A 288358-nucleotide genomic window follows, 5' to 3' on the forward strand; every position below is an offset into this window, starting at 1 on the left:
TATATATATATATATATATATATATATATATATATATATATATATATGTGTGTGTGTGTATATATGTATATATGTGTGTGTGTGTGTGTGTGTGTGTGTGTGTGTGTGTGTGTGTGTGTGTGTGTGTAGGCGACCATCTGCCTATATATATAGGAGGTTTCTTCCTGTTAAAAGGGAGTTTTTCCTTCCCACTGTCGCCAAAGTGCTTGCTCATAGGGAGTCATATGATTGTTGGGTTTTTTTCTGGATGTATTATTGTAGGGTCTACCTTACCTTGAGGCAACTGCTGTTGTGATTTGGCACTGCATAAATAAAATTGATGTGAAAATAAATGAATATAAAAAATAATAAATATATAAATGAGCCACATTTATACAACTCCAAGTAGATGAGAGAACAACTTCTATAATGTTAAAATTTGACTTAAATGAAGATTATGACATTTAAACTCACTGAAAAAGGGTTTTATTTTTTGAGGAGGAATGTCAGAATTAGGCTCCACTTGACATTGCATTGACTTTAGTTTCCCACACACGACGGGTGCTTTGAACATTTTAGGCTCGGGACCCGAGAGATGCAGTCTGTCACCCTGGGACCCCGACTAATTAAAAAGTAGTGCTCTTGACATGTAGTGATGCTGGAACAGTAGAGCCTGCTAGCTATTTCAGGTCCTGAATCCTGACCTAGTGTTTTAAAATTAAAGAAAGAAAATTCAGGGTGCATACAAATCTATTGGCCTAATTGCAGTTGACATGGATACCGGGGCCGTGATAGTGTGCATGTCTGTAATATGTGTACACAAGCACTCTGCGGTAACACAAACCCACAGCTGCTTTCTGAGGAGCATTGTCATCTTCAGTATTCACATATTGATCTTATTTTCCGTAATATGTGGTTATGAAAATCAAATGCAACCTATGTCATGGAAAAATAGCGTAATGTTGGCTGATGCTGTGTGTGTGTGTGCTGTTATTGTTTGTTGTAACTGTGGTAGGTGGATGATAATCAGCGACTTTACCAGCAAGCTGCACAGACATATTTTGTTAAAGACTTTTACCCGTAAAAAAACACAAAAGATGAGAATCTGAGATTCTTTGTTTTTGCCGACTTTGTGCTTTTGGAAACGACTCTGCAGCTGTCACTGTTTTTAATTAAATAAGCGTAAGTTTTGAAAAGTGACAGTACATTTGTTTTTTTCCGTGGCATTGAGTCTGTACAGATAATGGACAACAGGACAGCTCCCAAAATAACTGTCACTGTTGCACCGATCACTGTATAAATGCTTCATGTCATACCACATAAACCTCTAACCCAAATTCCCAAAAAGCTGTGACGCTCTGTAAAGTAGAAATAAAAACAGAATCTCAGAAATCCATATTTTATTCAAAGTGTAACACAGAAAACATATTTCTATGTTTCTGGAGAATCTGGGTAACAACTTATTATAATGACACACCATTAAGCACTATTCATTGGTAAGTGCTTAATTCACCATTTATAAAGCATGTAGTTTCTAAATACAGTTTATTATTGATAACCTGATGTATAACATGTTCATTATATAATTTATCATGTCTAACAATCATCAACCTGTTAGTAGTTGTTATATTTTGTGTAACCTTATCTATTTATGCCTTATAAAGCATTTATAAATGAAAATGAAAGTAGATGAATGGTAAATGGCCTGTATTTGTATAGCGCTTTACTAGTCCCTAAGGACCCCAAAGTGCTTCACACAACCAGTCATCCACCCATTCACACACACATTCACACACAGGTGATGGCAAGCTACATTGTAGCCACAGCCACCCTTGGGCGCACTGACAGAGGCGATAAGATAGACTTGTTTGAGTCTAAGATAGCTTAGACTCAAACAAGTCTAAGCTATCTTCAAAAGTGAAAAATGACACAGACGAAGCACAAAGAGATACACAACATACAAATATTTATTGGCAGATGCAAACATAATGCACCTGAGGTTTGCAGAATATTGAAATGTTGGGTAGGACCAGAGCCTGAGTTTGTAAGAGGGGTTTAAGAGAGAAAGACACACTGAGCAATACTACCACAGGGTAGTTTAAATTCTTCATTTAAAATAAAATAAGAATAAGGTGTTCACAAAATAATAGTGACTATTTCACAGAACGGTAACCATCATAATTAGAGTGCTCCTCATCTTAAACTGATAATCCAGGAACATGTCTCTGGGATTTCCTGAGGCTCAAATTTCCTCTTGTTTGTAGCCTGTTAGCTAGCTTTAGTCAGATAAGTCAGCGTAAAGTCCGGTTCACTCCGAAGTAGTCAGGGTGTCTGGTCCTGTGCTTTAACACAGGTAAACTCAGCTGAAATGAAAGAAGTTGTGGATCATCTCCTCCTCTGGTACACTGAAAGCTCTGAGCAGCTCCTCGGGGTAAAGAGGTGATCTGGTTAAGAGGTGGTTCTCCCTCGTCAAAGAGAAGGCCGAATCAATCGGCTTTTGCCATGTCAAAATCCCCAGCCTGCAAAACAGAGATGTTACTGCATCAAGTTAATAAATCCCAATATTTAACAGTCATGGTGAACATAAGATCAGAACTGCTACGACACTATTTCAGCTTTTTCTACATTTGTCAGCTTTACTACAATATGCAATTATTTCCTGCATATAAAGGTTATTTAAAAGTAAAAGTGTAAGAGGATAAGCAGTACTATATGTAAGAATATTAATCTGTTTCTGCCTGTATTAGCAGCAGGTCCACGTTCTGTAAACCTACTATACAACTAGCTGTATTTTGTTTAACGTGGAGGACTCAAATGCAACACACGCAGGGTGATTCTTCAACAAAAGCCAAGCCTTTTCTGTGGCTGATGAAAAGTCCTAAGTAAAATACAGAATTCCAGCAAAACCAGAACAGAAGAATGTGAGGCGCAAATCCATTCCGAAGACTTCAGACGGTTGCTTTTGCGCTCTTGTTGTTTTGAAACAAGTGAACTGGTTAAACCTCCTTTCTGAAACAGAGAACGACCAAAAATTCACAAAACGTAACTGTTTCATTCAATACGATACAAAATGTGGGACTGAGCACCTAAACTCATCATGGTACAGAAGTGACGTTAAAGGATCATTGTCCCATAGACTTCACTCCCTGGTGTTAATTGAAAAGTAATTGCCAGTTTAAATGATTGTCACACTGGCTTTACTTTTTGGGGCCAAGAATTTTTATCCTTCTTTTATGCTGTCTATGATGTGGTCCAAAGTGGGGTGCTTTGAAAGAAGGCAACTACTTTTAACCAAAATCTTTTTCTAAACCTACCTGATTGATTTTAACAACCCCTCTGAGTTCCAAACGGTGGATTTTAACAGTGGAAAATGTTAATTTGGGGCACAAATCAGTACAAATTGGACCCATGAGAATAAAAGCTGTTCTGGCACATGAAAATAAAGGTGGGAAACTCATGTGCTAGAAGACCAAAAAACTGGGGAAGCTGAGTGCAGTAACACTAGTCAATAGATGGTGAGACTGTGGTAATTTTAGGGGAGTTTAGATAAACATTTTGCTATAATGTGGTAAAAAGTAAGCCTTCAAATGTATCCCTGAAGCATACTTAAGCAGAATGAAATAAAGAACTGGGCCTCCTGTAAGTGCCCTGTGTTTTTAATTTAGTTTTGAGGAGAAAGTATTTGCCCATAAAGATCTAATGAATCCAAGAGATGGAAATCATGTTAAAGCAAATTTACTAACCAATAATTTTAAAACACGGTACATAAATGTAAGAACAGGTTTACAAGCCTCACTAGGAGCTTGATACCAAACCCTGGAAAAGACTTACTTAAAATGACTGCCAATATTATTAAAGTTAATAATTACAACTGTGCTTTCAGAGGGACTGCCACCAAAAAGTCTATTGTCAAAGTCTGAAATGATTTTGATGGCTAATACTGCAATCTACAACTAAAAGAATGCTTCTGAAAAGGTTGTAAGACAGTGAATTTAAAAAAGAAAAAAATAAATTGTAAAATTAACATGTGACTCAAACTGGCAGAGTACAGCAGGAAGAATACATACTTTATAAACCGAATAAATGGGCACATCTGTTCAAATCCTGGTGTTTGTGCACCTTAAGGGCCACTCAGGTTAGTAGCGTACGCACAAAATTAAAACTTCACTGCATTTGTGTCGTATGTGATTTACATTTTAGTCAGTAAATGTCACAATCAGCTGATCAGCTGTAAAATATTGTTAAGCAATAGCTAGCTATCAGCAAAACTATATAACATTATTAAAAATATTAGCCTAGCTTTAGCGTTTAGCAATTCAATTAGCATTACGTCCCATTACTGATCTTCTACACAAATGATTGTTTGTTTGATTGCTTTTTATTCTTGCGTTTTTGTTACTGGTTGTTTATTTTTGCATGTATTTATTTTTATACCTTTCCTTTTGTTAATTGTTGATAACTCTGAACAATTTCTCTAGTTGGTAAAGCAAATTTTTAAGAAATCTTCTGTCATGAACGGGCTGCGTTCAGGCAGGAATTGGACTCAAATGCAAACTCACTAAAGCAAAATGTGAACTCAAAATACAGTTTTGTTGCTGGGAACACAGGGAGCAATACAAAACTAAACTGGGAAAATCTACGAATATGAACTCCTGGGGAAACACAGGGAGAGACACGCAGCCATGAGGGAGGACACAACAGAGAACTGAGGGAGACGCTGACCTAAATTCACAGAGGAATAACAAGGAAGTGAGAACACACTAGGAACACAGCTGACACTAATAACCATAACGTGACAGGGGAGACTGGACTGAACAGAATGAACACGAAAACGTGGGACCTTCACAATAAAACAGGAAACATGATGTGGGAGTGGAGGAGAGGCAGACGAGGGAGCGAGGGAACACGCTGGGGAAACATGGAAAAAATAGAAAAAAACATGAAGGGAACCACGGCACAAGAACTCACACCACAATATAAACACAGACACATAGAGAGACACAGAGGGCAGAGACACAAGGGCGAATCCAATAAACTAAACTGAACAACCTAGGAACCGCAGAATAAATAATGAACTAACAAAATACAAAAACACAAGAAAACTAAGAACGCTGGGTAAAAATGACCAGGACCATGACATCTTCTTCTGTTTTTTCATATATACACTTAATGGCCACTTCATTAGACACACCTAGTCTATTGCTTGTTAATGCAAATATCTAGTGAGCCAATCACATGGCAGCAACTCAGTCTGCAGAAGTTCAAAATGAGCATCAAAATGCAAAGAAAGGTGATTTAAGTGACTTGGTAAAAAGTCCCATGGTTGCTGATGGCACGCAGGTCTAAGTAATTCAATACCTGCACAGTCATTTTTAGGGCTTACTTAAAATGGGATGGCCAGACTGCTTCAGGCTGAATAGGAAAGCAACAGTAACTGAAATGACTGCTTGTTACAACCAACATATGCAGAAGAGCATATCTAGAAGTGCAACACATAAAACCTTGAAGCAGATGTGCTCCATACAGCAGACCACACCTGGCACCACTCCTGTCAGTCAAGAACAGGAAACTGAAGCTACAGTTTTCACAGGTTCACCGATACAGGACTTCTTGGTCTGATGAGTCTCGATTTCTGCTGCAACATTCAGATAGCAGAGTCAGAATTTATTGTAAACAAAATGAAAGAAAAATCTTCTGGTGTAAGGGTGTGGGAAATATTTTCTTGGTACATTTTGGCATCATTGAAACCCCACAGCTTACCCGAATATTGTTGTTGACCTGGCGACAGTGTACACATCTTCTGATTGTTGCTTCAGCATGATAAGGTACCAACAAAGTTCAAATAATCTCAAACTGGTTTCTTCAATATGACAGTGAGCACTGATTTGTACTCAAATGGCCTCCAGAGTCACATGATCTGAATCCAATATAGCACTTTTGAGATTTGGTAGAATGGGAGATTCATATCATGGATGTATAGCTGACAAATCTGCAGCAGCTGTGTGATGCTGTCATGTCAGTGTGGTCCAAAATAACTGAGAAATTCTTCCAACTTGTTGTTGAATCTGTGCCACATAGAATTTTAGCAGCTCTGAAGGCAAAAGTGAGTCGAATGCAGTATTAGCAAGATGTAATATAGTGGCTAGTGAATGTATATAATGTGCGTAGTTGAGGTTTTGTGGTACCTTCGCTGTACTTAAATGTTATATAATATAGTATGAGATACTTGGAGTCAACTACATTTCCAAATGTAATCTACCTTTTTATCCACCTGCTTGCATTTGACAGCGATAACATTTCCTTTTTCAGCTTTTTATTCTGCTATTGCTGCTCTTACTTAAGCAAAATAAGCACTTAAATTATCAATAACTTAATAAAGCTTCACATAAGCAGTCCAAGGATAGGTTTAATATTGCTCTTATGCTTGACTTCTACATCACCTGTCTCTCTCTCCTGGAAATGTTTAATTAATTCACAGTTTAATTCATCGCACCGAAACTCCAGTGCAGAAAAAACAAGACAAATAGGACGTCTGAGTTATCCCCTTACAAAAAAACACTTTTTATGTCTCAGGTATGTAGATACGATATAAAGCACTGTGCAAATGTTATGGATCTTATAAGGATGCCATGTATGATTGATCATTCTACAGACAGAAGAAAACAATAAAACGCACAAGCTGTATTCGAATTCTTTACATTTAAAAGCGTTCCCCACCCAGCCAGCAGGCAGGTTCTTTCAAATGCTTGAGGAACTTTGCACAATTGTGTGAATTTAAGCTGTCTCAAGTGCTTCTGTCACTTTTGTAATCCCACACTGATTCCATCTCGGTCTGTGGGGGCCATACCATCTGGTGTAGGACGCCTTGTTGTTTTTGTAGCTGAAGATAAATCTTAATTGACTCTGGCTGTATGTTTGAGGTCATTGGCTCAAGAGTTGGGAGTTCGCCTTGTAATCGGAAGGTTGCCGGTTCGAGCCCCGGCTTGGACAGTCTCGGTCGTTGTGTCCTTGGGCAAGACACCTCACCCGTTGCCTACTGGTGGTGGTCAGAGGGCCCGGTGGCGCCAGTGTCCGGCAGCCTCGCCTCTGTCAGTGCGCCCCAGGGTGGCTGTGGCTACAATGTAGCTTGCCATCACCAGTGTGTGAATGTGTGCGTGAATGGGTGGATGACTGGATATGTAAAGCGCTTTGGGGTCCTTAGGGACTAGTAAAGCGCTATATAAATACAGGCCATTTACCATTGTTGTGTGCTACGGACTGCATTTGAGCCCGATCAGATGCCGCTACGATGGTGTTGCTTGATGGGCAAAAGTTTCAACATCATTTGTAATAGTTTAAAAAAAGGAATACATTTTGTAATTTGATGTAATCAAAATTGTGTTAGCCTGATGATTCCTAATAGCTACCTCTTAAAAACTAAAAACCCCATCCAAAAAGTGCAGCCGGCAGATTAAATAAAAAAACTACAACTACCATTTGACCTAGATCTGCTTCCTAAATAAACAACGTGTGCATCTCATCGGCCAGGAAATTGCATTAGTGCACATTAAAGCGACCGTGGAGGGGGGTCACAAGCTGTTTCCTCGGGAGACGCTACCTGCCTGTATTATGTGCAGGAGAGTGAGAGAGGGGAGGAAGGAAAAAAAAAACCTGGGATGCTGCTGTTGCATTTGAATGTGTGCCAGAGAGATCCCTCCTCTGTGTCCTTCACTGCCTCATTTCACTTTGTGCAAAACAGCATCACACCCTCTATTCCTCTGCCCCTTTCTCTCTCCCCGCTGTCTGAGTGACACCTGATATAGCTAGGATGAGCACTGTGCATGTTTTTGTGTGTGTTTGTGTGAGTGTGTACTGCCGGTTGTAGGTCTGCATGTTTCATAAAAGTCAAATTGTCCCATTTGTTCATCCGAATGACCTTAATTTCAGCATGCCTCCTGGCTCTGCGTCTGTGTGTATTGACCAGACATTTTAGATTCGGAGCCAAGATGAGTTACAGCAGTGGAGATGATGCACTGTCACTGCAGAGGTGCAGAGTTAAAAGCTACACATACTGAATGAAAAGGAGACCTTTTCTTTCACTGGGAAATGAAGACAGATTCGCTTGTGAGCACCTCAAATGACTTCGAAAAAGACTGTAAGAGAGGGGCAAAAATAAATAAATAATCCTGCTTGATAACAGCTGAGGAGGACAGTGATTTAGAGACAGTAGATGGGAGTAGACTGCATATTGATCAAACACCCTCTTCCCCTTTAAATATAGATTTTAGAGAAAATGTGAAGGAAAGTAATTTACTTGCCAGCTATTTCCTATGGATCACTGTGTGCAAATCAATCACTTGTGGAGAGATATTATCACTTAGAGTTAAAGAGTTTCTCACTTTGAAGTAAAACGCCAGATGTCAGTAACTTTGAAAGCAGTTAATGGTGATGGCAAGAATTCGGTATTACCTCTTCTTTGGACGTTAGCTGTTGGCTAATCCCAAACTGTTTTAACAATGTTGAGGTCTGGGCTGTGGGGAGGCCAATCCATGACCGATAGTGTTCAATTTATGCTTTTGTATCCATGAATGCTTTTACTGCATTGACCGTGGGTTTGGGATCATTGTCATATTGACAAATGAAACCGTTAGCAGAGGGTTTAGAACTTGGATCAAAGTCTGATGGTACATTTCAGATTTCATAATTACATCAATTTTGACAAGATCCCCAGCACCACTACCTGACATCCAGCTCTAAAACCATCACAGAGCCTTCATTGTGTTTTACAGTAATCACTCACTAATGATTCAAATCAAAAGTTTCCCATCTGGATTCACCACTCCATCAGACCTGTTGCCACTGATTTTCAGACCAGGGCTTGTGTGGAGATACTTTAGTGTTTTCTCTCTGTTTCCTTTCCTTAAGAAAGACTTCTTGACTGCCACCTTTTTAACTGACATCATCTCTGAGGAGGCTTCAGTGATCAGCTAAAAATGCAGGATCTACCAGTGTACCACTGTGTCAGATCTCTGAATAAAATAAAATAAAATAAAATAAAATAAAATAAAATAAAATAAAATAAAATAAAATAAAAGGAACTGCTATAGGTAGTTTTCAGGCCTGCCATTAATTGACACTGCACACCGTGCTTGGATATGTTTTCAGCTAAAACCTCTTTAAGAATCACCTTGTTGCTGCCTAAATGCTATTTTATGCCTTTATAACCACATTAGCGTTGGAATTTTACAAGTATTAGATAAAAGAAATGGGAAAAAATATATGCTTTGTCACAGTTAGTAAAAAAGTGCCTAAAGATAAAATGTAAAATTGGTTCTTTGCTGAGTTCTCTGTTCTGTGTAGACACAACACTGGTTCATCCCATTAGTTAGGAGCCTTTTTATGATTTTAATGATTCATATGTCAGTGTTAAGTAGCTTCTGAAAATCGTAAGGAACAAGGACTGGACTGGAAATGAGTAAAAAAGCAGCCAGTGTCCAAGGAAAACCATCCAGAGAACTATTGATCAAGCGCACTTTATTCAGGCTCTAAACTCTCTTCTAAACCCAGTTATTGCAGTCACATGTCAGCCATTGTTGTTGTTGATGTTTGGTTATCTTTTCATATACAGAGAAGGTTTCAGTCGGCAGCACTTTGTCAGATATTTTTTTAACAGTTTTATTTTTCTTCCTATGAATGAAGAAGCTACTTTTTTTAGGGATATGAAAATAACTTAGACACAGCTCAAAAAACTATTCATCTCTCTGAGCTCATATAGCCAAATGTGCATTGATGGATGAGTGATCTATTAATTCTTAAGGATAATATTCATAATTTAAAATAGCTGAGATGTGTTTTGTGTGTGTGTGTGTGTGCGCGCGCGCGCGTGTATGTGATTGCATTACATAACTTTCTTCCATACAGTAATGCTGTATCACTGTGACAGAACTGGCAGGTGAAGGAAGGTTCAATCCCCACGATCTCCTCTCCGAGGCGCAGTAATCTAGCGTTTGTCAGAGTAGGAAGTGCAGTTTGCGGTAACAGTGAATTGAAAGTACGCCATAAATATGGCGCCAAAAGAGTTTTCAAGCTGATGATAAGAGCTGATTTTTCTCTCATTCTGTGTTGTCTTTTTTATTTTTTTCTTTCCCGGGGGGTGGGAGGGAGAGGGCTAGCAAGAGAAGACCCGCCTGTGCATTTGTGCAGAGCGGTGTGCACGTACACAGCACCGGGCAGAGGAGTGGAAGCGAGGCAAGGCACCGGAGCAAGTGAAGAAGACGAGGAGGAGAGAGCGCTGTGTTTTATTTTTGAAGGAAGGGGACGTTGCGAAACTGGCTTGCAATATTTACTGACTCATCGCTTGGAAATAAAGCAGACCCTTTTTTCTTTTTCTTTATTTCGTTTTCTTTTTAAATCCTCGCTTCTCCTCCTGCTCCTCCTCCCGTGCGGCTGGCACCGGAGAGGAAAACAGTCGGATTTTGACACCACGTTTGGGGTTGCTTTTTGCAAAATGCGACACGCTTTCCTGTGAGCGCTATGTTGTGCGCACCTCGCAGCCCGTTACGCCGTGAACGGTAGCAGGACCGGCCGCTGCACCCGCTCCGTTTGTTATTGACTTGTGGAGGCTGTATCTCATCCTGGCTGCCACTTTTTTTGGCTGGGGGGGGATTTTTATTTCGGATTTGGACTCGGTCGTAGGTCTTTGCAGAGCTGACGCGCTGTCAACACACCGAGAGGTGAGGTGAGGTGAGGGGAGGGGAAGGGACAGTCCTGTCACCTAGCGTGGACCAGGAGCCAGCTTTTTTAGCTGCACTGCTAACAGCCTGCCAGGGCACCGAGTGGGCACGCTGAATTAGTCCTAAACCGCCTCCGCTGTTGAACTACATGTGCCTGGCTCCCAATGATCTCCTAATCTCTGGGAATCGCCCGCCGTCCAGGACTGAGGACGTCTCTGTACCCGAAGCAGACAGCGATCAAGGTAAAATAAGAAATAACGCTGATTTAGTAAAAAAATAAATAAATAAAAGTAGAAGAAAATAAACATCCGAAGTCCACTTTGCTGCTGCTGCTAGTGCTATATCAGAGCTAGGCTAGCAGCTGTGTACGGACTTTCTCGCAGCGGACTTGTGAGTTACAGTCGCGGCTGTGGCGCTCCGCCAGTGAGCGGGGCAAACGGGTCCAGGAGAGGTGGCGATGTTGTGGGTGAAGCGTGGGGATATGCGCTTTACGTGTTGCAGTGAAGAAAAGACAAACAGCGCCTTTGAAAGCAGAGCCGGTGCACTCACTGCAGGGACATGAAATTAACCGGGGAAACTCGGGCCATGTTGTTGTGCTTGAAAAATGTGACGTGAACGAGCCAGCTCCCCCCGTGGGAATCAAAAGAGTGCGAGCTGGTTAGTTGGAGCGTATCCAAGAGTGTGGTTATTGTTGTTATTATGCATTTATATTTTTTCGGGGCGTAATTGTTCGCGGCAGTGGGGTGAGTCGTGTGGGATATTTTAAATATAAACAATGAAAAAAAGAAAACTTGCGGGGGTGTTGAGGGTCGCACACATGGAGAGGCGCATGAGGTGAAGTTGTGAAGAGAGGAGGAGGGATGGGGTGGGGTTGGGGTGTTGGTGGCACCAAACAATTTGCAGGCCCTGGGGATTTGCAGGTTTCTTCACTGCTCGGTAAATGGAGGGAGGGGGGTTCGGGCAAAAGGGACCAGCGGAAGCTGTACTGCTTTTAGGAAGGCTGGGCACGCAAGCATACACACATCAAGGAATTAGAGCAACTTCTCTCTGCCCCCTTCACCCCATCCCCCTTCCTCCTGCTTCGTGCTGTGCTGATCTAGCTGGCGTCAGAAAAGGGGGGGCTGTTGTTTACCTCTAAGTCAGAGCTCTCTCTGAGTGTGGCAGATGCATTCATACCTGGAGGGGGGGGAAACAACAACACCACCAGGACATGACACGTGGATGCAGATGGTGATGCTGCAAGTCAGATGTCTGCAGGATTAATGTGTTATAACTGGGGCATTTGCCTCCTGTGTGATTTTTTTTTTTTTTGTGGCCACCTACTCTTCAACATTTGCCTGGAGCACCTCCAAAGAACACAAGTATATCTGCCTATTAGTGCTAATTATTAATGGATGGAGCAATTTATCAATTTTTTTTTTTTAGTTCAGAAAGGCTGAAGTGGCTCTAGCGTTGAATCAATTGAATTGTCTGGAGATTTGTTAGATGTTCCCAGTAGTGACAGCCTTCCCTCCCACCTACCCTTCCTCACACACGCATACACATGTGCATCATTATCATCATCATCACGATCGCCACTTGCAAGCAAGACCTGTGCACATATGCCAACAACTCCACGTGCTTCATGCCTACTCTGATCCTCAAGTATGGATGCAGGTAGCGATTACACAGATGCGCACAAATACATACCTTCACCTCAGATTGTCTTCCTCACACAAACACAAACACAGACACACAACCGTCCTCCTCCCGCTGGGTATGAAACCGGAGATGAGTCACGGTGTGTGGGGGTATAACAGCTCTCTCTCTATCCCTCTAGCCCCTTCTTAATTTTTTTTTCATATCTTTTTCTGATGCAGTGCTATCTTGTTCTCACTCATGCTCATTTCTCTCCCGCTCCCCACCTTCCCTCCCTCGGGTCTCTCTTCGCTCGCCTAGAGACAGTGGTTGTTTACAAAATCAGCGAATGGGGATGAGTGCTGTTGTTATTTTGCTTCCACATTTTTGATGACAGCCCTCCAGCCAGTCGTCTGTATTTCAGTTGCTTCTTCATCTTCCATTGCTCCATCTCATTCAACTCTCCCTCTCTTTCTGTACTCCATCCACTCTTTTGTGCTTTTCTCCACCAACTTCTCCATCATCCATCCATCGATCCATCCATCGTACCGCCACTCCCTTCACACCATGTCATTTGCAGACCTTTTAAGCCTCACATGTGCCCGTACTCACACGTGTGTCTAGGCGTGGGTGTAGTGTTGCGTGTGTGTCTGTGAGTATTAGTGTCTGCTGCGTTAAGCGCTCAGCTCTGATTGGCTGGAAAAGGGGGTAAGGTCCCCCACGTGGTGTGTTGTATCGCATTAGCTGGCTACGTAGGTGATGATGAGGAGGAGGAGGAGAGATGCTGTTCATGAATGGACGGCTGACGTCACTTAAACCGTACCCTCAATCCGTCACACACACACACAAATGGATGTTTTTACGCACATCGCTGATGAAGGCTGCGAAAGCGTGTATAGTTTTTGTTGTTGTTGTTGTTGTTGTTTTGTTTTTTAAGAGTTAGATTTGGAGATTTGTCGTATAGGAAGGATGGGAACCAGCTGAGCGTGTGTGTGTGTATGGCCGCCTTCAGGCGTGTTGGCTAGCTGTCATGTTCATAGCTCTCTGCTCTGATCTGCTTAGTAACCAACTAACTAACCCAGCAGCATGTGGGCTACTAGCTGAGGAGGATTTGTGTATCTGTGTCACAATACTGTAACTGTTCAGCTGAAATTTCTTGTAGTTTGAGACGATTAAACATTCTTAATTTTTTTCATTATTATTGTTACTTTGTGTTTCCTACATGCTTTTTCACAGCACTATTTATATATTTGCCCCCTTCCTGATTTCTTCGTTTTTGCATACTTGTCACATTCAAACGTTTATCATTAGACAAAGATCAGAGTAAATGCAAAATGCAGTTTTTCAATGGTGATTTAATTTATTAAGGGATAAAAAAGATCATTCAAAACCTACCCTGTGTAAAAATTGCCCCCTAAACCTAATAACTGGTTGTGCCACCGCCACCCTTGGCAGCATAAATTGCAATCATGCGTTTGAGATACTCACCAATGATAGTCTTTTACATCACTGCGGAGGAATTTTGGCACACTCTTCTTTCCAGATTTATTCGAGGCTATTTCGGCATGAACAGCCTGTCTAGGGTCGTGCCGAAGCATCTCAATTAGATTTAAGTCCGGACTTTGACTGGGCCACTCCAAAACATTCATTTTGTTTCTTTTGTTTTTTGAGATATTCAGAGGTGAACTTGCTGGTGTGATCATCAGTTACAGCAAAGTGTCCAGGTCCTGAAACAGCAAAGCAGCCCCACATCATCTCACTACCGCCACCATGTTTGACTGTTGATATGACCTGACCTTAACTGAGGCAAATAAGACCAGCAGTCCTTTAGATGTTGTTTGGGTTCTTTTATGACAACCTGGATGAGTCGTTGATGAGCTCATTTGGTAGGTGGACCATTACTGGGAAGGTAATACCACTGTTGACTGTCGCTGTGGTTTATTGAAGTAATAAAGTCTTAGAAATGCTCAACAGGTCTGGCACTAAGACTGGCAGCTGCTTGTAAAGTTGAACTCAGCTTTCCAAAAAAATATGGTTAATCAGTTTTTTTCATGATTTAATATGAGGAGTGGCATAATTAATTTTGGATAACTCAGGTTTGGATAACTCTTAATAAATGAAATCAGCATTTAAAAGCTGTATTTTGTATTTAACTGGAATATTAAAATGTGTCTGATGATGACAAATTTAAGACAAATATGCTAAAAAAATCAGGAAAGTAGAAAATACTTTTAACAACAAAAACTTTAATGTTTTATTCAGAATAAATTCATATGTGGAGTTGCCATTAGTTCACTTACAGTTTAGCTTAGTTCAGATTGTGTTAATTAGTTTGTCCTGCACAGATTTTTGTCGTGTCTTAGAGGTTTTGCAGCACGAAACAAACCATGTGTTGGCTTAAATGCTGCAGGCATGTTTTTATGCATTACCCTGATGTGTTCTGTCAGTGTTTGCTCGAAGCAGATGACCCCGCTGTGGCCTAGAACCTCATTAGCGGCTTCTTGTGCGTGTGCATGCGTGCACATGCTAACCTGCTGTTCTGTGAGCAGGAGATGACGTCAGACTTCAAGGGGAGAGGGGGTGTTTTCATTTTTATATATTTTTTTCTCGTGTCACTGTGAGTCAGCCTTGTTATTAAGGGATAATTGGAAAGTCTGCACACCTGCACAGAACACTGGCGAGGAGGAAAATGTGGAACATATTTCAAGAGAAGACTTTTGCAGGAGTAATTGGAATGTGCTTCCTAACTGTTTGGTCTGCAAAACCTGTCCCTTGTTGACTGAATGAGAGCAGTGGATGCTGCGGTGCACCAGATGTTTTTTCAGAAAAATTAATGATGCTTTTTTTTTTGTTTTGTTTTTTGTTTTGTTACATTTTACAGGAAAGCCTTTTTGAACAAAAACTGTGTCGGGAAAAAAAACTTGTTATTATAATTTTTTCATATCAGTGTAATGACTATTTCTGTCAAACTTAAATGTAGAGCATTATAAAATTATATTTTAAATAAAAAAAACTTAGGTATATATAGAACCTGCTATTGTTTTTTGTTTTTTGTTTTTTTTTTTTACCCTGGATGTCCTTTCCGATGCAGCTCCAAAAGGATTTGTGACAGACTGAACGTGGGGTCTTTGCTTGTTTGGAAATTTTGTGTGAAACCACAGATGTAGGTCTGACCGGTCGAAAGCTTCAAGTCTTACGGGAGAACACAAACAAAATGGAAAAATAAATTATTTGATTAGTTTAAAATAAGCAAAGTGGGTAAATTCAAGAAAAATTCACATGTAAACAAAGGAGAAAATAAGCAAAAATGAGCTATTCATTCAGCTCTGGTCCTCTTATGGCAGGACTGTCTCAACGAAGTGGGCAGTCAGGATTATATATGGACTAGATGTGTGACCGGATCACAGATCTGATGTTGGAGTGTCGCTCGCACTCCTGACATACTTGTATACTGTGTACAGCTGCAGTGGCTGCTGGATGCATTAGTCTAACCTGTTATGGCTCTAACTCTATACCCATCACATCAATGGTTCAGCACTGTGCTGCTCTCGTTGTCATTGGCCTTTCGTGTTGTCTGTCAAAACATGGTTTGAATGACTTCTGTCGACTTTATATTGGCCGTCTCATGTTGTAATTGAGTAAAGCTAGTTCACTATTAGAGCAGGGCGATATGACCAAAAATATTTATCACGATATAGATTTGAAAATTTGCGATAACGATATAACTGACGATATAATTGACACTAGACAAAATACTTTACAACTCCACAACTTTATTAGTGAAAAAAACCCCATCAATGTATTTTCACTTAAACAAGCAGCTGTTTTTTACATTAAAGTTGTATAAAAACGTAACAGTGCAAATGCAAATTCCTTGCTGACAGTTTAACCAAAAGGCATTTCCAGTGGAAACTGGCCGACATATCCTCAGCATAACCATGTTTAATATCCACAAAACTTAAAAAGAGGTTATACACACACAATACGGTAATATTATGTTGAAGCGCAGTACGTATCACTCCGCGAGGCGCCTGCCTACGATAGCCGTAATGCTCCGACAATCCATCAAGCGCTGCGGGTTCGTAGCTTAGCAAAGTCGTACTAAAACATTTGACAGATTTTCGAGCGCCGTGTACGACATAAAATCGTTTCGAGGTCAGTAAACACAACCAGAATTCATACATAAAGCACACGGGATTATAATCTGTCGACTTTCAGAAAAATCAAAGGATTGATTTTAAGTGTGCCGTATTTTCCAAAAAACACGGTAATAACGACGGCCCGCTAGCATGCTCTACCAAAAATAGTGCTTTGTTGTGTGTCTGACGGACGAAAGCCAAACCAGTTCCACACCACTGAAGTTGGAGCATTTTTACAAACCTAGTTCATCCGTTTCATTCAACGATCCGCTTTCGCCCTTGTCATTCTGCGTCGCCGCCATGTGCGTATGTAAACAAAGGCACTGCGCATGCGCGTTTTACCCATATTCTATCGTGATATTTCATTTTCTTGTCGTTGCCCAACATTATACCGGTATTACCGTGAACGGTATGATATGGCCCAGCCCTATTCACTAGAATTATTTTTATAGTGGTATTGCACAGGAATTAGCACATATTGCTTTATCCTTTTTTTCTGATACTGTAAACCAGCCCAAAGTTTCAAATAATGAGGGATTATGCTTGTGTTGCCCACAGAACTGCTGCAGTAGCAAAGCAGGGCATGCACGCTTGTGTATGCACACGAAAGAAAGCTCACCCACCCTTTATTAACTGAAGTAATATGTAATCCCATATATGCTTTTTCAGAATAAATAGCAGAGAACAAAAAGAATCTGTTGCAATAAGTTCCTCATCCTACAGACAGACTTCAGTGCTATCGTCTTGGACTGCAGCTGGTGGAGGTAGTCCTTGTTCTACTCTGTAGCCTCAGAGGACTACAGAGTAGCAGCACTAGCTGTCAGCCTGCTGCAGGCTCTGGTTAGGGTGACCCTCCTGCTCACAGTGGATCTCCAGAGGAGTATATCATGACCAGCTGTGGTCCAAGAAGGTAGAATTAGAGTTTGTCTGAGGGGCCACTGCTGTATGCAGCGACTGAACTGTCAAAATAAGAGCAAGGGTATTTGGCAAAACCTATTCGAGTGGCCCTGAATTTACACAGGCAGCAGATATCCGTAAGATATCTTCAGGCACAAAACTTTGACTATGAGAAGCCTCATCTATTTAATGTTCAGACTTTTTGTTTAGATGGGGCAGCCAATTAGCTTAAAGGGAGGGTTACATGCTGCACCAAGGCCTAATTTAATGAGGATTATTTTGATCTGTAAATTATGCAAACTAACTCGAGGCAAGTGAAAATGGGGATAATAGGACCCTTTTAACTACATCAGCCGTACTAAGAGATGCATATTATATGTACATGTGTTTAAGTAATATAGTATATCTGTGAAAATCTGTGAAATATTTAAGTTAGTTTTAAGCACACAAGATGTAGGGTCATTTCTGAAAATAGAGGTGAAGCCCACAGTTGTAGAGTCTCAGGTGACTCGTGCACAAAGTTAAAAAGCAGAAACATTTAAAATGTGTTATTATGCTCAGACACATTTTCCCCTTTCTTCCTGGTTTGCTGGGTTATTCTCTTCTCTCTCTCTACCTCCTACTCTTATTTCCAGGGGAAGAAAATAAAAATAAAAGTCTAGTTGTAAGCACATTGATGGACAGGCTGACAGATGCCGCCTGAGCTCCTGATGGGAAGAGTTTCAGGAGTAGGTATGTGTATGTTTTTGTGCTGAGCGAGGGGAGTAAACAACAGATAGAAACAGTATGTCCGGCCTTCCTTTGCTGTAGGAACGCACGGTGATTCGAGAGGAAAATAAGCCTTTACTGCGCTTATTTGTATTTAATGTACATGTGTCGAGATGCTACATGTGTGTTTTGAACTGCCAGAAATTAGGATAAACTTAAAAGAGAGGCAGAACAAAGGCGATGAGTTGTTGAGGAGGTAGTCGAAGACAGCGACAGAGGGAGGTGAAAGGTAGTAATAGAAGATGAAAGACAAGATGTAGGGTAAAGGATGGGAGGTGCAGGTAGTCGGGGTTACTAGAGGGTGAAGGGCAGAGTGCTCATCCTCAATCTCTGTCCTTGTCGTCCTTCCTTCCAAAGGCTAATGAACTCCCGATGGCAGTGGAGACGGGAGCTCTGGATCAGCCTTCCATCTCTCTGTGTTTCTCCCTCCCTCCCACCTTCCCTCCTCCCACCTGTCGTCCCCTTTTGCTCTTTCTCCTCCCGGGTTTTTGGCAGAGCCCGAGGCTCCCTGGCTCCGATTCACCTTCTTTATTGTTTGTCAGCAGATTTTAGGAGATGGAGCGGGAGGCTTAGTTAGAAAATGATTTGGACCTCAGCCTTGTTCCCGCTTTTTTTTTTTTTTTTTTTTTTTTTTAATTCCCTTTCATTCTCTCTCCTATCTTTCTGTTTTTCGCTCACTCATCCCTGCTCCCATAATGCAGCGGCAGCAGCAGGAGCAGTGGCAGCATCAATAAATATTGTGTTAATGTTCTGGTGGCTGGAGCCAGCAAGGTGCTAAAGGAAATCTATTTGATTTCTGTGGCTCTTTTGTTTGGCCTCTCAGGTTTGTGTGCATATATGTGCGTGCACATTTGGTGTAGCAGCATTAAGTGTGTGTAAAGGTTTTTGTCTTTTGCTCCATTTATTCCCTCTTCATAACGCAAGCGCACTTCCTCTCTTCTGCTGCCGTCCTCAGAGTTTCCTTATTTTCTTCCCGAGTTTAACACTGTTTTACTGAGACGGAGTCCCTTAAGGATTTAACTGCTTCTTTATAGCTAGCATGAGCATTGTACTTAGAAACAGACACTGTCGAGGGAAGCTGCTTGAGGTATTGATATGCATAAAGTAAACTAGTTTGTATGTGCGTAATGCTACAAGGTATATGTGAGATCAAAGGGTTCAGGTATGGTCTATCTGTCAGGCAGCTATTTTTAGACTGAGCTATTGTGTAAGGTATTCCTAGAAAGCATTTTATAACCCTACCTACTTTGTCTACACTGCAATGCTGGGCAATTATTGAATTACGTGGGTGTGATTGTCTGATTTTGATTCTGATATGTTCATTTGTACAAGCCCATTTTGCTATTTTTGGTTGTAATCCTAAGGATGTAAACAAAGCAGTTTGTAACTCATTTACACATCTCCCTCCATGAGCCCTGTCCCATCTGGGAATGCCTGTACTTCCACATATGTGTCTTATAAATGCTTCTACGGCCGAATTTGATCGCACAGTCTTTCCTCGAGCTTGTCCATTTTGAAAATAGCTGTGATGGCAATGGCAAATGCACAAGGTTATCAATAATGAGAGTTGTACAAGCTGCCAAAAGAGCAGCAAAGCACAGCTTGCGTGGATGTGATGTCATTTTTGGGAGAGATTGCTTTCCCTTTGGTGTGTTTTAAGTGATGTGTATTTTTATATTTGATTAGGCAAGCACTGCTCTTCTTGGTTACCCTGCTTTCCCCGATGTAGTGCCACTGCACCCACCACAGTTTTCTTGTCATGAAGGTCAGCGGTCCCCAACCCCCAGGCCACGGCCCGGTACTGGTCCGTCAGTTGTTTGGTATCGGGCCACAAGAGTTGAAATTTATGGTTTTCAGGGTTTTTATCAATAACTCGGTTTCACTGGGTCTTTTCCCGTGTTGTAGTTTCGTATCTTATTTTGAAAGAAACATTTAAGCGTTACCATAGAGACCAGAGAGCATTAAGGAGCAGAGAGGAGGATGTTAATTTTAATGTTACTGGCTCATTTCAGGAGGACGCTGCTAATAAAGTTACACAATTACACAGTGAATTCGCGTTTTTTTTATTATATTTACAAACTACCGCAGCTTTTGTCTTGGTCGTATCGTTTATTTAGTTGTATTTATCTGCGTCAGCTTATATTGTCTGACATCTATTCAGCGTGCAATAGACATCAATTGTCAAAAGCTGATATATTGATCAAGTCGCCTGAGTCTATAAAATACTGAAGCTGCTTTTCTTATGGTTGCCAAAGTACATTCAACCAGTGGATTGGTACGTGTCAGTGGAGGAAAAAGGGAAAGGAAAAAATCCTAATAACAAAAAATAAAGTTACTAATAAAGCACCTAAATCGTAATCGTGAAATGGAAACAATATTCCTTTAGAAGCCTTTACAAACTGTCGTTTCTAGCATCGTTAACGTTCTTCATTTAAACCATGCTACTGCTGGCAGGGGGTCTTTGTCTTTTGCTTCTCTCTTATGTTACGCTTCACTTAGGGAAGCTTTGCTCCCCTGAGAGCAATACCAGAAAACTAATTCACTTTACGGAGACAACAGTCTTCTGTATTTGACATGAGTAGCAAGTTTCCTTCCATTCGGCGGATCCCCACGGAGCGTTCAGCGGGAGGGGGGGACCACAGGGGAGAGGGCTGATGGGAATGGTGATGGTGATATCAGCATCAGAGAGTGACTCATGACTGCTCTTAAGTGGCTCTGAGCCTAACAGTCAGTTAGATGTGAAGGGGTGGAGGTGTGTATTACCGAGTGAGGTCGTGAGCGCATGGAGTTTCCGGCTGAGATGTTGAGTACTGCTGTGTGCTGCGGTTTGTTTTCTTTTTCACTTCAGGTTTATTGGTGGTTTCTACCTTTGTGATGGAGCTCTCACTGTATCAGTGGGTTGCACTATACAGCAGCCTGTGTTTAAAAAATGTATTGAATAGCTGATCCACAACTTATTCCTTTTTTTGTTGAAATGCTGAAGGCTAGTTTCTTAGATATCCTAAACCCAGAATATACGTCTATCTCCAAGAGCTGAAAGTTAGCAGCACCATTTTAGCAGAGTTAAACCATAATATTGAAGCAGCTTTTAGATGTTGCCTTCACATGACCTTCTCACCACCATAAAACCCTGGAAAGGGTACAGACTGCACAAACACAAGGAGTCCAACTCAACTCCTAGAGCAGCAGTCCCCAACCTTTTTTGCGCCACGGACCGGTTTATGCCCGACAATATTTTCACGGACCGGCCTTTAAGGTGTCGCGGATAAATACAACAAAATAAAACTAGTACCGGTACCGAAAAAAAGGAAATTTATTCATAACACACGTGAAAAGACCCAGGAAAACCGAGTAAACGATAAAAACAATAACAAAATAACGCTGAAAACCGATAAAAACCCTGAAAACCATACATTTCACACCTGAGCCTCAACTCTCACGGCCCGGTACCAAACGACTCACGGACCGGTACCGGTCCGAGGCCCGGGGGTTGGGGACCGCTGTCCTAGAGGATGGAGGAGGAAATTCTAGTTCCCTGTCACTGTCTATGCAGGATGCTTTTGGTCACATTATTGAGTTTGAGCCACCAAAGAAAGTGAAGCACGAGCCTGTGCACAGTCTGCGCGGACAGCTGTATTGATTACAGCAGAAGTTGTACGTATCTGTTCCTTCTGACGTGTGAGGATGGACAAATGAAAAACTTGCTTTAAATACCTCATGTGTTGCCATGATGGTCTGCAGCCATGATAGCAGCTATTTGAGGCTTTGCTTACACATACACGCACAAGGCAGTACTTTAAGTTTAATGCTTGCCATTTGTAATATCCCAAAGTACTGGATGTTTTGAACTGACAGTGATACTAGTTAAAAAGTTAGTGCGTAAATGGCCTGTATTTGTATAGCGCTTTACTTAGTCCCTATGGCGCTTAGTCCCCTTAGTCCCCAAAGCGCTTTACACTACATTCAGTCATCCACCCATTCACACACGCATTCACACACTGGTGATGGCAACCTACATTGTAGCCACAGCTGCCCTGGGGCGCACTGACAGAGGCGAGGCTGCCGGACACTGGCGCCACCGGGCCCTCTGACCACCACCAGTAGGCAATAGGTGAGGTGTCTTGCCCAAGGACACAACGACCGAGACTGTCGGAGCCGGGGCTCGAACCGGCAACCTTCCAATTACAAGACGAACTGCCAACTCTTGAGCCACGATCACCCTAGACAAAGGGCTTGCATGAAGATTTGTTGAAATATTACTGAGATACACTCAATTGGCAAATTTCTAATTAGCCAATCACATGCTAGCAACAAAAATGACTTAAGCGATGGCATGGTTGTTGGTGCCAGAATTTGCTGGTCTTGGCATTTCAGAAACCGCTCATCTACTGTTACTTTCCCCATAACCGTCCCTAGGGTTTCCAGAGAATGGTCTGAAAAATAGAAAAAGTCCAGTGAGTCGCACCTCTCTGGGCGATGTTGATGCCAGAAGTCAGAGGGGAATAGCTAGATTGTTTGAAGGTGATAAGAAGGCAACGGTAACTCAGTAACTGCTCGTTACAACCAAGGCACACAGAAGAGATCGAACTTTGAAGCAGATGTGCCACAGCAGCAGGAGACCACACCAGGTGCCACTCCTGTAAGCTCAAAAGAGGAAAAGGAGGCTATAATTTACATTGGCTTACCAAAAGTAGACAAGAGAAGTCTGGAAAAAGGTTGCCTGGTCTGATGAGTGTTAATTTCTGCTGCAGCATTCAGATAGTAGGGCTAGAATTTAGTGTAACCACAGTGTAACCATGTTTTGATGGCTGCTTCCAGCTGGATACACACCATGTCACAAAGCTTAAATCATCTCAAACTTGAAAAGGACAAAGAGTTCACTGTACTCATACGGCCCCCACAGTCATGAGCTCTCAATCCAGTGGAGCACTTTTAGGATGTGGAGGAACAGGAACTTTTCATCATGGACCAGAATTTCTGAGGAATGTTTCCAGCACCTTGTTGAATCGGTGCCACGCAGAATAAACTACTACCAAAAACCGTAGGCGCACCATCCTTCCAGAATCATGAGTGCCTACACAAAATTTCGTGGCAGCTTTTCTCAGGACCAAAATTGAAATGTTCCCTCTGAATGTTTACTTGATAAATTAAATTTTTGATCAATCATCAATCATTTGCGACAAATTTACCGTATGCGCCAGAACAAAATCGCTGCATTACACATCCTTGATAGTCTAAACTAGAATAGCTTCCAGTTATATTTTTTCACACAGTGATGCCATCGAGTCCCCATGTTTGCCAAGATTATTAACATCTTAATGCCAGATAAATCACAGATGGGAGTGACACGTCCAAATAAACGAACTACACACAAAACTTGTTCTAACCCGTCGCACTTCATCTAAACAGAACACCAAAAAAAACTTCTTCCTCTTGAAGTGTCAGTGTTGAAAGCTGGATCGCAGCCTAATACACTTAGCACGAGAAACGCGCGTGTGTTTCGCTACCTTTCATGTTGCGATGTGTGAGTTAGTCGCCGCCTCCTTTCTTGCACACCTGTTAGCATGAACCTGATGAAGATGTTTGATGTGTGTGTGTGTGTTTTCTCTTCTCCCCCTTTTTTTTCATCGAGCACATACGTCTCTGTGTGCATGCACATACGTTTGATGTTGAGGTAAATACTTGATACCCAACATCACACACAAGTAGACACCCACTCTGACATTTCGATTCTTTCAGCTCATTCACAACAGTTGCCCTATTTCTCCATCTCTGTCTCTCTCCCTGGTCTCCCCGCCTCACTTTATGAATCTTTGTGATTCCTTTCTTTGGTGCTCTTTCTCTCTGTACCTGTCAAACTCTCTTTTTCCTACCTTGTCTCCAGTGACTGTCCAAAAATAGCTGTGTGTGTGTGTGTGGGTGTGTGTGTGTGTGTGTGTGTGTGTGTGTGTGTGTGTGTGTGTGTGGGTGGATGAGAGACGGGTTGGGGAGAGTGAAAATAGACTTGGATGTGTGCGAGCGTAAGCGTCGCAGTCTTCCCTGCGTGCCCTCTAGCAGTTGTTGTCTTGCTTGTGCACGCAGCATTAGGTCTGCACAGGAACACACACTTCATTAATTGATTCCTGTCCATCGCATCTCATTTTTTCACCCCCCCCACACACACACACACCGCCATGAAGGAAAGGAAAGAGTCAGTATTGATGAGGTGATCAGTAAACTGGGTTTGAACAGAGGATTGAAAGTGAGAAAGCGTCAGGCAAAGAGTGAGCGAGAGGTGGAATTTACCAAAAATATAAATAAAATTCAAGGACTTGAGGATACAGAGAGCAGCAGCGAAGGAGATTGGATACTGTGATGGAAAGAAATGATAAGGTTAGAGGTGGAAAAGTGAGTGATGGAAAGGAAGCGAGTAAAAGAAAAAAGAAGGAAGAGAAGAAAGTCGTAAGTGGGCGGGGGGGCGCAGCTCGGCGTCCTCCAGGTTTGGATGTTGCCAAAGGCTTTTAAGATTTTTTATTTTTATTTTTTTAGGCTCTTTGTTCCCCGGGCAGGCAGGTCTTTACTCTGTTCAATCAAGCTACACACAACATTAGGATCATAGCGAAAGAGACACACAAATAAACACACACATTAAATGCACAAATACACAAATCTTCTCCCGCACGCACACGGAGCACTGCCTCAGAGAGATGGCTTGTTATGAAGCAATTTATATGCAAGGATTCTTTATCAAACCGACTGACCTCTGGCAAGTCGAGGAGTGCTGAGCACTGGCCAACTGTTTGTGTTTGTGTGTCTGTGTGTTCGTGTGCGCTGAATGACAGGAAGCTTTACTTCCCGGGTTTTGTTGTTGTTGGTGCTTGCGTCATTTCGGCGCGTGTACGTGCGTGCAGCTGCAGAGCACCTTTGCTCATTTGCACTGTTTAACTATTCATTTTTATATGCTTGTTTCTCTTTATGAATAATAAACCAGCATGTATCCCAGCCTCTCTTAGGTCGTGCATACGTGCCCAGATGTTCCAGCAGTCACTTAATGTGTTTTTATTGTTGATGGATCTGTTTTCTTCTGACAGCCAGACTGCATGCTCATCTCAAGAGAGGGCTGCACGTGTGCGTGTGTGTGTGTGTGTGTGCGCTCACTGGGCTTCTACAGCTACAGTCTCTTAATAATAGATCGCCATCATGGTAACCGTTGTTGTGCTGACCTTAAGTGCTGCACAGTGCTAAAACAGGCACCGGCCACCGACTAGTGTTTTCCTGCTGAAGTAAGTGCACCGTCATCCACAGTCTGTCTCTCTCTGACTGGGGACAGACAGACAGCCAAGCAGAGGAGCGACATACTTGCAGACAGTTAAACAGATGGCAGGCAAATGGGTAGATGGGCAGAGAAGCAAAGAGTCAAGCAGTCAGACAGACAGAAAGACAGATGGCAAGCTTATAGGCAGACAGACAGGATGACAAATGGGATGCAGCCAATCATAGATCTGGAAGCTGGGGGACGGAGAAGAAAGACTCTTTTTTTTTTTTTTAAGTCAGACTAGGCCAAATAAAAACTCGAAATAATCTTTTACGATGCAAATGTGCGTTGAGCTGCACACGATCACACGTGGGTTAACTAGCCGTGATTAATCTCAGACCCTCAATCAATCGCTCAGTTGAGAGGAAGTGAAATGCTGTGGACTTAGAGTATTGATAAGGTATTTAAAGCAAAGCGAGCACATTTTTTATTTCAACGCTCCTTAATGTATTTTCTGCTTTTCCCTGGTTTATTTCCTTGTTTTTAGAATTGTATTTTTTTAGTTTTAGTTTTATAGATGAAAGAATTCATTCAGTTATCAGAAAGAAATCACCCGTCAGCTGCTCTACAGGAAAAATCTTTGTTGTTATAGCATCCCTTGTTATTTTAAATGATGTGAAAGTTTTAGTCTTGCTTTTGTTTAGAGGAAACTTACTTCCAAAGGAAGTGACAAAACTGACGGAAAATTTGAAGCGTGGAAAGGTGGCACAGTCCCACTCACGGTGTGATTGACAGATCGGATTTGACTATCTGAGTGCAATACCTTTACACATTTACTCTTGCCCGAGGTGGGCCGTATGCTGCTGTCAAGATGTTCTAAAGCAAACAGTGCTTTTTTTTATGACACCTTATTTCCCGTTTTCAGCTGTAGTAGCATCTGCTCACTTAATAACGGTGCTGATGAAGTTTTACTGGCTGCAGCGACACACAGTGATCCCTATAAAATGATCACAAGAGTGGACTGTGAAACTCTGCAGGATGCCATGCATGCTGTCAGTATTAGCTTTACTTTTGGGAACTTCTTTAAGTGTTAACATGGTTTTAGAATTAAGGTACTAAATAAAACTTGCAGCTTTGGGGCTTTGAATTTTCTCCTAAACGTTCTTAGGGATAAAGAGTTTAAAGCCTGTCCTAGCATACACAGAATTAGGTCTGATTACTTTTAAATGTATCCTATTACTTTAGGATTTTATTCATGTGACTTTATGAGGTCTGCTGTGCTATTACTGGGTTCAACCCTCTTTTTTCTTGAGAACTGTGTTAATTGTTTGTGACTGGAAACATTTCTCAGAGATTTTGGTCCATATTAATATGACAGTAAACTTTTTTCATGCTTCTTCTATTGCCCAATTTTGGTGATCGTCTGAAAACTACAGCCTCAATTTCCTGTTCTTATCTGACACCAGTCCCATCTGGTGAGGTCTTCTGCTGCGTTCAGAGATGGTCTTCTGCATAACTTGGTTGTAACGAACAGTTATTTGAATTACTGTTGCCTGTATCAGCTCAAAGCAGTCTCGCCGCGCTCTTTCCGTGAGTTATGGTCAGAGGGCCTGGTGGCGCCAGTGTCCGGCAGCCTCGCCTCTGCCAGTGCGCCCCAGGGTGGCTGTGGCTACAATGTAGCTCGCCATCACCAGTGTGTGAATGTGTGTGGATGGGTGGATGACTGGATGTGTAAAGCGCTTTGGGGTCCTTAGGGACTAGTAAAGCGCTGTACAAATACAGACCATTTATCAGCTTTGGAGATCATAAGAGTTTCATGACTTCAAAAATCGGTGTTTCTTATAGTATTATTTGGAATGACGACTGTATTCACTGCCCAAACGTTGTAGCATATGTTTTAGGAAGGCATCAGACCTCCTTGCCTTAACGGGTTACCAATTTACATCATATATTTATCTGTGCCTTATTTTGTCTGGTGACTAAACCCTGGTCTTTTAATTCAAGAAATTTTAATTTGGTGTGTGAAAATTCCCAAGCTTTGTTTACTTTAGTTTTGCCATTTTAGATTCTCAGCGGCTTCTTGTGAGAAACGTCACAAACAAATTTAAACAAGTGAAGCGAACTCCCAAAAACACCTAAGGGACATTCGCTTTTTATGACTAACTGTGGTAATTTCACCAAGGAGTACTTTCTCCTTCATTTTGATGTGAGCTGACAGGCTGCACCTCCTTTGCTTGCTGCTTTCACAGTGCAGTTAGATTGGTGAGTGCATGCACTGGAGCATTTTTAATAAATGTGATTTAATTGTACAGACTCGATGGTACACCTTTCAAAGTGAATAAAGTTTCTGAAATCTTGCTTCTAACATGCACGAATGTGAATTCATCCTTCGTCTTTGAGGAGCATGCGTACTTGGTGTCTGTGCTGTAGCTCACTCTACTCTATATGAACTGCTAAAACCAGCTGAGTCATGAATTTCTTTCCCACCTGCTGTTCGCTGCCCGCGTACGGCCTTTTTCTCAAGCCTTATATGTTGCACATTTCAGAGGACAGTCCCCTTTAAACATTCAGTCAGACACAGTGCTCTCAGCAGTGTCATAGTCAGCCAATTAATTAGCTCCCCAGGCAACTTGGCTTTTCCCAGCATGCATTAGTCAACATTCTCACTGTAAATGGTTTGGGCTGACAGAAAAACCATGAACAGAAAATGTGGCTTATACCAGCTAATACCTAAGGTGTCTTTCTAAGCCCGGTAAAACTCACCGACACGTGCGCGTGCACACATACGCGCAACATACGTGTGTGTGCGTATACATATTTGTATCCAGAGCATTACGCAGCAAAGCTCCACCTAGTTTTAATCTCAGCAGAAGTGTAATCAGCCAGAGTAACTGGGGAAAAAATAAGTCACACCAGTGGATTCTGCTAGAGTAATATGGACTAGATTGCACATGACAGCTAATCTGAATTAATCTGAGCTGAAGGAGACCGGACTGGTTTTTGAAGGCAGACTTTAAAGGCTGATAGTAACATCTTAACGTTAAGCAAAGGGATGATTACCACTGGATCAATCACACCATTCCTGCATATTAATTGGGACACGCGGTTTGATGTGGAAAAATTTTGGATGTTTTTTGTAGTTTTCCTGCGTATGGAACAATCAAGATGCAATTAAGGTGCAGACGCTCAGCCTTAATTCATTGAAGCTAAGTTAATTAACCACTGAGGAATAACATCCATTTTTATACACACTACCCTATTTTCAGGGGCTTAAATATAATTGGAAAAATTAAACTGATTATTTTTAACACTTTGTTAAGACTGCCTGATGTCTGGAAACCACAGACATCACAATTTGTAATGCATTGCTAGGCCTTTATTGTAGCTGTCTTCATTTGTAGTTTGCTTTTCTGCCTTCAGTTTTGTTCTCTGGTTGTAAAATACATAGTTAATAAGGTTGAGATCATGTGATCAGCTCAGCCACTGAAGAAGATTCTGCTTCCTTACCTTTAAAAACTTCTGGGTTTACATTAACAGTATGTTTTGGGTAATTTTCCATCACTACTGTCACATGCCTGAAAGAATAGCTCTATATACCGCAGAGAGCTTCTGTCTGCTTCTGCTTTCTGTCACGCCATCAATAATTATAGTAACCCAATGTGACTGGAAGCCACACATCCATGCATCCCCGTGACACCGGTATGTTTTGCAGGTACTGCGTTATGCATAGGCTTGTAGCCCATTCCAAGTTCCCACCATTCGGGTACAGGTTGATCTTAGTTTCTTCTGTCCACTCTGGTGATCATCAGTATGAGCCTTGTGTGCCTTATGATGGGCTTGGAGAATAATATACCTCCTTCCTGGAGCAAAACTGCTCATTTACGTCTGTAGTCCCGGGCAGATCACATAAAAATGTAAATCATTGAAAGGATCCTGCGCTCATCTACCTTTGTGGGAGTCTGTGGACATCTATGGTTGGTCATGATGTCGAGCTCAGCGGCCACTGATTTGGTCATTCCTAATAATCCTGCATTTTGTCTGAGTTATTATTATTATTGTTGTTGTTAATTAAGTTAATTATTTGCCTGTTTCACATGCATTTGGTCCTCCTGTGACTGGATGTTGTGGTTCCCAGAAACAGCTTCCAATAGCAAATACCACATTTGGAATTAACTCCAGACTTTTAACAAGCTTTATTTATGGGAAAAAATGAAGAAAAAAAAATCACATCTGGCTCATGAAACAGGGAATTGTCCAATTTCATTCAAGCCTTAAGTCCTCACTGTGTAATACAATAATTTTGGGCAACCCTTTGAATTACAGCCGAGAGTCTGCACCTCAGTTGCGCTCTGATTGTTTCCTCTGATATCTGTTGTGGTGTAAAGAGGCAAAATGGTGAAAATTAGAGAAAAAGAGAAACCATAACTCTTTTGGCTCTTTTTTTGTTACATACTTGGGCCACAGGGCAGCGGATAGCATGTCAACACCTACAGTGTGTATGAGTGAGTATTTGAATGTGGTCTCCGTCTCTTTGCCTGTACGCTTGGTTTTTTTTTTGGTTACTGAATTTAACTAATTCTGAATTAGATGAAATGGAGACCAGGTTGTGATGCATTTTTTTTAAATGAACCAGATCAATAGGAAATGTGGTTTTGTTTAATGTACTTTAAAGTTCTTTTATGGTTTAAGTGTTTGTTCATACTTCTAATTTGTTGTCATTACACTCAGATTTCTGTTGTGCGAGGCTAACAGACTGCTGTTTGCCTCTGCAGCTCCTCTGTCTTCCTCTGAATTTTTTTTTAATAGTCTCCCGGTCGGTTTAACCTCCGAGCTCTGTGAACTCTCTGCTGTATTGATCTGGAATTCCCGATACCTCAGTCCTTCTCTCTGCTCTTTCCTAAACTTAATTCCTTCCTTTTCTTTAGACCTGTTTAGCCACACCAAATCACATCAGTTCGTGACATAGTTAAATATTTCATTCTGTTTGATGGTCTTCTCCTCTTTGTACAACAGGGTTTCATTGATTCTGACAGCTGGCTGCCTCCAGCTATTGTCCTGCTTCAACTCTGACGGAGTGCAGAGCTATTATAGTACGGGAACATAATGCAACACAAACCAACAGCATTGTGATGGAGTGAAACACATGAATGCAACAATGTGCTCTGATAGAGCACTATTTAAGTCATCTATAATTTTTGGGCTACAGAGTAATAGAAAGTACTTCCCAGTATTTTTCCCAGTGCTTCAGATTGTTTGGATTTTGGATTTTTGACTGTTGCTTTTTAATAAAGAATCTTAAATCCAAACATATCATAAAAGACTGTCTCACATTTATTTCTTAAAAATATAATATGTTTTTTAACAGATATGGAAAGTTGTTGGGTAATTGACTACTTGGCTCTATATTATCATGTATTACATTATATCTAAAATGATGCATTGATGCAGTATAATTCGGTACAATACATCCAAATGTGCTGCAGCTGTCGACTGATACGCATAGCACTGCATCATAAAACATGGGGCTGTTTGATGCACTCAAATAAAACAGTCTCATAGGACTGATAATAAATGACATCAGGCAACAAAGTCCTGTAATCTGCTTTTTGAAGGTTCCTGCAACATAATGCCTCGGCCTTTGCCGTTGTAAATATGATATGAGGATGTTTCTCTTTGCTGGGATTTCCCTCAGTGGCTGGCAGCCAAATATCACACTGTTCACTTAAAGCCAGCTGGCTTCGTTTTACGTTTCTTTTTAATTCCAATAGTTTTAATTAACAAGTTGATATTCACGTATGTTTTACGGCTACAGTAAGATGGCTCGATATTATGGCAGTTAGTTTGATCAGATTAGACATCATTACCTACGAAATAATCTAAAAATAATCTGCTCGCAACTTAATGTTCATCCTGCTCCTTATCTGGGATCACCCTCTAGAGGAAGCCCATTTCAGTAGCTTGTATCTGTGATCTTATTCTGTCACGAGTCACAGATCCCGACCATAGGTGAGGGAGGGATTGTGAATCGAGTGGCAAGTCAATAGCTTTGCTTTCACACTTGGCTCTCTCTTCACCAAAGTAGATTTGTATGTCATCCCCATCCCTGCCAATGCTGTGCCAATCTGCAGGCCACTCTCCTGCTCCTCTGCTCTCTTATTCCTGAACCTAACCCTGAGATAATGTTCTCCAATTGGGGCAGCAGCTCATCCAGGAGTGGGCAATCCAACCTTTTCCAGCTGGGAACCATAATCTCAGACTTGGAGGCGCTAATTCTCAATCCTGCTTGGCTGTAGATCGTCCCAGTGTGATCAGGAGGTCAGTGTCTGATGAAACCAAAAGAACCACATCATCTGCAAAAAACAGAGGGTTGGTCTTGAAATTCCAGGTGGAGTCCTTCCACTGGGAACAGGCCCGACTGATATCAGATGTTTTACACTGATATATTGGCAAATAGCTAATGTTGAGCTCTACTTTCAGTGTGTTTGTACAGGGTCCTCATGTGTCAGGCAAAATAGATACAGATGAATACATTACGTTTATGTACGGTGAAAAAAATACATCTTAATTCGGAGAAAAGACTTGTGAGTATAAAAGTTTCAACCATTAGTTATAGGTGACCATGATGCGTAAGCATTAAATGTAGGATGCTTGTTTTTTCTGCTCCTAGAAATGTGAAAGTCACAGTGTCCTTTACAATCAAGTACTTCATTCAGAGGAGCTCACCAAAAAATAATATAAAAGATTTCATAAACTGCTTTCGTGGTTAGCTGCCGTTTTAGTCAGCACTATGGGTAAGCAGCAAAAGGAAAGTCAAAAGTCAAATTAAAAATAGATTCAATTATATAAAAAAGTGATTTAAACCATTCTGGCTCCAGAGATAAAAGCATGCCGTACCATCTGTTGTAGCCTTTTGGCAAGAAGGCAGACCATCACATACTCCCTCTTGTTTCTCTCCTTTTGTCTCTTTCTTTTTGGTTTTCGATTCAGGACGTAACCCAGTGCAGACCTGGTGTTTGCTTCGCTGCACTGATAGATATAAAGTTGTACATTTGCGAGTCGTTTCCCTCTCCTTTTCTCCCTCACCCACCCCGTCTCTCTGTAGAACACAAAATATCTCAATCTGCAGGCTAAGCTGGTATTCACCGAACTGATTGAAGACACGGTTGTGCATACTGCATGAGAGGAAGGAGGACGGAGAGACATACAGTAGAAAATAGGAAGTAAGGTCGGGCGACTGAGTGAAAGGAAAGGAAGGGTATCAGGTGCAGATATAGAAAAAGTGAGCCAGAGCTGGAGAGAAAAATTGAGAAAATGAACTTAGTGGCTGTTCTTGGCAGTTGTTGAGCCGTTGGTCTGCTTTCTGCCTTAGGTGATTCTGCTCCCCCCAAAAAAACAGGAGGGGAGGGGGATTTTTAAGGCGATACAGTGACATTTCCAATTACTGTCAAGTCTTTCACTTAAACGGGCCAGCAATTCCCCCTTTACGCATGCATTGAGAAATGCTGGGTTACCACAGGACAGGAGGTTAAAGAGACTGTCCGCTAAGCTTACAATCACAGCTTCAGCCCTCATGATAGCTTTATGTCTGGTTAACTAAAGATACCAGCAGCATCTTAAATAACAGGTGAGATTTTAATGGGCAAAATAGAACAATTAATCCTTTATTTTTTGTATTTTGAAAATGGTTGGTAGGTTAAATAACTTGAGCGGCCAAAATTTGCCAGATTGGCTGACAACGCTTTGTCGTTCTGGTCAGTTCAGTGAAAAAAATTGAAAAAGAAAGGGAAATGGTGCAGCCTTAAGAGGAAAACTCTTTATAATTCAGTCCAAAACATATGAGCGCCTGGCTACTGCTTAAATGTACTGCTTGCCTACCAGTTGCAGGACTAAAAAAACACCACAATTGGAACCAAAAGTGGGCTGTGATTAAGTAAAATGAACCCAGCTCTCCAACTGCTACTCTAACATTATACAGAGAATCGCTTTGGACTGTCTTCACACAACGGGGAATAAGTTTCGGGATTTTGTACTTCACTAAGTAACAGCTTGTTAGCATTAACAGCAAACCAAATGAAATCCAAGTGTCAGAAGCTAGCTCACAGTGCCAGGGTGCAAACATTCCCTTCCTCTGTAAAGACAAGAGTCTGGTTGAATGGCTCTGTAATCAACCATCTGTTAAATGCAAAACCTCCTGTGCAATAATTGTCGCATTATTTACGCCTATGCTGTTTTGCAACCAGCAGCCGCTACCTCGAGGCCTTGGTCAACACAAAAGACAAGCTGAAAGAGTCGCTTTAGGTAATAGTTTTTTTCCCTACATCTTTATTTATTTTAAAACTAAACAAGCCGTTGACCTTTGCCATTCAAAATTTTAAAGTAAACTATATTAACGACTCTACAGCGTTCCGACTGTGTTGCATGCAGGTTTTTTTTCCTGGAAATATCTTTTTAACCTGTTATAGAAATATTAGAAGGTTTGCCATGACAAGATTTTGAGTTGTGACGGTACCAAAAGCACACTTTCTATGCATTACATCAAACACGGGTCGCGACTGTGAGCCAGGATAAGCAATCCCAGAATCCCTAATTTTAATATTTCCGGCTTTCTCTACAACCCCAATTCCAAAAAAAGGATACCGGTTAAATATGAATAAAAACAGAATGCAGTTATTTGCAAATCTCATAAACCCTTATTTTATTTACAGCGGAACAGAAGAAAAATGGCATGGCAACACATCTGAAAAAAGTTGGGACAAAGCCATGTTTACCACTGTGTAACATCGCCTGTTCTTTTAACAACAGCCTGTAGATGTGTGGGAGCTGAGGAGAGCAGCTGCTGGACTTTAGAGAGGAATGTCGTCCCATTCTAGTCTGATAGAGGATTCTAGCTGCTCAACAGTCCTCTGTCTTCTTTGTCTTTTTTTCTTTTCGTATTATGATGTGTCAAATATTTTCAATTGGTGAGTCCAAGTCCAGCATTTGGACTCTTCTGCTGTGAAGCCATGCTGTTCTAATAGATGTGTCATGCGGTGTGGTAGGACTCAGGCGCAGAGCAGAGTTCAGGGGAAAACAACGTTTATTTACACAGTCACCAGGTGCAGATATATACAGTGAGGGGAGCGGGGGTCCTGGGTCCGAAAGGGAAGTCCGGGATAGGAGTCACATACATGCTAGCTCTTCTTCTTTACAACGGTTCAAACAACAGGTTGGTCATGGGTCTGGGGAAACTGTGCACAGGAGAAAAGAGGGTTACACAGAGATCACAGCAGGTCCACAACGCTTAAGGATACCAGGCTAAGGTTTACTGACGTGTCCAGCACAATCATCCAGCGGTGAGGCTGTCTGCGTCCCGGCCTCAAGAGTCCAACCCATAATTAGAGCCTGACGAGATGCAGGTGTGTGTGCCAAAGGCGGGAGCTTTCAGTGAGCTCCGCCCTGGCGGGGAGGAGAGAGGAGAATGTACACAAAACACATGTGGCCTTGTGGAGCCGGCCGGGCAGACACGGGGACCATGACAAGATGAAGGATGCTGTTGATCGTATTGCTGAAATATGCAAAAAAGACATTATGGGAGCATATGTTGCTCTAACACCTGTATATATGTTGTAATTTTGATGGTGCATTTCCAAATGTGCCAGTTCAGTAGGCACTGTTGCACACCGATACCATCAGAGGTTAAAGTTTTTGAGCTGAGTGCTAACAAAAGCCTGATAGTCCCGCTCCTCTTTAGCTGGGAAGATGCTGCGTCTGTGTTTTACAGAAAGAACTTCACTGTTCGTCTTCTTTAAACAACATTTTTCCACTTTTCCACAGTCCATTTTAAATGAGCCCGAGAGAAGACGGCGGTGTTTCCAGACCGTGTTCACATGTTGGCTCTTCTTTGCATGATAGCGAAGTGAACTGTTTTTAGTGATTTCTGGCAGTTTTTCTGAGCTCATGTTGTGATTTCCACGACAGAATCACGTCTGTTTTTGATGCAGTGCCACCCGAGGACACAGACATTATTATTATCAGCCTTTTCTCCATATTTCCTGAATCTGTGCACGGCAGATGATGAGATATTCAAAGTCAGTTCTACTTCAGGGAACATTATTCGGAAATTGTTCCAGAACTGCAGGTTTTTTCTTTCTTTCTTTTTTTTTCAGAGTGAGGGACTGCTGCTCATCTTTACTTCAGAGAAGCTCTCCCTCTCTAAGATGCTCTTTTTATACCCAATCATGCTGTAAATTAATCCAGTTAGTTTCTTTTCAGTGCACTGGTAGAGCTGTAGTATGAGATGTCCTTGTAGACATTTTAAAATGCCAGGACATTTTGCATACCTTGATTGATGCTCTTTAAACTCTCGTGGGATCCAGTGAATAATCCTTTTGTGTCTCTCGACTTTTTTTTTTTTTTGTGATCGAGCACCTGCAAAAGGTTTCCTGACGTACGCTCTGCACCTTCTTCTTGGTGTGTTTTCATTCAGTTTGGGTTTACCACCTCGTTCTTGTCATCACCAGCTCCTGCTGTTGATCTTTGGTCAGGCTGTTGAGCGACATCACTGTGTGTGTTATTAGGCAGCTGGAAAAGGAGATGCTAATGCGCACACGCTGTGGTTTGCTCAACTCGCACAGAAAAATAAATAAATCGAATAAAAACCAGCGTTTTACAAGAGAGACACCTGGTTGTTTTTAGTGCTCAGTAAATTGACCGGCCGGCTCAAACCGCAAACCAGGTCGTCTGAAGCTCAAGCTCTGAATCTTTGTGCTTATTCGAGCCCGTGCCTCAAAATGTCTCTGTTGCAGTTGCTTTAAAACACTCCCAAAATGACTCATTTAGCAGGTTGGTGTAAAACATAGACCCTCAAACTTATTTTATGTCTTATTTTCTCAGCGTTGACATTTTCCTTTAAGCGGTCAGGAGAGAAATGACTGAGCTGCACATGGAAAGAAAGAAAAAAACCAAAACGCATTGGTAGCCCGAGCGTGGTTTAAGTGGGTCGTCTGCGAGTTTATTAGGCGAGGGGAAACCCTGAGATGGATCCAAGCGTGCAGACTCGAAGTCAGACAGTCGTAGCCGGAGGAAGTCGGTGATGTACTTAACAACTCCCCTCAAAGGCAGGAAGACGAGGTAAAGCTAGACAGATGGGAAGAGGTGGAAAGACGGCGAGAGAGAGAAAGGCAACAGAGGTTGAGGAAGTCAATAATGTACTTAACCTTACTCCACAGACTCCGTGTCCCTGTTATTGTAAGGCAAGTAAAGACGGGAAGGGGGGAGGAAGAGGGGAAGAGTGAAATGGCAGGACTCTGGAGTGGAAATGGTCACAGGCAGCAAAGAAGCGCGGCGTTTTTTAGTTTTTTTTGTTTTCGTCAGCATAAATGTCAGAGTACTTAAGTGTGTGCAGGACAGGCGGGGAGGCCAGGCTACAGGAAGAGCCCCATTTAAGAGGGAATAGCCCAGTTTTACTGGCACATAAATCTCTCCTCCCCACTCTGAAGGTTGTAAGACAGCTCCTCTTTTAGGCTTCCTCCTTCAGTTTGGAAATACGCTAAAACCCCTTTTTTCTGGACTTTATCTTTTCCTTTTTCTTTAGCTCAGTCTCTGTCTCCTTCAGACTCTCTTGACCTATACCCTCTTTTTTCCCCTTTGACCCTCAAGCTAACAGCAGGCAATAGATTAACAACATTTTATTGGGCTGTTTGTCCCCACCCCCTTTTTCTCTTCACTATTCTTTCTATTCGATTCTAGCCAGAGATGGATTTTAAATTAAACTCAGTTTGTGAAAGTAAGCTTTATTTTTAGTCTCTCATTATAGTATACCATCGTTAACATTTATGTGTCTGACTTTGCATTTATTTGTGTGCTGATCTGACAGCATTTTGACTTTCATGCCTGTGGGTTCCTTCTGATCTTTGCCCACATTTTACAATTAAGAAATGCTCAAATTCAGGGTGGCAAAAGATGCCGAAGCTTAAGTGATTTTTGACACGACACAGACTGTCAATCTCTTTGCTTGAGTGAAGAATGCAATTTCCTCTAGAGCGTTCACAAATATTATAAACACACAGTTTATTTCATTACGAAAAGAGGGTCTCCAGATATTTTTAAATGGAGTGTTTATTGAACCTTTTGACTAAAATAAAAAAAAGTAATTTGTTGAATATGTTATTTTTTAATTTGTTTTCAATCTTTTTTTTGCATAAAATGTGCCATTTATTTAGCTCCTTTTACATCTCATGGTGTAGAAGTCGCAAAACCTCATGTATCAAATATACATTTGGCTTCAAAGGGATACGTTTATTTACAAAGTTGCTTAACGGCTTTTGGGGAAACTTTTGTTGGCTAATCAAAACCAATTTTTGGCTAAATATTTGAAATCGACAAAAAAGTTATTTAACAGTATTTTGAATTTGAATTGAAATAAATATTTCAATATTACAGCAAGGCAGATGCTTGCTGTAATATACATAAGAAGCTAAATTACATAATTGGAAGGCTACTGTGGATATGGGTACCCGGTGGCTTTTAAATTTGCACTGCATGTATCTGTTCTAATTAAAAAATAAAACCAGCTTGAAATGGTTACATCTGAAATTAACGGTTGTTAGATAATAAAGTTGAGTATCTCCCTGATACACTCAATCAGGGGTGCTCAATACGTCGATCGCGATCGACCAGTCGATCGCAAAGGTAGTATTGGTAGATCGCATGGCATTAAAAAAATAGATGCCAGCCTATCATCCATCCCGTCACTTGATTGATACAGGGAAGCCAGTCAGATGACAGCAGATTTTTTCTGACGCTTAGGTCGCTGCGCATGCGCAAACAGCGGCGCGAAGTGTAGTAAAACTGACAAGCTAGTCAGCGAGTTAACTCCAATTTTTAGCTCTCGGTTTTTTCTCTTAAACCTGGCCGTCAGCAGCTACTGTCCGGACTATGCATCCCTGGCTGATTCAATTCAGTGCAAGTCATCAGAGTAAACTCAGGTAATGACAAAAAATTTACATAGTTAATTGTGTTGTGAAATATTGGATATTGCGGTTATGCATGTATATACATTGTAGATATAAAGAATCCTCAATATATTTATAAATAAGTATATGTTTTGGATTTTTGTAGTGGGTAGATCATTTTGACTTGGTCATTTTATAAGTAGCTCACATGCGGAAAAAGTGTGAGCACCCCTGCACTAAATGCATCTGCTGTGTTATGTACAGTAAGCTGATCTCTTGGCAGGGGCCCATTCATGTTGAGCGATATCCTTTATGACTCAAGTGTTTTGCAGTCTTTTTGCGGAGGAGGCAAACTTTCTGTATTCTTGGTTCTCATAAGATGAAGGAGTCCTTTGGAGTTTTCTCGCTTATATCGAGTGTTTGCAGTCTTTTACGTCATATAAGCACATCGAAGGCGTTTCCGATCTTCAAAAAACAACACAAAGCGGAGAATTTCTATAGAAATATGCTTTTACTTCCAGTCTGTTTACGTTACCTTGCTCCCTTTAGTTTCTGTTTGTTGGTCTTTTAGACCTAAAGACCACCGCATGATTTTTTTGTTAACCTCCCGCCGCTACTTGTTGAGCGGTAGTGAAGCTGTGAAAATTAGAAACACTTTCATTGTACAAGTTGTTCCTTAGTATTGCAAACATGTTTCGAAAGCTTTACTTTGAAGGCAGATGTTTCTGTTGCACTTTTCACATTTTGATTACTGTTGATGACTGTTTGCAGGCAAATCACTGCCTCATATACAAACATCTGCAAAGCAGTAGCGAGGAGGTTTTGGTAGAGCACCGTATACCTCTTTGTCAACTCTTCTTCTTTTTCCTTCAACTTCATCTTCATCTTCTTCTGATTCCCCCCTGGCATCCTCTTCTGTCTCAACCACCCTCTGCACATCCTTCTTCACTATATCCGTGAACCTCTGCTGTGAACTTCCTTTTTTCCTCCCGCCTGACAACTCAAAATTTAATATCCTTTGTTGAATATATCCACTACACCTCCTCTGTGCACATCCAAGCCATCTCAGCCTTGCCTCACCAGCGTTGTCTCCAAATGGTTCAACCTGAGCTATCCCTCTCACGTACTCTGATGCTCATCCTGGTCTTTTAAACTCGTAAGCATTTTGTAGACCTTCCCTTTAACTCTTGCTGTCAAACATCCCCCCCTCCACTACACTCGTGTCCACCCTCACCAACCTGCCTGCGCTCTCTTCTTTACCTCTCTTGTTGCTTTGGATGGTTGACCCCAGGTAATCTTCATCATTACACCTCCCTCTATTTCGCACACATGTATTCTGTCTTGTTTCTACTGACTTTCACTCCTTTTTTTCTCCAGAGCGTGCCTCCACCTCTCTACATTCTCTTTTACCTGCTTCCTGCTCTCCCTGCAGGCCTTTCATTGTAACCCCACAATCAGTCTGTGAAGGTTCTCAGTCATCCAGGTCATCGTAGTCAAAGGAGCTTGGAAAGAAAAGCGTCTGGACTTCTTTAAGTTGCTTGAAGACGTTTCACCTCTCATCCGAGAAGCTTCTTCAGTTCTAAGGTCAAATGGTGGAGAGTCCCAGATATAAACCTAGTGGGAGTATCCCCCCACAGAGGGACAAAAGGACCCCCTGATGATCCTCTAATCGCCTGAGCCAAGGTGTGAAACTGGGCGTGGGTCCCAATCAGCCAGAGTTTCGGGTGTGTTCATTGTGAAACCTGGCCCCACCTTATCATGCGACTCTCCACCATTTGACCTTAGAACTGAAGAAGCTTTTCGGATGAGAGGTGAAACGTCTTCAAGCAACTTAAAGAAGTCCAGACGCTTTTCTTTCCAAGCTCCTTTAACCCCACAATCAGTAAAACTGAAAATGTGCAGGAATCGCCACTGAGTTGCTTTGCTCTTGTGCGCCTTTGCGTCTCTTAGTACAGAAGGCTCCCAGTGGATTTGAAGGAAATTGAAAAATGTTGCAGGACAAAGCGAAAGGTGGTCAAAAATCTCATAATCTTCTATGCCTTTACAGCTTGCTTCCCCACTTCTTTAAAAAAACATCACTGAGTGAAAGCAGGTTTTAATCCCATCACTAAAACACTGCTGTGACTTTGCAGTAGAACAAATTCCTTCTGGATCAAACTGAATAGCGGCCCAAAGCTCAATTTTAGTTTTCAGTGCTTATCTTAGAATTAGAAAGATAAGGTGACAAATGAACATAATGCTGTTATTAGAAAGAGATGTCCAGATGATAGAGGTTGCTTTTTAGTGCGCTTTATCACAAAGAAACACAGCTGCTTAGAGCTTTAGAAAGCGTCCTAGATTTTATCTGGATGAGAGAAGCCTGTGTTTTTTTTTTTTTTTTTTGCTCTCACTTGATTTGGTTTCACTCCATTATAATGAAGAAAGGAGTACCTTCAGTATTGAAACAGATGCATAAGAAAGGGTCTTGTGCCAAAGCTGGCAGTGAATACAAGGCTAATAAAAGGATGGATTCATTGTCGACTAGTACAAGGATTCCCTCTGTATGTGTGGTGGTGGTGGTTGTGGGGTGGTGGGAGGAAAAATGGAACAACTGTATCCCAGGGAGTCCAAAGTGCTAATGTGTAACGGTGATCAAGTCAGTTTATTCTGGCAGGCTGCCTGCTGGAGGCTCTGACAGATTGGTGCCATCAGCACATTATTTCATTAACACTTGTGTTTTCATGGTGAACATCTTCTCACTCGTCATTTTTCTCTCTCTCTCTTGCCCCCCTCCCTCCCTCCCTCCCTGCCCGCCTGCCTGCCTGCCTGCCTGCCACCCCCCTAACAGATGGAGAGCGAAAAGAAGAGGAGAAAATACTCCACGAGCAGCAACGACTCTGACACCACTGACAGTAAGTTGGGATTCAGGGAAAGGGTATCTGTGTGTGTGTGTGTGTGTGTGTGTGTGTGTGTGTGTGTGTGTGTGTGTGTGTGTGTGTGTGTGTGTGTGTGTGTGTGTGTGTGTGTGTGTGTGTGTGTGTGTGACGATGGAATCCTGAAAGTGTGAGAAAAGCGAGTTCCTCTGCTGCTTTTATACGGTGAGCTGCCTGGTCTTCGTCAATTCCCAATTCTCGTATTCACTCTCCATATAGACTTTCCTCCTGTCTCATGGTTGTCCTCCCTCTGCTCATTAAGACTTGCCATTTTAAAACCGAGCTACACTGGAAACATGAGCGCGATTTAACCAGTTAGCATAACAGAAATCACCGGTGGGAATAAGAACTTAAGGTTTGAAGAATAAAGTCTTTATTTTTAGAATAAGTGCGAATTTGTCGGAAAATGTCGTTCTTTGAGAGAGATGTTGCTACGAAAACAGATTGTGGTGCATCATTACTGGACGAGCAGATTGCAAAATTTGAGGCATTTTGAAACGGAGCCTGCAAATACAGGTGGTTTACTTGGGCAATACCACAAGGAAAGCCATCTTTTTCAGTTTATGCAACACAAAACAGCCATCTGTGTAGTAAGTACGACTTGGGGGTCTCGGAGGCTCGTCTTGTCCCTTTTAACAGAAAAACCTTCTTGTAGGTGTTTTGTATAATTGCATGTTGATCCAGTGGTTATCACCATTCCCTCACACTGGTTTAAATCCTTCAGTCGGCTAGGACCCCTCTGCGTGGGGCATGTTGTCCGTGTGCTTGCGTGGATTCTCTCTGGGTATTCTCCCAAAGTCCAAAGCCTTGTGTTTTAGCTTAACTGGAGATTGCTTTGACCGTATGACTTGTTATCTGTCTCTCTGGCTGGGCCATAAAGGGGCACTGGATTACCCCTCCAGGGTGTATCTGACCTTTCGCCTCATGACAGCTAGGATAGTCTCCAGCCCCCACGACCTTGAATCGGATAAGAAGTTAGGAAGATAGATGGATGTCCCCCTGCGTGTGACATTTTAACCATTCTTCCCATGCAAAGTTCCATTATTTGCAAAACCTTGAGGGTTTTCTTGCACGTATCATCAGTTTCAGGTCCACCCACAACATTTCAGTGGAGCTAAGATCTTGTGTCTTTTCCAATTTCTCTAACTGGTACAAAGGTCTGTGTATTTAAGTCTTGTAATACTTTGTTAAAGTAAAGAGAAGATGTGCAGATCCAGATAAACCCTGATCTCTCCGGGGAAATCAAGTTGATGCTGTTTATTACGATACGAATTATTAAAAACAAAGTTGGAAGTTGCGTTTGAGTGCAGTTGAACTTGATGAACTATGTCAGTAAACACACCACAAACTGCAACCACGCTCTTTTTTTTTTCTTTTCAGAAGCTGCATTATCGCGTCAATTCTCACGCCTTCGCCAACCTCTGCTGAGGTTGGCATCTCTTTATCACCACCGAAAAAGTAGATTCAGCTCACAATGTTTTGGCGTGCATCAGGTTTGGTTCTTTATTAATATCTGGACTTAGATATCTCAGACAAAGCCGTCTTTTGCTTGCAGGGCATGTCTGGATGTCAGTTCTGGATGTGTTTGAGCTCCCCACTTTACTAAATAAGGTGCTTAATACACGCAGACTCAAAGTCAATAAAGCGGACATGTCACATTTGCATTTTGCAGTTATGTCTGGCCTTGTGTGCTTTACATTTAATGTTGAGCACATAGTTAATTAGCTGAGTGACAAATTGATATTATAGGGTGGGATGCATGGTTTGACGGAGTGGCAGATATGTTTTCCTCCCAGAGTTAATGACACAAACTCAAACAACTTCTAAGACGAGCAGACAGGCAATCCTCTAAGACGAGAGGATAGGAACATCTGGCCAGACTACCGCATGTCTGACACTGGCAGCTTCTGTAGAGAAATGAATCTTTTAACAGTCTTCGAATGAAATACGTTGTTATACAAGCACAAATGGCCACAACAGCTGATGACTGTCTTTAAAATACGAGGGTTTATTCACTGAAGACAGCCAGCGATTTCAATTTCATTTTAAATGTCATTCTTCTCGGCTTTTGTCAGTTCAGTGTGACTAATTCTTGGCATTTTCGCGGCACGCATTTTTGCAGTAAGCAAATATATTTGTTTGGCTATTCCCTTGGCAATATTAGAGAACAGATCAAAATTAGACACATCAGAAAGCGAGCTGTACAATTAAAAAAAACACAACAGAACCTGGCATTTGTTTTGGTGTCGCTAAACCCGGCTGCGCTAATGAGGTTTTCAGATATTATTTTAATGCTTGTCTAAATGAGTATAAATAAAAGAGTTATCCTTTCACAGCGTGGTGCCTTGAAAACTATAATGATAAAAGTATTCTCACCCATCTTGTGGTACATTTGTGTGTACGCCAGAGCAAAATATTTTCATTTGTGACAATCTTTTTCTGGAATTAAATCCAGTTTGGTATTTCAGCTTAATATAAATGGAACTGTAGTGATAGAAGAGATTAGATAAAGAGAAGCACTGACATTACTCTAGAAGCTTAAGCAGGGATCTGATCAGGAAGAATTGTCAGTACTTTTAATACCTTCTCATTGAGCTCCAGTGTGCTGAGAAATCTTGGACTGTGGAATTCATGCAAATGTTCTTTCACACATACCGCCAATTTAAATACTGCCGCTGACCAAACATTGCAGTGGAACTCCTCGATGACAGGGGCCTTCGCCACAGCAAGACAGCGGGCGTCAGGAATGTCTTGAGGAACACAACAAAGAGCCTGGTTGCAGCCTTTAAATTCCAAATTCTGAACATCTGCCAGATGCACCGGAACAGGCCCGATCCCTGGATGCCCCACCCACAACCCACAGGACCCAAAGAAACTGCTGCCAACTTCACAGCGGTAGACGCCACAGGACACCCAAGATGTGTTATGCCCATGCATCGAGGCGTCCAGGATGTTTTGGCAGCACGAGGCGTAGCCGTACACAATATTAGACAGGTAGTATAGTCGTGGCTGATCAGTGGGGATCTGCAGCCGGATTAAATCTGGGAAATGTAGTCATTCAAACTGTTTACACTACAGGCTAAAATGACCTCTGAAGGGCTTAACTGTTGTGTGGTCACAGCCCCGCGTGTATAATGCATTTTACAACAGGTTTAACAGGCTGTTTTGCAGACGTGACCGAGCCACCCCGCGTTGGAGGCCATGCACTTTGCTTTATAATCAGCCTTTAGCTGTTAGCTTCCCCTGCTCACTGCAGTGTGGGCTCCAGCTGCATCTGCTCACTGGAGGTTATCAGGTTTCTAATTGAAGGATGCCCATGATAATTTTGGCTGCTGTGCATCCAGCGTGGCTTTTAATTAACACGCGGCCACGATGGTAACTTCCAACTGCGCCGCGGCCTGTTTTGGTTATCTGGCCACAGTGATTGAGCTCTGCAGCTGCACTATGTTGGGCACGTGTAGATGTAACCTGCCTGGACACACACATTCTTGAGGAGTGCAGATTCATGAGTAAATGTAAAAAATCCTTAACAGATTAGTGTGCAGTCTGTTTTTATACCCTCGACGCTTACACGCATGGAACACAGTACTAAACAGAGAATGGTGGACAAGAAAATCAGCGGTGTCTGAGTGAGGTGTCATTCATCATCGGACTTCTGGAAGCTGTTTGGCTTTTTTGATGCTTGCGGTGGAGGCTGCTGCTGTGTAGGTGTCAAACGATGTTGCGACTGAGATGTATGATTAAAAAACTAATAACAGATTCTTGGCCGTTCTAGGATCTAACTGCCCAGTTTAACTTTGAAGAATGAAGGCTGGTTCTGTCTGACACAGATACTGTATATACATACAGCACCACACACTGTGTCCTATATCAGCCTGTAAGGTAAGCACACTGTGAATCTACGCCAGCGGTCCCCAACCCCTGCCGTTTGGTACCGGGCCGTGAGAGTTGAGGCTCGGGTGTAAAATTTATGGTTTTCAGGGTTTTTATTGTAATTTTTTAAATTGTTTTTATTGTTAACTCAGTTTCCCCAGGTATTTTCCCTTGTGTTATGAATAAATCTCCTCTTTTTTTGGTATCGGTACTGGTGTTATTTTGTTGTATTTATCCGCAACACCTTAAAGGCCAGTCCGTGGAAATATTGTCGGACATAAACCGGTCCGTGGTGCAAAAAAGGTTGGGGACTGCTGGCCTACACCTTAGAAAAGAAACAGAAGGATTCATATTTGAAGGTGCAGTCAAGAAGTTCTGGCAGTCACTCTAGCTCGTTTGTCCAGCAAGCACCCAAATACCTTATTGCTGAAATCCAAAGGGCCCGACTGTCCCTTTACTACCTACCCTGGTCTTTCCCCCTCTTTCTTGTCTATTCCTTAAGCAAAACAAATAAAGCCGGAAAGGCCAAAAATAAAGACGTTCTGGGACTGCGTTATGTCTAAATCAAGTTTGTATGAGCTGATTTTGAATATTGTGTTGACATTCCCTTGAAGCGCTCTGTATCTTGCATCTCTGGACCACTTTCAGTGCAACTTCTGTTTGCACTTTTTCCTCTGAGATGCCCTCACTCCAACCGGTCACGGCCGATGCCCCTCCCTGCCTGAGGTTGGTTCTGCTGAAGGTTTCTTCCTGTTAAAAAAGGGTTTTTTCCTTCCCACTGTCGCCAAAGTGCTTGTTTGGGGGAGGTCATATAATTATTGGGGTTTTCTCTGTTTTCTTTGTATTATTGTAGTGTGTCAATCTGTAAGTAGAGCGGACCGTTAAAGAGGAAAAGATCACACACAAATATGTCTGTGTGTGTGCTGTAATGACTGACAATGTAGGCAAACTGTGTATGGTGAAAAAATGTAGGAACATTGATGTGTTAGTGGCTTCCAATACAGTATGTCTTTTTGTGTGTGTGTGTGTGTGTGTGTGTGTGTGTGTGTGTGTGTGTGTGTGTGTGTGTAGTGTTGGTGATTTTTGAAGAGAGGCTCTCAGCGCAGTTTGCTCCTCAGACGTCATGAGCAACATTAGCGGGGTGGCAGCACTGCTGTTGTGGAAAGGGAAATATGTTGAGTGGGAGGCAGCGCACGCATGCACACTCGCATAAAGTCACGGTCGCAGATGTTAAATCGCAGAATGTTGTGTCGATTTTATGTTTTATCCATTATGCGTGTGATATAATTTAATTGCAGATTCGATCCAATTTTTAGTGAGTTTCTTATGGTCACACGAGAAAAGTGTCGCAGGAGGATTTGGGGTTTATTTATTTTAAATTTAGGAAACAGCATAAGGGGCATCTTTTCCTCAATCGGTTTGGCCTCCATTCACAAACATGTACAGGCACACTTGGAAAGAGGTGTGCGCACACACACACAGCTGTTGATTGAAGCGGTGGGTGGGATATTGGCTCCGGTGTCTGGTTAATTGCAATTAGGTTGTGTATTAATAAGGTTGTAAAGGACCACAGTGGACTAACCACTTAACAAGATGCTATTTATGCGGCCATTACTTATTAAAGCTTTTAATAGATCATCATCAGTCTGCTTCAATTAAAGGTCTGACTCATAGTGGTAGTGCTGCCACGGGCGTTCAAAGTCACAAAGAAGGTTTTTGTTTGGCTGCTTTCTTTAAATGCTTCTCTGCTGCGTTTGAATCACCTCCACTGGTGTGAATTACAAAAGTATTGAACCCCATCGCATGCTCATTTTAAGAACCTTTGATGAGCAGCTTCTTGCTCTCTAATAAGTAACCGATTCCCCGCCGGTTGGTGCTGGCTAACAGTGTTTAAAGAAACAACAAAAAAGTATTATCGTTTTATTGTAAACCCTCTCTGCAAAACAAATTTCTCCATAAAATTTCTTTGGCATGAATTTCAGCACACGCTGTGCGCTCGAAGTCCAATCTACAGCCAGAGACCTGTTCCTCATTTTCCCCACTTTAAATCAACATTCACACTCATTAAACATTCTTGACAAATCAAACGCAGATTAAGTTGGCTTTGTGTTCTGATCCAGATGAATGAAGACTTGAAACACTCCCTTCTTTCCAGCTGTGAGTCAGAAAAGGAAGGTCAGAAAAGGCTAATTTGTCTGCCAGAAAAAAAAAAAATTGATGTTTTCTCCTCTGGTCCTCAGCAGAAAACTTCACTGAGTAGCGAAAAAGATGTTTGCAGCTCTTCGGTAGGTTGTCTCCTTTGTGGCATCCAGGAGGGCAGATTTCAAAGATACATTTACGAATGTCATTCTCTCTGTTTTGAATAGATTAACACTTGTTAGAATGTTTTTATTGCAATAAATGCAATTAATTGCAAACAACTTTCTGTGCAGTCCTTTCAAGACATCTTTTGAATCCTTAATTGAAATCTACTGGTGAATTCTGCTACAGCAAGAATGGTTGTAGGAGTTTAAAAGGTTTTTAAAAAGTTAAAACCTTATTTGGGTGCAAAGATAAATGAAGAAAATCAGAGAGAGAGCAAAAGAGAGGAGGAAAGATGGAGGAACGTTAATAAATGGGCAAGTGCAGTAAAGAAGAAGTGAGTGCACCTATGAAGAGGACAAAGAGTGGATAGACGGTCCTAGTGACGTAACTGATGACATACATGGAGGTCTAGGTGAGAGGTTGGTGCTAGTACCGATTGTAAAGGACAAGAGTGATGTGCAGAGCTGTGACTGCAGTGGGATAAAGCTGATGAATCATAGCATGAAGATATGGGAAAGAGCTGTTGAAGGTAGGTTAAGGAGAGAGGTGATCAGTGAACAGTATGACTTCGTGCTGAGAAAGAGAATTACAGATATGATGTTTGGTCAAAGAATGTTGATTGAGAAGATCAGAAGGAGCTGCACTGTTTTTGTGGATCTAGAAAAGGCATATGATGGAGTGCCAAGAGATACTGTGGTACTGCATGAGGAAGTCAGGAGTAGCAGAGAAGTATGTGAGGGTGGTCCAGGACATGTATGAGGACAGTGAGACAGTGTGCTGTTGGAATGATTAGGTGGGTATGGGATTACATCAGGGATTGGATCTGAGCACTCTGTTGTTTCTAGTGGTGATGGACGGGTTAACACATCTCCATGGACTGTGATGTTTGCACATGACATTGTGATCTGTAGTGAGAGTAGAGAGCAGAATACACGTGTGAAAAAGAGGTAGACAGGTGTGTCAGTGAAGAAGGAGTAGATGCAGTGGATGAGGGTTGAGCTGGGGTAAACCATCCAAAGCAATGGACAGTGCACGAGAAAGATGAAGAAGAGAGTACAGGCAGCAGTGAGTTGGTGGATGTGAGAGTCAGGAGGGATTTGTGACAGAAGGAGGAAGAAGAGCAAGAGTGAAAGGGAGGGTTTACAAGATGGTAGTGAGACCTGCTATGATGTGTGGTTCAGAGACGGTGACACAAAAAGACAGGCGGTGGAGCCGAAGACCGTTAAAGTGAGCCGTCGAAAGAAGAAGACAGTGATTTTAGAGAAAGATTAGATAAGATTCAGTATTGATACATTTTGCACTAAAGGATAAAGAAACTTGATGAAATATCAAATGATGCAGTGGCTCGAAATATCACTGTGCTACACCTGTTGTATCCTGTTCGATGGTGACGATTATGGTTTTATCATATTCATGGAGGAAGTACTTCTGTTGATTGACAATAACATTGAGAAGGTGTGATTGGGGCTTTCGAAGAAAACGTCTTTCTGTGCATCACACATTACAACAACCTGGGAATTATGATGGGTTGTGAGCTGGATGAGCTCACGCTCTCGTTTTGATGACATTTCACTGCTGATTATATAGATGCAAGTGGAAACTAAAGTCTGTTTAGATAATGCTTCAAGATAAACGCCCAAAAAGGTGCCCAAATGTGTTTCAAGAGTGTTTGCCAAGTGTGCTATTTTTTCATTCCTTTGAAAGGGACTTAAACTCCTCCATTATAACCAGTTCTGGTAATTTCAGGTTCTAAAATAGTATGGCAACTTTGTTTTTTGTTTGTTTTTTTCCCAAATTAACTTCGTTCGGCTCTGGAGTAGAGCACATGGTGAGATAAGGTGTTAAACTGAGAGCAGAGGAGAAGAGCAAAACTAGAAACTCTAAAAAGAATTCACATACTTACACTGACTGTGGTATCATTGCTGTCTTTGTTATTCCTGCAGGTCAAGTGACGTCGTGGTCCAGGTCATCCAAGAATACGGGCACCAGCAGCACATGGGTCCGCCACCAGCACAAGAAACCATCAGAGGTAAGTTAGTTTGGCAGCTGGGTTTAGTGACTCAGACCCATAGAGTACACCAGCATGTGTTTAATGAAACCCAGTCTCTGTTTGACCGTGACAAGCTCACAATTGTGCTCCACTTCAATGAAAGAAATTTGTTTTTGGTTTGCAAAATTGGCAGAAATGGTCACATTCAAACATTTTTGGTCAGCTTGTCCATGTTTTTGAACAGTAGAATGATATTCAAATACCCAGTCACATCCTTTGTTTGCTTGGTTGCATGTAATGTGGGCATTGTTGCTACCGTCTCATGTTTCAGAGCTAGTTGCCACTGCAGATCTGTAAGAGACCACAGAGTATTTGATAAAAACATATGTCAAAACATGCTTATTCCACTGTCCAAGCGTACACAATCAGTGGAAATCAAATAAATTCACACAAAAGGCATTTGAGAGTCAGTGAATCAGTGAAACGGTCGCTTCTGTCCAATGTAAATACAGCCATCTCCGTCACCGCAGCAAAATCAACCAGGCGCACTGATGGCATAAATTGGTTGGCTAAAATACCAGGTTGTAACATCCATATGGTCATGATGAATGAGCCACGGGCTCTCAAATGACCACCCTGAGCAAGAAACTGGCATAATCCAGTTGGAAAATGGTGCACTCTACCAGTTGTGGCAATGTGTTGCCTGCCACAATCACACATTGCTCCCACTCTCAGTGAAGTGGGCTCTGATCTGTTTAAGGAGAACTCGTCTCTTGCTTTTTGAAGAGTTTCACTTCAAAAATAAATCTGCCATTTGGAAGAAATTGCATTTACTCTTAAAAAATTAGCAGGGGGGGAATTTTTAAATAACGCAGAGGAGGTAACTGCCTCTGACGGCAGATCTGGGCTTCTAAGGATGTTCAATGACAAAGTTCTTTAACAAAATGAATTCATATACTTTAAGTTAATTTGCTCCCACCTTATCTGTATCTCTGCATCGTGGCTCAAAAGAAATGTCAAAAACTAGCAAAAGTGAAGAAGCTCAAATATTCTGTTTTTCAGTGACTTTTAAAAGAAGAATGAATAAAGCAAAATGGCATGCATGCCCCGAACCACCCTGAAGTACGAGTCATCAGCAGAGCATCTGTCAGGCCTGTGCATTTGATGCTTCCTCCCCCCAGCTCCATCCAGTTAACCACAGGCTGTTGGAAGGTCCTGTCAGCAATCAGTCTCTCAGTAATTACTACTTTAGCTCTCTGCTCTGACCCGGGCCTCAGCTGAAGAGCCAGGGGCCATGTTCCCTTTCATAATGCTGCCTCCTCGCTCCGGGGCACGCTGCTCTTTCATAAAGGATGGTGTTTTGAAGTAATGTTTCTGCTTTTTCCGAAGCAGTGAGTGACAAGAAAGGTTGAACAAACAAAAAAAAAGCAGGTGGCAGCTGACAAAGGTTCAGTGCAAAGTTTTCAAAAAGAGTTGTGAGTGCATTTGAACTGGTGTCAAGACAGCTTAACTCATTTAATGTAAAAAATCTGGTGCTTTTTGCTCTCTTGGTGCTGATAGAAATATCACGGCTGTTTTTCCACTTTAGTTTGTTTGGGTCTTTGAGCCTTTCTGTTTCCACTTTGGCGTAGTGTCCATCGCATTGACAAGGTAATGTTACAATTTTGTGATATCATTTCGCAAACATGCGAAAGGAAGGGATTTGTGGGATTGGTTACTTACTGTAACCCTAGGTTCTATGATTACAGGTGCAAAAGCTGGTTGCTAGATCTCTGTTTGTTTTACTTAAACGGTGAATCTTTACATTATTTGTAACGTTTTGAGTTTACCTGTTAATATTGCAAACATTCAAAGTGATGTTGCTTTGCTAACTGACAATGTCCACCTACTGCAACCATCAGAAGGCTAGGTTCTTTAAGCTTTTGATTGTTAACCCTCTAGAAATATCCATAATTGAGTTTAGTGTAGATAAGTAGAGACCATTTAAATCAGCCATGCGATTTAAACAGTGAAGAAAATGGATGGATGGTTTCAATCAGGAATTGTATAATTCAACAACATTATTGCTGGTATAAAAGTGCTCACTTGTAAATCACTTATAACTCACTTATATCTGTTACAGTCATTTTTTTAAATTCTCTTCCGGAAAGGCTGGAGGACAACTTCAGATTCGTTATTTCACGTTTAAATCAAGAGGTTGATTATCAGTGTCTGACCTACTTTTTCAACTTTAGAGGACTTTGTTTGTATCTGATTGTTTTCTGACAGCCAATCCAAAAATCAGGATCTCTTTGCACGGTAATTTACCAGGTGTAAAAGTTGGATTTAATTCTCAAAGTCTCTTTAATTTTTGACCTAGTTTTTTTTATTATAAGCAATTACCCTGCAAAATCAAGGGAAGACTGTTCTTCTGAAATTGCTCAGTGTCATCTTCAGAATTCATACAAAGCTAATGAGGAGGCAGTGGGTTGCAATGAAAAATGGCATTGATGAATACGGAAAACCCACACATGACTCAAAAAACTCCTTGATTACATGTGTAGTTATTCCTTCTAGCCTGTTAATTGGGCTCATGACTAAATGTTTCAAAGGGAAGTCATCCTTTGACAGCATTTTGAGGAGCTAACAAAGACACTGTCCTTAAGCCAGAATACAGGACTAACCCATCTTTGAGTACTAACTGGTTGCCTGTCAGCACTTCAACCAGAGGTGGCTGCAACTGCTGTCAGAGTGTGAATCGTCCTGAGGCGATAGCAACACCTTGCTGTGTGTTTTATAGTTCAAACGTCACATGCCTAAGAAAAAAGGCCTTCCTCCCTTGCTGATAATGCTAACATTAGTTCCTTGTTTTTACTTGATAGGCAGTTAACTACTCTCCAGGGTCAGGAGTGAGGTTTCCTTTGCTTGCCAAGTGTGGTGAGCACCAGCCTGGACACAAACCGAAAACAGACGCTCTGCAAAGCTGTAGACTCAGCAGCTTTTAAATGACAGTTTGTAGTTTCCTTCTGGATTGTTGTTACGAGTGAGCATGACTATTTCACTTTTTTCACCTAGCTAATGACAAAGGATGAAAGGAAGTATGTAAGTGGTAGATAAATGTGGCTAATATAGACGAGCGAAACAACAAATGTCACATTTCCATGTGGTTTTTGTTCTCGAAATGGTTCACTGGGTGAAATAGACTTCTAGGCTATGATGCTTAAGTGTGCTCTATCAAAGATTTCTTCTAGTTTTTAACCTCCCTCCCCTTCATCCTTCCATGAAAAGCCTGGTTCTGTCAACTACTGTACATGGCGTGTTTTGTAGTTAGTCCAGTGGTTGGAACTACATGCTTTTTTTAAAAACATGTCAACAAAAACATTATTTTTAGGTAGTGAAGAATCCTCACGATTTGCATCCCCACTGGTGAGAAAATTGAACAGTAGCTCCAAATGTGGGTTTCTGGGTTTAAAAGTTTATGGGTTGATGCATACTCTTGGTCGGAGGGAGGTGTGGCAAATGTTAAACACTATGGACTTTGTAATGACAACGTAGTGCTTTTCTAAAAATGAGCCATCTTTATTTGCGCCTTTGCGAGTCGTACTCCAGCTTTGCCTTTTCTTAGAAGTGGTTTAGATGTTTTTTTCTCGGCGGAAGGAGGACACAGTCAAATGCTTCCTTTTTTTCCCTATAGTTTTTTTTTTTATCTTGTTTTAGATGAGGGTGGAGATGGAGAATTTCAATGGTTGCTAGATGCATAAACATAGAAAACATGAGATTGGCATTGTTGGGAATAGTTCAAGGCTGCAGGTGTGAAGAGATGAAAACTGTCTGCTACTGCTTACATGCAGCTTACACAGAAAAAGAAGCTTAGTTTACAAAAATCTTTTTTGAGGGAAAAATCAATCCATTCGTCATGGTCTCTATTGGGAGATGCGAGCAGACACAGCAAGGGTTTATGTTTATGATGTCTGTTGGTGTTTTTTCCTTTATGCATAGTGTATGCATAGGGAGAGCAAAGCTGCAGAATATTAAATATGCATAGTTAACATTAGAGAATAAAATGAATAGCAACTGGTCTCTGTGACCTTGATATTTTGATAACTTACTCTGTGAGTTGCACACAATTTAACGAGGATGATCTGTTATTGAGCAGATTGCTGCCTTTGAAATGAGGACTTTTGTACCGCATTTAATTAGGCATGTAAAATTCATCAAAAGTATATTTAATGCTGTAATACAAAAAAATAAAGCTATTTGGGACAGGAGTGACCCAGATGGTATTTTAGGGTTTAACAAATCTCAACAAACAAAATGAGGTTTATATTGTATAAACAGAACAGAAATAAGCTGTATACAGTCTGCAGCTGGGCATTTAGCAAAAGCTGTGACCTGCAATCAGTGATGCAGTTAATCAGCTATTTATAACTGGGAAGGGGAACAGTTAAATATTGTGTACCCACCAAAGGCATGAAGTTAAAAGCGATTAATTTAAAAAAAATTTTAATGCTATATCATGTGGGTAGTCTTGATTAAAACAAATAGAATACCTACACTCAGTCAAAGTACTGTAATCTGCTTATTAATCCAGATTAATGCATCTTAAGCCGTCATCATCATCAAAACAATATGGCAATATATAATATGTAGTCGCAAATTATGATTGCTTTATTTTCTGGGCCTACCAAAGCGGGATGGCATGATCGGAAGCACTAGTTTCACACCTTTCAACTTGTCACAGTATTTTCAATAACAAATATCCAGCAGCCCCGTGGAGGCGAGAAGGGTAAGATAAATGTTACCTGAGTAGGCTTTACAGGCAATTTACAGCAAGAAGGCTTTGAACTAGAAATGATAATATCAGCCACTTCTGGTGCAACATGGGAGGAAGGAAGTGGTATCAGCGGGGGGATTGCCGAAAAAGATGATGAGCAGGTGTGCACTTTCGATAGCATTGTTGTTTAACTGTGTGTGTGTGTGTGTGTGTGTGTGTGTGTGTGTGTGTGTGTGTGTGTGTGTGTGTGGAGACAGAAGTCAGCTGTAGATGCTGTATATGGATTTTACATCAGCAGGGGTGGTATACAATATATCAGCACTTGTTCAGTGAAAGTAAACCAAAGTAAAATGAGATTAATATAGATTGTTTTATTGTTTAAGGTGTTTGATATGTAATACTTCCAAGATTTTAATTAATACTGCCTCGATTTTCCTTTTAGTGAGCATGATTTAATGTTAGTAACCTAAAGACAGCTTTATAGGATGAGAAGTTTATTTTGCTTATATGTAATTTATTCATTTTTTGAAATCATATATTGAGTGATGATATGATTACAAAGCAAAAATGAGTGGGTTTTGCAGTGGAAAGTGTTTGGGGTTTGACTAACATGTCTATTCATGTTAGTCATAGACTGTGTGTATGAAACATAGACATAACCACTTTGATATTACCCATTAGTCTGTGAAGCCATTTTTTATAGTCTCAAGTTAGCATTTTGACCACAGTCATGTTGCTGTGAGGTCTACATGTGTCTGTATTTGGAGGAGAATGTGGAGTGCTAAGTTATCGGCTAATGCTAATGCTAGCATGTTAGCAAGCTTTATCTATACGTTAGACACAGGCACATGCTAATTAGTGCTAAGTAATAGATAAATGGATAAGAGTTTTATTTACAAAAATGTAAGGGAAATTAGGACAGTTAACTGCACAGAAAACTTGTAGTATTAATTAGATAATTGCATTTCTACCACAAATACACTTGACATGGCAGCGATTGGAATTAGCGCAGACAGTGAATGGCTAATGGTGCTTTGACCAATACGCACCTTTAATTGTAAGCCTTAACAAAACAAAAATGCAAACATAGGTAAGTTGTTATCTATAAAAGGTAACAAAAAGGTAAAAAAAAATAAAGCATTGTCCGTACAGTTAATATGAAGTGGAAATTTGGTAGCAGCGAATTGTATGGGATTCTACAGATAGATGAGCGTTTTCATTGTCACCATCTTGCGCTTTTGAAAAATGAGAGATGTGATGAAATGTGAAACTGCACACACACTAGCTAAAATGTGTAATATTCCCTATAGACAATAGGTGGCCTCAGTTTTTGGTATTTTTGCATGAGCTTTAATTTTTTAGTCTGCTTGGTTTCTTAAATTTTTAATATCTGATTTCCCCCCCCTTTTCTAGTGAAAAACTTAAAAACTTAAAGTTTACCTTTGTCAGTTTGATGTAGTCCTTTTAATGTCTTCAAAGTGTTTTGACGTTATAGTTTTTGGCTCTTTGTTATTTATAGTTATCACGGCTACAGGTGTCTTTCTCATCTATAGCATTGATAAGAAAGTAGGAGCTGTTTCCGGTGTCCTTTTAATTTGCAGTAAAATAACAGAGAGATACTCCTTACTTACTAAATCCACATCCAAGCCCTGTCTGAGTAGAACAGCTGGGTCCACCTTTTCCAATATTTAGGTCATGCTCGTTGGCTTTAGCATTAACATTAGGAGTACCACAGCTACCTGTTCTGTCCGCTGAAGAACTTCAGATGCTGGATTTAATAATCTTCATACTGTTATCTGTTTGAGAGCAGAAGCTGTAATGCTTGATGAAATTAATACAATAAGATTTTTTACAGTGAACTGTAGATCCATTTTTCCCGAGGTGGAGGTATATGATCATCTGCCCATTTATAAGTAAGACTGTGCAAAAACTCATTTTTAAACAGAGGAGGAATCTGTTTTGTTTACATTACATTTACATTTTTTTTTTAAAATTGTGAAATAAGCTATTTGTTCCATCCTTTAATCTAATGCACTATGTTATAGTGTGCTTTTCACACATATCAAGCCTTATACTTTAATACTTGTTAAAGTCATGTTCCAGTAGAAGAGAATAAAAGGGAAATTGAAATCTGTCCTCGGGGTATTGACAGACTGTGTGAACCAAAGCATTTTTAACAGCTTGTGTGTCAAGATTAGGGTTATTGTTCCAAGGCAGATGTTATAGATGGATCCCTGTCAAGAGTCGTGATTGTGATATATTGTTATTTAGATCAGCCTTACTGCTGGCTCAGATGCTCTGCAATCTTGTATATGTGAACAATAAGGCAAGTAAACAATCACAGGTAACGATACAAACTAACTAATGTGTACTGTATGTATACATGTTAGTGTATTTTTACGTGTGTGTGTCCTCTAAGCTAACAGCTGCTGAAGCTCATTAGGGTCTGGTGGAAACAGCTGTGAAACTCCATGGCAACCAGATGCAAACAGCTCGAAGTTGATGTTACAGTTTGTCTCTTTCTCTCTCACACACACACACACACACACACACACACACACACACACACACACACACACACACACACACACACACACACGTGCCAAGCCTAGTGAATGGATGAGCAGGCTGGATGGATGGCGGAGAGTTTTGCATGTCGACACATACCAGCCGGGAGATGAGTGCAAATAAACGAATGCGGACACGCTCACACATTCACACGCCGCGAGCCAACATAGCGCCGAACCATCGTATTAAACTGTCAGCATTGCTCCCCCCTCGCTCACCTGCCAGGTGTTGAAAAGTTAAATAGAAACACATTGTTTGCACTTATTGGTAAGAGAAAAGAAAACGTGTCCGATTAGCAACAGGACTAGTTCTCCAGGGTTCTTGTAGGACATTTGAAGCTCTTCTTTGGATGTTGGCTGCCTTCTGTTCTGCTCTCAAGATGATCCCACATTGCTCTGGAGTGTGGGGAGAAGCCCATAGTGTTCCACTGTGTGTTTTTCTATCTAGTTATGTTTTTACTGCATTGGCAATATGTTTGGTATCATTGTCATGGTGAAAATTGAAGCTGTTTCTAATTTAAGTTAATCGCTCCATCAGACCTGTTACCACTGTTGTTAAGGCAGGTTCTTGTATAATTCAGCATACTTCCGCCTTTTCTCCCTGTTTCCTAATAGCCACCCTCCCACTGAGACCATTTCTTCAGTGAACATCAACTGAAGGACCAGATTTTTTCCCCCCCCATTTCTTAATCAGGTACACGGTCCAGACTGAAAATGACTGAAATGCACCTTGAAAGACCTTCAGCAAGCCTGCAAACATTTTTACTCAAGATCACTTTAAAAACAAAAAAATACCAAAAAGTCAGGCCCATCAGAAGGAAAACATAAAGAAATGAGGGGTGGCTCGGTAGTTTTGCACAGTACAGTGCTCAGTTCAAAATGTTGTCCTGAGGTGTAGACAGTACTAGGTGTAGCCTGCGCCGACCTCAGTGAGGGCTGAAAAACTGTTATTTTGGACGTTGCTTTTGTAGATATTTTCACTTGTTGTGCTTCCATCTCAGAGCTCTAAAGTTTGTTGTTGACACATAAACTTAGCAGCGTTGGCCAGAGAACTTCTTTGGGGAAATATAAACAATAATCAGCGGGTGTGTATTTTGTCTGGTGCGGAAAGTTAATATTTGTGCACTCATGTGCATTTGTTTTATTTCTAGTTAGCCATCAGCAGTCGGTGTGTGTCTGCGCTTGCCTTTCATGGCCCATATTTGTACTTTCGGTCATGTCTGATGGTTTCATGGCAGAACATCAAAGGGCTGGACACTAACTGCACCTGATGGGGTGGAAAAGTCTACAGAGAGAGAGAGGGAGAGAGATGAGTTTGGAAAGAAAGTACTGAATGGGAGGCATAAATTTATGTAGAGCTTTCCTGGTCTAGTCTGAGCACTCAAACCGCATTAAGCATTTACACATTTGCACACTTGCACACTTGCACACCCAGTTGTGGCTTAGGACCTGCTTTACCTCCCAAGTCACAGCTGTCCGCTTCTTCTTTCAGATTCCTTCTGATAACTGATGGTTTTATTGTCAGTTGCTAAACGTCAGGTTTTGCTTCCAGTCGCTCAGAAACAGTGAAAATGCCTTCCTGGAAAGCTCGCGCTGCGCTGACATTCAACAGTGAAACCGAGAAAATTAAAACTTGACAAACTCAGCAGGCGGTCCATCCACAACACACCATCCGTCTCTCACTTTTCTCAACTAGCAGAAAATCTCTCATTAAATGCAAAATGATCATGCTCATTTTCTGCCTCCTATGCATTGTGTGAACCAGAAGCAGATAAAGCAGACTGAAGGACAAAATGGTATGAAAGTTGAAAATAAGGAGATTCCTGCATCTCGTTGAACGCCTCATATCGACGACACAAGGCAAACGTGTCTGTCAGCGGATCTCTCCTGCTTTAAAAATAGATCTAGCATCAGAGTGGGCGTTAATATGAAGCCACTTGAGAAGTTGATGTACTGTTCTAGGACCCTGCGGGCCCACTCTCGTCGCATTTACTTTGGCCGGCACACAACACCAGATGGGTGGACTTTAATGCATCAGATGTTAAAAGGAGAACTCAAAGCCAATGGCAGAGACTGAGACAGGAGAGGCGTGAAAATGAAGCTTACCAAGCGAGTGCTGAAATAAGAAAGGCTTACAGTGAGCACAAAAAGGTGATCCAAACCAGCAAACAGAACCAAGGGGGCAAGAAGGGGTGTCAAAAAAGATGGCTTGGATTGGTTAACAGGACAGGCAGAGATGGGACCGGGATGGCAAGAGTTCAGTGACAAGCTGGCATCGGTGACTGTGTGAGTTGGGACCAGACTCAGTGGGAAAGTTTTAGCGGATCTGGTGGATAATGGCAGGTCTTCAAAGTTGTAGTGTAGGGGAAGCGAGGAGCGGCGCTGAGGGAGCTGATGTAGCCGCCATGACAGAGGGAAATCGTTCTTTGGGTCAAATACCACCCCTGATGTGCTATTTTAAAAAATGGGGGAAAAAAGCTTGACTTTTTATGTCTTTTTAAAAAATATTTGTTTTAGAAAGCTGCATTTAAGGTAAATCTCCTGGAGCTCTTGGCGAGCAGACACAGATTGGCTTTCATTTGATCCACTGTGTTGTTCCCTGTTAGTAAATTTTGCTTCTAAAAAGCACAACAACCGACTCAAGTTGCAGTCGATGCAGACATGCAAAGCAGCATTAATCATGCAGTTGTTTGGTTGTTTCAGCCACACATCTCCTCCAAAACTAGGTCACATCTCTCTCCCCAGCCTTTGCTTGCCATTTCACCAGATCGCCTGCCGTAGCTGCCGTACCAAGAATGATGTTTTACATTGGACTCTGCAGGGGTAATTGGCTTATCGCTTCTGCCTCTTAAGTCGCCTTCACTCTTTCTTGTCAGTGACCCAGTTTTTTAAAAAACTTTATTTATTGGAGGAAGTGTTTCGATGCCTGTTCGCCCTCTTTCTTTTGCTCTCTCTAAAAAATCTTGCTTCATATTCATGACTGTACACATGTTCACACCTGGGAGCTGCAGAGTACAAGCACAGCCTCCACTGATCTGATCCACTGGAGTGGGTTTGGGGGCTGCATGCCTTGGTTTAGTCAGTTATTGTGCGGAAATCTCTGTTTTTAAACAGGAAGTTAGTTTTTTGGATTTTTTTAAAATTATAACTTAAAAAAACTTAGCAGATATTACATTTATTATAACAATTCTGCTCTAATTTGTTCACTTATTTTTTTCTGTCATATTTAGGCATCCAAGCTGCCCCAATACAATTCACAGTGCTGTCCAAAAATGTTGAGCCACCATTAGGGGCTCAGAGATTTTGACTATACCGCTCTACCGCGATAGCGCATGTTGATGATGTCATCAAGCTGCGCCTGTTTTGATCAAAAGCATCGCAGCGGCTACAACCATTATCATCTGCAAATTATGCCGACAGTCATAGCAAAGAGATGAAGCACTTTTGAAATATGGGGAAATCCAAAAACTGCGCTTCCTCCACTTCCGTAACATTGATTCATTAATGTTGAATTCTCTCGCAGCTGTTCTATTCCCATGTTGTTGCAGTATATTAATAACTAACCTCGTATTGTGGATGAATAATCTTAGTTGTTCTCCTGACTGAAGTTTGGCCTGTGTATAGCATCCAGCTATGCGATTGCATTTGTCCCTGACCACCAGAATCCCTCACGTTAACTTTTATCGAGTGGAAAAAAAGTTGGCATTCATCCTCCAGCTTCACTGTGCTAATGTTATGCTAACATAGCTGTGTCGCTAGCAATCACGTAGCACAACATTATACACCAGGTAGTCCAACTTCAGTAACCCTGCAAACGTCACTGCTGTTTAGTTTTCTGTCTTCATTTATGTTGGAAGTGGTAGCAGAGCTGTACGTTTTAATTAGTTTCAAAAATCTCTCAGTCAGAACATGGTATGTCATGTTTAGGTGGAAACTAGCGAGCTAACTTCCTGTTAACTTCTAACTCTGGATGTTAAACTTAACTGTTACACCTGGTAAAGCAGCAACGCTGATGATTTTATTAAAGATGAAAGAATTTAGACCGTTTTTAACTCTCAGTGTTCGTTTGACTTTGGGATCTGAAGCGGACGGAGTTTTGGACCCAGATTACTCCGCGAAGCTCCTCACTACAGCAGCCGTAATGCTCTGACAATCCATCAAGCAGTGCGGCTTACCAAAGTTGTACTAAAACACTTTTTAACAGATTTCTGCACGTCAAAATTGGTTCGAGGTCATTAAGCACAACCAGAATTCATACATAAGGCACACTCTTGATTTTTGAGAAAATTAAAGGATTTTAAGTGTGCTTTATAGTGTGGAAAATACATTATACAGAAGAAAAGAATATATCGCGATATATATCGTTACCGCACGTGCTTCAAATTATACCACGATGTGGATTTTATCGCCCAGCCCTAGCCACCATTAATTTCTTTAAATCTTGCTCCCAAGAAGCCAAACTAGTCTTTTAAAATGGTCTTGAGCAATAGTTTTCCAGACTTTCTGAAGGACTGCTTTTTCACTTATTTTCAGTCCCGACCTCATATCTGACCATTTTCAAAGAAGTCTTTTTATCTTAAGTCACTTAATTCCAATCTTTTACTAATTCAAGCACAAAGAATACTTCAAGGAAAACCAGTGCTGTGTCTATACATAGTAGACAACTTGGCAAGAACCAAAAAACAGTTTCAAATTGTATCTTTATGCGCTTTATGCTAGCAGTCTGTCACAAAAACAGAACATTTGTGTCCATTTCTTTATTTGAATGTGTGAAAATTGCTAAAGGGAAGACAGTTTGACAAGGATAAAATGATACTTTTGTACCAACAGTTAGTTGGCAGTTAGTTGCAACAGGACTAATTTTTTGTTTAAATTGTTGTCATTATTTATTGAGGTGTGAGTGTCTACAGCCATCTGTAAAACATGGTGCAGGCTCTGTCATGTGGCTGCACTTCAGTCAGCAGTGTTGGAGGTCGCGATAGAAAAACACACAATGGAACACCGTCAGTCGTGGACTGGCCTCCCCAGAGCCCGGACCTCAGCGTTGAAGCAGTTTGGGAGAGAACAGAACAAAAAGCAGCCAGCCAGCGTCCAACGAAGAGCTTTGAATGTCCTTTAAGAAGCCTGGACAGCTATTCGTGTCTAAGTCAGTGGTCCCCAACCTTTTTTGCGCCACGGACCGGTTTATGTCCAACAATATTTTCACGGACCGGCCTTTAAGGTGTCGCGGATAAATACAACAAAATAAACCAGTAACAGTACCAAAAATAGAAGATTTATTCATAACACACAGGAGAAGACCCAGGGATACTGAGATAACGATACAAACAATAAAAAAATAACAATAAAAACCCTGAAAACCATAAATTTCACATCAGGCCTCAACTCTCACGACCCAGTACCAAACGACTTACATGGCCCGGGGGTTGGGGACCACTGGTCTAAGACATACCAGGTCTAATCACTGCTGACATTCAGGCTTGTTAGAATTGTAAAAACATTTTGTACCTTATTTACTGTATTTCCATGTATGTTTTTGTGTATTTCAATAATATAAAGAATAAGAGGTGGCTCAAGACTTTTCCACAACACTGAAAGGCTGTTTAGTAGCTCCTTTGAAGCACTTTAGAGGTTAAATGCCTTGCCCAAGGACATTTGGGGAGAAGAGCTTATCGCTGATAAGACTCTCATTCAAGCAGTTCCTGGCTCCAAATCCAACTTACTTAACCTCTACCACACTGCCTCCTCATCCCTGAATATCAATATTAGAATTTAAATTTGTGGACAAGCTACACATATGTTAATTATTTTGTGATGATTCTTCTATCTCTGACTCGTTTCTTTGAATACGTGATTGTGGACATGAATGGAGGGCAGAATTTTAGCTCGCTTGAGGCCAAAAATCACATCTGTTCACACGGAGGAGCACAGTAAGTCAGTCAAAGCCTTATTGAAGCGGGAACAAAGCTTAATTGCATGACCTTTGAGTGAAGCCTTGGCAATCAGCCTGCCCTTGGCGTGGAGGGGAGCGCCGTCGCTCCACGCATCATTCAGGCCAGGGGCTTGTGATGAGGAGCTGGCGCTCAGAGAAATCTCAAAAGGACTTGTTCACTGTCTTGTCTCACGCTAATGAGGGGCATAAATTGTAGACTGAGTGTCTTTTCAGAGTTCAGCACTACGGAGCTAGGCTAATAGCTACGGATGTGACATTTCAGATCTAAGAAGGGAGAGGGGACTATAGAAAGAGCAGGAGGAAATCCTTTTCACATTCCTATCATGTCCTTTATGTGTCTTTTGAAAAGTGTCAAGCCGGTAAAGGCTGTTGATGCGAGTGATTTATGTTAGTGAGAAATGTTTCTGCATAATAGCGGCGACTCCCTTCCCTGTTGCTTTTTACGCCTTTTTCCTCCTTGCCATCCATCCTGAGTTGAAGCAGTGTGTAGCGAGCGCACTGAAAGGTTTCTTCAGGCCTGTGCTCTCTGTGCCCTGCATGGTGCCTGCTCTGCAGCGCTCACACAAAGAACAAGCTGCCATCCGAACCGTGTCTGATGCCATATACTGAGAAGAAGTGAAAAAAATATGTTTTGAACGGCACCTCAGGACTCAGTAGTAAAAAATCACAGGTGGGATATCAAAGAGTTTGTGTGTATGTATGTATATATATATATATATATATATATATATATATATATATATATATATATATATATATATATATATATATATATATATATATATTAGGGGTGCAACGATACACAAAATTCACGGTTCGGTTCGGTTCGATTTTGGTGTCACGGTTCGATATTTTTTCGATACAAAAAAAATGTTCATGCCTTTTTAATTTGTCATTTATTAAAATTATAAATATATATTTTAACTCAAAAGTACAGTTTTTAAATTTAACCCTAACCCTTGTGCGCGTTTTTTATTTTGACAGCGAATGCGCACCTGCGGACCACTTATGTGCAGCCCTGGTTATTTAGCTCGTCATATTGCAGCCACAGAAATTCTTTTGTCCATGAAACCATAAAGCTGCACTTTCTTTTTGCCTTATAGTCTGATTTGTCATAACTTCTCCGTTTTGTGGTAAGCTTTTCTTTGGCTGTCACTTCTTCACCCTGACCTGTCTTATTTGGCTCAGCAGAACTGAAATATATATCTGTCTGTGAAGGTTCTCAGTCATCCAGGTCATCGTAGTCAAATATAAATCCTGCTGCTTTTACACACGCACTCACATAAGCTCAGCGATTCTCTGCGCGATCAACCTCTCACATGTTTAAGCTGCGGGAGATTTCACTTGTCATGTTTGCATAGTAAGCTAACGATTAATAAGACGATGTCAGAGGAATTGGTGCACAAATTATCATCACTCACAGATCAGTGCTGTCGCTCTCTATACACAGTTCACGCGATTGCAAAGTGAAAGCAAAAAAACAAGCGCAAATTCAAACGCGATTTCAATATGTCACATATTGACAGTGGCTCACCGATGCCAATGACATAATAACCCAGCTACATTTCTGAAAGAATGCAAAAGCATTGACATATATTTTTCCTTCCTACAATAGCCCGACGGGCAGGGCAGAGATAGATTTTGGTACCCCGACTGAAAAAAATCGCTAGCCCCGGGACGTCGGGCTAGCGATATTGCGAGCCCTGTATCTGATTGAGGAATCACTCATCTTTGGAAAAGAGAGTTTATTACAGAGAAATGTCTCTTTCCAAAATAAAAGCTATACTATCCGCTTCTTCTGGGCTATATTCTCAGCAGCATATTAAACAGCTGTCTAAATGACTCGGCTAAAGTTAGTAGCATGTTTGCTTGTTTTTTTTCTGCTTCCACTTGTCTTTGCACTAGGATGATGTCGGCGTAAATGTGCAGTCATATTCGTTGTGTTCCCACTAGTGCTTTCAGGTTAATCTCGTTGAAATGACCTTAACGCCACAACACGGCAAATCTCCGTTAACGAGCTACCGCCGATCGCCCCGTGCATGGGGCTAGACGGCCAACACGTTAACGAGCTAACTGCGCTAACACACTAGCTCCCACCCATGTAATTGAGCATTGCGTGGCACATCCAACATACTGTTTTACTTTAGTCCATGACTCGCTTACCTTCAGGGTCATACGTCACATGAAAACCAAAATAATTCCAACGCCAGATCTGAATGAGAGTGGGGGAGGTCCATGTTGTAAGGAGACCTTAACTTCTGTCTCGCTAGCTTGCCCTGCGCTCTTCCTTCTGACGATGCTGTCTGTTTGAGCGCTCAGTGAAACTGCGTTCGGACTACTCCGCCTAGGCTGCACTGTCGACCCTAGGCAGAGTAGTCGAACGCAGATTCACTGAGCGCTCAACACAGACAGCATCGTCAGAAGGAAAGTTGATCAAATAAATTACAAATTTTGTATTGTTCGATACATATGCGTACCGAACCGAAAGCACTGTATCGAACGGTTCAATATCGATACGAATATCGTTGCACCCCTAATATATATATATATATATATATATATAGACCCAACTGACCGAGTGCTCAGTGAATACCTCAGGCAGCAGAAACCCAAGAAAGAGGAGGGAGACGAGGAACCATCATGGAAGGACAGGCCCCTGCACGGTATGTACCACCGGCAGATAGAGGAGGTGGCTGATATCCAGAAATCCTACCAGTGGCTGGACAAAGCTGGACTGAAAGACAGCACAGAGGCACTAATCATGGCAGCACAAGAACAAGCCGAGTATAACCTGGAAGTCCCGAGGTCAAAATGGGAGATGCCCCCAAGGGTGGTGGAGAATGACCGAGCTAAGATCCTGTGGGACTTCCAGATACAGACGGACAAAATGGTGGTGGCTAACCAACTGGACATAGTGGTGGTAGACAAACAGAAGAAGACGGCCGTAGTGATCGATGTAGCGGTTCCGAATGACAGCAATATCAGGAAGAAGGAACACGAGAAGCTGGAGAAATACCAAGGGCTCAGAGAAGAGCTCGAGAGGATGTGGAGGGTGAAGGTAACGGTGGTCCCCGTGGTAATCGGAGCACTAGGTGCGGTGACTCCCAAGCTAGGCGAGTGGCTCCAGCAGATCCCAGGAACAACATCGGAGATCTCTGTCCAGAAGAGCGCAGTCCTGGGAACAGCTAAGATACTGCGCAGGACCCTCAAGCTCCCAGGCCTCTGGTAGAGGACCCGAGCTTGAAGGATAAACCGCCCGCAGGGGCGTGCTGGGTGTTTTTTATATATATATATGTATATATATATATATCCATTTGTGACTTGAAAAGGTGCTGTAGATATATTTTTCATGTAGCCTCTGCATACTCTTTATTTTTGACGTAACACTTCTTGTTTTATATTCTGATCACTTAAGCAACGTGATGCACACAATAACATTATAAACTTGTAGAGATTAAACATTCACCTGCTGCCTGAAATACTAACTGTACTGAAAAATGTTTAGATTAATCAATAATAGATATTATGAGCAGCAAATATAGATGCTTAAAAGTCTAAAGTAGTCTTCTAATCCAGCCATGATGATACTTCTGTGTAGTTTATTGGCTGATTTGGGATTGTTTTTCACTCCATATCGCCTGCTTGATAGCCTGTCTCACTACTTAATCTCTTTAATTGTTGATTTGTTTTTCCTCCAACCTTTTTGTCCACTGTTAGTTTGCTTCTTGTTGCACGTGGAAAACCAGAAAACCTAAAATTGAAAAATCGAAGATGCAAAGTGAAAGCCTATTTGAAGAGGAACATCAGGAAAAGATGCACTTTGGTTCTTTTCTTTTGTTTGTCCCCTGGTTCTTTCACTTTTATTCTCTGGCTGTCCTGTAGAGGTGTCAGGTGTAGAGGTGTAATGTAGCACAACGTGGATGTGAAAGCAGAGTTAGGTTCACATCAAGTGTAGTAACAAAATACCAGTCAATACCTGCAAATCTGTGGTTTCTGCAGCCCTTTGAATATGCTCCATATTAACATAAGACAAAGAGCAAAGAAATGTGTTTGGTCAGTTGTTTCTTTGTTGCAACAATCCTTCTTGCCAATAAATCTTACACTGTTGGAAAGCATGTTTACTTCCCGTTAAATAGTGCCACATTTGTAAGGAAAAGGCATTTGTGGGTTGAGTAGCAGAGATGAGTTGGGTTGCATCCATGAAAAACTTGCTAAATCATCTCTGACATCCCCCATTTGGTGCTTTATTGTTTGTTTTGTAGCCTGTTGGTTGGTCTTCGTGCTCACTGTCCCTTGTATGTGTTTGCTTTAAGGCAAGCTTTTGTTCTTTTTTGTGTTATTTTTCATGTTTCACATGCACCCTAATAATATTTGGTGGATGGTAAAAATCTTACCTCCTCCCAAATCCCCTAATACTTCGAAAATATTCAAAAGTAGAATGGGAGGCAGAGTCTTCAGCTTTCAGGCCCCTCTTCTCTGGAACCAGCTTCCAGTTTGAATCCGGGAGAGTATCTCTACTTTTAAGACTACGCTTCAAACTTTCCTTTTTGATAAAGCATATAATTAAGGTTGGATCAGGTGAACCCTCCCTTAGAAACGCTGCAATAGGTCAAGGGCTCTGGGGGATTCCCATGATGCATTGAGTCCTTCTTCACTCACTATGTGTTTATACAGCTCTCTTCATTTAATTATTAGTTCTTATTATCTCTGGCTGTCTTCCACAGCGTATCTTTGTCCTGTTTCCCTCCCCACATCCCAACCAGTCGTGGCAGACGGCTGCCGCTCCCTGAGCCTGTTTCTGCTGGAGGTTTCTTCCTGGTGAAAGGAAGTTTTTCCTTCTCACCGTCGCCAAAGTGACTGCTCATATGTGGTCATATGATTTTTGGGGGTTTTCTCTGTTTTCTTTGTATTATTATTATAGGGTCTTTACCTTATAATATAAAAACACAGTATGGCAACTGTTGTTGTGATTTGGCACTGCATAAATAAACTTGAATATCTCTGATTTCTGGAATTTCACTGGTTGGCTGATGACATTAGTATCTGAATCTAAGCATCTTAACTTCTCATAGTAGGGAAACTACACGTGTGTTTAATTATAACTCTGTTCCACTAGGAGAAGTCCTGTTTTCTGCGCTCTGGTTTACTGTCATGGATTACTGGGAGTCTTAATGGAACACAGTTGTAAATTATTGCCACCTGTTCTCTCCCTGCTGTTGAAGTTCAAATTTATTCCATCCATCCATTTCTTCAGCTTCTTATCCAACAACTACCCGACAACCCCAGAATTGGGGTACATGTACTTCACAGTGATGTGCGGTATTCTTTGGCAAGAGTTTGAGCCTTCTTTCAGTGCACGGGATACAGATTCTGCAACAAGGTGATCTCTTATAAACGGCCTGGCTTTTCCCTGGGGTCTTCTCCTGGTTTGACATGCAAGTTATCAAGTAAATATCTTCAGAGGTGGGACCAAGTCATTGTTTTGCAAGTCTCAAGTAAGTCTCAAGTCTTTATCCTCAAGTCTCAAGTCAAGTCTCAAGTAATGTCAGGCAAGTCAGAGTCGAGTCTCAAGTCACTGGTGTAAAAGTCCGAGTCAAGTCACAAGTCTGAAACTTTGAATTTCAAGTCCTTTCGAGTCTTTAAAAAAAAAGAAAAAAAAGAAAAAATAATGTTGCAGTTATACTAAATGTAAATATTAGACCATGTAATTTTAAAATCTGTGTTTTTCTCAACACATGACAAAATAGTGAACTTAGAAAATATACACAAATTGTGAAATTGCACCTCTTTAAAATGCAGCTCAATTAAACTTAGCTCCAAGAATAATTTTCACCGACAGTTCTGAGATAAGCTGCATGTTATTCTTGGATGCGCTTGTAGGACCAGTTTTAAAATCGCATGACAAAAATATCATACACATTAAAAAAAAACTGTATCACCAACGTAGCCTGGACAACATTTGCTAGTTAGATGAAGTCAGCTATCTCATCTTAGCATATTTATATGCATATTTATAATCATACGGTTCTTGGAGTGAGTGCACACACTCATGAAGTTTAGTAACTTCAGGTCACTGCAACAAGCCCAGGTACAGTTTACCGACGGATGGGTACAGGACCTTGAAATGCACCGTGTAGAACGAAAGACCATCGTACGTATCATAAGTTTACCAGTCTCACAAATTGTCGTCATAAATACAGATTCGTTAACAGTTTATTAATAGGACCTTTGAGCTCAACGGTAATTAATTAGTAGTGGAAATAATTTCTGGTAGCATCACAGAAATGTAGCAGTGACAATAATACTGTATGCTGTAATCGTACTGGGCAATTAGTGATACAAAACAACTGTTTTATCCTGTGAATAAAAGTATATGTTTTTGTCAATGTACCATAATAACAGAAGCGAAACGCAATATTGTGTCAGGACAATTCACTATTTATGCACAATAAATAAAGGAGCATAGCGCGACAATTTCTGTTCAGCGCCAGACTTGCTTGTAACCTATATCACTAATTATGTCATGAAAATGACGTATTAACTACTAAAAAACACTGACCTTCGTGTAAATGCTTGGAGCAGACTAACCTGTGAGCTGTAGTGTTCTGGGACGTTATATTTGGTCTTTGAATGGCTGCAATCCAGGCCATCCGTCGCGTCTTTGTTACTTCGGAAACATGGCTCGAACAATTTCTCTTCAACGACTAATCCGATAACAACCGATCTCTTTACCCGTCGGCTTCCCGTGGCTGTCATGCGTCATTGCAGTTAATAATACAACAGCTTCTTGACATTTTTGTGTTTCTTTTTATCGCTGTATAACTGATTTTAATTGAAAGCCTGCGTGCGCTAGTACCACTTGCCACGAGTTCCCAGAATCCTTTGCGGTTCTACCCGTGAATGACGTCACATTTTCAATCTCTATATAATATGCATGTTAAATTTTATATTTGGGGTAAAATATCAAGTCTTTTCAAGTAAACCGGTTCAAGTCCAATTCAAGTCCCAAGTCATTGGTGTAAAAGTCCAAGTCAAGTCACAAGTCTTAGAACATTTTTTCAAGTCAAGTCTAAAGTCATAAAATTAATGACTCGAGTCTGACTCGAGTCCAAGTCATGTGACTCGAGTCCACACCTCTGAATATCTCTGTGTCTTTGTTACAAGTACTAGTACTGGTTCTGTTATGGGGCCTCTACTTGGTTTAACGTGCCTCATTCAGGAGGCATCTATAACCCATCTGCAACCCAACTCCAACCCACTCGTCTTCTTTTGGTTTGGACGAGCAGCAGCTCTACTTTGAGCTGCTTCCAAATAACTGAGCTCCAGTGGAGCCCAGACACTCCACTTCCTGTCGCTCGTGGCCACAGGTGAGGGCAAGGACATAGATTGGCCAGAAAATCGACCACTTTGCCTGTGGGATTAGTGCTCTCTTTACCACTGCAGACCAGTACATCGTTCCTCATCATTGCAGACCCCCAATGTGTGCTTCTCCACTTGAGGATGCAATTCATCCCCAACACAGAGCAGGAAATACAAACTTTTCTAGCTGAGAACTGACTGAGAGCCCAGAGTTGGAGGTGTTAAATGTCATCCCTGCCACTTCACACTCTAGCCGCCCCATTGCAAGCTGGAGGTCACATCGTCTTAAAGATATAGGCTCTAATTTGCTGAATTCAATACACATTGCTGGCACTGAGATGCAGTCCTATCTTGATGCATCCTAGAGACTGTGTTTGAGTGTGTGGATCAGCCTGAAATCACTGAGTCACTCCACTAATGCACTGATCTCTTTCTCTGTCACACACACACACACACATACGCACACATGCACACGCTCTCTCCTCTCCTTCGTTCTGCTACTCTCTCATCAACCCCTTTCTCTCCTTCTCTGTCGTTTTCTCACTCTTAATCACCCACTCAGCACACACACGCATGCACACACTTCTTGAGTCCTGTGGACCTTCCAGGCAGCCAATCATTAGAGCCCTCGCTGTGATGTGGCTGCTAAAATTATCCTTCTCTCTCTGTTAGTCGACATCTGCTGTGACGCACTGTGGAGAACCAGGTAGCCATGATGCCCAGAGGAGAAAAACAACTTTTTTTCCCTTTTCTTTATTTGAAAAGAAACTCTTATTTTATTCTCTTGTCTTCAGTTCTATGTAGATGTGCACCTTCTCACTCCAGAGAGTGACATGGCACAAATTTGAGCTGTACGGTCTGATAAAGTCAAGACTTTCACGGTTATCATTTTTTTAGTGTTGCACTTTAAAGATGGTCTTTGCACACTCGTGTTACAACCAGCCGCACATAGAGACCATCATGGCGGAGGACGGAGAGCAAGTTGTTTTGGTGAAAACGATCTTATAGTTGCCTGACTGCCTTAATATTTTATATTTAAATGAGGTGTTATTGGTCTTCTAATAACAGGTTTTGATTCCAGGAGTTCAAATAACCTCAAAAATGAAACAGTATTGCTTCTTTACTAAACCAAAAAACCCCCAAACTCCTTTTCAGAGTTTCTCGTGTGCAAATTTGCAAATTCTTTCTTCTAAATTTCCCACTGTTTTCACATAAAGCTCAAATCTTTCTTAGATTTGCCACCTTTTTTCATACATTTGCATTTTTTCTCATATCTGTTCAGTTTTTTTCTTATAAATTTATGACTTCAAAGTTTTGCAGATTTTTGTCTCCTAATTTTGAAAGTTTTTCACATAAATCAATTTTCCCCCAATAAATTTGCATTTTTCTTCTCAATTTGCCATTTTTCCTCATAAATTTATTAATTTAATCCAAAAAGTTGCATTTTTTGTACTTCTCTCCACTCTCATCCCCCTATTATCATCAGTATTATTATATTTTTCTTTTATTAAGTCATAATTTAGTGATTTATTATTTAATTCAGTGGCTTTATCACACAGTCACACATTTGATTGACTTGTTCTCAAGGAGAAAAGATAAGAATGGATGAGTGCAAACTTGGTGAGTGCTTTAAGTCTCTTGGCTTCAACAGCGAGCGTACTTCAACAACACGTGGCCAAGGTTTACTCTTGACCCAGCAATGCTCTTTTTAAAATTCTAGATTCAGTTTGGAATCACTTTGGAGACATTAAATGATATTGTTGCTGTTGTTGTAGCAGCTGCTTCAGAGAGTCTAATCAGGTATCGATAAAAACACCAGTTTCTTCCTGTTAAAAGGGCGTTTTTCCTTCCCAGTGTCACCAAGAGCTTCCTCAAAGCAGTTGATTGCTGGGATTGTTTCTGTATTACATTTACCTTACAATCTAGATCACTTTAATCTTCACTGTCTTTGTAACAAGCGCATACTCGCACAGGGAAAGAGTGATCCATCGCCTCCTCTGTACTCTGTGCTGTTATCATCAGGCAGATAGGTTCACCAATGAAAATCCAATCATTTTAGGAACTTTTTTGTACCTATTTCAGCCAGAATTTTTAAACTGTGGCCTAAAATGAGCAGAGCTAGCAGGTGCTGTGCTGCACAATCGCAGACTGGCTCATCTATTAAGACAAAAACATACTTTGTTGTTAATGCCTGCTTGCATTGTGTTTTTATTGAAGGGTCTAGCATTGGAGAATTCTCACTTTGGTGTGTGCGTCATCCAAAGCGTCATCTGAGCCTGTGATAATACACAAATACTTAGTTTAAATGCCCTTTCTTAGAATAAACAGTCTCATCCGTATTCACAGGCTTATCACTATTAGATAAATCCATCTGTATTTTCACTGTAAGAAGGCCATGCCAGACTTGAGCAGTCTAATAATAACATGAGGGATGAAGGGCATACCATCCTCTTTCTCTATCTGTCAGTGCTCTCATCCCTTTCAAAGTCACACATGAACAAGGATGATTGTTTTTCAAGATAACCAGCGAGTCAAATGATGCTGTGTTATGTCAGCTGGCCTTTAAAAGCACTTAAAGCACTTTGTCGCTGTGCTTCAAGGAAACTGGCTCCGGAGCAACATAATAACGAGGTGTACTGTGTGTGTGTGTGTGTGTGTGTGTGTGTGTGTGTGTGTGTCACTGCAGTGCCTAAATGCATTTTTCTCTGACCCATATGCTCGCCTGTGTTTGCGCCTGGGTTTCCTCATCTGCGAGGGGGTGTGTTCAGCTATGTTCGGCTGCTGCGAATTGGTGTGTGTTGGTCCTTTATTTACAGGAGTTTTGGTGTTAACCAGAAAATTTTTTGTGTGTATCCCTATCTGCCTCTCCGAGCGCACGTTTCCTGGAGTGAAATGTCCGCTTTCAACGGCCACACTATGTGGTTTCTGTTCTGTTGCGCTCAGAAGGAAGCAGGCAGCGTTAATCTATCACTTCTCCGCAGATGGTCAGAGATTTAAGCCCGGCCGCGAAATGAGACTGACAGGTAGACTTACGACACATAGACGAGCTGAATCAGAGCTGCCTTAAGCTCATAGTTGACACTGTTCCTGAAAAACACATTTCTTTTTAAAAAATTAGTATTATCCCCAGTTTCATTATCAAATAATCTGGTTAACGATTTCTCTCAATCTTTCTCAACTCAAGAAAATAGCCAAACACTGGAAAAAAGAAGTTGTAAATTCTCATCGAAGCGTAAAGTAAGGTTTGGATTACTTTCTTTTTTAGCTTAAAACCTGACTTAATCATTTGATTATTGATTCGGTAGTTGTTACCGCTCGAGGTAGTGGTGGCTCACATAAGTTTGGTTCTATTCGCAGCAGCTGAAGCAACAAGTGTAGTAGCAGCGCTCACGGTGATCGTCATATTTTGGACTGGAGAGTAGAATTAGACGCATCAACCGTAATAGTCTTGGCTAAAGTGGAACGAGGTAATGGTGATAATAGCTGTAAACGCAGCATCATAGTGTTAGCAGCAGCTGTCATAAACCTTTTCTGTTCTGAACATGAGTATAATACACTATTACAGCTTCAGGTGACTAAAGTGGCACGGTCACTTGTATGTTAAAACATGCCCGTGACAGTGATTGAGAAAGGCACATTTTTTTTCTGTACTGCACAAAGCTTGTTGTAATTGTTGTAGTAACAGGCAGTGGCAGCTTTGCCTTGTGAAGGATAGTCCGACTTTAGGACATTTAGCTCTTTCCAAACTTATTACTAAAAGCACGATCTCGCTCTTTGGGTGCTGCAGAGAGAGAGCAAGACCTCTCTTATGATTCACGACAAGCAAAAGTGCTTTATAGGCTAATAATGTTAGAAAAGGTGAGCTACCAATGTTGCTGTTTACATGTCACTGTTGCTAAGGGTGCTTCGTAAACAGTCGCTTCACAAAAGCCTGTAAAATAATGTATGCATAATGTGACGCGATGCAAATGAAAAATGTTAAATGTCAGTATGGTTTAGTCTCTATTAATATAGCAGTCACAGTGTTGGTAGCGGTGTGGCTCGATAAGCAGGAATTCTTTAATAGGGAAAAAATTCTGAGGCTGTCAGACTTTTTACCGTCGTGTACACACACACACACACACACACACACACACACACACACACACACACACACACACACACACTTCACATCCCCTGGTAATGTCATCAGTTCAGACCTAGATTGGACTTAATGAGACCCCTGCATGCTAACAGCCCATAACTCATCACAGCACACTGACCTACTGACTGATTGGACAGAGGAATGTGTGTGAGTGTGTGTGTGTGTGTGTGTTACTACTCACCTCACAGTAATGCTGAACTTGAGGTTTTGTGGAGCCTTAACCGAGCAGCTGAATCTAATCAGTTTTATGGAGAGACCATCGATCATGCCGCACTGTCTGATTAGATTGTGATGCAAACTTAACCGATAATAGAAGAGTTTAAATCAACAGTTTTGCTTTAAATTATCGTTATTGTGCAAACAGTATTAGCGCAATGCAATGGCTTTTATTGTTTTAAATTTAAAAGTTTAAATGTTCTGCCTTTTAACATGTGCAGAATATGGGAGTAAATGAAGGCTGATCGTGTAAACAAAAAGAAAGAGGCTTTAAAAACAGACAGTGGTGCAAAGGGGTAACTGTGGAAACCTTGCAGAAGAGAAATCTTGTTATTCAAGATGGAGACAGCGTGTGTTGTAACAGATTGGTGGTATTACCTTCAACCAGTCACGGCACATGGCTGCTCCTCCCTGAGCCTGGTTCTGTTGGAGGTTTCTTCCTGTTAAAAGAGCGTTTTTCCTTCCCACTGTCACCAAGTGCATCCTGAAAGCTGTTTGTTTCTGTATTACCTTTACCTTACAATATAAAACCCCTCGATGCAACTTGTCATTGTCGTGATAGCACTAAATAAATTCAATTCAATTGAAAAAATTCAATTGCTGAAACAATTTTTCGCAACGTTTTCTTCTTTTTTGCTTGACGTCTGTTTGCTGAAGCCAAAAATGTTCAAATAACGGATACGGCATTTCTATTTGGCACAAGCTGCTCAACTTACGAAGTTTGAGTTTTCCTCCGTGACGTTGCCATGTTGCAGATTCACAAGTCTACACACATTTTGTGTGTTTTCAAAGACACAGTTCATACCAGGGGAGTATTACTGGAACATTAAAACAAAACAAAAAAAAGGAGATAAATGACATGGGCAATTAGAGGTTTTGAATGTCAGTTTTGTTTTTGATTAACTGCCCAGTCCTAATGTGATTACACTTAAGTCTGGCAACAAAAAGGAATCAAATAAAATGTAAAGGTAGGAGTATCCTACAATACTCTGAACACACTTCTAAACTCCTTCCCTGATGTCTTCTTCAATCATTATGTTTCACTGTAGCCATTACTATTTGGTATTTTGGCAGACTTTGCCGAACTCCGGTGTGGTCTTTGCAACATGACCGCCTTTTACATTTGGGGAAAATCTAGAGAAAATGACACTACAGACAGAAATAATATAACCGGATGGTTTAAATGAATGACATAACTTTTCAGATGCACTGCAGCTGTACAAAAATGAGTGTTGCGTATAGAAAAGTGTAAAAAGGCTGAATTAAGCTCATACTTTGTTGCAGCAGAAACATCGAGGAAAATGTCAACAAATTTGATGAGCAACTGACTGAAATGACCACTAACAGCGGGATTACTATGAAGACGTATATTAATTACCTTCTAAAGGGGATTTTCTTCCTATTGGAAATCTACTTTAGCATTCCTCCTTTTGTAGAAGTTGGGCTTGCACTCAGTATTTTCATTTGCGAATTGTGATTTATCAAATTTGGAAAGCTGAGTGGAAATGGCAAAATTCAATCACATGCTCTCCTCAGAACAAAGTTGTTATGGTTGATGGATGTGGAAAATCTCTCCAGCAATAAATAAATCATGTGATAAATGGAAAAAGAAATGCACTTTTTGAGTAATTACTGACAGAGTTTCCATTGCTGCTTCAGGCTCATTGCACAACAGGCTCTCTCTTCCAAAAGCAGCCAGAGATTTGACATTGGTACTGTCACTCCTGTACATAACTCTTCATTAGTTGCTCAGTTACAATGCAGCCAAATGGATTTCTTTGTTTTGGTCTTTGCATGAAATACAGCTGGCACTAACTGACTCTGTAAAGGATAAACTAGTTACTCAAATCTAATCAGTGCTCGAAGGTCTCTGTTTTTCCATTTTTCTGCTGGATTTGTTTTGTTGCTCTGTGAAAGCTAAAGGGAGGAGAACACCCCCCCACCCCCCCACCCCCAACTCATATGTTATATTTTGTGTAAAAAAAAAAAAAAAAAAAATGGCAGACAGTTTGGAAGCAGGGACTGCTTTCCTGCCCCTCTACCTGCTTGACTTTTACAGCCCGTCTCCTGGGACCTCTCATCTTCTTATCGCTCTCCTCTTCCATCTATCTGACTGTCATCCGTCACTGAGTACGGGCGACTCCCAACTGTCTGTCAGAGAAAGCGTAAAAAGATGAAGAGGGTGGGCAGTGGAATAGAGGAAGAGCAGGATGGTGTTGAGCTGGAGAGGCAGAGAGAGAGAGAGAGACGCGAGGTAGAACATAAAACTGCGGGAGCTTGTAATAGTGTTTCCTAGACATTAATTAGCCGAAGTCATTCCTGTACAAACACACAGTAATAAAACTGATCCCCTCCTCTCCTCTTTTCCCCTCCTGTCTCCTCTCCTTACCTCTGGCTTCTTCTCTTTTCATCCCTAACTTTCCCCTCTTTTCTTGGTTATCCTCTCTTCCCTTTGTATCTCAGTCCTTTTATTTGGCTCTCTATTATTTCCCCCTTTTTTTTCCCAACCATGCATTTTTATTACCCCCCCAACCCCCCGCTCTTTTTTCATCTATTTGTCATCCTCTTTCTTTTCCACTACCATGTTTTTCGGCTGATGAGGAGCATGAAAACAGAGCAAAAGAAATGATGGAAGAAGTAAAAAGAGAAAGATTAAGGAGGAGTGGATTGCCCTTAGTCTCTGTCTTTCCTCCTCTGGTATTGCTGAAGGGGAAGACAAGATTCATGATGGCCTTGACTCACTGTCAACACACACTTACCCACACACACAGACGAACACACAGTTACAGTACAGGTTGAACTTGCACGCACACACGCGCACAGGCGCAAACATCCTTGCTCCATTGCATTATTTATTTGTGCTGGCTGGCAGACGGCAGAAGCAGCCAAGCAGTAGAAGCAAGGATGCCGCTTTTTACATATGGCCTTTTAATATACTGCACTTTCTCTCTCTCTCTCTCTCTCACACACACACACACACACACACACACACACACACACACACACACACACACACACACACACACACACACACACAGACCTCATCCCCGTCCGGCCTTGTCTTTCGTCTCTCTTTCCACTGACTGAAATTAATTTCACTTCCTTTTCTCTGTTTCTCTCCCTCTCACTGCTTGGCCCTGTCCTCTCTTCACATAACATAATTTTTGCTCTTCCTCTTCTCCCTCTGTCCTCTTCCTACACGCTGTCCTCTATTACTGATATATGTCACAAAATGTTGTGGAGAAAGTCAGGATTTGGTGATGCTAAACCCTAATAGCGTGATCCCTGACAAACTCCAGAAATTGCTAGCTTGTGAGTGAAAATACCTCGACGACTATGGATGTGTGTGCATTGAAATGAAAATAAACAAATTTGCGCTCTCCTAGGGATGAATTTGAGTAATCTTGCATTTTCCATCATTAAGTGAAAACTGAAATTCATAATAACTCTGGAAATTGACCGAATTGCTGAAGAACTAATGGGAATCCAGTCACCCTTAGCTGCACTTCATTTAGTGAACTGTAGTTACTGCTACTTAACAAATGTTAGCACTCTGAGATGAAAACCTAAGGTGGTAAACATGTCACAGTGATCACTCACTTAGCTCCAAGCACTACCGTGCCTGAGTACAGCCTCAAAGTAGATCTGTAGTCTTCTTATTTACTTATCCTTTGATCGGATTTTGATAAGATGACTCCTGATTAAATTGGGAGACTCTGGCGGGTTTAGATTGTTTTATTGTTTTTTTCAGGGATTTTGATGTGTTGCACCTCAGAGATAGTAAAGAGAGGCTTCCCCACACAGTTATACTGCCAGTCCAGGGACAGAGTGAGCTACTTTAAGGTTACAGTTTTTATTGCTGTTCACTGAAACTGAGCCTTGATAATAATGCTGCACACTGAACAGCTGGCAAAAGTGTTTTTAATATCAGTGTACGGGTTATGACTGGCTGTTAATACAGCCATGCCTCATACAGGCAGCACCGGCATTAATGTAGGTGTTAAAAAAGCTTGTGTGTCTGTGCACACTGGTGGATGTGTGTCGTCAGATTATGTGTCTCTTTGTTCCGTCCCACATGTGCTGGGCCAGAGAGGAAGAGGATGCCTGGGGAGTTTTGACTTTGTCTTGTGATGCTTAAGCTAATTGAATGTATGAAAGTATGATCATAGGGAATAATGGTGGTAGGTTAATAAGGAAGATCATTAGTTGGCATGCAAGCTGTCTTTTCTGTGTACAGGATAACTAGAATCAAACCATTACAGTGATCACGTTTGAATGGATGAACAGAAATGAAATGTTCATCTACCTGTCGCACCAGATGGTGACCACTCCACAAAGAGTCCCTTTGACTGTTTGAGTCATCTGAAATCCTGGATGGCAAAAAAAAAAGTGCTTTCACTGAATGACCCTTTCAAGCTCTACAAACATTCTCACCGAGGCATCGATATTGGTCTTTTATCCAGCCGCGTCCAATTTACTGTTAAAAATCTTGGTGTTTTTTATGGGTAGCTCCTTGACTTTTAACAATCAAACCAGGAATGTTGTGACGGTCAGCTTTTATCAGCGGAGAATCATCACTAAGTCAAAGCCAGTGATGTAGAAACAGTTATCGACGACTTGGCACCTCTTGGCTTGACTGCTGCAGCTCCCTGTGTGTAGGATTGACAGTTTCCACCTTGATTGGAGATGGTTCAAACTGCAGCTGCTCAACGCTTAACCGGTGCAAAGAAAAGAGAGCACATCACTCCTGTTTTCACACAGCTGCACTGGCTACCAGTGAAGTTTAGAATAGACTTTAAAGTTGTATTTTTTTTTTTTTATAGAGTCCTCCATGGATTATCTCCACAGTGCATTGCAGATCTTAAACTCAGTATTTTGCCTCCAGGTCAATGAGTCCATCATCCCAACAACTTCTCTCAGTGCCCTCCTCTCGCCCAGGCAGCTGGGCCTTTGCTGTTATTGGCCCCAGGCTCTGGAAAACTTTTCCTTCCGACAAAAGAACCTGCTCAACAATTGAGAATTTTAAATAAACTCTAAAGAGCTACCAGTTTTTGCTTTTTTTATTTTCTTTCAACATCTGTTGTTTCAAAATGCGCTATATAAAAAAAAACAACATTTTATATTAAGTGTCCATATTGTTAACCATGTGCTATGGGAAGCTATGCTGTGCCTCGGTGGTTTGTTACCAGACTTTTTGGATGTTGCTAGAGGAGGTTATTGTAGATCAGATCCAAGCTAAAAAAGCCTTGAAGTCCAGTTTAGCTGTCCCTTTTCAGGTCCAGGTCCAAAGAAGAGTGGCTTCTATTGTTATCTTTGTCAGCAGAGTCAGCACTTTGCGCTGCCGTTGTTGCTTTTGTAAAGTAAACTGCTGGTCAGTAGTGGTTATGGCAAACCGGCAATCTTCTGCAGGCTCTTGCATGGCTGCAGTTGGAAGGTTGCTGAGCGTGGCCGCTTGCAGAGCACGCAGAGGAGATCATGGGCAGGTGAAGTCATAGTGGGCCTCACTGTCCTCAAAACAGAGCAGTGGATGAGCAGAAGTGGGCACCCTTGGTTTTGTTAGACTGGCATTTAGAGGATGGTCAACATTGGATAGCCACATTGCAGATGCAGGAGGTGACTGCTACGTCTTAAAGTAAAAATTCCATTCACATTGTACAAGCGAATGAATTCATCTGCGGGCTTTCTCGTGGTCCACTGGGAGACTTAAACTCCATCTCCATCCGTCGCTTTCTTGCTCATTTTTATCTCCACCCAGTTTTGCTTCTGTTATCTCTCTTTTAACTCCATTTTTCGTCTTACAAGTCTGTTTTTCTTCATCGTGTCTCTTAGGTCAAAATAGAGAAGATAAAAACACACATTGGGGATGGAGAGATGGAGAGGAAGGAGGGATGGAGGGAGGGGAGGGAGATGGGGAGGTTAATAGAGAGACAGATGGAGAAGAGGGGCTAATATAGCAGGGATAAGGAGGCTTAGAAAGTAATGATAAAATGCAGAGTGAAGTCATACGGTTGATTTGGCACCACTGCGAGGGAGTGTTGCTTGTTTTTTGTTTTTTTTTATGTGTGTGTGTGGCTTTGTGTGTTTATGCCTGTGTGTTCTTGACTGATGTCCTTGACTATATGACTGATAATATCGCTGCTTCAGGTCCCTGGTAAAGCAGACGGAGAATTTATGTGTGTGCGTTCGCATTATGTGCAAGAACGATCGTGTCTGCTTGAATGCATCCACTCCCTCGTGTCCTCAAATGCCGCATCACACTCAGGCACACCTAGTTTGTTTTTGTAAAATCCTCCCAAGAATTGTACTTTTAATGATTTCATATTGGTTAATATCAATAATTTACCACCACTTGAGTTTATCAGTGTTCCACTTGCTTCTTCCTCCTTACCTTTTACTTCTTCTTTCATCTGTCCGTGTGTTTCAAAATGTTTTATTCCCCTTGCTTGCAACCATTCCTTACATCTCAGTCTGTCCCATTCAAGATGTGAGAAAGAGGCTGAATGAAAAGATGAGAGAAACCAGGAGACGCTTAAAATACACGAAACCCGCTGAGTGAGAGATGCTAGGATGCACGGTTGTAGTGAAATGACACGTCCCTTCCCTCTCTGTGTCATCTGAAGTAACATCAGTTGATGGTGTCACATATGGTTCACCTTCAAGTTTGTATTTGCACTAAAACGTAATGCACTGCAATCATTTTTAATTGCAGAGGGAAGAAACACCGACTGTGTGGTGCGCTGCTGGAATACTGGAGCAGCAAATCCCGTCCCTGTCATCCAGTAAAACTTTAAAAGGACTCCAGAGTCTATGACCGAGTACCCAAGAGAGCCAAAGACATTAAGTGCAACAAAATCTGGGATTTATACTTTACTAGACAAATGCATCTCAGTGCCGTTGCACATCTGTTCTCAGTGTTGTGTTGCCTGATCAAATGTTACACCAGTGTTTAGTGTCAGGCAGCCGTCAGCAAAAGAAATTCAAAAGATGCATAATTTTGAGGCCGCAAGAGATTTATGGTAAATCTGAGCTGGGAAGTCAAACACAAGCCTGACATTTTGTTGTTGTAAGTAACGGCTTTATCATGAGCAGTCTGAGCCTACAGGCTGTGAGGATCATTGAGGATCACTTAGGCCCTGAGACGGGGCTTGACTGACTGGAGGCTACTGAAGGAAAATGCATTGCATAACATGGCATCAGTCATCGTGAAAACGGTCTGCCTTTGGAACCGCACCAGGCTTCCATGTTTTTGGGGTTTTTTTGTGTCACAGGTTATCTCTGGCCACGAGCATTGTTTTCCTGTGCATTAGTTGCAGTTTTGGAGTTACATGCTGGCTTTCTGTTTAAGTAAGACCCAAGAGCTGTTGAATATATTATGGGTAGTTTAAAAATATTGTGTTGTTATTGTGGGGTTTTCTGTGGGCCTAATGGTTGCACATGCTGTGACCAAACTGGTCTACAGTTTCATTCCCAGCTGGGGCTTTTGCTCTGTGTTCTAACCTTTTTTCTACCCTGACTTTGTCTCTCTCAACACTGTGCTAAAAATGATATATTCAAGAATTGTGCAAGAGAGTCAATAGTAAGTGTTAAATACGGTCTACTTTGAGGTGCTGTATAATATTTAGATTTGTAAACTCATATCAATATAAAGATTTATAAGATTTGTTTTTGCTGAAAGACACAGGCAGAAATTAGAAGATTGAAGAAAATAACAAAGCAGGGCGAGACTGTGTTAAAATCACAAACCATGCATAATATGGGTCACTGGTTCAGAAAGATATCTGACTCTGGATGCTTCCCAGTTTTTCTTATTGATGTTCTGTTGTGTACATGTAAACATGTGCCATTTTGCAGTAACTCACAATATTAAAGAATGATTCTGGATCCAAAAATCCCTTTTCAATTGGGCCAAGTCCCACCTTGGTAAAACCTAGCCAATCACACGACCTTCTTGCATTTTTTTTCTCTTCTTCTGTAAAGGTATTTCGTACTGACTTCATCACTGCCATGAAGCTGCCGGACTCAGCCCAGCTCGGCCCAGACGACTTCTACGTGCTTTCAGACCCTTGGAGACAAGAGTGGGAGAAGGGAGTGCAGGTCCCAGCCAACCTAGAGGCCATACCGGAGCCTGTGGTCAGGTAGGAAATACACAGAGAACACACCGATAAACACCCAAACCCATGCAGTAGTTTGGTATTTAGTACCAAAGGTATTTTTTCTTTTGTTCTCCATTTCATTAAAGCCTGAAAGGCAGATTTAATCTGCATTGCTCTTGTAAGCACTAACAGCTGCCAATGGGGACATGAAGTTGCTGCCTTTAAAGAGATCTTGGAAAAGTTTTGCATTTGAACTTTTGTTTGGCATGACTAATTGTTTTTCTTTTTTCTTTTTGGAATATTGTTAGATTGTAGATTTTGTTGCAAAGTTCATACAACTGTGAAAATTAAATTTGCTAAGGTAATTTTGATAAGCTCTTGTAAATGTGGCTAAACGAGCAGACGAGATGCCTGAAGTTCCAAAGAGCTTTTGCTGGAATGATTAAAAATAACAAACAAAGGGCAATTTTTTTATTTTTTTTTGGGGGGGGGGGGCAATTAAAGTGTAATAACAGGTGTGGGAAGCCTTTACATAATTACATTTCCTGCAATTACACTAATTAGCAATACATTTGAAATGGAAAATATGCACACTCACTCCTGCACACGGAAATCTACAAAGGTATAAAGTGAGACGCTTTAGCTTTCTGTGCTTCAGTTCATTCATCCGTAAAAACACACACACACACACACACACACACACACACACACACACACACACACACACACACACACACACACACACACACACACACACACACACACACAACATCAAGCTGGTAGGCAGATGTGTACAGGCATGCACTTTGACCCACTTACATTCACTCCCATACTGTAAATTAGTCGCCTTTTTCTCTTTCTCCCTCTGTGTGTCTCTCTTATGGCGGTAGTCTCTCCAACTCTCTAGTACTACTGCAGCTGCTTCACGTGCCCGTGTGGTTTGTTTGGTGTTCTAGGAACTAATAAAAATGCTCAGACTGCCTGGTAATGCCTGTTGCACAGACATGCCATACTGTGAGGCCACACACGCACTGGCAAGCACACACAAGTGTTCAGTCTTTTTGAGAGACGGAGAAATAAACGAGTTATCGAGTCATGACTTATCCTCTTCAAACCTTCTGCATCCATGAATGCTTCCCCCCCAATTTACATGGCTCAAGAACCCCAGTCACAGAAAATTATTAAACAAAAATATAGAGGCAGTGGGGTTTTTTTTGTTTTTGTTTTTTTACAGGAACATGGAGTAGGTGAAGAGGTGACACACATGTTGGTTAGAGGAAAGCAAAAAATTCCTACCATGGTAGATGTTTCTCATCTTTTTTTGTTTTTTTCCACTCTTGACTCAAGTTAAAAATATTTGTCCACTATTTAAAGCTGTTGGAGGCATTTTGTTTGTTCTAAATTGTTTTTAATTATTCAAGGGCTAAACTGGAAGAAAAATCACCATCTTGCCCCAAGTTTATCAGCGAGAGGTCCTAGGTCTGAATCACGGACAAGCCCCCAATTAATGAAATGGAATATCTATGGGGGACTAATGCAGTACATGAAAAACTCCTGTCTACTTTAAATCCCAAGTAGCCACAAGAAAAACTTGAGTAAATCAACAGGTGTTGTATTTATTAAGTAATAGTTTCAGAGGAATGGTTTAGGTTGAGCCTTTTGGAGACCAAAGATAGAGAGGCAAGGCTGAGATAATTTAGACATAGTGAAAATATTGGCCAAAGGATGTTGAAAATGGAGCTGCTAAGCAGAACGAAAAGAGGAGGATGTCAGAGAAGATTCATGAATGAATGTAGTGAAGAGGGACATGCCGAGGGTTGGTGTGACAGAACAGGATGCTGGGATGGGGTGAGATGGAAGCGTATGATCTGCTATTACGACCCATAAAGGGACCAGCCAAAAGACGAAGACATAGTAGTTTCACAAATTCAGGAGTACAAATCAATGTCAGAATGAGCCAAGGCCAAAATAACAAACAAGGAAAAACTGTCTACACTCCAAACTGAGATAACTTACTCATAAGAAACAAACCAGAAAGCAACAGCAGTGGCTCACTACCTATCATAAACAAGAGAAAACTATTCAAAAACGTGGCAGCTCAGCCTTATCCACTCCTTTAAATGCAAATCTTAAAATAGAAGTTGGAAATAGACCCAAGTGTTTCTGGGGGGAAGTTGGAAAAGTGAATAATCCTCTACCCAGATGCCATCTTGGCTCCTTATGTGTATGATAATCATGTTGGTGCCAGTCGCCTTTGAGCTGTACATGGGCCATACCATATCGAGGTACCTACACATTCAAATTAGCTTATTCTTTTTCACACTATTGAGATGTTCTCCCATGTACTTTAAATGGATTACTTGTAAGTCTATGAAGGTGCATCAGCATGTTAGAGGACTTATTTGCACACTAATCATTATGTTATGAGTAAATTGATTTATTTTAAATTAAATAACCTCAATAATTACTTGCTGTACCGATTGTTTAGCTATTTGAGGCAATAACCTTTTTCCCTAGCTGTTTAAGGACTAGACTGGAAAGAAATCACTGCGATGCTCGAAGTTCAGAAGTGGCTGCAGGTCAGGAGGCAGCAGGGATGTTCACAAGGCTGGGGGTTGATTACAAGCTCAGTCTCTTACCTGTATCACAGTGTTGTTTGGCAACACTCTGAACACCCATTATATTATTTTGCACATTCATGGTCGCCATGAATAGAATTGAAGTAATTATTTTTCATTAACCATTCAGCCACTCCCTTATAAATAAAACAGAAATTTTTAGGATCATGACAGCAGAAAAGGGAGTTGGAATGGTCTAATGCCATGTCTAATAGCGATATCTCTCAGTACGCAGTTTTGATAACAAACAGTTTGTCTTTCAGTTTTACTTTCTTTTCAATTTGAAATCAGACAAAAGAATGAATGAGTCTGACTGCAGGCAGAAGACAAATGTTATAAATAATAGAACAGGAAACGGGAAAAAATCTGGTCATCTATGAGGTTTGACAGGATTGCTGTGCCACCCTTACTGTTTGCATTGCTTACCAGGTTAATATCATTTGTGACATATACACACACGCTCATGCTTATAAGCAATATGGCGCTAACAGATTGAACAGGGCCTGGAGGCAGAGAGATAGATGAGCATATTGGGAGAGAAAGAGAAACGCATAAAAGAGATAGTTGAGGATAGATGGATGCATGCGGGCATATCTATTATCTTGTATGTGATAGGACGAAGAAGGGATTTACTGTGACGCTGAAATGGAGTGATGATGGATGAATGGTGGGATAGTGTTAAAGAAGAGTAAGTGTGAGTGAGCTGATGGTCTCTGTCAGAGCCCCCGACGTTCATCCTTTTTTTTCCCCTCTCGTGTGTCACTTTGACGCCCCTCGTTTTTTCCTCTTCCTCTTTCCTATCCTTTCCTCTCCACACTTCGTTCTGCGATATGCTTGGTCTGAAACTGATCCCTGTGATTTCCTAGGTTTTACCCATATACGAGCCCCTGCGGTCAGGCAGAATCGGTGGTAGGAGAGCTTATTTTCACAGAGTAAGTGATGATGATGCTGAGACATTTTTTAGGTAAAAGGTCACAAGTAAATGCAATTACCAGACTGTAAGGATACCTCTTTAAGCTCTCAGTTTATGCAGCTTATCAACATAAATCACTGCTATTAGAACATTTTTAGTTAGAAATGACTTGTAAGATTGTGGGAAAATAGTTGTTTTTTTTTGTCTGCTATTTGCTTTAGTGCTTTTATGGGCAGCTGTTGCTTTGTTCGTTGTCGCTTGAAAGGTCACCAGTAAACAATGAGCTTCTTCTGTCTTTTAAATTCATTACAAACAAGTTAATAGCAGAGGTTGTCGCCCACGTAGAACAAGACATATGGCCAATAAGGCTGTTATGGCTTGTCAGCTGAAGAAAGATTAAACATAAATTCCATAGTAGGTTTTTTTTTTCATTCTCATTTGATAAATTTGATAACAAGTATACATTGTATAGCACACAAATATTTTTAAGGAACTCATTCATCAAAAAAAGTACTTACAGCAATAACTACTGCAGGGTTACCATTAAAAATTAAGAGTGATGCTTGGGTGTTTCTATGTCAAATTGTAAACAACACAAATTCAGTTAGAGGAGCACTCTTAAGTCTGTGTTGTTAAATATAAACAGCAGCCTTTTAGTTTAGCTTAGCAGATCACTAGCACTTGGAAGGAAAACTGGCTAACAGATAGTAGGAAGATATTCCTATAAGCACCAGTGTTTAAGAAAAATTAGAATTTCACCGTATGAGCAGATATAGCCCACAGACAACTATTTCCCAGAGGGCTGGGATATAAGCAGACCTTATAAATATAACCTGTAAAGTTCTGAAGGGAAAACAACCCTAAAAGGGATTTTTAAGGCTGACATGGAAATTAAAAATCAGATACAGATTTGGATACTGCTCCCGCACTAAAACGCAGTTCACCTTTTGTGGCCTCGCTGTTTCACTGATTTTTTTGGTGCAATTTTGCATGATTTTTTTTTTCCACAGCTCGTTGTTTTCTGCATCCTGATTGGCTGTAGACCATTGTCAATCCATCTCGTGCCGTGTCTCCAGTACAGTACAGAATGCGTTTAGCTTGCAAAATTTATACAAATCTTCGATCGCTAGCAGTGTGACTCTAAAGTGCCGTACTGTATGTTTGTACGTTTTCTCCCCAACAAACACAACAATACCGTAAATTCCGTATTGTTTTTTTAAATGCTTTTAAAATCCTAAAATCCTACCCTTGTATACTTTTAAAATTTGAAATAACCTGGTGCCCAGTTACTTAACAGACCTTCTCGACGTGTATTGCCCCAAGACAGCGCTCAGATCCTCTAATCAACTGCTCTTAGTGCAACAAAGGCAAATCAAGTTGGCTACTTCGCAGATTTCACCTATCACGGGTTATTTTTAGAACGTAACTACCGCGATAAACGAGGGACCACTGTATATTGGTCGATCTTTTCGTCACTTTCAGACAAATAAACAGATTTCACTAACATTTGCTATTTGTAAGCATTAATGAGCCCTTACAAAAAATAAAGTCTGTGGCTTAAAAAAATTCTTTGTTATTGTCAGAAATCTTAGATTGCTCATTTATGGTTTGCCCAACTCTGCTCAAATTAACTATGCAGCAACAACACTCATAACGTGGTTAAAAGGCATTTCTCTTATGTCTTCATTCTTACATTTTTATTGATTTGTTATTATAAATGCAGACACAAGTATATCGGTAGATATTTATATTCATATATAAGATGAGTGAATAATATTTTTAGTCAAAGGATCTTGCAAAGAAAAGCGTCTGGACTTCTTTAAGTTGCTTGAAGACGTTTCACCTCTCATCCGAGAAGCTTCTTTAGTTCTAAGGTCAAATGGTGGAGAGTCCCAGATATAAACCTAGTGGGAGTGACCCCCCACAGAGGGACAAAAGGACCCCCTGATGATCCTCTAATCGCCTGAGCCAAGGTGGGAAACTGGGTGTGGGACCCAATCAGCCAGAGTTTCGGGTGTGTTCATTGTGAAACCTGGCCCCACCTTATCATGCGAATTCCTGAGGTCAGATGGCCCAGGATGTGAGTGGGCGTTAAGGCGTCTGGGAAGGGATCTCAAAACTGGATTATAGATGGCAGAGAGTTGGTGTCGTAAAGGGCCATCTGACCTCAGGAATTTGCATGATAAGGTGGGGCCAGGTTTCACAATGAACACACCCGAAACTCTGGCTGATTGGGACCCACACCCAGTTTCCCACCTTGGCTCAGGCGATTAGAGGATCATCAAGGGGTCCTTTTGTCCCTCTGTGGGGGGTCACTCCCACTAGGTTTATATCTGGGACTCTCCACCATTTGACCTTAGAACTGAAGAAGCTTCTCGGATGAGAGGTGAAACGTCTTCAAGCAACTTAAAGAAGTCCAGACGCTTTTCTTTGCAAGCTCCTTTGACTACGATGACCTGGATGACTGAGAACCTTCACAGACAATAATATTTTTAGTTTGTAACTTTTGGTTGTGTTTAGTTATATGTAGCCCTATATGTAGGAGTGGGTGTGTTGTGTATTTGTGTTGCATTTTAAAGTGTGACTCTATAAGTGGCCACCAGAGGAAATGCATTTTTCAGCCTCAGGTGTGAGCTGCAGGTATGTGATGACACTATTAATAAATTACCCCAAATATCTTTTTAAATTAAGTATTTTATGTTGGTGCATATCAACATATATACTAACTAAACCAATATATTGAATTGGTAAATGTTTTATCTGGTGACTTCTTTATTCTCATTTTCTCATGTTAAAGTGGTTTGGTTAACTCCATAATCAGAATAAATCAGAGGTAGAAATTACCTTGTTTCTTGCTTTTCCTTGCATCTCGACATCCCTCCCTCCCACAGCCTTCCAACCTTCCTCTCTACCTTTCGACCTAGTCGAGCCGAAGGCGCAGACACATTTTTCTTTTTTCTGTTTTTTATGAATAATGACATCATCTCCAAAAATTGTTGGAGAGGAAAAGAGCTGCAGGCCCCGTCTGGCTTTGACAACACTCCTCTTCTACATTTCCCTCTCTCCTTGGACCATATTTGGCTGCTGTGGCATGATTTTCAGTAAAACAGCTGTGGCATTTGGTGAAGAGGTCATTATGGTTTGATGCTCTTTTTCTGCACCTATCTTTACCAAAACACAGCAGGAAGGAAAATAGATAGCAATTCTCAAGCCCTCCTTGCTTCTCTGTGTCTGTCCTTCACCGCTGCCTTCTTCTATCTCTTCTTTTTTTCTCCTCATTTTTCTCTTTTCGCCGTCTCGTCTCCTTTCTGTTCATTTTTATTTTATTTTATCACACACTCCCCCTCCCTTTCTCTTCTCTCCCTCTTTCCTCTCTCCTTCTCCATGGTTTTGTCGGGACTGAGTGGAAGTAATTAGCCGTTGCGTAATACTGGCTATGTGCAGATAGTGAACCAAGCTTTGCCAATGTCTGGACAGTCTTGGGTCCCCAGTGGCAATGCTAAACCAGAGAGGGAAATAATTACACATGCACATGAGAAGATCTTTTCCTTTTCACAAAATTTAAGAATTGGGATAGTGGTTATGTTATTTATTACTTCATTTTTCCCCCTTGGACCGGTGGCCAGGGTGGTGAATGTGAACCCGTTGTTTGCGGTTTGGCGAAACATGTTGGCTTTTGGTGCGCCGTGTAAAGCTGCGGTCACTGAGAGCATCGCATGGAGAGAATCCTTACCAGAGTGCTGCAAGACTACAGCAAAGATTGATTATGCAGATTTGTGTGGGGTTTTTTTTTAAGTTGCTTTTGTTGGAGGGAATCGCTCCTCACTTGGCACATCGACGTGCTACAGATTTAATTTATTGACGCGATTGCTTAACTTCAAGAGTCCATGGAAGTCCTGAGATAAATGTGTAGCTTTAACTGTCAAAACATAATGAGATACATCATGTGGAGTGCATTAGTGGAATATCAGTAGGTCAGGTTTCGGGCAGCTTTGATCATATGCAAAACTTGGCTCTAATATGTAAAACCTGCAACAAGCTTGCAGCCTTATTCAAAGGGGATGGAGGGTTTGAACCCAGAAAGGCTGTAAAAGCTGTTGTCAGATAAAGCAGGAAGGCAGTGGTGAGAATAGATACCAACGATATCTGTGAAATTCCTGCTCAGACAGACAAGCTTGTTTTTTTTAATTGGCTTAAAGTTTCCTCATTCAGAGCAATCCTGAAATATTTTCCACAGAATGAAAAAACCTTCAAAACTACTCACCTGTTGATGCTTTACATTCCAGAGATTCTTGAAGATGCTACCTGCATCTGAAGATCTGCTTATTTTTTTTGTGCTGCAACCATTCTTGCATAGAAAACATAGTAAGGCTGTGTTACACAACAGAAAAACAGCTGCAGACTGAAACCGAGTCCACTTAGACTATTAGCCTGCGTGTGTTATGACAGTCTGACAGCTGCCAAACACCCAACGCATTATTACTTTACATAGATGTCAGTTCGTTAGTGCAGCAGAGGAAACATTTGGTAATTTGTTCCAGAGTATTTTTGTACTCTCTGGATGGCCAAGCACTATGGACTTGGCAGGTTGGGACTGGATAAAAGTATAATTGCCGTGGACCTCCACCAGTACCACTGATTGAGTTGGAATGGGACATTAGAGAGGGGAAGCTCATATGTCAAGCTTTGCATTCAGGTATGGGTAGGGAAGGAAATGCCAACTAACATCATTTGAATAGATGCAATCAAATGGAACATCATGCAGCATAAACATGGGTTGTTACTGATTAAAACAGGCTGTTTCTGTTTCTACATAAAGAAAAAAGTCAGTCTGTTTGACTCACGCAAACACACCCTTCCAGCGGGCAAGTCAGACAGTGGGTCAGGAGGCTAATCGGCTACTAATAACTCAGTGACTGTCTCACACACACACACACACACACACACACTCACACACAGATAATGGATTGAAGGCAGCCTGAGGGCAGTGAGATGGATGGAGAGATGGTGAGAAGGACAAATTGCAGGATGGTGGAGATGGAGGACAGTCTAAATGTCATGTATCTCAAAGCTTCAGCTATATTTAAAGCATAAAAAGTATACGTTGACATTTGCAGATATTGCTGATTTTCTTACTCCACCAACGCTCTTGTCATACAAGGAGTTGATAAAGGTTAATAAATTTGGCTTTTTAAATAACATTTCTTTTGTTTCCACTTTTCATTTAAAACATAGGACCCAGCAAGTCTCTTAAGTTAGTATAAGAGATTGCAGATTCATCGGCTACCCGACCTGACCACCTTTTTTGAAGATTCTGCTTCTTCTTTGGAGACATTTTCCAGTTCGGTATCCTTTCCCGTCTTGGAATAAATGTGACATTTGTTGTTCCTCTTCTGTGTAACTAATGAAGAGACATTGCCAGTGAAAGGTCGGAACAGAAGCACTCATTCAAGAACATTAATAACAGGCGTAAAAAAAAAAACTATGGAGGAATGGAGAAAAGCGGTGGGTAGATGGCTGTGAAGTCCCTTGTGGTTTTAAACTGCCAGGCCCAGCTGCAGCTCACTATGAAAAGGTTCACATTCCTGAGTGTTGATTGTATGTGCACACGTTTCATCCAAGTATGTGTTTGTATGTGTAACAGGTGTTCACAATAACATCTGGAGCCTTGGCTCTCTGAAAAGGCTCTTTATCAGATGATAAGATGAGTAAGAGCAGCATCACCAGCACCGTCATTCACTGGGTCATCGGGTGCATGTGAAACTAATATGTTCCACACACAGCGCTGATGTTTGTTAGTAGTCTGTTGTACTCTGATACTCTCGATGCCTCTTTAACTTGGTTAGATGGATGAATGCACATCTAATGGGCTGATGTATATGTACGTGTAACATGGTGCTTGTCGTTCTGGGAAAAGCTGCCTACATAAATGACCTTCAGAATTAATATGTGACAGAACAGGTGGATAATCGAGGCACTTTACACTGTATAAATGTGTAATTTGTAATTTACTGCCTACTATGTCTTCATGCAGTGTCATTAAGATTAAAAACACTTAGCTAAAAACATTTGCAGTCTGCCCCTTCAAGACAGTTAGGAGAAATTATACATTTTACTCAACAATACTTGAATACATTTCCTTCCTGGTGTGTGTTTCTAGTGCTGTTCATTGTGCATGCATCTGTCCGTTTGGCAGCCGAGACGAAAGAGTAACAGGTTGGACCAACTTGTGATGTGTAGTACACAATATCATCAAAACGTGGAGATCCTTTCAAACAAGCCATACTTGTTCAGTCTTTTTCTAATTGTGCTGTCCTGAACTTGAACATTTAACCTGCTCTTTGAGGCGTGTAGAGTCTGAGATGTAGTTCTTGGGTTTTATGTAGATTCTCGGACGGTCCAACCTTGGCGTAAATTTGCTGAGACATCCACTCCTGCACATCTGAATGCTCCAAACTGCCAAATCTTCTGCTTTAATTCCTATGGAAGCAGTGAGGATGTACTTAGTGTTTAGCTGTATATGACAGACATATGTAATTCCACAAAGAATATAAAGTTGTGCTATATATCAAAGAGGAAAAATCTGTAAATATGGGGATATTTTATATGTGACTTTCTAAGTACAAACTAGATCATTTCCTGATGTAAATGGCATGCAGGAATGAAGAGATAAACATCCAGTGACTTCGATGGATCACTTATTGACCCATTGATGGACTGTTAGGGTTATACCAAAAACCACAGTATCTCATCACTACATTGCTATGAGGGGTTAAGTAGCATATCTCTCGACCGCAGGCTGATCTGGTTGCTTTTGGCTCGGTGAGTGAGCGAATATGAGAACTGTATTTCTTTAAGTATAGGCTGAGGAGCCAAACAGGGCCATTGCTGTCTGTATCTGGTAGGTCCTCATGACAAAGCTAATAGCATGTTACAGTGAGAAATAGCTTTTGATGTCTTTCCTCGGGAAGGGGTTTAATAAACTTCCCACTGAGGCTGGAGGGGAACCATAATGGCAAATAAAGAAACATAATAATACATGCTCATTTCTGAATGAGTTCACCGAGTCACTGGGTACATCTTTTACCACAATGGAGACTATTCTCAATAAACCATGCCTGGTTGTTTGAGTCATTGGCTGCCTGAGTGATTGGCCAGGTTGCTGGCTGACAGGTTTATTGACTGACTGATTGGCTGGTAGATTTCACTCTGCTTGCCACTTGCCTGATTGGTGTCTCCCTGGCTTTTTTGGTTGAAAAAAAAAATGGAAGTATGATCACCGTGTTGTTTTTTGCAAAAAACCCCAACACTGCCTACTCACTACTTGACTGGGTCAGTGGTGCTGTTGCTCACCACATTTCAGGCTCTTTTCCTGAATGGCTGACCAGCCCCGTGACTGCTTGCCTGGGTGGTTTGTTTGTCAGATGCCTGGGAGAACAGCCACTTCCTTGACTGATTGAATGGACGAGTAAAGGGTCAATGAGTGGTTGCATGAAAATAAGAACAAAACCCTCTGCTCTCGCATTACCACAGCGTGCGGCTGGGTCTCTGGGTGCTTTATTAATCACATATAAGACAAGCAGCCTTGTTTGCTCACTGATTGCGGTGACTGAAATCTGGCAGTCTGGATGAATTTTCTTTTTGTACTTCTGGCCAGTATACAAGCAAGCAGCACAATGGCGGTCTGAGTGTCCCATCTTTGACCACTAATTTTAGTACTGTATTGACTGACTGGCTGGCCGACCTCTGTGGAATGACAGAGCTGAAAAGCGGACTAAATGACTGGTTGCCTGAACGGCTGGCAGGCTGACTCTCACACTGACTGATCATCGGCCAGAGCTGAGTTAGCGGGTGAGTCACTCTCCAGTTAAACCCATTCACCTCAAGCGGCTTGTGGGCAAAAACTGGCTTAAGTCTGGGGACTGAAAATTTAAACATTTCACTTCTAAACAACAGGTTTAACTTGCTAAGGTGTGTGCATGTGTGTGTGTGTTTTGGAATTGGTAAAGCAGATTGCCAAACTCTAAATATGCTGGCAGATGCCTCTACATTTCCTACCCAGAGATTCAGTTGGCAGTTTTTGATTTATTTAACCTTTTTTTTAAACCAGGCTACTGTTATTAAGTGCCATTGACAAAAAACTAATTTGAAGGCTCGACTGAAAAACGCAATGACTAGCCGGATAAAGTGTGAAGTAGAATCAGTCTGAGTTGATAAATGAATGCAGCTTTTCTTAAATTACAACGGGGTAAAAGCATTTCTGTGTGTGTGTGTGTGTGTGTGTGTTTGCTCTTGTGTGTATGAAAGCAATTTCCCTGTTCACAACACAGCATGTGTGGCATGTGTGGCTGGTGGTGTTTACTCCAGGTTACCCTTAGGCTGAGTGTGGGTAGATTTTGTGTGTAGATTTTTGTGTGTGCATCATTGTTGTTCCCCACATGGGTGTCATGTGAGTAAACCCAAGAGCCATGAGTGGGAGTCTGGACTGTGTGTGTTTAGGCGCCCGCATTTGTGGATGCACAGGATGTGTGTGTGTGTTTGTGTGTGTGTGTGTATCTGTTTGTGATACATCTGAGCTGTCCCTTGGGTAATTTTTTCAGTAAACACTGCTACATCTTGCATCCCTTGCTGTGCTACACCAAGTGTCTCTTACACACACACACACACACACACACACACACACACACACACACACACACACACACAGATGCAGACACACATGCAAAAGGCGCTACTGCATGTATTTCCTAAGTTACTTATTATTAAATAATAACTTTTTATAAGGAGCTCTGCTAGTGTTTTATCTACCAAGTACTTTCTGGCAAATGAATAAAGGAGCAGTATATTCACATTCAGCTGGCTTTTTAGTGAGGCTCTTATCCTGTGGTCGTTTGAACAGCTCAGTGTAGTGGACTGTGAGCCATTTACCTTTAGTGTGACGAGGATTCATCTCCACTTGCTGAAGTTAGGCTATACGGCCGTGGGATTAGACTGCATGGAGAGGCAATAAACTATTGGCGATTGAGACATCCGATGGGGCTAGCCGGTTAGCAGCTGAACTTTCAAAATAAAAGTGAGGGGGCTGTCGACTGGCGAATCAATCCCGGATGATGTTGGCAGCTAAAAAATAGTTTTTCTGAATATACTTTTGCACCTGTAAATATAGCCTTTTAAGTCTATATGCTGGAAACACCTTTCTTTCTTTGAAGGAAGGACTTCAACTCTGTTGAGATCCAGCAGTTCTTCTCTGCTATGGAAGATCAAAGCCCTTTGCCTTCTGCACTGTGGGTTCAACAACATCTGGACCACGCTGTCTTCCTTTTACCAATCTACCATCTGCCAGCTTCACTTGACTGTGTGTGTGTGTTGTGTCTGTATGTTTCTCTATATTAAAAAAAAAGATGGAAAGAGAGCGAGACACATGAGACGATAGATGGATAATTAAGCTTGCCTTCCATCTTTCTTTTACTGATCCATTATGTGTGTGTGTGTGTGTGTGTGTGCGTGTGTGTGTGTGTGTGTGTGCGTGTGTGTGTGTGTGTGTGTGTGTGCACGCTCACTTTGACTAATACTGTCACAGTAAATGTCCTTTCCTTTCTATTTGTGCGCAGTCTTCCTTTCCTCTCAGGCTGTTGCTCAAACATGTTTCAGATCAGTTTTGCAAATGCAGGTTTATTGTATTTCTTTTGTCTCTCTCTTTAACTCCTCTCTTTCTGTTTGTGTCACCCGCCAGTATCCTCAGCCTGTTGTCAAGGTGAAGCCATTGACTTTAATGGTCACATTAGGGAACCCGGTCCACCCACTCTGGCCACTAAAACCTAACCGCCTCCAGGAGAGTAAACATTGTTTACTGCTTTTTTTTCTCCCAGTGGAGTCCTCAAGCCCAAGCCTCAAATAAAATAATATCCATTGATTTGGATGGATGCCTGGACGGACGGATAAAAGAAAGGGAAGATAAACCAAATGGAGAGCAATAGATGTAGACATTTTCATCCTCTGTTTTGAGCAGTAGCACAAAATTATTTCCAATAATATGACTTCATGTTTTTATCTGAAAAACAAAGACTCTGGGTGAGTGAGGAAAGTCGATCAGCACGGCATAAAAGCAGCTTTGGAGGCGTTTATCTCGTAAAATGGTGCTCGCATGCTTTTGCGGTGTTTTCTTGTGGCAGCATTACTTAATGAACAGCCGGTCTTTTGGTATCGCACGAGTCACTGAGGGAGGATCACTGACTCCAGTAACAGAATGTCATACAGTTGTGCTTCTTCATAAAACCACTCCATGCATCTGCATGCAGGTTTTATTGTATAATAGACCATTATATCCTCTTACAAGTCACAAACATCAACCTATTCATTGTTTAGTAGATCTCCTCCCATGGGCTAAGTCCTACCTCTTCAATGGTTTTACCTGGTGGAGCGACGGTGATGAAACACAGACTTTTCTGGAAAGCTCAGAGAATTCAGAGCACCCCTTGCATGCATAGGTAATACTTTAGAGTTTAGAGTTTTTGATTTCCTTTTGTCAAACTTGAGTGCAAATGTTTGTAGCTGCCCTGAAGCATAAAAAAACCCTATGACACATTACACCAGTAATGAACTGACTGCCTTTCCTCCCCTTTTGCCTCATTTATCAGCACGCATTGTAGAGGATGACCTTCTCAATAGCCTCTCACTGGGTATTTTCTCCTGCACCAAGGGTAAGCCACAAAAAAGAGCTGAAGTAAAAGGGAGTGAGCATTGGTGAGGGTTGTCTGCCAAATAGAAGAATGGGGACAAAAGAAAGGCAAAATGAAGGGACAGAGGCAGGGATTCAGGGTGGAGCGAATCATCCAGAGAATGAGGGATAGAGAAACTGTGGGGAGGAAGGATGTTGATGGTGGAGGAACTGAGGGAATAAGTAAACAAACAGGTAGATGAGGCGGTTGAGTGGAGCGGTACAACAACTAGATCTGCTGGGAATGACAAAAAGCAGGAAAGAGAGAGATGGACACACAGCAGAGCTTTGCTTATGCTTTAGCAAATAACAGCAAAACCCTCGTCCTTCTCCTCTCTCCTTTCCCTTGTGTTGCCTGTTCGCCTGTTTCTCTGTATGTGGGTTTAATCGAAGCTTTGTGGCATGTGGGAATGTATCTCAGAGGAGCAGACTTGACGCTTTATGCCCTGCTAATGCAAAGAAGAAATTGAAACAAAGCTCATAAGAAAGGCAGCAGACACAGATAGTTTTTAAGGCTTCCTAGTAATCTGAGAAGGGAGTTAGTTGAAAATTCCTAATTTTCTGTACAATGAGGTAGTGACACCTCATCCCTGTTGCTGTTTTATTAGGTTTGCTTAGACTGATCAATACTAAAATTGGAAAATACTAAAACGTGATAACAACACTTTCCTAGACTCAACGCATTGACTATAAGTATGGACGTAGTGAAGGTGGTTTGTAAAGCCTTGATTTTATGATTTTAGCTGTTTTTGTCTTCGTGATCTATTGTCAGATATTTGTTGTAACGTATTCCAGAAAGCAGAAACACCACCAGCATAGTCTACAGCTCCAGCATAGTGATCCTCAACAGACATTTGTGAGTCAAAGCAGGCTTGCCTTTAATAATGCCTAACTTACTACCTTAAAGCAGTTGAAATAGATCTGTTATTCAAAAACAGTGACCCCAGGACAGTTTTTCATGAAGGGTCAATTTATCCTAAGGTCTGGATGTGTGATGGCCATGCAATCACAATGTCCCAGAGATTTGTCACTGACCACATGGTCCCTAGTAACTCAGAAAAAATGTGACTGGTTGGTGAGCAACCTCATTACAATTCCTTTGGTTGGTCTGTAAACACAGGGGAGCAGTAGTGAAACTGTGAAAAATGCACAACCCAGAAACTTAAAGTTCTTTTGAAACATGTTGATTACAGACTTTTACTTTGAAGGCGAACGCTCTCTGGTTCTGGTTTGTGTCACACTTTTTCAAGTTTTCCTACTGCTCGGCTAGTAATTGGGGAGTATTTGCTAACAAAATTGACATCTTAAGCTAAAATTCATGTAGCCAGTCTGTGGGCTATTCCCACGGACTGTTTGCCGGCTGCAGAAAAGAGAATTATAACATACAAAGAGTTGAAGTGAAACTGTGTTAAAACAATGAAAAAAATGTCCACTGCAGTCATCACTACCTGTACTTTTCCCAATGCTCCACTGTCGCTTCTGTCTTTGTTGTGGTTCAGTTGACGACCAATTGGTATTTAATGACAGACACCGTCATCCACTTGCAGCATCATGCGGTTGGGATTTTGAAGAACTGCACGGGTGCAAGTTTGCAGTGGATCATTGCAGTGGATTACATCGCCTGTATGGAGAGCTTGCAGCTCTCAGAGTGCAGGCTTACTTATAGTGTTTACTTATGCAAAGAGACAGAATCGTGGGATCATTAATTACACATTACAGGCGACCACGGCAAACTGCTCGCAACCAAATGATTCACGAGGGCTGCCAGCAACCTCCAGAAACCACTCGCTACACATTTCCCCCCCCAGTGGTTGTATCATGGCCAATATGACGGACAACTCTCGAGGAGAACAAAGATCTATAAAAACTGAAAGTGTTATATGCACATGGAAACATGTTTATTTTTGCTGTGACATAGGATTGTAACTAAATGCGAAACTGTCACAATTCGATGAAGGATTTGGCTGCACCTGTGGCTTGTTTTTACTGTTTTTGTTTTTTCCAAGAAGAAGATGGTGTTTGTTTTTGTGTGACTCTGCTGTGCATGTTTTTAGTAGGCACTGTTGTCTGAGGGGCTGGTGCTGGTGGTGGAGGCTGTTTTTGAAGTGTTGGTGGGCTTACTGGAAGTGTGTCAGACAGGGGAAGAATGCAGGAAGAGGGTGGGAGTCTGCGTGCACGTGTGTGAGATGCATGGAGACGGCGCTAAGTGTAGGCTCGCACCGTTAAAGTGAAGTATGTGTATTTGGACATGTCTAAATGTGTGCATGTGTGGATGCATCCTCAAGGCTGCATTGCTTTGACCTATTATTCCACCCCCTTGTCTCAATTTCAAAGCCCACAGGGGTTCCCCGCAGTGTCTCTGGTAATAAAGCTGGGCTAAATTTATGTGTTTGATGCCTAGACACTGTGTGTTCAGTGTATAAAAATGAACACAACTATAAATTTTTGCACCCCCTGAGCAAATAGAAAAACAAATGCCATAAAGTGTGTCTTAGGTTTCCATTTTTTAATGGACATAAAAAAACAAACAAACAAAAAACAGTTAAATTAAGAATCATATTTACCGTCCCTTCAGAGTAAATTAGTTTCCCAAGCACAGGAAGAAAAGTAAGCCATACAATAACAAACACACCACAAAAACTGATATCATCCTTGGTATGTAAACATCCTGGGCCTCCCTTGGGCCTGTTTAAATAGAGAATAAAGGAATAAATATTGAGTGACGTGTTAATATTCATACTTTTAAAAGCTAGTGTGCTACAGCGTTCTGTCGAAGCCCCTGGTGGTTCAGATTCATCGAGATTGCGACATCAGAGGACGAGAATCACAACAGTTACGGCATGAAAAGAATCAAAGCTTCTGCGGATTATTAGCAGATTGTTCCGCATCTTTCCTCAGTGTGGTCAGGTTGACATGTTTTTTCCCTTGGGTGATCTGACTTTTTCTCAGAATCCAAGCCAATTACTGGACTGTTCTGCAGAGCAATTCATAATAACAAATTCCTTTCCCATAAGCTGTTGCATACTCTCTACAAACCCTCACTGAATTGAAGTTACCTACCAAATGCTTGGTAGGTAACTGGAAAAACCTTTTTTCTCCTGTAAAATAAGCCAATGACTACAGTGTTTCTGGCTGGTAGTTCTTCATAGGATGCCAGTTACTGACTTCAAGCTAGTTACGTCGGACTCTATCAAGGTTGTTATCTTGTGAATTTTACAAGGACCCAAATACAGGTGTTCAATTGTTTGTGTTCACATGCACACAGTGAACACAAACAATTGCAACCCACCAGATTTTAATCATTAATCAGTTGTTTGTTAATGCAGTGTGAAAGGCCCATATATAGGAAATGTGATATAGGAGCATTTCCAGTCTAGGATTTAAAGCTAGGTTTTTGAGAAGGACCTAGTTTGAGTTGAAATGGACTATTTTACATCAAACCCATGTCAGCTTGATTACATCAAAATGCTTCTTGTAAGCACCCATCCTCACAGCTGCTAGATGCTGCTTTAATACAATACTCGAAATTGTAATAACACCTTGCACAAATTACTTTTGACTTCTGGGAAAGAAATCTGATCTAAATTTATTCAAATAACTGAAAAAGTCTGAGACATGGCCACTGGGTGAGGCTCATACTTAATAACATTATTATACCGTCATTCAATATTTCAGAATGATATACTGGATCTGCACTGGTTCATATCTTAATAATTTCATGGCATCAGATTATCCTAATAGTGCACTTACAGGCTTGTGGTTTGCAGAGTTTCTGAAAAGTAGAAAAGGCAATAGAGCCTTCATTTGTCAGGCTCTGTGTCTACCATGAAGACCAAGCTTCAAACTTTGCATTTTGATAAAAGCTTATAGTTTTGGTGGAATCACATGATCCCGAACCACCCATTAGTCTCTTCCTGTCACTAGGGAGTTCTTCCTTCCCACTATTGCCAAGCGCTTCCTCAGGATGGTCGAATTGTTGGGGTTTTCTCTCTCATAGTGTAGTGTTTTTTTTAATTCACAGTGTAATAAAGGCAGCCGTACATCTTGGCAGACACCCTGTTTGCTTATGGTAGAGCAATTTCTCAAAATAATTATGCCAATAAATTACGGATGTTAAAATTGCTACATTTAGTGCTTAGACCCTACCAGATTGCAAGGAAGTGCTGCATTTGCTTGAGAAATGTTGATTTAGCAAAAGGAAGAAAAGAAATGGAGGGGGAAAAAACCCCTGCGTTGGCAAAAACACAAATTGCCGGCAGTGTTGCTGGAGGCTCTGCAGTGAAGCAGCTCTCAGTGGCGGGTTGCTGAAGGAGCAGAGGCAGAAAGCTGGCCTATTAACTTTTGTCTCAGAGTGACACAGAAGAGCACACATGGAGAGAGGTGGGATTAAGTGCTCTCACTTTCAGTCTGTTTTAATCATCCCTCCCTCCTTCTCTTTTCATTTCACACTCTCTCCGTGTTTCTTTCAACGTTCCTGCTCCTCGACCCATCTGCTTTCGCCAGCTCTTTGGGTTTTATCTCTCCTAGGGTTATTGGCTAAGTGGCGACGCTGGTTCAAGTTGGGTTCAGTGAGCTCAAGTCAGCTTGTGAGAGTGACTTTAGCAGTGACCTTGTCACCGTCACGCTGTGACAATGTTTGCGCCCCGCTGTTTTGAAGCGCTACGGCCGCGTCTTGAGCCAGACCTATCTGTATCCAATGTGCTTGATGCTGCCAAGTGTGTCACTCGGGCCACTGAAGTTTCAGCAGTGTCTGTCACCAGTTGTCTGCCTGACTTCAATGATTTTGTGTTTGCTGTTTAGCTTTGCTGCCTACTGTCTTTTGCCCTCTTTCTCTGTCACGATGGCTTTTTTTTTTCCCCAGACAGTATTCCCATGCTTTGTTTCGCAAACAAAAGCACAAACACTGCTTTGTTTGTCAGGAGAGGGTAAGACGGACCAAGAGAGATTTCTCCTCAGCCAAACACACATGATATTTGAACTAGCCAAAAGTATCTGGACACACGGGCTCTGCACACATGCAATAATTGGACATTTCATTCCAAAAATCACAGGAATTAGCGTGCTGCTGTAACAGCCTTCGCACTCCTGGGAAAGCTTTCCTCGTGGTTTTGGAAACTGGCTGGAGAGATTTGCTTCCATTCAGCCACAAGAACATTAATGAGGTTGCCCACTGATGTTGGGCGATAAGTGGCTGGCTCACAGTCAGCCCTTCGATTCATCCCACAAGTTTTCTGTGAGATTGAGGTCAGGGCTCTGTGCAGGCCAGACCATACTGCGTGAACCATTTTCTTTGTGGACCTTGCTTTGTCCGTGGGGGCATTGTCCTGCTGAAACAGGAACAGGACATTCCCTAAAATGTGGCCACAAAGTTGGAAGCACGCTATTGTCTAAAATGTCATCGTGCGGCACACAGCAAAGACACAGACCAAAAGCACACAATTGCGTATGAACATCTGTGTCCATATACATACAAGCTGCACGAGTTTCTTTGGGAAATGTGCATGTTCACATTCTTTAACTCACTTTGCACCGAAGTGAGTGTTTGTAAGCTGTGTTTGGATCGTTGTGCACAGTGACCACTTCTGTCTGTGCTAGGTTTTTCATTTGCTGAATAGTAATGTGCGTGTTAGAATTTCAGAGCTCATGACTCTTTCACCCTGATGCTTGTTAAGAGTGATGACAACGAACTGATTCTGGACAGTTTATCGGAGCTAATTGGTTGTATACTCCTTCCCAGAAACGCTCCTCCTTGCTATCTCTCTCACTCACACTCGCACACGCGGACACACTTTCGCTTCATGCTTGACAACATGACAGCAAAACCACATTTCTCTCTCCCTCCCTCAGCCACCAACTGGTTTGTGTTAATATTCATGACCTGTATATGTTTCACAGAACTGAAAACACTTGACTGTCTGCTCCCATCATTTTCTCTTGCTGTGTGTTTGCTTGTGTGTGTGTGGTGTTTAAAGTGCCAAGGGAAGGACGGTTCTTCATTTTGTATTTATAGTCCCCCCCCCACATCTCTCACACACACACACACACACACACACACACACACACACACACACACACACACACACACACACACACACACACACACACTTTTCCTTATCTGCTTGTCTGTATTCAGGGCAGCACACTGGGCTTTGATAGGGAGAAGGAGTGAGTTAGGACAGTCTTCTGGCGCTTCTTCTGAAATAGAAGATAGCGCTATTATAAATCAGAGATTAAATTCGATTAGATTTGATTAGATTAAATCATCCCTGTGGGGAAATCAGGTCATCGCTTGCGCAGATAGCAGCCTGCAGCAGAAATAAAAACAACCACAGAAAAACATGCAAATGAAACGAGTGAAAAATGGAAAATTGTAGCCATAAGATGACCCACAGCCAGCGTTTCCTACACTTAAACTGAACCCTGGCCCAGCCTCCCAAGTATATTAATGGCTACTGAAGTATTTTACTGTCTTCTAAAAATCTGCTTGACATTGCAGTCCGTGATTAATTAACTAGTTGACAGTGTTTCCACACCCTTCCCCTCTTATATTGTTCGAAGACACTAATCGCCAGTGTTGCATGCTTTCTGAAGAAAAAAATACACAGAAGATATTTTCAGACATTTTGGAAAAATTCTTGTTGTATTTTGTTTTCTTGAAACTTTTAAATCCATTTTCCCTCCACCACTCAAAATTTAAAATCATTTTCTCAATTTTATGTTGTTTTCTCAGAAGTTTCAGTTACTGCGTTGTAAAGTTTAAGACACCTAGCCCAAAACCGTGACTTATGGATGGCAAAAAATGTTTACCGTTAACCATCTCCCAAGTAAAGTTAGTCTGTGATTGGTTCTAGTGACTGGGCATCATGTGTGGTGTACTGTCGTGTGTGTAATGTCAAGGTTTTACTCTTCGGCTCACCTGTGCTCATAGTAAGTGGTGAGAATGCACTCTCTACTAACCACTCTATGGCTGTTTTTATTTCTGCTGCAGGCTGCTCTCTGCACAAGCAATGAGCCGATTTCCACACAGGGATGACTTTTTGGAAAACAACCCAACAACTTTTAAATAAATGTGAAATCTCAGCACTGTTTTCTTTAACCTGTTATGGTGATTCAGTCAGATGACACTGTGGTTTTAAAACTAAGATTTTACCTTTGCAGAGAAGAATACCTGAAATATTCTAATGACTGAAGTAGCTGACTATCACTACTACAGCTATAAATGAGAGTCACTGAATTTCATTACAAGACTGGGTTCTGATGGTTCAACATTAGAGTCAAAGTTCTTAAAGAGCTGTGATGTCTTACTTTTTTCCTGTTGGTCAGCTCTTTTTTTTTTTCTTAAGGTTTTTGCTTTTATTTGCTGGTCACATTAGAAGGCCAATAACATGAGGAGAGAGCACAGCATTACACTTGGAACATTGTGGCCAAATGGCATGCATCTTAACTACTAAGCCACCAGGATGCTTCAGGCTTCTCATTTTAGCCAGTACTGACAGTCACTGTTGCCAGGAGTGATAAAAATTGCCCCCAGCAGATTGTATCAGACGTAGCCGACTAATGTTAGTGCCTCAAGTAATTTGATGGCCAAAAATCTTTTTGAGGGGTGTTGTTTGGTTAATGTGCTTGCAGATACCCAGACACTGGCTTGTGTAAGTACCTCTTTCATATACTGCACTGATGAGTTGACAGTGTTAGGCTACGTTCACACTGCAGGTCTTAATGCTCAATTCCGATTTTTTGATCAAATCCAATTTTTTTGTCTGCTTGTTCACACTACAAATAAAATGCGACAGCGAACGCGCTCTAGTGTGAACGCTCAAAGCGGCCCGCATGCGCAAAAGAAGACGTCACACACAACGCGCTCTGTTTAGACCAAGAGCAAACAATATTGTTTGACTGATGGCCGCTAATATAAAGACTTCGGACTTTACGTTTCCCAATTTTTGCTTTAAGTTATTTTGTTATTTACATAATAATGTAGATAACCTAATAATTATCTTTATTGCTGTTTTAGTGGAGCGGTGCTTCAAAGGATAGTTGCAGATTTTTGTCAGAATCTGCAGATTATGCAGTACAAATAAAATGGTCACGTTTCTCCAACGTTGTCTTTCCAACAGTTTCCCTGACATCTACACTGGATGGCCAGGAAGCGTTCGCGATGTCTTCTCGGGCGCTTCTCCGGAGCTGATAATTGGCGTCTGTCTTGTGTCAGTGACGTAAAAGACGGATTTAATGCGACGTGACCGTTCAAACTGCAGTCGCTTTCTAAAACATCGGATATGTATCGGATTCAGTACCACATACGAAAGTGACCCAGATCGGGTTTGAAAATATCGGATTTGTGCCGTTCACACTGTCATACCATGATCGGATATGGGTCGCATTGTCACGGTCCGGGTCAGCGGCCGTGTGAAGAGTGGAAGGAGGACTCAAACGCAGCACTATTTCAGACGTGAAGGGTGATTTATTGACAATACCAAACATAAAGTGGAGATGGCAAAACTGAACTAAGGACGAACTAAACTGGGAGAAACTACACAAAGGAGTGGCAAACCTGAACATGAAGGGAGAACAGCAGGGAGAGCACGCAGAGGATTTCACAGGGTATGAACACAGACGACGCGACGAGGAGCAGAGGAAAACACACACTATAAGTACACAGAGAGACACTGGGAAATCACACACAGGTGGGAGACACAGCTGGACCTGGTTAACCTGACGAGACAGGGGAACACTGACACCAGGGACCAATAGAGGGAGCACAAGCTCAGAACCCAGTACCTAAAATCCCAAAACACAAACCATCCCAAAACAGCCCATGAATAATAAAGAGAATAATAACAATAAAGAACACTGAGTCATGGTCGCAGGACCATGACACGCATAGGGTCAAGAAAATCGGATTTGATGCGCTTTCGCCTGCAGTGTGAACGTAGCCTTAGTAATAGTGTAGGTTGTGTAGGAATCACACTTTCAGCGATTGCATGTAAAGACCTGAGAGATATATGTGGCTGTGGTTTCAGTGGAAGAATGGCTCTGAAGAAGCCAGATTTGGTCACAAGAGAAGTCCAAAAGTGAGTGTTTAAACCTAAAACACGGTGGAGGCTCTGTCTTTGTTTGGGGCTGCATTTCAGACAGTGGATGTTAGGATTCTTGTCAAAATTGAAGGAATCGTGAACTCAGGACAGTACCATCAGATTTTGATCCACCATTGAATGCTATCTGGAAATTATCTGATTGGCAATGGCTTCATCTTTCAGCGTGACAATGATCCCTAATCTCACTGCCAGTGCAATAAAATCATACCTGGACAGAACACACAGAAGACGCTGGAACAGCATCAGTCATGGGTCGGCCTGCCCATCTTGTTGTCTCGCCTGTTGTCGGTTGAATGTCTTTTGCTAGTACATCTCTACTAGCCTCTGCCTGTGTGGACACCATTTAAGATGGACCAGGTCTCTACTGAATCCCTTTCAGTATCTGTGTACAGTTCTCCCTTAATGTCACACAAAAGAACGTGAAACCACCAAGTTAGTTTTTGACAAAGCAGATGTACGGGGAGCTACAATACTGTAATAAAACCTCAAAAATCAAGTTCCAGAAGTGGAAAAATGAGGGAATGAAGAAATATTCACCTAGTCGTAATAAAGACCTAATCTGTACTTAATCATTTCTGGTTATTCATCTAACAATATTCTGTTTACAAGTCTTATTTTAATCTCCGAGGCTTTTACTTTCAGTATTTGCATATGCTGAAAGACGAACAAAGGTGAATTCAATTTGTGGAACTGATGATGGATTCAAATTAGATAAAATGCTATTTAACCCCGGCCATATTACTGAGAAGGTCGCAGGTGTGAAAGTGTAACTGATGGGCTGTGAGGCAAAGAGGTGATGAAAACACAGCTTCACCCACGCGTGTGTGTGTGTGTGTGTGTGTGTGTGTGTGTGTGTGTGTGTGTGTGTGTACTGAAACCTCATATAGAAATGTAATCCTTTCCATCAAGTCAGTGTAGAAAGGGCTTAGTGCATGTATATATATACACGCACGCACACACCACTGTATAAACACCATAACACACTGCATTTGTTCCTGGAGAAAGGTGAGTCATCCTCATCCCGCAGCCGATGAAAAGCAATTTACACACACACACACACACACACACACACACACACACACACACACACACACACAAAGCATGTCCAGTAAGTTTAATGACATCATCCAAAGCAGGATAGCAGGTGAGGGCTGAGATTACCACCTTCCCTCATTTTTCTGTCCCTTTATTGTCTTCCTTTTGCTCTTTCCTCCTCCACCTGATCTTACTTCTTTTTCTTCCTTTTTTTTTTTCTCTCTGGCTCAGTAGCCCTCTATCTTTTTTTCTCTTACTCTCTGGTCTCTTATCTTGTAAAGGAGCTTTTTTAAAACCACTCCCACACACCTACTCTGATCTGTCTTACAGAAGCATACCAGCAAACACATGTATGCACATACACCCACGGACACATACTGTTTGCAAATTGCATCATGCATGTAATGAGGGCCGAGCCCTCAAACACAACTGGGCATTCGCAGACACGCACATACTGGTGCACACATATGGAACGCCAGGACTGCCATAATGAATTAATTAAATACACCATTAAATAATTAATTAAATGTGTCAATAATTAATTAAAATTGGAATTAATTAATTAAATAAATAGTTATGACACATGTAATTAATTAATTATTGACACATTTAATTAATTATTTATGTATTTCACATTTTAATTAATTATTGACACATTTAATTAATTAATTATTGACACATTTAATTAATTATTTATGTATTTCACATTTTAATTAATTATTGACACATTTAATTAATTAATTATTGACACATTTAATTAATTATTTATGTATTTCACATTTTAATTAATTATTGACACATTTAATTAATTATTGACACATTTAATTAATTATTTAATGATATATTTATTTATTTCATTTTGGCAGTCCTGGCGCCTGGCTCTCGTCATGAAATAATTTTATCTGTCAGCCTCACCCATCAAACTCAGGGGGCGGGGTTAACGCTGCCCATGCAGCTTCTCTAACATTTGATTGGTTGCCGTGCAAAGTAAGTCAAAACAGGTCGATCCTAGATAATCGATTGCTTGTGTAGACTTGGGGCAGCCAGTTATCCCAGAATGCAGATCAAATCACAGGCAGCAATGGTGGTGGTGTAGTTTTAAAATACCCCGTTTTTCTGTCACCAGCTACACTTTTAACAGTGTTTTAGCCGCGAATGTCGCGCCGTATGTCTGGTCAGGTTGTCAACATAGAACATGCTTGCAAAAGTGCTCAGATGTTTTCAGAGATTTCACTAGCTCTGCTAACAGTTAGCATGCAGAGCGCACCGAGGGGGTACATTAACCGGTTTGTTTACATATTCCACTCTCCGTGTTCCACATGTTGCATTCGCAGATTCTCATTTTCACCGAACGATCGTCTCTTTCCGCCTGGTCTTGTGTCTCTGTGCTTCTGTAACATAAAGAACGAGCTGACATTTTTCTCACGAAACCAGCGATCAGCTCAACAGACCCTCAGTTTACCTGCATGCATCCTCCTCCTCATCTGTCAGCTGTTTAACACCTGCTGCTAATTCAAGAAACACGCCTAGTTACCTGGTGATAGTCACAGTTTAACTGCACAAGATAAGTAAATATAGTATTTTCCCCGAGCGCAGAGCTGCTGGAGCTTGTTTCCTTACAGAGCACTTTATAGGCGAGCCAGCTTTATCAGCGGCTGATGTCCAATCACCAGCACACAGCTTTCAAACCTCAGCTGAGTTTTAGCTCTCAGTGGTTAAACGCTGGACTTCATTCACTCAGGTTCTGTCTGTCGGGTCACGTTTACTTCGCTGTTTTATTTACAACTGAGCAAATCGGTTTGGCTGAGGTTAAAGTTACGTTTCATAACTGCATAGTTTCACAGACGTTTAATGGTTCACTGGCACATGTGTTAGACTGAACTATCATCTAAATATCATCTGTTTTTTAATAGTTATTCAACTGTATTCTAAGCACCAGCTGTCTGTTAGAATGTGATTTTTTTTCTCTCTGTTGGCAGAGGTATAAAAATGCGCAGGAAAATCTGACGTGCATGGCAAACTTCACCGACGATATTTAGGGAGGAATAAACACACATCAAACATAAATGAACCATTTGCCTGTCTCCATAATTGAGAGCATTTTCTCTTCTTATGTCAACACTCTCTCTCTCTCTCTCTCTCTCTCTTTTTTTTTTTTTTTTTTTTTTGCTTGTTAGTTATAATTCAGAATTGGCGACTGAAACACGTAGGACACATAAGAACATCAGGAAATAAAACACCGATAAATATAACCTCAGTAAAAGAAGTCAGCGGGGGTTACTACAGCTGTGTACCGGGGCCTGCGCTTTGTCGGTGGGATTGCTTGCGAGGCGAGCGGGTCTATCCCACGCTTTGCCGTGAGACTGGGACGACATCTCCGAAATCATCGAAACACTTTTGCAAAGAGGCTGTATCTTGACAAACCGACCAGACACATGAAGATTAAACCACTACATTCTCGGCTAAAAAAATATTAAAACGGTATTTGGTAACACACAAACAGGGTTTTTCAAAGCTCAGTTCTGTTAGCTTCCACATGCCGGTTGTTGTGTGCTAGAAACAATGGCCACCAGGCCAAAGCAATGGTTTTGACTCGATCAGCGTTAACCCCGCCCCCTGAGTTTGATGGGTGAGGCTGACAGATAAAATTATTTCATGATGAGAGCCAGGCGCCAAGACTGCCAAAATGAAATAAATAAATATATCATTAAATAATTAATTAAATGTGTCAATAATTAATTAATTAAATGTGTCAATAATTAATTAAAACGTGAAATACATAAATAATTAATTAAATGTGTCAATAATTAATTAATTACATATATCATAACTATTTATTTAATTAATTAATTCCAATTTTAATTAATTATTGCCACATTTAATTAATTATTTAATGGTGTATTTAATTAATTCATTATGGCAGTCCTGGCGTTCCATACACACAGTGACCCACACCGCAGCTGCAACTTGCACAAGCGCTCACACCATCTCATATTCATAAATGCTGAGATAACAAACACACACAGTGAAGAGCAGAGGCTATGCAGTGCTATCGGACTGAAAACCTGTCAAGATGTTTTTCCACAAGACTCTTTATTTGTTCCACCATCTATTTTTCTGCAGTGCTTTATTGGATCTGAATGAGGAGGCACACTTTTAAAACTCCAGGCTGTAGTGTCGAGTGAACCAAAGGGCACACTAAAGCTGTCAAAATGTTTGAAAATGATCTTGGGACTTAAACGCTGCCTCAGATAGCACATGGCAGTCAAACGTGGGTTTTTTTGTTTGTTTTTAATGTGGTGTCCTGCTAGAAATATGAGCTGATATAAAACAGACATAGTTTCAGTTGTGGGGAATGATGGCAGACTCTATCAAGCTATATTTCAGTCTTCAACGCAAAACATTTCAGTAGGTTTGAGAGGTGGAGTGGTGTCACCCCTCATTGTGAGCAGAACAGGCAGATTTATGTCTTCTTAAACAACCCATAATATTTTGTCACATTAACACAAAACATGGCAAATTTAAGATGTTACTTACACACACAAACCTGTTGTGCAAAAATTTGGAATGATGTGTAAAAATGTTGAAAAGGCAAAAAACCTGACGTTCCCCTAGGCTGACTCCAATCTCAATAGAGTCCCTTATTAAAATGCCTTTCTTTATAGCATTAGAAAATACTTTTATAGCCTTGTACAAAACACCATTGCTTCTATTAGTAGTTTCCCTGCTCATAGAAATTTTGATTGGGTAAATGTTTTATTTTAAATTTCTGTTATACTTCTTTGAAGTCTTAGACAAATCCGTTGCTTTGGGCGCAGCTGGTAGATTGTAACGTTGATTCACGTGGCTACAAAAAAACACAGATACACAGAATTCTGCAGAAACTTGCGCTCACTGTCTCAGTGGACTTGCAGACACAGATAGTATAAGCCTAGCCTAACCCAGAAAATTCTCAGCAGTTTTTAAAATTAAACTAAATATCTAACTAAATTTGCATACAGGAGTTCTAATTTGTGTTATTTTTGCTGTATCTGGCATTTTCGTGCAATTGATTTAAAAAAAATGTGTAATTTATTCAGGTTTTTCAGGGGAAAAACATTCCAGTGATGATGTAGACGTCTCAAGAAACCTATAAAAACCCAGGTTTGAAATGTGATACACTTTACATTACTGGGCTAATTTGCTAGTCGTTAAAACAAGCCCCGGCTAGTTTCGCACATCCTTAGCACTAATTAGCTTACACATAGCTTTATAACCAGTTCGTTTCAATACAAGTTTAATATGAATAAATACATTACTGTAAATATGTAACTGTACATACTGAAATGACGTCATTTCAAACTGAATTTCTTTTGTTACTGCTCCCCACCTGCAGTACCTTTCTATTCCACTAGGGGGCCCGACTCGCACTCTGGGAATCACTGGTCTACGATATTACTGGCGCCCTCACAGACATGTGACTTATCCATTTCATGAGCACTAACCCTATCGTACCCCCATACTACATGAATGCCTTGAATCAGACTTTCACACTATGATGCTACATCCTGGTCCAGTTCATTTCTCCATCGATCCTTTTTCGCTTGTCCAAAGGCAGGGTCATGGTTTGGCTGGAGATATCCCGAGCTGTCACAGAGCGAGAGGCAGGGTACACCCTGGACAGGTAGCCGTCTGTCACACGGCTAACACAGAGAGACACATTCACTCCAGTTCATTCCTGTGGTTAAGAAATACAGATTTACTCTTTCATTCATGTCCAATTACCATAAAACAACTCACATCGGCATCAGTGAAAAGGTACTAAAGTGGCTTGTTGGTTGCTGTGGAGTCTTCCCAAGGTTGTGTTCAAATTGGCACTGAATTAAATAAACAACACTGCCTTCAGTCACATCAGTAGGATGCAACTGAAAGTGTGCTTGCTTAAAAAAATATAAAAAAACAGACCAAAAAAAGGTAGACTGTCTAGCAATAGTCAACACGTTTTCCAGATTGGGGGGTATCATTTACTATTTATAATAATGTTACTAAAAATGAATAATAAATTCTTAATTGTGCAGCGTTTTCGACTCAAAAAGCCTTTGACATGACAGAATCATATGCAGATCAGTGTTTATTTTTTATGCAGCTCCATATTTTTTTTTTGCCTGTTTGCAAAGTAAGTCCAGCCAACACTCTGCAGTTGCACAGATAAAACTCACTATTGTAGCAATATTAGCCTGAACAATAATATTTTTAGATTATAATTTCAAATGAGCCCATGTGTGTGTGTGTGTGTGTGTGTGTGTGTGTGTGTGTGTGTGTGTGTGCGTGTGTGTGTGTGTGTGTGTGTGTGTGTTCAGCCGAGAGATGAATGAGGGAGGAGTTAATGTTGACAGAGCTGCACAATGAAGGCGTTTCCCACCAGTGTGGCTGTCCCATTCATTGTGTCAGTGTGTATGAATGTGTGTATACAGACTCTTGCTAGCAGTTTGTGTTTACTTGCGTCTGTATTTTCTCTCTGTCTGTCTGTTTCGGTGCATGGTTGTCTGTGTTTGTTTTTCAGCCTTTTTATCTGTTTTTCCTCAATGTGTGTGTGTATTTTTTTTCTGGTTGTGTGTGCGCTTTAACCAGCTACTCCCCCCACTTTCCCAGCATGGACTCACACACACACACATGCACGCACACACACGTGCGCGGTGCCTCTCTTGTGAACTGGCCGAGCGTTGTGTAATCATTTATATAAAGATGTATTAGTGTTTCCTCTTAAAAGGAACATAGGGAACATTGTGGCTCAGCTGGGTGACACTCCTCCCCTGCTTTGAGGATGAACTGTGGAAAACTTGTCAACATCAAAGTTGTTAACATCATTCTTCACAAAACAAAGATCAGAGCTTGTTTTTGTAAGGCGTGGGGGCATGTAAAGTGAGAAATAATTTGTACGTAATGGTGAAGTAATGTTTTACTGATTTTTCCTGAAAGTGATTGCTACCCTCTTAAAGGGGCAGTACACCAATTGCATTGTCATACCTTCCATACAAAGTGAGTTTGTGGAGTTTTTTTGTTTTGCTGCTTTCTATGAGAGTTTAACTAGAAATCGCACCATAGAAAGTGATGATCTGCAAACACAGGTCGTTTTATTAGCCACACCGTGCTCGCATTGACTTCAGAACTACCTTAATTCCTGTTTCTAGCTTACGGAATTGGGCCCTTGTGATATCGTCTGCTTCTTCAAGATATACAGATGTGCTCCTTGGTGCATACCTTGGTTGTAATAAGGGCTTAATACTCAAGTTACTATTGGCTTCGTATCAGCTTGAAGCATCTTCTCTAAACCTTAGTTATGGTTGTGCTAACAAATCCTGCAAGTAGGGCATGCATGACTCACTAAAATCACTGCTGCCATGTATTTGGTTGATTAGATATTTGCATTAACAAGAGGTTGAACAGGTACACCTAAAAACAAAAGTTACCAGCAGCTGTCATTCTCTTTCAAAGCTATTCATTTGGCCGACAGTTGTAGCAGCGTTCAAGCAAAGACTTCCGGCTGATGTAAATAATGTAGGTTTCAAATACCCGGGTCTGCAGATGTCTGCAAACATATTGTGCTTTGGTTCGAAACTCCTAACAGATGCTTATTCTGCTTTTTTTTTTGTCCTCGTCTCTGGGTTTAATAGAATTCAAACTCATTCATCGAGAAACTGTAAGAGTAATTATCAGATTGCATGATCTAATGGTCAGCACCGGCCTTCACTTTGGCTGGAAAATAATAAACAACATTATCTGCAGGCTGTCAGCTGTAGTTATTTAAATTGTGCGTACAGCTTGACAGGTGAAATTAAGCTGTGTGATATGGTCAGCGCAAGCTTTTCACGTGCTTTCGTGTATCCTGCCAAACATGGTTTGTTAGTGGAAGAAATTCCAGCGTGCACTAACGATCAAAAGTGGACTGGTAAACTTTTAATAAAATCAGAATTTTTTTCTGTGTTACCTCCAATCAGAATTTGATATTTTAAGCGTCAGACTCACTTTTAGTGCGCATATGATAGCTGCATTTGTGTTATTTCCTTAATGAATTATTGAGAGCCAATCAAATCTCTGGCATTTCGGTAGTAATGGGAGACTGTGTGCTATAATTACCTGGCGGAGTTTAGGCTAAACCTCATTTTCTTTTATTTTGCCCCACACAGAAGTTTGTGACGGCTGATTGTCTTTTGCTTTGGATGTTATCCTTGTTTATTTAATAGCATCTAATCCCACATGATATTTTGAGCCCCCAGGTAGAAAAAAAGTGCCACAAAACATGAGAAACATCCTCAGCGTCTCCTATCTGCTCTCACTCGCGCTTTCTTTCCCACTTTTTTTCAGTGTCTCGCCCCTCTAACTGTCTCTCTCTCTCTTTCTCGTCTGTGCCTCTCGACTAACTGGGTGGAAAATATGAATGAAAACATTCCCCCGCCTTGTTTGCCCAGACCCTGCTCCGGGCGCAAATACACAACCCATCCCTCTCTCTCTTTGCGTTTTTCTTTCTCATATCCCCCTCGCTGCATACATTTCTTTTCTTCTTGTTATTGTACGCTTTGTCTCTTTTGTTAAACATTATTTGCACATATCTGAGGACCGGGGCAGAAAGAAAAAATTTTGATGTTTCTTTTTTTTATATTACTGTTTATGTTGGATCTGTGGGAGTTTGGAGAGGGGAGAGGGAAGGCAAACAGGATGGCATACTGAGAGTGGTGTGTCTGTGTGTGTGTGTTTGCGCTTGTGTGTATTTATTAGTGTGTGGTTAGTGTGTGATTTTTGTATGTACTCTGAGGAAGTTTTGACTGTGTGCATGTGCTTTTGAGTCTATGTTTATGTACTCTGCATTATCTGTGTGTAAGTTATGCATTGTTTGTTTGTGTGTGTGTGTATGTGTGTGTTTCCGTGCAGACGCCTGCAGTGCTTTAGAGAAACACTGTTAAGAAGTCTGAGTAATATCCATGACAACGGGCAGACCGCACTGGCATCTGAACCACTGAACAAAGTGGCAGCTCACTATAAATGCACTCTGACATTGGTTTCCTGTGTACACAGTGCCTGAAATTCAATCCCCTTGTTCTCATGGGTTAAGGGATAAACCAAAAGGGCAAAATTATGCACTCATATTCTTGCATTGTAAATCCTTTTTAAAAAAAATAGTTTTTCAAGAATATCTAAAAACTGAGCCCATAGTATAAATTACAGTTTACCTCTTTACTCTTAAAACCACTGATATTTGCTATTTTTAGGATTTTGCATTTGTTTTGAAGTACATTACTTTGAGTGGAGCTTCTTGCAGCAAATAGTTTAGATTTCCCTCGAGAGTTTCTAGCAGTCATAGACTGTATATAAAGATGGGATACAGCTTGTCTTCTTTGTAATGGCCAGCAGGGCGAATGGAAGGAAGTCTGTGAGGAATTCACTCCGTTCTCACTCGATTTATTACGCCGGTAAACATTTTTCTTAGGGTTTTATCATCTTAATTGCTTTTTTTAAAGTCAGGTTTAACACAATATCATAGTACTTTGTTACTGACAAATTTGACCTGAGTTTCAGGCCTAGCGATTGCTTAGCAACCATCTAGCAACCACTGGTCGCAAAAAGTGTGTGGCAGCTGAGGTTACTGGATACTGTTGTGAAATCGGCCTAGACATTGGTCAGTGCTCTAGGGAAAAGTGTGTACAGTGCTCCCTCGCTATATTGCGGTTCACCTTTCGCGGCCTCACTTATTCGCAGATTTTTTGGGGGGTGCAATTTTGCATACTCTTTTTTTTTTTTTTTTTTTTTTTTTTTTAACAGCACATTGTGTTCTGCATCCTGAACACAATGTGCTGATTGACAATGGCTGTAGACCAGTGTTGGTCAAGTTACTTGAAAAAAGTAATCAGTAACTAATTACTGATTACTTCCCCAAAAGAGTAATCCCGTTACTTTACTGATTACTTATTTTCAAAAGTAATTAATTACTTAGTTACTTAGTTACTTTTAAAAACACGATTTACAACCTGAATAGGTAATAAAGCAATAGCTCTGTCAACCCAATTCTACTTTTTCTGCATAATCCATCATACAAAATGTAATCAAATGGAAAAGTCTCTTTTTTTAAAACTTGTTTTATCCATTTTAATCTTTTAACTTTATGCATAAAGCAAAAATTAAATTATATGCAACATTCTCTGACTTGAAGAAATTAGTTTAACATTTAAACCTATTTTCTGCACATTCCAGTACATAAAATAAAATATTTTTTGTGTTTACACTCAGTCTTTCAAATAGATGCAAGTAAAACACAGCAGAAAGTAAATAAAATCAAAGACTAGCGGTCCTGTTGCTCTATTTTCACCTGTAAAGCAGGAGTGAGGCAGGCGGAGGTGTGCTCTGGTGCAGGTGTGGCACAGCGGTCAGTGGAAGAATCTGCGAGTTTCTCTGTGAATTTCCCATTACGTCGTTGCGCACTTGGAAGTTTAGGGGTTTTTTCGGAGTAAAAAGAAGTTTTCTTCCCACGCACAACGGACGCTAATGTTTTTGTCACTTTTTATGGAATCAAACTCAAAGTAAGGTCAGTACTTCCACACTTTAAACGCTGCACGCTCATACTCTCTCCTGCACTGATATATGATCCATTGTTGATCTGCAGACAGCTGTTGTCACGAACGTCGCACTCGCTTACGTCACTGTCATGAGACATTCTTGCAAACAAATCACGGTTTTAGTAACGCAGTAATGCAGCGTTCCTACGGGAAAGTAACGGTAATCTAATTACCGTTTTTGCAATAGTAATCCCTTACTTTACTCGTTACTTGAAAAAAGTAATCCGATTACAGTAACGCGTTACTGCCCATCTCTGCTGTAGACCATTGTCAATCAATCTCGTGCCGTGTCTCCTGTGTGGTGCAGAATGCGGTCAGCTTGTCGAATTTACATAAATCTTCGATCGCTAGCAGTGTGAGTCTAAAGTGCTGTACGGCATGTTTGTAAGTTTTCTCCCCAACAAACACAACAATGTCGATGAAACGACGTCACCTGCGGTGGCTTTGGTTTCATTCTGTAATACTGCACTTATTTTTCTTCAAGGTTTGAACTTTGAGTGTTTAAACAAGAGAGAAAAGTGTGAAAATGTTTATGCCTGTCTGAGAAAAGTGTCTGAAGTATGTAGTGAGGGGTTTTACAGCCTTAAAACATCTATAAAAATTGTAAAAAAATTAAAAAAAAAATCAAGTTGGCTACTTCGCAGATTTCACTTATCCTGTATTCCACGAGTGGTTTCTAGAGGTTTCTGCCAGTCACCAGCATAAAATTGGTCATAAACAGGTGGCTGCAATAAAAAACTTCTTTGCTTTGATTGCTAGCAGGTTGCCTCTCCTATAATTTGCATGGCAGTGCATTTTAGAATGTGTTGGCAACTTTTATGCCGAAGGCAAATGTTCTCTGTTTCCGGTTTGTAATTCAGTTTGTAATGAAGTTTTACTAGAGCTCTGAGAGTAAAATGAGTTATCGCAGACAAGTAGGTGTTTGTCATTGTCGTGCAAACTGTGGTCGTCTGCAGCAATCAGTCGACTTAGCAACCAGAGCAATCATGATGACTGACCCATTCCACCCAGCGTCAGCCAGCAACATCTAGCAATCGCTTGCAACCAGTTGGGGTAATGCACATTTTTGTCTGTTTTCCATTCTCTTCTTGGTTTTTAGAATTTTCCATTAAGTGTTAGTACCTGGGACCAGGTACTTTTTTAATAGCTACTCGACCGGGGTTGTAAGTGAGCTAAGTCGAGCCGAAAATGTGACGGCACCTCGCTATAACGACCCTATAAGCCCTAGTGTTTGTAGGCTTCTAATTGGCCAACGCTTCTAAATGGTTAGAGTTAACAAGCTCCTGTTGCTTTGTCATCCTCTTGGCAGCACTTAATTTTTTTGGGCATTTTCACGTCAATCGAGATGGAGGTATACATTTTAAAAAACCCCACCTGTGTGGATGTACTCTCAATGATGATCATGGTTGCTGTTCACAACTTAATCAGTTAGATCTTCTTATGTCTTTCCTTTAGCTTATCCAGAGTTCTTTATATTGAATAGTATAAAGATAACTTATGGCTTCCTACCTAGAAAACATTTTATTGGCTTATTTCTGTATGATCCAAACATTAACTCTTCCTCGCATTGATTCTAGGAATCTCTTTTTTATACTGTCTTATATGTAATTTTTTGCAGCCCTAACAGATAAACTTTGCATTAAAAGCAGGTATAATGTTTTGGTTGTGACAAACAGATATATTACACCATGTAGGAGGTGGAGAGCGAGTAGCTATGACATAAAGAGAGAGAGAGGGGTGAAAAGAGACTATAATGAAGCCACATTTTGCATTCATGAGCTCCTACTTAAAATGGTAATTTTCAGTCTCCTCATTTTTAAAAATGTTCTCTCCATCTTTGGTGCTCAGCGCTCATTATGGTGGCATTTCTACACTGCACCTCTCAAAGATCAGCTGTCAGTCACGCAGTGTGGGCAGCTCTGTAACATCATCTTCTTGGTGTTTCTATTGAAAAAAGTTGGAATAGTTCTTCATACTGTTTTTCCTCTCTTTTAATCCCTCAAGTAAACTTTTTTTTGGGGGGAAGAAAAGTTGGTTTCAGTACATTTATGTATTTTGGCTATTAATATTTATGGCCTATTCTGTCTTCTCCTGCGATTCGCTGCTACTTGATTTTTATATACCACAGGGGTGATTAATGTTTCATTTAATGGGGTCATCTGATGTGATTTGATAACAGTTTTATGAAGCATCTGCGTTTAAAAGAGGAAAGGCGTTTGAAGCCTATGCAAGAGCACTGAGACAATCAGGCTCTTAAAATAAGGGTATTTTTTAAAAGAGTGAAGATCGCGTTACATGATTTGTGCTTGTGTTTTAATGAGTGTGTGTATGTGTATGCGGTACACTAGCTGATTGCTATGAAACCCTCACAGGAGTGAGTCATCTCTTAAAGGTCAATGTGCAAATGATGTTTGTGTATTTGAGGCGATGATTGATTTCATTGACATGAATATGACATGAAGGTGACTCACTGCTCCCAAGGATCACAGTTTCTGTGTATATACATATATATTTGTGTGTGTGTGTGTGTGTGTGTGTGTGTGTGTGTGTGTGTGTGTGTGTGTGTGTGTGTGTGTGGGAGATGAGGTTACATTATTTATTTCACATAAATATAACAAAGATGGGATCACTCTGTGTGTTTTTCTGTTTAATATGACTCACTTTCCCAAAACAACACTGTCAGAAATCAGGAAGGTGTGTGTGCTTATATCACTGATTTATTTATTGGTATTTATTTAAGGTAGACCTTACAGTAACGCATACAGAGAGAAATCCAACAATCAAATTACCCCCCCTGAGCAAACACTGGCGACAGTGGGAAAGAAAAACTCCCCTTTAACAGGAAGAAACCTCAGTTTAAACAACAATCCCATATTGAGTAACTGACACCAGGGCTGTTCGATGTAACGATATATATCGGATGACGATATGAAAACGTCTATCGTTTCATTTTACGCTATGGTTTGTTTCATGGTGTTGCAAAATAAACTGTTTACGGCAATATTTTTTCATCGTTTTGTTGGCCACTGTAGAATTTCTTAAAGTTATCTCTTTCTCTTATATTTAATATAACCGCACTACACAAGCGACTGTCGCATGGCTCCGCCGTCCGCTTGTTTATTTTCCATATAAACCTTTCACAATAAAGCTGAAGACCCTGTTGAGATTTTTCAAAATAAACCGAATCATGTGAAATGGTATGCAAAGTGTTTACGTACGAGAAGCTAAAAAGAGCCGTCAGGTGCTACAAAATAAACCTCACAACTCAACACTCGACTCTAGGTACACACTTCACGCTAGTCGAGTCGCCAGAGATTCACAGAATTTACAGAAAATGTAACATTTTTGTGATATATATCGTTGTCGTTGTCTTATATCGGGGACAAGAGATTTTGGTCATATCGCAGAGCCCTAACTGACACAATAAACTCAGCAGGACAGTCTTTAGAAAGGTCAGACCATCGATCATTTTAACATAGACTTCTGTAGAACATAAAGGCTTTTTACAACCACGGGTAATGACCCCTGGTGGTCATTAAAAGCAGTGCAGGTTTACCTTGACTTGACTTTTCAGACCTGTAAGTTGCGTCTTTCTTTTATACTGTGTACAGTCTGATGCCTGATTGTTATTGTTGTGTTCTTTGTCTGCTGTTGTTTAATGGTCGCTTGCAAATAGTTTGCATGATGCCACCTTCCTTAAATATTTTTATGCAACTATTTGAGTTGCATAAAAATATTTGCTTATATATATTTTTTAAAATATCTTCATGACTATTAAAATAATCAAACCTAATTACCGTCCTTAGTAGTATTCACATTAGTATTTTGGCTTACTCACTGCTTCGAAGTCGCTGTTCCGACTACATAAGGTTGCTTTTTTCAGATAAAGGAAGTTATCAAACATTGCGCACATATTGGCCAATTTAGCATCTAAAACGCTTTAAAACGACAACTGCTCGGTGTGACACTGTTTGTGTATTAACGGACTGCATGACACTTATTTCTGCTGCCCCCGAGTGGTCAGAAAGTCGATTATTGCAGACGCTACCACAGATATAAATATTGCAACAGCGCTGTTGAAAACTTTGCAAAGATGCACAGGCATTTTTGTCGCTGAGTTAACCCTTTCTTGCACGCACACACACGCATCCTCCAGCACCACATGATGGGGTTTGCCCCTGGATCCTTGAGTCGGTAACCCTGTGGAAGTTGGATGCTGACCTGATTGTCCTGCTCCAGTTTGCATGCAGATATGAGACTGTGTTTTAGAGTTGGGGATTTGTAGGGGTTGGCCAAGGACAAGGGGGTGTTGGCACAACACACCATCTCTCTCTGTTTCTCTTCCACTCTGTCTCTCTCTCCCTCTCTCTCTCTCTCTCTCTCACAGCCACACAGAGTCTGGTGTGAAAATAAGGGAAGAAAGAGAGGGATTACAGGGAAGAAAAGGGAATAGCCAGTTTTCTCAGCCGTACTGTGACAGTGAGGTATTTCAAGAATGAGAGATTATTTCAAACGCACACAGACCCAGTGTGTACACACTGGGAAGTGATTGTTTGCATCTGACAAGAATGCTATGTCTGGATAAGTGGTTTAATCTTGTATTCAGACCCTTATCAAGTTTTTGTACATATACAGAATGGCTGCAGGTGTTTGGGGATTTTTATTTTTTGTTCCCAAACTTTAAAACGTCGTCGTCTGTGATGCGATACTGTATCTATGTAACCGGTGTGATTCTGCGTTGTGTCTGATAAAAAAGGTAAAAGAAAGAAAGACCTCCAAGTAAATAATTTGCCCACTCCAGCTCCTCTCCCACAGGGGAATTGTACAAAAAGGGGAGAGGCAAAAGGGGTACACTGTATTTATAGTATTGCACCAAAGAAGAAGAAAAGAATGAGGAGGGGCTCTAACTGATAATGAACACAACTACAGGCTTGGAGGTCCTAAAAGTCAGGTATAAAAGGAGAAGTTTGGGGGTTTAGAACACATTTTGTGTAATTATAACAATGTTATTTATGACTCTGTTACATTTATACTGTCTGGATATTCTCTGCTGTGATATACTTTCATGTAACATGCTAACATTCATGTAACACATTCAAACTAGAACTTTAAGTCTTGACTTTAAGTGAACTGAACTCAGTCGATTCCTTCTCATTTTCCTTTGCTTTGACCTGTATTTTATTACTGCCTCTTTTTCCAGCTATAGTGAACATTTCTCCCCTTTTTTCTTGCCACTCCTGATTAGCACCATTATGCTTTTACCCTGCCCTGATCACTTTCTTGAGTATTGATTAATATAATATTGTCACTCTCTTTTCTTTTCATGCCCCCCACTCTCAAAGTTGATTAATGAATTGTTCCGACAATAACAGAGTGTGGCTTTCGTTTCTAAAACTCTCAGTCTAGAAGGTCTCACTCGGTTGCTAAGGTTTGATGAATGGATTTGAAACTTATTGGTTTATCTGTAAACATCTTTTTTTTTTAAAGATGCATTGTTATTGTATAGGGTGTTATGTTTTTTTTTTTTTTTAAAACACACACAGTCTTTTCCTATATAAGCAAGTATTTTGAGTGCCTAAACCTAACCAGCAAGTTTAAAGCAAAAGTGAAAAAGCAGTGAAACCAGTTCAAAATACACAGCTCCCAAACCAGTGCCTCCTAAATAAAGATGTCTCTTCAACATCAGTGTTTGACTCCATGGGATGAAAATAGTAAAACATGTCTAGTTAATAACAATCAGCCTGTTGAATGTCCATTTTCTCTCACACCTTCCATTTCGTGACTGTTTGCCTCCATCATTTCACTCTCTGCAAATTACCTGGCCCTCAAACGATCCCACGAAGTTCCAATAAGTTCCTGCAAAGCCAGCATAGGCTTTGATTTATCGACTTGCTGACACATCACAGATTAGGACCCATTTCATTTTGCCATCAGTGTAGTTAATTGTTTTTCTGCAGTATGATTTAGTGCCAGAGCTCATTTTCCTTGAAGCTCAGTAAGCATAAATAGTGTCAAATAGCGTTGAATTCCTTCTCGTCGCAAAAAATGCACCCATGAGGGCTGGAATTTTAATTATGGCTCTCATTTTTAAGCAGGGTGTCTTGTTTTGAAGAGGTGAAGGTTTTGGTCACTCCTGCCAGCAGAAGTGACAGGTGTCGCTGGCAAATTTAATCATCTGGAGCTAATTAGCAGAATTTTCTTTTCAGAGTTTGCTAAAATACATGAATTTCTCTCTGACAGGTAGTGTGGTGTAAAACTAAAGTGGCAGATGGAGAACGTTAAGGTGAAGCTTAGTTAAATCTTATTATATAACAGCAGACTTTCTTTCTTTCTTTCTTTCTTTCAGCTCATTTTTAGCATACGGATCCATGCCCTCCCCCCTTCCCTTTTCCCCTGTTTAGTCTTCTATGTTTCCATCCTCATTTAGAATGGCTTCCTGCTCTTCCTGAGTGATCTATCAGGAGTTGAGGTCTGTTTAAACTAGACATGTCCTGTGTGGGGCAGAGAGTCAGACAGAGAATTAAGCCCAGCCACTGTCACTTTACTCACACTGGAAATATTTTCTGTAAACACCATCCACTTCATCCCTCCTTGAGAAGAGATTATTATTGGCATTTCGTGTAAAGGAGGAAAGTGAGATTTACACAGCGGTGAGAAACATGGGAGTTGGGAGATAGAAGAAGGCTCGGCTGACTTTTTACAACCCAGTGTATCAGTGAAACTGTACAGCTCTTTCTGCACCTGTTGCATGACAGTTTCACTCGCTTACTGATTAGGAACACCTTTCTTTACAGGTAAGCTTTTAATATAAAATACTGGCTTTGGTACAAGAGGATTCCCCTAAGCTTCCTGCTATTTCTATGTGTATGATAAAGATCAAAAGGCCACCAGGAAGACGCATTATTCTCCCTTTAGACACAATTCAAGTGACCTGCCAAACATTTAGCATGAGAAAGTGAAATGAGATCTAGCATAGACATAACATGATTTTTTCCAGTAAGGCTGCCAAAATCTTGGTATATTTCACTGAGGCAAAAGCGTAAGAATCGTTCGCATCAGTAATTTGACCCAGTTCACTTTTTCTTTTCACTTTTGCACAACCAATCATGTAAAACTCCCGTCCTCGCTGTCCAAGCTCGCATAACATCCTATTCAGCGGTGTTACGCCGCAAAATATACTTTTACAGTTCCCACTCCTCGGGTCCCCAGAGGCACATCCCGTGTAGCAGAGGAACGGCAGTCCCGCTCAGGGGCTTCAAGCTGAAGAGAGGGATTTAAGGGGAGGTGGAGGGTGTTTGATTTGCATTGTTTTAGGATTCAGAGCCCCCAACGCGTGGAGTTCCTTCTGAATATTTCATTGCACACACGATTAAGATCAAAGCCAAGTCATGTGTTGTGTTGTTATGACTCCGAGGAGGAAAGGTTTAAATTCTCTCCCTCCGTTGCTTTTCTCAGTAGAGCTTCTCAAACGCAAACAGAAGTGTTTCCAAAGAAAACAGAAGAAAAAGGGTTAAGAAATTAAAACAACTGCATCTTATAGAATAAAGATTTTATTGGCTTTGGCTTAAAATGTATTTACTGATTGTCTTCTTTTATCTTTCTAAAATTTTCCTAATAGTTCTCAGGTCAGATGTGTATGCTTCTTTAATTCCTTCTAATGGGGAAGAAAATAAATATGTAAAGTACTTTGTCATGATCTCAATATTGTCACAAAAATATACATCCAAAGAAAAACAGCGTCAAAAGTGTAAAATAGACTCTCTGATCACTTTAGATGCACCTGCAGCTGATTTTAAGCACAAATATTAAATCATTCAGTCACACGACAGCAACTCAATGCATTCAGGCATGTAGACGTGGGCAAGGTGACCTGCTGAAGTTCGATCCGAACATAAGAATAAGGAAGAAGGGCGATTTAACTGACTTGCATGGTGTTTGGTGCCAAATTGTCTGGTTTCAGTATTTCAGAAATTGCTGATCTACTGGGATTCTCCCACACAACCATCTCTTGGGTTTACAGAGAATGGTCATTAAAAGAGAAAATGTCAAGTGAGCAGCGGTTTTCTCTGTGAAAATGTCCTGTTAAGGGCAGAGGTGATAGGACAGCAACAGTAACTCAAATAACCACTCACTACAATGACGGTATGAAGGAGAGCATCTCTGCTGTATAAAGAACAGCACAATGAACCTTGAAGGAGATAGACTATAGCAGCAGGAGACCACACAGTAAACTCAGGCTCCAATTCACCCAGGGCTCACCAAAATCTGAACAGTAGAAAAAGCATGGCTCCATCCTGCCTTTTATCAGTGGTTGAGGACACAACAGCCTGGTATTGAGCATCCCGTTATGATCAGTGTACTATGGCTGATTTCAACAGGATATGTCGCAAAGCTCAGGTAGTCTCAAGCATTCTGGTTTCTTGAACCATGACATTGACTTCGCTGTAGTCAAATGATCTGCACAGTCATCAGATCCCAATACAGTTGAGTACCTTTGGAGGACGATCTGATATCCTCGTGTTGGTGTTGTTCCCACATCATCATAATAAATGTTGTTCCAGGTTCAACATTGCAAGTGACCAATCACATTGTTGTGACGTCCCCCTTTTGTGCCTTTGAAAATACCGCCTTAAAAAAATCTACTTCACTTGCGAGAAGAGAAACCGCTTCTGTCCGCCGATCCAGGAACTTGAAGTCTTTGAATTTCAGGATACTTTTCTTTAATAAACGGTAAGCATTATACATATTGTCCTTACAGAGGCGGTTTCTCTTCTCGCAAGTGAAGTAGATTTTTTGAAGGCGTTTGTTTTTTTCGAGGTCGCGGATGACATCAGGAGAAGGTGATTGGTCACTTGCAATGTTGAACCTGGAACAACATTATTTATGATGACGAGGGAACAACACCAACACGAGGAAATCAGATCATCCACCTTTGAATGTGGTGGAATGGGAGATTCACCTCATGGACGCGCAGCTCAAAAATCTGCAGAGACTGTGATGCTGTCATGTCAACACGGACCAAAATCTCCAAAGCCTTGTTGAATCTATGCTGTTAAGGCAAACGGGGATGGTGGGTGTATTTTAGTGCAGAAATCAACCTGAATAGCGACACACTTTTTACACATGAGAAATGCTCGCCTCACTTCATGTTAACAAAGCTATAAAAAGGTAGTACCGTTGTTGAAATTTGATGAGCCAGCCTTTGTGACTTTGAAATAAATCTACGTTGTGTAACTGAGTGAGTGTGCATGAATGATGTCCATGTGATTGTAGGATACACGATACTTATCAAAGGAGGAACACATTTACTCCTGATAAGCATCACGTGGTATGACTGGATGTTATTGTGAGGTAATCTTTTCCCTTCGTGTTGTTTCTTTCCATCTCATTTAACTTACATCTAAGCCAGAGTATATCGCTAAGAGAGTAAAATGAATTGGGAAATGGTTCCTAACTACTTTACAAGATGAATCAGTATGTCTCTTGTATGTTTGTTCTAGCTCTTTCTGGACTGATTAATGCGAAAAACTCAATCTATTTTCACAGATTGATGTTGGTACCGGCCGGGCGATTGACATCTAACTTTTCAGCTATTTTACGGATATAACTGGTGTGAAAATTTTGAATTTTCATCTCTGTTTTTGTTCTTTTATCATTTTCATGTTTCACTAGAAGCCAAACAAACACCATTCCAGTCATAAAACAAAATGTAATAAAGTCCATATTAAAATAAACAACATGAAGAGTATCATAAAATCCAATAGCACTGGGCTGATAACATCCCAGCATATTACACCGCTGATGGGTTATTACATTATGGACTGGGTATTCAGTTTTTGCTGGATTATACTGAAAAATTTTTCTTAGTACTGTTCATCCTATTAACCAGAATCACCTGTGCTATCTGCAGAGAAATACTTCCCATCAAAGGAAGGATTTTCTCCTGCTTAAAATAAAAATACCCATGTGCTATATGTAGGAATCATTTTAAAGGATTTATGTTTTCAGTAAGATCCAGTGGGATACGGGGAGGAGTAAGGAGTAGTGAACTAACACAATTTTGGTTCTGGGCCTTTTCTTACAGCATTTGCTGTTAAAGCCAAGTGTCTATAGAATGACACCAGCCTTATCCTTTAATAATGAAACAACACCAGCCTCCATTGTAATAAGACACTTGTTGCTTTTAAAGTTACATAACGGAAACAGCCAGCCCAGAGTCCCCATTATGGAACCTATTCTCCCTCTGTGTGTGTTTGTGCATCTCTTTTCTCCCCTTTGCCACTTAACTGGCCAGGCCTGTTTGGCCAGTGTCAGATATCAGCCTGAAAGCAGGCCAAAACAGGGTCTGATTTCCTGCTGTTTTGTCTTCGTATATAAATATATTCGAATTCAGCTTTGCTTTCTACCTGATACTTGGATGATGGAGGAAGATCAGTGAACCACAGCTGCAAGAATGTTACTGACTTTCAGTGGAAAGTATATAACTCCTTTCCACTGAATGTAATTCCATTACTTTTTTCAAGTAACGAGTAAAGCAAGGGGATTAATTAGATTACCGTCACTTTCCACTAAGCATGCAGCGGTACTGCGTTACTAAACCGTGATTTTGTTTGTGAGAGTGTCTCATGACAATGACGACAATGACGTACGAGCGTGTGGCGTCCGTGTAGATCAACAATGGATAATATGGAGTGTGGGACAGCGTGCAACCATGTAGCGTTTAAAGCTTGTAATTACTGACATCACTTTGAGTTTGATTCTGTAAAAAGTGACAAAACCATTAGTGTCTGCTGTTCACTCTGCGTGGGAAGCAACACGCATAAAGTTAAAAGATTAAAACTAATAAAACAAGTTTCAAAATGAGACTTTTTTATTTGATTTAATTTTATATGATGGATTATGCAGAAAAAGTAGAACTGGTCTGAAAAGATAATAAATAAAGTAAAGAATGACTTTTTTAATAAAGTCAAATTCCAAATAACGATGGATCTCGTTCTGCTGTTCTGATCTAAACATGCCAAACAGAAATTAAAGACAACATGTTAACCAGCAGCTGTTTCAATGCTGCTTCTCTGTACTGCTAAAATTCTGGTTTTGAAATACTAATAATAATAATCAGAGTACACACAAGTAGGGATGGGTATCGTTTAGGTTTTATCTGATACCGGTGCCAAATCGGTACTTTTGAAACGGTGCCGGTGCTTAAACGGTGCTCGAACCGGTACTCAAAGAATGGAGAACACAAACTTTGTCCAAAAACCTCTCATGTTCAGCTGGTTTTTTTTGTAAAAAGATAACAATGTTAGCCTTTTCTGCAGCTATGGGGCATATATGGTATCACTCTTGGCTGGAAGCAGTGCTTAAACAATGGAAAAAACACAAACTTTGTCCAAAAACCTCTCATGTTTAACTGTTTCCCACTTTTTCTTTGGTCATTTTAGCCTTTTTGGCCAGGGTGAAGGGAGTATCTGCCATCAAACAAGAAGACAGCCGCATGTAGCTATGATGATGTTTGCTAGTTCACCTTACATGCATTAATGTAATAACGTGGTTAGCCTACTCAATGTAAATTACACACGAACAACATGAAGCTACTCACGCAGAGAAGAACGGCTGCTGCTGCATCATCATCCTCATCATTTCTGCTACACTGGCAGGGCTAGGGGCCAGGACTCTATTCTTCGGGTTTTTGGGGGATGTTGCTCCGGGTCCGATAACTGGCAACCCACCCGACGTGCACGGTGTGAGGTCTCGCAGCAAGCTATCAAATACGGCGCATTTCTCGGCTTTTAAAAAAACCGCTATGCGTCGCCAGCTGTTTAATCGGATTCTTGGTGTTACCTCCTTTGACAGTATCACAGTATCAGCTTAAAGCACTTGTTGCAGGCTGCTGAGTTTGCATATTTTGCTGTGAAGTACAGCCAGACTTTTGACCGCTTCGCCTTGGACATTTTTAATCTGTAGCTCTGCTCTAACTGAACGTACGTACCTGGCCCCGCCTACTATCCTCGGAAACGTAAAATGATTGGCTAGAAGTGTATCACAGCTCAGGAAAAAAAAGCACCGAAATAAAGCACCGAAATGTGCGCTGCTTTTCGGTCTGGTTACTACCGTTTATGTCAGAACCGGTGCCATCATGGCACCGGACACCGGTACCCATCCCTACACACAAGTTAACAATGACTGTGCTGTGTTCTGGGCTACTTTGACTTGGATGACTCAAAAACAGATTAGACCTGTGTTACAAGAAAGTTGGGGTAAATGTTGTGTAGACAGTATATATTGAGACTAGGGAAAACAAAATTATTGCAGTCTTGTTGCTTTTGAAATAGTTGCCTTGAAGATGGGGACCAGGACAGCGCTCCCCATCCTGCAGTCAGTTGGAGTCTTCTAAGGAGCTTTGGTGATAAAAGATGATCAAGACTGTGATAAAACGGCAATAAGACAGTGATAACTCAGATTAAGTGTCAGAAATTGCTAATCTGTTACTTTCTACATACACAGCTATAGAAATGTAACAGAAACGCACATAAACTGCTTATGTTCAGAGTCAGAACATCACAGTTTTGAACACTAATCCAGAAATTCCTCCACAAATAGTGACATAGTTGCTGCAGGATGCCGACTTAACTGGAAAATGACATAGTTGCTCAGCAACCTTGCTTCTGTATAATAATACAACCAGAAAGCAACCAGTTGAGTCGAGCCTTTTATTGCAGAAAGCTCATTGGATGAGATGACTGTATACACCAGATTAAAAACTTATTCTGGTCTGTTCATAACATTTATCTTAAAAGCTTTTTTGCTTTTACATCGTCGGTTTGTGTTATTTTCACGTTTAACTGAGCTGGCAACTCCCGTGAAACGTGATTCTGGTGAAGACAGCGGATTTAAATTGTGGCAGCTGTTTTGTGATCACGACGGCACCAGTGGTGGCGGTGATAATGAGGAGGATAATGATGATGACGAAGATGAGGAAGATGATCTCAGCGCTGTTTGATGTGACAGTAGTAATGGAGGAGGCTGGTAATAAGTAAGCGGTGCGATAATGAGCCGTTGAAGGCCGGGAGCAACACCGAGAGCTAAAGGTTGTTTGTTGTTTGTTGCTGTGATCGTGACGCACTTCACCTTTTCACGCAAAGGTCTCGACTTCAGTGGCAAGCGAGTGAATAAAAGGGTGTGTATTTGTTACTATGCTAAACACAGAGATGTTTTGGAGAAATCGTGGTGTGCGTGTGTGTGATCTACTGTAAATGCTGTCTTGTTTTTTTTCGCCTATTATTCGGGTGTGGTCACTGCCTTCGTGATGGCGGGTATGCGATTTATTTTGTGTCTTTTCACGTGTTTGTTAGTTCTTGCAGCGTCCCAATGCTTTATGTGGGCCTGCGTGTGTTTATTAGTCTTTATTGGTTCCCAGTGGGTTGAGCAGAGTTCCTGACCCCATTTCCTGCTGTTGTTGACAGACAGACATTTGGTCCCCAGGCTCCAGAGACTAGACAGTGCCTGGAGGAGCGTTGTGTCACTGCTGGCCACAACTGCTTGATTTGTCATTGGGTCTTTTGGGTCTTTGTTTTTTTTTAATCCGTCATACTGTGATTCAGTACTTGTGGACAATGAGGTCAGGACCTGTCTGTAAGGACTTCCTCGTAATTCATGTTGGTATAATGAGCCACTTTCCTCACAGAGCACATGGAGTTTTAAAAAAAATTCACAGAATTTCACAAGGACTTCAAAGTCACCGAATACAGTGTAACACTAAAAGAGAGTAGAGGATAGCGCATGGATAACAAACCAAACTTGAATTTTGGCAGTTATCCGATTCTGTGTGACAACCAGTGACATCGACACAACATGTGACATTTGCTTCAGAGGATATTCTTGGATACTAGAGTTATTGTTGCTTCCAGGCCGCACAAATAAAACTCTCTGCATGCATCTTCGTTTTGGTTGCAGGTCGCTGCCGGAGTCGACAGGTGGTCTGTCCAACAACGGGCAGGAGAGGGAAGGTGATACTCGGCCTCCTCCCACCCAGCTCTACAGCTGCTATGACCTGGATGACCTGGATGTTGCCTGGCTACAGATAGTCAACCAAGAGTTCAGACAGATGGGTAAGCACTGCATTATTGATAATAATAGCCTGAAAACACTGAGGAAAATCTCACTTAACCTGTGTAAATGTAGGGCCGTTCCACTCCGCTTGCGTAGCGTCAGAAGACTTTCCAAAGGCTGTAAACACGGTTGTAAAGGATGAAGCGCTGGAAATGATGTGTTTTGACTTGTTTTTCGTCTGAGTGTTGACCTCTATGAAGTGACTCACCCCGATGTGTCATAAATGATGTGTTTTCACTTCATGGGAGTTGTTAGCTGGGTAGTGTGTGAATTTCATTCCCCCTGTAGGGCTGAAGCTAAATATCAGAGATTCTGCCCAGGGTTTTATAAGCTTGACAGGAAAGCATGGGAGCGACTCTTTAGTTTGTTTTAAAGAGATAATAATATCAACAAAAAATAAACAAAAATCAACAAAAATAATTAAGTAATAATACTTAATTATTTTTGTTGATTTATTACTACATTCAGTTCATTTGGAAAGCTCTCCTGAGGAATGAGACTGGCAGCTGGTGTTTTTAAGTAAAGAATTAATCAGCTAAAGAGGTGCCTTAGCATTTTCTTTTCATTTCACAGGTAGGTCTGTGTTTTTTCTTTTCCATTACCACCCATTTATAGTCTCAGAACCTTTATCTTATAGGTTCCAGCAAACACCAGCCTTTCCTTTCATTTCTTTTTTAAATTGAAAAATCACTCTATTAAAAAAAAATACAGAAAAAGCCTTAAAATGAGGTTTTCTGAAACTTGCAGATGCTGTGAATATGTTGTAGTGTTGCTGTGTGGCCTCTTTTCTTTCTTTTTTCTCCATTCTCATTATTCCTTCCCTTTCGCTTCCTTTTTTCCTGACACTCTCCTCTCTGCTTTTCTACATCCCCCATTTTGCCATGGTGACAACTGCTGACCCCGAGCATCTCTCTCATCTCCGCCACTTTACTCAATATCTGATTGGCTCTTTTCAGATAAAGCATAGTAATTGTGTCTATAAATCCCCGCTGGGGTTTCAGGCTTTATTTCTGCTGCACATTCACTTTAAATCAAACTCGGACGTGCATGCGCATACACACGCGTACTGGCAGAAGCTTCTCATAACCTTCAACGCTAAACAAAACAAACAGACGGCTGATTGGTTCTGCTGGGTGAGGCTGCCGAATCATGATGGGATTATTCAGCGTTTTCTGTCTCAGTGCTGCACATCCTATTTAGATTTATCTGTGTATTTTTGTTTGTGTTCACAATATAAGATAACTCTTTATTGTCATTGCACAGTCATACATAGTACAGTAGTACAATGAAATTGGAAAAACTGTCCTACGTCGGCACTACATATAACACAACACGACACGATATGACACATCACAACGCAACAAACAACACAACACAGTATATTAACTTAGTATAAAAAAGAAGAATAAGTGTATGTGTATTGCACACTGTTATTATTGCACATTAATTATTATTGCACCTTGTTATAAATATAAATATTATTGTTATCGTTTTAAACATTGTTACCTCCCCCTAAAAAGTCCAGGGAGGTATCCAGTCAGGTCAGCTATTTACATTGATCAGGGCTATTGCCCTGTTGTAAAAGCTGTCCTTGAGTCTATTTGTTCGGGACCTCAGCAGCCTGAACCTCCTGCCAGACGGCAGCAGCTTAAACACCCGGTGTCCTGGGTGTGTGCAGTCCCGTAGGATGCTGCGTGCCCTCTTGAGACAGCGAGTGCTGTACAGGTCCTTCAGGGAGGGAAGAGGATGTCCAATGATTTTTTGGGCCGTGTTGATGACCCTCTGGAGTGCCTTTCTGTGTGCTGTGGTGCAGCTGGAGAACCACACACCGATGCAATATGTCAGCACACTTTCAATGGAGCAGCGGTAGAAGACGGTCAGCAGCTCCTTCTTCAGGTCCATTTTTCTGAGGATTCTCAGAAAGTGGAGACGCTGTTGGGCCTTCTTTAAGACCGCAATATGCTCTTGGAGACCAAATGTTGATCCTGGACATGCTGCAATCGCTGATTATTTCAGGACTTTTGTTCGATGGTGTTGCATTATTCAGCTTTAGGGTTGTCAAAATTGGCAAAAAGTCTCAAATATACATTTAAAGACCTGGACGGGTACGGCCAATTCAGACACCGCACACTGTTACTGAATTATTCAAGGCCCAAATTGAACTCCTGCAGGCTCAGGTTGCACAATGTACCACTGCATAACTTCCCACTAAGCACACAAACTACTAAAAACTACTAAAGAAGAGTAACAAAGCAAAGAAACTTGGTAAATGTTAAGCCCTAACACTGTTTGCTTTCAGCTGGTAGCTGATTCTACAATATTAGCTTCTCTTCTTTGGCTCCATGTTAAATCAAGAATTGAATATAAAATCCTTCCCTCTACATACAAAGACTTGTATAATCAGACTCCGTCACATGGTACCTCTTGGTACCAGATTATACCAGTAGAGCACTTTCTTAATCATTCAATCATTCATGGCAAGGCAAGGCAAGTTTATTTGTATAGCACAATTCAACAACAAGGTGATTCAAAGTGCTTCATGTAGCACACCCTTCAGTTTCCAGCACCAGTTTGGGTTCAGAACACAAACACGATCTCTAATTTCAAATTAGGCTTAAAACTTTACTTTTTTTCTTAAACTTATAATCACTGCTGGATGAGGTGACCCTGAATCAGGCGCATCATATTGCGCCATCGGCCCTTCTGGCCAACACCAGTAGGCGGTAGGTGAAGTGTCTTGCCCAAGGACACAACGACCGAGACTGTCCAAGCCGGAGCTCGAACCGGAAACCTTCCGATTACAAGGCGAACTCCCAACTCTTGAGCGACGATTGCCCCTTGATGTAAATCCAGGATCAACAGTCCAAGTGACCAGTCACATTGTTGTGATGCCACAGTTTTGCTACCTGGAAACACAATTACTCCTTAACCCCGGACACTTTTTAATTATTATTTCCAGAATAAACAAGGGTGGGTTTTAACCACATCGTAAAAAATATGGCATCACAGCAATGCGATTAATCAGATGCACCAACCTGTCATGGAATGTGGCCCCGCCCCTCCCTGGGCTCGGTTCTGCCGAAAGGTTCTTCCTGTTAAAAGGGAGTTCTTCTTCCCCACTGTTGCCAAGTGCTTGCTCATAGGGGCTTATCTGATGGGTGGGGTTTTCTTTCTTGTATGGTCGTTACCTTACAATCTAACGATCCTTGAAGCAACTGTGAATTGGCACCATATAAATAAAATTGAATTGAATTGATAGTTTTCAGTTATGTTTCCTAATCACACTAGGCTAAATCGTTCATTTTGTTCTCCTTCTCTGTCTCTTGTTCCCTATCCTTTGCTCGGTTTGCACAAACAGCAGCGTATCTTAAGTATGAAGCTGCACGAGATGCACCAGCCTGTGGTGACTTTGCCACACAGTACATGTGGTATTACAAGCGGATAACCTGGAGCCTAACAACTTTTCTTGTGAAAATCCAGCTTTGTGCCGCTGGGACACAGCCAGCTTGTGGCTTGTGCTTTTTGTTTTTTTCCCCCACAAAATCAAATATAATTTTTTTTTAACATTCAATGATATCATACGTGTTTACAATATTTGTTGGCAGCTGTGTTTTGCTGTAGGAAAATGTGTCTTCTTGGAGAAAACTGGGTCAATACAGCAGCTAAATACACATGAATTCTGATTATAAGGATGAGTAACTGTGGGTTACTGTAAGATCAGAGTGTTTAGCATTATGCTGCATTGAGTAGATTAATAGAAATACAATTAGAGAAGTGCATTAAGGCACAGTGTACATGAAAGTTTGAAAGCCAAAGCAGTCAGGCAGACTAGAAGAATCAAAGCATGAAGAAAAGGACGTTGTTTTTTTTGTGTGTGTTTGTGTTAATTTCCGTTTTACTTTTAAGCACACACACAAATACTGCACATACACAAAAATGAAAGAATCCCTGCATGTGCTCACAGCTGCCACATGCAAACACGGAGACAACAGATAATGCGGTCTTAGGTATGTGTGCTTAGTTCATGATGTAAATGTCACGGCAGGTTAATATCTAACTCCGCTTCCCCTTTTCAGCGGCTTTAGAAGCAGCTTCTGAATCCACGACAACGATCACGTGTGTTCTTCTTCTTGTTCTTTCTTTGTTCATGTCGACGTTCCAGCTCGAGGCCCAATTCACGTGTTTTCTGCCTCAGCAGCAGATGTTGGCTATCATAATAAAGTCGATGTTATTTTCAGTACATTGCAGGGGTATGGTAGGTTAAACAGCAGCTCACCCTGTTGGCAAAAAGAACCTGAGCAGTAAATCATGCTGCTGCTTAGTTAATATTATTATTTGATTGGAAGAGAATGAATGACATAAATAAGATCCACAAATTGACCCACTCCAGTTATAAAAACCTCCCAACTGAGTGCAAAATCCTACAAATGAGTCAAAAAATAATGCAGAGCTACAGACTTGATAAAGTTTTATTTTGATTGCTGCATGCAGGACTCTAATGACACTGGCCTCTGATTAGCTGTATTAATCAGGAATCATCTGAAGGGCGTACCGCGTACTTTAGATGGACAAATTTGTGGCATTTGTTTTTTTGGAACAAGCTCGAATTTTACATCTCTCCTACAGGAGCTCAAACTGCCCCACTGACATCCTGAAATACGTACGAAAGCTGTCGTGATACAGCTTCAACCTAAGGCTCAAACCATGAAATTCTCGCTGCTACAGCTTTCTCGTTAGAATTGGATGAAACCAGAATCCCCGATTCTTCCTTTTCTTGCTTAGAAACATGAGCATCAGATCATCATCGCTCGATGTTGATTTCCACGACAAGTTTGCATCTGAACAACTCAAAAGTTTCTCTCGTTTTTTCACAACTCTCTCCGTGCGTATCAGTCTTTACTCTAAAGCAGCGATGCCAGACTCATTTTACATTGTGGGCCACACACAACCCACTTTGATCTTAAGTGAGAATCTCAATATTTAAGAAAAAGGTGGTAGAGAAATTCTGCTGTAGTTATTGAAAGACATCAGTCAGCACAACTCATTAAATGGAAAGAAATAAATCTGTAAAATTAGGGGAAAAGTTGCAGAGATGTATTTCATTATTTCCAATCCAATTTTTGAATTCATTTATTTATGTATTTTACTGTGGATACATTATAAAAAACATTTCTATAACAAATAGTGAAAAAATAGGAACTTTTCTTTCATTTAATGTTTTTAACTATTACTTTACTCTGCTCTCATTTGAATGGCTGTGGTGGAGGACTAACTGTGAAGTTTATTTAACACTGTTGAAAGTCCAAAATTCATGCATCCCATCTATTTTCCAAAGATGTCAAATGGGGCGCATTGGGGTGTCTGTTGGGCCGATCCCGGTCCCTGGATCTTAGGTTTGCAAAGGTTTCACATAACTTTAAAATGATGACCAGAGATTGTGCAGTCTGTGATTTAATCTGTGTGAACATCATGTACGGCCAGCATTCACACTGGTGTGTCGTTTAGAATATTTTTGTACGGTTTTTAAACTGTTATCGAAATAATCATTTGCATTTCAGGGGAAAAAAAAAAAACCAAAACCAAAAAAATTTTCACACTAGATTTAATGCCTTCCTGTTACCCATTTTGTATAATCACTGTAATCTTATCGCAGGTAATGAGATAATAATATTCTGCATCTGTTCGCCACGATCCTGGAAACCAGACTGTTTGCTTTCCTGGTATCTTAAACGTTTTATTTTTCATGAGGAAGAAGGCTTGCGTTTGCCAGTTAGATCAGTCTTCATCAACAATTAACCAGCCTTAGAGCAAGGCATTACTTTGAGATGCAAATGGAGCAGGGATACTGATGCTAATGTCGACACATTTTGGCACAGTGAGCTAAGCTGAGGGCAACAAAGGCTTAATGGCACTTTTTAATTTATTTTTTGGTTGCTTTTCTTCAAATTTTGGCTTTGGTAGCTAATGGGCCTGCAGAGCACATGTGATATTTCTCTTCTTACTCTGGTTAGCAGTCGACTCCAGCTGACACTCTCTCGGCTAATTTTCAGCACGCTTCGCCCTGAGCCGCCCTGAAGAAACAGAAAGTGACCTTGTGAGATAAACACGCAAATGAAGGCTGTGTGTGTTTCAAATTAGTGTTATGCAAAGCATTTAGGCCCAAAATAACTTGAAATCTGTAAATTGGCTTGCTTGTTTTGAACTTCATATGAGCAGCTTCTCGTTTCTGTTATCCTTGTCGATAAAAGGAACTCAAAGAAACCAGTGAGTGTTGACCTTGGAACTCTACTCTTAGCTTTAATTGTTTTGTACAGGCTTAGTATTTTCTTAAATACTCATCCATTCTCCCAGAGGCCGTGCTTGAGTCTTCAAGCTTTCAAAGAAAACAATATGTGTAAAACAAAAAACAACTTAGCACCAGACAAAATATAATCCTCTAATCACCAAGAATTCCCTGCCTCACAAGAGATGGATGATTAGTTTCTGTCTGGTTCAGTTTTCGTCTGTACGACAAATGCAAACTAATCTTTTTTGTTTTTTACTTTGTTTTCTCACCGCCAGGCTTACCGGAGCTCGATGAGCTCACCATGGAGTGCGTTCTGGTGGAGCTGGAGAGTGTGTGCCAGGAGAAGATGCAGCAGGCCATCGAGACAGAGGAAGGCCTGGGCATCGAGTACGATGAGGACGTGGTCTGCGACGTCTGCCGCTCACCGGAGGGAGAGGACGGCAACGAGATGGTTTTCTGTGACAAGTGCAATGTCTGTGTTCATCAGGTCAGCAATTATGGGCTCAAGTTCTTCACATTTTTTGTTTGTGCACACTTGTGGAGTTGTATGCACTGTATGCTCCTTGCGTTTGGAGTTTTTGTAGGTTTCTGCAGAATAAGAAGGCGACTGAGTACATGAACTGCACAAAGGTGCACATAGAGCAGTTCTTTCACAAATACTTCCCGTGACAGCCTGAAGCTGGAGGGGCTCTGCTGTGTTTGTCACACGGTGACAGAATATTAATTATTGTGTCGGCTCAGTTGGCACTAACACACTATCACTCCCTTCAGACTGCCCCTGCTTACCTGCTGTTATGACACAGAATGGAAGAAGTTTCCCACCACTGCAGAACTGATCTCATTTTAATCTGTCACCTCCAGTTCCTCTAATAAACGAGTCCTGGGCGACTAATTCAGTGTTATTTTCAGTTATGGTTTGTGGCCTCCGATGGTAATGAAAACAAGATAATCGTGTTAAAACAGTTACTGTGTTGCACTAACTGCCTTTCTTTTTTTCTTGCGTTACAAATTCAACTCTCACCTTTTATTTGACAGCTGTGTGTCGTGACCCCCAACTTAAAGCTCTGCAAAGTTCAGTCTGAGCCAAGATAATTCAAAGATTTGAAATTCCTGACAAAGTTTCCGTAGGTAAACCTCAGAAACCCACCTTAGCCTCTCGTTTGCAACAGCAGACCGCCTGTGGTGGAGGCTGCGGCCGCCCGGGACTGGCAGTTGACCTTGCGAGCCGCGCTTCAATGTCGAAAACAGCCTCAAGTCTGGGCTTTACTCCCAACCAGACGACCTTGTGTCCACCTCCGCCTCCACCTCAGCTGAATTTTATTTATAAAAATGTTTCCTTTAAGTTGCATGAGGATTTTATAATGAGTATTCAAGTTTAGGAAAAACATCCTGAGCTCAGTGCTTTTGATATTTCAAACAAAACCTGCTCGGTTTCCCACTATCAGACAAAAATTAGCAATCAGAATCTGGAGGTTAAGTCTCCTCTCATTTTTCAGAACTATAAAGAATTTTTTTCTGCATATGAAATCAAAAGCCAGACTGTGAAACAGGAGGAAATATGAATCATCTTAAATATAACGCATTTTTACTCCATTTCATAACAGCTTTGCGTGGCTGCTCTTACTGTTCATAAAGAAGCACAGCAATATATAAAATATCTCGGTTTTTCTCACCTTAGCATGTTTGAAAGCACGCTATTTCCATTCAAGTCCAATTCTTTTCTTTTTTTTTTTTCAATTCCATTTTCTTTATATTGCACCAAATAACAGCAGTCGGCTCAAGGTGCTTAGACTGAAAGGTAAGGACGCTAGGAAGGAAAAACTTAACAGGAAGAAACCTCCAGCACAACCAGGCTCAGGGAGTTGCTGCCATCTTCTGCAACCGGTTGGGGGTGAGGGGAGGGGGGCAGGTTTTTGGCATAAGCGTATATTTCATCACCTCTTCCTTGCATGTGTGCCCTCATGCACATATTTCAAGAACGCGGGGCATAAATAACTTTTGGATCAAGTCATCAAAACATTACTCTTAGGAGCCTCTGGTGTTTTCCTAGTAGTATTTGTTGAGTAAAAATAGGTACGAGCCAAAAGTTGAGGTGTCATGGAAACAAATTGTAGCAGGCGGTGAAAGAAAAGTTTGCTCCCAGCAGTATTAAGTAATATTGCTTTTAGTGTGTAACCACACTAAAATATCACTAACCAGCATCGTCTGTTCCTTCCCTGGTAAAGTGGTCTCCCCAACGCTCGGTAGGTGAAACACGGGCCATGCTTGCTGAGGTTCTTTGTTTGATCAATAAAATCATTTCATCAATAGAGTCCCTTAATTGCTTTTAACAAAGACTGAGACTTTCGTGTTTCATTTCCTTGAAGGTTGTTTGTTTTTTCTCTCTGTCTCTGTTGTTTTATCATCCTCTAAGTCTAATATGAATGTGTGTTCTGCCTTTTCAGTTATATGAAATATGATGTGTCCTTCCCTCGTGATGGTCTGGGATTTGGGGCGTCTAAATTTCATTTGAGGCTCAACTAAAGGAGTAATGCTTTGATATGATAGATCTGAGGTGATAGGGATAATGGTAGAAAAAGAGGCATTACGTATGCTTCGCTTGCCACAGTAGACCCTTTCTAACAATGAAGGAGTAAATAATGTCTGACAATAAAATAACACTTTGTTTCTAACCCTGGGGACTGGATCTTATCAGAAACATATAAGCATGCTGTTATGCTGGCATGAAAGACTTCCATGGCACCCCTCTGTGATAGCGGAAGGGGAATTGGGTGGAGCTCTGATCATACAAAACCCAGCTGTGCTTTAAAAAACAAAATAAAGTCTATGTGGCATTTCAGATGTGTTGGAAGCTCATGCTGTTTTTACTAAAATAAAGAAATATTAAATGGAGATTTGTAATTGGAGCAGCAGTGGATAAAACCTTTCAGTTAATAAAACCTATATGAGAATACAGAAGTTGTTGCATTGAAACCAAATGTATGTTGGGGATTTTGACTTAAAAAGCAAGACGACTCGCAGGCTTCAGGGTGTAGCTGGTGAAAGTTATGCCAAGATTCCTGTTGGGAATCGCCCAATGTCTTCTACGGTTACTGTTGCAAGCAAGTACGTCATTAACACAGGAAGGCCATTCCCCATTTAAAGCAAGTTATTTAGGTTTTTAGTCTTTCCTAATGATTTTATTGTTGCTACTTCGCACACTGATGACCTTATTGGTCTCCACCCAAACTGTGCTCAAACTAAAAGCCCTCTGATTTGTCCGTTGGTGTGTGATGTTAGATTAAAAGGGCTTAGGCATAGGAACAGGCACTTGTGTGAATGAGTGAATGAAGCTTGTAGTAAAAAGGAATAGAAAAGTGCTCTATAAGTACCAGTCCATTAACCATTATGCTGACATCAGTAATATGGTCAGTGCTGTGACATCCTGATGCGTTTACACATTTTCATGCTTTTTATGGCCGAGTGATTGTATTGCAGCAGTCATGTCGAGATGAATGTGTCCACCATATAACTGCTTGAGAGCGTTCTTAACTTTTCAGCGGCTTGTAATTCTCATTAGTTTGTGCAACCGACAACAAGAAAACTTAATGGATTGTGAACCGGATCAGCTGCGGCACCACTTATGTGCTCAATCACAACAAAAACAAAACAAAATTCACTGTTTTTAGGTTGGCTTGAAAAGCTGACTGTCAGTCATCTTTTTGCCAACACAGAGTATATGGAATACAACTTTTAATATACACCTAATGGTTTACATGGGGTGTATGTTAATGTGCTTCAGTGTACTAATAGGTCTTTAATGAACTTTTTATTTATGGTGATTTGACGTAGTTTTCCATTCTCTTATTAGCAAGGCTAGCAATCTGTCCACTGCATAAAAAGTTACAGCTATTGGCTGGTTAGCTTGGCACAAAGACTTTGTAGGTAGAATTGGTTAGCCAGAATAAATTGGCTTGCATGTTACGTCATGGTTGGTAACCTATGTAAATTCAGAACCATCGTTATGCAGCTTTCGCATTAAGACCTGTCATAACTTTCCTTTTTTATTTCTTTCCCTGTTGCAGGCGTGTTACGGCATCCTGAAGGTACCCCAGGGGAACTGGCTGTGTCGGACCTGCGCTCTCGGGGTCCAGCCAAAATGTCTGCTCTGCCCCAAGAGAGGGGGGGCACTCAAACCCACCCGCAGTGGAACCAAGTGGGTCCACGTCAGCTGTGCCTTATGGATCCCTGAGGTGAGACACTGAGAGAAAGACACAGAGGTGGTCACATACAGTCAGATACTGATTGGTTTCTTTGTGCAATCTTAAAATTGCAGCCAGCATGTTAATGAATTTTTAATACATCCCTGGAAGTGTAACCTTTTCTACATTCGCTTTTAGGCATTGTTGGCTTCACAGAATTGTTCCCACAATGTTGGGAGGATGAAATTGTTCAAAATGTCATGGTATGGTAAAGCATTAAGAAGGCAAGCCGAACTCCTGAAAAACAGCCCCACACTGTGATACTTCCTCCACCAAACTTTGTACTTTGCACATTGCAGTCAGACAACTGCCAAACCCAGACTCTTCCATTGGATTACCAGATGAAGAAGCGTGATGTCCATCCAGAGAACGTCTCCACTGCTCTATAGTCCAGTGGCGGTGTGGTTTACACCACTGCATCTGATGCTTTGCATTGCGCTTGGTTCTGTAAGGCTTGGATTACACTCCACTCCATGAAGCTCTCTCTGCGCTGGTCTTCAGCAAATCTGAAGGTCACATGAGTTTTGTAGATCAGTAGCAACTGACTGTGCAGAAAGTCGGCGACCTTTGCGCACTATTTGCCTCAGCATTTGTTGACACTGAGCTGTAACTTTACATAGCCTACCACTTCATGGCTTCAAGTCACTTCCACTTCCACTAACAGTTGACTGTGGAATATTTAGTAGCAAGGAAACTGCATGACTGGACTTGTTGGACAGGTAAGTCCTTAGAGCAACCCATTCGTTCACTAATATTTGTAAAAGTAGTCTGCACGTCCAGGTGCTGCATGTTATACACCTGTGGCCGTGGAAATGACCGGAGTTGAATTCAATGATTCGGATGCCTGAGTGAATACTTTTGGCAATGTAGCGCATCGCTGTGGTTTTACGGTGAGGCCTTTGCTTTGCAATTAGACTCAAAAAAGTCTTTGGTGGAAGATTTTGAGAAGCATTTGCACCTGTTACTTGTTTCCACCACTTGTTTAGAGTAAATGTTTAAAATACCAGTCAACACCTTCCTCTTTACAATCTGAAGAATGCATAATGATTCCCGAGGAACCTGGCTGTCAAGCGTGCTTCTCCCAGCAGCCGCTCATTTCGTCTTGACGTTTCTTGATGACATCTTTTGTCACCGTCGCTCATCTGAAAGCCCCAAACGGAGCCCCCTCATTTCAGAAGGTTCGTGGATGCGCTTCGAGCCTTGCACACCTTTAAGACAGCCAGTCATATTTCTTGCGACTATTCAGCGGCACACTTCACCAGCACATTTCTCTCAATAATAGAGTGGCTTTTGGCACCTCAAACCTTTTCCTCCTAATTGCCTTCTGTCACCCTTGATTGGGCTAATTGTTTTCGTTGCTCCATTCGCTTTTGTTTTCTCTTCCTACCATGGCGGAGGGGGTTAATTTGCATGTCTGTGCTGTGTGTGTGTGTTTTGTGCTCTTGTCCTTGTGTGGGCTCAGATGTATGTGCTTCATGCTACTAGTTGGTAGATTTGTTCTGAATATGTGGTGGAAAAAACTGTGTGTAAGTGTGTTTTACATTTATAGTGTATGTGTGTTTGTTTTTGTATGGGTGTGTGTGCCTTCAAATGATACAGCCTCTCCAGAGCTGTGCATAGCTGCCTTATGCCTGCCTTCAGCTCCTAGAGAAAGGTCTCTCTTTAAACAGCTTTTCACCCCTCATAGTTACACATAGACACACAAACACACACACTCAATCTCAAAGAGGAAGAGCCCCTCTTTTAAGAAGGCTTTTTATTTAACACAGTGATTTCCTCTAAAGCGATTTTAGATTTTGTCCCTTTTTTCATCTGTCTGCTTTGAAATGTGAAGTGCAACTTCTGCGTATGTGTGTGTGTGTGCGCGTGGGAATCACGGTTGTGAACAATTCAATCAATTAACTGTACCATTCAAAAAGTGGAAATCCTTTTCTTATCTACCGGCTCTTATATCAGCTGCATAAAAGAAGTGCGCGTTGACAGTGATGGCTGTGGCATCATAGTCAGAATTGCACTTTCTATTGACATTCTCAATGGAGTGAAAATTGACCCCCGCATCAACTGTGTGAGTGTGTTGTACAAAAGACATCGATAATAACAGAAAGAGCAGAGGCCATTGGTTTGTTCTGTGGTTGAGCAGATGAGAGGAGGAAAGAAAATCAGATAGAAGGACGAGTGGATGATGGGGGGGAGGCGTGACCTGCGGAAATCAGTTGTCAGCTTGTTAATACAAGCGTGAAGGACAAGGAGAGAAGGCCGTGCCTCAAATATGACAAGAAGTGGATGTGAAAGAAGTGGAATGTTGTTTTTTTTCCTTTTTTGTAAAGAAATAGGCAGCAGAGGAAGGAAGGAAGGAAGAAACAGCGCTTTGGTGATGAGTGCTCTTCACTTCTTTTCTGCATGGCTGGTTGGCACAAGTCAATGACTTCTTGGTTGTATTTGGTGCAGGGAGGTCTGGGGCCAAAGCTGTTCTGAATGAACTGCTCAAAGAGGAAGTCACACAGAGCTTTACAGTAACCTTTTTCCAAGAAGCACATGTGTCTCTGCTCTGGGTCCGAGGACAGTTTTGGAAATTGGAAAACAGGTGAAGTTATTCAAGCTAAATTAGGGTGTAAACTGTCATTCCTAGGATGCGTTTAGGGAGGTTACTTTAATCAGAAACTGAAGAAGTTGCGTAGCTGAGGTGTTAAATATATTTAAGAAGATGATAATTATGTTGTAACTTCAAATGTTGTATTTTATTAATACTTTATATGGCGCCAAATCACAGTTGCTTCAAGAAGCTTTTGCTTCTTTTTTTTTTTAAGGTAAAGATCCTGCAATAGTACATAAAAAAATCTGAACAATCAGACGACCCCATATGAGCAAGCGCTTGGCGACAGACGGAAAGAAAAACTCCCTCCTAAGAGGAAGAAACCACCAGCAAAGCAAGGCTCAGAGAGGGGCAGCCGTCTGCCGCGACTAGTTGGGGTTGAGGGGAGAAAAGAGAAGTGAAAGACAGCCAGAGATTAATAATAGCCAATGATGAAATGCAAAGTGGTGTATAAAAATAGAGGGAGTGAAAAGGAACACATCATGGGAAGCCCCCAGATGCACCAAGAGTCTTTCAGCCTCAGTTGCCTGTATGACCATCGCAGATGAATATTAACTTATCCCAAAAAAAGCTGCATATTCCAACATTTGAGAAGCTGCAACCAAAATATGTTTGGCACTTTGCCTAATTATTAAGTGAGATTTTTTTAAAAAGAATTTAGAGTAAGATGAGTCTCATCAGTGTTGTTGTGCTTTCTATGTTTGTTTCTTACTAACTGTTTTGTTTTCCTCCTTAGGTGAGTATAGGCTGTCCAGAGAAGATGGAGCCCATTACCAAGGTGTCCCATATCCCCGCCAGCCGCTGGGCTCTGTCCTGCAGCCTGTGTCGAGAGCACACAGGGACCTGCATTCAGGTATATTATCAGTGCTTTGCCCGTCTATCTCATTGTCTTCAAATGTTAAAAGAAAAACCCCAAAAACAAAAGAAACACAGCATTCAAAACGTCCACAGGTTCTACAGTGCTCCAGATTATGGGTTTCAGTTTTTGCTTCTTTTCCTTCTCTGGTTGCTAAATCTCAACTACCAGTTTGCAAACAAGTTAAACCAAGATAAGTGAGGGTGTGATTTCAACAGCAACAAGTTTCCTCTTTTTAAATTATCATGCAGCCTGCATGCATGCTGTACATCAGCCAGAGGTGGTTTGTGGATATGTGAAGGTTTCCACTATGTGTAATATTTATTACAAAGGGTGAAACACTGATCCATGAATTTATTAATGAAGCCTTGCAGGTAAAAAGACACAAAATGAGCACAGCATGCTCCAAACACAGCATTTCTCTCATCAAATTATTGTAGTTTTTAGTTTCCTGATAGGCAATGTGGATGTGTTTGAAGCGACTGCTTAGTATGCAAACACAGCCCCTGCTGACACACTTACACTAACCCACTTCACAGACATCAGCCTGTGCATGATTTAGCTTCAAAAGTGCCCTTAAGGTGAACCGCAATCCTAAAGCATTGCAATGCTTTTGCATTTGCTTGCAGCATATGCACATCCCAGATGTATGTACTGGATACGAACGCGTGTGTGCGTTTGCGCATCGGCGAGGGTGTTTCCTGACAGTGTATCCCTGCTGTAGACTATCAGCGAACCCCCTGAGTTGGAGTCGTCCGTAGGGAGAGTCTCACTCTCCTGTTTCCATAGCTGAAAGCAGACTGCTGTACAAACATACTTGCTAATCAGTTGAGATGCTTTTCTGCACAGCAGCTCGAGCAGCAGGAGTTCTTTGTAAACCACGTTGTGGAGAAAAGTCGGAAATAAGAAATATTTTTCCGCCTCGAAAAGTTTCAGTCCAGGAGAGAAAATTTCTTTTAATCTATTTTTCCGATTTAAGTGTTTGCTGTGATTTGTGATACAATCATTGTAGATCAATTGCAGGACAATGTATTCACACTATAGCAGACATTAAAGCACAAAGCATGTGTTACCACTGATATCTGTGTGTTTTTAATGTTGAGTAGGTCAGACAGCTTCAGCCTTGAGTGTTCTTCACTTCGGCACCACTTCCAACAGTGAAATCCACTTTTTGAAGCCTTCGTCTAATGACACCTTGTCCTGTCTCTTTTCATGCTGAGCTACTAACAAGCATCTCAAGCGCTCATAACAAAGTATACATATCTAACAACCATTAGCCAGGACGTTCTGAGTTAAGAGTCTCTTAATTAGTATTCTACTGAAGATCTGTGCACTAGAAGGTCAACCAGTGCCACCTGTACTGTATATGTAAAAGAGATTCTGTGTACAGCTTTTAATAATGAGATTGTTGTAGCTCTAAGTGTGCTAGATGGATTAAGTGAATAGAAAAAGGTCTTGAAAATATGTCGTAAGAATTTAATTTGCTTTATTATGACTCTGGTTATTCCCATATCAAGCGGTGGACATCCAGCAGCTCAGATGTTGGAATATCATAGGATTGGAGCTGAATTCTGTTTAAACATACAGAACTTTGTTTTAAAGTCTAGTCCTGTGCAGTGCTGCACATTTTGTTATTGAAGGGATACCAAGTAAATACAGGGCTAGTATTGCGAAGAACAATACTTATACTTTCAACTTATAAAAGCAACTTATGTAGTAGAGATTTAAGAGATGTGACCCTTAAATCACAGTTTTTTTTACTTTCCACGGTTACAAAGCACACCAATCAACCTTTTATGTATTTTGAAACTGGGCTTTTTGGAGGAAATTTGCCTGCTCTAAAGCACTTTGGATCAACTTCTGTTGTTTAAATTTGCTTTAGGTCAAAAATAAAATAGATGTATTGGGAAACACAAAAGGGTTATGACAGTTTTCATAGTGCATGTTTGAGGTATATTTTTTCATTTTCAAAAAAGAAAACAATTTAACACGATTCAGTGGGCTACTTTCTGAACTTGGAGGATAGGAACAAACTATTGATCCTATCGCGCTACAATACTAGTATTGTTATTGATACAATTGACTATATTGACGATTGATTGACATATAAGGAAGATGCTTGAGATCTCTCAAGTGATCACACTGATTAGTTACTGTAGGTCCAAGCTTCTCTCTAATCTCTGCCCCTTTCTGGTTTTTGGGTGGGAAAATGGTGCAGTGGTTAGCACTGCCGCCTCACAGCCTTTCTCTGTGGAGTTTGCCTGTTTATGCTCCCTCTGGGTACTCCTGCTTCCTTCCACGATGCAAAGGATTGCATGTTAGGTTAATTGGTGACTCTAAATTTGCTAAGGGTCCAATGTAAGTCTATAAGCTCCAGTGCCTGCATGACCCCGAATTGAATTTGTGGTAATATAACGAATGGATAGATTTGTTTAAAATTAATTATGGAGAGTGATAGAAAATCGGCTAAACCTAAAGATGAAAAAGATGGGAAGTTGCTTCATTGATTTTTCTGGTTGGTTTGTACCAAATACATGTGCAACAAAAAAAGAGAGGAAACAAATCCAGAATTTTTCAGGTCAAGGAAATGTTGATAAATCGCAAGTTGATACACAAGTTAAAAAATGTTCCAGAGTAAAGTATGAACAAACCTCAGTCTGAATAATGTCGGGGGGGTTTTCTCAGTTAAGTCTTGCAAAGATTATTTTAGAGAAACATGTTTTCTTCACAAACAGAAGTAGCCGGCAGCAGTGTGGGCACTGATAAAAACATTATTAATGAATCCCTGCCAGAACAGAGCAGGTGCAGTCGAAAAGGCCAGATGAGTATTTTTTTCTTTTTCTTTTTTTTTTCCTCCGATGACTTGGCTCATACCAAACAACACATTTAGCCAACTCCACGCTGTGTTCAACCTTTTGCCACCGAAAAAGTGAGAGCAGCTGCAGTGGTCTCAATCTGACATTTGGTTGGTAATAAAAAAAATGGGTTTATAGTGGAGACCTTTGACCGTAACTCTACGTTTTATCAGGATGTTGTATTTATTGGGGTGTCTTACACAGGCTAAGCATGTGATTATTGGATCACACCTTCTGTTTCTTCATCACTGGCTTTATTTTCTTGGTGATTTATCTGTGCATCAGGTGAAACTGTCAAGCTTTAGCAAACAGTGAGTGTAGGACTCAAGTGCGGGACCCGGGCAAGACGGAGAGAAGTAGAGTGCATTTTGAGATTCTTTATTCGCTTAGAGACATTGCACATGAACTAACTTAAATGAGCTCTTACTCACTTTAAAGAAACGTAAACATAGAAACAAACTTTATTTAAATACAAGGCTGAGCTCAGCTGAACATATGAATGCAATTGACTGGAGAGAGAGGCAGGCATGAGGAGCGAAGGCAGGTAGCGAGGGTAAGATCTGTGAGACAAGAGGACAAGTTAGACAGTGCAGAGAAGGAGGAGGAGGAGGTGAGTTAGGCAATGTTGTCCAGAGGATTATTGTGAGAAAACCTTACTTGAAATCCGAGGTAGTCGGGCCAGGGGAGGGTGCCAAAAGGGAGAGGTTTTGAGCCCGCAAGGAAGCTGGTGAAGGGTGGAGCGTGGGAAGGCTCCGAAGAGTGGCAGCGGTGATCCAGCAGGTGAGTAATGATCTCAAGTAGCAGCAGAAGAAGTGGCATTCGTGAGAGGTGAGTGGTTGCACATGGATGTGAGATCCGGGGCTGGCTGGTTTAGTGGAGACGAGGAGAAAAGGCACAGAATTACATGAGAAACAGATCATAAGAAAAAGCAAATAAAAACAAGATTAGCCTCTTCACCACGTCGGGTGAGCTCATAATCTGGCGGAGTGTGGATTGCTGCGCTGGTCTTTTTGTTCAGCAGTTGATTGCTCTGATGATCAGCAGGTGACCTGAAGGGGAGGAGAAAACGTGGTTGCAGCTCCACTCCGATGGGGTGGAGGAAAACAGCTGCCTTCTAAACCCACATCTGGCAGCTAACTCATTGGTCAAAGCTTCTTATGACAGAGAAAAGCCATTTAGTTTTACCTTAAAAAACAATAAAGGACAAATTAAACTCTTTAAACACGAGAATGTACACTGAAAAGCCAACCAAACTGTCATAATGATTTGAGGGCTGTGCAAAATCCATTAGAGCCAAGGTTTCTTTGCATTAGCTAGCTTGAAAAACACCTAAAACCCCAGTTAAAAATAATGGATAGTTATCCACTGTCTTTGTTAACCCAGGCTGTGTTTGTTGATCGCATACAATGATGTGCCACTTCACTCTTCTTTGACACAAAATGGATGGATTGAGTTAAGCCTGATGAGTCAAGATAATCAGGTCATGGAAAGAAAATATGGATATTAAAAAAATATATATGGTAAAAATCTAGCAGGTGTTGCCAAGAAGACAAAATGGTAATACTGCAGAATGTTCACATGCTTATGCTTGTGCATATGCAGTCATTTCAGACTGCTGCACATCAAAAACAGATTTCATAAACGTGATCGCTATATCAGACCTGATACAGTCCCATAGTGAAAAAAATATGGAAATCATTTGTTTTTCGTCAATAAAGGTAAAATTCATATAAAATATATGCACAATATGAAGTGGGACTTAAACAAGTGCTGTGAAATAAACTTTATGGGTAGAATGTTGTTATCTATTGGACACAATATCTTGGATACATTGTCAAAGTTTTAGGAGAAAATTTGCCACTCAACAACCATCTTGGTAACAAAGTGGCAGCTGTGGTAAACGCTTACTCCATTTGTAACTAAGATGGGCAATTATCAGTTATCATAAAGCCCCGAGTCAAATAAACGGGGAGAGATATAACGTGAATTCCAGTGGTTACCAGAATATAAAACTGTCTAATCTGATAAACAATGAAATAGTTTGGTGATTTTACCCTAAAATAAGGTTTCTTTTTTTTGTCATCTACAAAAGGCGTGTATGCTATGCACAAAGTTACGCAATATATGCTATATCAGTGTTTCTAACTGTTTAGGTGTTTATGGACTTTCTTCACCATAGCACAAGTGTTCTGCTGTGCCACATCATACATAAGCCGAGAAACAACACTAGGCACGCTTGCATCTTTACCACGATAATGAGTAGATATACAGTGGGGGAAATAATTGGTATACTAAGTGTTTTGACTTGGGGAGGGACGTTCTCGTCCAACATTTAGTAGGACATGACCGCATCCATTGGCCCTTTAATGTGGTGAAGTCATCCTGTACCCTTAGCAGAAAAACACCTGTGAGGATAGTGTTCTTTTTGTCATACTTGGAATTTCTCTTTTTCCAAACATGGCAGGTTGAGTTGATGCCAGAAAGCTCGATTTTACTTTCATCTGACCACAACACTTTCTCCTGCACTTTCTCTGAATCATTTAGATTTTCAGTGGCAAACTTAGGCAGGCATGTACATTACCAATGCTGTTAACAGTGGTGTTTCTTGGCAAACTTAAAAATTTTAGCAGGGGATCAGATACTTACAGTGGTTTGAAAAAGTGTTTGTCCCCTGATTTATTTTTAGTTTTTGTATACGTGTCACACTTAAATGTTTCAGATCATCAGACAAATATAATATTAGAGAAAACACAAGTAAACACAAAATGCATTTTCTAAATGAAGGTGTTTATCATTGTAATAATAATAATTCATTTATAAACTGTAATTAACTTGTGTTTTAAGAAATCGGGAAGGGGGCAAACACTTTTTCACTTCACTGTATTTCCCCCAGTGTACAGGCTGCCACACCTTTTGAACTTCTAGGGTTCATCTGCATTAGCACAATAACACAGTAGGTTTATGTTTTCTCATTTTGCTGTTGATTGACTGTTTGCAATCAGTAGTGTTCATATTTGCTGTTATAGCACTTCCCTATAGATTTCTAACGGGGTTTGTTTGAGTGGTAAATCTCCCTCATAATCTCTCTGATAATGTATCTGGTAACGTTAGGGAAAGAACTGGTGAAAATGTGGTATTTGCAGGCAGTTTTCAATAAAAACCAAGCTTGTCGTGCTCAAAAGACTAAAATATATAACAGTGACTGTACAACTTGACATATTGAGCCAATTAAAGCAAGGAGTCTATCATCATTATCCACATTGGGGAATAACACACATAGGAGGTCTCCATTAGTCAGTTTGCGGTTTCACATGGATTCACATGCTGTTTCACAAATCATGTAAGTTTAATGCAGGATATCTCTGTTAATCCTCCCACACACAAATAGGCTCTAATATTAAGTCCATAAAAGATGAAATGAGAGTGGGTTCATCTGGATCTCTCAGCATACCTGAGATTACAGTCGCACACTTTTCCATGTGCTGCTGAAGGTTGTAGTGATAGATTGGTGTTCGGGCTGATGATGACCTACTTTAGTGTGACAGTAGAGAAGACCGCAGCACAGTCCAAAGCCAACCCGAAGTTCAAGCAAAAAAGAATATGCTAGCCAGTTATGTCTCCTTTTTTGCCTCATCGTACAAACCACATTTGGAAATGCCGAAAAGCCCAACGCCAGTTAGGACTGGACTGTTTCTTTGGTAGGAAGTAGTTCCAATTAAAACTTTTTAAAGCTTTTTAGAAAGTTTTTATGAAGCATAAAAGCCAAATAAGGATAAGAGAAATAAAGGGAGAGAGACATTTGTAGAAAAGTTGTTTTCCAGATGGTTGAGTCGGTCGGATCAGTGAGGTTTTTTTTTTATCATGCACTGCAGTGCAGAGAGTCACCAACGAGCCTCCTGCCGAATCCTGAACTACTTTGATAAGTGCAGATCTACACACACACTCACACATACTAAAAAAATGTGCATGCAGCAGTGACACCAGTACAGTCACAAAGGTTCTCGCTTTCTCACACACACACACACACACACACACACACACACACACACAAAATCGTAGCATGCCTGGAGGGACTCAGTGGGAGGTCAGCTCTTAGTATGACCTGTAATGGATAGCACTGAGAAACATGCACTCACACACATATTGAAACATATCCCAAGTTACCAGAATGTCAGCAGAAATGGGAAAGCTGTGTTTGTTGTGACTTGGTCTGTCTTTCTGCTTTGCTGCACTTGTTCTGGAACCTTGATAACGCAATAAATGAACCGAAAATGACAGCTTAAAACAAACAGGTTTGACAAAATGTCTGAGAACATGAAGACATTTTTTTTTATTTCTGTGTCCCTTAACTCAATTCCCTCTCTGTCCCTGCTCCCAGTGCTCCATGCCCTCCTGTATTGTGGCCTTCCATGTGACCTGCGCCTTCGATCACGGCCTGGAGATGAAGACCATCTTGGCCGAGAACGACGAGGTGCGCTTCAAGTCCTTCTGCCTGGAGCACAGCAACACCAGTACAAACACCAACAGCACCTTCAGCTCAAGCGGAATGAGCAACGGCAATCACGTCACCGCTTCCACCGCCAACGGAGCACACGGTGGAGCCAGACCCGAGTGGGCCGCCCCCGGTCTCACCTCCGAGCTTTGGCAGGACCAGCAAAACGAGACAAATGGCAGCAGCGATCCGGCGCAGAGGTCGGTATCGCACCTGGTTTCAGTGTCGGCGTCGGAGCGGGCTGAGCGCGACCAACTGGAGAGAGAAAAAGTGAGCCAGAGGAAGCAGAAGCTTCAGGAGCTGGAGGATGAGTTTTACCGACTCGTGGAACCCAGGGAGGTTGCCGAAAACCTGGGGCTACCCGTCTCCCAGGTGTGTTAAGCTAGGACCCTACAGCTTCTCATTAAGTTATAAGAAATGAGGTTAAACACTCGTTGCGATAGGATAGGTACGCCTGTATGTGTATCAAAAAATACCTGCTCTTCTAGGTAGTGACTCAGGTATAGGCACGAAGTGCACAGACATGGTCAACAAGATGAGTGGCTGAAAAAACTCACTGATGAGAGAGCTCATAATAGCAGCACTTGTTCCTGCTAAGAGGGAGCAAGTATGCAGATACTGTGACTGCTCAGTACAGCAGCGACGTGCAGCAGAGCATTTCAGAACGCCCGATTCACCGAAGCATGAAGCTGTTAGGAAGTGCCGTTTCTGTCCAAAGAACAAAAAGCTGAAGGCTCCTATTGATTGATTAAATCTGGGAGAACATTGCCTAGTCGGAAAAATGTGTTTGTGTTAAGAGTATAAAATTATAGAAATATGAGAAGACTAATCATGTACTTGCCTCGATTTAGCACACTGGCTCAAGTGTTCCCCATTCATAGGTATTCGTAGACCGCATGATGAGTTACAGGTATTTGTTTAGACCATGCTCTGTTCTGCTTTCCAAACATGGACGCTGCTGCTGGAAAGTGTTTTATTTTTAATTTTTTTTTACTAGGAAAGCTAAACCATGGATTTGAAAGAGTTCTTTTTTATAAAAAGAATTTTTGATACTGAGTCAACACTTCAGGGCCATTTTGGGTTTTAAAAATATAATAGAGCTGAGAGAGAGAGGAAAAAACTCAGGTATTGTCTGGTTAAGGTCACAAATCTATGAGAAAATATTGTTGTGTTGTCAAAGAACCGGTTCACTTTTCTTGGCAAGGTTGGGGCAACCACATTACACCACAGTGCCTCAGTGTGCTTTGTGTCTTGTCTGCAGTGTATGATCTAATAGAGGTATTCATTGTAGTTGGATACACTAATGAAATACTTGCGATTGTAGCCATGTTGTCAAATACCCAGACTTTGAAGAGTCATTGCTTACTCAGATCACGAGTGAAACGTTTTTCGTAGTGCTGCACTTCTTTAATGTGTGCAGTCCTGTTTTATTTTCATTGGTGTAAAAGGTTGATCCTTCAAATGTGAATATGAATGGGGATTTTTAACAAAAGAAAAATGTCACGTCTACAATCATGGGAAAAATGAAGTTGTCACAGGACTCTATACAGCCCTGTGAAAAACTCGGTGAGGTCGAACAACTTTTAGCGTCAGTAACTTCAAGTAATTATTTTCTGTATGACTTTATCAGCCTCTCAAACTGTTGTGGAGGAATTTTGGCCCACATTTCTTTAAAAACAGTTCACACTCCATGTGTGCACACCTCTCTTAAGGTCCCACCACAGCATTTCAATCAGGTTAGGGTCATTGCAACACGGTGATTCTTCTTATTTTCAGACAGTTGTAGGTTTGCTGCTGTGCTTAAGTTCATTTACTTGTTACATGACAGAATTTCAGCAATGCTTTAGCTGTCAGACAGATGGACTCACACTTTACTCTAAAGTACTTTGGTGTAGAGCTGTTCGATATAACGATATATATCGGATGACGATATAAAAACATCTGTCGTTTCATTTTACGCTATCGTTTGTTTCGTGGTGTCGCAAAATAAACTGTTTACGGCAATATTTTTTCATCGTCCGCTTGTTTATGTTCCACATAAACCTTTCACAATAAAGCTCAAGATCCTGTTGAGACTTTTCAAAATAAACTGAATCACATGAAAGAGCAGATTATTTACGGATGAGAAGAAAAAAGAGCCGCCAGGTGCTAAGAAATAAACCTTAGACTCAAACGTTAGAACAGGCTTTTCCCCGCAGCACGCCGTGTAATAAATACAAAGAAACTCCATGAAATTTCTCGGCCGTTACAACTTAAGTCTAAAAATGTATAGTTTCATGCATCGGTTAAAACACTCGACTCCGGGTAAAGGACGCGCAGTTGGAAACACTTCACGCAAGTCGAGCTGCCCGAGATTCACAGAATTTACAGAAAATGTTAAATTTTTGTGATTTATATCGTTATCGGGACGATAGAATTCTTATATCGGGATATGAGATTTTGGTCATATCGCACAGCCCTACTTTGGTGTACAGAGGAGTTTCTGGTCAACTGAATGGCTGCAGAACAAGCCCGAATCATCACCCCACCACCACCATGCCTGACAGTTGGTGTTTGTGTTTGCGTTATACATCATGGACAAACATCTCTACTTTGGTCTCATCTGTCCTAAGGACATTGTTCCAGACGTCTTCTGGTGTTTTTCAGATGCAATTTTGCAAACTTAAGATATGCTTTGGGCTGATTTTGTGAGGATCCCCATTCCTGACCAGCAAACTACCAAAACTTCAGTGTTTATAGCATTGCTCACACTTGGTGATGATCAGTTTATCAGGTGTATTTGATTAGCAGCACCTGGTGGCTATTTAATTAAAAAAATTCCTACAGTATTGAGGCTGTAATGGTGCACCTAGTTTTTCACAGGACAGTAGAGAGTCCTTTCTTCTCTATGTGACTATATGTGTATTTTGTAATTTTGTGAGACCTTTGTAAAGTTTTTCTTTGACTTTAAAATCACAAAGAATATCCAAGTATTTGATCCTTAATTTGAGAAAATTATTGAAGTTTAATATGACTATAAAGTTTCCAAAGCTGGATGACTTTTTGAAATAAATCTCCTGCAAAAATGTGCTCTAGAATTTCACATTATAATGCTTCAGTGCCTCTAATTCACAATTAAAAACAACAAAAAAAGGAAATAGTCTGAAAGCACAGTACAGTGGCCTTCCATGTGACCTGCGCACACAGCACCTTCATTGACCAGATGCTCGCACTGATTTTTAACTCCATGAAATTTCTCGCTGCCATCTTTGACTTGAATTGAAATCAAACATGGCAGCGATGCGAACATTATGATAGCGTAACAGGTAAATGTGTGTCTACGTTTTAAGGTGGACTACTTATATCAGTTCTGGAAGCTGAAGAGGAAGGCCAACTTTAATCGACCTCTGGTGACCTTAAAGAGAGACGAGGTGGACAACCTGGCCCAACAGGAGCAGGACGTCCTCTACAGACGCCTCAAACTCTTCACACACCTCCGACAAGACCTGGAAAGAGTGAGTTGGACAATCAGATGCAGACGTTGTTTCGATGTTTGTTTGGTATGAAGCCAAAGAAAACTTGTTTCTTTGCAGAGTGCTTTATTCTGGGATCATTTCTTTCTGTTCGTGTGTGTTCGGTGTGTGTGTGTGTTTCGAACATGTGCGAATATTCGTGCTCGGTGCTTGATCCATCCCTGTATCGCTGATATAATTTCCGAGTTAATTTACATTTTTCCGAATGTTAATTAAAAAGATCATTGACAGTATCATATGAAGTTGATTTTTGCTCTCATGAATATTGATGTTAAATGAATGAATGGCTCAAAGGATGATGGGGTAATGAAATGACTCAGGGATATAATGAGTGACTGACTGATAGCCAAGTGTTGGAAATGTAAGTGAAAATTCACCAACTGTGGAGAATTCATTTGTTTTTTCTATGATCTGTGATCATTGTGACAGATTAGTTACTTCATGTAAAAAGTCAGTGAGGCACTCTCGGAATTTCCTCAGATTTGTTTGTTTGTTTATTTGTTTGCCGTGTCTCTCCCACTCTTCTGACTTGGAGAAAAAAACTTCACAGAAAATTCAGTCTCAAGTGACCCGGAGCACAGGAATAGCATACATTACATACTGTAAAGTCCCTCGGGAAGTGGAAAGTCAGCTCTATAGTGGAAATTGGTTCAGACGTTTTTCGTTTTCATTTTTCTGAGAGCCTGTGGGTTCGTTTTGTGATGCTCCTGAGCCCCCTGCTTGGAAACAGTTTGTTATTCCCCAGAGAAAGAGATGGTAATGCTTGTGCAGCTGCCGTGCCATGGAGAGAAAGGCTTTGATCTGGAGTTTGTTGGTGGATACCAGAAAAGGTGCTCCGCAGCGACTCCCTACTTTTACTGAGGCACCTCAGATGGTTTCTAGCTTGGCCCAAATGACATCAGTAATCAAATATGGTAAATTTCATGATACTGTCAATTTTTAGAACTGAACGCATGGTGTGATTTTTGGGAGTGTGCTACATCTACACCTTGATTGTTGATGAGTTCAGGTAGACCAAGTGTCCTAACGTAAGAGCGAGCTAATGGGCATTAATTGTACTGGAGGCTTTAAACCCGGCGAAGAATACTTTTCCGGCTTCTGTGGTTGTGGAAGCAGAAGTTTAGGGAGGCTTTTGAAGCTTTAACTGCTAACTCTAATTAAAGGTGTCTGTGGATGAGAAAATTGAAAGATCTAATGGAAGCCTGGCCCATCTCTCAGGTGAAGAAATTTCAAAGGGTAGTTGAGATTCGTGCTGCATGTTGTGTTGCATTCGTAGTAGCTGTTGTAACTGGATTGATCACATTTTGGAGGGTTAGCAGTATCTTGGTGCAATGAGAAACTTGTTGATCTATTTATGGAGAAAGGAGGTTATGGAAGTTTTTTTTTTTTGCCCTGCCCGACACAATGTTCCTTAACATTTAAATAAAACACAAAACTTATCATTATCTACATGAAATCTTTGCAGCTTGTAGTTTGTAACTGTAGCTGCTAAGAGTTGAGGTTATTTCTGAATGCTGAAATATTCCCCTGCTGATTTCAGTATCAGAGCTTGCATTTGGCTGCAGAATGCGCACTAATATTTTCATTTTTTTGCCTGGTTTCTTGAATTAGTTGTGCCCATCTTCAAAACCTCACTCCAGAGCTCTGTTAGTACATTGGCATTCTCTGCTGCGGCTGCAGTGCTCTCAAAACCTCTTTCTGACCCTGCAAACTATACAGGATCTAAATTACAGCGAGCAGCCAAACATCTACTGCGGCCAAAATTTAGGGGGATACACGTAAATGCGGTTCGCTAAGGACATGCGGCAGGAGTCCTCTGTTTTTTTTTTTTACATTTAGACAACTGTTTATATCATTCCCACAATGAAAAAAAAATCTTATTATATCTGCTTACCTTCACGTAATAAATTACCAAAAATGTTCACTGCAGAGAGATTCTTAACCCCTGGATATTTCTGTCAGCAGAGTCTAAGGTGCCTTGGTTTTGTTCAGCTTGGTTGATTTAATTTCGTTCATAGTAAGAAAACCTTTTGGTAATTAGGTGGCTCCATATTAACCAAATGACCTTTCTGTACAAAACTAAAAGAGTTCAAATACAAACACAAGAGATAATTGGAGATTTTTTTTTTTTGTTAATTGCTCCTTAGTTTTTCTCATTTAGCCTCAGCTGGTAAGACCAGTGGACTTAAGTTCAGTGCTGATTAGACCACGGGATCAGCGTGCTTTGTCCAGCGTCCCACGGTGTTAATTTGGCTTTTAGATGATAATTCCTCCACCTCTTAACTTAAAATAATGGAATCACAAATCACTTCCCACAGAGCCAGGTTGTCATTTCTAAACAGTGGGCTGAACTTTTTTATGTAGGTCACTTTTTATTTGGGTGAGCCAAATAACTGAAAGCCCTTGCTATACTTAGATATTCTGTAGCTGTGCAAATCACTGTCGATGTACACTATTTTCTGTGATTGGAAGACCACTCTACAGATGTGTAGAGAATTGTGTAACTGTAGCCACACCGCAGTGGTCTCTGGTGGTCAGGGTTTATTGATTGTTGCAGTTTTCTAACCTCTCAACCAGTCAGTGTGTCCATGGACTCCATAACTCTTCTCCCTCCTGACCACCCATTATTGATGTGTGTGTGTGTGTGTGTTGTAGAAGTGAACCATACCACTTCAGCTTTCAAAAGTTAACTCTCTTCATTCTGTCACAAAACAGCGAAGCAGTCAGTAGGAAATAACAGTTGAAACAGCTTATTTACTCAGAGTATGTAAAGATGGTGCCTACGTGTACCTCAGTGTTCGAGGCAACTGCGTCCTATTTGTGAAAAATGCAAACACGTGGTGGATTTAAAGCAATCCATGAACACATGTTGGATTTAGCTTGAATATTACATCCAAATATTGCAGATTTATGGGGAACATCATTTGGCTTTCACTTAATACAGAAATGTAAATAAAAAGGTCGTCAAAGGAGCTTGCAAAGAAAAGCGTTTGGACTTCTTTAAGTTGCTTGAAGATGTTTCACCTCTCATCCGAGAAGCTTCTTCAGTTCTAAGGTCAAATGGTGGAAAGTCCCAGATATAAACCTAGTGGGAGTATCACCCCGCAGAGGGACGCCCCCCATACGCCTTAACACCCACTCACATCCTGGGCCATCTGACCTCAGGAATTCGCATGATAGGGTGGGGCCAGGTTTCACAATGAGCTCACCTGAACCCCTGGCTGATTGGGACCCACACCCAGTTTCACACCTTGGCTCAGGCGATTAGAGGATCATCAAGGGGTCCTTTTGTCCCTCTGTGGGGGGTCACTCCCACTAGGTTTATATCTGGGACTCTCCACCATTTGACCTTAGAACTAAAGAAGCTTCTCGGATGAGAGGTGAAACGTCTTCAAGTAACTTAAAGAAGTCCAGACGCTTTTCTTTGCAAGCTCCTTTGACTACGATGACCTGGATGACTGAGAACCTTCACAGACAAATAAAAAGGTCATTTTTCTGTGATTTTTAATGTTCCATATGCCTTCTTTTATCAAACAAAAAACATTAGGAATAATAGAGAGACTGATTTTATTTATAAAGCGCCAAGTCACCACAGCAGATGCCTCAGCGCTCTTTATATTACGAAGGAAAGACCCTGTGATAATACAGATAAAAACCCAGATGAACCCTATGAGCAAGAACTTGGTGACAGTGGGAAGGACAAACTCCAGGTAGAAACCTCCAGGAGTCCAAAGTCAGCTCTTAGTAAAAATAAAATGCTGTACATACTGTAGACCGTGAGAGGTTTTGGTATCACTCTGCTCGGCACCGTTCAGCGTTCTGTTGAGACGCTGCTGCTACGGCAACACTGGGAAAGTGACAGTTGTATTTGATCCCTATTTTTTTCAGTTCGTGCGCCTGAAAGACTGATGGCTCATGTGCTGGCAAGGCTGTCCGTACTCCTCTTACAGTACTGGTCAGAATTTAATTAAGCTGACACACAGTGATCATCTGATGGGTCTTCAACCACATTGTTCTCAAGGTTAAAGTCCCATTTGTCACTGTCAATTAATTTGAATTCTCATTCGTTTGTGCAGTACAGCGAATAAATGACAAGGAAACTTTGTAGTAACCTATGAGTGGTGACAGATGAGCTTCTAGATCCCTGACATTTTGGTTTTGGGGATTTTGTGATTTATTTTCCTGATTTATTATGTAAAATAACTTTGCTGTTTTTAAGCTCTTCTTAAGCTCTTAGAGACAAATATCTGACACTATTTGCTTCATCTTATTCACTATTATGATTCAACTAGGCTCACACTGAGTGATGCTGATATGCAACTACAGTAATGTGTCACCATCACCTCACCTCCATTTAGCACCATTAATAATCAGGTGTATTGGAGCTGTAACTTGTAGTAGTTGAACTCTTAAATTCATGTAGTCTTGGTTGAATTGTTGGAACTCCTGGTAGCTATTGACCATACTTCACCATAAGTACTCTGTTTTATATATTAGGACAGACACCCTGAGTATAGCGACTTTAACTCAATGTTATTGTGTTTTTAAGAAGCTTCCGTGGAGTTGTTGGGGCACAAAGTCTGAATTTTCAAATTGTTTTTGTGCAAATGAGGCAGAATAATGTGTCTGATCATTTTGTTGAGGCATGTTCAAAACAGCATTTAATAGCCTGAAAGCTGCGCTGCGATTGCAGATCAAGACGTGAGGTTGATCTGAAGGTGTTTAATCTGGCAAGCTCCAAATCTAGCAGTGTTCTGCTTGACCACTGCCCAAGTGTGTAACGGAGAAAGTCGGATTGATTAGAATTGCTGCTGGCAAGTCACCCATGAGGAGGATTGATCTCCAATTGGTCACGTTTTGGCCAAGTGAGTGTTGACAGCTCACTGCTGTGATGCCACTGGCTGTCGATACACAAGCTCTCTTTCACTTCATCCGTCTTCTTCACTTTTCTTCCTCCTTTTACTTTTCCATCTCTCACGCCGACACCACCTGTAAGTATCTGCTCTGTCATCCATTGCTGACCTGTTTTTCAAGTGGTCCACCTGCTTTGCTTTGTTTTTTCGTTGCATATGGTATTTTTCTGTGGAGGTGTTGTGTGCATGACATTGTGTTTCTAAGTGCATGTATGTGTCTGTGTGGAAGATAGTGTTGCAATCATCTCTGATTTGCGGGCAAATTGAAAAATCCTCTCCATCCTTCCATCCCGTCATCCCCAGACCCCAACCCAATCAGACCCCACGACCAAAGCCTCCAGCCTGCTGCTTTTGTGAACAAGTGTGTATGTGTGTCTGTGTGTGAGTGTGCGGGTGTGCATGTTGGTGGTGGAAGATTCCAAGGGCTAATGTTGGGGTGGATTATCCCCCTCCTCTTCCTCTTTGAAGTGCTGCCAATGGAACGAATTGCACCGTGCTGTCCCTAATGCACTGTGAGCTTTCTCCATTTCTGTACTCCTCTCCTGAGTGCTGCCCCAACACCCTCCCTTCACCCACAACTCGCATCCAATCAGCGTGCAACATGTTGAAGCAATGTGTGACACAGTGATTGGATAGTGTAAGTTAGGTAAGTGTTCGACCTTTAAAAAAAAAGAGAAGAAGAAATCTGGGCATAGGTGCAGTAGAGGATGACGTAGAAGCAGATTTTGTGCAATTCTTCTTCTTTTTAAATTATACTTTATTTTTGGCCTTTTTGAATAGAGAAGTGAAGAATGACAGGAAAGCGGAGGAAGAGAGAAAAGGAAAGACATGCAGCAAAGGGCCGCAGGTCGGACTCGAGACTGGGCCTGCCACTCTCTGCCACACAGCATGTGGTTGCCCGCTCATCCCAGTGAGCTAAACTGGTGCCTAGATTTTTGGCAAGTCTAATGATCTTGACTCCATATTTGGGATGACCACCTTTATTTTTCAGCACAGCCTGAATTCAACTCTCTTTGCCAGGCTTTCTTCTCATTTCTTTAAGTAGTGTGAAGGAATAAGTCTCCAGGCTTGTAGAAAGATATTCAAAGCTGGTCTTTGGCTGCCTTTTGTTCTGTTTTCTGTCATGATGATCCCACACTCCTTAAATAATGTTGAGGTTTGGGCTCTGGGGAGGCCAATACATGACTAATACTGTTGTAGTGTCTGTTTCTCTATCAGGTATGTTTTTACTGCAGTGCGTTTGGGATCATTATACTGAAAAATGAAGCTGTTACCAATCACTCCATTAGATCTGTTTTCAGAGCAGTTCTTGTGTAATTTGGCATCTATCAGCCTTTTCTCCCTGTTTCCCTACCTTAAGAAAGACTTCTGGACTGCCATTCTTCCACCGAGACCATTTCTGATGAGCTTTAATTGAAAAGTAGATGGATCAACTGAAGGGTCAGATATTTAGGTGTCTTTTTTGTTTTAATTCATCATAGATCTGTGTTAAGTGATTCAGCAAACACACAAACAAAAGAAAACTGGACTGAAAATGTCCAAAGAAAAAACATTTTAAAAAATTATAAGAACATCTGGGCTGCTTGGAAGCACAATATAAAATATAAAAAGATCGAGCATCTACCAAAACTAGTTTGGTAGATGCTTTGAGCAACATATTTAAATAGGTGATGTTTCCATCTAATGAAAATCACAGAAAAAAGATATAAATTGTTAATTAGAGAGTATCAGAGGTGTTGACATGTATTTTTCCTTTGGATAGAACCGGGCTTTCCCCCTGTGACCTAGCCCAATACTACAAGCTGAACACCCCCTGGGTCCAGATCCATACTTTAACCAACAGACACGAGAGTAATATCGATCTTCTTTATCCAGTTCTGAGCAACTGAGAGTGAACCATAATTCCCAAACCATTATACCGGGGGTCCCCAATCCCAGTCCACGAGGGCCGGTGTCCCTGCAGGTTTTAGATCTTACACTGGGTCAACACACCTGAATCACATGATTAGTTCATTACCAGGCCTCTGGAGAACTTCAAGAATGCTGAGAAGGTAATTTATCCATTTAAATCAGCTGTGATGGATCAAGGACACATCTAAAACCTGCAGGGACACTGGCCCTCGTGGACCGGGATTGGGGACCCATGCATTATACCATTCCTCTCAGATAACAATGGTGTTGGGTTATATCAGTAGTATGAAATAGAAGGCAATGATAGCTGCAGTATCAAAATGTGCCAGAAACCGTTATCAGAAGTTTAGACTGAAGAGTTCTGGAAAAGTTCGGTTTGTGGCGTTCATACCTGGTTTGATCACAGTTCTGGAATAATTTCCCAACCAAACTGAGACCGATGATTGTATTTTGTTTTGTAAAACTGCAAAATATACACAGTTATACATTTATGATGATACTGGAACTGAGAAATTATAGATTTTACTCAGCATGGCTTCTCAGAAGAGCTCACTGAGATTAAATAAAACTGGCAAAAGAAGGGAGAGCTTCATGAATATTGAAGGGGAGGTGAAGGTTCAGGCTCTGGAAGCAAAAAGAAAAGAGTAGGACTGGAAATTAAAAGTTAAAACTTTAGTGAGGTGACCTGTAAGGATTCCCAGAGAGGGGAAATGACTGGGACGTGATTCACTGGGGAAATGGGGATGATGGAGAGAAAGCAGGTGTGAAAGAATATATTTTCCTTTCTCGGTTCTTCCTGCTTGTTTTCAATTCTAAAACCACTCGAGTCAAACAATGGCAGTTAGTCTTTTCCCACCGGTCAGTCAGTGCATCGGTACTATAGCCAAGGCTGGCAGGGTGTCTGATGGCATGCCGCCGTTCTGTGTCCTGCCCTCTGCTCTCCCTCGCTCTCTCACGGTAACGACTTGGCAGTACATTTGGTTCAGCAGGTCAGCAGTCCCACACCCAGGAGGCCCTCAGAGCAGAACACAGCAGTACACTTATGAAACAGTCCATTTAAAGAAGGGGAAAGTTTTCATTATGAGTAGCTAACATATGTTTTATATCATATTTTTCTCTCTTTTTTTTAAACTACAGAATGCTGACAAGGAGGGAGTGTAGAGAGAGGTTATATGAAGAGAAATTAATGAGAAGAAGGGATATTGTATGTATTTAGTACAGATTTAGGCAGAGGTGTTTGGACAGTGCTGCAGAGATTGAAACCTGGACAGAAAGCAGCCGTGACAGCACCATCAGCCTTCAGCTGCAGGTATCTGCCAGGTAAACTGTATCGCTACACTGTGTGCCGAGGCACTAGGGAGGAAAGCCCATCAGCTAGTTTTCCTTGGCTACAGGTTACAGTTTCACAGTTTGTTTTCTTTCCGCAAACCCCCCTCGGCGCTTCGTTCTGTTTGAGGAGAGAGAGGAAGTTCGGAAGCAAAATAAAGAATGAGAGGAAAATGTATGTGTACACAAGCCCGCAACCCCTAATCTGCTGACTTGGATTTGCACTGCTGTGAGTGAAACTATTGGCAGGAAGAGGTTAAAGGGAGGAACTTCACACATCAAACCAAGCCTAAAGACTAAAAAAAGTGTCTGGGCAGAAAAGGCTTGCTGCTTGTGTCTTTGTTTTTTTTTTCTCAGGCAATCGACATGTATGGATTTACTGGATTTTCTTCATCTTGGGTTGACGCACGTTTACAATCCACACACGGCAAAATCCACACGAGCCACCAGAGAAATCTTCCTATTGCTCGATTTTCTTTTAATCTTTTTTCTTCCCCACAGTTAAAAGGAACCACAGAAACACAGAAGCATCTTTCTTCTTTATAGTCTCAATATTCTTAATATTCTCAAGTTGCCTCAAGTTATCCAAGAATTCCTTATTTATGGAGTAATTTTTCTTTATTTATTTTTACAGTTGTGACCCCTCGGATTACCTGTGGCTTCCTTTTTAATTAAGTGATTTTTTTTACTCCTTGATGCTTGTGAAGCATAATCTCTGCTTGTTCTTCAGACTTTTTACGCCCTTAAGGTGGGTGTTAAAAATGTATCAAACTGAACAAAAAGGAGTCTTTTTAGTGTTATGTATTGCTCAAGCTCCAAAACTCCTGGATCCTACTTTTCCCCATAAAGAAACAGGTTAATTTCCTTTATGATTTTGAAGTGATGGTGGGGCATCTGATAACGATAGTTTGACGTTTGATGTGCTTTTTAGGTCATTTAGATTGCTTGGTAGATAACTGTCATGACTGTGACACATGTAAGACAAAGCTAACTGGGATATCTGTGCATGTTCAGAGTTTAAGCGTAGTGGATGATGAATAGCAACTTCGTCCAGTAAAAACAAAGGCATTTTACTTCCTTTCCCGCAAAGGCCAACTTTCTTCTGATTGGCTGCCCCTCATAAGCTGAGCATCTGAACAGCAGGTGAGTGTGGCTGTCCATAATAGACGTGCATAATAGGGATTTCCCCTCTAAATAAGCAGTGAAGGAGGATTTTATACATAACCTGAGCTCAGTGGGTTTTTCGTTTTGTATTTTTATTATGGTAGGGGGTCCATTTTACCCTACTGTAAGTCCTTAATGTTTGTGCTACAGCAGGGGTGTTAAACATGAGGCCCCAGGGGCCTGAATCAGCCCACTGAAGACTCAAATCTGGCCCACTGGACAGCTTGAGAAAAGGTGAAGGACACAAGTTTTACAGCTTTTCCTATTGAGAAAGACTGCCTATGCCAATTGCCATTCATACTACACCAAAGCAATTAACTATCAAACAATTAAATGACAGGAAAGTTCCTGTTTTTCCATTATCAGTGAGTCCATAGAGAATTTACAGAACATTTATGTTTTATAATTACAAGACAATCTGTGCAATGAACTATCAGAATGTTTTATGTGATTTTTCACATTTATCCTGTAGCTTCAATGGTCCAGCCAACTAAAGATTAAAGTGGGCTGTATGAAGCTTATGATTTAGAAGGAGTTTGTTATCCTTCTACAAAATTTAAAGAGGAGAAGATGAGCTCTAAGGGGATATTTGGTGTATGACGGTAGCACAAAGCGTTCACAAAGTAATACTGTCTGAACACAGAGAGAAAAATCATCTCAGTGTCACATTACTGCAACACCTCAACCATTGTGGGCTATTTTGTAATGCATTATTTTGTTATTTTACAGCCAAAGTTACAAAATAAGTCCAGACAGCCTGTATGATACTTGGGTGATAAAGGTCTAATGTGTATCCAGCTTTTTAACAGTATTTAAAAGGCAGAAAATGAGCACATAAAGCCTCATTTACTCAGTTACCCTGGTTTGTACAACAGTTGCTCTTCTGTAGGCTCAGACCACACTGGCCGGCCTTCACAAGCACACCCATAAGCCTTTAACCATTGTTGAAACACACCTAAGACGTGCCGTTCTGACCAAGTCCTAATCTGCTTTCAACACAACAGTTTCAAGATCTGACTGTTCACTTGCTGCTTTATTTAGCACACTTCTTGACAGCCTCTCTTGTAATGAAATATCAACTGTTATTAACTTTTTCTGCCGGTAGTTTTGTTGTTTTGGCTGATCCGTTTAAGTGCTTTATGACTTTATGACCTTCTACCTGTAGCTTCCCTTCAAAATGGATTTTCTTCTTTTTAGCCAATCCTGAAAATGGCATTTGACTTTAGTTTGTTGCATTCATGTGGTTGATGTAACCGACTTGTAACCTCTCACACCCTCCCATAATCATCCCCCAGCCACTTCAACATCATGCATCCAGCCACTCATTTGGCATGAAAAAGTCCCTGGTGTTATGCAATGTTAGGTAGGGTCAGGGCGAGGACAGAGAAATGGAAAGAGCGACACAGACTACTTGGCTATGTGAGCCCTCTTCCTCTTCTCTTGCAATCACACAGTTCACACCAGTGCATATGCACTCAACTTCTTACGCTGACTGACATGCCTCACAGTAGCGCGTGCACAAATCTATGCATGCTTGGCACCCATACAGTGCAACGTCACTCATTGGCCTGCGCGCTTGCCTGCAGAGATGTGCACACATGCATCGACACCCTACGCACATTTTTTACAGCTCTGCATGTCTGTAGGGGGGGTTGGGTGGGGGAGATTTCTCGCTCCAGGCCAGACGGGCCGAGTCAGACAGACCCACCCTGTTGGATCAGCATCAGCCTGGCTCCTCACACACAGCTCTGCTCCAAACCTAATACTGGCTCTCTGCACAAAATCCCTTCTTCTTAGGCTGCTGTCTGTTTCCAAGATGCTTCAAGTTACCAGGAGAGGAGAAGACAAGGGCCTTTTCTATCCACCAGCAACGGTTACTGTTAAGTTCAACATTCAGCAGACACTGTAAGTGTTTTACCAGCCAACCAGGTCTCCTTTGTACATTTAGTACAGACCTGGAAGTCAATGTTGGCTTACTCCCAATGTGCGAGGAAAAGTAACGTAGACTCCTGAGGGAAGCAGTCTGGTCCTTTCAGTGGTTTACAGCCTTTCTGCTGCAGGATTTTTGGCCCATGTTCTTGCTTGCTGATGGATTCTCCAGAGAAAAAAAAAATCTTGAATAATGTGAGTAGGATGTATAGTTTTGAGGGATGTTTAAACACCGCGCGCCACTTGCTGAGTCTGGGCTGATTCGAATTAGATGAGCTGTGACCTAACTGTACACCTCACGCGGATTCATCAGCACATTTAAAACTTCAAGGTTCATTTGTCATTTTAAATCAAACATTATGTTTTGCTTGTTATGCTTTGTGTATTTGAAAGCTATGATTTAAGGTAGGACATGTTTTCACAATTGTGGCATTGCCTGCTTATTAAGTAGTGCATGAGGTGCAATCTTCCTAAAGGGTGAAGATGCGCTGTACAAACCTGTCGCTCTGTTTAGATTTGAATAGATGCCTCGTTGGCTGCAGTGAAGATGAACATGTTTTTTTTTTTCCTTTGATCTATTCTGAATGTGTTTTGTTCAGTGGTGTGTGAGTTTCACTGAACACAATTCGACAATAACAACTGTTTTCAAATTCTTCTTTTCAATTTGGAAAAAAGTCAAATCTCAGCTTAAGGTACAACTATTGAAGAATTTAGTTTTTTTTTTAATACTTGTATAATCACCGGCCACTTCTTTAGGTACACCACCTTTTGCCTTATTTGTGGCACAGATTCAAAAAGGTGCTGAAAACGTCCCTCAGCTATTTTGGTCCATATTGCAATGACAGCATCACAGTTGGTGCAGATTTGCCGGCTACACGTCCATGATGTGGATCTCCTTTTCCACCTCATTCCAGGGATGCTCTATTGGTTTGAAATCTGGTGATTTGATTGAGGCCATTAGATTAGAGTGACCTCTTTGTCATGTTCAGTGAAACCAGTCTGAGATGATCTGAGGTTTGTGACATTGTGCGTTATCCTGCAAGAAACAGCCATCAGAAGATGGTACACTGCAGTCATAGAGGGTCATAAAGGGTCATGGTCAGCAGCAATGGCTAGGCAGGCTGTGGTGTTTAAATGAATCTCAGTTGGTATGCCGACAAAATATTGCCCACACCATCTGTGGATTCATGCTTTCTCGTGCTGTTATGGCAAATTCTAACCCAATCATCTAAATTAAACTGAGACAAATCCAAAGAGGCTTTTCAGTCTTCTGTTGTCCAATTTTTGTAAAAGAAATTGTGTTCTTAGCTGACAGGAGTGTTCCCCTCTGCTTCAAGGTTTAACATGTTGTGTGCTCAGACATGCTCTTCTCCAATCATTGATTATTTGAGGTACTGTTGCTATCAGCTCAAAGCATGCTGGCCTCTGTCTTCATTTTCCTGTAACACCTAAACGTGTGGAACAAACACCCTGCCACGTTTAAAGTCACTTATATCACCTTTCTTCCTTATTCTGATGCTCAGTCTACATGCCTAAATGCGTATGTAGCTGACATGTGATTGGCTGATTAAACATTTGCATTAACAAGCAGTTGAATAGCTGTACCCAAAGTGACAGGTGAGTGTATGTTCATACAGTAGAATCTGACTTTTTCCAATAATGGTGGACTTGTAGCTGTTATTCAAAAGAAATTCTACCAAGGTAAACTCTGTCCAACTGATTTATGTATTCTTAGTAGTGGAAGAAAAACTCTGCTCTAAACTCTGTGTTACTGATTGGAAAATGAGTCTCTGAGTCACATATAATTGCTAATAAGGTGTTTTGTTTTTGGAAATCATTTCACATGTACATTGAAGGTGCTTTAATTGCTGGTGGGAGTGAGTAATCCTTTCATCTTGAAACATTCCCACTAAATTTGCAAGTAATTACAAGTGTATTCAAGAAGAAAAAAAAAATTTAATCCAGTCCTTTCTTTGTTTTTAGGCAGGCTTTTCATGAATGTCTTTGCTATGATCATAACAAACTTAAGTTTAGGAGAAACTATGATAATGACTATATATGACTGACTGTAATTAAGAGTAGGCTCATGAAATCTATTAGAAAAATAAAAGAGAGTATAGATAATTATATGGGGCAGCACGGTGGCACGGTGGTTAGCACTGTTGCCTCACAGCAAGAAGGTCCTGAGTTCAATTCCAACATCAGGCCGGGGTCTTTCTGTGTGGAGTTTGCATGTTCACCCCGTGTTTGCGTGGGTTCTCTCCGGGTACTCCGGCTTCCTCCCACCGTCCAAAGACAAGCAGCTTGTGGGAATAGGTTAATTGGATAATCCAAATTGCCACTAGGTGTGAATGTGCGAGTGAATGTGAGTGTGAATGGTTGTCTGTCCCTGTGTGTTAGCCCTGCGACAGACTGGCGACCTGTCCAGGGTGTACCCCGCCTTTCGCCCTATGACAGCTGGGATAGGCTCCAGCGCCCCCCGCGACCCTGAAAAGGATAAGCGGAAGCGAATGGATGGATGGATAGATAATTATGATAAAATGCTTCCAGCAAACACACCCAAACCTTATACCTGTTGGCAGGGGTCAGTCTGCGATATTAAAATGTTCAAAATAAACTCCAGATAATTTCTAAAACTCAGTGTAATCTTGAAAATATTCCTTTTCTTCTTCAATCTCCTTAAGAGTCTGGGCTGCATCGTTCTGCCTTCAGCTCAACATTCTGCATGAGCTGACAGCAAGAACAGGCTTTCCACCTTCAGGTAGCCTCAAGCTCCATTCACTTTGCTAGGAACGGCCTGTTGAGATCCACCGCTGTTTAAAATGCTGCATGCTAAGCTTGACTGTGTAACACAGCCCCAAGGCTTCAAAGCTTACAGAGAACTGCTCCTTTGGCTCTAGCCTTTGATAATTCTGTGCCAAAAGGTCACTGAGTTGCCTTCCAGAGCACAAGGAGAGATCAGAAGCACCTAATTATGCCACCTACACGTACTTTGGACATACAAAACCTAGATCTAGAACTTCTTGCGCTGAAGGGACAGTCAAGGCTTCACCAAAAGATAAAGATTCAGGCAGGTTCGTCGTGATACAAATATGAAGTTCGTGAGGGAAACCCAATGCAAAGACGCAAGCAGATTTATTATTATCAAATGTGTAATATTTGTATATCGTCATTAGATTTTGAAAAATGTCGTTTTCTCACTGTTATCTGGCAACATGTTGTACTGCAGTGTTTCTTACATAATAATAATAATAATAATAATAATGTAGCTTGCCACCACCAGTGTGTGAATGTGTGCGTGAATGGGTGGATGACTGGATGTGTAAAGCGCTTTGGGGTCCTTAGGGACTAGTAAAGCGCTATACAAATACTGGCCTTTTTTTTAAAGAGTTGAGCAGATGACCCCATATGACCCCCCCATATGAAAGGGGGAGGGGCTTACAGCACTGGTGTATACATATGCAGGGAGGTGCACTGACTTTTTCTTAAAAGAATGAATTAATACCATATAAAAGTAGTCCTCAGTCAGCTTTAATTGCTAACGCCATTGTCTTGGAGCACAGTTTGTGACAGCAGCCATTCTTCCACCTTATCTCAGTGAGCTCGGTGTATCAACACATGGACCATTTCTCTTCTTGATCCAGGTCCCGGTTAAAGTGTCTCTCAGTCTCACTGCAGATCCTGAAAGCAGAAAAAGCACTATAGCTGCCAGTGCGCAACCATAGTGCGGCTTTGAAGTTTGTCCAACAGCAAAATGAGAGGTGGCTGAATGATGTTGGGGACTGTTCAACCTGGGGTTGGCAACAAAATAAGAGTGAGGGAGGGCATCGCCCATTAATAAATCAATGGTAGATTGTGTTTTGTCATGGATGAAGAAAAAGAAAAAACGCTCTTGCCAGATATTCTTGGGTTTCCATTAATATACCTGGGCTAGCTGCCCAAGTAATCTCCAATCTGTTTCAAGGCTTTGGGATTACAACTGCATACATGAAAGGTGAAGTCTTAAGATATTGCCTGAAGCGACAGTTCATAGTGAGGAGTGTATGTCTGAAAATGGGAGGAAAAAAATCCCAGTAGCCCTCACCTCATCTCTTCTTAAGACTAGAAGCTTGAGTGTACATAAACTGGTACTAAGATAATCTGAATCCAATCCAAACTGCCAGCCATCAAGATGGTTTAAACTAAAATGCACATAACGAATACAAAACTCATCTTTTACTTTGCGCATTAATAGCTGCAGAGATCCACTGTTTGGTTTCATTTAAAATATACCGTCTCTGATGCACTGATGGAAGGCACATAAGTACGTGTTGCTGGAATATGCACCGTGTAATCAAGTGGGACTCTTAGAGAGCAACATGAAACTTTTTCTGCAGCTCTTGGGGAAACAAAGCATCTGCTTGCTGCCTGACTCCAAGTGCTTTCTGACTTTTAAGAGTCACTGTGATATTTTCCCTGACATTTCCTCTCTGGCAGCTACAACCTAGCGGCCGGTATTTTTTCCAGGCACTGCAGAAGGCTGGCCAGCACAGGCTTTCTATCCAAGCTAAGTGGCATGGCCAGCTTCAGTTTTGCAACTGAGAAATAGCAATTCTAACTGACTTTAACTTAACACTTGGCTAGTTTCAGTCAGTGTAACTGTTTCTTTTTATTGTTCTCTTCATTAATTCACTCTTCCAACTTTTTCCATATATTCATCCATACAGAACTTATGTCCCCCCCTTTTCGTTTCACCAAACTTCTTATTTGTAAAGGAATTTCACTATTCAACATCCTGTCTAACTTTCTGTCTCTTCCTCCTTCATCACTCCACTTCTCACCTCCTCCTCTCCCCTCTTCTCCTCTTCTCTCTCTTCTCTCTGTCTCTGGATATCCTCACCATCCCGCTGCCCCTCTGATATGAGCTCTGCTGGATGAAATAAATATGAGGCGGGAGAGGTATAAATATTTATAGCTGCTCCGGCTGTATAATTCTGCACGGCAGTGTGATGTTGCACTTTGTGTGTGCATGCATACATGAAGGTCTGTGTGTGTGTGTTTGGGGGGTGTATACGTTTTCAAACCCTTGGCCAGTGAAGGTGCCAAGCTGCTGCAGGGATAAATAATTCACTGCAAGTTAAACCTTCAATTCACATCACTTTGATAAGACAATAGGAGTAAAAGAACATAACACACACACACAATGTAGCACTAACAGTCAGTTTGTGCCCTCACACATGTGTGAATAAATGCATCCTTGCATATGTGTTTGATACCGATTTTGTGTCTTTCAGTGACCATGCATGAAAACACACTTGTGCAAACTTGAACATGCGTTAAATTCGATGCACACTGTGGTAATGCAGAAAAAACACACACGCACTTCCATGAGCTTAACTTGCAGCATTGTTGCGGACGTTTTAACCGACTGTAAAATGTATATTACACATTCTTCCTCGTGTCTTCGAGATTTTGTTCACTCTTTTTGTGGTGAATGTTTGCGCACGTCAACCATGTTCGTTTTTCGCAACACACTCCTACAGGCTCACTGGCTGTGTTACACTCAGGGCACGTCAATAAGTAATGAGGGAGATGTAAGGGGGGCCCCCAGTTGACCCGGACCTTAAATATTTTACAGTATGGTCTCTCAGACGGTACCAGCCAATGCACTGCTGCAGCTCAACTATAAAATCTCTCTTTGCAGGACTTGATGGGAAACACCGCCCTCCAAGGTCCAATTTAGTAGCATCCTCTGAGAGCCTCTCCGTGTAGTCAACACTAATACTGACTTTCAGTAGGCATTTCTCTCAGCTGTATCTGGTATAGATGTTTTTATTTTTAAGCTGCTTCTTGGTTTTTGGGTTAATCAGAATCTTACTAAGTGCCAGCAAAAAACATGACAAATATACGCTCAGCTACTTCATTAGCAATGTCACGTAAATCACCTTTCATGTCTAAGTTTTTGCCTTTTGTCTGTATCCCTAGATCCCTGAGTCACTGCCATGGCATAGGCAAATTAGGCATAATGGCCAGTGAATGTATATTTCATAATAAGTCTGTTTCTTTCCAACTTCAGACCTGTATTTTGTAGGGAAAAAACAGGAATAGTTATTCATTAATTGCATACATTGTAAGATATAAAGTCAGGTTACCCTTCTGGTAAACCCTTCTCATTTTGAAGCACAAACCTTAACCTTTAAAACACATTTTGTTTTGAATCACAGACGTTAGAAAGACAGAAGAGAAACTTTGAAGTGTGAATGCTTCCTTTTAGTATAGATTAGCTCAGGAGGTGGCCAATCAGGTTCAGTTTTGGAGAGTATTGACCTGCAATAAAACAATGCAAGGTTTCTGCAGCATTTAGGAGGAATCCAATATTTTTTTGTCTGATAAAGGCAGAAATATCGATTCATGTAAATGTTAGGGTGTATTTTAGCTCACACAAAGCAACCACTGCTTCTAAAGTCTTAAGCCTGATTTCCAGAAAACAAATGCACTGGGATGACAAATAAGTTTTAATGTGGCTATTTTTTATTTGGCTTTTAAGGGAAATGCCTAATTGCAGTCTAATACTTCATTTGATTCATCGTCAGCTCATAATCAAAGGCAGACTGCTTTACACATCAAACACAAGATGCTATTCAACTTTCTTTTTCTAATAACAGGCACATTTATTGTTTCCCATCATAGCTAACTGCTTTCTCTATCCAGATGAAATATTCAAGGACTAAATTGCATAGCCAACATAATTCAGGAACATTATCGTGGAAGCTTCAGGAATATTTTGGCAGTTTTCTGAACAGTTTTATTAATGCAAAACCTCTTTGGCCAGACGTTTCTTGGAAATTGATGTTTATGGCTGGAATATGAGGTGCTTTAAGGTTACTAAAGCAGGCGTTTATGGTTTAATGCATTTGCAATAAGAACATTTTCTTTTCATTGTGTCGTGTCTCTTCACAAGAATTTTTCAATCAGTGCTGAACCAATAATATATGTGGTTTCAGTGGCCTAGTTTTTGTATCTTTGCATATTTTCCAGAGCTTTTGTGTAGTCGTACGTGTTTTTTGCTGTAGATAAAGCGGTGAGACGACTGACCTTTCCATGTTCGAGGCAGTTTTACTGAAGCATTTATTGGCTCAGCAAAAACAGAAATGAAACCAAGTACTGAAACAAACAACTGAATCGAGCTGAGGTCTGTGTTTTCCATTTTCAGCTCCGTGGTATGTATGTGGGACAAATTCACCTCTTTGGTTTACACCTAAACGGTTGCTGCATTAGTACTACTCAGCATGCACCCAGCTTGCTGCAAGCTAACACAAGTCTTTGACATTTAAGTCAGTGTCACAATATTTTCACAGACTACTTCGCATTAAATCATTGAGTACTCCAAGTCCTCAATGATTTAATGTGTTTATGTGTGACACATATAAAGTGGGTGCAGACCCAACAAATACTCAAATTATAATGGGTCTATTACAGTTTTCTTTTCTGTCATAAGGAATTATTAGACATGCACCAGGGACCACATTTGAAAAATTTTCAGTGTGATCATTGGCTGGTCAGTCAACAGTCCAGACCAGCCCGGTCACGTGTCCGAATACAAGTCTCTCTGTTTTATGCATGCACAACACACACTCACACAGTGGTGCAGGCAAATAAGCATGTGGCTGTGGTTGTTAGCAAATTCTTTGCCATATTTTAAGAAGACACAAAGTTCATCAAAGTAAGCCATAGGGCAACCGCAATAAAAATGTTGGTACAAACAAACCTAATCAGACACTTAAATAACCCTCACACAATTAAACATGGTCATGTCAAACAAGCTAACTAAAGCAAAATAGCTAAACCTAAAGTATCTAAAGCTCAGAGGCAGCCACAAGCCAAGAGCCTCGGTATGAGCAAAGGATCAAAGCAGCTATTAGAATGTACAGCAACTCATTCTCAGTTATCTGACCTTTTTTTCAGTAACTGAGCACTTTATTTTCACAGTTGTTTATACCAATAATATTTTACATTGAAGAAAAGTGGATATTTTTTGTATATGCTGACAGTTACAGATCTTAGAAAAGAAATTGCCATTATGTGGCCTGCTGATTCCAATCTTTTCATCGATTAAGTAAGACAGTATCCTTAATGTGTTCATCTGTGATTAGCTCAGCAGAACAACGCAGCTACTGTTTAAACTTTGTGTTTACGAGGGGCAGCCAATCAGAAGAAAGTTCACTTAAAGTGTTTAAAACTCTGTTTCAGACAGAGGATGAACTAAGGGTCTGCGCAAACCCCCAATATACAAAAAAGAACAATTACTGTGAATTGTGAATCACGCGCAGCCAGTCTCGTAGAGTCCACGATTAAAAATAGAAAGCTGGAAGTGAGAAAAAAATACGTTAACCGATGTTTATAATTCACCCGCATCCTGGTTTAACTTTCTTTCTCTCAGTTATAAACAAATTCAGCCGTTATCTGATCATCAACCATGTAGGTACAATAACAAGCACCACCCAGCCCCCACTATCACAGCTCCATACCCAGGCAGTTAGATATAACTCACGCTGATCTTTAGCACCTTCAAGATTTCAGCTCCACCCATCTGGTTGCCGTCATAACAATCCTTTTGGCAAGACAAATAAACTCAAAACATCGTAAATTCCAGCTGTCAGAAACATGATAAAAGAGCAGCAAAGGGTTTGGTCCTGTGACGCATGAACAGATTTGCAGATTAAAGTCTGGTATGTTTTTTAGTCCTGAATGTATATTTGATTCTGCATGCACTGAATAATAGACGAGGATGTTTTACTTGTCTGTGCATGATAGTTAAATCACCCCCAACAAAACCAAGTTACAGCAACAAAAAGGGGCAGATGTATATTTGTGTATCTCATATTTACTAAGAGAATCCTAACGATGTCTTTGAAACTAAGAGCAGAGATAAGATGCAAGAAAAGTATGTGGGGGGGGTTAACTGCCTGTTTAAGAGCAGTTTTAATATCATCACCTGATTATTATGCTTTTATGGTCAGCACAGCTACTGGCTCTCTTTCAGCAGGGGAGCCTGTCCTCAGTCTGTAAATCCAGAGTACAATAAAGTGGAGCTAATTGGGAGGTTACAAAGATTACCGTCAGCTCAGCCCACCCCGTTGGCACCAAAAATCCATCACTTCCCAAACAGCGTTTCACCCTAAAGCTCTGAAAACAATCCGGTTGTTCAGTGATGACGCGACGAATCCTACTTCCGGGTCTAAAGTAGTCTGCATTTAATATGGCTTTTGTGTTGTTAACATGTTTAATGTTATGTATTTTCTTCTATTTAATCTCAAAAAGCTCCTAAAACAGTCAGTGATCACTGTTGACCTCCCTCGGCTTTTATTACCACTAATCATTTATTTAAGCTCAGTTTTTAAAACCTTAGGATGTAACTACAGCCCAGCCCGTGCAGCAGTATATGAATGACTAACCTCGTATTGTGGATGGATTATCTCAGTTGTTCTCCTGGCTGAAGTTTGGTCCTTTTACAGCATCCTGCCATGCGATTACATTTGTTCCTGACCACCGAGAACACTCACGTTAACTTTTATCGAGTGGGAAAAAAAGTTAGCTTGTTTATATTATGCTAACATAGCTGTGTCGCAAGCACGTAGCACATCATTATATACCAGCTAGCCAAACTTCAGTAACCCTACAAACGTCACTGCTATTTAGTTTTCTGTCTTCATTTATGCTGGAAGTGATAGCAGAGCTGTACGTTTTAATTTGTTTCCAAAACCCCGCAGTCAGGACATGCTATATTGTATTTAGATAGAAGCTAGCGAGCTAACTTCCTGCTAACTTCTAACTCCGTTAAATGTCATAAATTCAGTTTTCATGGATGCCTGGATGTTAAACTCAATTGTTACACCCGGTAGAGCAGAACGCTGATCATTTTATTAAAGATGAAAGACTTTAGACAGTTTTTCAACTCTCAGTAATGCCATAGTGATTGTTTGATATATGGACCTGCAGCAGAGTTTAGACCCAGACACGGCTAGTGACGTCAGACTGAACAATCGGATTTCGATGACGTTCCCTCATGCTATAATTGTATCACAGCCGGCCTCTCAAGCCATTATAGAATAAGGCTTCCCTGTTGAGCACCCTGTAGCATCTGCAAACACATTCCTCAGACCTCTACTTACCCCTGGCTGGCTGGGTAATAAAACATAGCCAATTAGGCTTTACTCCTTGCTGTGTGAAGCCCTTCTCCTGCTGCTAAGTGTGATTTGAGTCTGAATAACTTCCTCTCTGACTTCCCCTCCTGAGATGAGGTGGGTGTAGAGTAACCTCTCTACTCAACCTGACAAATAGTGTGAAACTTCTCGGGAGGTAATTCCATATCAGAGTGGGCTTGAGCGGTGTCTATTTTTTCACGTCTTCATACTTTCCTGGCATACTGTGGCTTCACTGGTCTGTACTTAGACATCCACCATACCTGCTGAATCACGCGTACGTTGAGAGCAAAGAAATAGCCGGCCCCAGGTCCTTGTATGTGTTCAGATTAATAGAGTTGATTCTGACTCTGATTGGTCCATAAGAAGACTGGGTTGGGTTTGAACCTTTGTAGGGCCTATCTGCAGGAAGTTTGCATGCTCTGCCTTGCCTATTGCATAACCACATTTCACAAAGACTTTGTTAGCTACTCTTTCTCATCTTCTTTTACACCTCAATGAACTCAGCTTACTGTTAACTAGTACATACATACTGCCTTCTGGTCTCTCTCTTCTTCTTCTTTTTTTTTTTTTGCAGTGCATGGCCAACACACAGCCTAACCATTTTGGTTTAAAAAAAAAAACATGCCATGACAGTATTGAAAATCTTACTGCCACTTTCTAAATAACCAGGAGCTGTAATAATGTAATATCACCAAACTGATATCAGAGCCTTTGGATGTCTGTCCTGCAACAAACAGGAATCCAAAAACCAGAAAACATAGTACATCACAAACGTCCAAGTGGGCGAGGACCAAATAATAATACATTTCGCTTGTTTATTGGATCACATCATGGCAAAAATGCATTTACGTTTCGGCACAGAGCCTACAAATTCCACTTAAATCCCTGGGTTTGTACACAGCTGAAAGTCAAGTTATTTGAAAATCAACTTTTCTCATCCCGTGATACTATTCATAAGGACTAATCACATGTGTATAATTGTATCTAATCTAGGTCTCATCACACAAAACAAAACTTAATGCACCACCAAGCTCATGCACTCGATGAACACAAAGGGATGTTTGATCTTTACTGCAGGACAGTCACACAAAACAGCAGAAGACAAATCCAGCATGTTTTTGGGCTTTAAAAGCTACAAACTGTACTAAAAAAAATGAAATACAATTTTTATAACAAGAGACCAGGCATGTTGAGATGGAAATGCAACACAGGTTCCTCAGTAAGATTGACACTGGTAAACAACTGGCTGTGACTCAGGAGGTAGAGCAGTTTGTCACCTAATCAGGGTCGGCAGTGATGACTCAGCCTTCATTCAGTTCTTATGATATAACACATTGTAAAATGTTGTATGAAACACAGGAGAAAAAGAAAAACTCTACAAAAACTGAAAAAAGTAAAAAATAAAATAAAATAAAATCACCAAACAAAATGGAAGTGTATTTGGGAGGATAGTAAAGTGAACAGCTGTGGAAGGGACGAGCTAACAGTAAACGGCTAATAGCAAACGTATAGCTTCAGGATTATATGAATCATGTTTGTTACAGCACCGATGAACCTTCAGCCTCTTTTAAGCGCGTCTCAGTGAAGTCCTTTGCATGTTTTGGTTTCTGTAACTTTCAATTTCTTTAGAATTTGTGCGTTTTTTCCTATTTCTGTTGCGTTCAACTTGCGTTGTGTCTTTTGTAGCGTTTTTCTATTTGCTGCCCCTCATACATCTTTCAGGAAAAGGAAAAGGGCATTTTTGATTGAATTAACAAAGAAAAGGAAGAAAAAAACAGTGTAAATGTAGTTGATTTATATGAAGGACTTGCTGATGCTTTACTCCGTAAAACTATCTATTATATCTTTTCGTATTCCATCCATTTTTGTCCACTTATCCAGTTCAGGGTTGCGGTAGGGCCGTGGCATATCACAGCAGTCAATGGATGAGACCATGGACGGGTCACCAGTTTATCAAAGGGCTAGTATTTTTGTCCAAGTCCACCTTTTTTTTTCTATTAAATTTGGTTTAATTTAAATATTTAACGTTTAATTAATGCCAGTGTATTTGCGTACTGTAGTATTTGTGATTATGGTTTTAATCACACAGCTCTAGTATTAGATTCAAAAATAGTTAACACAGAACCATGTGTGGTTATGGCAATTTCAAACAAACATCAACTCCAGCACTTAGTAATTGTGAACAAAGTGCTGCTGGCTGGAAATGAAAGACTGTATTTATGATGCGCACAACAGGGGATTCCTTAAGGAACTGTGGCAAGGACTAAAATTTCCAAAAGCTCACACCAGCCTCTTCTTTAATCCTGTCAGGGCTTATGCATGCTGCATGCAAGACAGCCAATCCATGGTGTCTGGATACATTGTCAAGTGAGATTTTGGAGACAATTTAATCCCTCCCCAAATCCTGTTTTGTTTGCTGACATGAAACAGTTTGTCCAATAAAACCTCAATCCAATGGAGACGAGGGGCTTTAGAGTAATAAGGTTTTCATAACCGGGATTTGATCTTTAAATATTTGCTATTAGACATGGTGTGGTGTGTACACACTTTCCTCTAGTTTTAATTAAACTCTGTGTGTGAAGGCCTGTTTGTTGCTCTCTCTCGCTCTCTCTACCTCGCTCTTTTCTTCCCTCGTTTTCTCTTTTTTCCTCTCTTTATCTCTGCACGGACAGTGCATGAGGACTCTGCAGAAACGGGGGGTGGGGGTTGGGGGGTGTTAGATAAAAGACACGAGGAAGGTAAAAGAGTTCTTGGGGAGAGAGAGAAACTGACAGAGGGGGCTGGGGAAAAAAAGAAAAGGAGTGCAAGAGGAGACGGGAGAGCAATGGATGCAGATTTGAGAAAGACGCAAGAAGAGGAGGCAGAAAAGGGAGAGGATTAGCGCACATGGAAAAAGAAAAGGGGAGTGTGTGATTGTAGAGGAATGAAAGGAGAGAGAGGAGCAGAGCGTTTGTGTCACAAGGTTTATTTAGAGTTTATTGTTTTGGCAGCGCTCCAGACTCCCTCCCTATATTCCTCCAGCAGTCTGTGTGGGTAAATACAATATGTGTGCACTTTGTGATGCATACCTGTAAGTGTTTGAGGACGAGTGTGAAACTGTGAAAAGTGACAGAAAGTTTTCACACCTGCGGAAAGCAAATAGTTTAAGGCTCATGCACGCGTTTAGATGCATGTTGGGAACACACACACACACACATAGAGCCAAAAAGCCGAATATCTGAACTCTGATTGGAGAATGATGTTGCTATGGATCCCAGATGGGTGTGGCTTCAGTGTCAGTGAGTGATATGCAGGAGCTAATAAATCATGTAGTTTGTGTGTAAGTGTTTGGGGGCGATAGACTTGGGGGGGGTGCTTGATTATAGTGTGTGTGTATCTGACGGCTGTGTGCACTGCACATCAGGGAGGGCTTCACAAAGCTTCAGTCTGCTGAATCCAGCCTCCACTGTCTGTCTGCTTGTCTGACCCACTTTCTCCTCTTTCCTTCCTTCTTTTCATCCTTTGGTCCCTTTATTGTGCTCCTTCCTTCCCTCCTCTGTCCATGCTTTATGCTATCCCTTCTGTTCCTGCTACCCTCATCCCTTTTTTTAAATGCCCTCAATTCTTTTTTCCATCATCCCTCTATTTGTCTTTGAATAGAGGTTTCTCTTTAATGACTGGATGAACAAGTTCCTGCACATCATTCATTTTCCTTTATTTTCTTATTAAATTTTTTTCTGCCTGTGTTCTTTATCACCCTTCTTGCACACCCTCTCTGTTCTTGGTTTGTTCTTCTTTTGTTGCCCGTCAGCCTTTATGAATGTCTACCTGTCCTTTGCCTTCAAGACTCTCATGTGCTATTCAGCAGCTATCCATCTTCTGCTTTTAAAATTTTACCAACCTAAGTACCAGATTTATTCTCTCGTTTAGCTTCAGGTCTCAGGAAAAAGAAATGGTGCCACTGGAGCTGAGGATCTTGGTTAGGAGGTCCACAAAATCTTTTGGTGTCCATCCTGTCTTTGCTGGATTTCTTTTTATTTCTTAAGGACGGGACTTTAAGATAATGTGCACAGTTTGTTAGCCCCTCCACAAATTCTTTTAGATCGCACCATGCCAACATATACTTTGACTTTTTTGTAGATTTAACTAAAGAAATGGGAACAAATTATGTGCTTGTCTAACAGGCTGCTGGTAACAAAGTGCTTAAAGATGAAATTTAAAATTGGTTCTTTATTGTTTTTTTATGCTTCAATGATTCATAGGTCAGCCTTAAGTAGCACAAACAAAAGCATTCCTTTGAAAATGGTCAGGTATAAGGACTGCAAACTGAGAGAAAAAGCAGTCAATGTCCAAAGAGAAACTTTTAAAGACCTTCAGAAAGCTTGGAGAACTATTACCAAAGACATTACAAAGGAGTCTGCCTTCTTAGAACCAAAATATAAAGAAATAAGTGGTGGCTCAAGCCTTCTGCACAACCCTGTACTATTCTACTTGTAGTAAAGTGCAGCTGTTGGTTCAAAAGAGAATCTGTCCAAGTCCACTCCCAAACTGACATGCTGTTTCTGCACAGATGCCAAACAAAACCTCAGAGGAAGCACCCATTTCTGAATCAGGACGGGATATACAAAAAGAGAAGAAGCTACAGATGTTTTTTCTTACTCAGGTTAAATGCACTGGTGCATAAGAAGTTATTAGTTTAATATTTCCAGCAGCACGAATCACGTAAACAGAGGCATAAGTTTGCAATAACGGCATTTCCTTTGGGACGATGCAGAGCAAAAACACAAACACTGTCGACGTTCAGCAGCATGAAAAAAGTAGCAGAAGAACTGGAGATGGAAATTTAATATCGAGCTCGCATTCAGGCTTATATTGCTACTCTTATCTTGTGGGCGCCCACTCGCCTCACATGTTCATGATCTATTTTAGGTCGTGACCAGTAGTTAAAGAGTCAAGATAATGCTCACTGGCTAGAGTGCCCCTGCTGTGAAGATTGTGATTACTCCGTGTTCTGATAGTTTCAGTGGGTGGCATTAAGCCCCTAACTGTTTTAGGACCCTCTAAATGGCACCACAGAGGGAAGGTACCAATCACACTGAGCTACTTTATTCTCCAGGTAGCTGATATTATCTGAAGGTCTTTAATGATTTGCAAGGATATTTGTGTTCCTGCTGCCAAGATCTGCCTTTATGGCAGTGATTCAGTCCACAGTGTTTAATGCAGTCTGTAGTCAGGCAAAGCAAGTCAAAGCAAGTCCAGGTTTATTATTTTTGTAGCACAATTTAAACACAGCGATGTTCCATATGGCATGAGATATTACCGAAAGCATAAGCTGGGGGAAAAATATAATAAATACATTTTAGAGACCAAATGCTAGAAAAGTCTTTAGCCCTGTTTGATCCAGATGCATTTTTAAAGCTAAACTCTGCACTCCTGAGTTCTGGGTTAACTTTCAGAATAGCCCTGGAGGATCTGAGTCTATCTATTTAGCCCGAAATCGCTGTTTGCTTTATAAACAGTAATAATATTTTAATATTATGTGAAAAGCCAAGGCTGAAGAGGTGGAATAATGCACTGTACTGCTGGGCTGTGCTGTCAGTGAGCTGTAGCTGTTTGAAGGTGGTCTGATTTAATCCAGTCTCGTTAGATATAATGCTCCAGTGTTTGTTCTATTATAAAGGAAAGCTTCAACAATTTGCATGAAAGCAGTAAGCAACGCAACCCTGCATTAAATCACACATCAGGTTAGGTTTGACATTCTGCTTCCTGCTGAAGCAAAACAATATTCCTGATTAATAATTAGTTCTTCACCACAGGTCTATATATGAAGTGTGGAATCAGTGCATGACTACAATCTTCTGTGGATCTGTTGTGCTTGTTCAGATGCTCACAATTCGAATAATTTACCCAGCGTGCTTCGACGTGTGATTGATGGTCGAGATATTACCGCGAGCTAAACTTTGTCTTCGTGTCTGAGGCAGCAGAGGTAGAGTTAGTATAGTTTGCATCTCTCAGGCAGGTTTTTATTTTCACTCATAAATTTGTAATGTTTCGAGAGATGAGAATGTAAGATGTGGGAGTTACTCAGCCTTCCCTCTAGGATCATGAAAAGGATTCATGGCATAGTGCTCAGGTGTTTTGCTCTGACTGTGCAGCTCACTGGTGTGTAATATTCCTGAGTGAGGACTGCACGAGGAAGAACATTTAACGGTGCACTTTTTTCAAGATCCGAGTTAGTGAAGTCACTTTGTTATTGCTATTTCCTTCAGACTTTTTCTTGCATAACTTTTTTGTAGATAAAACAGTCAGATTTAATTTTGCTTAGGGATTTTTTGGCGTGACGTGCAGCACAGTGCTGTTTTCTTTGGCTACAAGTGGAAATAAAAGCACCAAAATGTTTGGTATCAGTTATTAGATTATTGTAAGAATGTATGTTATTCGCCAGATCTGTCTGTTTCAAAAGCTTTAAAATTACTATTTCCCTGTAGGAAGCAGATTCTACAATCTATTAATCAGTCCACCTTCCGGCCAGTTGGCCAGTGAAAGTCAAATGTTCTCTCTCTCATTTTTGTTCTGCTTCTGTATCTACTCAGGAAGCATTAGGCTTACTGTAACACACACGTTACAACAACTGTGATTAGTCTGTTAGTTACAGTATAGCACAAGGATAATTCCTTCATTAAAAGAAGAAAAAAAAGAGTTTTAGCAGCAGTATAAACCATGATTCAGCGTCTCGCATCTTTAGCAGCAATCACTTTTTGTGGGACTTTTTTGTTTACAACATTGCTTTGGTTCAGTGAAGTTTGTGGGTTTTTTGTGCACAGCTCTCTTAAGGTCCCGCCACAGGATTTCAGTCGTGTTGAGGTCTGGACTTGAGCTGGGCCATTGCAACACCTTTTTCTTTTTCAGCCACTTGGTTGTAGATTTGCTGCTGTGCTTGAAGTCAATTGTCCTGTTGTGTAACCCAGTTTCGGCCAGACTTCAGCTGTCAGACAGATGTCCTCGCGTTTGACTCTAGAAGTCTGCAAAATTCAGGTTGTGCGGCTGCAAAATGTATGCAAATCTCCTCTCCACCACTGCGCCTGACAGTTTTTATGAGTTGTTTGTGCTGATATGCTGTGCTTGGTTTATTATGGCCACTTTATGTTGTTTGTCCATAGGACTTTGTGTCAGAAGTCTTGTAGTATTTTCAGACGTGACTTTGCAAACCTAAGCCATGTTCTTTTTAGAGAGCAGAGGCGTTCTGGTGGGGACCTGTCCAAACAGCATCTACTTGTCCACTCATTTTCTAATTGTGCTGTCTTGAGTGTTAACATTTAACATGCTAACTGAGGTCTGTAGAGATGAAGATGTAACTCTATGAACATTGCTCCACTCCTGAGAAGACTATGGTATTGTTTTATCACACAGCTTAACAAACTGCTCAAACATTTGCTTTAATAGAGCGTGCTCACACAATTATAGCATCCTGTACAGCATTAGTATACACCAACAGTAGCTGTCATTCAATATTTATCAGCTCCAAGTCCAACATGATCAGCTCAGTTTGACTCACGATGGCACGGCAATGCTGACACAACAGCACACACACACGTACAAGTGCAAACGACAGCATCGTCCAGTGCTCCACAGGCTCTACAGGGATTCAGAGAAGGACTTAATCTAGCTTTAGGGCTCTATTTGAGAGCCTCTCTGGTTTCAGAAACAAGTCTGTGAGAGACATGAGTCAAACACAGTGGTGAAGTCGAAGGCTTGAGCTGAAACTGGGTAAGCTTGGTAAATCCAAGGGGAACTGCAGTTTCAGGTGATAATTATGTTCCAAGATTCATCACTAAAGTGACCCCTGCCTGGATTTTCACATTAACAAAGACCTGCCAGTCACCAAGTCAGCGTTTTTGCTGGTTGTTGCACAAGTGCATGCAGCTTGCTTTAAGCCAGTGATTTGATCTGTTTTTAAATAATCGTCTTCATCATTAAGTGTTCAAATAGATATGAACAGGAACTCTGTCCAATGTAAATCACCTCACACACACACACACGCACACACACACAATCCCAGCACTCTATCCTACACACTTGAGCAACATGTGACAAATTGATTACGTGTTTTTTTTTTTCTTCTTTTTTTTTTCCTTTTTTTTTTTCTCTTCTTTTTCTTTCTTTCTTTTTCTCCTGCCTGATCCTGACATCGTCACTGATAATTGTCCCCTCATGAGTCACCTCACCTGGCATATGGATCCATATGTATGTAAATCAATGCGGACATTAGCAGCAGCCGGCAGATGAGTCAAGATGTGTGGGTGGGGAGTGAAACCGAGCCCTGCCCCTGAGAGAGATGACGCTTCGAGTAATGATAATGGCTAGGTGGCAGGGTGGAGCTATCGGGGTAGATTTCATAAATCATATCGTTAAATGTCACACAGCAGTGGAGAGGTTAGGACCTCGGGCTAGTGCGCATGCATGCGTGCGTTTCTCTGTCAAGGGCAAAGTGTGTAAATATATATATCTTTACCAAACCTCAAATTTCACTGATGCCTGTGAATAACAGATCACTCTGGTAGGATAGATTGATGACATGAAAATAAATAAATGTCACCTGACCTGTGTGCAAACATTTTGAAATGATAAAATTACAATTGTTGTTGTTTTGGTTTTTTATACGATCTTCTGAAAAAGACAAAAAAAAGATTTGACCTCTTTTTTATCACTGTATAACTGTCTTTTAGGATCCTTAAATATAATTTTTAGACCACTGACAAACTACAGACTACCAGACATGTTTCCTTTTTTATGCTAATCCAGACACACGGGGTACAGAGTATACAAACGAAGTGATAATTGTTGTGCACGGCAAACTGCATATGATCAACACTTTCAATATAGAAAAGTGCTGTGCTTGTCCACAGACTCGAGCTGGCTCTTTTCATCTCATACCTAATAGCGATGTTAGCACAAGGTTTCTTCCTCTCTGTCAGAAAAGCCTAAATTGCTCAAACTACAGGACTCTGTTCAGCATGAAGAGTGGCCTTGGAGCCTATCTTTGGTGCCTGTCTATCTCGGTGGCCTCAAAGTCTTTTCCTGGCATCTGTCTATGTTATACCGAGCCGAGACTGCAGCATCGTGAAGGACAAAAAGCTGAGTTGTAAGCAAAAATTAAAAATGCACCACATCTGAATGAATAAAAGGAACGAGCACGAGTTTTTCTCTAGTATAAAAATGCACATAGTTTAAGGACAAAACCAGAAGTGGGAAGATAAAATGATCAGCAAGAACACGTGTTATCAAGTCAGCCACAGTGAATAATAATAAAAACTTACATCTGAGTCTCCTGAACTGTTTCGAGGAAACCTTGTCTCATCAAAATTTATTTATTTATTTATTTATTTATTTATTTTTTGGCCTGTCCCGTTTGGCTCTTTTGCCCTCAGAATTGTTGTCTAAAGGCAAAGAAAGATGCCCAACGGATTTACTTTACCAAACTGACCATCCCAGCCTTGCCGTAATGGTCCATTTGATTCACCTTTTATTGTTTATTTTATTTTCACTTACTGAATACGGGACAGACTTGACTGGGGGAAAGAAGGGGAGAAAGAAAGAGGGAAAGAGAAACAGCTGAGAAGAGGGACGGGGGAGAAGGGCAAAAGACAAAAACCAACAGAACGGGCAGAGAAAAAAAATGCATATATAGATCACCTGGATCACCTGCTGAGAAAGAAAAAAGAAAGCAAGCAGAAGAGAACAAGAGTAATAGAATAAACAACATCACAATGATATATGGGAATATGACAGTAAATACTAAATGTTAAACATTATTGTGCAGCACATAAGATCAACAGAACACAGTGTGCTTTGAGGTAGGAGCCAAAAAGGGTGTAGTTTGTGGGTGTGATCACCCGTGTGTACACCTGTGAGCATGGACGCGCTTGTTTTTTGTTTTTTTAAAAGGTTCCTTCATGTAATAATCTGCTAGAGGGTGTGGGGGGGCCACAGCCCCGTCCTCCAGGGCGTGAAGCAGGTGTGGAGGAGATCAAAACTCCAGACATCCAGAGGCCCCCAGAACACAAGAGACCAAGGAAGACCAACAGAGGGGCAGCTGCGCCACTGTCCCGGAAAGAGCTGAGGAGAGTCCCAGATGAGGGCTCACTCAGCAGCCGCGGAGCAGAAGCCAGGGGGAGTTGCAGTGACGCGCCCGTGAGCTCCGCCGGCAGCCAGCCGCGCCTGAGTGACCGAGCCCCAGGCCGAGAGGCCGGGGGCACCCCACCTCCGAAGTGGCCCGAGCGAGCCCCAGGCTCCAGGCCCCGATAAGCGGCCGCCAAGGAGTGAGCCGGTGTGTACCTGGACGCCCATCCCCGGACACAAAGAACCACCAACGCACCGATGTCTGAGGGGGTCCGCCACTGGCAGGGGAAGTGGTGGTAGGGGGAGATAGGCCTCCAAACCTTGGAGGGCCTGAGATGTCCCCAGAGAGGTGGCGCCTGACACCCAACCTGACATATAGACACAGACATACAGGCACACACAGATACAAACATCCATTCCCACCCTCATGCTCTCAATAATCCTGATCTTTAGCTGGCTGCTTCCTCACAGTGGTGTCTGTGTATTTCAGGGTGAGTGAGCAGTCGATGGCGCTCATTAGTAAGCAGCACAGGTTTTTAGTCAATATGGTGAGAGCCAAGAGGGTCAAATCAATATGGATCTGAGCTGGAAGTTAGTTGGAGAAGTAAAGAAAGAAAGTGTTATCTTCTTTGTTTCTTGGCTCATTTCTGCTTTTCTTCTAAGACTTTTTTGTTTCACTCAAATTTTGTTTTATCAGTTGTTGGCTGAGCTGTGAAACTCGAAAAAAACAAAACAAGCTTTGTTGTTATCCTTGGATCAGTTCTTTACTTTTTTTGTCTTTTTGATTGTACTGGATTCCCGCCTCCCTGTCTGTCTTTGTAAGTATCTAGTCACAGTAATTTGCCACATGTGCGTCACATATTACTTAAGTCGTTACCATGAAATCCATTTTTAGTCACAGACCCTTAGAGACGCGCACACACGCACGCATCCCCACATACAGACGGATGTTCCTGTTTTCACACACACGCACATTCATTCAATCTCTGGTCCCCCCCCTGGGTTTTTATCTCTATCTCAGAGATCACTTTGGGAATTAGTTCAGACTTAAATAGGTCTTGCCTTTTTCCCGGGGGCAGCACACACATGGATACACACTGTCTTCCTCAGACCTAAACACAGCAGCTGACTGAGGGAAACGGAGGCACTCATTTCCTGTTTGTTTTTTTTCTTCCACCCACCTTGATATTCTGTATCAGACAACCTGATTTGAAATGTCAAAACTAAAAAGCCCTAAATATCGTAGTTTTAATTGGTGGTTGAGGTGTACAGGTTGGAGGAGGAGATCATTACCGATGCTGCTGGAACTGTTTCCTAATAAAACATTTTCAGGTTTTGTTTTCGTTAGTGTAAACTTAGCATTGCATATAGTTAAGAGAAGGCAGACACATTAATAAACTTTACTTTTTAAAACCTGTTTTATACATATTTCATTATAGATCAATGGACAAAACTTTGACATTTTTATAAAATAATGTTTTAAAATACAGAAAACTGTTCAAAATATATTTTGTTTGTATTTGAGCCCCAGCAAAAAAAAGTAATCTGTTACTTAAGTATTGAACAGTTATTAAAAACTGTGCTAATGCCTCCTGCAGGTAGGCTGCAACTTAACATTTTATACCAAATAGATAAATACATAATAGTAATTAAGTTTTGATAATTAAGTGCTGCCCTTCATTTATTTTATCTGGAACATCTTGTATCTCGTCCCTGTCGTGGAATGTACTGCTCTACGTCCACAGCATCGCCGTCCACGTGCAAATCCAAATCCAAAAAACAACATGTCAAGAGCATGCCAGAGCAACGGGGTAGAGATAACTGTCTAAACTATATACTGTAACTGTAAACTGCATAACAATGTTGGCCAACCACAAACCTAAAAACAATAAGACGGTTGCACAAAAAGGGAGATAAAGGTTTGCACTTTTGATGTTACAAGACAAAATTTCCAGTTTTTTCAAAATTTTCACTTTGGAGGGAGTTTTAAACGAGCTCCCTTTTCTGTAAACAAAATTCCAAAGTCTTATTTACCAAAATACAGAGAAGTATCACGGCCTTGGAAACTGCAGCTTTCCCCGGCTACTCGTAAAGGACATGAACTAAAGCTTGTTTTGGCTGCTTTTTTATTCACAAGAGGTCGCCACAGCAGATGGATCTGTATGGTTGATGTCGCACAGATGACACAACCCTCACAGGGATTTGTGTCTCCTCCTGTTCTCGAACTACTGATCTTTCGCGTTAGGCGAATGTGTCAACCACTGTACTCCCGAATCACTACTTGCAGGACCATGAGTACAAATTGAAAAATAGATAATGAAGTTGGGTTTTTTGTATTTGTACTGTATGCTTTTGTGTTTCACTAAGTATTTAATAGTAGAAATGGTGAACTTTAGGTTGCTTAAACTTACACCATTGACCAGAAATGTCTGTGAAGGATCTCAGTCCATTGACCAAAGTATCACAGACATGACAATACAAACTTGACAACCTGAAATACATGAGACTAACCAGAAGACGTAAGTGAAACATAACTAGATTAAACTCGAGGCAACTAAATAATGACCCTAGAACTTAACATTATTTTCAAAATACAGCAAAAGAGATCAAAAACCAAATGAAAGCGCTGGGTCACAGAGTGCGGCCACTAAACTTGCAAACAGGCAGGCAGCCTCACCAAAACTTGGCAAAACCTAGCAGATCGCCAAAATCAACAGGCTGCTGGTAAGAGAGGGGGCTAATGTTTTTTAATATAGGATGTATGGATATACATTAGTGTGAATCCCAAAGCACAAGCACACTTAGCCTTAAGTAAGACCGATTTCACATGCTCTGGCACCGTACGGTCAGTCTAAATGCACATTAGCCCGTTCCCAACTCTTAGCTGATGCTCTCGCTTTGCCTGTAAATCTAATCGGGGGTCGATTCTCGTATCGTGTAGATTCCTTGTACATCTGGCTTTCATAAGAGCCGGTGCATAGCTGCTCTTGTGTAATGTTTGTTATGCTTGTTATCGGAGCGTTGTTGACGCCCACACTTCCATTCTAAATAAGAGCGTAGGCGTGCATTATTCTAAAGAGTCCTTGTAGGTGTGGTGTTGTCTTTGTTTGTTGACTTTGATAAGTAGTATACAGCGTCGATGGACACCGTCGTGTCAGCGTAATCCGGCTTTACTGTAAAACAGTCATTTTACGTGTGTGTAGCTTTGCCTTCTATATTTTGTAGATGGCAAATTATATTTTTAACCCATTCATTTTGAAGTGCAAGCATGCATTTTACATTTACATTACATTTTACAGCATATTTATTTATTTTTTGTTAAGAGATTCAATCTCAACGAGCACAAAATAAATAAATATTTAGAAGTATTGTTTGCCGATCGCAGTTGTGCTTTGAGTTTTGAGAAGGCTACAGAAGATTTCCATATTTCAAACTGTTCTGCAGCGTTTTCTCAACCCGTGGAAGTGTGTTTAAAAATGGGCAGTATTTGGATGAGCGAGCATGGCGCTCTCCTGCCAGATGACTCATGATGAATTTAATAGTTGATAACAGACCGTCTGTGTGTTTGAGGAGGGAACATAAACAGGCAGCAAGTGATACAGTGGGGCAAAAAAGTATTTAGTCAGCCACCGATTGTGCAAGTTCCCCCACTTAAAATGATGACAGAGGTCAGTAATTTGCACCAGAGGTACACTTCAACTGTGAGAGACAGAATGTGAAAAAAAAATCCATGAATCCACATGGTAGGATTTGTAAAGTATTTATTCGTAAATTAGGGTGGAAAATAAGTATTTGGTCACCTCAAACAAGGAAAATCTCTGGCTCTCACAGACCTGTAACGTCTTCTGTAAGAAGCTTTTCTGTCCCCCACTCGTTACCTGTATGAATGGCACCTGTTTGAACTCATCATCTGTATAAAAGACACCTGTCCACAGCCTCAAACAGTCAGACTCCAAACTCCGCCATGGCCAAGACCAAAGAGCTTTCGAAGGACACCAGGAAAAGTATTGTAGACCTGCACCAGACTGGGAAGAGTGAATCTACAATAGGCAAGCAGCTTGGTGTGAAAAAATCAACTGTGGGAGCAATCATCAGAAAATGGAAGACATACAAGACCACTGATAATCTCCCTCGATCTGGGGCTCCACGCAAGATCTCATCCCGTGGGGTCAAAATGATCATGAGAACGGTGAGCAAAGATCCCAGAACCACACGGGGGGACCTGGTGAATGACCTGCAGAGAGCTGGGACCAAAGTAACAAAGGTCACCATCAGTAACACACTACAACGGCAGGGAATCAAATCCCGCAGTGCCAGACGTGTTCGCTGCTGAAGCCAGTGCATGTCCAGGCCCGTCTGAAGTTTGCCAGAGAGCACATGGATGATACAGCAGAGGATTGGGAGAATGTCATGTGGTCAGATGAAACCAAAGTAGAACTTTTTGGTATAAACTCAACTCGTTGTGTTTGGAGGAAGAAGAATACTGAGTTGCATCCCAAGAACACCATACCTACTGTGAAGCATGGGGGTGGAAACATCATGCTATGGGGCTGTTTTTCTGCCAAGGGGACAGGACGACTGATCCGTGTTAAGGACAGAATGAATGGGGCCATGTATCGTGAGATTTTGAGCCAAAACCTCCTTCCATCAGTGAGAACTTTGAAGATGAAACGAGGCTGGGTCTTCCAACATGACAATGATCCAAAACACACCGCCCGGGCAACAAAGGAGTGGCTCCGTAAGAAGCATTTGAAAGTTCTGGAGTGGCCTAGCCAGTCTCCAGACCTCAACCCCATAGAAAATCTGTGGCGGGAGTTGAAAGTCCGTGTTGCTCGGCGACAGCCCCAAAACATCACTGCTCTCGAGAAGATCTGCATGGAGGAATGGGCCAAAATACCAGCTACTGTGTGTGCAAACCTGGTAAAGACCTATAGTAAACGTTTGACCTCTGTTATTGCCAACAAAGGTTATGTTACAAAGTATTGAGTTGTATTTTTGTTATTGACCAAATACTTATTTTCCACCCTGATTTACGAATAAATTCTTTACAAATCCTACCATGTGGATTCATGGATTTTTTTTTCACATTCTGTCTCTCACAGTTGAAGTGTACCTCTGGTGCAAATTACTGACCTCTGTCATCATTTTAGGTGGTGGAACTTGCACAATCGGTGGCTGACTAAATACTTTTTTGCCCCACTGTATATGTGCATATAGTTTGTGTACAATCATTTGTGTGGGTGTGCATTTGTTGTCAGGACAGTAGCGGTGTGGCGAGTGCAGGAAAAGGTGATGATACACACAGAGGGGGGGGGGACAGGGCCTTGCAGTGTGAAGGTTAAAGAGCGAGGGAGTGATATGGAGAGGCGGTGGCTTTGCTCAGCAGAGTTAATACACTTGTAATGCTGATTATCTCCAGCCTGTCGTGTCATGGATGGATGACAAAGGAGGGAGGTAGCTTTAGCTGTCGAGGGATTAAGGGACGGAGGATGGATGAACCAGCACGAGGAGTTGTAGATGGATGCTTTCAGCCGAAAGGTCCATTTTGTCTGTCATTTATCGAACATTATTGTAAATCAAGTGTTAGGCATTGCATTGATAAGCAAATGTACCACTTTTATTTTATTATTCATATCGCGGCCCGTGTACCTGCCAGAAAGCTAATTGTCTGTCAAGTTTAATTTTCAGTGGACAAATTAACGAACGACCGGTCTCCAAAAATGTGTCATATTGACTCTGTCATGACAAATGGTGATGAATCAGAACGTCTCTCCTGACTGGGGAAGAAAAAAGGCTTTTAAAACCGCCCAAAAGAGGACGTGAGTGATTTTTTTAAAAATTCTTTTCCTGGATATCATTGTGGAAATTGTCTTTGTAGTCATTTCCCGATGTGTCGGGTAGATAAACACGTTCACAAGCCATCTGCATTTTCAAATGAAACCCTCGCGGCATTTAAAAGGTCATGTTGTTTTATTGCTTCACACTGGCGAGATTATCCAAAGACAAACAGTCGTCCCTGATAACTGATGTTTTTATAAACTGCAACAGCCGCACGTCTCTCTTTATCAGGAGAGGAAAAACAGTGAAATCATCAGCTTCTCAATCCTGACAAGAGAGCTGTTCTGCTTTCCTTTCATTGTCTCCGTCTCATGCGACTGAGGTTTTCAAGTGTCCTTGTCCAGCGGTTAGCTAGTCCAAAGACAAATTTCATAACCGTTTGTGCTGACAAACAAAATTAACTCTACACGTCTTGTCAGATTTGTGTCTGTGGATCAACACGTCTGAATGAGACGGACACATTTGTACTTAAGGAGGAGGAAAAACTGACTTGAGGTTGAGGGCAGTATTTAAAAAAGGGGCAGGGAGAGTTGGTAAAGGGCAGGAGGTTCCAGCAGGCAGTGGAGTAAGGGAAGCAAGAACATTTCCTAAGATACTAAAAAAAACATGGTAAAATAAAAAGAATATAAAAAGTAATTACAAAATACAAAACTATAATAACTCAGCTCCTAGCGTGCTGGACAGACCTTAGTGAAATAAATGAATTTAGTCCTGGATGTGACTGTTTGCCAGCCTCCTTCACTTCTCAGTAGATTTCATTTCTCATCAGTCTGTGCAACAGAGCCGACCAATAACAAGGAAACTTATAGCTCTCTTTCTGCGCTTCACACATAACAATAACCTGGAGTTGTGATGGATTGTGTGATCTTCTGGTTATTATTGAAAACGCTTCCGTTTGGTTCAGTATGACTTTGCTTAAACAAGAAAGCTGAAAAACTGCTCAGTGCTTTGGACGGGTAGCTTTAATATAAAGGTTTGAAGAAGAGGGCTAGAGGAAATCGCTAACACGCGGAGGTAAAGCAAAGCACAAAACAAGCAAGCAAACAAACACCAAGATGCAGCTTATTTGTTATTTTACTCCAAAATCCCCTCATCTGTCAATGCTCTCCCCTTTCCTTACCCACCCCGCCTCCCCACCCCTCATCCTGCTCTCCACTCCCCTGTCATGTTTGCAGGCAGAGGTGGTTGTTTTTGAAAACAGACACACAGTGTCCTAATCAAAGCCAGGCTCTGCACATTGTGTCCCAGTTGAGCAGCTATTTTTATCCGCACTGCTCTAACACAGGGATGGAATGGGTCAGATAGGCCAGGCTGACGAATCCGTCAAGACCAACGGAGACTGTAAACAGTCAGCCGGCAGGACTGCCAGCGCACACGAACACACACCTACACACAGCTGCCCCCGTTTAAGTAAACAAGTAAACTGATAATGGCAATCAAAGATCGTTCTCTGTCCTGCATCTTTGTCTTGTGCTGACCCACGTGAGTGCAGGTAGCTCCAGTCCAGGATGTGGATTCGTGTTCCTACCAGTACAAAACGTTGCTGCGTGTGGTTACATGTTGGCTGTATTGGTAGTGCTGCCTCTTAAATACCTGCATTTGTGACTTTCTTTCTCTCATGAACAAACACACACGCGCACGCACACATAGGATGCTGACACACACACATAAATGTACTTAGAGACCCATGATTACTGATGCACCGTTGTGAGAGAAAGCCAATTGGCAGAGATCCAGTTTCTGGCTTGTTAGTTTGAGACTCAAGTAGTCTGGCTTGGACCCAATTAGTTTTTCTCCCTTTCTATGCACACATGACAATTGTGCTGTATACCGCAACAAAACTGGAAACCAACACAACACTGGTACATTTTATATAACATAAGGGATGTCGGCGCCTATAATAGTTCTTACTGGAGATTCCTGCTGTCAGAGCAACAGGGAATAGCATCTATAAGCGCATTAAACGGCTCTAAACAGTATGCACGGCACATGGTGTTTGGTTTACAGAGCAGCAGCCGTGTTAGTCTCGTGGTAAATGCATGCAACCACAATGTATATGGTTCAAATACATTTATTATGGCCTAACTTATTGTTTCCTGTTACTCTCTGTTCTGAAATCGTGGTTTAAATTACCATCATTGCTGTGGTTTACAAACTATGGGGCGCTTATAACGAGGGAAAAACTATAACTTGAATTTAAATTGAATAGATGTGATTTTTCTTTGATATTCAGTCAGCTGATCTTTGATTACTTAAAATTCAACTTGGATCCTCAGAAGAAGGGGCTCTTGTGGAAAATCATGATTTAAACTATGAGCTGCTGATAATAACCGGCTGTTGTGGTTTGTTTGTTTTATAGTGTAAAAATAGAATTAGCTGAAAACAAATTGCTGCAGCAAAACCAATTGGGACGTTATTAATATTAGATTATCTGAGGGATAAAGTGTAAGTATAACCAGGGCTGCACACAAGCAGGTGTGCATGCGCTGTCAAAATAAAAGACGCACCAGATAAGAAGTTACAACGCGCGTTTGCGTGCATAAGATTTTCTGGAGGAGGACAGACATTTGTTTAGAACTTTTAAAGATGTTGAAGAAGCAAGCTCCTTTAAGCAATTACTTTGGTGTTCCTCCACCTCCAAAGAAATCTCAGAACCGCAAAAAAAGCGTGTATTCTCTGAAAAGTGGTTGCAGGAGGTGAGCTGGCTTCAAACAAATGATGAACGCACAGAGATGTGGTGCAGAATATGCTGTGAAAATCCCACTCTACAGGACAAAAACAGTGCCTTTTATATGTACGCAAACGCGCGTTGCAACTTCTTATCTGGTGCGTGTCTTTTATTTTGACAGCGAATGCGCACCTGCGGACCACTTAGGTTATACTCAGGGGTGCACATATCTTTCTAATGTCAAACCCGGGAGTGGGTCTCATGTGCAGAGTTAAGAAGTACTGCAACGAGTCATGAGAAAAACTAAGGACATCCCATCACTCAGTAGCTTGTAAAACCACCTCTTTAAGTAATTGTTTTATGACCTTATTAGTCTCTCCTGTGGCTGAAAAATAAGCCCAAATCATCACCCCTCCACCATTGTGCTTGACAGCTGGTATGAGGTGTTTGTGCTGATATGCTGTGTTTAGTTTTATCCAAACGTGGTGCTGTGCATTATGGCCAGACATCTGTGCTTTGGTCTTGTCTATCCCAAGGAATTGTTCCACAATTTCATTCTACATGCATAATGTCAATAAAATGCTATATTCTATTCAGAGTCTTACAGTTTTCCAGATGCAACTCTGCGAACGTAACCCATGATGCCATGTTCTTCTTAGACAGAAGAGGCTTTCTCCTGGATAATTGGAAGCTGTCTTGAATTTTTTCCGCTTGCAAATAAGCATTCTCATTGCAGGATAAACCTCCTCCAAGGAGGCAGCTCACTCTCTGGGCAGTGTTTACTTTTCAGAGTGCAGGATTGTATTTTGTATATATTCATTTTGTTTCCTCAAATTGTGGTTGTGTTGTATTTAAACAGCTTTAACCTGGTACTCGAATGTACATTTAAAGTCAATAAAATCATCATATATAATTCCCTATATAGTTATATGTTGTCAGTACCAACAATGGCAGTAACTCTAGCATAATAGCATTATTATCACTTTGGCCTTGAAGGAGAGGTCATAGGTCAGATGTGATATTTTAAATCTTTATATAGTTTTTTCTGTATGTTGACAATATGTAGCACATAGTTTCTAAGTTTTTTTTTAAATCAGTTTTCATCCAATAAATCATTAAGTTGACCTTAAAGACCTCTGTGGAAATGAGTCGAATTTGAATGGATTGTGAACATGACCCCACTCCACACCCCTGCAAAGTTTGATCAGAATTCCAAACTTTTCGAGTTATCGTGTTTACAGACATAATAATGACACAGACACGCTCACAAATGCTAACAAAACCATAACCTCCATGGCAGAGGTAATGATGGACCGTGAATTGTTTGAAAATGACCTTGTAACCCTTCCCTGGAGAGCAACAATGGCTGCTCTAATCACTGCTGACGTTTTTCCTCCTTGGCATTGTGTTAACCCACACAGGCTTTACTTTTCAGTCGTGCTAGTTTTGGTACTAATGTGCATCAAGATAAGAATGAAGATCAATAGAAAATGAATTTAAGAAAAGATAAGCCAACTTAAAATTTAAACACTTGTTTCTGTTTTATGTTTGGCGGATTTTTAAATCAAAAGCCTCAGAAGGAAAAGTAAGAACACGGGTCCAGTGATCTATAATGAGTCATATACCGCTTGCAGGGCCATATGATAGTAATTTGGCAGAATGAAGGAGCACGAGGGCTCAGCTGGAGTTTGGGTTCGAGTGAAAGAAGATTGAGTTTGTTGGCAGGAAACAGGATGCCGCCTTTTGACTCTGTGACCGTGTCAGAAGCGGAGGGATGCACTATAAACCTCTGATATTATGACATGTATCATTTAAACCTCATGATTCTTTTGAAATGTGAATCTCTTTAGTTTCACGAAACACTAACAGACAGTTATTGATACTCACAGAGCAACTTTAATGTTTGCTGGAGGCCATTTTCGGTCCATCTGATGGCTGTAATTCTAATGTGTACATTTGACTTTCCTCTAGTTTGGTGGTTTTGTCTGCATTGTGTTGCGTTTGCTGGCTTTAATTTTTGCTTCTCGAAGTGTTGCTTGACCAAACAGCACAGGTAGAATCACAATAACATTCATCTGACGCGTGTTTGCTTTGCTTTGTCTCATATTCACAACTACTGTAACTAACATAGCAGTTCTTTTGACGTGGTCTCGACCCAGTTGTGTCAAAATCAGTTCAGAGTTTACTTTGGGTAATGTAGAGAAGCAAACACTGGTGAGTTTGGAAATGGAGATCTTATAACTTAGCTGTATATCATCGCTTTTGCAGAGTCTCAGTGGTCTGTGATCACTCTGATTAGTTAACATTTGTTGCTTGTAAGAATAACGCAATATTGGAAAAAGAGAAGGGTCTGTATAAATGATGAAAGTAGCTTATGCTTGTTTTATATATATATAAGTGGCAATGTTCTAATAGCAAGCATAAACATAAAGTATACAAAGGTTATATAATACCAGCTACCTGTATGAACCAACTGTTGCACAAAAGCCAGATGAGAGCACTGCTAACATGGTTACATTGACACATAAAACAAGAGCCTGAAATCATTAACTAATACTTAATACACGCTTTTTATAACCTCTAGTCTCTCACTTACTCCGGTGTGTTTCTTATTAGGATTAGCCCGGCTTCCATAGCTCGCCTACAGCTGGTGCAAAAAGCACCAATCGATTTTTAAGTAGCACAAGCAAGCGAGGGCACATTACTTCAATTCTGACTTCCCTTTACTGGCTTGCAGTTTGTTTGCAAATCCATTTAACTTTTTTTTTTTTTTTTGCTTGTTTGTTTGTTTTGTTTTTATGGTTTTATGTATTGCAAATAGGAACAATTTGCGGCTGCAGCTCCAAAACAGTGGAAAGTTTTGCCATTGCACATGAGACGAGCTCCTTCATCTTTAAATCTTTTTTAAAAACGCTCTTTTATTTCCTGACTTTCGATTTAGTGTCATTTGTTGACTATGAATTTTATGTTCCTCTTTTATGTGCATTCATTATTACCTTCTACAGCTTGTATGCGTCCCTAGAACTTTTACTCTCTGGGCTGTTTTTGTCTTATAGGTTTGGTTTTGTTGTTTGGTCAGACCTGTTTTTCTTTAAATGCTTTATAAAGAAAGTGATATAATAATGGAAATGGGGGGCTAGCGCCTGTACCAGCTGTCGTGGGGTATTTCAAGCAATAATTTGAAACATCTCACAGGTTTTCTGGTCTGATGCGTCCTAGTTAGTGGCTCATTCTTCCTTCATTTTGTGGTTTAATGGTGGGCCCCAAACCATTAAAAAGAAGAAGAAATGTATATTTTTGACAAAAATAAAAAATTCACCTTAGCTATTTGACTTTTTTAATAACCTAATGACTGTTCAGATATTCAAAATCATGCCTATGTCTAGGATGTCGACATGCTTGGGCTGTCATGTGTTCTGCAGGTGCTGTTGTCATATGAATACACTTATAGCTTATTAGTGCTTAATAGCATGCCATTATTATAAAGTGTTGCCTATTTTAAATTTCATTGGCATTTCCTTGTACTGTTCACAAGTCAGTTCACTATTAAACAATTTACTTAACACAAATATTATATAAAATAATGTGCAAATAATAATTAATTTGTAGCACCAATCATGCAGGTCTGCTGCCATTAGCCAGGTTGTGCTCGAGCACTCGTACTTCCTTGTCATCCAAGTCATCTTGTTTTTGGTTTTTTTGGCTGATCTTTTCACTGCATCATGATAAATTATGTTGCCCGTGCACAAGCCTCTAGTTATAGCTACTGCTCCTCTTCCTGTGTTTCAGGTGCGCAACCTGTGCTACATGGTGACACGGAGGGAGAAAATGAAACACACCCTCTGTGACCTCCAGGAGAAGATCTTCCACCTTCAGATACAACTGCTGGAAGAGGACATGGCTGGAGGTAAGGGTGAGACAAAATGTGAGCATGCGTCTCCACTCATCTAATTGCAGCCATCTAAACGTACCAATATAAAAAGCCTGTTACCTTTCACCCACTCGAGCTCTGCAGCCAATGCCGCCAACACGTACTCTATCCTTCCACCACCCCCCCTTTCCCCCCCAAAAAAGTACAATTTGGAAAGCTCAAGTGTATAACAGTTACATCCAAGCCCTTGCTGCCTGAGTGTGGTGGGTGGATAGTTTTGGAAATGGCCTGTCATCATTTTTGCACAGTAGGCCACACTTGATACCTGCACAGCAAAGAACACTGGAATAATAGTTCAGCCAGATATTGTGACACCGACCATCCACATAAATGGAGCTCGATTTTCTATCCACTCTACACAGATGACTGACCTTGGTGCATTTTGTGCAGATGCTTTGTGATGGAGAGCAGGAAGGATGAAGAAGGCTGCTTGAGTTGTTCCTGCTGTGGTGGTCAGATAACTGCTCACAGTGAGATTTACTGTCCTAGTGAAACATCCAGGTTAAATGGAGTCTATTTCTTTATATATTTGTATTCTCCTCACAGTTCCCCACTTGCTATCTTCATCTAGAATTGTGGGTTTTTGTCTCTGTGGGTTGTGGAAATATTAGAATTTCACCTGGAAATGAGTCCTTGGTAGAAGCATCACAGATTATTATACGCTGATTGATCCTTAGTGTAACTATTCCAGACCCAGACTGAGGCCTTCACAGCTTGTGACGCCATTGGTAGAAATTGTGCAGTATGAATATTCGTATTTATAAAGTACCATTTCTCTTGGGTAGACCTGTACAGTTTTTGATGGTATAAAACAGGGAGGTTGAATTGTTGATGCATTTTGGTCTGTTTCAGATGTTTGTGTCTTATAATCCAGTGGTTCTAAAACTGCAGGGGGATAGAGCCACTGAAGGTGGCGCTTGGACAACCAGGAAAAAATCTGGATTAAAACAAAGTCCATGTAGATTCAAGTCCCACAACCAGCCAGCCATCTTGGAATGAATTTGGACAGTTATTTTGAAGCCCATGTCTAAATAAATGGAGAGAGACTCATAACTTCAATTTCATGGGTCACGGAGAAATAAAATCTGCTTCTGAAATTTTATTTTATTTATGTTTAAAAGGCACACAACCACAGTGGCATTTAAATCAAACAAGACTTAAGTGTAGACTTTCAGCTTTATTTCAAGGAGTCAATAGAAATATTACAATAACTGTTGAGGAATTACAGCAACTTGTAAACATACCCCCAATTTCCAGCAGGTCAAAGGTGATTGAACGCTTGACAATTAAGTAGTTTCATGGGGATGGCTGCTCTGTACTCAGCCAAAGGCTGCAAAACCAATCAGACAGCACTTCACAGTACAAATGGATACTGGCTCAAAGCATACTGCAAAAGCAACCCGAGAGTTTCTCAAGGCAAAGAAACTGGATTTTCTTCAATGGCCAAGTCAGCCACCTGATCTCAGCCCAACAGAGCAGCTTTTCACTTACTAAAGGCAAAACTGAAGGCAGAGAACAAGCAAAGCAACTGAAGGCAGTTGCAGTAAAAGCCTGGCAGAGCATCTCAGGCAGGGAGGAAACAGCATTTGGTGATGTCCACGTGCTCTAGACTTCAGGCAGTCATTGACAACAATTTCATCCAAGTATTTAAAATTAGATTTAAAATTATTGAGCATCTGTAAAATGGGAGGCCGTGTATAAAAAGGACTCCAATTCCTAAACCGTAAATGCAATACTTTTGCTAAACTGCTGATCCTTTTTCATTATTAATGATAAAAACGGAGTGATGTAGGGCTGGAACACTTTTCTGAAGTGGGGCATGACTTCAAACATTTGATGACCTCTGATGTAATCCTTCAAGACATGTTGAGATCAGCGCTGTCTGGATGTGCTACCATTTGTTGCAGGAAACCCTGTTCTTGTTGTTACTGCACATCACTCTAGTTTTGAGGTTGTTCTCGTGCTGAAGCCTCCTCGATAGCACTTGATATGATGTATAAGACAGAACCTTAGTGACAGTTATCACTACAAACAGAGATTTGTAGTGGGTTAAATAGTTATAGAACAAAAACAGTCATTTAAATTGGTCATATTTGTTGCTATATTGCCATCCTGCTGGAAATTCTGATCTTGTTTTGTTTAGGTTTTTTTATATTGATGATGTTTTAAGAATAGTTGTTAAGAAATTACAGCGATCCGCATCTTTGTTGCTAAAAGGAAGCTTTTCAGTTCGAGGAGTCGTGACCTGCAGCTGTCATGGCGATGACAGTGAAAGCTTGTTGTCATGGTAATACCACTAACGTCTTGCTGGCATGGTAATGATAGTGAACTTCTGTCAGCCTGCTCCTGTGGCTGTGTGTGTGTGTATGTGTGTAGTTGGAGTGTTGAGTTTGCAGTGCTCTTCGTTCCCGAAGAAGACTACACACACATTTACGCACTCAAGTAAATCGAATGCGAACACTTTCACTCTCTCTGTTTCTCCGTAACACACTCCCAAAGGCACACACGCACACACACACCTACACACACAGACACACACACACGCAGTGCAGAGCTCCTGACTCAGCAGATTGCTGCCATCAGGTACCAGGAGCTGTGCTGCTGGCACTAAACAGCCATATCTATTCACACTGCCACAGGAGTTAGATTAGAGAGAATAGTTGGTGTGTGTGTGTGCGTGTGTGTGTGTGTGTGTGTGTCAGGGAAAAAGAGAGAGCACCAGAGAATGAAGGATGAGGTTGTCTGCTGTAATGATTTGTCGTGTCTCTCAGCATCTTTTCCTTTTAGTATTTTCCACTCTCCATTTCTCTTTATCCTCTTCTTTAATTATTTTTTCTCCTCCATCTGTTTCCCTCTCTCCTTCTCTCATTTGCAGTCTCCTCTAAGGCTCGTATCTTCCTCGTCTGTCTCTTTCAGTTATGTTATTTTGGTTGTCTCATCTGACATCCTGTTTTAGTCAGTCCATCAGTTGTATCGGTCTGGCTTTCTTCCATTTAGACTGATTTCATGGCATTAAAGGTAGGGCTGCTAGATTATGACAGAAATTATCATTATGATGACTTTGGTCAATAACTGTAAGACTGGTTATTTAATATTGTCATTTATGTAGTCACACAGGAAATCTTTTTGAATTGTAAAAATAAAAAATAAAAATACAGATGACTAAGTAGAGAACAAGTGTCAGTTTCTTACCGTGGAGTAGAAACTGACTTTGTTGGCATAAGGAGAGAGGAGACTGTGAGGCGGTGGTAGCCATGCAGAGAGTAATAAAGAAGCCTTCAGGTGAGCAAGCGCAACCATTAGTGATCCTTCAGCAGGTTCACCTGTTGAAACCTTTTACAATGTCTGGACAGACTGGGCAGACCGTAGGCCACCTCCTTCTGGCACCTTGGTTCCATCTGCACTTAAAGACTAATCAACAACATTTAAGGCTTCAGGTGCCAAGGTAACCCTTATTTAGCACCATTTCATATGACAGCTGTATCCTTAGTTCTCATTGGTAGCTGCTTCATTCACTACTCTGCGAATTAAGAAAAATCTAGTTTCACCATTGACTCTGTGTTGCTGGAAATTGCTTCCACTGTAACCGTCAGTGAACTTAGGCTGCAAGAGAAATTTAAAAGACTTATGTTAAGTCGTTATTGATCATGTTCAGTGGGCTCGTATCTTCGGCCAAATCACATGTGATTGCTTGTGTGTCTTTGTAAAATGGGTGAATACGCTGAATACACAAAAACGATGTACAGGCTCGTTTTTTGTGAACATCTTGAGTTGATGTTGGACGATTCACGTTGGGAACCATAGCACTGTTTTTCTTGGCCTTCATGCATTCCTTATACTGGAGTTTGTAGTTTTCAGGCACTATCTGACTGCCATGGTTACAGTCATATTCAGTTGGAGCAATTTGGGGTTCAGTATTTTGCCCAAGGAAGTTCAGGAATGTGGACTGTCCAACACTCATTCTAGGCTGCGCACAAAGCGTTTACAACTATAAGAATCAGGTTTTTCAGATACCCTTAGTTTCCCTTCCATAAACTGCACCACTCTTACTCCCTTTATGGGCTTGTTTCCAGCTTCTTTAACTCACCTAAAACAGATCCACTACCCTCTGTCCGCCTGTCTGTCTCTCATAGTACTTCATCTGTCATCCATGCTCTGTCTGCCATTCTGCATGCCTGTCTGTCATGTCGGGGGCTGCCCGCGTCATGCTTTGTGAGTGCTAGCATGGTTTCAGCAAGGCGGAAAGGCATGCGGGTGATATCCCAAGTGGTCTCCCATCGAGACAGAGAAGCTACACAATGCTGAATGCATAAAGCAGAAAACTGCATTTTGTAGCAAGAAGCACAGAAAGTAAATAAAAACTAATTGAGACGAACTGTGTGCAGAATTTGAAATGGGGAGATTCCCCAAGCCTTTACATGTTTACAAAACGGATGGTCAAGAGTTTTTGTCATTGCTAAATTTTAAAGTATACGCACAAAATAATTCAAATTTTAACTTGTTCCGCGTGAGGGATGTGAATTAGCTCTCTCCTTCTGTGGCCTCACTTTAATGATTGGTTTCTGGGCTCAACTGCTTGCTTCATTTGTATTTTCATTATATTCTGGATAGGTCCAAAATACAATGGGTACCTACAGTTACACTTTTAGATATTTTAAATGGGGGTAAAAGACTTTCTTGTAAGAATTAATGACATTAGATACTTTGATGTCATTTTAATTTTACACCAGTGATTAGAAGCAGAGAATTTCTAACAGCAGCTGTCTGACAGCAGTCAGTCAGCTACCACAATCAGCACAAATGTACAGTTTCTGATAAGCTTTTGTTTTGATTTTAACTTTGCTCCCAGTCTCTTGTAGTAATCAGTTGAAGACTGATGCCATCAAGCGTGTATGTCCTCTTGCAAATTAGGAAAACTAATACATGGCCATGCTGAAGTGTTGTCAAGCCTGTTCTTGCTGTTAGCTGTGAAATTAAACGACAGGTTTCGTTGAAGGTAGGTGCAGAAAGGAAAACGCAGTCCATTTTCCATTTTGCATGAATGCTAAAAGGTCATTTGAACTCATTTTTGGGTTGCTGGTAGACAACATGATGGCATCGTAACATCTAATATAGATAAAAACCTTCAGGGGCACACGTTGTAACCGTGTGCCACGTTTGCCTCTTCAAGTCCTAATTGTGTAGGAGGTGTTGGCAGCCAAAGAAACAAACACACACTCACAAACAGGGATTTTGCATATTGTAGTAAGAAGCTGTCAATTTATGGTCAAAACTAGGATATGGGAATTGTTTTATTTCAATTCTGACACAATTAATATTATATGTGGGCTTTTTGTCAAGAAGCGGGTGAAAATTATTTTAGCAGTTAAGCTCCTTTCCTTTTCATTGAGGACTATCTGTAGGTGTGCTGTAGGGACAGTGGCTGTAGTGCAGTGTAGTAAGTGAACACGCTCTGGTTAAGCCAAGGTAACATGTTCTTTTTAGGTTTTGAAAAAGCTTGACTACTTTAAAGAAAGCCATAAAAGAAACTCATATCACACTTAAACCTCCTCTTCTCTTGTCAGGCCTTTAGAATAACAGTATTTCTTCCTTGTAACTACTAAAGCTGGAGCTGGAGTCAGGTTTCCTTATTAATTTTGTGCTGGTTTAAGTTTTATCTATCGCTTACCAGCCTGCATTGCTCATTCTTATGCGTTTTTTTGTAATTTGTCAATGTAACAAATTGTTGTACAGCACTATGCGGGTAATATTTTTTGCCTTTAGTGGACACACCTGCAAAAACAGCTCCAGTTATAATCCCCATTGTAGGTAGGACTTCTTGAAAAGTGCATACACATGCTCTCACGCAGCATTATTATTATGCAGATAGTGCACTGCATTTATATTCTGGCTCAAACCCAACCGTGACAAGCTGACAGCGGTTAGTATTGGCCTCTCTGATCTGCTTTCAGCAAGTGTGTGTGTGTTTATGTGTGTAGGAGTGCGAGGAAGACAGAGAAAATAAGGACAGAGGAAGACGAGAATGGGAAGGGACAAGAAGGTAATGGGATGAAAGAAGTAGTGGAAGAAGAGAGGGAAGCTGAAGTAGCTACAATGAGAGAGAAATAGCAAAAGGATGGAACAAAAGGTGGCGAGAGGGAGGAAAAGACAGTAGGGGAGGGGAGGAAGTGGGAAAAAACTTTCTCACATTGCACTAATGAGCTCAGGTAAGAAATGGGACACAGTGGCTACACACATACATAGACGCTGCAGTTCAGTGCGCCTAGAAAGAGGGAAAATTAATCATACACTTCAAAAAGACAAATCCCCCGGTGCTGTTGCACCTTCTAAACAAGAAAGGGAAGGAGGTTTTCAGGGAGGGAGTAATACTGTGGAGATTGAGAAAAAGCAAACAGCAGAACGTATAAAAAAAAAAAGTTTAAAAAAGAAAGCCCAGATCTGACAAAAACATGTTTAAAAAAAAAAGGTCTCTTGTGCTGATGGTTGGATTTGTGGAGAGATTACAACCTGCAGGGAGGAAGTTTCCACACATTCAAGCAGAGCCTGCAGGCGTCCTTGAAAACCCACAGACTAGTTTTTTCTCCTATTGCATGCTGTAGAACATATAAAAGAACAAGATAAGATTAGGAAAGGGGGGGGTGTTGGAAACGGTCGCTGGGAGATCAGAGGATAAGATGGTGCTTCTGTCAAAACAAAGAAAGAAATTATAATTTAGAAGCTGTGTGAAGAAGCGTTCCCTCTGGGAGCTCCCTCAAAGATCCCCCGGCGTTAATGGCCTCTGCAGTTTCAGCAACAGCCATAAAATAAATTGGAAAAACGGGGGAGAGTGTCGAGGAGATGTACCTGCGCTGTTTTACAGAAATGGGGGGGAAAAAAGTTTCACGCAGTCATACATAACTCCTACAACCTTCACACCAGCGTCAAGTGGTTTTACAGACCCACCGTCCTTGGAATTCACATGGATAAAGATTTAGACAAATTTCCTAAATGTATCTTTAAGAGGGAAAAGTGGAAGACGAAGATGCATGCACTCACCAAGTGTACATTACTGTTTATTAGGGCATACAAAGACTAGCTATCAGGTCACATGTATTGCTCCAAACATGGCTTTTCCCCAGCCTCCTTTGTCTTCATGGTCTTGATTTTTACCACAGTGCTGACTGGAAAAAAATTTTTTTAAATGGGCAGACTTTCCAGGAAATTTCCAGGAATTAAATGATACCAATAACAGGTCGTCTCTGTTTAAACAACAGAGGTTTATAACACCAGCTGGCTCCCCCAGTGATTTAAGTCTGTCCTGTTTAAAGACCAAATTATTTGAATGCGTGTTTCAGTTTCTGAGTTGCTTTAGATTCGGGTAATAGATGTTTGCCAGCAATCCAAGTTCTATTTAAACATTTCTTTGCTTTCTGACAAGTCGTAGTGCACCTTACAGGGCACCGAGAACTGCAGCGGTAAAGAGGTACTGTGTAAATTTGCCCTGCCAGCAGTGTAATCTCAATAAATTTACTTCCCTCTGTAGGTAAGTCAGGTTTAAATAGCTGATATTTGAGGCTCCAAGGTAAGCTTTTGATTTACTCATTTCTGTTGTGGAGCAGCGAATTCAAGAAAATCTTTTTTTACTCATCTGGCACATTTAATGCAAAACCTGATGTTGAGACAGGAAGGATGCCAGCTTTGTTTTTGGTGCAGATACAGGCGAAGTAAGGAAGCACATAGTTGTAGATGCTATCTTCTCGAAAGGAGTCTAGCACCGATAAGAACCGCGTATCACAGCAGACGTCTGAATGAAAAGAGCCTCTGTGTTTCCTTTGAGGAACAATAAAACAGTGAAAAGTGGAGGAGTGGAAACATTATGGCAGAGAGAAGTGTAAAAAATTTCATAATTTAACAAAAAAGCTAACCACTTTCCCTCTTTATTTCAAAATTTTTCGTTGGTTGGTTCAGTTCGTCTAAAATTTTAATTCTGCCATAAAGACGACTTTTAATGACCTCCCCTGTTTCTTTAATTACAAGTTTTGATACATCAGAATATATCAGTAAAGATGAGATTTGACAACCAATTGAATAGGTTCACTAACTTCACTAGAAACCCCTCTGTTCATAAAAGAGAAACAAGAGTTACCTGTAGTAGGCATCCAAATGGGAAAGAGTTAAGGCTCTAAAAGGTTTTCCACACCATTAACCTCCAATAACTTTAACAGTTTTCACTTTATATAACTTTTCAAATCGAATATTTCCAAGTATCCTCCTGTCTTTGAGGATGTCCAGCACACGCCTGCGTGTAAGACCTTTTTGTGTTTATTGCTGACTGTTTTTATAGCATCACCATCCCTTTGAAAATGTGAATATTCCTAAATAAAAATGGAAAGATTTTTAGTCCACATAAACACACAGTACAACCAAATACTCTGCCTTTTTTCTTAACATTTGGCGTTGTGCTCTTACTGAACTAAGCTTTCACACTCGTCTCTCTGGACACACACAGAGGTCGTCTCAGTGTGAAATCGCTCTCTGGTCTCTCTCAGCTCCATTCATGCATGTCCTGCTCCTCCATGCTAAAGTAACCATGAGGACAGCCTGCTGGTGGCAATGACAACCACACACACAAGTAACACACACGCCTTTAAAAAGGTCTATTCTGGATGTTACAGAGCATCTATGATATAATACTGTGTGTATTTTTTGATATAAGATCAAATTTGATATAAGATCAAATTGAGCGCTCAGCTACATTGAATCATTCAGCCCATCATTTGGCCTGACCCCTTTGGTCCTTACTAAATAAATATCTCAGCAGCTTCTGGATGATAAAAGACTCTGTAGAGACGTGCCCTGAGCTTTCCTCTAACTCCTCCATGAATTTGACATTTGTGGTTCTGAGTGAAATACCTGAACAACTATTGAACAGGGCGCAAAAGACATTCAATCCAGATGAAAAGTCTCACTCAGGGTAAAATGTAACAAACCTGATATCAATTATGTTTCATGTAGACCCAAAAAATGTTTAAAAAACACCTTATTAAGTTTACTTTATGACCAAGTTTCTAATAAATGACTCCATAGTGTGTTTATATGTGTATTGCTTATGAACTCCTACAGCATTCTCATACAGATGTATGGGATAAATAGCATTATTATGATTAATAAATAAGTATTTCTTATCTTAACACAAAGCTCGGTGCACTGTCATGTTTACCAACCAGCTTTAATGGTTGTTTCTTCCTTTATTTAAAAAAAAAAATCAGTCTTTTGTTTTGTTTTGCTTTGTTTTTTGCAGATTTTCACAGAAAATGTATTTTTTTTAATAAAAACGAGGAGACTGGTTTTAAACTGGTTTTAACGAGGAATTAAACTTTGTTCCATTTCCTGCTGCGAACTGCACAACAAGGGTCATCTGGTGGTAAAAAATAAAAAAAACAACAGCTGCTGCTAATAAAAAGTCAAAAGAAGAAAAGAGAAATGTGCTCGCAAAAGAGCTGCTGCTCATTATGCGGCACATAAAAATAATTAAAAGCGATAAATTGGGCTTTTCTGTGTTTTTAATTTTCACATTACAATTTTTTTTTAAATCCAGTAAATTATTTGCTGTACTGTTTAGACACTCGCTGTAGTTTTCAGATAATCTATTTCGACCATTTCACCCTTTTTAAAACCTCGCTATGATCTCGCAGCTGCCACCTGCTGTACTGGTGCATGCATGCGCACACAAGCATGTATATATAAACATGATGCACAGCAGCAGGAGAGTCAGTGAGCCGTGCAGTCAGGACTCTGTTTGTGTAAACAGCGAGAGCCTGTTACAACAAGACATTCCAACATTAAGGGCTCCCCATGTTATACAATGGGAGGGAGAGATGGAGATCATCGCTGTGCTGTATATGCGAGGCTCACTGAAGTATGACTGCATGGGTCTGCGCCGTTTCCTGGCCTGCTGTGTGTGCAGACATGTGTGTGGAGTGTGCATGTGTTTGTCATTATCTGGTAAACGTAGAACTCGGCAATCCTCTTTCTGTTCAGTTATGGCATCACAAATAATGGGCCTGAAATGATTAGCCAGTTATGAAAACATTTTGATAATCCATTAATCATTAGGGTTGGTTTTTTGTACCGAGCAAAAACACTATCCATTATCTAACTCCAGCTCTGATTGTTACACACAGAATATCTTGAAGGTTTGGGTGGACAAAACAACCAATAATAATATCTCACATTTGGGCAAATTTGCAACAGTTTTTCTTAGGTAATATTCTGACTACCAATTAAAAGAGACAATGATAAACCAATAATTAGTTTCAGCCCTAATTGAATTACTCTCAGTATAAGAAAACATATTTTATTGTAATGTATTATTACACCATATTTTTTATGTAAAATCACCGGAAAAACCAACAAGCACCTACACAGCTTTTCACTTGTTACATTTTTAGTTATTGTTGAATGAGCCCCTGAACCCTTATTTATCTATTTATGGACCTTGGTGCAACTCCTGCATTCGTCCACAGTCTGAAACGAGCCGTTTTAGATCCGTTTAAGACAGCCTTGTCCTTATTGGCTGTCCCCCACAAGCACAAGGTTTGAATAACAAGTGGGTGGAGCTTCTGTGGTCACAGCTAGGGATGTGCAACCATATTGGGGAAATCCCTTCTCTATGTCATCATACAGACCCAAGAGTAGAGGAAAACTATTGGACATTCTGCTCATGTTTAATATAAACATCCATCATAGTGACAGTATACAGTATCTAGGCAAGTAAAGAAAAACATGTTAGGTGAACCAAGTGCCCCTCTGACCATTTTTAGGAAGCAGTTACCTTAAAACAGAAGACTGACCCTTCAGTGTCTTATTTATTAAACACAGAGCTTCTCACTAAATAATACTTGAATGTTTTTGTTATTATGCACCCGTGACATTATCTTCTTAATTCTCTGAGGTCTAAGTCATTACCAGTGATAATCCAGCCCTGACCCTAACTGTGGGCAATTAGCACAAAAGCATTTTTGTTTTTTATTTCACTGTTCTTACAGGTTTGGGCAATAAGATAAGATAAGATAACTCTTTATTGTCATTGCACAGTCATACATAGTACCAAAGGACCAAAGTCTTGTCAGACAAAAACTGGTTCACCCGAAAGACAAAACGCCAAAACACAGACTTAACAATGTGGTGTATGCTGTACAGTGCAGCGAGGAATGCCCAGACCTCTACATTGGAGAGACCAAACAGCCACTTCACAAGCGCATGGCACAACACAGAAGAGCCACCTCCACAGGACAAGACTCAGCAGTCCATCTGCATCTTAAGGTCAAAGGTCACTCTTTCGAGGATGCCAATGTTCACATTTTGGACAGAGAGGACAGATGGTTTGAAAGAGGAGTGAAAGAAGCCATCTATGTCCACTGTGAGCGACCATCTTTGAACAGAGGCGGTGGTTTACGACACCAACTCTGCCATCTATAATCCAGTTTTGAGATCCCTTCCCAGACGCCTTAACGCCCACTCACATCCTGGGCCATCTGACCTCAGGAATTCGCATGATAAGGTGGGGCCAGGTTTCACAATGAACACACCCGAAACTCTGGCTGATTGGGACCCACGCCCAGTTTCACACCTTGGCTCAGGCGATTAGAGGATCATCAGGGGGTCCTTTTGTCCCTCTGTGGGGGGTCACTCCCACTAGGTTTACATCTGGGACTCTCCACCATTTGACCTTAGAACTGAAGAAGCTTCTCGGATGAGAGGTGAAACGTCTTCAAGCAACTTAAAGAAGTCCAGACGCTTTTCTTTGCAAGTTCCTTTGACTGGATTGCATTGGCCACCTACGGGTTACACTGTAGGCTCTGCAAAGATTCACTAAAGAAGTCTAAATCAGACATTACACCTGAAAGGGTTAATAAATTGCATTAATAGTTTAGTAGGAATCGTGATATTGTGCCTCACTGAGGATCTTTTTTTCTTTTTGTTTTGTGCATTGTCATTACAAAGAACTAGGCTTCACTTCTTTCTGTAAGAAACATCTATGTTGACTGACTGAAACTACACTGGAAATGAGAATATTGAATATAAAACTTGATTTATCTTTTATTTAGCTCACTTTTTTATTTATCTTCCAGGATTCGTGTTTGACTGATATTTTTGTTAACGTTAAACTTACCCCATGCGGGACTTCACAGAACCCCTGGCAATACCACCATTTGACAAGCACTGCATTAGACAGTATTACAGTATCTTTCACGGTGTGTACTTATCAGTGTTTCTTGTGTTTCCTGCCACGCTCCCTGCTGAAGGGAGTGAGCGAGGTCTCCTAGAGCGAGAGGACAGCTCCCAGCAGGGAGGCGCTCTGCAGGGCTCTGTTACATGCCATAAAGTGTGTGTGTCAGCATGCTCGCAGGCCTTGAAGACTGATACACAACTGATGCATGTGCTTTTTGCACACATAAAATGTGTCTAAATGGTAGGCTAGGCTGTTAGGGAGACTGAAGAACACACACTGCAATTCTGAACAATCCTAAATAAAATGATAGTTGACAGAGACCCCCCTGCTGTCCACATCAACCCAGAGGCATTTTGCTTATCGGCAATATCTTGACAATATAAGAATACAAAACGGCTTTTTAACCTGAATCCACTCACGTAGATAACCCCATGACTAGACTTTGTTTTAACTTTTAGGTTAACTGAGGTAACATCCATCAAGGCCACATGGGGCAGGGATAGCTCAGTAGGTAAAGTGGTCGCCCCATGATCGGAAGGTCGGCGGTTCGAATCCACTTAACGGTACCTTGCTCAGGGGTACCTCAACCCCTGAGCAAGGTACCGTCCCTACACACTGCTCCCCGGGCGCCTGCTTCACTGAGTGAATGGGTCAAATGCAGAGAAAAACAAGTAATTTCCCCATGGGGATCAATAAAGTATCTATTATTATTATTATGGGTCCACATGGACAGCCTTACCCTGAAACTTCAACTGGAATACTAAACAACCTTTACAACAAGCATTAACATGCGCCACAGTCAGCTGCGGTTTATCAGAGTAGAGCAGAAGTGAAAATGAGCTGCTGAAGATGAACTGTGGCTCCAAACCACTAAACCTCATTAGAAGGGGAGTCACATTTGGCCAAGCTGATAAAAAGGTGTAAACCTGTCACCAGGTCTCATAATAACGCTGTCAAATACAGCAATAAAAACGTGTTACTATAGCTGCATGGCAGTAAAACCGATTAGCAGTGAAGGTTTCTGTTTGGGCTGTTTTGTGCACTCACTAACCACCTAGGTACATCTGTTCAACTGCTCGTTAACACTAACATGTAATCAGCCATTCACACAGCAGCGCCGCAGTGCATTTACACATCTAAACATGGTAAAGAACCCCTGAAATTGACACCGCGCATAAAAATAGGAAAGAAAGGTCATTTAAGTGGCTTTAAACATGCCATGACTGTTGGAGCTGGTCTGAGTATTTCAGACGAGCAACAACTGCATATCAGTAACTGCTGATACGCTGGGATTTTTCCATACAGTCATCTTTAGGATTTACAAATCTTAAAAAAAAGATATCCAGCAAACAGGAGTTCTGTGGGGTAAAAAGCTAGGGGAGACTACTTCGAGCTGATAAGAAATTACCTTTTACCAAGGTATGCAGATGACCATCTCTCAACACAAAGATGTGGTCTTCTGCTGCTGTAGCCCATCGGCGGCAGAAGACCACACTGGGAGGCTACAGTTGACAAAGGCTCGTTAAAATTAGACAATAGAAGAAAATATTGCCAAGTCTGATGGCATTAAGATGGTAGCGTTAGAAGTTAGTTTAATTAGCATGAAATCCTGCCTTGCGTCACACAGTTAACCACGATTACACACGGTTTTGGGCATCCTAGTACCAACTTGTTAAAATTCCACAACCCACCTGAGTGTTGGGTTGACCTCATGGCTGCTTTCGATCAAAACGTGCGCCATTCACAAAGTTCAGATCATCTAAAACTAGTTTCTTAAAGATGACATTGAGTTAACCGTACTCAAATGGCCTCCACAGTTATCAGTCAAATAGAGCACCTTATGAATGCGGGGTAACGAGAGATTTGCATCGATGTGCAATGACAAATCTGCAGCAACTGTGTGATGGGATGTTGGAATGTTTCCAGCAGAAATGATTAATTAAGGTAGTTCTGAAGGCTAAAGTTGGCCCAATGCGTTAGTAACAAGATATACCTAATAAAGTGTCCAGTGAGTTTAGTTAGGGAGCTACTGTGTCTGAGGAAGGGCATGCCTGTCTAAACTATCAGTAAATCACTGGTCCCTGAATGGTTGTAGGGAGTTTCCGCTTGTTTTAGTTGTCCTTTCAGGATCAAACTTCTATCATTTTTTGTTCAGTCTCAAAAAACAGAATTTTTGGTGTGCAGGCGGCTGTTTTCTCTCGAAAAGCTCTGCTTTCTTAGCACCAAACAGCAGAAAGACGCTATCAGCAGCTACCTCAAACACAGTGGAGCTTTATGGAGCTTAAGAGCTTCGTATTTCCCAGAAGAGTCAGTAGAGACCAAAAACAGCAAAAAGAGAGAGAATATTTGAGTTATGTCTGACATTACTGAATGATAATATTGCTCTTTGGAGGCTACTTTTCTTAAACGGTGAGGGCAAAATGTACTTCTCAAAGGCCTGTTTTACACTCTGCCAAACTTTTCCCAATATAACATTTTCTGGTGTTTTTTTTTTCTTCCTTCAGAAATTATTCGTCTCATAAACTACAAGGAGCTCCCTCTGTAAAACTAATTTTCCTTGAGATTGAAATAATATTGGTGTCATGCAGTAATTTTTAAATTATATAAAACAAAGAAATACAGCTTTCTTTTTTTATTCTTATCAATTGTTCAAATAAGGACAAACATGCTCTTAATTATTATTATTAACCTTTATTTAACCAGGAAAAGTCCCATTGAGATTAAAAACCTCTTTTGCAAGGGAGTCCTGATTTTGTATTATGTATCTTTTTGCACTATTTTCTCCAACTTGAAACTTCGCTTTCTTACTCAAACTGCACCTGAAAAGAAGACATTCCCCAAGCTCAGTGACACTTTTTGGTTAAATCAAGATTAAATTGAATAAATCAACTAAATCCCTAAAATGGGCCTGTCTTCTGTGTCTCCTTGCAGAGAAAACCCAGAAGGGAGAAAAGAGGAAGCAGAATGGAGTGAAGGATAAAGGGAAGGAGAGAAGGAAGAATAGTCCTGAGAAGAAAAAGGAGAGATGGAAGTCAGAGAACGGCTCCATGCTTAAAGAGCTAGGTACATTGTGTGTGCGTGGGTGGGTGGCTGCGTTTCCTGCAGTGTTTGCAGTTTTTCCAAACTACACGTCATAGGCTGAACCTGTGTGTGTCTGTGTGTGTGTTTGTGCATTTGTATAAGAAGGTGCCCACAGTTTTGTAGCCTTGATGCTTGATATACAATCCCTTAGTGCAAAACACCAAGACCTTACAAAAACTGAAAATCTAAGGATTTTACAGTTACACTTTGCCCTATAAACACACTATTAGATGATTTTGTCTTGAATAAATTATTTATCTGCTAATAATCAGTTTTTATACTGCCACTTTAGCATCCTCTCCACACTCTGTGTGTGTGCTATTTTGCCTTTTTTAAAATTTTCTTTTACAATCTTCATGCCTCCATCACGCCTTTTCCGTGATAGCTGCTGATCAGCTGGCAGGTCCGATGGCAAAATCTTTAATAGAAGCTGACAGCAGGTCTAATATGATCTATCAATCTCTGGGCAGCGTTACGTCACTCACAGAGAGAGAGGGAGAGATTAAGAAGCACAGTGTGGTGTAGGGATACACGACGACTGTTTTTTAAAATCATGTCAAGTAGAGTTTTAGTTATAGAAAAACTAGAAGGACTAGTTATGGTCAGACTGGGAAATGTGGAAATCTGTATGTATAAGCTTACAGACCCTAACAAATCAGATATTTATCATTTATTTGAGAAGTAAGTTTTGGTTGTTGTTGTTTTTTACTGAAACTTCGGAATTTCAGGATGTCCCAAAGAACATTGTCTTAATTTTTTAACAATTTAAACACTTGAAACATGTAAACGTTGCCACCTCACAGTAAAAGGCTTCTGGTTTTGAATCCACCGGCCAGTACAACCTAAACAGCCCTTCCTTCGTGTGTGTAAATATGCAGGTTGGTGTATGTAGGTTGGTACATAATGAGTCCACTTAATTTTTTAGTCTCTTACAATGGGGATCTGTATATACAAATGGTGGCTTAGGAATTACTAAGCAATTAATGCAAAATTGCTACAAATGTCAGGATATTTGGTGATTCTAAGTGATTCATAGGTGTAAATGTAATCGTGCATGATTGTCGGTGTCTATGTTGGCTCTGTGACAAACTGGTGACCCTTCCAATGATGTACCACACCTGTCACCAAGGGACAGCTGGGATAGACTGCAGCTTCACCGTGAGCTTGATTTAGACAAACAGTTAAAAAAATGGATGGATGGATGGCAAAAGACAGAAAACAATTCCACAGATAGAATTAAAAAAAAGGCCAATCATCAAGACTTTAAGTGGTGCTGTAAAAAGAAGGTTTAAAACTGTTGACATCTACGGTGGGAGTCTTTAACTCTTTGCATCAGCTGTAAATTCAGGTTACGTACATTTTTCAAAGCCATTAAAGAGCAACTTGCATCACTTGGCAAAATGTAAAAAAACTAAATAAAGTAGGAAAAAATAGACCCAGAAATGATGGTAAAACTAAAAAGAGTAAACAGCTTCAGTGTGACAGGAGGCCTTTCATCGTTGGGATAAAGATGGAAGATAACGGCTGGCTGCCGTGTCAGATGATCCATCCCTCATATGTGGCTGATTTTTGCAGCCACCTATGATGCTCAGAAGATGGATATTATATGGAAATTGAGCAAGCGGCTTATACAGATTTTTTTTCTCCTAACATTGACAATTTATAGAGATATTTCGAGCGCACAGCGAGTCGAAGCGAGTGAGAAGATAAAAGCTCAGTGACTCACTCGAGGACAGTTGAGAGACGTTTGATGGACACGCTGGCGGCTCTGGTGATTGAATCTGGAGCTTTTAAGTTGTCAACACAAGACAAGCCACCTGCCTGACTATTGAGGTGCAAATTAACATTTCAATGCGCTGACATGCATATAAAAGTCAAAAAAGATACTCTACTCTAAAACAGTTTGTCCATCACTAAGCAGCAAGAGAAGGTTTTATTTCTTCTGAGTAGGAGAGACAGGCTTAGCTTCGAGGAGGCTATGAGTCAGTGTATAACTGTCGTGTGTGTGTGTGTGTGCGTGCGTGCGTGCGTGCGTGCGTGCGTGTGTGTGTGTGTGTGTGTGTGTGTGTGTGTGTGTGTGTGTGTGTATTTCTTAGGAAATAATCCAGGTTCTTGTTAGCCCCAGTAGAAATATGTTGATTGATGTGTTAAATCAGGGGTGCAGACACCAAAGCCGCTCTGTTCAGAAACATGGGAGCTTCAGATTTTAAGCTGAGTATTTACCCATCTGTTCACGTCCATCTATTATCATGGCTCGCTTTTAAAAGTTGGCACAAACGACTGCAGCATTTCTGCTGCGCTGCTAAAGTCACATTTCCTGACATTTTGAAAACATCATCAGGTTACTTTTCTCAATGCTGCGTCTTCATGGGACAGTAGCACTGTGACAGTTTGATGAGAGCTGGTGCTGTCAGAGCACGCCGTCCGAATCAAACGCAGAGTTTCCTCCTGTTTCAGGTTTTGTCTTTCAAATTATCGCTTTTATCTCGGAAACGTTTTGCTCCAGAATTCCATAACTCTCAGAAGCCATTTGAAAAAGGTGACAACCATGCATGTTGAATGGTCTTAACATGACAAAATCAAATAAGAGGAAAAGCCTCTTGGCTTAAAATATATATGTGGAATCCTTTGTGTCGATAGTGATTATTATTGAATGGACTGGGGGGGGGGGGTTTGTATGCCAACACCTTTAACCACTCCTATGAGCAAATTACTTGTTTTTCACACATGCACTGCAGCTCTGAAGTTTTCTAGAGTAGACATTACCTGATGGAGATGCATGTCAGAACATATACTTTAGACTTCAGAGGGAGACAAAGTTACAGATGATTTGGAAATGTGCAGAGGAGGGATAGTGAATATAGTAGATAAAGGATGCTGGACATGGAGATACCAGGCAGGAAGAAAAGAGGAAGACTGCAGAGAAGATTCATGGATGTGGTGAAGCAGGACTTGCAGAGGGTTGGCGTGACAGAGAAGATGCTGAGGATAGGGTGAGATGGAGGTAGATGAACTTCTCACAGTGAGTGAGTGGATTACACAACCTTCCTTCTGCAGACTCTTCTCAGGCAGAAGCCTCACTTACACCCAACTGTTTCCAGCAGTAATACAGCTGACACAAACCTTCTTCTGATGTGTGCTACATTTGAAAAGAGGGGAACATCAGACGGCGACTTGATTCTGCCAAGATCGCCTGGAGTTCATGTGTGAAAATGGCTTAGTTTTATTATTTAAACTGCACCATATTGTCATTCTTTCCACTCACCAGTGCCCGGAAAGTGGATTTGCAGTTGTTGACAAATACACTTGTAAACACAAATGTCAACTACCTTGAAGGGTGCTATAAACCATTCTGCAAATATTTATATAGTGCTTATAAATAGGAAGACTTGAGTAAAGTGTTTCCAGAGAAACGAAAAGACCTCAATTTCAGGGGAAAAAAGACACATCAATAAAGTCTTTTTTTTTTTAATTGTGTAAGAAAAGAAAAAAAATTAACACGCAAAAAGTGAACACACGAGTTCTGACATCCTATATGTTTGCGTGGGTGTCTAGAAACAAAAACAAAGTCTTCTGTATCTTCAGGCCACCTCTAAAAACAAGCTGCTGTGCTCTAAATAGCTTCTATATGTAGGACATCAAGTAGGTGGTTTCGTAGCCTTATGTAACCCTTGTTTTTGTGTACCCATATCTAAAGATTTCTGAATATTGCTGCATTCCATAAAAAGCTGTAGGCTGCTCAGACAGTCACTGTACCTGATTAATATCTGAGAGCCTAAATGAAAATGAGTTCTAATTAGACGACTAATTGTGCGCTCTAATTTGTCGTCCTTTCATCTGAGTTTTTACGTGCCCGAAAGCAACTCGCGTAGGGGACGGATAGGCACGGGTCTGCGTACGACGGCCAAGACACGCGAAACGCATTAAAAAAATACATAAACGGGAGATCTCAGCACGCTGGCAGCGGCACTAAAGCAACACGTAAAACGCAGAGAGCTCGCTTCCTTCCTCTGATCTCAGAAAACGAACATGACAGAAAGTTGCTGAAAGCTATGAAAACCAGCCGACAAAGATTTCACGCTGTCATCAAAGGATGAAACCTGAAGCTGCTCTGTTGATAACAAAATGGGCTCTGGCTCTGAGGGATTAAAGCTTTTTTTTTTTTGGTAGGAATTATATACAGCCAAGCTTAACCTCACTCTACTGTTATAACATTTCTGTATCATAAAATTCATATATACGCCCACAAAGATTCAGGTTCCACTGTGAGCCTCCTGTGTGACAGCTGCAGGCTTGACTTCTGAGAAGCGCATTGCAGTAAAGAGTGTTTTGTGTCTTAGTATCAGTAGATTTAACTCAGAATCTTCAGAAAACTCAAAATAGGCCATCTTTCCTAACCTTTCACATTTTAGCAACACGAGTTTCTTTCAGTAGTTTTGCCAGCGTTACTTTTGCTAATTCTAACCGATTCTTGATTCAGTAAACGGAAAAGGCGGGGCTGCTTTTGATAGCCCTCGTACGCTGAAGTCCCTCGGTATTGAACTAGTCACTTTGGTTTTAATTCAACCAAATTGCTTATGTTACAGACAAAACAGATTTTTTATTCAGTAAAATTGGAGTAATGACGAAAACTGCAACCTTAAAATTTCACATTTGCATGCTTTGTCGTATCGTTTTTTACTACACTCTCTCAACAGCAGAGAACTAATTCATATCCAAGCAAATTCAGGCCTTTGAAAGATGAGTTGACTGATCCTAGTAGTTACCACCTAATCAGAGCGAACACTGTGTGCTATTGCTGCAGTTTAGCCTTCACTCTGGGTGACGACATACAGCTTTCTACTGTAGATTTATTTAATTATTAAAACCTTTACACACCCTAGGATTAAACCTGCTATCCGAGTGCTGCACTGCACCCTGTGCCACTGCCAAGGGAGGTCATGTGATCGGTTCAGTTTGTGTCTGTTAGCGACATTACTGGAAAAACTTAGCGATAGATATTAGACGCGTGGCTTGGCCCAACTAAGAAGTCATTAACTTGTGAAGTTGATGCACAAATTTCTGTCTTGATGCACGCTCAGAAATACTGGAAAGTTGTTTCTGTTATCTGGAGGTGGCGTTTTCAGTGGGAGAAACATTTCATCACTCATCCAAGCGACTTCCTCAGACTCAGCTGAATAATTCTGAATCGTTGGAGACTGCAGAAGTCGCTTGGATGAGTGACGAAATGTTTCTACCGCCAAAAAAGTTAGTCAGGATTCTTTTCCGATGCAAGTTTGGGCAATTTTTAATCCTTTGCATGCTATCCTCCCAAATACATACAGTACAAAACAATAGGAATACACTGCTCTCAAGAGAATATCACAAACTGATCTACCTTCAGATACACTTTTGAGACTAAGTTTATGGATGGCGTGTAGCAGAGATATGCAGTCTTGAAGTGCTCTTGTTAACATTGTTGGGGAGATTTTTTAATTTAGTTACATTTGAGTTTTATAAATTCTTCATAACGGTGATATGATTTTTCTTCACCCTCATGAAGATTTAGTTTTGTCCTTTAGGTTTTGTGCTTTATGCCCCAGTGGAGCACAAAACCAAAGGTTTGGGAAGATTTTGATCCATTGCCTACCGACTGCAAAACGCTGTACTGTGTTGACCAGTGAGGTGCCAGCTGTGTCTGTCTGCCATTTGGTGCTGAGCGGGTAGTGCACTGTGGGTTTTAAGAGCTTTTTCAAAGAAGAGAGGTACCTGCTGCAGCTGAAAACACCACTGTAAGAGCAACAAGAGTGAAATGATCCGATGCAGTCATCACTCAGTAAAAGGCTCCATAAAGCTGAGGGAAGCAGAGCCACAGACCCTCTCCCGTTGTCTTCATATTGGTATCTGATTGATTGGTAGTATCGATTTCCACTGGTAGAGCTGTTTGCATATTTTGAACTGCACTGTTAAAAGTTTATGGCAGACTGACTTCAACTTACAGTAGGATGTCGGTTGGTTTGAAGGTATATTTGGTCATTACTGATTTAAATCTGAGAAGCCTTTTGTGATTTTAAAATCACCAAAATGATTTTTACTATATTACGATTCATGTGCGTCATATCATACATAGCTTGTTTTTTGGGGGTTTTTACCGATCCCAAAGCCCAATTTTAAAAATGGCATTGTCATTGAGGACTGTCATTGGCTCACTAAGGCTTAGGGGCGGAGTCCAGCCATCCAAGGCCATTACGAGGCTACATATATACTCAGAAAACTGGAGTCAGTTTCTCCACAGATACTTTAAAACAGCACAACCATCATTTTATATTAGAAATATAAAATTTGATCTTTCTTGAGCTTTATCAGCAATTAAAAAAGAATAACTAAGAGGAACCATTAAAGCATTTTTTAATTAAATGTTATTAGTGTAAATTACATGGAGCTGCTCCATACTTTCACAAGGCATACCACTGCTTAGAGGTATTTTACTCAGCAGTAATTTAATCACGAGAAAATACAGAGTCGTGTTGAGTTTTTGGTTATATTTGACTGATTATTAATTGTTTAATTAAATTTTTGACTTCAGGGATACAAATATAAAATATGACAAAACTACATACCTGTGGTTTGTGTAGTCCAACGTAGGATGGTGCCCGGCTTAGTTTTCACATCACATTTTAATCCTTTTTTTGCTCAGCTGATTACTTTTCAGTTTTTTAGTCCAACTGGTGAGTGAAGACACATTTTTCCCTCATGAATGGGTGGTTGTCAGGCGGTTGCTAAATGCCTTGTATCTCTGTTCATTTACAACCTGACCAACTAACTGCAGGTGGCTAAAATAAATACAGGGAGTGCAGAATTATTAGGCAAGTTGTATTTTTGAGGAATAATTTTATTATTGAACAACAACCATGTTCTCAATGAACCCAAAAAACTCATTAATATCAAAGCTGAATGTTTTTGGAAGTAGTTTTTAGTTTGTTTTTAGTTTTAGCTATTTTAGGGGGATATCTGTGTGTGCAGGTGACTATTACTGTGCATAATTATTAGGCAACTTAACAAAAAACAAATATATACCCATTTCAATTATTTATTTTTACCAGTGAAACCAATATAACATCTCCACATTCACAAATATACATTTCTGACATTCAAAAACAAAACAAAAACAAATCAGCGACCAATATAGCCACCTTTCTTTGCAAGGACACTCAAAAGCCTGCCATCCATGGATTCTGTCAGTGTTTTGATCTGTTCACCATCAACATTGCGTGCAGCAGCAACCACAGCCTCCCAGACACTGTTCAGAGAGGTGTACTGTTTTCCCTCCTTGTAAATCTCACATTTGATGATGGACCACAGGTTCTCAATGGGGTTCAGATCAGGTGAACAAGGAGGCCATGTCATTAGTTTTTCTTCTTTTATACCCTTTCTTGCCAGCCACGCTGTGGAGTACTTGGACGCGTGTGATGGAGCATTGTCCTGCATGAAAATCATGTTTTTCTTGAAGGATGCAGACTTCTTCCTGTACCACTGCTTGAAGAAGGTGTCTTCCAGAAACTGGCAGTAGGACTGGGAGTTGAGCTTGACTCCATCCTCAACCCGAAAAGGCCCCACAAGCTCATCTTTGATGATGATACCAGCCCAAACCAGTACTCCACCTCCACCTTGCTGGCGTCTGAGTCGGACTGGAGCTCTCTGCCCTTTACCAATCCAGCCACGGGCCCATCCATCTGGCCCATCAAGACTCACTCTCATTTCATCAGTCCATAAAACCTTAGAAAAACCAGTCTTGAGATATTTCTTGGCCCAGTCTTGACGTTTCAGCTTGTGTGTCTTGTTCAGTGGTGGTCGTCTTTCAGCCTTTCTTACCTTGGCCATGTCTCTGAGTATTGCACACCTTGTGCTTTTGGGCACTCCAGTGATGTTGCAGCTCTGAAATATGGCCAAACTGGTGGCAAGTGGCATCTTGGCAGCTGCACGCTTGACTTTTCTCAGTTCATGGGCAGTTATTTTGCGCCTTGGTTTTTCCACACGCTTCTTGCGACCCTGTTGACTATTTTGAATGAAACGCTTGATTGTTCGATGATCACGCTTCAGAAGCTTTGCAATTTTGAGACTGCTGCATCCCTCTGCAAGATATCTCACTATTTTTGACTTTTCTGAGCCTGTCAAGCCCTTCTTTTGACCCATTTTGCCAAAGGAAAGGAAGTTGCCTAATAATTATGCACACCTGATATAGGGTGTTGATGTCATTAGACCACACCCCTTCTCATTACAGAGATGCACATCACCTAATATGCTTAATTGGTAGTAGGCTTTCGAGCCTATACAGCTTGGAGTAAGACAACATGCATGAAGAGGATGATGTGGACAAAATACTCATTTGCCTAATAATTCTGCACTCCCTGTATGTTGTGGATTAGTTACTGAATTCTTCGATTTTTTTCATGTGAAACGCGAGGTGAACTTTGCACGTATGGGGTAATTTTATCGTCATGAGCATCAGTTATTAATCTGATCACACAATTTTTAGGCATATGCAGTGTAAAAACTACAGTGGGTCCAGCATGTCCATCATCATGTGTATTTGCACCTCACAGTCCAGTATCTAATCTGGCAGAGATGTTTTTCACCCACACACACAGTGACTATCAGCAGTGACGCAGGACTGTCTCTCATTTCCTTATTTAACCAGAGCTGAGCATCGCAGAGCCGGCAGTCGAAGTGAATGTGATCAATAAACAGGCAGATAATAACACGGGGCACAAGAGCAGTTTGGCTGTGCATACTTGCTTCCTTTTCTGAGATTATCTCCATCCTTTTTTGTTTATCTCTCCTTTTCCCCCACTCATCTGTTACAGTTATTTTTTATACTGAATCTCCCCTCTCTCTCTCTCCCTGGCTCTGTTGTTATGAAACTCCCTCTTTCTGTTTATCTTCTCTCCTGCCTTTCTCGGTTTTTCCACCCGACTGCTGAGGGATAAGGACTGCAACTTGATGTTGAATACTTGCTGGGAAATCATAGCTCGAATCGTCTTTCCACGATAAACAAGTCCTTCTGTATATATGGTGTGCTTCTGTTGTTTGCAACTGTAACATTTGTCTGCATTTGTGTGTCTATGTGCGCCTTCTTCTGTCAACCTGCTCTATATATCATTCTCAGTGTGTCGTCTCTGTGTTTGTCTCTGTGTGTGCGTATGTGTGTGTGTGTTTGTGTGTCCGGCCATCTGTTCTCTGTCGGGTCTGGTCCTGACTCTCAGGGCTTTGTCTTCCTCTCTCTCTGTTCTGGGATCAAGATGACAGACGTGTATCATAACTCCTTCTCAGATGTGCTGTCTAGGGCTGCCACAAACGATTATTTTGATAGTCGACTAGTCACCGATTATTTTTGCGATTAGTCGACTAATCAGATCATCATCCATTAGACGTAAAACTACAGCTTATTGCACCAGCAGCATCTGCTCTTATATAACTATCATTAGCTTACAGCTTTAAGTGTTTAAGGTCTGTGCTAACTAAAAATAAAGACAAGATGATAGTTTATTAAATTTTAATGAAGTTTTCAGATTGTTTCGGTGGAGTTTAATAAACTCCTTGCTATCTAAAATATAACAGGACACTGGAGTATATTCTGGAGCATCTCACACTTCTGATAATCAGCTGTCTGCTTGACGTTTATTCAGCTGTGTAAAAACTATAACTTTAATCTCAGACAAACTGATTTACTCAGGAACAAATAAAATACTAAAAAAAAAAAGCCAAACAATAACATTTTAAGTTATCTAAGTGACTCATATATATTCAACCTGAGTAGCGAAAGACAGCGGTGGGTTTGAAAACGATTTGCGGGGAGTCCGGTGTTCTCACGGCTCTAGTGAGCCTCGCCCCCGGCTCGCTAACGAGCTAGTGGGTAACAGACGTCTCTGAAAACGTCGGAGCGCTTTTGAAAATATGTGGTGTCCTGATAAACTGAGCAGATATTTGAGGTTTACACAGCTACATTCTCGCCTGAAAATATGTTAAACGTTTATTTTGTGACCCAGAAAGAATAATAAGAGTAACATTAAAACTAACCAGCTGCCGCCATTGTTGGAAACTGAGCTGGGCCGCGCTATGAATTCTGGGACACAGCTGCTTCTTCTTCTTCTTCTTCGGGGTTTAACGGTAGCTGACATCCTTGTACATGCAATGCTGCCATCTTCTGTTTCAGTCCGTTATTACACTCTTAAATCCTGCCACTTATTCCTGCGTCTTTTGCGATCTTACAAAGCTTCAAACGACGCGTCGACTATTAAATCAGTCGTCGACGATTTTGATAGTCGACGTAATCGTGACTAGTCGACTAATCGTGGCAGCCCTAGTGCTGTCCCCTATCCGCACTGTTTATTAGTCAGGCCCAGAGGCTAGTGATGATTAGAAAAAGGAAAATTGCTTTGAGTTGTTTCTAATGTTCCCCACGGGTGCTGAGGAATTTCATCTTAAAAGGGGACGTTCATTCTCAGCTTCCTTTTTTTTAAATCATGGGCTCCATTAGAGTAGCTATGAAGTTCACAATCAACCATATTTATCCTGTATTGTGCTCAGTTCATTCTCCGTCTTGAGCCAGCTCTGTTCCCCCACCCTGTAAGCCAACTTTCTTCTGATAGGCTGCCCCTCGTCAACAAAAGCTTCGAACGGCAGGTGGGATGGACTTCAGAGCTACGCGTCTGAATTGATCGCATTAAGGATGTCCACACTCGCTGACATCATACAGAGCCAAGAGTGGGGAAAAAAATCCGAATTCAAGCGCTAAGTAGTTTTTCACGTTTAATGTGAACATCCAACATTGTTTATAATTCAAAGTTACATGTTTGATTCCAGTTAGATTTTATGATTTATAAAATAGTACACAAATAGTAGAGCCAAACTAATATCTGATTTTTTAAGACCGATATCAATATTTGGTGATTGAAAAATCCAATACTGGGACAGTTTAAGTTTTTCTTTCAGACACTGAAAATAAAATTTAAATAAATGTCCTCGTTACGTGTGGGAATTTATTTAGTTGTTTACTTGATTCTGCTCAGATTATCTGATCGTGGCTTCGAAAACCATGTGTTACTTACAGGGAAGTTTCATAGCGCCCTCTGGTGGACAAGCTGCAAAACATGAACACTCACAAAATCATTGAAGGGTGTTTCTCCCGTCTCTTCTTTACTTTTTTAAATGTCATTTTTTCAGATGTGAATAAAGTCGATGCCTTTAGATATCAAATACCTGTAATAAGACCAGATGAGAACATTGGTCTGCACTGCCTTAGTTACAGCGACTTTAAAAGAGCTTTAAAAGGCTTTTAGATTTAATAAAACCTTGAATAAAAATAAACTAAACCACATTGCTAAAAATATTAAAAACGTGCTCTCTGTTTATTAAATAACAGTTTATTAAATAGTGGATCATAAAAGCAAGGTTAACATTTCTGAGAATCTCTTGTGTTTCTCTTGACTTTGAAATTTGAGAGCGAAGATTTTACAGCAGAGAGAGAAACAAATCCGTTATCTTAAAACTATCCAGTAATTGGTTTGTGCCTTCTGACGACAGCTCCAACGAAACAAGATGCCTTTTGGTCACAAAGATAATGAGGCCAACAGTAATGTGTGAGATGAATTTGCTTTTGGACAAATTGGTAGCACAGAGTGAAAAAAGAAGAAATGGTAGGCAACAACAAAAGATTTTATTCTAGTTCCCATTATTGTGTCCCTTTATTTGACTTCATTCCTTAATTAGGAAAATGTATTTCTGATTTTTAAAGTCTGAAAGAAAGACATCAGTACGGTCAACACAGTTGCATAAACTAGAATACACAAAATACAAAGACAACCAAAATGTATAAACATCAGTGGCAACAGAGCCTGAAACATCAATAAAAACCCTGTCTTATGCCAGAAGCAAGCTATTTCAGGCAGCCTGAACTAACTGGAATGTAACCTAGCAACTGAAGCCATTTGTAATCACATTTTGTACCAAGTTGTGGACATTTGCACGGAAAAACTACTCCTAGCATTGCTAAGTTTAGCAAACTAACCCAACACTATGTGTTTGCAACGTTATACATGACACAAAGTGCTGCACATAAATGACGAGCATATTAGTTACAGGAGCATCTTTTCGCTCTCTTTCTTATGTACTGGCTCTGGTCTTCGCCCTATCCTGCTGCTGGTGTGTTCCTTACCCTGCATTGCATTAGCTAGCACTAGCTGGCAATTCTTGTTGTTCTGTGTGCCATAAGACAGCCTAGTGTTTACTAACTCCAACACCATTTTTTCCTTAGCATTAGCTTGCAAAAGTACCAGGAAAAGAAATATTTCCTTGTCATTAGCTTTACTGCAGCATCAGCTAATTACTTGACTGTACCAAAAAAAAGAAGAAGGTAGAAACAGTGTTGCAATTTGGTTTAAATGACAAAGTGTTGCCATTAGTAGGTTTCTCATGGAAATCTGTTTGAGGACTTTATCTTCCCTGTCTCCTTAAACAGAAAATAAAACAATACTTTATGTTTATTTATACTCGTGTTTATATCTAAAGGTTCCCTTTCCTGATGTTAGCATGATGATCCAAAACATATGAATGCATAGGAAACGAAAGGAATATCTCTAGCATCAGCAAACATTTTTAACTGGGGGTTTGATTCGCAGACATTTATTAACATTTTTTCTTTATCACATGCAAAGCAACAACAGGAAAATACTAAATAAAATAAGGTAATAAACTGTGGCTGTTATTGTACCTGGGCAGATTGTGCTTAAATGAGAGATGCTGAGGAAAAACCTGGATAAATGTGGAAAACATGTCCTGAAAAAACAAAGACATTGCATAATCAGTTTTTTTTTATACATGCCACAACTGCCACCGTAAGATGATACACAGAAATACTACAGACAGAACTCAGACCCAACAACAGGCTATAAGTTAGACATGAAAAATTGTTCCCAGATAAGTCTGTAAGATGTCATAAGGCATATAAAATACACCAGATTTCTGTCTATTATGCAATAGAATGGATTTGTGTTAAATAATCACATCTAAACAAATCATGTTGTACATGGATGTTGTACCTGACCAAACTGGACATAGTAACAGGGTGGCATGTTTATGTTGGTCTCCTGATTTCCTCTCTCTGAACTCTGCTCATTTCCCTTCTGCTCCATCACCCCTCCCTGTCTTCTTCACACTTCTTCACTGTCTTTTTCCCCCTCCTTCCGTCACCTATTCCCTCCCTCTGAGCTCTCTCAATTCCTGCAGAGACATGCTGCGTCATGGAAACTACCAGCTCAGTGTGTGCGTGTCTGTGTGTGTGTGTGTGTGTGTGTGTGTGTGTGTGTGTGTGTGTGTGTGTGTGTGTGTGTGTGTGTGTTAGATAGCTTGTGTTAAAGGCACCCTAACAGCACCTCCTGCTGTCCTGCTTGCCAGATCATTATAAGCAGTGATGATTTACAAGGAGGTTGCAAAAATAAAAGAGAGAAAGATGCTCAGATCACAAAAATATCCACATTTATGAGTACATTTCAGTTTCTGCAAAGTTTTGTCTTCATTCTCTGCATTCCTGATGATGTGCATATGGCTGCTATCGATTATTTAGATGCATTTGGTCCCAGAAGACAGTATGACTATCTCCCAGTGCTCTTGGTTGGACTAAATTAGATCAATAAACTTGATTATTTTTATTCACTTGATGCCTACAGAGTCCCTGAGAGGTCATACTTAGATTTTTTTTGCAATAACATTTGCACTTCATTCAACTCACAGTAGAAGTGAGCTCTATTATGATACTGTATATACACCCAAACCTGTACCTGATTAAGACAACTACAGACTGTATCATAGGTTATGATTGCAGTCATATTGGTGTCACTGAATGCCTCATGCAATATATGAGTTTTTAAACATTCACTACTAGATAATATCAGAGGTTGGTCATTTAAAAAGGAGAACAGGTGGACTCCGGTGGTCCCCGTGGACTCCCACGTTCAGTTATACAGTAATCGTGTTTACAGCTAAAGAATAAAATGTTTTGACCTCCATGGATAGTTTTCCCCCTTGTAAGAGCTCACCAGGGGGTGGGTTTTTAATTCTGCTCATCCATCTGGGTGGTGGTAAGTGTCCTGACATAGGCACCTTTAGCAAGTCTGTGTACTAGGTTTCACCTAAACTAATTTGAATTGCTGAATTGGACCTCTCTGCTTTGATTGTGCCGTCTGTGCCTGTTGATGAATTTCAATGGAATTATGTGGCAAATAATAAATATTATTGCTGTGAGGTACAGCCTGTCCAAGATGTTTGCGCTTGGTTTTAGTGATTGAATTTCTAGTATTTTATTAGTTTGTTAATAAATCCTGATTTGCGTATCGGTGTCTGTGTGTTGTCCCCAAACGGTTTATGACTGCAGATGAAAAATCCGCTCACGTCTGGATTCTCACTGATATTGAAGTCTAGTCAAAAGGCGATGTCTATCCTTTATGTGAAATCCATGGTTGCGATGAGTTGCCTTGTTTCCTCGTGTTTGTCTGCCTGTTTTCTTTTGGGCCACTTCGTGATGCAGTGTTTGAGCAATTACCGTCACTTGAACACTACTTTACACTTAGTGGACTAAATACCACATAATTATAATCACTGTATATTTTGACACAACTATAAAATGTTAGATTCTTTCTGTTTTCCAAAATATAATGAGTGAGGATTTTTGACACTTGCTTGTTCTATGTGTTGGGTTTGTTTTTATCATCTTTTTAACTGTTAACATTGCGCCATGTCCACCATCCATCTTTCTCCACTTAAATTAAATATTTGACAAGTGAAAGTGTGGGTACATTGTTAAAACGAGTTTGTCTGTGCTTTTATATTAGAGGAAGAAATCCTAAAATGCTGCAGACAGACATGCGGCGCTTTGGCAGCACTTCTCACAGCCCACAATGATAGAAAAGGAGCCATGAAAATCTCCTAATTATACAGACACACATGCAAACACTTAAAAGGAGGGAGCATTGTCTGCAGACTCACACAAACACAGATACTGAACACACTCACACTGCACATAATCCAGGCTGAGATAGTCCTGTAAACACACCAGTGTTGGAGAAGTCATTAAACGCATCCTTTTTCTTTTTTCTTTTTTTTTGGCGAGGAGACATCAACTCTATTTTTACTTGGACGTTGTCATCTAATTTAAGTGCTTTGTCTTTGATATTCCCGAATTTTGGATGCAAACTTTAAAACACAAAGCAAAAGCCTTCATTGGTAATTTTTCACCGAATCCAGACCATTGTTGTGTTTGCTCTACTTACACATATACAGTGCTGAGAAAAATTATTTGCCTCCTTCCTGATTCCTTAGTTTGAATATTAGACAAATACAAAATGCAGGCTTGAAATTATTATTTGATTTTGTTTAGAGAAACGAAAACCCACCAGTCTAACCTACCTGGCCCTGTGTGAGGAAGTCGTTAATGCCCCTCCTTGATGATTTAACTGTGATTAACTACATTGTTAAATACATTTTGTCTGAGTTTAATTTCACTAGCCACACCCAGGCTTCATTACTGCCAGACCTGTTGAATCAACGTGCCTGACAGACTGATGATTCAACAGTAAGGAGGAGACTAAGCTCGTTTCACATTTACCAGAAAAACATTTTCATGATCCCCAAAGCTTTAGGGAAAATATTCTGTGGACTGACAAGACAAAAGTTGAACTTTTCCGAAGATTTGTGTCCAACATCATACCAGCAGTCAAACATGGTGGTGCTGTGGTAGTGTGATTTGCTGCTTCAGGAGCATCACAGTTGCTGTAATCGATGGAGCCATGAATTCTCCTCTGTACCAGAAAATCCTGAAGAAAAATGTCCATCCATCCATTCCTGCCCTGAAGCTCGTGCTCCCTTTGGATATATATGTAACATTACAGTAATCTAAAACACATCAGATCGAAAGGAGGCTTTCGATCTTTTACCTTTATTTTCTTATTCATGAAAAATATGCAACACTCCTCACCTGTCTGCTTTGTTTTCTCCCTCCTCTTCCCTTCTGCCTCTTCCCTTCTATTCACTTCTACCAATTTCATCCAATTTTTTCTCCCATTTTTCTTGCTTCCTCTTACTCTCCCTTCCTGCACCTCCCCTCTCCCTGCTTGTGCCCTCTTCCCCTTTCCTTAGGTTTGTCAAAGTCATTCCCGTTGGACAACTCTTTGTTCGACAGCTGGCTCGCCCAGTCGGTTCAGATCACCGCTGACGACATGCTGAGCCAGTGGGCTCTGGGTGCCCAACATCGGGACAAGAGCGGCAGCCTGCTTTCTGACCAGGTAGGGCTTCAGGAGCAGAGGGCACAGAAGACGATGTGTTAGCAGAGAGAGACAGAAAGAATGAAACGCAGCAATGGGTCTGCTGTAGTAAGGACTTAAGCCTTCAGTACAATGGGGTGCCTGCTTTACCAGGTGAACTGCAGCTGTTACATGTTATGATAAGAGATGAATACAACACAAACGTCTTGCTCAATACTTGGAAAAGAAAAAGTGGTTTGCTAATGCAACATTGTGAGTAGACCGTTACATCTTGACCTGAATTCCTGTCCACTTCACCGGTGAACGAAACGAGTGCCAAGGACTTTCCTGTGAAGAGGCCACGCCGACACAAACAGCTACATAAGTAAAAAAGTGAAGCGTTCTTCTTAGTCGAGGAAGGGAAAACGGCTAAAGTGTACAAGAAAATGAAACATACACAGAGAATTTCACTTTTATGCATTAATTCAGTCTAAAACACTCCACAAGGACGACCAGCGTTTCTTTTCCACATATATTAGAAATCATTTGATCAGTTTAATTACTTTTTGTTAGTTTCAACTAGAATTGAGCACTGGTACTATTCCTGAATGGTGCTTGTATTAATGGAAAAGTATTTTTTTAAAAAGCTGTCATAAATTCATCTGTGTATATTTTGATCACCATCCGAACACATGAGAGAGGCCACAGTGTTTCCCACAGAACTTTGTTGCGTTTGTGTCCACAACTGTGGACATAGGCGAAGCTAATCTGTGCTTTTTAAATAATGAACAGATGTGTACATGCATATTTGTGACTACATACATTTTTTTTAAAAACTGAGCAGTAGGCAGCTGCCTCGCCAATAAATTCCTCATCCAGCGGACACATTCCAGCAGCATCGTCTTGGATGTGGCTGGAGTCCCCGCTCAGTAGCCTCTGTGAGCTCAGCAAAGAGGCGCCAGCTCTCCACCTATCCAGTCTAACCAGACCCCACCTATCCTGGGTCTGGTTAGACTGGTCCCTCGAACTGACAGGGGTCACAATGACTCAACTTATCACCTTTTTGATGTTGAAACATAAATTCAGATTTAGAAATTAGATTCTAAATTAGTTTTAGACATTAATGTGTACATAAACACCTCTATGAAGCCATTTATAAAGATTTGTTACTTAAGTGGGAACCAGTAGTTTTAGGGCTGAGAGCCACAAACAAGTTGGGGAATTCAGAAAGTATTAAACAAGGAACTAATGTGTTTTTCTGATCGGAATATAGAATATCATCAGCATCATACCAACATGAAACAGCTGCTACAGCTGTTTGTGATGGTCCAAAAGTTTGCATGATGGTGCTTTTCACTCAAGTTTCAGTCATTTCATCGAGTCTGCGGTGAGCCAGTCAGCCAGCACAGCGTCAGTTTGTAGTTTTGACACTTGAAAAAGTTCATCTGACTTTGAACAAAGACCTGATCATCGATTCTTTAGATTGGCTGTGGTTTTATATAGTTTAGCTTGTTAGTTTTTTATTGTAAATTGATCGATCTGCTAATCAGAGCAAAGATGTTCTCCCCCCAGGAACGTGCTGTTTGTGTGCTGGCTGGCAGAGCGCTCTCACCAGATTGCGCTGCTGTTTTTGGATGTGCTTAAAGAACAATAAACACAACCGCAGTCATTTTTTCCAATTAAACAGGAACCTGATATCTTTCAGAAACAAAGATCTGCATAAATAAACAATGATGTAATTTAAACAAAGCCCACATGTCGCAAGTTAATATTAGGGGTGTAGTTTAAAATCAATAAACACCAGCCTTGTTTATTAAAAACAAAAAGTGTTAGAGATTCAACAGAATCACACCCTGAAGAAATAAAAGATCACGATGTAGAGTGCCGTCAGAACAGATCAGCTTTGTCATTTAGTCGGGCTTTTTTGCTCAGGAACAAATTGTGACATCGGCAGCTCACAGTCTAAACTGCTGAGCTGTTGGACGTGTGGGTAGGTGGGAGTGGGTGGGGAGTTTTTGTTCCAAAATATTCCAAACCACAAAATCAAAAATGAGCAGATTAACTGTTGTATCAGTCAACTTTTCGCTTATATCATTTATATATTTTGTGTTATTTCACTTTTAAACATGAAAAGATTTGTTTGTTCCTCATCAGTTTTCCTCTTTCATCACCAATTTTTGCCCTTTCTTACCTTTCTCCTCTTTTCATCCAGCTCCTGCAGGGCGAAGAGAGCCTGCTCAACCTAATGATGGAGAACTCCATGCAGTCCACCTGGAAAACACCCCAGTTGGGGCGCAAACCGAGAGGGAGCAACAAGCCCCGTGTTCGTGCACAACCATCCGCTCCAGCCCAGCCTCAGACGCTCCTGTCTGCAGCTGCTGCGTCCGCAGGCGGCAGCCCCTCCACCGCAAAGAGGCTCTGGGCGAGCATGGCGGAGGAAAAGTCTGGCCACGTGAGTCGGAAAGGGGAAAAGAACAAAGGCTCCTCCAAGACCGTGCACTACCCCCTCCATCACCACCAGACCAGGAGCTCTGACCTTCACAGGGACCCACCGCCACAGCCGCCCATCTCCAAACTGGATTCCTGTCACATCTCGGAGGATAACAGTCCTTGGGATGGCATCCATGCAGGGAATGGTGTAGTATCAGGGGCTGGATCTGGTTTCACAGTGGGCTCAAACCCACCGGTCTCTGGTCTTGGGTTCACAATTCCCGACGGTGGGACAATCTTTCGTGGCGGGACCCCGCGGCACCGTCTGTCCCGCCAGGGTAAATCAAGAGGGAGGGGCGTCACCGGAGGTGTAGCGGGGTTCGAGTCCATGAACCTGCCACTCGCAGGGAAAGACGTATCCCTGTTAGACGCTGCTGAGACTGATGGCTACTTCTCTGACGGCGAGCAGAGCGATTCGGACACGCGCACTGGTGGGCGCAAGCTCCGCCTGCCGCAGTTGCACTCCGGGAACGAGGACCTGCTGAGAAGAAGCGTGCTGGCTTCCTAAAGAACTGAGTTTCCAATAGACAAATACACACAAGCAGTTATCCAAGCAGAATCCCGCTGGCTAATTGTTTTTTGTTTTTGTTTTTTCCCACCTGTGCCCAGCATACAGTCTATAAAAACACGGCTGGATCGCTTTGTTCAACCAAAATCCCGATCGCATCCATCAGTGGAAAATCCCCAGCTCCTAACCTGCTCTGTTTTTTAGGACGGAGGGGATTTGAATGTAGCCGTTTGCCTATCATACAGAAAAGCTTCTCCACTGGACTGCAGTTTGTTGTTAGCTTATCATAAGATGTGATGCATTCAGCAGATTGAAAACAAACATTACCTTCAGTCTCTTTCTCTTTCTCTTGTTTTTTTTTTTTTTGTGTTGTATATTTCAGAATCATTTCATTTCTGGGCGTCGAACGAAGCACCCAGTTCTGGCCTCATGTCTGTGGTATCTGCCAGACTTGGGAACAAACACTTTGGGGCATTATTATTATAATTATTATTATTATTCAAGCTGGTTTCAGGGTATGCTTCATTCTCGGCCTTTGTGGCCCGAGTTGCATCCAGTGAGTGCTTGTTTTCTTGAATATGTTCAGTGGAAAAGACAATTTCACACCAGAGTTGGTCTGAATATGTACAGCGGGTGACAACTTGTATTCAGCCTTGAAAAGCACAACATAGCTAGTCATAAGAGCTGTAATGTAAGCACTTGTGTGTATAATAGATGCTCATTCAGGGTTGGGGTCAATTTTCCTCCCTCGTTGACTCGGTTTGAAAAATGTACACTGAATCCTTCATTCTCAAATTCATTTTCACGTTTTAGTTCATAAAAGAAAAAACAACAACAACAAAAAAAATCTACAAATCTCCAGCTTTGCCAGTTTCTGAATAGCGAACACATTGACCCCAACCCTGGTGCTCATTCAGATTTTCACACAGACACACACAAACATACTCACACACAAACTACCATAAGCGGATCCCTTTTGCTCACAGCCGCCGTTGAAATATTTGGTCTGACTTTTTGTCAGCTGCTTTCAAATTCTTCCTAATTCCGCGTTCTTTTAACTCCTGGGTCTTTGGAGAAAAATCGTCGTACAAACTCTGTGCCTTTCTTTCACTTGCCCTGTGGCCCTGCGTCCCCCTCAATCGCCGCCAACTTTCCAAATCAACCAAACAATCGCTGAGTAGATCAATCAGTCGTTTGTCAATCGGATTTGTAACAATCAAGCCAAAAGGAAATCCCATTGGAGTGGCTACTGAGCGTAGCTGGCATTGGGCTCCTTGTCACCTTAACAATTGTGTAGTGCCTGAAAGGATGGAAATGCATCACTTGCCATTTATCAACAGAGCATATGCAGCAGCTTGCAACGCAGAGCAACATCGTGCTTTCAGTGCAAAGAGCTGCCTGCTGCTCTGTGCCCCCTTATGTTACATCACTGCAGCCCAGAGCCATCAATAACCAGAGTTTGGCCAGTTACACTGCGGGCACAATGTTGCTGCCATTGAAAATTAGACCTCTTATTTAAAATTTCATGCACATTACTGCAAATAGTATTCATTTTGGGGTTTGGTTAATCAGCAGTACAGTTTTGCTTTTTCATATGGAGTGGGTAGCTGTGTTCATGTAAGCCAAGCCTGAGAGACGTGTTTTATAAACAGTTACAGAGTGGTTAGGGTGGCCATGCATTGTGTAGTTCATGGGTAAATTCTTGCTACAGCAGCTGACATCATGTGACACAAATTCAACCTCAAAAGCAGCTGAAATTCTGCTTTGGTTCATAAGAGGAGGAATCCTCAGTTTTGGCATTCTGATGTTGCTATTTATGTGTCCAGTGGAAGCGGGATCACTTGGAATGCATTCAGTGCATGTGGATATACATAAAACTATATGTAAAATTAGAGGAAATTAGTCATTTTTATTAGTCAGATCACCCACGTGTACCTATGCAGCTTATTATTTTGTTCTATGAAGACGTAAACACTGTCAGGCACCAAGGTGGCAGCCGCTTTTGTTTGACGTGGCCAAGCTTTCACAACTGATGGCTCTGAGGCACGTCTTGTTCCTACTAGATGGACGTAGACAGTGTAATAATCAGCTTCAGAGGCCTGCGCTCTTAAGTCCCTGAATTGATTTGATTGTAAATTTGTTTTTGTTTTTTAAAAACGAAACACATGAGCCGTTCTTGTTTTTCTCAGAGAGTTGTATTTTGTACTTAAAGCAGTCCGTGGTATTCTCAGGGGTTAAAAAAAAACTTATAAAAAAGAACAATAAAAGGTTAAGAATTTATGGAAAAGCAACGAAAGACGTAGATATATATATATATATATATATATATACACACACACATTTTATATCATATACAGTATATATATATATAAATATATGAAGTGATGTGTGTTTGTCTAGAAACTTCCTTATTTGGAAAGCTTCACTGTTTGAACTCCAACACGACTACTACTGAGCATGCTCCTTCTCTCAGTACAGCATACGACCATCAGCCCTGGGTTCAACAGTCCCACTTTAACCCATCTGATCTGAGGTCAGATAGTATCGGCTAACAGATGGAACTGTCTTTTGGGTCTCACCAAACTGGGATGACTTAAAGATTTGATTTTAAGGGCTGCTTGACCCAGGCCTGATGAACACACATTTAAACAGAGGCCCAAGTCCATTCTACTTTCTCCGTTTTCCTGTATGAACAGCTTCTCCCCGGTTTTCTGGAGTAACCATGCCAAAGAACAGATCTGTGTTACAAGGCAGCATATTTCAGTCTTATCTACGCAAACATATTAAGCTGTCAGACCGCTCGAACAGTGATGTCCAGGTCAGCAGATGTGATTCGACCTCCTCTAACCCAGGGGGCGCTTTTAATTCCCAACCTGGATAGATCTGCATTCACGGGGGGATTCCCACAGGAAATGCCCGGTGATGGTTGTTAAACACACTCGCATGTATTAACCCCCTCCAAAAAAGGGAAAAAAAAAGAAAAAAGCCAGTGCTGCTGAACTGATCACACAACATACAGCTCTCTCTCTCACACTTACATGCATGCACACACACACACACACACACACACACATAGACGCTTACACAAACCCCAGAGCTGGTATAACAGGGTTACAATGTAAAAGTTTTTGTTATGTATATGTGGTCCTGACTGCATCAGGAAGCATGAGTTTACTCAGAGCGAAACGCCACCCCCTCCCCAACAGCAGGAGAGTATTATCACAGGTCAGGTGACAGCGCTGCGTCTCTGTCCCCTCTTCGTCCCTTCAGGTGTAGCCATGGTAGAAGCACTCGCATTGTTGCGTCACAGTCTTGCGAGGACAGGCGGAGAACTTGGGACTTCTACGATGGCTATTACAGCTGACACATTACAGTAACGACAAAAAAAGAGCAACAAAGCTCGCGTTCCGATGCGAGGACGCGGTGACGTGTCGCCTCCGAATCCTCAGCCAGGTGTTCGTTACCATTCATGTGTTGCTAAGACAGAAAAATGTAATCTTGGTTTCAATATTCAATGTTCAGAGTAGCCTGACGTTGTAGACAGTGGTTTTAGACAAGGCCTCACATGTATGGCCTTAACATGTAGTAGCAAAGGCTGAGGCTGCACAGTGCCTGAAGGACAAAAAAAGGACTGAAAAATACTCATTTGGGGCTAAATTAGTGGAGCTGGTTAGCAGTATATAAGATTTCCTGCTGGGTGATGGTGAGATTCCACACAAAAACAAAGCAAATTGTACTTCTGATCTTCTTTTTTTTTTTTTTTTGCCTTGATACTGTGCAGCCTTAGCAAACATAACTGGTTATTATTCTATATTTACAGTGTGGCTTCAATGCCCTCTCCTTCCGCTTCGTAGATAATGTAGACTGGAGTCTCTTGCAGGTTCTTTTTATCAATATCTGCTAGAATGCAACTTCAAAGCATTGCTATCCTCTGTGTGGTACGCCGGTGTGGGTGTTGGCTCGCAGCCCGAATGTGCTCTGATGATCTTTGAATTTTGCAACTCTGTCAGGTCGAATATCCACACTGAAAGGAGATCTAGTGCAGGGGGTTTCTCGCGCTCTCTGTCTATCTATTTGGGTTGTGTCCCATAAAATTAGACGCAGTGTGAAAGTTTTTATCTTCATACTCGGAGCATCCGTGTCGGTAGGTCACGTTCCTCTATGATAAGTCACCACTTAGAGAGGCAATAAAATGTGCAACGGAAAAGCTGTACAGTCCTCAGCTTGCTGTATGTTGAGAGCAGAACTCTTCCCTCAGGTGTTGGCACTGACGCTGCACCACGGAAATAAACTGACGGGCATCAAGCACATAATGGCAGGTCAGAAACACACCTACACACAGTGATGCTTTCCACTAGACCGATTGCTTGCAGGTAATTGGAACCTCGCCTGCGCACAGCTGCCGTTTACTGTACTGACTCTGTTGTAAAACATCAGTGCACCAGCAGGGCTGGGCTCCTCAGAACCCCCTCAGCTGGGTGAAGGGTCACATTTACAGCTTTCCATTAGCAAGAAAAGCAGTTTAGGGTGATCCAGAAATGACAGCAATGTTCAGTTCTGGTGAACGACGACATTAAAAACGGGGCTTTGAATTCCATGATTGCTCCTAGTGGGTGGTAAAAAGTTGGATTTCTACAATTTAAAGTCATTTATTGCACTGAGGTGGTTCTGGGGAACCACGAGGGCATTGGGATGCAGTTCATAAGATGTCGTTTCTTCTTCTGTGGTTGCTCCTTCATCCAGAAAGTGGTCTGAGGCTGTAGTGGGATCAGTGAAAGCAGGACTGGGTATTGCTTAGGAAATAAATACCTGCAAGCGACAAGGGACAGCAGTCCAGTAATAAAAGCAGGATTAGATCAGAAGTCTTGAAATGTCTGTAAAGCAGAAAATTGCAGGTCTGTCTAAAAATGTATCCACATGACAATAGAGATTGCTTAGTGCTTCCTGTTTCTGGTATCAATGCCTAGTCCTTGTTTCGCTGCCCTACACCAGCCGTACAAAGCCGCCCACCTACCTACCGCTGGAGTTTATACTCATCTACAATAATGTATATTACTGTTCAACTACTACTACTAGACATTTTCATTTTCTGTGTTTTAAAGAGGCTTTTGCAAGCTGTTTGTTTTGTTTTTTTTCCTTTTATAATGCTTATCTAGCCGCTGTGGCACGTATCAGACTAGAAAGCTGACTCATTATCTGCTTCTACTGTTTTTACTGGCGCTTTGCTCTCCTCTCCGTTACAGCAAAGTTATGGCTTAAAGGTCTCAGCATCCAGAACCCAGACACACACTCCACAGATCGGAGGTTTAGTCGCACAACCGGAGCTGCTGCCGAGGAAGAAACTGATCTCAAGTAAAACTCAACCTTCAGAGCTCGAGACTCAATCAGTCGCATCTTAAAAATTTATTTGGTTAATTTATCAGAAATGGCAGATATTCATTCCCCAGGTTCAGCTTCACAGCAGTGAAGATTTGCTGCCTTTTTTTAATGTAATGGTAAATGCAGCAGCAATCTGATAGCACCGCGTTGCTTTTTTGGATCAAAGCCTGCAACAAACCTCAAGAAGCACTCATCCGAAAAGCATTGCTTCTATTTTTGTGCCTTTTTTTAGGTGTGTGTGGGGGGGGGGAGACACTGTTTGTGTCCAGCATCTCTTGGTGACTGAAGGTGGAACCAAAGAGCGATTGATGCTCTACCTGTGTGATCGCGTCATCCTCCACAGCAGCTCGGAGAAATCTTTTCAGACTAAATCTCCCGTCTGTACCCACTGCGTACCTTACTCTGCATCCACCATCCAGCAACTTCCTCGTCCTCCTCCTCCTCCCACCACCAGCAAACTCCCCTCTTCTTCTCCATCCTGAATCCCCTAAAAACAATCACCCTGTTGTCTCCCTCCTGCCCACAACTCTTCCTCTCCCTGTCCGGTGATCAGCCTCCTTGGCCCTTGGCACATGGTTTTTTAAAGGTGATCAAAAAAGAAGAAGGACACCTATAGCTTTAAGGACAAATAATGACAGACGCACGAGGAGCTGAAAACATTGCACTCAGCTTTGCTTAACTCTGGCTTGAAAAGAGGGAAAGTGCGGGAAAGGGGAGAGTTGTTTAGAAAGAAGGAGAGGAGGGAGACTGTTCGCTGAACTGGAGCCAAAGAAAGACAAAAGAGTACAACTTGTTCTTTCCTCTGCATTCTGTTTGGAGCCTGTCCGTACAGTCAGGTTAACAAGCAGCTAATATAAACAGTACCAGGCCCTCCCTTTCCCCTCCTTGTGCCTCCTCTCGCTCTCTCGCCTCACACAGCTGGGTCCCCGTCCAAGATTTGTCTTTGAAAAATGTAAAAACTCAAATCGGGAGCGCCGAGCAGAGATGCTTCCATTTTAAACGGCTTACAAAACGATTCAGTTTTACGTCAGAATATATTATTAATCACCAGAACTTCGTGATATGAAGCTAATTAGAGCATAAATTAAAGGCCATTACCAAACAATTCTTTAAACAGAGTTTAAAACTCTTAAAACTAACCATTCTCTATCTTACTAGGCCGAGGTTCATCCCAACTCTGAAACAGTTATTAGCTCCTTTCAAGTTAAAGCTTCTGTGTTCACAGCCAGAGCTGCCATATTAGGCATGGCCCCTCTTTTTGACATCACACAGTGGGAGCTTAAGGCATTGTAACAACAGTAAAATGAATGTGAAAGAGGCTCTTTTTGTAGCTGTGATGCTAACAGACCCCATCATGTCTAAGATGTCTGAAAATCTTTGTAATAAACTGATGGCTTTGGTATTTTTCTAGGATTTGTTCAAATAAGGAAAAAAAATATATCATAACACCAACTTTGTCCTTTAAAAATCACAATGAAGACCAGATTTTCATTTATCCACTTTCAGTTTTACACTCTGGTTGTTTATGTTCATAGAAAAAGATACTTTTAGCCAACAGCTCATACCAATAAAAAGATCCAGGTTTGGAATCCAGTCTGTTTTAATGTTTACTTTTGGAAATCTCACTTGAAACCTGGAAAACCTGGAAAGTCCCGCTTTTTCACACTGCCTCACCCACCAAATGAACAGTTTATTCAACTGTCTTTACATCTGGTTTTTCCATCGCGCTCCTGTGAGGTTCAGACATCCACATAACAGCATACAAATTGAAGTGTAAATCCAAAAAAACACTCCCAAGATCCATTTAGACAAACCAGCCGTCTCCCAGCGTCTGTTCTGAGTTCAGCCAGGAAGCTCGCCCAAAGTGCAACAGGAAAGAAAGCGATTTCAACACTGTTTTGCAGGTGTAAATGTAATCTGGCTACATCGCGCCGAGGCAGAATGGATTTCAGATGCAGGTTAAAATAATTTGTTAAGAGGCCGTCTGCACTGTGTCTCTGCTTCTCCCGCTTGTAATTTCCACCACGCAGTCCATCTGTCTCGCTTTAATCCTCCTCCTTGATTCCTTCCATTTTTATCCATTTCCCCACTTTTTTGTTCTTCTTCTCTCGTTTCATGAGCTGACTCATTCACGCAAATGTTTATCTCCTGCCTCTGAGTCACTTCTTGTGTTTATCCCAGATTCGATACTTGCAGGGAACCAACAGGTGTTGTGATTGCCTAAATTGGATCCCTCTGTATGCTTAAGGGTGTTCTGTTAGTTTTATGTGGTCACAGGAGGCAAAATAGAGAGAGTCCACTGGCATAATTCTAGTTAAAACTAAACATAGGGAGCCATCCCTCCTACGTGGCGGCTGATCTTTTGCACCTCCGTCCCTTTGTTCTTCTGAACTCCTTCTCCGCTCTTAAAGGTGTGTCCAAACAAATGTGAAAGGAACAGAGAGAAGCAATTTTCTATAATTAGATGCTACAAACTCTTTGCGAGAAATGAAAAAAGTTTCTGCTTGAATAATGCGCTCGTACGAACACACAGACGAGGAGAGAAAGGGAGACAGACGGATGGAAAACACAAATAAATTCAGTTTCTTGTGAGTCCTCACATCCGTCAGGGGCTTCAGCTGTCACGCTTGATTAATGCATACCTTGCAATCAAGCTCACAGCTCATGTTTTTCCATTGGGAACATCAATTGAGAGGTGCAGCCTCAACCTTCACACCCCCACAGAAATAAGAATTTATGACTCTTCGTTTTGTCGCACACACCTTTAGAAAACATTCGCACAAAATTGTGGTACATCTCGGTACATCTACAGCCACATTAAAAGCCTGAACGATGGGATGAGCGCTAATCACGTCTTCATCCTGCAACAAAGCTGCATCACAGCCAATATCTGGTCACCAGGAGGACGGGTGGACCGGTTCCTCTGCTGAGTGTCAGCCGAGGTTATTATAGCCTAGGGGACATTATATGATGGTGTTCTGTATTATTGTGATGCTAAGAAGGAGCTGCTCTTTAACTCCCTTTCTGGGTAGCTCCACATATTGGATTTTTATGCTGGATGGCCCATCCCCCAAAGGGGACCTGTGTTTATACCTGGTCTCAAACCAGCGTCCTTTTGCCCGATAGGTGAAAATCCAAAAGGGGAAAAATGCTGGTCGCAGCAGGTCAAACCTTTTAAAATTTATAAGGTCTCTACACAATATAAGCAAACTTAAAAACAGTGTGCCGGTTATATGATTAAATGCAGTGACGTTTAAAATGATTAATCACAGACAGGTGAAAGGCCATCTTCTTAAGTGCTTTGACATGTCTCCTGACCAGGCGTGTTGTCTTCCAAAAGGCTCAGCTGCAGGAAACCAAAAGCCAACGTTCATCTGTTCTAGTTACTGCTGAACGTTAAAAATTGATGGCTCAATGTGGATGAAGTGCCAGAACAGATGTGGGGTACCTCGCTCTGTACTGTACTCTGCATGTATTGCATTTTGCCACTCTGATCTCTCTTCATTCCCCAGTCAGTCCGTCTCTCTTGCTCTCCTTAATTTTGTGTAACTTTCTATCTGATTGATGTATTTCTTTGGCTTTTGTTTTCACCATTCTCCCTCAGCACGTTTCTTCTGTGCAGAGCAGACAGTTCCTGACTCATTAAATACAACAACAACAAAAAAAGGTTTCACCCTCAGGTTTAAATAAGTAGAAATTTAAATTAGCTTTTTTTTGGCAACCTCCAAAGAGCAACTTTTAAACATCACCCTTGAATCTCCATTTTTGTGACAAGATAGGAGTCTCCCTCTCTCCCTCATTTCTACTTTCTCATGACATACTTAAGTACAATTGGACATCCTTATCCTGAATCTTATTGGTTGTATTTAAACGACATGAAGCCAATCGGCGCTGTCTATTCAAAGCAGAGCTCGGACACATTTTTCCTCCTCCTGCTGTCTTTATTTGTCCTTATAAAACGGTTAAAATCTCTGCTGTCATGTCCAGTTTGTCCTCCACTCTGCATCGGTTCTTCAATATAATAATATGAATGTTGCAGGAGTTTATCCTTCTGTATTCTTTGTTTCAAAGAATGTTGTGCCATTTGTTAATAGCAAAGAGAACTATTGAACATATATGAAAAAGAAGAGCTATTTTAAATTATTTTTTGGCTTTTTTTGCTATATTTATTTTCTTGTATTAGAATCTTCTTTGTAGGAGGGAAAAAAATCAAAAAATGTATTTTTCATTAGTGCGAAAAACCTATTTTCTTCCTTTTTGTACAATTTCGATGTTTTAAGCGAGACTTTGAAAAGCAATATGATGATGATGATGATGATGTTTCCTGTGACTGTATCTGCATGCTGTTTGTGTTGCCTTAATGATGGCTGCATCCCACTATGCCCCTGCCCACCCCGTGCCTCCCCAACCTGACCCAACCCACTCTGCTCCCTTCCTCCTCTCAACTTCATCTGATGGAGTCCCAGTCCCATCCAACCCAGTCCAGACCAGTCCAGTCCAGTGCAGTCAATAAAGCAGTGCTTTCTGTGTACATTAAACTCTCTGCCTCTCTGTTCATTACACAAACACAGCTGATTTAACAAAGATCTTTATTTTACTCTGGCTTTAGCCGAAGTAGATTAGATTTTTAATACCAGCTTTCAGCTGAAACAAAAATAAAATATCTCTTTGACAAAAACTAGGCTAAGCTTTTCTACCATAATCATCAGCATTTAGTTACTTTCTCATTACCAAAGAAATCTAGAATCACCAAAACTCTTGTGTAGACTCTAGAGGAGTAGAGAAATGTCAAAGGTCACTATAAAAATCTTTCTGCAGTGTCACAGTAAAGTGAGTTGAATTTGATAGTTTGATTTATGAGGTGTTTGCTGCTCTACCAATAAACCGAGGGAGAATAAAGTACAGGGGAGAGGAGAGTAAAATTTCCTTTCTGCTGCTGAATAAATAAAAAGGTAGGACCATGCAAGCGGCTTTGTGATGCTACATGAGCCTGATAACATTTGCTAATTAGTGCGAGTCTAGAGTCTCCTGCGAATTTTTTTTGTTGCAGGTATCAAAAGGAGGAAAAGTTGAGGCTCTCCAGTCAAACTTATAATCGTTCATGGGCCACACACATACAGTGTGATCTCAATTTGGCCGGGACAGTAAAACTATTGTATGGAAAAAATGTACAAATATATTCTGAAAACATTCCCATTTAATGAGACATCCACATATAAAATAGATGCGGTACAGGAGGGTAAGTCTTAGAAAATATGTGTAATTTCAGCAATGTCTCGTGTTTTTCTGCATACGGTGATTTCACTGTCGTCACATTACCAATAAAGTACACCGATCACAGTGGCTCTAAAAAGGCAAAAACTTTCACGTGTACGGTATTTGTGACCCTTTGATGCCAAATGTATATTTGATACGTTTTTGATCCCTATACTTCAAAATCACATCTCAGTGTAATTTTGTGCTTTTCCCATTAAAACCTGATGTATACAATGTCAGATGTAGCAAAAGTAATCTAAAAAGAAACTCATGTAACTTATGCAAACTGGAATTTCTTTTTTTTAATCATTTTTATTATTATTTCTCAGAAATTTCAATAAACACTCCAGGCTCAAAAAATTTAAATTTACTGGCAATTATTTATCATGGATGTGCAGCCAAGAACGCTGCAGTAAGGTGTTTGGTTTCATCCTGTTTCTAACTGAACCATCTGACTATGGCAAGTTTGACTTATGACTTATGGCAAAATTGAGACTCGTTGGACCAGACAAGATAATTTGATTGATTGACTGATGTCTAAATTTCATATTGTAAATAGTATAAAGAATCTGTAATATGGGGAATAAAATTAAACTATAAAAAGGGTTTGAGGATCAACAGTAACTCAAACCAAGAAAACATGAAAAAAGCAAAAAATTTAATTATCAGATGTATTCTGGACAGGTTAAACTGTCATTCCTTCTTTTTGTTGATCTAATCAAGCGACCTGCCAAGGAGAGACCTCGAACCTCAAGATAGCCAACAACCTGCCGACGATCCGGCCAGACTTGGACGTTCTTCATTCAGGCTGGAATTTCTTGTCAGGCCAGAAACTAATACTGTGGCAACCGCCTTTAAGAAAATCAGGCTCACCTGAAAAGCACCACATGGCAGCAGCCTGGAGTTTGTCAAAGCATAGACTGAGCAAAGAAGAAAAAAGATCTGATGAAATACAAATCAAAACGCTTCTGCTGCAATGCAGAGTGCTGTGTCTGCTGGAACTGGGGAGGCTGATCAAACCTCTAAGACCATCTATACCTCGCAGCATGATGATGCCGCTTCAGACTTGGCCAGAGACGATGGAGAGACTTGGCCAGAGGTCCAAAGGAACAATGCAGGAATCCAAATGCAGGCAAATCTCAAGAAGAGCATGTTTCTGACTGCCAGGGGCCTAAGAGCGGGGCCAATAAATTTCTCCTCCAACAGGACTCAAACAGGCTGCCAAATCAACGCTGGAGTGGCTTCACAACAGGAATGTGAAAGTCCTTCAGTGGCCTCAAAGCCCAGACTTGAATCCCAGAGAAAATCTGTGAAATGACTTTAAGATCGAGCCATATCCAAATGTGCCAAGCTGTTAATGTTTCCAGGAAGAGTTGAAAGGGAGCTGCTGTGACAAAGAATCCTCTCACAGTTGAATAAGCTGAATTATTTAGAACCTGCATATTAATAATGGCTCGAACAAATATCTGTCATTATGGACCAAAGAGCAAAGCGAGCAGCTAGCTGATGAACATGGAGCGTTTAGCAGCTAATCTTTGCTCAGGACTTTCCAGAGCAAAACTAAAACAGAAGGTCACTGGGTGGTGGCCAGAAACACCAGGAACTGTGTGGTTTCAATTAAGCTATTGTCAACTTAACAGGTTACAATATGTCAGACTACAGCGTAGATTCAACAAGATGCTGAAAACATTCAGCAGAGATTTTGCTCCATATTGAGATGTTAGCATCACACCGTTGCTACAGATCTGTCAGCTGCACAGCCTTCATGAGAACCTCCCACAATGAAGGTGCTCTCTTGGATTAGCTCTGGTGAAGGTGGAGATCATTTGAGTACAAGAAACCAGTTTGAGATAATACTCTTTTTGTCATCATTCTTTGTAAGAAATGGTGACAAGGTACTATCCATCTATTAAAATATATCAGCTAGGGCTGTTCATATAACGATATATATCGGATGACGTTATAAAAACAACTATCGTTTGGTGTTGCAAAATAAACAGTTTACGGCAATATTTTTTCATCGTTTTGATGGTCACTGTAGTGGCTATATTAATTTCTTAAAGTTCTCTCTTATATTTAATATAACCACACTACTGAAGGACAAGTGCCTGTTTTTATGCTTTGTCCTTGGCAACAATGATGGTAAAACCATCGCGTGTCCGCTTGTTTATTTTCCACATAAACCTTTCACAATAAAGCTCAAGATCCTGTTGAGACTTTTCAAAATAAACTGAATCACGTGAAAGAGTACGCAGTATGTTTACGGATGAGAAGCAAAAAAAAAGAGCCGCTAGGTGCTAACAAAATAAACCTTAGATTCAAACGTTAGAACAGGCTTTTCCCCGCAGCACCCCGTGTAATAAATACTCACAAAGAAAACGGAGGCCGTTACAACTTATGTCTAAAAATGTGTCGTTTCATGCATCGGTTAAAACACTCCACTCCACATGACGCCCAGCTGCAAACACTTCAGGCAAGTCGAGCTGCCCGAAATTCACAGAATTTACAGAAAATGTTAATTTTTTGTGATTTATATCGTTATCGGGACGATAGAATTCTTATATCGGGATATTTTGGTCATATTTCACAGCCCTAATATCAGCTGATATGTATTGAAAACGGCCCAAACAGAGAATGTTTCCACGGGATCATAGTCATTCTTCATTACCAAGCACTTCCTATGAAACTGGAAGCACAGAGTGGAAGCTGTCAACTATTCCAGATTTGGTAAAATTATATTAGATCCAAGCAAGCCATAATCCACAAAAAAGCTGCGCTAATGGCATGAAGACAATAAATTACACAAAATCAAAACCACATATGAAGAAGGCTTTTATATAACATGATATTTAAATCTGATACACTGTAATTTGTTTTCAACTCAGGCAGCAGCACCATTAAGATGCAGCTGCCAAACAGCTTTCTCCCCTCTATTGATTTTTCATCAAAGTGTCAGATTAACTGGCTGCCAGCACAAAAGGCTCTTAAATGGATCCCCTGATATTTTGAATTTTGGTCTGTCGTATATCTTAGCCAGATGCTTGTCACGTTGCGGAGGAAACTATTTGCTGCCCGATGTCTTTCTGGAGTAGGACACAGCTTATTATCATTCCTTACTGACCATGTGATTTAAATAGGAAGCTAATGAGTCAGCTGATGACCTAAAATACTTTGCATTCACTGACACATGGGAGAGCAGCTGAAGGACCTGTACATAAATTAAATCAATCCTCCTCCTCAGGGTCAAAGAAAAGCATCAAAGGACAAATAAAAACTCTGATAAATGTATGGCGCAGAAAATATCTCTCACTAAAAATGTCATCAGTCATCTCAGCCAAGTGGCATGTTTTTAATAACTAAATTCACCATTCCTGCTATCCTTCTCATTGTTGTTATTAGCCTTTCTTATACTTACACATCATCCAAAAATGACACTCTCTGGGTTTTGGCAGGGAGTAAATAATGAACAAAAATTCATTTATTAAGTCTCAAATTTAAGCGTTCATCATTTCCAGAGCTTCTTTAACCAACTCAGTCTTCAGTGATTAGCCAGCGATCCCAGTGGATTTTTGCACTTTCAGTCAATCAGGCTTAGATTACTGCACAGTGGGGATAACAGATCAGTCAGCACACTGCATGACGCTGCCCTTGACTAATTTAATAAACCTGCAATATAATTTACATTTCCATAATTTTCTACTTCAAATAAGAGAAGAAAATATACCCCCAAAAATGGAAAAGCAGCTACAACTGAATGAGAATTCTTCCTCAGCTTATTCCTAGCTAGCATCTAAAAGTGTCACCTCAGCCTTCTGATGTTCTCCTGACCAATCCTGTGTACATCATAACTAATTGATAGTTATGAACAGTTAATGAAGCTAGTCAAGTCAAGTGGCTTTATTGTCTTTCCAACCGTGTGCAATGGTACAGTACACAGTGAAACGAGACAAGACCATGGTGCTGCATATGACATATAACAGACAATCAACACAGGACTACATAAAGTGCAATGTGCAAAAATTGCAAAAAAAAAAAAAAAATCCCAAAACAAAGACAGTGCAACACCAGACAGATCAGAACAATACAGACACAAGACCGTGCAGACACAACAGTGCAATAGAAATGTGCAAAAGACTGAGTATTGTGCAAAAAGTCATTTGGTGTATGAAGGTGTGCATGTGTCAGTCCAATCACTGAGTGTTCAGGAGTTTGACGTCTTGGGGCAAGAAACTGTTTTGCCGTCTGGTAGTGAGGGCCCGAATGCTCCGGTACCTCTTTCCGGAAGGCAACTGGATGAAGAGTGCGTGTGAGGGGTGTGTGGGAGTGCTCCACCATGCTGGTGGCTTTGCGGATGGAGCGGATGCTATAAGTGTCCGTGATGAAGGGAAGAGAGGCTCCATTGATCTTCTTTGCTGTTTTCACTATCTGATATGGTGCAGTTACCATGCCGGACAGTGATGCAGCTGCTTAGGACGCTCTTGATAGTCCCTCTGTAGAAGGTGGTGAGAATGGATGGTGGGAGATGGGCTTTCCTCTGCTTCTGCAGGAAGTAGAGATGCTGTTGGGCCTTCTTAGTTATGGAGCTGGTGTTGAAGGACCAGGAGAGGTAGAGGTTCTCTGCCAGGTGGACACAAAGGAATTTGGTGCTCTTGACAACCTCTACAGAGGATCCATTGATGTTAAGTGGACAGTGATCTCTCTGTGCTCTCCTAAGGTCAACAATCATCTAGTTTGTTTTGTCCACGTTTAGAGACAGGTTGTTGACTCTACACCAGTCCGTTAGCTGTTGCACCTCCTCTCTGCATGCTGATGAGACCCACCACAGTCGTGTCATCAGCAAATTTTATGATGTGGTTCGAACTGTGCATTGCTGCACAGTTGTGAGTCAGCAGAGTGAACAGCAGTGGGCTGAGCACACAGCCCTGAGGGGCTCCAGTGCTCAGTGTTGGTGGTGTTGGAGATGGTGTCACTGATCTGGACTGTCTGAAGCCTCTTTGTCAGAAAGTCCAGGATCCAGTTGCAGAGGGAGGTGTTCAGGCTCAGTTTTCCAATCAGGTGCTGAGGAATGATTGTGTTGAATGCGGAACTGTCTATGAACAGAATTCGTACATGTGTGTCTTTATTGTGCAGGTGGGTGAGGGCAAGATGTAGGAATCAAATAACCCCCCCCACTGTGGTGCACTGTCCCTGCTACACCGTCTGTCCAAATCCATAGATGCTTAGTGAGCACATCCTCCCTTTGAGTATCATTTACGTGTGCTCGTAATGCCATATCACCATGAAAAACATTTAAAAACTACCCAGAAGTGTATTAAATGTCACGGCTGGCAGAGTGAGCCGTGTGGAGTGGAGGAAAAGGAGGACCCAAAATGCAGCAAACTGATGATACGAGTGAAGTTTATTTACACGGTGGCAGTGGCAAAAACAGGCAATGAAGCATGAGTAATGACAAACCTAAACTGGGAGAAACTAAAGAGCAAACCTGAAATCTTACAAAACGGAGAGCGGAGCAGAGAGACGCAGACCAAGGACCAGGATACCAAGAAACACAGACGAGCCGACAACGAACACAGACCGACACCCACTATATATACACACACACACAAGGTAATCGGGTAATCGCACACAGGAGGGAAGAACAGCTGATCTGAATACACATGATGACTGGAGGACACAAGCTGAACACAATGACAACAGACACAGACTTTCAGAACAAAACAGGAAATCTAGAACCCGAACCGGACACAAGGGGGGAGGACACAGAATAACTAGAACAGAGGGAAATAATCACAAAACACAAAACGCTGGGTCAACGACCCAGGACCATGACATTAAATTTATAAAGAGGTTTATAAGGAGGACATATAGATCCTGATCTCCTCTTCCAGACTACCCCATCTTTTCCTGCCAGCAGGTGATATTGTCGAGGCATTGAGAAATTCAATAAAAAAGTACAAAGTATTTTATAAACAATACTGACATTTTGTAATGGTTTGTTTTATCCAATTGCTCTTTATATTTTATCTCAGCCTATTCCGTCTCTGTGGACCAGCCTCCTCTGCTGATAAAAATCAGCTTAAATAAGCACTCGTTGTAAAAAATAAATAAATAAAACTAAATAAAACCAGCACTGCGGCAGGTGCATAAAAAAGTTTGGCCGGATCCCCTGTGGTATGCTCAGCTCTGAAACTTCATCCTGCTGTTACCTGCTGGAGATATGAAGCTATGTGGTAAAATATAAAAATTCACACAAAACGAGGGCTCTCAAAAGCTTCTTTCAAGCTCCCTGAAATTGTTGTGGGATAGTGTGTCAGTAGTATAACTATACAGCAGCTTGAGCTAGTTAAACCTTCATAATAGCCCAGAAGAATAACATTTAAATTGCGAAAAAGGGAAAAAAAAGATTTTCAAAAGCTTCCCACAGGAATGAAAATGAGTGCTTTGTAAAGAAAGCCAGGTGCATGAAATCTCTCCAGGTGCTTTTGCTTTGTGCATCTAAATTGATTTCCATTATTATGAATATGTCTGTTTGTTTGGCTCATTTCCAAGCTGTGCTTGTGTGACGCGCTGAGAGAGTCGAGGTCCATCTGAATCCAAAGGAGCCTTTTAGATTGTAATGCAGATAGAAGAGAGAAGGAAAACAGCTGGAGGAGATGGTCAGTTTATGATCAGGCGGGGCATGATGCAGAGCTGATTCACCAACCATTTTTTCTTGTTACGAGGATCTAAAACAGGGGTGTCAAGCAAACAAGTTAAAGGCTCCAACTGGAATAAGGAGCAGTAGCAGTTAACGATTTCAGCGCCACAAATCTGTAGACCTGTTGTGACGTGTAGTTTTTATGCACATTTGCACGTTTTCTAACTGTACTTCAAAGTAAAAGTTGTTTTTTTTTCCCAAAATATTTAAAAGAAAATGGCACCAGGAAACTCCAACAAATGGTTTGACTCACTTTAGATCAAATGACACCTGTGTGTTTGACACAAGGGTCTAAAATAAACCCACACAAATAATCTTCTGTTGTTACTGGGTGCCATCCACCATCAATGGATGTGTGCCATCGGATTCATGACATCCTGCAACGACAGAGGAAGGAAGTGGGCGTTTTTGCTGGCAGGATCTGAACAATTGTATCTGTTACAATCTGATATACTGTCCTCCACACACAGACGCACACAAACACACGCATGCACTGTGACAACACACAGAACATCATCATAGTCCCGACACAGGCGCTTGAACTCGCACTTTTCTCTCTTTTCCATTCCCAGATCGTTATCAACAGCAGAATCGCATCCAACCAAGACAAGGATTTTCACATGTCAGGTGTTGAAATCACTGAGTACAACAGCGGGCTGAAATGTCGAGAGGCCACTAGGGTTTCGTGTGTTCCACTGATGAATTATAAGCCATCTCCTCTTAAAGCAACAAACAATGGTTTCACCAGAGGGGTGGGCTTAAAAAGAAGGAAAAAAGATACCAGAGCCTGCTGACATGAAAGATAGTTTGTGTTTGTTGCTCTTGGTCGAGGTCCAGGGTGCTTTGCAGTAAGTAATGCAGCGCAAGAGCACTTGTAAATACTTAGTATAGCCAAACAAGGGTGGAGGTGAGGAGAAAAAGACGAAGGGTTATTAAAGGTATTAGCAAGTTGAAAGAGCGAGTTATAGCTACTAAATTGTAAACCAATAAGATTACTGATAAGAGGCTTCATATGTGGCTGGCCAAGAGTGACCAAGATACAACATAGGGCTTTGCAGTTAAATTTTATTTTATTTCATTTTATTTTATACATATCTACGTACAATTTTTCTATACATATTTCTGTATAGTGTTACCTGTATATACGAAGTTGGTTATGTATATATGACCACTTTGTGTCTTCCTTTTATATTTTATATTCCACTTGCTATAAGAGCTGTGTAACACCCAAATTTCTCATCCATGGGATAATAAAGGTTTATTCTATTCTATTCTAAAATGCACAGACTGTGTGATTAAATGGTCTCGTTCTTATATAGCGCTTTTCTACTCCTCTGAGCACTCAAATCGCTTTACACAACTTGTGCATTCACCCATTCACACAAGCACATTTTTCTAAGTAACATTCACACACACATACATACTCAGATGGATGCATCGAAGAGCAATTTGGGGTTAGTATCTTGCCCAAGCATATTTGGCATGCAGACCAGGGGAAGCCAGGAATCGAACCACCAACCTTCCGATTAGCAGATGACCTCTAACGCCTGAGCTACAGCCTGAGCTACAGCCTGAGCTAACAAGCTTATGCACTTTTTTGTCTTGTCAATGGAAGCAGTTGTAGCACACTACAGAGTGAGCCCTGACCCTTGTCACTGGACTTTCTCACACACAGCAAATCAAAGCTGAGCTAAGTTACCTGGATAATCCCGCTACACAGAGGGATTATCCAGGTAACTTCAGGGTTAAACTGGGGTTTCCATTGTTAAAGACTTCTCACTGGGGTACTTTTGCCATGGCAACCTGTGCTAGAAACTCTAGTTCACTGGTTATATTTGAGATGAGAGATCAACAAATGTGAAATCACCTCCGACTGACTCGTCAGTTCAATAGCACCACTATTCTTGGAAGATCCCACTGACCTGTGTTTGCAGGTGTGCAGAGAGTAAGACAGTGTAAAGTCTTTGAATTTCCCCAATGAGCATCTCAAGAAATAAAGACTCTCAAAAATCAGAATCAGAATCAGAAACTTTATTGTCATTGTCATGAGAACAACGAAATTAAGAATGGTCCCCGATCATTGCATCATCCCTAGCAATATCAAAATATAAATAAAACAATAAAATTCAATAAATAAAATAGATAGAATACTTAAAATACTAATAAGATATAACAGTAAAACATTCACATACATTCCCACACACATGCTTCAGACCGTGCATAAAAAAATAATTTCACCACAACTTTACTGTTTGACAAGCACTATAATTAAAACTGTTTCATGCACATCTAAACATTAGTTTAATAGAATGTCTTCTTTGTCTTAACGATAGAGCACTGATACTCTGTTACCTCGATTTTATTGATTTTGATTTTATTGCACATCTTTTACAGTCTGACTAATCAAAGTGCTAAAGGCACACAGGTACTCATACAGCACTTTTAAAAGTACCTCAGTGCTTTTAGCAGCTCTGATGCTCACAGATTATCCATGTCTGTGATTGTTCACATGCAGCCAACTGCACTCCTTTCATGTAAATGTACTTGTAGCTAGGATGCTACACTTTGGATTAACTTATTCCAGTTTCTGATGTTAGGGTAAGTGAGGTCAGAAAATGCAAAGATACCCCTCAGTATGTTGCTTCATGATCCTGCCCATAGATAATTTTTTAGCAACACAGTGGCTTGAATGAAGCGCCAACCAGTTATAAGCAGAGATTGGGCAGTAACGATGGATAATATGGAGTGCGGGAGAGAGTATGACCGTGGAGTGTTTAAAGTGTGGAAGTACTGACATTACTTTGAGTTTGATTCCGTAAAAAGTGACAAAAACTGTGCACTCTGCATGGGGAAAAAAACAGAAAATAGATTTAAGAATGGCAGGACTTAGTGGTGCTGAGTCTTTGATTTTATTTATTTTTTGCTGCGTTTTACTTGCATTTATTTGAAAGAGTGAGTGTAAACACAATTTTTTTTTTTATTTTATATGTTGGAATATGCAGAAAATAGATTTGAATGTTAAATAAATTTCTTCAAGTCAAAGACTGTTGCATATAATTAAATTTTTGCTTGATGCATAAAGTTAAAAGATTAAAACTAATAAAACAAGTTTTTAAGAGAGACTTTTTCATTTAATTCAATTTTATATGACGGATTATGCAGAAAAAATAGAATTGGGCTGAAAGGTCTATTGCTTTATTAGGGATTCAGGTTGTACATGTTTTTAAAACGTAACTAAGTAATAAAGTAACTAATTACTTTTGAAAATAAGTTATGAGTAAAATAATGGGATTACTTTCTTGGAGAAGTAATCAGTAATTAGTAACTAATTACTAACTAACTTGACCAACACTGGTCATATGAACCCATTTTTTGCAGACATATACAATTAAATAAAAGGCACTGACAACAATGTTGTTGGCACGCTCGACTGGGTTGCATTGCTCATAGTGTATTAGACGAACATCTTTAATTTTGTTCTGGCAGATGTTAATTAGCTTAGCTTAACAGAGTCAGAATTGCCAGGGCTTACATAGTTTAATATTATATTCAGATCAAATTTTTGACCATTTTGATATTTCTCAGATCTTTGAAGCAGCTCGATATCCACTTTTACTTGGACTGGTTCTTATATAGCACTTTACATGAACAACATGCACTTTACAATATGTCTCATTTACTCATTCTTACATGCACTTTTTTCTACATCTACAGTGGGGCAAAAAAGTATTTAGTCAGCCACCGATTGTGCAAGTTCCCCCACCTAAAATGATGACAGAGGTCAGTAATTTGCACCAGAGGTACACTTCAACTGTGAGAGACAGAATGTGAAAAAAAAAAAAAAAAAAAATCCATGAATCCACATGGTAGGATTTGTAAAGAATTTATTCGTAAATCAGGGTGGAAAATAAGTATTTGGTCAATAACAAAAATACAACTCAATACTTTGTAACATAACCTTTGTTGGCAATAACAGAGGTCAAATGTTTACTATAGGTCTTTACCAGGTTTGCACACACAGTAGCTGGTATTTTGGCCCATTCCTCCATGCAGATCTTCTCGAGAGCAGTGATGTTTTGGGGCTGTCGCCGAGCAACACGGACTTTCAACTCCCGCCACAGATTTTCTATGGGGTTGAGGTCTGGAGACTGGCTAGGCCACTCCAGGACTTTCAAACGCTTCTTACGGAGCCACTCCTTTGTTGCCCGGGCGGTGTGTTTTGGATCATTGTCATGTTGGAAGACCCAGCCTCGTTTCATCTTCAAAGTTCTCACTGATGGAAGGAGGTTTTGGCTCAAAATCTCACGATACATGGCCCCATTCATTCTGTCCTTAACACGGATCAGTCGTCCTGTCCCCTTGGCAGAAGAACAGAGGCTGTGGACAGGTGTCTTTTATACAGATGATGAGTTCAAACAGGTGCCATTCATACAGGTAACGAGTGGGGGACAGAAAAGCTTCTTACAGAAGACGTTACAGGTCTGTGAGAGCCAGAGATTTTCCTTGTTTGAGGTGACCAAATACTTATTTTCCACCCTAATTTACGAATAAATTCTTTACAAATCCTACCATGTGGATTCATCAATTTTTTTTTTTCACATTCTGTCTCTCACAGTTGAAGTGTACCTCTGGTGCAAATTACTGACCTCTGTCATCATTTTAAGTGGGGGAACTTGCACAATCGGTGGCTGACTATCGCTGACTATCGCTGGCAACAGCACCGCCTACAACTGCAAAGCTCTCCAGCGAGTAGTGCGGTGCTCTGAACGGATAATTGGAGGTGAGCTTCCCTCCCTCCAAGACATCTACAGGAAGCGGTGCCTGAGGAAAGCGGGGAGGATCATCAAGGACTCCAGTCACCCCAGCCATAAACTGTTCAGACTGCTTCCATCAGGAAGGAGGTTCTGCAGCATCCGGTCCCGTACCAGCAGACTGAGAGACAGCTTCTTCCATCAGGCCATCAGACTGCTGAACACTTCATAGACACCTCAGCTTCACTACTGGAACTTTAACATTATGCACTCCATACTGTACAGTAACGCCACTGTTTTGCACATGTCTCACTCTGTATATTTTATTTTATATATTTTATTTATTGTTTACTCTATTTAATTTGTAAAATATGTGTACACACACACACACACACACACACACACACACACACACACGTAAAAAAATATTTAGTATACACATCCAGAAATGCATATACTATTATATATTGTACATATATTTATTAGTTTCAGATGTAGCCATTCTTGTATTTTGCTTGTTTACATTATTGTATTTTGCACAACTCTGTTGCTTGTGAAGCTCGCACACAAGAATTTCACTCACATGTGCTGTACCAATGTACCTGCACATGTGATGTGACAATAAAAGTGATTTGATTTGATTTGACTAAATACTTTTTTGCCCCACTGTATATGTTTTCTATCTTACATTTACACACACATTCATAAGCCGATGAATGGGTCAGTATCTTGCCCAAGGATACTTGGGGAAAGTTGGTGAACTGAACCAGCAACTTTTCGAATGGCAGATAATCTGCTCCTTCCAGAAGCTTAATGTTAGCCTGCTACATCCAGTCCAAAACCAGTTATAATGTGTGTTTGGGATAATCATCCTGCATGAACACCCAAGTGTGTCCAAGTTTCATACATCTAGTTGTTGATTTGAAGTGGCTTTCACTATTTCATCTATTATGTGCAATGTGCAAGTAACACTGGCAGTAAAACAGCCCCTGAGCATGACACTACCACCACCATGCTTAATAGCTGGTACAGTGTTTTCAGGTATGAACATTTACTCCTACAAACATACCTCTTGTCACTGTGGCCAAATAGCTCTTTATCTCATCTGCTTATAAAACCTTTCTCCAGAAGGCCTTTGGCTTCTCCATGTGGACTATCATCATGTTTATGCTTGGCAAAGAAAAACTACTAATTGTAGTCAAGCAAGATCACTAATAAGAAGTTCACAGTCCTTTGCGTCGTCAAGTTAAAGATTTAACTGTGTATGTATATAGATATATATTTGTATATTTGTATATTTGAGTCTGTATGCATTAGAGAAAATCCAAAATAAATTCAGGCTTGTACATCCATCTTTAATGACTCACTAAAGTCATTAAAGATGGATGCTGAATTACCATGACATTCATGCCCATGAGAGTACGTAAACCTCTAAACAACTGTGTTTTAATGGTTAAAATGACCAAATGTTTGGCTAAAATGTGATTCATGTATTACATAAAGTGTCACTTTAACATCAAAATATAAATGTACTGATTACTCTGTACTACTCTGATGAATTCACAGTGAATTCCTAACAGTCAGGGTTTGTTTTTTATTTATTTTACAGTCATTCTTATTTCTTTGTCACTTCCGTGCTTTTAAAAAAAAATCTAAAATATGTGGTTTCTAGGTGTGTAATATTTTAAATAGTTATGCAGAAAAACACACATATGACCCTACACAACATTTCATTATCCTTGCCACGCCTATGGGCCAAGTCCTTTATACCTCACTCAAAGGTTAGGTACAGTAGTTCTGCAGCTACTGCTCCACTATTGTAGACATGATAAGAGTATAAAATGCTTTATCAGCTTTCTTTCTGTGTGCCTTACCCATACAGAGAACTTTTTAGAACAAGAATAATATGCATGTTCTGCTCAAATACAGTATAAAAGACAGGAGCTGGCCTAAAAGTGCTTTCTGCAGCGTAATATCATAATTAAGGAGGAGCAGGACAGAATCGTATGCACCTGAACCTCATTTGTCATCTAGCAGATGGTTCTTTTTTCTTCCGAGCTAAATAACTGAAGTCAAATCTAGTTTTAAAGATGCAGATGTATGTGAAATAGCTACTTCTCCTATAGGCACACATGTGCACAGATCACTTTAATAGACCGAAAAAGCAAAAGACTATGATCACCTCAGTTAATGATGCAGCAGCACATCGGCACAGGGTGGTGAAATCTGACAGACTTGCAGGCAGTTTGTTTGCCTCACACCCATGTGACTTAGAAACACAGCTGAGCAATGTTTGATTACTGATGCCAGATAATATTATCACTGCATTATGGGCTTTGTTAGTGCACTCAATCTCCATAAATGTACAGGGCACAGGAACAGAAGAAAATATTAAACTACAACTAATCAAAACAGCCGATCAAGTCTGTGAATAATTAAGTTAAACTACAGTGTACTGTATATAAAAGATCGCTTCCAGAACCACAGAACTATGATAAAATAACTCATAGCAGGTCATCTGATTGACTTTTTCCTTGAGGCTGCACTTGTTGTAATTTGACACCATATGCATGAACTTGAATTTAGTTTAATTTAATTTAAATCCACAAAGGAAAAACCAATTCCTGGACCTGGACCTGGACTTCCAGGTCAGTACAACCTCCACTGCTCACCCTCTGGTTTCCTCTTGGCCTGTTTGCCAAGAAGACAGAATCAAGTAAGAACTTACGTCAAACAATTTTAAAGAATTATTAATCACTTTGTTTGTCCAGATATTAGCCTTGCTCTGACTAGCCTCTCCTCTCTGGCAGAATCCCAGCTCCAAAAATTTCTGACCTGTTGCATTTCTTGGTTCCCAAGCTTTGGGTGTGATAACCTGTTTATTTGCAACAAAATCTGTTAACTGGTCTTCTTTTGGCTCCAGTGTTTTGTTGGCAGTATGACAGAATATTTACAGATAGAATAAAAGTTGTAAACAAATATTAAAGTAGTGTTTTTAACTCCTTCAGTCAACCAAATGGATTTTCCAGATGTGCTAATTTGCTTTATCAAGCCCATAATAGTTGTAGTCCAGTCTTCTGAAATCTTCTACATCATACAGGTCGGCCAAAGCAGTGTTTTAGAGAAATAATGGAAACAGACAACCTTTACAGGATAGAATACTATTCCAAGAGCAAGAATAGAGATCAGTTTACTTTGTGATTTTTTAAAACTGATGACTATTTTTCCACAACCAGGAAGAAAACCGCATTGTTCCTCTTGAATCTGAGGTTACCCTGGCATTTCCTAAGGAGTGTGATCTCCCTGTAGCTGGAACACATCCTCCACAGGGGAACTGTCACCCCAGTTTGCCAATCCATAGGCACTGCCCCAGACTCCCCACGACATTGCAGACACGTGTTAGCCAGGATAGCCCAATAACATTCAGAAACTTGAGGAATTCAGGGTGACTCTTGTGAAACACTGGACCAACTCTTCATCCTCTCAAGTATAATTGAGAGTGAGTGGGAGTTTGGTGGACTTGGAGAAGAGGGGGTCCTTTGGGAGTATGGGATGTCTGGCCCAATGCTACACCCCATTATGTCCATGTAGAGCTTGGTTTGTATTGGTTTGCAGAAAGTCTGATCTTTTTTTTCTGGTGGGTTTTGGACTCCTTCAGGGGTTCCCTGTCATTGATTCTGTTCATACTTTTTATGGACAGAATATTGACTTACTACCCAAAGTGGAAGAGTTTAAGTATCTCAGGTTCTTGTTCACGAGTGTGGGGAGAGTGGAGTGTGAGACTGTCGGATGGATTGGGGTGGCTGTATGATCTGTTGTGGTGAAGAGAAAGGTGAGCATAAAAGTGAAACTGTTGATGTATCTGTCAGTCTACGTTGTCCACCCTCACCTGTGTTCATGAGCTCTAGGTGACCAAAAGAACAAAATCACGAATAGAAGCGGTAGTTTCCTTTGTAGGGTGGGTGAGTTCTCCCTTAGAGACAGGGTCATGAGCTCGGCCATTTGAGAGGGATTTGGAGAGCCGCTGCTCCTCCACATCGAAAGGAGCCTTTTACGGTAGTTTGACAAGGATGACAAGGATGCCTCGTGGACTCAATCGGTATTCCAGGCATGTCCTACTGCGAGGAGGCCCCAGGGCAGACCCAGGACTCACTCCAGGGATTATATCTCTGTTTCCCCTTGGATAAGCTGGGAGGTGGCCAGGGTGAGAGAGAGGCTGAACCTGGATATGTGGCAGAAGATGGATGGATGGATGCGTGGGTTACTATTTTCACTTGCTTGTACTGACATCATGAACATGACAGTAAAACCAAATAAATACATAAATTACATAAACCTTTTTTGTTTATTTTTTTAAATTAACTTAATGATCGCCAAACATGGCGGCGTGAAGAGGAGTGTTTTTTCGAGCTCTCGGCACTAGAAAGATATAAAGCATTTTTACAACACCTATTTGACGTCTTTCTAACTTTCGAGACTTTTTTGAAGATCAGCGCACTAAACCTGTGGTGGCTCGTCATTTGCGACCTCTCGAAAACTCATAAGTTGATGTTTTTGAACCGTAGCGGTGAGTGAGAGGAAGGACGCTAGCATCAACTAGCTAGCCGGTCGTCACGGCAAAGCTACAAGAGCGTCTCTCAGCATGGGCCCGAAAAAAGTTCTGTCAGCCGAGGAAGGAGACGATATTAAGAAGTCGCTGGAGTTTATGACAGAGGAGATTTCTACTGTCAAACTGCAGCAGAAAGCCATCCTGGACCTGGTCGAGGAAGTTAAGGCTCTCCGCATCCAGAACGCCGAGAAGGATCGGCGGCTGGCGTACCTGGAGAACAGAGTGGCGGATTTGGAGCAGTACACCCGGATGAACGATGTTATCATCACGGGGCTTCGCATCAAACCCCGGTCATACGCCCGGGCGGTCGCCACTGACAATGTAGGAGGGCCAGGAGAGGAAGATGTCAACTCCACGGAGCATCAAGTGGTTACCTTTCTACGGTCCAAAGGTGTGGAAGTGGAATATAACAACATTGAGGCTTGCCACCCTCTACCCCGAAAAAATGACAGTGACAAACCAGCCATCATTGTGAGATTTGCAAACAGAAAACAGCACTGTTAAAACAAGGAAAGAAACTGAAAGGATCCGATGTCTTCATGAACGAACATCTGATAAAAAGAAATGCGGACATTGCCAGGAAAGCACGTTACTTGAAGAAACAGGGAAAAATTCAAAATACATGGACCACCAACTGCAAAGTATTCATTAAACTCAATGGAACACCGGAACAAGCCAAAGTGTTGGTCATCAGAAATATGGAAGAGCTGGACAAATACTGAGGTCAACTTACTCTGGAGGTATGAATACACATGTGACGTGACACACAACACAACACATGGCACAGTCCAAAAGAACTTCATCTGCATCCGGCAACAATATCAACATAACTCATTGGAATTCTCTTTATGATAATCTGGAACTGAGAACATTTCGATACACAGACCATAATGTTCTAGACTTAGAAAAGGATATAGACCCGGAAAATAATTTCTTCTACAACATCAGCTGTAACTGCTGCTACTTCACTGATGAACAGTTTAAGCACACCATCAACACGGAAAATAAATTATCAATAATCCATTTTAATAGCAGAAGTCTGTATGCCAACTTCAACAATATAAAGGAATATCTAAATGAGTTGACAAATCCATTTGGAATTATTGCCATTTCTGAAACATGGATCAATGCGGAGAAAGGAATGGACTTTGGACTGGAGGGATATGAAGTGAATTTTGTAAATAGAAGGAACAAGAGTGGAGGGGGAGTAGCTGTGTATGTGGATAAAAACCTAAACTACAAGGTGGTAGAAAGTATGACAACTGTAATTGATAATTTACTAGAATGTATAACAATTGAAATTTATAAGGAAAAAGAAAAAAATGTAATAATTAGCTGTATATATAGAACACCTGGCTCTAGTATTCAAGTATTTAATGACTTCATAGAGGAAATATTCTCTAAAACAAATCAAAAAGTTATGTTTATCTGTGGTGATTTTAATATTGACCTGTTGAATCCAAAAAAGCATAAAATGACCGACGAATTCCTAAACACTATGTACAGTTTGAGTTTACATCCTAAAATAACCAGGCCTAGCAGAATTACACCACATTGTGCCACCTTACTTGACAATATTTTCACTAACAATATGGAAAACAACATTGTGAGCGGATTATTAATTAATGACATCAGTGATCACCTACCAGTTTTTGCAGTTTATGACACTAATTATAAGAAAAATCATCATGAAGAACAACTGAGATACAGACGTGTAAGGACGGAAGAAACTATGACTGCATTTAAGAACGATCTATTAAATCAGGACTGGGACAATGTGTACAAAGAAGCTGATATTGATATTGCATATGGCATATTTTTAAGAATATTCATGGAGTTGTACGATAAAAACTGTCCAACAATAAAATACAACAGAAAGCACAAATATTCAGATAGACCATGGCTCACTAAGGGTTTACAAAATGCATGTAAAAAGAAAAATACACTCTATAGGGAATACCTAAAACAAAGAACAAAAGATGCTGAAAATAAATATAAAAAATACAAAAATAAGTTGACCAATATTATACGTGTATGTAGAAAGGAGTATTATAGTAAAATATTGAACAACAATAAACATAATATGAAGGGAATATGGGATGTTTTAAACGGTATCATTAAAAATAATTCTGGACAACAAAGTTATCCACAATACTTTATCGATAATGGCAATATTATGGAAAACACTGCTGATAAGGTCAACAGCTTTAATCATTATTTTGTAAATATTGGACCAAAACTGGCAGAACAAATTCCTGAGTCACTGCCATCAGTAGACTGTAGTGAAAACCTGATTGATAGGAACCCTAACTCAATGTTCCTCACATCAGTGGAGGAAAAAGAAATAATTGACATTGTACACATGTGTAAATATAAAACATCTACTGATTGTAATGATATTGACATGAAAATCGTCAAGAAGGTCATTGAAGGAATTGTAGGACCTCTAACATATATTTGCAACTTATCATTTCAGACGGGAAAAGTGCCAAACAAAATGAAAATAGCTAAATTTGTGCTGCTGTATAAAACCGGGGATAGACGCCACTTCACAAATTACAGGCCTGTTTCTTTACTACCACAATTCTCCAAAATCCTAGAAAACCTGTTTAATAAACGATTAGACAAATTCTTAGATAAATATAAATTACTCTCTGACAGTCAATATGGATTCAGATCAAAAAGATCAACATCTCTGGCATTAATCGAATCAATTGAGGAGATTACGAATGCTATAGATCAGAAACAGTATGCAGCTGGAGTATTTCTGGATCTCAAGAAAGCATTCGACACAATCAATCATGACATATTAATTAATAAACTGGAACGGTATGGGATTAGGGGGGTTGTACTGCAATGGGTGAAAAATTATTTAAGTGACCGGAAACAATTTGTGAAGCTGGGTGTCCATTCCTCATCATGCTTGGACATTGCTTGTGGTGTTCCACAAGGCTCTGTACTGGGTCCAAAATTATTTATTATTTATATAAATGATATTTGTAAGGCATCTGATATATTAAAATTAGTATTATTTGCAGATGACACAAATATTTTTTGTTCTGGGGGGAATCTAAAGGAGCTGCTGGATACAATTACTTCAGAAATGTGCAAAATTAAAAAATGGTTTAACAGGAACAAACTATCGCTAAATCTAAGTAAAACTAAAATTATCTTATTTGGGAATTCCCTTAGAAATGCACAAGTGCAGATTCATGTAGATGGTGTGGAAATTGAAAGAGTACTTGAACATAAGTTTCTTGGTGTGATTATAGATGATAAATTAAACTGGAAGTCTCATATAAATCATATACATAACAAAATTTCAAGAAGTGTCTCAATCTTGAGTAAAGTAAAACACATTCTGGACCACAAATCACTCCACATTCTCTATTGTTCCCTGATTGCACCGTATTTGAATTACTGTGCAGAGGTTTGGGGCAATACTTACAAATGTTCGCTATCATCAATCTTTATATTACAAAAAAGGGCCATAAGGATAATCCATAAAACTGGTTACAGAGATCATACAAATCCACTATTCTTAAAATCAAAAATTCTAAAATTCACAGATCTGGTTCATTTTCTCACAGCACAAATTATATATAAAGCAATAAATAACCTGCTTCCTGACAATATTCTAAAAATGTTTTCTAAAAGGGAACGGGGATACAATTTGAGGGGGGAATTAAATTTAAAACATCCTCGTATCCGTACAACATTAAAAAGTTTTTGCATCTCTGTGTGTGGAGTGAAGCTGTGGAACAGACTAAGTAAAGATATGAAGCAATGTCCAAGCATGGCGCAGTTTAAAAAGCGGTTTAAGGATATGGTTTTTACAGGGTACAGGGAAAAGGTAGAGATTTGATAGGGTGTTCTTGTCTAATATTTTCATGTGTGTGCGCATGCACGGGTTTGTTGGTATGGGTGTATGTATATATATATATATATATATATATGTATATATATATATGTATATATATATATATATATATATATATATATATATATATATATATATATATATATATATATATATATATATATATATATATATAATTGTAGGCTGTGTATCCTTGAGGTGTTAATGGGGTTATTGAAAATGTGTATATGTGTGTATATACGTATGTATGGATAGATAGAAACATATATGTGTATATATTTTAAAAAAAAAATTACACATAATATGTGTGTATATACGTATGTATGGATAGATAGAAACATATATGTGTATATATTTAAAAAAAAAATTACACATAACATATAATGTAATTGCAAGGAGGTATTTCTGTAGTCTATTGATACTAGATAGTGGAAAAGGGGTGGGATTAAATAAGCTTATGCTTCTTCCTGCTCCTTTTTGAACATGGACGTTATTTGGAGTTGTGGTTGCTCGTTTTCCTTTTGTTTGCTTTGTTCATTTGTCTCTTTTAATTCTATTTTTTTTATACTTTTTCAACATGTTCAAAATAAAGATTCAATCAATCAATCTTATTAAATTCTAAAATCACGACCCTATCTAATAATGAATAAGTGCAATTGTTGTAAACCAGCAGAAGAAGCATATCAGATAGCCTTTTAAATTTCCATTGAACCTTATCTTATCTAACTGATACAATCTTAACAAATATTACAGCATTTTTTATTAACCTTTAAGCACCATTGGCACCAGATGACAAAGTAAAGGGAAAAGGCAGGAGATCTTATAGACAAACTGTCCAGTCATTATTATTGATAATAAGTAGGATATCAGATTGTAAAAATCTGAGCCTTTCTGTTTTCTCCAGTTACAGGAAAAAAAAAAAAAAAAAGATTTAGAAGAGCTTGTGACCCTCAGCTGCCTTCCTGTACTGCCCTCTGCTGGTGTTCTTGATCTGGCTTAACAGTAGTGGGGTTTTTTAATATGCTATTGGGCCTATTAAGAAACTGTCATATTAAGACACTGTAAGTTGATAAAACAACTTGACTTATAATAATACATCAAGCCCTATGACAGTGTATACATACACCTCCTCCAAAAAAAATTTTTTTTCATATTTTTCATATTTTCACAACTACAAATATCTGTCATCTTCAAAGCAGAACTTACCAAAAACTTATATTTACTTGCACTGTACTTGCAGTCCAACCTATTATTTGTACTTATGTTTGACCTGTGAACACATCTATATCTACATATGGCTCTTTAGTAAATCATGCTTATTGGATATTTACAAAGATTCATTATTACTCCAGATTAATTATGCTTTATAGTACATTTTTCTCGGGGGTCAGGGGCTATAAGGTTGATTTGGATTTGTTGATTTAGTTTAAGGTTATCTGGGAAAGAAAGAAAGAAAGAAAGAAAGATCTCTTTTGTAATTAATTTTTCATTGAAGCTAATAGAAAACACCATGTAGTTAAATAAAGATATTAAGGGGAAATAATAACAAGTCAGAAAAAGAGAACTGTGTTCAGAGAATTCAACTGCACTTACATGAGGCTCCTTTAATAATGTGTAATTTGTTGACATGGGTGTGAAATGTCCTGAGAAGAGACAACAAAAAGCATACCTTACACGGTCTGTAACGCTGGAGCTGAAGGCTTTTGGACTTCTTTTTTTGGTTCTTGAAGCTGTATCCCCTCTGCTCTGAACTGAAGATGATCCTCAGATGATCCTGAAGTGAAATATTAAGATATCTGTTTATTTTGGGATTTCAGTGCTTTGTTCAGTGTAAACTTTGTCTTTGATTCTTGTGCTGCTCTGTTCACATTAAAGTAATTGTGCAGTTTTGTGATTGCTATAATTTTGTAAGTGCTGTTTAAACAAATATTGTTTAAAAAAAAGTCCAGTTGCCTTAAACTTAAGCATTTAAAACGACCACGATCTGGAAAACTCAAAGCCTATAGACATACTGTACTTTAAGTATTTTACCTAAGGTGTTCCAAAAATTTTGTTTCATGGAGATCCTTTTTTTTTTTTTTGACTGTCCCGTTTGGCTCTTTTGCCATCAGAATTATTGTCTAAAGGCAAAGAAAGATGCCCAACGGATTTACTTTACCACATCGACCAACCCAGCCTTGCCGTATTGGTCTATTTGATTCGCCTTTTATTATTTATTTTATTTTAACCTGCTAAATACGGGACAGACTTAACTGGGGAAACGAAAAGGGGAGAAAGAAAGAGGGAAAGAAAAACAGCGGGGAAGAGGAATGGTGATAAAGGGCAAAAAACCAACAAAATAAGCAGAGAAAAAATACATACCGTATATCGATCATCTGGATCACCTGTTGAGAAAGAAAAAAGAGAAAACAAGCAGAAAAAAGAGCAATATAATAAACAACACCATTACGATGATCTATGGGAATATAACAGTAAATACTAAATATTAAACATTATTGTGCAGCACGTAAGATCGACAGCACACAGTGTGCTTTGAGGTAGGAGCCAAAAAGGGTGTAGTTTGTGTGTGTGAGCACCCGTGTGTACACCTGTGAGCATGAATGCACTTGTTTTTAAAAGGTTCCTTCATGTAATGATCTGCTAGAGGGTGTGGGGGTCCACAGCCCCGTCCTCCAGAGCATGAAGCAGGTATGGAGGAGATCAAGACTCCAGACATCCAGAGGCCCCCAGAGCACAAGAGACCAAGGAAGACCAACAGAGGGGCAGCCACGCCACTGTCCCAGAAAGAGCTGAGGAGAGCCCCAGATGAGGGATCACTCAGCAGCCGCGAAGCAGAAGCCAGGGGGTGGGGGGTTGCAGTGACGTGCCCGTGAGCTGTGCCAGAGTGACCGAGCCCCAGGCCGAGAGTCCGAGGGCACCCCACCCCCCGAAGGGGCCCGAGCGAGCCCCAGGCTCCAGGCCCCGACAAGCAGCCACCAGGAGTGAGCCGGTAGGTACCTGGACGCCCATGCCCAGACACAAAGAACCACCAATGCACCGATGTCTGAGGGCATCTGCCACTGGCAGGGGAATGGTGGGGGGAGATAGCCTCCATACCTTGGAGGGCCTGAGATGTGGTGTCTGATACCCGACCTGACATATAGACACAGACAAACAGGCACACACAGATACAAACATCCATTCCCACCCTCGTGCTCTCATATGCAAATACTCAACACTCACCCAACCTGGAGACAAACATAAATAGACACTGTACACACAATCACACTCCCCAAGCGTACTCTAAGCCCCAGGTCTAGGTACCCTTGCCCCTGGAGGGGGAAACTGCACCCAGACCCAGGTAGTGTTACCCTCTTCCCTGGGGTGGAGAGAATGTTTCATGGAGCTCTTATACAAAAGAACCACTGGTGAAAAATATTACTTCATTACTGATGGAACTGGGTGGAATTGGAGTTTTGCCTTTCTTAAGGCTTTCTGTGACAGAGATAAAATTTATGAATGATAATCCCAAAGTCTGCTATACAGCAGCTTTCAAACTGAGGACATAAATTATATATAGTGTAATGAACTTCATCATTTTAAACTTAAATCTTAATCTTTATTTCTAGAGTTTTAAAAAAAATGCTCTTATTACAAGGTGACAACTTCAGAAGACGCTGATTCTATTAACTGGTTATGTAAAAATTACCTTTGACATTTTTCTGAATGGTCTGTTGTGCAAAGACATCTCTGCTTCCATAAAAGATGGTCCAGTGTATCCTATGTATTGGTAAGGTAATAAAGAAAGCACTGAAATGCATTTTTTGGAGAATTTGACCAGTTTTTTTCATGGCTGCCATGTGGATACTTCTGCATCACTTCACACAACCTTACTAATTACTCCGCCTCTCTACCTCGTAGGATCCACACCTATTGTTTCTGGGTTGTTTCAATGAAACACTCAGTGACGTGCACCTCAATTAATAACTTTCATGTAACGTGTTTTCAGGATTTTGGGTAGATATTCTGTCTCTCTCCATTAAAATGAAAGTACGGTAAAACTAAGACTGTTCATTTCTTTGTACATGAGCAAACTTACAAATTCAGCAGGCAATCAAAAAAAAATTTCCCACACTGTATACCACTTATCCATGAACCCTCGACATCACTTGCAGCTTGTCTTACCTCTTTATCACTGGCTGTTAGCTAACTTGTGATACTGCTACATTTTTACATTTTCCATATTTAATATCAACCAAGAAGTCAAAGCCACTGTTTCAGGTACACAATTAAAAATTCATATCTGTTAACAGTAGCCCAGTTTTAGTGTACTTACTTTATTTTACAAGTCTTTTAGTTTCCAAATAACATCCAATGATGTGAGTTTCCTTTGAAGTTACAAAAAAAATAGAGGCTGCAATTGCAAAGCTCCTTCTTCTCTTTGACTTTGCAGTGTGATTTTGTTTCCCTGTGTGTTTTCATGCACATGTGCCGTGTGCTTATGTGTTAGTCTATATGCATGTATACTGTTCTCCACACTAACTGAGTTCCCTCTTGCAAATAAGTGTTTGTGAGTCTGGCACAGAGCATTGTTCACAGCAGTGGTGAAGGACACATCCCCATGGCTTGTATACACCCCCACACTCACAGACACCTACTATAAATAGCCTTCACTTTCAGAAACATTAACAAGACTGTTGGCTAGAAAAAGGTGACGCAAAAGCGGAAGAACAATGTCGGAGCAAAATGGATAAAATGTTCAGCTGCCAAAGTCCAAAACGTGCTATGAGCTGTATCACCTCAAATACTTTAAAGTAGATAATTTTGAACAACTACCATGCATTTTAGTCCATTTTTAATATGTTTGCCAAAATTATACCAACGATTTCTTCTTCTTCTAGCAGGTGCCTTTATGGGTCACCACAGTGGATCATCTGCTTCTATCTCACCCTATCCAGCATGTTTCTACACTACATCTATGAATCTTCTCACTGGTCTTCCTCTTTTCCACCTGACACTCATCTCCATCTGCCCCACCCTTCCTTTACCCTCTTCTTGACTTTTCTTATGCACTGCCCATTTCTATGGTTGGGTTGGATCTCAGGAGATCAGTATCTCATTTGAAAACCCTTCAGAATACATACTTCAGTATGAATGATACCACTCAAAAGTTACAGCCATGCTTGATTACTTTTGTGATTTTAAGACTTAGGCCAGATATGCAGCTGATCCATAAATAGAAAATGTTCAGTTTTGTCTTGTAACTTCAATAAGACAGTTGTGTGATTCTATTGTAATTTTCTTGCATTAAATCAAATTTAAATTCAAATTCAAATTTTATTTGTCACATACACAGTCATACACAGTATGATATGCAGTGAAATGCTTACACAACTGCTCGTGACCTAAAGAAAATAAAGACTATGAATAAAATAGGAAATAAATATGAAAATTAAAAAGGGTCAATTTAACTAGGAAGGAATAAAATAAAATATAAAGATTAAAGTTAAAAATGAAATAACTGTACAACAACAAATTAGAATGAAGGGTAAATTTAACTGGGAAAGAATAAGATAAAATATATAAATTAAAGTTGAAAATAAAATAACTGTACAACAAAATACACAATACACAAATACACAGTATAGAAATATATAAGAATGTATGAAGAAATATAAATATATATATATACAATAACAGCAGCTGTACAGTATTAAGTGGAAATTAAGAAATATAATGTCCAGTGTTGTGCAATCCACATTTGTAAGTGTCTTGTGCAGTGCAAATATGCTTAAAGTGATTTAGTGATGAAGTGATTCGATTTGATGACCACGCATCTAATCGAATTAGTGTAAACAAAGTCCAGAATGTCCAGTGTGGACCAGTCCAGTGTCCATTATTAAACCAACGTTTGTGCTTTTTTAGTCAAGAAAGTGCAGCATGGTTTAACAGCTACAGGCCCTGTCTTAGTCTTCTTCTTATAGTGTTTTCTTATGTTTTGAGTCACTTCTTGTTGATCAGATTTTTTTCTTTCTTTCTTTCACAACAAGGAAACTGTGTCTCTATGTGAGGACAAAACTTTTGTAGAAGTTTCTTAGAAATGTTCTTAGAATAGAACTTAAAATGTCTTTGTAATCTCTGTTGTTTCAATGGAATGATGCCCTCTTTTTTTTTTTTACAGTAGAAAGTTCCTTTGCAACAGTTTTTTATCTGCACTTTTTTATTACTTATACATTAAATTAAAGGTAAATCTGTAGCTTTAAGCTTGTAAGTAATTCTTACATTTGCTTTATTCTTGGAAACAAAGATGTCTAAAAGAAAATTGCAAACTGAGTCTGATGTGCAACTCAGTGTTCTGTTTGATGAATAGATGTAAGTGGTCTCATTGTATTCAAAAAAATTTTAAATATTTAAAAACATTTTAATTTTAATTTTTAAGTAACCATTTTGGGAGGTTTGAACTGTTGGTTGGACAAATATTTGATTGCCTTCAATCTGGGGAAAGGTGTAAATGATCACTGACACTGGTGGTGTTTTATTTCTTGTCATTCAACTACATTTCTATATTGTACAGGGTGGGCCATTTATATGGATACATCGTAATAAAAGGGGAATGGTTGGTCCTGTTTGTGGCACATTAGTATATGTGAGGGGGCATACTTCTCAAGATGGGTGGCGACCATGGTGGCCATTTAGAAGTCGGCCATCTTGGATACAACTTTTGTTTTTTCAGTAGGAAGAGGGCCATGAGACACATCAAACTTATTGGTAATGCCACAAGAAATGCACTAAGAAACTGAGAAACTAAGAAACTAATGTGCACAGGGTCAAAGTTATAAATATAAATATACACCTCTGCGAATATTTGGTTAAATGTGCAAGTTGCACCTCATCAACAAGCTTCTGTCTGCCAGATTTCTGAACACTCTTCTGAACACTGTTCTTTCTCCTCTGCTCTTCTCCCTGTACACCAACTGCTGCACCTCCACCCACCAGTCTGTCAAGCTAATCAAGTTCGCAGATGACACCACCGTCATTGGGCTCATCTCTGACGGGGATGAGTCTGCCTACAGGAGGGAGGTTGAACGTCTGGTGTCTTGGTGCAGCCACAACAACCTGGTGCTGAATGCCCAGAAGACAGTGGAGATTATTGTGGACTTCAGGAAGCACACAGCCCCACTCCCCCCCATCATCCTGACTGACACCCCCATCACCTCTGTGGACTCATTCCGCTTCCTGGGTACCACCATCACCCAGGACCTGAAGTGGGAGCCCACCATCACCTCCGTCATCAAGAAAGCCCAGCAGAGGATGTACTTCCTGAGGCAGCTGAAGAAATTCAACCTGCCAACACGGACGATGATGCAATTCTACACTGCAATCATCGAGTCCATCCTCACCTCCTCCATCACCGTGTGGTACGCTGGAGCCACTATCAGGGACAAACAGAGACTGCAGCGTGTTGTGCGCTCTGCTGAGAAGGTGATTGGCTGCAGACTCCCATCTTTGCAGGACCTGTACACCTCCAGGACACTGCGGCGTGCAGCCCGGATCTCAGCTGACCCTTCTCACCCTGGACACAGTCTGTTTGACCTGCTCCCCTCAGGCAGGAGGCTCCGGTCCATTCGCACCAGAACCTCTCGCCACAAGAACAGTTTCTTCCCCTCTGCTGTTGGACACATGAACAATAACCACATGACTGTCCCCGCCACTAACACATGACCCTACGCTGTGTCACTGCATCATTTCATGTCTGGCACTGATCACCACCTGCACTCATGTATATATCTTTCTACGTAGCACTCATAATTCTTATTCTCATGTATATATCTCATGTATATCTCATGCACATATCTTTCTTTCTACATAGCACTTTAATTCTTATTGTCTGCACTGAAGCACCGCAGCAATTTCCTAATGTTGTAAACCTCAACATCTGGCAATAAACCCATTCTGATTCTGATTCTGATTCTTAGCAGAATTCGTAAAGTTCATTTAAACTGGTTGGTGTCCTGGCATAGTCCACAAATTCGAGGCAGGATTAAGGTCAAAGCTTAGGGAAGACTCTTCCAGAAGCTTAATTTTAGCCTGCTTTAGCCATTCCAAAACTAGTTTTTGGTTTTCTGTTTGTGGTTGCTGTTCTGTTGGAACACTCAACACTTACCCATCTAACTACTGATTTGATGTGAAGTTGAAGAATTTTGAGGTAGACCTCCTTCTTCATTATTCCATCCACTTTGTGCACTGGCAGCAAAACAACCTCAGAGAATGATGCTAGGTTTGAAAGCCTCACATTTACTCCTACAAACATACCTCTTATCATTGTGGCCAAATAGTTCTTTATCTCATCTGACCATGTGGGCAGCTGCAAAGTTCAGTTGAGTTTGAAGGTGTTAATTTTGGTCACCCACTCTCAGTACATGTTGATGTAAAACTGGCTTCACTGTGAAAAGTGACAGTGGTGTTCCAGTTTCCAGTTCACGGCAGACTTGCCATGAACTGGATGTTCAGCACTAAGTTACGCCGATGCCACTGTGATTAGCTTCAATGCCTTTAGAGATTATGTGCCAAGCTTCTGCACATGGGTGCAGGGTAAAGTCCCACTAACACCTACCACTCACTTTCATAAGCATACTTGTCGATCACTTCCACACGTTGTAATAAATATAATCCCTGGTAAAGTCAGTTAGCGAACACTACTGGCATGTAATGCCAATGACGACCATTTCACACACTGTCGAAAATGCTCAAAATGTTGTCGGCACCAAAAGTGAAGGGCTGACAGTTGTGTTTACATACCAACCGTAAGCGCTAATGTTGGTTAGCATCAGCTAAAGTTAGGAAGTCTGACACTTGAGAGGCAGTGAACGCAGAGAGAGCTTAAAAGTGCATCTGTGTTTTTTGTTTTGTTTTTGTTTCCTTTGCTTTGTTTTAGGTTTTCTTGCATTAAGATGTTGCGCACAGAATCCGAGATATAATGGTGACTTAGCTGCTTGTTGGATAAACCCATGGATCTTAGAAAAGATTAACATTTCCCGGATTTAAGCACACGTGTATAACAAAATGGGAAAAATTACGCTTGCTAACTTTTCCACATCATAGGTTTCAAAGTAAATAAATGTTTTTTCAAATACTCACTATGATCTGAGTCAGTTTAAACCTTTTTAATATGGCTGTACGGCGCTAAACTTTTCGCTTGACAGCTAGCGCAATGCTAAGATTTACACGGAAATGATCCGCGGAAATCATTAAAGTACTATTGGTCCACATTTTTCTTCTATGGTAGCACCCTGGGCAGAGTAACACCCAACTTTAAACTGATCTGTTGACACCAATGACTGTAGAAAACATTATTGCGACAACACGTTTTTGGGGGAAAATAAAAGAGATTGAAACTTTACTGATAATTTGTCCAAGTTGAAAAATGCCCTCCTCCACAAATGTTATGTGACAACCTCATTGCCTTACAGAATTATGACATCACACACATGTAGAATCTTACCACCATTCCGATCCTTTGATCCTTTGATCCTTAAAACCTATAAATAGGGGTGAAGAGCAACGACTTTTAGTCCGTTTCTCACAGCATTGATGTGTGCAGCATTGAACCGTTCGCCAGAAAAACCTTTTGAAATATTTGGATCCTTTGCAATAGTAACTGTATCCAGACCCAACATGTCTCAAACAAAAGATCCAAAGGGACAAGAAGTTGACCCCTACGCTCTTCCCTGGGATGAGCCACTAGACCCTTCCCTCTCCTCTCTTCCTTGGTGTGACCAAGTAGAACTAGAGGAAAAACGTTTGGAAGAAATGGAGGATGAAGCGCTCACAAACACAGAGAAGATGAAGTTCTTGATGGAGGAAAATGAGAGAAAGAGCGCTCAACTAAAGAAGTTATCATACCAGCTTCAAAAACAGGAAGCTATTATTGAGGAGAAACAACAGGATCTCCAAGACATGGACAAAAAGAACCAGGAGCTCCAAGGAAAGCTTGATGAAGCCCTGCGACAAAATAAAAAACTTGTCCAAGAAAAGATACAAGATGGCATGAAGAAGAGAGGGCTGCAGAGCAATCTCCGAGACATGGAGCTAATGTACAGTGTTGACAAAAAAAGGCTTGATCGCACAGAGCAAGCAAATGAGAAGCTTCTTCAAGAGAAAAGGGAACAAAAGATCAAACAAAAACAAATGGATCGCAAGCTTCAGAGCATCGAGCAACACAATGAAAGCTTGCAAGGAAAGCTTGATGAAGCCATGCGACGAAATAAAAAACTTGTCCAAGAAAAGATACAAGATGGCATGAAGAAGAGAGGGCTGCACAACAATCTCAGAGACATGGAGCTCATGTACAGTGTTGACAAAAAAAGGCTTGATCGCACAGAGCAAGCAAATGAGAAGCTTCTCCAAGAGAAAAGGGAACAAGAGATCAAACAAAAACAAATGGATTCGAAGCTTCAGAGCATCAAGCAACAAAATGAAAGCTTGCAAGGAAAGCTTGATGAAGCTCTGCGACAAAATAAAGAAATCCTCCAAGAGAAAGAGCAGCTGGTCATTAAGCAGAGAGAAGAAAAACTTCTTCTCCAGGAGTTTGAGAAGAAAAACCAAAATCTGCAAGAACTTTACAACAAAATGAAGTTCAAAGCATCTGAGCTGGAAGGAGAAAATGAAAAACTGCAAAAACAGGAGGCAACATCTAAAGTGCTGAAAGAAAGGTTGGAAGAAAAACAAGCCGAAATAGAAGAAGTGGAGAAAAAATGCAATAAGCTGGAGAAGCAAAACACAGAAACAACCGAGGAGTTGAAAATCCTCATCCTCGAGAAAAAGGTGCTCGTGGAAAAGCAGCTGGAAAAAAAGAAAAAACGCTTCCGCTTCTTCTGGAGGAAGAACACTCCTTCTTTCACTACTGCCGATGTCACCTCGTCTCCCCCCTCTCCCTTTAACTCCTAACACCTCTCCCATCTCCCTCCCCTCTCTCTCCGTTTTCACACTCACCCCAACCAGTCCCGACAGTTGACTGCCCCCTCTAGAGCCTGGTTCTGTCATAGGTTTCTTCTTTTAAAGGGAGTTTTTCCTATCCACTGTCGCCTAGTGCTTGCTCAGAGGGGATTGTTGGGGTTTTCTCTCCTCTATCCCTTTACTCCTTTCAACACCCCCCCCCCCCCCCCCTTCTTTTTTCTTAATAATATAACAATAAAAACAATTGGCTGCATTTTAAATGTGTCAGATCAATGGCTTTATTCAAGAATACAAGTAATGGGTAATAGCTGCATGTGTGTTTGTGTGTGTGCATAATATGCATACTTTACTTGTTGGATCCATATCCTACAAGGAATTAAATAAAACAAGAAGACAAACAAAAACAAAACAAAAATATTTTTCTCTCCCTTCCAAGGTCAGGAATCAGGATGAGGAAGAAATTAGGTCAGATCAGTGCAGGTTTTCGCACTGCTGACATTGAAAAATGTATGGCGAGATTTTCAAAATACATTTGCAATCAAATAACTTTGGAGCTGGAAAGACAGCTTAGCTCAACAGGTTATAGGAGATCCAATGCCACCTACTTTTCATGCCAATCTTCTTTGTGGCATAAATCTCCCCTTTGATCATTGATCAGTAAATCACTGCATATAAATTCATCTAACTGTTATAATTTAATGAGTAAAGATTCTCAGATGATTGAATTGCGGTTTTAGTAAATGTTGAACCTTTTTGCGATTTCTGTTTTTAGAATCAATAGCCCATATTTTCATCCACTGCTGAAATGTGCCTTTGAGTTTTTCATCATTTAACAAGAATAGGTTCAGGCAACCATTGTGTAATTAGGCTTTCGCGGTATATGTGTTGTCTTGTGTTGTTAGTGTGTAGTGTTGTGGATAGTTTTGTGTTGTGTGTCAGAACAATGAGGCTACTGCTGTCTCCAGGTAGAAACAGGAGTGATACACCTGATGCTGTCAGACCTGCAGGTACCAGGCTGTGATGTTCTCCTTTATAGTGGACAGAAATTATTTTTTTGGAGTGACACAAATAATTTGATTGTTCTGTAAATAGTTTGAAATGGTTATTTAAAAAAGGGTAAAAGGTAAATGGCTGCAAATAACTTTGTTGTTTGCAAAACTTGTGCATTGGATTTTAAAATTGACAATTGCATTTAACTGCATTTAAAGTTATGAAAGTTATGAAATATGAAATATGATTCAATAAACATGTTTGTGGTTGTTACAGAAATAACTTTTTCTACTTGGATTTTATGTTTTTTGTCTGATTTTAGATGAATTGTGTTAATACAATATGTCAAAATGAAAACAAGGCAAAGTAAATCGATTTTAAAGGTTAAATGTAAAGGAAACATCAAAAGTAGTGAAAAATGGCCAATTATAACCTGGACCCCAGAGGGTTAAACACTTCACACAATAGTTACTTTTCAAGTAACTAATTACTTTTAGAATCTTGTAACTCTCCATCTTTCCATCTTGTACGGGTGAGAGTCGGCTGTGGCGAATATTCTTAAATCAGTGCTCGTGCTCTGAGAAAACCCATGGGCTTTATGTGCTAAAATGTCCTGTGATTGAATTTGATACTTCATTTCAAGATCATTTTTCAAATTCATACATTTGGTCGATTGATAAGAAGGGCTTCAGGTTGAACATACCGTAGCTGTGCTCTGAACATTTTAAATCAAATTGGAAGTGCTTCAGGAGTGTGCACATTTCAGCTCTGTGAGGGGGAAAATTCTTAAGCTTTAAGCTCTGCGAATACAGAAAGTGATTCAGATTTCTGCTTACTCAGGTTTCCAGGAACTATTCCCTCCTACATTTCAATATATTACCACAGTGTATGTACATATTGCATTTTGCCTTTATTGGATTTCAGCAGTGTGTCAGAGAGAGAGAGAAGAAAGTAGGGAGAGAAATAGAGGTAGAAATGTACCTGTTACTAATTTCTTATTGCTCTCACACAGCAGATGTTCTTCAGTAATATAGGTTTTTATCTATATTACAGCACATTGTTATTTAACACTAAAGCACAGACGGACTGGTGACTCTGCAAGACTTTGATTAACAGAAAATTACAGTGTAGACATCAGTAATAATAGTCAGGGTGTTTTGGTTCATCCATTGTTACTTGCTGGGGTCATAAATTATCCCAGTCTGTCTCTTGAGGGTTAAACTCAAAACAGGTGACATTGCAAGCAGAGAAACAAATAAGAAACGTGCTTTTCTCCTCTCTGGCACACATGACAGCATCAGGAGAAAAAACTATATCCCAAAAACTGAAGAATATGTCAGGTGACCAGTCATATGAACCATCATTATAAGTCAAGGCTTCTGCCCTTTATCGGTTTCATCACATACACATTTTGTATGTGTGTATTTGCTCTATCTTCCTTTTTAGCTGTAGATAGTGTCTGTCTTAAAGTAAACTCTTCAATGGTGTGGATTTGAGGGTTAAAGACAGAGAGTAAGAAAATCCCTCTGGGTCGAGCAAAAACAAAGGTTTCTTTGTGAAGAAGTTCGTCGGTGTTTGATGTGAGCTTCAAAAATGGTATCAAAGATTACATCAAAGTTTCCAGTGAAAGAAGAAAATTTCCCCATTTCATCTGCAACATCTCATCATGAGCTCACAAATCAAGCTGACACAGAATATTTCCTCTTACCTTCATGTGGTTGCGCTACTATTTCACAAACATGTGTATGCACTTACATGCCCTGCCTTTACATTTTTCTTTGTACTATGAATATCAGGTATTGCATTTCCTTAATGATCTAACAAAGCCCTGTATATTATTTCATTAACCTGCTCACAGACACCCTGTCACTCTCGATTGTGCTCCTGATTGTACATAAAGTTGTGTTTTTGTACAATCAAAAGACACACCTCACTGTTGTTGAATTCATGAGCTGTCCAGCTCTTTAACAGGAATGATCTCTTTTATAGAATATCAAAAAGCATTTCCCCATGACTGGAATAGCCTACACATCTTGTTAACTGCTGATGTTTTGTTGTGACTGGGTTGAGGTGTAAAAGGAGATAAGACAGGGTAAAAGTTCCCAGTAATACCGAATCGCCTCCCCTATTGTCTTGTATCCTTAAATCATGGTAAAGGAAGACTGTTGGCATCAGTTTCTTAGGCAGAACAACGTGTAACATCCTGTACTGACCCAGACTGAGTTAAGACAACAGACAGCTAACTGCCTGTCTATATACAGTATATTATTTAAAGTAAGTTAAATAGTGTTAGTGATTGTATTATTTCTGTTCTCCTTAATAATATATTATTTAGGATGATAACTGTGTCAGAACCAGTGCTTTATTTTAGTATGGTATGGTATATTATATAAATATACCATGGGTTCTGTGAACAGTATAATCACATGCACAAACTCGGTTTTGTTGTTGTCATTCTGTATTTAAGGGTTTTTTATAATCATAAAAGCATTGTTTGATTTTTTTTTCCTCTTCCTTCTCAACAATCTCACAAGCTAATAATCCTCCCCACACATTCCTGCTCCAGGCCACGTCAGATGCCACTTGAATCAGGAACAGACAACTTGTCCTGCGCTGAGGCAGCTTGCCCAGGATTATCCGAGGCATCGCATTCAGGCCAGGAAGTTCTTTCTTTGGGTGCCCATTGTTCAATAACCCCCTCAGATACATCAAGTCAACCACACAAAAAAACAGACGTGCATTTTACCCCGACTGTACTTCAACCGGGACCATTACCAGGTGTACAAACCTGTGTCAGATCTCAGCCCAAACTTGGAACGTCAGCTCCAATCAGTGAGAGTGCAAACCTGGAACGAGGAAACTGAGGGAAAGGTGAAGGGATACTGAAGGGAAGTAAGCATTGAATTAAGCATTACCGTGGGGTGTGTGGACACCTGATATTTGCCGTAGTCCTGTTTGTATTCTCCCCTCTTTTTGCTGTGGGAGTCTGTATCGCTGATATTTATTCTGGAGAGTGTTGTAATGTAAATGGGAAAGAAATGGATGACCCATAGACTGCTTATAAATACAGTCCCTACATAATCTACTGTATAGGGATTTGTATTTATCACAAATTGTGACCCTAACAGAGAAAACCAACATTTTTCTTAACCTTTTACAGGTACAAATTATTTATTGTTTATAGCTATTTTCTTTCTGTTTTTAGACTGGTTTACCATATTTTCATTGCATAATAAATAGACTAAAACACTCTATTGCATTGAGAATCTTACATACTTTATGTTTAGTTAGGTTTATGTGATCTTATATCATACAGTAGTTGAGGTTGGGAACAGCAGTGTCCCACCCTCAACTACTGTGGTTCATTCAAGAAACCTCCAGCATTCAAGTACTGCTTCTCTAGTTGGAAAAGCTAAGCTCAAAGACAGTGACAAAAAGAGCTGAACTGTGAGAAGATTGTAATTTTGTGTAACTTATGTCTTTACACTAAGCCTGATGACAGGATGGGGAAAAAACAGTTATAAACTAGAAAGTGCATTTTCTGAAGAAACTGCAGTGTGAATGCTTGAATCTGAATGTATGCATTGAAATGAAATAATTACTGAATTTAAGTTAAAAATTTTGAATGAGATAAAAAAAAAAAAACCCGAATTTAACCTGAAAACAAAAGTGCTGAACTGCTAAAAGCTGAAGGTTACACAGAAGAAGAAGTTGGAAAAAAGCTGAAAATGTTTTAATTGTAAATTAGAAAAACCTAAGAAATGAGAAAAGAACATTTAGAGTCAGAAAACATCTGAAAGAATATTAAAAGGTCATATTCTTTGAATCACTGAATGACTAAAATGTGATCCCTCCACTTGGATCCACACAGTTTAAAAAGTTGACATCTCTGAGCTTTGAAAGACAAGATGTTGGAAAAAGAACAACGATGGCGACGTTTTGAGGGTAAAATGATGGCTTTAACACTGTGGACACAGCAGCAGTTGAAAGAGAAGTGTTTAAGATGAATCTTGGCAGAGAGAGAGAGAGAGAGAGCTCGTTAAGCAGGCAGGTGTGAGCCTGGTTGCTATAGTGACCGCACCCAATGGCTCCATACACACGGACACAGACATGCACCTCACTTTTGCTGCTTAAAATGAACAGAAAAGTCAGGCCGAAACAAATCGTTCCCAAATGAAAAGTAAAAGTCGTATTGACGAAATTCTTTCACTGTGAGCGACAGCAATGTCTAGTCTACCAAATTCTCAGTTTTCATGTCTGTGGAGTTTATTATATGGACGTGGTGACAGTGGAAAGACACCATGCTCTTCTGATTTTCAAACGAACCTTCTGAGCCATTTTAACATTAGAGTCTATGGAAGAGTTGGAGGGAGGAGGCTGTGCATTGGTGACATTTATGAAAGAACCATAACACCTAGTACAATAGTAAACACATTGGATGAAAGAGGACAGCCATGGCTACGTTTTGAGGGTAAAATCATACCTGTAGAGCAAACGCTGCGGACACAGCAGCAGTTTTAAAAAAGATTTTAAGATTATTTTTTTTGCTCCTCTCACTCTAGCAGTTGAGCTGCCTCACTCTAGCCCCAACATTCCGTCCCATACACACCCATTATAAACTCTGAAACGGGTGAAAAAACATCATGAAACTTAAACTGGAACTGAAGAAAAAGTATAATAGATATTGAAAAGATAAATACAAGTTGAATAGTTGAATGTCTTGTCTTCGTTTTAAAGTTTGAATGGTGGCTCTATGTGAACGTATGTTGAAGTAGTAAGAGTTTAAAAATGAGTAAGTTGAATGAGAATTTGAAGGGTCTCCCCATTGAAATACATGGGAAATTTTTGTTGAATAAAGTTGAATAAAATTAAAAATATAAATGTTAAAAATGAGAAAAATACAAGCAATCATGTCCAAAAGAATAGGAATCTAACGGTGTTTGAATGGTTTTTCTAAGTTGAATGGTTTTGAAGGAGTAGGCTTTCAAAAAACGTACGGAATAGATAATAATAATAAAATGGAATAATAAAGATTAGAAGAACAATACTGTGAATGCTTTTCAAGCATTCACACTAATTATAATGCATTTAGAAAATGTACCTGTGTTTTGTTTAAAAATTGAAAGGAAGATTGTTTAGGCTAAGAGGTACTGTTTACAAAGTGCAAGAAAAAATAACCAAAGACAACAAAAGCTCTATATTTAGATTCTAAAAAGCTAACAAAATTAAAACATGTATTATATAATAATGACAGTCATCACAACTATTTAAGAAAAGAATTTAAAACCATTGAATTTGCATTGGATGTGCTATTTAGAAACACAAATTTTTTTTAAAAGATCTGTACAGTTATGTTCCTTTATGGAAGAAATATAGTGTCATCAGAATTCAAGTATTTTTAGACATTGAATTTATGACACTGAATTTTTATCCTCCAAATTTCCCTGCAAAAATATTCACCTGCAAAAAATTCACCTGCAAAAATTCACCTGCAAAAATATTCACCTGCAAAAATTCACCTGCAAAAATTCACCTGCAAAAAATTCACCTGCAAAAATTCACCTGAAAAAAATTCACCTGCAAAAATTCACCTGAAAAAAATTCACCTGCAAAAAATTCACCTGCAAAAATTCACCTGAAAAAAATTCACCTGAAAAAAATTCGCCTGAAAAAAATTCATCTGCAAAAATTCACCTGAAAAAAATTCACCTGCAAAAGTGATGAACTTTAATGACCCAAGCCAGAGCAATCAGCACCAGATCGAGTCGAGTGGCTCTCAGCCAATTAAATTACGCTGTTTGATCACATGACACCGTTAGCCAGCAGTGTGTCTCCTAAAAGAGAGCTGTTTAAAGGTGAGTGATTAAGTTTTTCTCCTAAATAGAGATCATTACAGAATGCCTAGTCCTACTTAAAATCCCATTTATTTATTTTTTTTTTTTTATCATCTACTCGAACTAAGGAAAACGTTTGACTAACTCAAAGACAATTTCCACGCCTCCCATGCCTGTCTGCAGAAGGCGTTTTGAATTTAGGAGCGCCAAGATGGCAGCGGCAAACCCTGGCGGCTCTCCGGTGAGTATATATATTTTTTTATCTTCAAGTTTGTCTTTTGAAACCTTAATTTTATTTAAATCCGTTGCTCACGTATAAAGTACACAGACGGGGTCTTTGCTCAACTCGTCTGAGGCGTGTCTCACTAAGCGCTACATGCTAGCATCCTGCTAACCGAGCTACCCTTTACATGCTGTGCTTTAGAAAATAGGATACTCGTTAAAAAAATACTCCGCAGATATTGATAGATAGACGAACACTGCAAATATAATGTTGGAAACGAGAACGGCCTTTGGTGAAGGGGTAAAATACACCATGAATAAAGCCATAGAGTGAATGGCTGCCATGGTTGCAGAACGGCCTGATTTAATGACAAGAATGGGGAAGAGTGAGGTGAAGTGAACCAAAGCCACAAAACACGGTCAGACAAGGCGGCAAAAGGGCAGTGATCTGTCCGTCAGTATGAAGTTGGTGTGTGCTTTGGTGAACAAAAACTCCAGACCGGTAGCAGGAAGATGGGAGACTCGTGTTTCACTGGAATAGTGGTGAATTAAAACATCCTTTGTTGGGGACATTTCGGTGTAAATGCATCCATACACGCAAGACAGAGGCAGACCAGACAGTGAAGAAAACAAGGCAAACATTAGAAATATTAAAACGGAAATATAGGATTGAGTTGAGGTCCTTGCAGGCTACCCACAATTTCCCCAAACTGAGCCACCCATTAAGAAATTCATTCTCACTGTTTCATAAACCAAAGGGATTAAATTTGACAATATCAAATTTAATTTTCTGATCTTTTCATAAATGAAACACGCTGCCAGGCAATCTGTTTTCATTTTTTTTCATCCATTCAGAGTATTCGTTGGGAACACTGAACTCAATAATCAGTTCCAGCTTTCTTCATTAAGTTTTGGTTTGGCTTTGTTCTCAAAAACATTTAAATAAAACAGATAAAATAGAAAATAAAGCTTTTTCTCTTGCGAGCTCAATTTTTAAATATACTGTGCTATTAAAACAAAAGATGTAAGAAAAGAATAAATAAAATCCTAACCAGAAAATCAAAATGCTGCAACAAATGGCATGAATTAAAAAATAAACTTTTTTGAAAGAACCATAAGGAAATATGATAAAATAAACATTGGAATCTTATAGCCTAAGAATATTCAGTTAACTAGGTAACTAACCTTGTGTTTTTAACTCACTTTTTGTTGGTGATTTAAAAATTACAAAAATAATTCTACTTTTTCCTCTCCTTTAGGATCTTCTCCTACATCATATTCTTCTGAGACAAGGCAAACATTAGAAATATTAAAACGGAAATATAGGATTAATATAACATACAATTTGGGAAAATGTAAGGAACGCAATGTAAATGATATTGTAAAGTCATTAAAACAGCATACTCTGATTAAAAGAAACATGTAATTGGGTAGGATAATAATAATAATTATAATAATAATAATAATAATAATAATAATAAACACGTACAAGATGGGTATGTATACTTGTATCCAGAATTTAACAACTATAAAGTTGTAGCATGCCAGACCATCTTGATTGAATGTAACTTTGCTCCACACAAGTTTTTTGTTAGACATATTCATATTGTTATCTAATAAATGATACATTCTTAGATTTTATCGAACGTTAATTTATAAATTGTTTCTGTCTTTATGTGTTTGTTTCAGATTATGCAGGATGAAATTATTCGGTCAGCAAGACACTTGCTGCAGTTGCTAACATCATCCAACCAAACTCCTGCTGTTGCTGCTGCGATGAATCAGAATACAAGGTACTTTAGCAAGACTTATGAGTTAATCCTACATTCAACTAAATTGAGATATATCCATGTATGTATGTGTGTGTGTATATATATGTGTGTGTGTATATATGTGTGTGTGTGTGTGTGTATGTATGTATGTATGTATGTATATATATATATATATATATATATATATATATATATATATATATATATGCGCATGCAGGGAGGGATGGGTCAAAGAACAGCACATCTTGATGAGAGCACAACACATGAAGAGGTATAAACTTATTCTTTTTATTCACTGATCAAAACTGAGAAGTTTTCGCTTAATAAAAGTGTTATTGAAGGTGACCATCACTGCAGGTCACAGGTGGCATTTACAAAAAATAATATTATTATTGGATATTCATCATTAATCATGAAAATGTAACTGTAAATTTTGGATTGAAAAAGATTTTTTTATTATATCCAGTTTGCACTGTAAATGCATGCTTCTTTTACCGTTTCTTAGTATATACAGGGGTATAATTAATGTTAAATGTGTAATTTCTTTGGACTCAGAGATTGTATTTGTATTATTGCTTTCAGTTAAGGGACGCCCTGAATGATTTGTTTCCCAAACTGAAGGAGGTAACAGGTGGCTGGCTGCTGTTCAAACCTGGGGGTGTGTATGAATTCTGCACTGTGTATAATTAAACTAGAAACTGATCCTGCTGTTTAATAAGTACTTTTAAGACAAGTTCCTTTTCACCGCATGTTGTGAATTCCTAATTCTGAGTAGTTTTGAAGATACTTTTCTTTTTTACTTTTCTTGAGGCATTGGATATATTTCATGATCAGAATAATCTGCTGCAATTTGCTTTTATACAGGTGGTTGGGGAACCCGAAAACTCTCTCTGGTTCCTCCAGCTGATATTGGCTATACAGGGACAATCCTAAAGGCTGCCAGTCGTGGGGGTAAAAATGTATATATTGCTCCTATTCAAGAGGAACTTAGCAATGACCCTGTACCACTAAGGCTACGTTCACACTGCAGGTCTTAATGCTCAATTCCGATTTTTTGATCAAATCCGATTTTTTTGTCTCCTCGTTCACACTACAAATAAAATGCGACAGCAAACGCGCTCTAGTGTGAACGCTCAAAGCGGCCCGCATGCGCAAAAGAAGATGTCACACACAACGCGCTCTGTTTAGACCAAGAACAAACAGTATTGTTTGACTGATGGCCGTTAATATAAAGACTTCGGACTTTACGTTTCCCAATTTTTGCTTTAAGTTATTTTGTTATTTACATAATAATGTAAATAACCTAATAATGATCCTTATTGCTGTTTAAGAGAGGAGCGGTGCTTCAAAGGATAGCTGCAGATTTCTGTCAGAATCTGCAGATTATACAGTACAAATAAAATGTTTACGTTGTCTTCCCAACAGTTTCACTGACATCTACACTGGATGGCTAGGAAGCGTTCGCGATGTCTTCTCGGGCGCTGATAATTGGCTTCAGTCTTGTGTCGGTGACGTAAAAGGCGGATTTAATGCGACTTGACCGTTCAAACAGCAGTCGCTTTCTAAAACATCGGATATGTATCGGATTCAGTACCACATACGAAAGTGACCCAGATCGGATTTGAAAATATCGGATTTGCGCCGTTCACACTGTCATAGCATGATCGGATATGGGTCGCATAGGGTCAAAAAAATCGGATTTGATGCGCTTTCGCCTGCAGTGTGAACGTAGCCTAAGCGATGAGTCCTTCAGATGCATGCCAAAAGCAAAATGCCAGAAGTGTGGCATAGGTGTTCCACTGCAACTTCTGTCAGAACACCTAAAATCCTGTCCTCCTTTGGAAACTCCCAGTGAAAGTACTGTGGTGAATTTAGATGGTGATGAACCTACAGAAAAGGAATGTAGGTTTTTTGACAATTTCATACTAACATATTACCCAAAAGCATAAAGTGTTAAGAGCTAGCTAGAAGGAAAAATTAAATGTTATAAAAATAAACTTTGTCCTTTATAATTTATTGCACAACAGCACCATTGCAGCAGTGTCCTGTCTGCACAGATATGTTTCACTCTGACCTCATTGAGCTGCATGCCTCTTCAGGTGGAGAAAGGTATTTAGCAACAAAAATTGCAATTTTTATTGTCATTGGATTTAAGCCTTGAATGAAATTTAACAACATATTTTGATAGTAGCTCACGAAATGAAAAGGGGCATGAAGATACAATAATTGAGGAAGGGCTAGCAGATATGCCAGGACCATCTGGAACTACTTGTGAAGTCAGGGATGGTAGGTCAATCATTTAGTCACAGGTTATGTAAGGAAGGTGTTGATTAGTAACAATCAACAGCTAATGTGAACAATTCCCGGAAATCAAACCATTAGTTTGTATCCATTCAATGGATTTCTTATTTTTGATAGCCTCATATTCAAACTACTTTAGACAATCCTTCAAAGGATAAAACATAATCTTCTTGTAATAGTATCTAGATAGAACGTGATATACAGACTATATCCAATTATAATCACTTCTATTTTCTTTTAGGCTGGTTAACTGTTTTGGACTCTTCAAAGGCCAAATATGAATGTGCAAAGAATGCTTTGGACATGCATGAAATGGAGAGCCCATTACGTCTCACAATGGACATCAGACAAAGTGTAGCTGATCAGGACATGGCCCTCATCTCATTCTACAAGAGACCCAATGTTGAATGGGCACGTCCCTTGGAGTGCAGGCTTGAGGGTAAATTTTCTGAAAATGATACATAAATATATCTTGAAAGAATTATTTGTATTCATTATTTTATTTTGGTGATCTAACAGGGGATACAGCTATCGGACAAGGAGTAATACGTTTTTTCTTAACATGCATGGAGAAGCTGATGTCTGGTTTTTGCATCAATTTTGGTTAGTTTGTTTTGGTTGACCGTACCTATGTTTGATGATCATTATATTGTAGAACTTTTCACAAGTTAATTGTCTCTTTATTTTGTGAAAACCTCTGTATTGTGTGTAAGTAATCTTCTTCTTTTTTTTCTTTCTTTTCATTTATCTCATAGCAAACTCTAATGTTACTCCACTTTTTGAGGGAGAGCCAGGCCATTACATACCATCAGCAGCTCACTTTCTTGTGGAGAGTGATATGTTCCTTATGGCAGGGAGGATGGTAGGGCACTCCTTTCTTCATGGAGGCCCATGCCTATCTGGACTTAGCCCAGCCGTTGTGCATGTCCTACTTGGTGGTAGTCCTGAAACTGCCACCGTTACACCCGAGGACTGTCCAGATCTAGACCTGAGAGGGACAATTCAGCTTGTAGGTTTTTATGTTTAAATGAGGGAACGTTTATACATTGCCCCGTGTGAGTTATAAACATGTCTAACCTAGACTAATCCTTTAAAATTGTTCTAGATCAAAAACTCTGCCATTGAGACATGGTCTGAGACTTTTAACTTGTCTTTTTTTTTTTTTTTTTTTTTATGTATGAGGAATTAGGAATTTATAGTTCTTGTTTCTGTCTGAATTACTGTCTTATGGGTTACAGCTTGAAGGGCAATCCAAGCTGTCGGATGAAGAGAGAAAACGTGTTCAGGATCTGGCATATGCATGGGACCTCCCCCCCTTGACAGAGAACAACAGGAGATGGCTGTTTGAGAAATTATTACTCCATTCTGTGAGTAAATTGAAAAGTAAGTAAAATATTTCTGTGTTACTGTTTAGTTAACGTTTTTCCTTAGGTCATTGGAAGAGTGACGAGGTCGATAAAACAGCTGAGAAGGGGACTTAAAGAAACCCATATGTGGACCCTGCTGACCCAGCGACCTGACACGGTGCCCTTACTCTTTCCACAAGAGTTGGCTGCTGTGAATCCTGAGGTAAATTTTGTGTTCCTAAATACTGTATTCATTAATAACATTTTACTGTGTTGTAGAAAATGTAGTCCAAAGCAAACTATGAAGACTTGAGTCATTCTACAAAGTGAAAAAATTGCAATTTTAATTTGGCATTTACCAAGAATTATGTATCAAATAATAAACTTACCATAACAAAGCTGTATTCATTTTTACAAATAAAATGCACAAATACTAAAAATGAACATATTCTTGTGGACCATACATCTTTACAGCAGTTTTTCTTTAGTCCTGTAAAAATAAAACT

At 40.7% G+C, this 288358-nt stretch overlaps 2 protein-coding genes across 4 annotated transcripts in view; both read left to right on the top strand.

The window, feature by feature from the left end:
- Positions 1-10134: 10134 nt before the first annotated feature.
- On the top strand, positions 10135-243264 carry jade2 (jade family PHD finger 2). Of its 3 annotated transcripts, none has more exons than XM_085364657.1 (14): positions 10135-10933; positions 41106-41169; positions 49311-49396; positions 82327-82484; positions 130364-130518; positions 137081-137292; positions 140870-141037; positions 144376-144492; positions 151729-152214; positions 155172-155336; positions 199175-199298; positions 214462-214593; positions 230779-230924; positions 233095-243264. In XM_085364657.1, exons 2-14 carry the CDS (start codon positions 41106-41108, stop codon positions 233878-233880), a joined length of 2799 nt encoding a protein of 932 aa, XP_085220783.1. In that variant the 5' UTR covers positions 10135-10933; the 3' UTR covers positions 233881-243264. The 3 variants fall into 3 exon arrangements, with proteins under 3 accessions (XP_085220783.1, XP_085220784.1, XP_085220785.1); XM_085364658.1 differs by having other exon boundaries at positions 199175-199292; XM_085364659.1 differs by lacking the exon at positions 214462-214593 and having other exon boundaries at positions 199175-199292.
- Positions 243265-284428: 41164 nt separating this feature from the next.
- LOC146624548 (uncharacterized) overlaps positions 284429-288358 on the top strand; it is a 5837-nt gene continuing 1907 nt past the window's right edge. Inside the window, exons 1-11 of the mRNA XM_085364005.1 lie at positions 284429-284476; positions 284788-284863; positions 285070-285217; positions 285944-286107; positions 286233-286314; positions 286397-286491; positions 286748-286945; positions 287026-287109; positions 287262-287515; positions 287745-287873; positions 287938-288075. Of these exons, the coding sequence (XP_085220131.1) occupies positions 284429-284476; positions 284788-284863; positions 285070-285217; positions 285944-286107; positions 286233-286314; positions 286397-286491; positions 286748-286945; positions 287026-287109; positions 287262-287515; positions 287745-287873; positions 287938-288075 (1416 nt within the window). The remainder of the gene's footprint in view (positions 284477-284787; positions 284864-285069; positions 285218-285943; positions 286108-286232; positions 286315-286396; positions 286492-286747; positions 286946-287025; positions 287110-287261; positions 287516-287744; positions 287874-287937; positions 288076-288358) is intronic.

This window comes from Diplotaxodon limnothrissa, linkage group LG10 (genome assembly GCF_057381915.1).
Source record: "Diplotaxodon limnothrissa isolate DT_005_m linkage group LG10, D_limnothrissa_male_GT1.1, whole genome shotgun sequence".
Classification (NCBI taxonomy): Eukaryota; Metazoa; Chordata; class Actinopteri; order Cichliformes; family Cichlidae; genus Diplotaxodon; species Diplotaxodon limnothrissa.

Excerpts from the sequence above, each read along its gene's own strand:
- jade2 (XM_085364657.1), top strand. The coding sequence starts at position 41,106 with ATGGAGAGCGAAAAGAAGAGGAGAAAATACTCCACGAGCAGCAACGAC. Across the intron at positions 41,170-49,310 it reads CGACTCTGACACCACTGACA|GTCAAGTGACGTCGTGGTCC; the intron begins GTAAGTTGGGAT and ends TTATTCCTGCAG. Across the intron at positions 214,594-230,778 it reads CTCCATGCTTAAAGAGCTAG|GTTTGTCAAAGTCATTCCCG; the intron begins GTACATTGTGTG and ends CCCTTTCCTTAG.